This window comes from Pseudophryne corroboree, chromosome 6, assembly GCF_028390025.1.
Source record: "Pseudophryne corroboree isolate aPseCor3 chromosome 6, aPseCor3.hap2, whole genome shotgun sequence".
NCBI classification, from domain to species: domain Eukaryota; kingdom Metazoa; phylum Chordata; class Amphibia; order Anura; family Myobatrachidae; genus Pseudophryne; species Pseudophryne corroboree.
This window is the reverse complement of record NC_086449.1, coordinates 800,003,442-800,275,044: the sequence shown is the minus strand read 5'-3', so window position 1 is coordinate 800,275,044 and position 271,603 is coordinate 800,003,442. Positions and strand designations below refer to the sequence as shown.

Sequence of the window (271,603 nt, the reverse complement as noted above, 5' to 3'; positions counted from 1 at the left end):
TAAGCTTAATCTAGCTGAAGAGACTTCTGCGCTTGAAGTCTTGTGCGTTTTACTATTATAGGGTTTAGGGTACTGATGAGCCTGTACCCTACCTTTAAAATAAAAATGTTTGTTAATAAAACATCAAGTTTGCAACAACACCAAATAATGCTGCCTGGAAAACAAATATTTCTCTATCGTCCTAGTGGATGCTGGGGTTCCTGAAAGGACCATGGGGAATAGCGGCTCCGCAGGAGACAGGGCACAAAAAGTAAAGCTTTTGGATCAGGTGGTGTGCACTGGCTCCTCCCCCTATGACCCTCCTCCAAGCCTCAGTTAGATTTTTGTGCCCGGCCGAGAAGGGTGCAATCTAGGTGGCTCTCCTGAGCTGCTTAGAATAAAAGTTTAGTTAGGTTTTTTTATTTTCAGTGAGTCCTGCTGGCAACAGGCTCACTGCATCGTGGGACTAAGGGGAGAAGAAACGGACTCACCTGAGTGCAGAGTGGATCGGGTTTCTTAGGCTACTGGACACTAGCTCCAGAGGGACGATCACAGGTTCAGCCTGGATGGGTCACCGGAGCCGCGCCGCCGTCCCCCTTACAGAGCCAGAAGAGACGAAGAGGTCCGGTGAAATCGGCGGCAGAAGACATCCTGTCTTCAGACTAAGGTAGCGCACAGCACCGCAGCTGTGCGCCATTGCTCTCAGCACACTTCACACTCCGGTCACTGAGGGTGCAGGGCGCTGGGGGGGGAGCGCCCTGAGACGCAATATAACGGAATACCTTAGGTGGCAAAACAGAATACATCACATATAGCTCCTGGGCTATATGGATGTATTTTAATCCCCTGCCATTTTACACAGAAAAGCGGGAGATAAGGACGTCGTGAAGGGGCGGAGCCTATCTCCTCAGCACACAAGCGCCATTTTCCCTCACAGCTCCGCTGGAAGGACGGCTCCCTGACTCTCCCCTGCAGTCCTGCTTCAGAATCAGGGTAAAAAAGAGAAGGGGGGGCATTTTTGGCAGCAAATAACGATAACAGCAGCTATAAGGGAATAACACTTATATAAGGTTATCCCTGTATATATATATATATATATATATATATATATATATATAGCGCTGGGTGTGTGCTGGCAGACTCTCCCTCTGTCTCTCCAAAGGGCTAAGTGGGGTCCTGTCCTCTATCAGAGCATTCCCGGTGTGTGTGCTGTGTGTCGGTACGCGTGTGTCGACATGTATGAGGAGGAAAATTATGTGGAGGCGGAGCAGTTGCCTGTGTTGGTGATGTCACCCCCTAGGGAGTCGACACCTGACTGGATGATTGTATTTAAACAATTAAGTGATAATGTCAGCAATTTGCAGAAAACTGTTGACGACATGAGACAGCCGGCAAATCAATTAGTGCCTGTCCAGGCGTCTCAGACACCGTCAGGGGCGCTAAAACGCCCGTTACCTCAGTGGGTCGACACAGACCCTGACACAGATACTGAGTCTAGTGTCGACTGTGACGAGACAAACGTAATGTCCAGTAGGGCCACACGTTACATGATCACGGCAATGAAAGAGGCATTGAACCTTTCTGACACTACAAGTACCACAAAGAAGGGTATTATGTGGGGAGAGAAAAAACTACCAATATTTTTTCCTGAGTCAGAGGAAATAAATGAGGTGTGTGAAAAAGCGTGGGTTTTCCCCGATAAAAAACAGCTAATTTCTAAAAAATTATTAGCATTATATCCTTTCCCGCCAGAGGTTAGGGCGCGTTGGGAAACACCCCCTAGGGTAGATAAGGCGCTCACACGTTTATCTAAACAAGTAGCGTTACCGTCTCCTGATACGGCTACCCTCAAAGAACCAGCTGATAGAAGGCTGGAAAATATCCTAAAAAGTATATACACACATACTGGTGTTATACTGCGACCAGCAATCGCCTCAGCCTGGATGTGCAGTGCTGGAGTCGCATGGTCGGATTCCCTGACCGAGAATATTGATACCCTGGATAGGGACAATATTTGGTTAACTATAGAACATTTAAAGGATGCACTACTATATATGCGTGATGCACAGAGGGATATTTGCACCCTGGCATCAAGAATAAGTGCTATGTCCATCTCTGCCAGAAGAGCGTTATGGACGCGACAGTGGTCAGGGGATGCGGATTCCAAACGGCACATGGAAGTATTGCCGTATAAAGGGGAGGAGTTATTTGGGGCTGGTCTATCGGACCTGGTGGCCACGGCAACGGCTGGAAAATCCACCTTTTTACCCCAGGTCACTCCACATCAGCAGAAAAAGACACCGTCTTTTCAAACTCAGTCCTTTCGTTCCCATAAGTACAAGTGAGCAAAAGGCCACTCTTTTCTGCCCCGGGGCAGAGGAAGAGGAAAAAGACTGCACCATGCAGCCGCTTCACAGGAGCAGAAGCCCTCCCCTGCTTCTGCCAAGTCTTCAGCATGACGCTGGGGCTTTACAAGCAGACTCAGATATGGTGGGGGCCCGTCTCAAGAATTTCAACGCGCAGTGGGCTCACTCGCAAGTGGATCCCTGGATTCTACAGGTAGTATCGCAGGGGTACAAACTGGAATTCGAGGCGTTTCCCCCTCGTCGTTTCCTGAAGTCTGCTTTACCAAAGTCTCCCTCCGACAGGGAGGCAGTTTTGGCAGCCATTCACAAGCTGTATTCCCAGCAGGTGATAATCAAGGTACCCCTCCTGCAACAAGGAAAGGGGTATTATTCCACGCTGTTTGTGGTACCGAAGCCGGACGGCTCGGTGAGACCAATTTTAAATCTGAAATCCTTGAACACTTACATAAAAAGGTTCAAATTCAAGATGGAGTCACTCAGAGCAGTGATAGCAAACCTGGAAGAAGGGGACTATATGGTGTCTCTGGACATCAAGGATGCTTATCTCCACGTCCCGATATACCCTTCTCACCAAGGGTACCTCAGGTTTGTAGTACAAAACTGTCATTATCAGTTTCAGACGCTGCCGTTTGGATTGTCCACGGCACCTCGGGTCTTTACCAAGGTAATGGCCGAAATGAGGATTCTTCTAAGAAGAAAAGACATTTTAATTATCCGTTACTTGGACGATCTCCTGATAAGGGCAAGATCCAGGGAACAGTTAGAAGTCGGAGTAGCACTATCTCAGGTAGTGTTACGTCAGCACGGGTGGATTCTAAATATTCCAAAATCGCAGCTGATTCCAACGACACGTCTACTGTTCCTAGGAATGATTCTGGACGCAGTCCAGAAGAAGGTGTTTCTCCCGGAGGAGAAGGCCAGGGAGTTATCCGAGCTAGTCAGGAACCTCCTAAAACCAGGACAGGTCTCAGTGCATCAGTGCACGAGGGTCCTGGGGAAAATGGTGGCTTCTTACGAAGCGATTCCATTCGGAAGATTCCATGCAAGAACATTTCAGTGGGATCTACTGGACAAATGGTCCGGATCGCATCTGCAGATGCATCAGCGGATAACCCTGTCGCCAAGGACAAGGGTGTCTCTCCTGTGGTGGCTGCAGAGTGCTCATCTACTAGAGGGCCGCAGATTTGGCATTCAGGATTGGATCCTGGTAACCACGGATGCCAGCCTGAGAGGCTGGGGAGCAGTCACACAGGGAAGGAATTTCCAGGGCCTGTGGTCAAGCCTGGAAACGTCTCTTCATATAAACATTCTGGAACTAAGGGCCATTTACAATGCCCTAAGTCAAGCAAAACCTCTGCTTCAGGGTCAGGCGGTGTTGATCCAATCGGACAACATCACGTCAAGTCGCCCACGTAAACAGACAGGGCGGCACGAGAAGCAGGAGGGCAATGGCAGAAGCTGCAAGGATTCTTCGCTGGGCGGAAAATCATGTGATAGCACTGTCAGCAGTATTCATTCCGGGAGTGGACAACTGGGAAGCAGACTTCCTCAGCAGACACGACCTTCACCCGGGAGAGTGGGGACTTCACCCAGAAGTCTTCCACCTGATTGTAAACCGTTGGGAAAAACCAAAGGTGGACATGATGGCGTCCCGCCTCAACAAAAAACTGGACAGATATTGCGCCAGGTCAAGGGACCCTCAGGCAATAGCAGTGGACGCTCTGGTAACGCCGTGGGTGTACCAGTCAGTGTATGTGTTCCCTCCTCTGCCTCTCATACCAAAAGTACTGAGAATCATAAGAAGGAGAGGAGTAAGAACTATACTCGTGGTTCCGGATTGGCCAAGACGGACTTGGTACCCGGAACTTCAAGAGATGCTCACGGACGAACCGTGGCCTCTACCTCTAAGAAAGGACCTGCTACTGCAGGAGCCTTGTCTGTTCCAAGACTTACCGCGGCTGCGTTTGACGGCATGGCGGTTGAACGCCGGATCCTGAGGGAAAAAGGCATTCCAGAAGAAGTCATCCCTACTCTGGTCAAAGCCAGGAAGGACGTAACCGCAAAACATTATCACCGCATTTGGCGTAAATATGTTGCGTGGTGTGAGGCCAAGAAGGCCCCTACAGAGGAATTTCAACTGGGTCGTTTCCTTCATTTCCAGCAAACAGGACTGTCTATGGGCCTAAAATTAGGGTCCATTAAGGTTCAAATTTCGGCCCTGTCGATTTTCTTCCAGAAAGAACTGGCTTCAGTACCTGAAGTTCAGACATTTGTAAAAGGGGTCCTGCACATACAGCCTCCTTTTGTGCCTCCAGTGGCACCTTGGGATCTCAATGTGGTGTTGAGTTTTCTAAAGTCACATTGGTTTGAACCACTTTCCACTTAAAATATCTCACATGGAAGGTGTCGATGCTGTTAGCCTTGGCTTCAGCCAGGCGTGTGTCAGAATTGGCGGCTTTATCATATAAAAGCCCTTACTTAATTTTTCATTCTGACAGGGCGGAATTGAGGACTCGTCCTCAATTTCTACCTAAGGTGGTTTCTGCATTTCACATGAACCAACCTATTGTGGTACCTGCGGCTACCAGGGACTTAGAGGACTCTAAGTTGCTTGACGTTGTCAGGGCCTTGAAAATATATGTTTCCAGGACGGCTGGAGTCAGAAAATCTGACTCGCTGTTTATCCTGTATGCACCCAACAAGCTGGGTGCTCCTGCTTCTAAGCAGACGATTGCTCGTTGGATTTGTAGTACAATTCAGCTTGCACATTCTGTGGCAGGATTGCCACAGCCAAAATCAGTAAAAGCCCATTCCGCAAGGAAAGTGGGCTCATCTTGGGCGGCTGCCCGAGGGGTCTCGGCTTTACAACTTTGCCGAGCAGCTACTTGGTCAGGGGCAAACACGTTTGCTAAATTCTACAAATTTGATACCCTGGCTGAGGAGGACCTGGAGTTCTCTCATTCGGTACTGCAGAGTCATCCGCACTCTCCCGCCCGTTTGGGAGCTTTGGTATAATCCCCATGGTCCTTTCAGGAACCCCAGCATCCACTAGGACGATAGAGAAAATAAGAATTTACTTACCGATAATTCTATTTCTCGGAGTCCGTAGTGGATGCTGGGCGCCCATCCCAAGTGCGGATTATCTGCAATACTTGTACATAGTTACAAAAATCGGGTTATTATTGTTGTGAGCCATCTTTTCAGAGGCTCCGCTGTTATCATACTGTTAACTGGGTTCAGATCACAGGTTGTACAGTGTGATTGGTGTGGCTGGTATGAGTCTTACCCGGGATTCAAAATCCTTCCTTATTGTGTACGCTCGTCCGGGCACAGTATCCTAACTGAGGCTTGGAGGAGGGTCATAGGGGGAGGAGCCAGTGCACACCACCTGATCCAAAAGCTTTACTTTTTGTGCCCTGTCTCCTGCGGAGCCGCTATTCCCCATGGTCCTTTCAGGAACCCCAGCATCCACTACGGACTCCGAGAAATAGAATTATCGGTAAGTAAATTCTTATTTTTAAATATTCAAAATGGCTACTGGACTAATTGATGAAATGTGATTTGTGCCAATACCAAGGGTTTATTTCTTCTGGTATGTTTTCATTTTCTTGTTGTATTGTCCTGAGCCAGCGGTGGATAATAATGAATTGCAGACTATGGCTAAATAAAAATGTCACAATCTATATATATATATGTGTCTGTGTATTTATAATTCCTGTATAGATGTAACCGTGTTTATTAAATAATGGAGAGGTGATGAGGAATTTTCTATTTAGTACTTGGGGCACAGCTCAATTATTGGGAAAACTCCCAAAGATACTGCACAGCCTAAAACAATAAATAGTTACGTGCTGCCACCAAATTATCGATCGATCTATGTTCCCAGACAACTTTTCCTATATACTGTATGTGTGCCAGACCTCTGCATACAGATGGAGCCTCGCTCATCTATACAGTCTATGGCGTTTGTCCTGGTCACGGAATCGCAGTGTGACTGGTCGCAGGGTGACGCATAGAGCTTAGTGTGGCGTATGCCATTACCAGTGAGTGTAATACTAGTGATCATCCACCAGGTGTCGCTTTTGAAAATCACCACTGCACATGCGTGAGCAAGGCCGTCTTTTCATATGGGCTCATAATTGCTCTTCCCAGCCAGATGTCTCGGATTCTGTTTGACTTATTGTTTTTCTGAGGGAATAATCCAAAAGCTGGGACTCTCCCCTTTTCGGTGGACACTGGCAGCTTGTCTCTACTATGCCCAGAACCAGAGATATCGGCCTTCAAGCAGCTGGTCCATGCTTCAGCTCCACACGCCTGGTATGCAGTTTTATATTTTCGTTGGTGGATTGCTCTGGCTCCTGAACTCTGATCCCCAAGTCCCCAGTACCTCCTGACAGGTGTCCCCAGTATCTCCTGAAAGGTGAGACTCTTTAGTGTTTTTATCCCATTCAAAGCTAAGAAATCTATTTCCAGGAACTGGAGATATCTGCAGTAAAGCAAGCTGCCCTCTCACCGGAAAATGGTGAATATTAAGCCCACTCCACTATCCACCCCTCCCCTGCGTATTAAACACCCCCTACCACCCTGGAAGTCATGTATCAGGGCCCCTTCATTCAGCCCAATGCCCCCTTCTACAGTTTAGTGTTCTGCCTCCCGCCCCATCTGTGCAGTAAAGGATTAATTAGCAGAAATTATTTCTCCAGGTCCTACATGCTGAGTGGAAGATAGAACACCCCTACCGCCCGAAGGACATTAAAGCTGCAGCTGATAGCAACCCCAACCGCTACAGCTGGTGGACTGGTAGGGGCCCTAGTGCATTGTTGTGCCCAGGGGCCCACACTTCTGTTAAGACGGCCCTGTGCGTGAGGTGTCCAATAAAATATTGTCGTGCAAGAATCACCATTGCGCATGAGTGAGGATGGCACTGATGATTACCATGCACTTCACCATTCTGTGTGTAATAGCGGCTCTATCCGCATCCAAACTGAAACGTTACAGAGCATTTTGTATGCAAATACAGTTGCAGTCACACACGGAATATAGGCATACTGCTTATCCTTTTAATCAGCTGAAGCTGCTTGTGCGTCCTATTACATTACTTTGCGTCTAAGACGCATTTTCGTGGAAAAACACAAACAAAGACTATTGGCGCTACAGAGTCTCGCCGGGGCATGGTGTGACTTCAAGAGCTGTTTAGAGTGACTGCAGCAAGGACTGGCTCGGCATTTCCAATGCACACAAAGAAAAGAACAGTTCAGAGCTCTACACAGCTTGGCATAGTGGTATCCGCGGTGCTAGCCATGCCCGTGAGCTATAGGGTTTGATTCCCACAAAAGACACATGTATATCTGAGTAAAGATTAGCATCCACAGTCTTTTTTTTCTAATTTTGCCAAAACAAGTCCTGTCATACTTTGTATACAGTCTAAGACATGCACACAGATATACAGTCATAATTAGAAAAAAAAAAACTGTAGGTGCTACTTGGTACACAAATACACAAGTGTGACTTTTTCATCCATCTGCCACTATTCGCTCTACAGTACTGGATTAGTGGAGCATTAGCCACCCAGTGGTGAAGATATGTATTGCATGCTGTGTATGTTGTCGCACCTCAACGAGCCTCTCCGCGCAACACCTCAACAACCTTAGCTATAGCTAAGGCGCGACAAATACTCAGGTTAGGCGGAGAAACTGCAACAATGAGGGAGGCTCCATCTGTACTTTCAGATCAAGGTGGTATACTGTATACGTGCCAGCTTCACAGTAATACATTCAATGCTCTAGATACCATGAATAAAAATTAAATTTCCCTCAGCTTTGCACATATGTGTGTGCCCTGGAATATTTGTCTGCCAAATACCATAGAGTCCTTAGTATAGTACTGATTTGCTCCCTACAGCATTACTGCACTCAAGGGGTAATTCTGAGTTGATTGCAGCAGCAAGTTTGTTAGCAGTTGGGCAAAACCATGTGCACTGCAGGGGGGGGGGGGGGGGGCAGATGTAACATGTGCAGAGAGAGTTAGATTTGGGTGGGTTATATTGTTTCTGTGCAGGGTAAATACTGGCTGCTTTATTTTTACACTGCAATTTAGATATCAGTTTGAACACACCCCACCCAAATCTAACTCTCTCTGCACATGTTACATCTGCCCCCCCCCCTACAGTACACATGGTTTTGCCCAACTGCTAACAAACTTGCTGCAGCGATCAACTCAGAATTAGGCCCTCAGTCATTTGGTGACGGAGATAAACAGCTCAATAATAGGTGCAGAATGACTATTCTCTGTGATTTTTCCTATATATGTAAGAAGCACAAACTTAACACTGTAATATCCCTGTGAATGAAACTGCAATTGTACTACTAAATACATTGGGGGGAAGGGGCCTGGACTGCACACCCTAGCTACTTATAATGGGATGTGCTACCTAGCTGAGACTTATACCCCTTTCAGACCTATTTTAAAATCCCGTGTTTTTGCACAAGAATGCACATCAACCCGTGATTTCTGTATGTCTGAAAGGCACCTACCCAGGAACACGTTCCCAGGTCAGTGCCCCTGCTATTCATCAGGGTTTTTCCCGGGACTTTCATCCCGGGTATAGTGTGAATTGTGCGATCCGGGATTTTATCCCCCTTTCGCACTCTTATGGGCTTGTGGGCTGCCTGGAGGGACCAGCGTCCGTGATACAAGGAAGGGGCAGGAGCCGTGATGCAGGGAGGGGCCTGTGGTCCATGTATGTGATTGCTTGAGTGAGACATGTATGTGTATGACATGTATGCAGCCTGGTTATCCCTGCCTTGTAGAATGCCAGGGCAGACCCAGCTTGTGGGAAAGGGGACAACCCGGGAATTTCCCTGGTCGCAGGTGTAGTGTGAAAGGGGGTTGGATCTGAGCAGGGAAATTCCTGGGACGTATGTCTGAAAGTGGTATAAGTACTACAACATAGAAGCAAGAGAGCAGGTACAACCATTAGAATTATAATACATCACATCTGAGGTTATTGGCATAAAATTGGCCAATATTATGAGCCTGCCCACCAATCGTTAAGGTAACCTAACATTATAGGGGTTCGACTTTGGGCACAGGGCACCCCCAAACCAGCCCAGACAAACCACTCCAGCGCACCACACCAATAAAGGATAGTAGTGAAAAATCTGAGTGTTAGGTAAGTGAAAGGAGCTGAGTGTTAGAGAGAGGACAGCAGTGAAGTATCGGAGTGGTAATGTGTAAAAAGATGAGGTTAGCTGATCGATCAATGTTAGAAGTGTTCAAAAAGTGAAAGATGTGTGAAAATATTACAGAAATAAAAAACAAACAGAGTAATAGAAGTGTTAATAATAAATGTAACATGGTGATACCCCAAAGTGGCCCAGCTAGAGTAATCCAAGGAGCCCCACACCCAAAAAGTACACCCCACATGAACTTGCTATCTCCTATATAATAACCCAGATTTGTGACTCTATGGGATGTGCCACCTAGCTGAGACTTAGGGGGGTATCCTATTACCCACAGTAAAACATCAGGCGTGAAAAACTAACGTTTTTCGCGATTATTCCCGATGTTTCACCAATTTTTTTTTTTTACAGGCTATCTTATTAGATCGCCTGTAAAAAAAAAAAAAAATGCCCTGTCTCCCGAAAACACAGAGGTTCAGTGAAACCTGTGTGTTTTCGTGAGAAACAGTGTCCTAGAATTTGGTTTCGCCTGTCTGAGGCAGGCGAAACAAAAACCCCGATGACCGCAGACAACCTGCAGTATGTCAAAGTCGAAAAATATTGCAGTACACACATAACGTATAAACTACACACAGATGGCCTCTGCGCGTGTACTTGTTCTGCTGTGCGTGCACATATTCGCAATTTGCGTATAGTCGCGGTCGTGCGCATCAGCGTGTGGTATGGGTATTTACGGTAGATTTTGTGGACGCATGGAGAGCTATCAAAACACATTACATATTTAATCCAAATAGTGCACATTGTACACATAGTCCCCCTGCACCACATCAGGAAGTAACAGCAGTTTAAAGGGTTTCAGAACAAAGGGATCCACCTTTTCAGAATAGGAGGGGACAGAACAAGGTTATAAGGTGGTGTTTGGTATCCAGATGAAGGGTATTTTAAGGGTAACATTCCAGTGTTGGTTTGAGGAAGATCACATGTTCCTGCGGATAGTTATGTGCAGGAGCAGAATATAGATATAAACTGTATTTACTGTACATTATGTATGTGGCGGGAATCCAGAGGAGACCACCCACATGAGCAGTTGGATCAGACATCGCCCACCTATTCAAACCGACCTATGACCTCTCCTGTACTGTAAATGTGCATCCCTGTGTCCAATGGACAAAGAGATTACAGTATCTATTGTATTGCTTTTTGGAAGAAGTGTATAAAGAGAGCCTGTTGCTGGCCTGGTCAGACACAAGACTCACAACGTTATCTATCAGATAACGGAGGACCAGACCGGGAAGCGCAAGCGAATTCACTCACGTATGTACCATTGAATGTAGCCATTTACTCTGTTATATTTGTATTGTATTATTTGTATTGTAACCCCCTTTCAGCAATAATACGCTGTGGTTTCGGAACCCAGCGGTTTAATTACAATCTGGTGTCATGTCTTCATTGCCCTGCTAAGGTTTAAAGTGTATTATCATTGCATTGCTGTATAAGGTTTAAAGTGTATCTCTGGGTGTGTACGCGCTGTGAGTACTTTGTCCCGTCAGCGCGGCGTTTGTATGCAAAGTCTGTACACAGTACGAGACTTTGTACGCTATTAGCGGACAAAGTACGTAGAGTGTGTATTAAGTATAGCGGCCGCAGCGGCTCCATGGTAAAGTGTATTTAACGTGTGTTTAAGGTATAGCTTTTATTCCTAAGGATAAATCAGTATTATCAATTGGGGGCTCCTCCGGTTTTCCACATACTAACAGGTCACAGCAGACTTAATCTATCAGCAAAGGGTGGAAAGTTATCCTACGTATCCTTTTCTTGGTCGATGGATGCACTGAAAACCCCACTTGATTGCTGATTAGATGGCGTCTGCTCTGTATGGTTTGTAGAGATGCTTGTAGAACTCGTAAGGTAAACAGGAAAAAAGCTATTTAAAATCTGTGAATTTTTTTTTTGGCGCCAAAAGCGTACACGGCACCCATACTTTGCATACTCTCTCACATTGTTGCCATAACATTCAAATTGCTAGAATCCTTTAAACCTGTGTGAAACCGGAGATATTTGTTGCTATATAGTTAAAAAAAATAAAAAAAATATTTAAGGGAGTAAGAGTAAATTCACAAAACGCATTTCTGGCCCAGTAGTAAGAGGGTTAAAACGGAACAAGTGTGGATTGTGTTTAGTGGGCAATAGTAGTTTTATTGCTCACATTTATAGAGTTGTATGATTTGTACTATTGCGGACGTACGGTTTTGTACACGTGTCGTGGACAAAGTACAGGACTGCACACGCAGCGTAAGAGACACGCACAGTAGCGTGTTTACGCAAATTGCGTAAGAAGTACGGGCGCTGAGTACAAATTACACAATAGTTCGTTTAGTTTAAAGGCGGGACAGTAGCCACGCTACAATAGCACCAAACTACCCGGTTTCTAAAGAAATTTAATATAAATGCAAAATTTAGTATAAATAATTTTTTTTTATTGCCTCTGGGGGTAAAGCTGCCAACTTGTGAATCCTAATTTTCTGTACAGAAAAACCAAGTATACCTGAGTGAGCGAACGTAGGAGTGAGTGAAATTCGAACCCCGTAATGCGGGATCCCGTCGTTTGGTACATCAAGTGAGTGGAGACTTGGTGGCGTGAGGCGGCTGACTCACGTTAGTATAAGGTTTAATACGTAAGTCGTGAGGAGACTTACAGGAGCGTGGTAGGGAATTGTGAATTGTGTTGTGACCCATATAGTTTTTTTTTATATACGCTCCGGCTGAGGTTTCGCAGCCTGAAAATCGATTACAGTGGTCGTACGGCAGATAAGTAACAAGTACCTATACGCTGTGCGATTGGACCGCGTGTTTGTGGGTGCGATATATATAGCGCAACGTGATATCCTTTTTACGAGCTTTTGCGTAAAATCGCAGTATCATCTGATAATGCCGATATTACCTTAGACCTCAAAGCTATAGCTCTAGATACACTATTGCCGTGGAGCCGTTATGGCCGCTAGACTGAATACACGTGCTACGCACTTTGTACGCTATTTGCGTACAGAGTCCCGCACGTGGTACATACTTGGCGTACACACGCCGCGCTGAGTGTACGGAGTACGCTCAGCGTGCGCACACACAATGGGTAACCTTTAAACTTTGTTAATGATACAATGTAATGATATGTTTACACTTTAAACCCTTAACAGTAAAGTACTGCAATGATGTTACACCTTTAAACCTTAAGTAGTGCTGGCGGTACAAAGTACCCGCAGTGCGTACACCTTATCAATGCTTATACACCTTGGCCCTCATTCCGAGTTGTTCGCTCGCAAGGCGAATGTAGCAGAGTTACACACGCTAAGCCGCCGCCTACTGGGAGTGAATCTTAGCTTCTTAAAATTGCGACCGACGTACGCGCAATATTGCGATTACAAACGAGTTAGCAGTTTCTGAGTAGCTTCAGACTTACTCTGCCTGTGCGATCAGTTCAGTGCTTTTCGTTCCTGGCTGACGTCATAAACACACCCAGCGTTCGCCCAGGCACTCCCACCGTTTCTCCGGCCACTCCTGCGTTTTTTCCGGAAACGGTAGCGTTTCCAGCCACACGCCCCTAAAACGCCGTGCATCCGCCCAGTAACACCCATTTCCTGTCAATCACAATGCGAACGTCGGAGCGATGAAAATGCCGTGAGTAAACTTACTTTCATCATAGTAAAGTTACTTGGCGCAGTCGCAGTGCGAACATTGCGCATGCGCACTAAGAGAATTCTCACTGCGATGCGATGAAAATCTCCGAGCGAACAACTCGGAATGAGGGCCCTTATACAGATAAATCTACTTTAAAGCCCATGCAGGAAAGTGAAAACACAACACTGATTTGTAGTTGCAACCACAGGGTTCTAAGGCCTCAGTGGATTAATTCCAAAAGGTAAAACAATACAAATCATACACTACAGGCTAACAAGTAAATCTAAACAGAATAATGGCCACAGAGAATGTACATACGTGAGAATGTTCGCAAGCGCAACCCGGCCGATCCTCCGCTGGTCATACAGATAGCGTTCAGAGTCTTCTGACCTGCCAGGCAACAATGGTCTTTTTATACACAACAAGCATACACAATACAATGGTCACTGTAATCTCATTGTCCATTGGACACAGGGATGTGTCTCTACATTACAGCAAAGGTCATAGGTGGATTTGAAAGGGTGGGTGATGTCTTTCCCCAACTGCTCTTGTGGGTGGTATCCTCTGGATTCCCGCCGCATACATAAAATACAGTAAATACAGTCAATGTTCATATTCATTCTACTTTTGTACATAACTATACGCAGGAACAAGCGATCTTTCTCTAACCAATACCGGACTGTTACCCTCAAAATACCCTACAGCTGGATACTAGACATCACCTTCCAACCTTTATCTGACCCTTCCTATCATGCAAAGCCGAATCTCTCTGTCCAGGAACTGTTTAAACTATTAATACTCGCTGACATGGTCTAGGGGAACTATATCTAAAATGTACACTATTTGGGTTAAATATGTAATGTTCTAATAACCCTCTATGCGTTCACAAACTCTACTGTAAATGCGCATACCACGCGCTAAGGCGCATGGCCGTGAAAAGCTCCGTTACGCAAATTGCGGATATGCGCACGCATGGCGGGCATGTGCATGGGGTTAGTACAAGGCATGCATTACAATATTTTTCGACTTTGACAGTCCACCCTTTGGCAGTCAACAATAACTGCCACTATCTAAACATTAAACAGAAAAATATACAATACAATATCTATAAAATAATTGGATGGTAGGAGGAGAGGAGTAGGCGGGAAATGTATGGCCTAGTGGGATAGAAAAAGCATGTATGTATGAAATCCATGTCTGAGGGGCATGTATCATCGTGCCGTACATGTTCTAGATAAGCTTCGAGGTATTGCGAAGTATACATTAAATCCTTCTCATCCCGTATTAAGGGTCTGTAAGTGGGCCAACAAACACTACCGAGCTCTTTTCGGCTTCTTGTTCCAACAAATGGGGTGCACATTTAGTTGATGATACATGGAGGGGGAATACATGTGAATGCTAATATATGTATCTATATCACCTGTCGACTATGTGTGTCACTACCTGAAGGTTGTAGTGATGAAGATAAGACACGTATCACAAATACATTCACATAACATTCGTGCAATCGTTCTTGGGTGTTGGTTGAAGTCTTGTCCGGATGGGTGTATCTTTGCTGAAAGTGTTAATCAAAGTCTTTTGGGTGTCCATAAAAGTCTTTAGAGTGTCCATTAAAGAGTCTTCTCCGAATGGATGTATAATTCATCAACGTCTCTTCCGAATGGATGTATTTTTGCTTGAGGGAAAACAAAGGAGAAACAGGTGAAAGAAACGGACCGTGGAATCACGTCTTATCACAACATTGTCTCAATTGATGGGTCATAAATTAAATCAGTTGTTGTAACAGTGCCCCCGCTCCTCAAACTCATCACTTTGGTACTGCGCTTGCACCCCATTAAAACTCGATCACATCTAAATAGCAAACCAATCATTATGACAACTCCCAGGATACAAAGGACTTTCCTACACTCACGATAACATTTTGAGCCCCTTCTCCTAAACCTGAGAACCAATTGCGTGGGTTCAACCATGAGACCAGGCCGGTCAGTTCATTACTCACAGCAGTAAGGGTAAGGTTGTGTCTCCTCCGGAACTCCCACTTCAATTGCAAGATATCGTCCATCTTTTGATCTATGACCTCGGTTGGGTCGTCAGTGCTGTTTGTAATGTACGTGCAGCACTTCACACCATACTGAGTTGCTAAGGTGACACAGTACCCGCCTGTCACCGCTGTGATATAATTTAGAATTATCCTGTGCTGGATCAGTTCCGTTTTGTAAGCTTGCAATTCCCTCCCTGTATACCTGAAGGTGTCATCATACATCTCGGTGATATTATCTATCAGGTTCGCTAGCGCATGAATATACCTATAATTTATAATTCCTCTGGCGGTACGGGTGATATCTAACGCGAGTAGGAATTGAATCCCGGTGGATTCGTGGATCAAATCAGAGGCTGCGTGCTCTGTCCTATCTATAAGGTATCTCTTAACGATGTGTTCATAGTGAGTGTGAGTGTAAGGAGCTTGAGCATTGCGGTGAATGTCTTTCATCTTATTATGGGTTATGGTCATAACTTCTGGCAACACTCTTCCAATGTAACACAATCCCTCTGAGTTTGGGGCAAGCCACTTATACGCCTTCCTCCCGCATATGAAATATGCATCATCGGGGACAGGGCCGGCAACAGAATTTTTGGGGCCCGGTACACTGATATCTCTGCGGGGCCCCCCCTCCCCCCTCCTTTCCCCCGGCCCAAACACCCTCTTGCCCCCTGACTCACACACATGTGCCAATAAATGTATTGACAAATATTTGATACTATAATACCATAATTGTGCAGAGACAGGAGCAATACAGTTTGGGGGTCAATGGCATGATAGAAGTAAAATTAGAGTTGCCTCCGAACATTTTATGTGACCGTTTGATATGACCCTTACATGCCATCAAATTTTAACACATGATTTTGACAAATCCCTTCTTAGTTGGTGCCTACGTCACATTACAAAGCTACTGCTCAAATTTCAAGTTCCTAGTCCCCAAGGTTCTGGAGATTTTGTGATGAGTCAGTGAGTCATGGGCCCTACACACACAGCGATCCGCTGCCAAGCTGCCTGACGGCCAAAACGGTGAACATGTGACCCGGCAGTGGGAGAAGGGTGAGGTGTCGGGGGGGAGTGAAGTTTCTTCACTCCCCCTGTCAACCGGCTCCATAGCAGTGCATGCTAATATGGACGAGATTGTCCATATTGGCCTGCATGCATAAGCGACCCGGCACCAACGATGAACGAGCGCAGGGCCGCGCATTGTTAATCATTGGTGCCTACACACTGAATGATATGAACGAGTTCTCGTTCATTAATGAACGAGAACGTTCATATTGGTCAGTGATATCAATATTGATTCATATGTAAAGGTACACAGTACATGAAATGTCATGAATAATACAATGAAATAAAGTATAAGACGAACAACTTATTGACACTCTAATTTTTGTACAGACCATGTTTTAAGGCTTTCCTTGCTTGCACACAGGTGACTTAATTAGTACCTCAGTCAATTTGATCTAACCATGTGGACTCAAACATGGATAACCTTAAAACCTGGACTGTAAAGGCAGAGTTTGGGGAAATCTGCCATACACAAAACTGGGTATCAGAGCATAAAAACCTAACACCAAACTGGGTATAAGAGCATAGAAAGTGTACACCACCACCCCTGGCATCGGGGCTTTGCATAGCATACAAAATGGTAGACCAAAGCAAAAGTACAGTACATACAGTAGTCTAAGTACCAAACATTAATATGAAACCACAAACCGGGTAGGAAAATGACTCATAGCAGGTGCAAAGGTAGGGCATTGCAAATTGCAGAATCACAAGCCATCAGCCATTCACTTACACCTTGGAGAAGATTCAGTTAGACCCAGGACTTGCTACTGCACATCTTCAACTCCCGAGTTTAATGCCTTGAAATATTCCATTACTTGCCAATTTCCATGCATGGTAAGTCCGTGGTTAACCAATAGCTCCTGGGTTAAGTGCGTGGAGCTAGGCTACAAGTCTTCAAATAGGTAATGATTGCTTGCAATTCTATATCTGTGGTTTTGGAATGATATATTCAAAAAGTACATATGGCTGTATTGTTCAGCTGTACACAAAGAAACCTAGAATTTGACAGAGAAGAACCACTTTGTGCATCTAATCTGCCCTAAACACATTTACACGTAGGGTGTCATTCCGAGTTGATCGCTCGCTAGCCAGAATGCCGACAGGGGGCCCAGGCATATTCCCATTCGAGGGGATCCCGGTGGTCAGCATACCGACACCGGGATCCCCACGAGTGGGAATATGCCTGGGCCCCCTGCCGGCATTCTGTCGGCCAGGATCCTGGTGTCGGTATGCTGACCACCAGGATCCCGATGGCCGGGATCATAACTATGTCCGGATCCCAATCCCGCCTGCCCAATACAATAACAATATAATGGGATCATCACTTTCCAAAATTAAGATTCACAGACCCACAATGGTCAGGAATTTTGTACTATCTGTGCCGAGCAGCAACTGAGCCAGACTGACCAGTCACCACCACAGCACGGACATTCTGCTCTGATGAGTCTGATCTCATCTGACACGCACATGCATGCATGCAGATGCATCTATGTGCAGAATGCAGATGCATGCATAATGTGCCTGCCTGCATCCCGGGCCCAAACTAATCCTAAAGCCCTAAACCAAACCCAAATCCCATTCCCTATACATAAACATGTATTATTATTATGATTCATGACCTGAGAAAAGCCTTACCCTGCTGGCTGCTGCAGCAACACACTGACACAGCCGCGGCGCTAATTCACCAGGCTCGCCTCCCCAATTCCCGCAGGCCGCTGTACTCTGTCTGTCCTGTCCTGGCCAGGCAGCTCCTAATTGCGCTCCGTGCCTCCGTCCGGCTCCTCACTCACTCAGACACAGCAGAGACAGGGAGGCCGTGTGCGGTGAGGACGCTGGAGGGGCGGTCCCGTCCGGACGAGCTTCCTTGCTGGGGACTGGCTGGCAGGTGACCTGGGAGCACTGAGGGGTGAACAGCACACAGGACTCGGGAGAGAAGGGGGGGCGCAAACACACACACTGAAACACACAGCGCAGCTGGCGGCCCGCGGCCAGCGATGCCGGGAACACAATATAGTATTTTTTAAAGTTGTGATGAAATGCAGCCGCCGCAGCCCACTGCCTGGACCTTGGGGCCCCTAACAACGACGGGGCCCGGGACGGGTGTCCCCTTTGACCCCCCCTGTCGCCGGGCCTGATCGGGGAGAACATATGGGACAGAATATGACATTACCATATTACAAACCTTCCAAGTGAAAAATCCTATCCCTAACTCTCTCATCTGTTCAGTACCCGTATCAGGCTGTATGATATGCGCACAGTACCCTGGTGATACTTCTCCAACCCGCATGATCCTACTTCCTAGTGTATACCTGTACCGAAAATACCTTCCACCGTCGGCTATTTGGCGTATAAGTTCTGAGTCTACGGGCATTCTGTCGGCTCTGTGTGAAAATGCCATGGTTTGGTTATTCCATGTCACTTCCCAATTTCCCGGCTTTCGGGAATTGGAAATGTTGAAACATACTAAGGATCTATCCACATGATATTGGTGGAGCTTCAAACTAGGGGGCTTAGAAATATTACATTTCTTGTCCACCGGTCTCCCACCCCTTAATTCAAGTACCTCATCTATTATTAATGGATACGGTACTAGTCCTGACTTGCTCTGACCTTGAGGTACTTGTGAGCACACCCAGCATTCTGTTTGGTTTAAAACCTTACCCACTAATGAGTGATAGTCACTCAATGGATGACGGTCCATGTTGATATTAAGGCTGGACTGACATCTCTGGATGCACCCGTCCTCAACTATGTTTTCACAGTTTCTACAAATACAATTTTCCTCAGCCAATAACCCTTCACAGTGTCTCCTAGTTTCTTGACTACCAGATCGTTTTCTGATACTCGCCTTTGCTCGGTGAATGTGTTGCTCTTGGAATTCTACAAATCCGTCCTTGCCATCAGAACCCATTCCAGATCCTTTCTCGACCTCTCTGGTACTCTCACCGAAACAGACTTATCTGGTCAACAACAGGGTCAACAGGAAAACCCGGAATGCAGTCTCTTGGGGTAAGTCCATCTTGCTAAGGGGAGAGAAAAAGGAGCAAGGAATGGGGGAAAGGAGGGTAATGGGAGATGGAGAAAATAATAAAAAGGAAAAAGAAATTTGGTGCGAGTACCGCCTCTGGTCTTGTAGTTCTCTGTGCTCAGGTGCCGTGACAACAGTCCTGCCTCTCAACTTTCCCGGAACAGGCACTCCAGTGATACGATTTCCTCTACACTCTGCTCTTTGTCACGGGCTTTCTCTGGGTCAGCGACCTTCTTACAGTGGGACGAGTGGACCCAAGTCTCTCTCTCGGCAACCTTCAATGCTGTCGTGCTGGTTAGTAAGACTTGGTACGGTCCTTCCCACCGGTCAATAAGGCAACCTGAGCGTAGAAAATTTCGAATCATTACATAATCCCCAGGTTCAATGTCATGACAATTGCTGTTTGGTAGGTCAGGAATCACCAGCTTTAGATTGCTGTTTTGATTCCTCAACTGCTGGCTCATCTTAACCAAATACTTTACAGTTACTTCATTGTTGCATTTCAAATCATCCTGGGGGTCAATCATTACATGGGGTTGTCGACCAAAAAGAATCTCAAAGGGTGATAGGTTAAGGGGGGACCTGGGAGTGGTTCTGATGCTGTACAATACAAGTGGCAAAGCTTCTGGCCATAACAATCCTGTTTCAGCCATCACTTTGCTCAACTTGTTCTTAATAGTGCTGTTTACTCTTTCCACTTTCGCACTCGCCTGTGGGCGGTACGGAGTATGCAGCTTACTATTAATTCCCATTAGTTTGCACATAACCTGAAAGACTTCACCTGTAAAATGGGTACCCCTATCGCTTTCAATTATCCTAGGGATACCATATCTGCACACAAATTCCTGCACAATTTTCTTTGCAGTAAACGTAGCAGTATTTGTGGCAGCGGGGAACACTTCTACCCAATTTGAAAACACGTCAATACAAACTAACACATACTTTACATTTCTGCAGGGTGGCAACTGTATGAAATCAGTTTGTATTACCTGAAAAGGGCCGTCTGTTGGCGGGATATGGGATGGTTCTGTTGGTATTGACTTTCCAATATTCTTCCTCAAGCAGGTAAGACATGTCATTGCTCTCTTACCCGCATGAGAAGAGAATCCTGGCGCACACCAGTAGGCTCTCACCAGCTTTCACATACCCTCTTTGCCCAGATGAGTCAGACCATGTGCCGCCTCAGCTAAGCTTGGAAGATATGCTCTGGGGGCTTACTGGCTTACCTTGTCCATCTGTCCAGAGTCCTGAGGACTCCTGGCCATATCCTTTTGACCTCCAGACTGCCTTTTCCTGTGGAGAACACAAATTTTGCATTTCACTTAATTTTTGTGTGTTGACGGTATTAAATACCATCAGTTGTGTGATATCTGTCTGTATGGGGGTGCTGGCTGCTGATTTAGCAGCTTCGTCTGCCCGGCTGTTACCAAGTGACACTGGGTCTTGACTGTAAGTGTGGGCTTTGCACTTGATAACAGCCACTCTGTCAGGTTCCTGTATCGCTGTTAGAAGCCTTTTTATATGGGATGCATGCGCTACAGGTGTGCCAGCTGCCGTCATGAAATTTCTGAGGCGCCATAGGGCCCCGAAATCATGCACTACTCCAAAGGCATACCTAGAATCTGTATATATATTGGCTGACTTACCCTTAGCCAATTCACACGCTCTGGTTAGGGCGACCAGCTCAGCAACTTGTGCTGAGTGCGGTGGGCCCAGGGGTTCAGCTTCTATGATACCTTTGTCATCTACGACTGCGTATCCAGTACACAAGTTTCCCGAGTCCGTCTGTGGCAACTACCGTCAGTGTAAAAAGTAAAATCTACGCCTTCCAGTGGGTTGTCACTAATGTCGGGTCTTGCAGTGAAAGTTTGGTTCAGATATTCCATACAATCATGTGTGTCACCATCACTCTCATCCTCCACTCTTTGTGCCTGTCCAGGCACACCTGGGAGATAAGTTGCAGGATTTAGTGCGCTGCATCTCCTTATGGTGATGTTTACAGGGGCCATTAGTGCTAATTCCCACCTTGTAAACCGTGCTGATGAGACATGTCTGGTTTGGGCAGAGTTCAGTAAGGCTGATACTGCATGAGGTGTATGGATGGTCAGGTTGTGTCCCACTAGCAATGCTATCGCTGCAACACTTCGCAAGCATGTGGGGAGAGACCGTGCTGCGGTGTCCAACTGTGCACGGTAGTAAGCTACCGGCCTGCTGGCATCACCATGTTTCTGGGTTAGGACACCTGCCGCACACCCAGCACTTTCCGTACCGTACAATTCAAAAGGTTTCCCATAATCTGGCATACCTAATGCAGGTGCCTGTGATAGGCACTGTTTGAGTCTCTCAAATGCCAGCTCGGACTCATCTGTGTGCGAAATCCGATCTGGTTTGTTTGACGAGACCATCTCTTGCAAAGGTAAAGCCAGTATGGAGAACCCTGGGGTCCAGTTTCGGCAGTATCCACACATTCCAAGGAAAGTGCGGATCTGCTGCTGGGTTTGTGGCAGAGTCATGTCGCGAATCGCCTGTATTCTATCAGCGGTGAGGTGTCTCAGTCCTTGTGTCAAGCAATGTCCCAAATATTTCACCTTGGTCTTGCACAACTGTAACTTATCCTTTGAAACCTTGTATCCCGTATTAGAAAGGTGAAACAGAAGCTGTTTCGTGTCTTTCAAGGACGATTCGAGTGAGTCAGAACACAGCAGTAAGTCATCTACATACTGTATTAATACTGATCCGCTCTCAGGTTGAAAGGATTGTAAACAGTCATGCAAAGCCTGGGAGAAAATACTTGGGCTGTCAATGAAACCTTGGGGTAAGCGAGTCCAGGTGTACTGTACTCCCCTGTATGTAAATGCAAACAAATATTGGCTGTCAGGGTGCAGAGGGACCGAAAAGAAAGCGGAACAGAGGTCAATGACAGTGAAAATTTTCGCAGTAGGGGGAATTTGCATGAGGATGACAGCTGGATTTGGCACTACGGGGAATTGGCTCTCAACTATCTTGTTTATCCCCCTTAGATCCTGCACTAGCCTGTAACCCCTCCCCCCACTCTTTTTCACAGGGAAGATGGGACTATTGGCAGTGCTGGACGTCCTAACTAGGATGCCCTGTTGTAGCAAGCGCTCTATGACTGGGTACACTCCTAATTCCACCTCTGGCTTTAGAGGATACTGTGGGATTTTTGGAGCTATCCTACCATCTTTTACTTGCACCACTACAGGAGCTACATTTGCCATCAATCCAGTGTCTTGTCCATCTTTGGTCCAGAGGGATTCCAGTATCTGGGAGATCATTTCCTCTACCTTGGATGGACACCTGTCTATAATAGCAGTGTGTGACATTAACCTTTGTGGGGTGTCTAACATATCCTGCACTTCCTGAACGTGATTCTCGGGTATATCTAAGAAGACACCCTCAGGAGTACAATATATGACACACCTCATTTTGCACAATAAATCTATCCCAAGTAGATTAGTCGGAGCCGATGCAGCTAGCAAAAAGGAGTGCTTGGTCTGCAAAGGCCCTATCGTAATCTCTGCTGGTCTACTTAAGGGATAGTGTTGCACTACTCCTGTTACCCCCATTGCTGAAATTGTTTTACCCGTTGTTTTCATACCTACCGTTGAATTTAACACTGACCTGGCCGCCTCTGTATCTACAAGGAAAGGTAGTGATCTACCAGCTACGTCAACTGTAACCTAGGGTTCATTTCCAAGGCTAGCTATCAACTTCACTGGCTGCAAACTACAGGTGTGGCCTAACCCCTATTGTATGTTGTGACCCTCCCGCAGCGCGCTGGCAGCTACAATATGTGAGGGGGTAGCTGAGAATTTCCAGAGGTCTGCCAGTCCTTCCTAGGTGGGTACCTCCTTGTTTCCCCTGCATGTGGCTCATAATTCCTCCTATGCGATCCCTGATCCCAATTTCGTGTGTTATGCTGTGAGTCATGTTCTGGTCTAGGGGGTCGATATACGTTGCTTTTATAATTACAGTTCCGTGAGTAATGTCCTTCCCTCTGACAATTATAACATTTTACTACATAAGACTTACCATCAGGGGTCTGGGGTTTAGGCTGATGTGGCTTCGTTGTCAGGGCTTTGATACTTACGGTCATCAGCTTATCCCCCTGTGACTCCCTGTGCTTAATGATGTTCCGATCATGCTCGATAGCGGACTCTCTTAATGCAGCCACCGAAATACCTCTCCAGTTCGGTTGAGTGGTCTGTACCCTTGTTCTCAACGTTTCTTTCAAGCCGTCCATTAATACGGACACAGCTACCTCTCTATGGTGTAGATTTTCCTTAATGTCCTCGACCCCAGTATATCTAGCCATTTCCTGCAGTGCTCGATGGAAATATTCAGAAGCAGCTTCACCTTCTTTTTGTCTAATGGAGAAGATTTTATTCCACTTGACAACAGTTGGGAAATATGCTCCTAATTGCAGATTGATCTGTCGTACATTCTCCTGAGTGTATTCGTCAGTGAGAGGTACCTCTGCGTCTAATTTACAATCAGCAATGAATTTCACAGGGTCAATATTGGAGGGCAAACATGCCCGTAGCACTGTCCGCCAATCTTTGTTTGTGGGTTCAGTGGCGTTACCTAGTTCTCTAATAAACCTCTGACATGCGGCTAGATCTTTTCTGGGGTCGGGAAATTCAGACATAATTGTCCTCAATTCTGTCCGGGACCAGGGACAATGCATAGCAATGTTCCTGACGGGAGTGATTTCCTGAACGTCAGTCTTCCCATTGGGGACTGCGATCACCCTGACAGGATTTAGTTCAATTACATCATTCTGGGTTGCTTCTACAATGTGAGGTGCAATTGTCTCGGCATAATGTACTGTACCGTACTTACCTGTGGACACGACCTCACCTGTCCCTCCGCTAGGGGCCTTTGCTACTACTCTTACTGGTTGGGCCGTGCCCACTTGTGTGTCTTGTATGGTGGCTGCCAGAGAGAGTGCCGATATCGTGCTGGGCTTATCTTCTTGGTCGCAGTCCTGAGGGAAGTTTAAGATGGGATACAACTTGCACGGGTTAGCATTAATACATTTATCAAGTTCACTCTTATCATATATTAGTATGCCATTCTCTGTAGCCACTTTCTCCCCTGTAATATACGGTGGTGGTGGTGCAGTTGCAATCAGTATCCTGCTAGGGTTGGAACCAGCTGTGTGAGCTAATCTCCTTTGCATATCACTCTCTCGTTGCCATAAATGTAAACAGTTTGAGTGTCTGATCCTCTCTTTTCGGGATTTTAACAGACATATCCTAATCCTTAAATTCTGCAACACCTCTGGATTAAAACTGCCTACCTTAGGGAATGGTTCCCTATCTTCCGCAGTCATACGTTCCCATTCATTGCATAAAACCTCTGTGTGTGAGCCATATTTCTCACACATTATGTACCTCGCCGACCCCTTGGGCCGCGGAATATCAACCTGAACCCTGGTTGATCGTCCCCTACTTGAGCAACTGGCCCCCATCTTTTGCAGGTATTACCTTCTCAGCAAATTCCTACAAAAAACCAAAATACTCAGTGGTAAGGCAACGGTGAAAGTTCTCCGAGCGCTTTCACCCACTCACGCCCACGTTGGCCAATACACCTAAACACTGTCATCAGCGCCGGTCGTACCCAACCTCGGGCCCCTGTGTAACCTCTATTTACTGAGAGTGTGTGGGAGTGACTTACCCTTCCCAGTAAATATTGGTGGTTGGAGATTTCCTGAGTGACCAGCGAAACTCCCTTAAAACAAAAAAATTGTTACACAAATCACGTTGCGTGTACTACACTTAGCGCCAATGAGCCTGCGACTTTTACGCACAACTCGTAAAAGGGTATCACGTTGGGCTAAGTATTGCACTCACAAATGCGCGGTACAATCGCACAGCTTATAGGTAACTGTTACTTATCCGCGTGCGACCAATGGAATCGTTTTTTCAGGCTGCGAAACCTCAGCCGGAGCGTATCTGAATGGGCCTATATGGGTACTACGCCAACCACCTGGGCTGCGCTCTCTACACAAAACCTCGCTGACCTTTTAGGCCGAGGTATTCAGAGCTTCGCTTGACTTAGTCAGCGGATTTCTGACTTCGCTGACCTCTTGGTCTGCTGTTATACTAATTGCTCCTTTATACCTTTATCAATGTTAACGTGAGCAAGCCACTCCCACGCCACCAAGTGTCCACTCACCTGATGTGGTCTCCGACGGGATCCCGAATTCCCTGGGTCCACAAAACCTTTATTGTTTGCACACTCACGCTCGTTCACTCATATACACTTTGGTTTTTCTGTACAGAAAATTAACTTTCATTCAGGAAAACAGCCTTAGTTCCAGAGGTAATACAGTAAAAAAGGTATTTAAACTAAATATTGGACACTGGTCAATTTGTGCTATTATCGCGTGGCTACCGTTTCGCGCCTAAACTAAAACAATGCTATTGTGTGCTTTGTATTTAGCGGTCGTACTTTTACGCACGTTGCGTGAACACGCCACGTGTGTATGCCTTTTACGTTGTGTACGCAGTCCCATACGCTGTACAAGACACGTGTACAAAGGCCGTACGTCCGCAGTACTACAAAACCCACACTTCTATAAATGTAAGCGATATTTAACTATAATCACTTACTTAACACTACACACAGTTTCTACTGTATAAACCTTTACAACTAGGCCAGGCTGCGTGTGCGTCTTACACTTACTTCCTTAACTATTAACTCTATATTTTAACTAAATAGCAACAAATTTTCTCAGTACAGGTCAAAATTAATCTAGTAATCAATGTTTATGGCAATAATGTGAGCAGATATGCAAAGTACAAAATACAGGTGTGTGCGTGTGTTGCGTGCGCATTTGGCGCCAAAACAGAAATTCACAGATTTTAAAAGGAAAAATAGCTTTTGCGTTCTTACCTTACGGATCCCTCCAGCATCCCTTCAAACCATGCAGGGCAGACGCTTATCTAATCAGCACTTATTGTATCCCCCGACCAAGAGAAGGTTTACAGGGGATACCTTTCCGCCCTTTGCTGATAGATAAAGTCTGCGAAAACTCTGCTAGGCTGCGGGTATGAGAAGGAACCGGACGAGCTCCCAATTGATAATGCCGATATTACCTTAGACCGCAAAGCTATAGCTCTAGATACACTATTGCCGTGGAGCTGTTATGGCCGCTAGACTGAATTACACGTGCTACGCACTTTGTACGCTATTTGCGTACAGAGTCCCGCATGTGGTACATACTTGGCGTACACATGCCGTGCTGAGTGTACGGAGTACGCTCAGCGTGCGCACACACAATGGGTAACCTTTAAACCTTGTTAATGATACAATGTAATGATATGTTTACACTTTAAACCCTTAACAGTAAAGTACTGCAATGATGTTACACCTTTAAACCTTAAGTAGCGCTGGCGGTACAAAGTACCCGCAGTGCGTACACCTTATCAATGCTTATACACCTTATACAGATAAATCTACTTTAAAGCCCATGCAGGAAAGTGAAAACACAACACTGATTTGTAGTTGCAACCACAGGGTTCTAAGGCCTCAGTGGATTAATTCCAAAAGGTAAAACAATACAAATCATACACTACAGGCTAACAAGTAAATCTAAACAGAATAATAGCCACAGAGAATGTACATACGTGAGAATGTTCGCAAGCGCAACCCGGCCGGTCCTCCGCTAGTCAGGTAGATAGCGTTCAGAGTCTTCTGACCGGCCAGGCAACAATGGTCTTTTTATACACAACAAGCATACACAATACAATGGTCACTGTAATCTCATTGTCCATTGGACACAGGGATGTGTCTCTACATTACAGCAAAGGTCATAGGTGGATTTGAAAGGGTGGGCGATGTCTTTCCCCAACGGCTCTTGTGGGTGGTATCCTCTGGATTCCCGCCGCATACATAAAATACAGTAAATACAGTTAATGTTCATATTCTACTTTTGTACATAACTATACGCAGGAACAAGCGATCTTTCTCTAACCAACACCGGAATGTTACCCTCAAAATACCCTACAGCTGGATACTAGACATCACCTTCCAACCTTTATCTGACCCTTCCTATTATGCAAAGCCGAATCTCTCTGTCCAGGAACTGTTTAAACTATTAATACTCGCTGACATGGTCTAGGGGAACTATATCTAAAATGTACACTATTTGGGTTAAATATGTAATGTTCTAATAACCCTCTATGCGTTCACAAACTCTACCGTAAATGCGCATACCACGCGCTAAGGTGCATGGCCGTGAAAAGCTCCGTTACGCAAATTGCGGATATGCGCACGCACGGCAGAGCGAGTGCACGCGCAGCGGGCATGTGCATGGGGTTAGTACAAGGCATGCATTACAATATTTTTCGACTTTGACACATCAGCGCTGTATAGAGCATACGCAAGCGTGATTTGTGTATAATAAAGTGCATAGGGAGTTTTCGCTGGTCTCTCTCAGGAAAATCTTCAACGGCCGATACTTTACTGGAAAGGGTAAGTTATTCCTAAAAACTTCCAGTAAATATAGGTCACATAGGGCCCTAAGTTGGGTACATTGCCTTCGCTATCGACAGTGTATGGTAGTACTGGCCAACATGGGCGGTGTGCGGGTGAAGAGCGCTCGGAGAACTTTCACCGTTACCTTATATTGAGTATTTTGGTGTTTGTGGGAAAAGGCCCACAATTATGGGAGCCAGTTGCTCAAGAAAGGGACGTTTTGTAACCAGGGTTCAGGTTGAAGAGCCGCGGCCCATGGGGTCAGCGAAGTTTGAAGGAAAAAGTATTGAAGACTTTTTGTCTGAATGGGAACGTATGACTGACAAAGATAGGGTACCATACCCTAGGGTGGGCAGCTTTGAACCAGAGGTACTGCAGAATGTAAGCAGTAAAATATGTCTTCTAAAATCCAGAAAAACAAAGGATTAGACATAATGATTGTTTAAAATTATGGCAGCAAGAGGGGGATATGCAAAGAGAACAAATTTGCAAAACAGGTTCAAAACCTAGCGGGAATGAGAACACGAAACACACCAGTGTCGACACAGGTCGAAGGGGAAGAGATGGCTACAATCAATGGTATATCCGTAAATGATAGTAGTATGCAAATACAATGTATTAACCCTAATTTTTGCAAGATGTATCCTGTTTTGAAGTCTTTTCAAGGTTATAGGTCACAGGAAGATGACGGATCCAGCCAAATCGCAGCTCTCCTCCAAGCAGTCACTTTGCAGGACACTCAGGTGGGGCCTGTCCAACCAGGTAGAGCAGTAACAATATTCCCCAATGAAAGAACTAGTGAGGTCACAGCTACCGGTAAGTGTGAGACAGTTCATTGCACAGAGACAACAACACCTCACAGTAAACAGATTAGGAATGGAATGGTAGAATTACACCCTGTCTTGGAAATAGTAACTCCCAATGGGGGAACCGATAGTCAGGGAGTAATCCTCACCAGGAATAATGCAATGTATTGCCCGTGGCCCAGAGATGAGCTGCGATCAATCATTTCAGAATTCCCCGACCCTCGGAAGCATTTAGCCAGATGTCAGAAATTTATCAGAGATCTGGGTAATGCGTGTGAACCGACAAACAAACACTGGCGGATATTTTTAAAAGCGTGCCTACCCCCTAATATTGACACCAAAAAATGTATCACTGATTGTAGGTTAGAGTCGGATAGTCTTATGACTGACAAAAACAATCAGGAGAACTTAGAACAAATTAATAGACAACTAGAGTTGTGTTTCCCATTAATGTTAAGTGGAGAAGAATTTTCTCCATAAAACAAAGGGAAAATGAAATGACATCTGAATATTCCCATCGGGCCCTGCAAATAATGGATAGATACATTGGGGTATCAGATACAGGGAACGATGCGAATTACAGGGAGGTGGCTGTCTCTGTGCTAATGGACGGACTCAATAAGACAGTAAGGGACAGGGTACAAACATCTTTGCCTAATTGGAAAGGGGTCACAGTATCTTGTCTTAGAGAGTGCGCAATTGTACACCACAAGAATATTGTTAGGCGTAGAAAACAACAGGAGGAGAGGCTGAGGATTGAAAGTATACAGGCCCCTACACCAAAGTCTCATCAGCCTAAACCCCAAAACCCTGCTGTTTGGAAAAGACCAAGAATATGTTACAGTTGTAAAAAGGAAGGGCATTTTGCCAGAGATTGTAGGTATAGTAGAACACATAGCCAATATAGACCCCTAGACAGAGAAAACAAGCCACGTTATTAAAACACATAGACGGGATCAAGGGACATATAGTAAGGAATCACGAGCCATATAGAAAAACACAGATTCGGTTAATGGGAAGAACAGAATAAATGCAACTTTACCCTTTTGACAGAACTTGCTGGTGTTGAGAAGAGGTCTCTATAAACTTTTGCTTCTTTCTCTAGCAGAAGTGACCTCTAAGTAACTTAACAGGAGTTTTGTTAGAGATGGTATACATATTGAGTGCTCCCGCCCAGGAAGCACAAAATATGTTGGATACCCACGAAGACTAATGTTACATTTTACTGTTTTAGATGCATGTCCATCACAGGTAGAGGAAATTATCTCAAAGATACCGGGTTCCCTATGAATTTAGAATGGACAGGACACTGGATTGATGGCTGGGATAGTCCCAGTAAAGATATAACACACACAGAATTTCTTTTAGGGGAGCAGACCGCGTAGAGAATCATTCCCCGTAGTGCCCAATCCAGGTGTCAAATTTTGTAAAATATTCTTTGCCTCTACAAAATTATCTGTTACTAAACTCTATGTGATTTGTCTTCAAAGTTTCCTCTTCATCTCTTACGGTCACTGACAGGATTATAGTTCATACGCCACATGCCTACTCGGTCTTTCAGAGCTCTGCCCAAATCCAGTATATCTCACCAGCATAGGGACACCAGTATTTACGCAGTGTTATGCACACCAGTGCCTGCAGGAAAGTACTAGTGTCAGAACTGTTATGCACTCCAGTGTCTGCAGGAATGTACTGGTGTTTGAACTGTTATGCAAAACAAATGGACTCACAGACAAACTGGGGAATATGACATAACGTACACAGAAGGTGATAGGGTAACAAAATACACACACAGTGAACAGAGAAGCCCAGAGGCTAAGGAACTGGGTATCTCCCTTGTATTAGAACTGCTCAGATGTAAAAAGCAAGATGTTGTGTTTTAATACGTAGAGAACCCGAAATGCTGTTGCTAAGGGCAACAGCAAAACCCTAAAGGGTTACCAACGGGTGTGGCAGTAAACTCCTTGGTCAGAGATGGAATGATAGACACAAGGAGAGCCTCCACAATCCTGATTCTCACTTGCAGTGCACAGGTTTAAGCTTACTGCCACTAAACTGACCCCTGACACCTAGCACAGTGAGACAGGATTAGACAGGCAAGTGTTAGAATACAGCCGCAAACTTGCTAAGTTCACAGAGTAATAACAGAACCCCAGCAAGCTAAACGACTGACTCCAGTCTTACTGCTAGGTCTGGATTGGCAGAGTGTAATACCAAATCCCCAGGCCTATTTGCAGTAAGCAACAAACAAATAAAAAGCTACACAGTACTGGCTAACTTTCATGAACTGACTAACCAACAGAGATTCAGCAGCATCTGCTTACCCTGAAAAGAGGCCTTATAAAGCAGGTGCTGTCCACGCCCCACTCAGACCTCACAGACTGTGAGCACAAAAACCAGCACCGGATCCCCTGCCGTGCACAGAGCCTATAACCACTGCACAGCAAAAGACCCGAACCGGAGTATCAGCTGCGCTCAGGTTACTCCACTAGCACTTGTCTCCCGGTTGCCATGACGACGTGGCAGCACAGGGCAGGAGACCCTAACAGTACCCCCCCTCTGACGAGGGGTCAAAGAACCCCTACCACCGGGTTTATCGGGGAACTGCGAGAAGAAAGAGCGTATCAGTCTGGGGGCATGAAGATCACAACTGCGCACCCACGACCGCTCCTCTGGGCCATACCCCTTCCAGTGCACCAAAAATGACAGCCGACCCCGAACCACCTTGGAGTCAAGAATCCTTTCAACAACAAACTCCCTCTGGCCACGTATCAGAAGAGGGGAAGGTCTTCCACTGGAAGAAGGATTACTAATCGCCCGTTTTAAAAGGGAACAATGAAATGTTTTATTGATACCCAAAGAACGGGGCAGATCTAACTGAAATGCCACCGGATTGATAACCCTGGTGATCTTATAAGGGCCGATGAACCGGGGCCCTAACTTATGAGATGGCTGTCTCAACTTCAAATTCTTGGTAGACAACCAGACGAAGTCTCCTAATTTGAAGCTGCAGGGTCTTTTCCGCTTATCAAAAACCCTTTTGGTCACTAATGACACAGACACAAGGGCTTTCTTCACTTTCCGCCAAATACCTCTAAGGACCGAAACCACAGAGGAACCACCAGGCGTGGAGTCCAGGGGGTCAAAAGAATTGGCCTTAGGATGATGCCCATACACACAAAGGAAGGGAGAGATCCCTGTAGCAGAGTGAGCCGCGTTGTTATAGGCAAACTCCGCCATGGACAGATGAGCAACCCAGTCAGTCTGACACTTGGAGACATAACACCTGAGGAACTGCTCCAAGGACTGGTTCACCCTTTCAGTCTGCCCATTAGACTGCGGATGGTAGCCTGACGACAAGCTGACAGAAATCTGGAGATCGGAACAAAATGCCCTCCAGAATTTGGCCACAAACTGGGATCCGCGGTCAGAGACCACATCAAGTGGCAACCCGTGGAGACGCACAACATGCAGCATAAATAATTCAGACAGGCGTCTGGCTGATGGCAGCCCAACCAGTGGAACGAAGTGCGCCATCTTCGAAAACCTGTCAACGACAACCCAGATGGCTGTCATCCCCGAGGATTTGGGCAAGTCCACCACAAAATCCATTGAAATGTGGGTCCATGGCTTAGATGGGATAGAGAGTGGATGTAATGGGCCAACAGGAACCCCTCTAGGAGTCTTATTTCGGGCACAGATGTCACATGCCCGAACCCACTGATCCACATCCTTAGCCACCGAGGGCCACCACACCGCCCTAGATAGCAACTCCCGAGTTCTGGCAATACCCGGGTGACCTGCCGACTTCTTGGCATGGAATTCCAGGAACACTCGCTGTCTTAACCTAGGAGGCACAAACAAAAGACCTACCGGAAGGTCTGGAGGAGCCTGCTCCTGTGCTCTAAGGACTAATGATAAGAGGTCCTGGGTAATGCCCACTTTAATACATGATGGGGAAACAATGGGCAACGGCTCCTCGGTGGTCTCCTGGATTGGAGCAAAACTCAGCGAGAGCGCATCAGCCTTGATGTTTTTTGACCCAGGGCGATATGTTATCAAAAAATTAAAGCGAGCAAAAAACAAAGCCCATCGTGCCTGCCTGGCATTGAGACGCTTCGCTGACTCTAAATATGCCAGATTCTTATGGTCAGTGAGAATTGAGACCACAAACTTAGCCCCCTCAAGCCAGTGTCTCCACTCCTCGAGTACATCCTTAATAGCCAACAATTCCCGGTTACCCACGTCATAATTCATCTCGGCAGGCGAAAATTTACGGGAAAAGTAAGCACAGGGATGAAGGCGATTATCAGACACTCCCATCTGAGAAAGCACTGCCCCAATACCCATCTCAGAGGCATCCACCTCCACCACAAAAGGACGCTCTGGATCTGGGTGTCGCAGCACCTTGGCCGAAACAAATGCCCTTTTGAGACGGGCAAAAGCCGCTTTAGCCTCACAAGACCAGTGAGCAACATCCGCCCCTTTCTTAGTGAGTGCCACCAAGGGCGCCACTATAGACGAAAATCCAGCGATAAATCGTCTATAAAAATTCGCAAAGCCCAGGAAACGCTGAAGCGCCTTCAAACTAGTGGGCTGCACCCAATCCAGGACTGCCTGTACCTTGGAACCCTCCATTTGGAAACCTTCTGGGGAGATAATATATCCTAGAAATGCGATTTGCTGAACTTCAAATTCGCACTTCTCCAGCTTCGCCCCAAGCCGGTGGTCTCTGAGTTTCTGGAGGACTAAGCGTACATGCTTCCGATGTTCCTCCAGGGAATGGGAGAAGATTAGGATGTCATCTAAGTATACAACTAAGAATCTATCCAAATATTCCCTGAGCACATCATTCATGAAATCCTGGAAGACTGCCGGGGCATTACAGAGCCCAAAAGGCATCACCAAATATTCATAATGCCCTGAGTGGGTATTAAAGGCAGTCTTCCATTCATCCCCCTCTCTTATTCGGATTAGATTGTACGCACCGCGTAGGTCAATCTTAGAAAAAATGGTGGCAGTACGAAGCTGGTCAAACAAGACCGAAATGAGAGGCAGTGGGTATGAGTTTTTAATCGTGATACGGTTCAATTCCCTGAAGTCGATGCAGGGTCGCAACGAACCGTCCTTTTTACCCACGAAGAAGAACCCCGACCCAACTGGAGACTGTGAAGGTCTGATAAATCCCTTAGCCAAGTTCTCCTGAATGTACTCTGCCATAGCCTGAGTCTCAGGACGTGACAGGGAGTACAACCTGCTCTTGGGAAGCTTAGCATTTGGCAACAAATCAATGGCACAGTCATAGGGGCGATGGGGAGGTAGTACCTCTGCAACTTTTTTGGAGAACACGTCCGCAAAATCTGCATAACACCCTGGCAATCCTGGCAAACTTAGCTGCGAGAGCCTGACTGGAAGGCTCAAGCAACTCCTGAAACAATCAGTACCCCAACTAAGAATCTCCCCAGAGACCCAGTCAAATTGAGGATTGTGGGCCCTTAACCAGGGTAACCCCAACACCAATGGGGCAAAAGTACAGACAGTCACATAAAAGGACAATTTTTCAGAGTGTGTGGCTCCAATAAACAAAGAAATCTGGCTAGTGCAAGAGGTAATTTTACCTTGGGATAATGGTTCCCCGTTTAACCCACAAATCTCAATTTCCGATGCCAAGGGTACTAAGGGAACAGAGTGTTTTAGGGCGAATTGGCGGTCCATAAAAACCCCGTCGGCCCCACTGTCCACAAAGGCCTCAGTCTTGACAGTTTGACCGAGGATCTTCAAGGTCACCGGAATGATAAAAGTCTTCTTGGGAAATTCTGACTTCTGGCCTGACAGGATATTTCCCATCACCCTCAGGCCCTGAAGTTTTCCGGCTTTTCTGGGCATGATACTACCACATGACCTTTATTCCCACAGTACAAACACAACCCCTGCTGTCTCCTCCGCGTCTTCTCACGCGAGGAGAGGCGGGTAGCCCCAATCTGCATAGGCTCCTCAGAAAATTCCTCAGAGTCTGAGGTTCCCTTGGGAAGGAAGGAAATCTCAGTCTCCCTTTCAAGCCTACGCTCTCTCAGCCATCTATCCACCCGGATGGATAACTGCATGAGCTGATCCAAGCTATCAGGCAAGGGATATTGTACCAGTTGGTCCTTTATCTGGTTAGAAAGACCTCTTCGGTACTGGTGTCTCAGGGCTGGGTCATTCCACTGGGTATCATGGGCCAACCTCCGAAACTCCGTACAGTAAACCTCAACTGGCCTTCGCCCTTGCTTAAGGATCGAAATCTGAGCCTCGGCTGAGGCCGTCTTGTCAGGGTCATCATACAACATGCCCAGTGCCGTAAAAAAAACATCAACACTTTTAAGCGACGGACAGTCAGGCTGCAACCCATATGCCCAGACCTGTGGGTCTCCTTGTAGCAAGGAAATCACTATGCCCACCCGCTGAATCTCCGACCCAGAAGACTGAGGCCTAAGCCGGAAGTATAGCTTGCAGCTCTCCTTGAAACAAAAGAACTGCGAGCGATCTCCAGAAAAACGATCCGGGAGATTTACTTTCGGCTCCTTAACCCCTGCAGGTGCTGCTGCTGCGGGAGCTCCGCCAGCAGCCTGGGAGGTGTGCATTTTAATGGACAAATCATTAAATTGTCGAGTCAGGACCTGCACCTGATCGACCACCTGTTGCAACGTATTTTGAGGGGTATGCTCCATATTCCCACAAAATTTCAACAGGAGTATTAGGCTGCTGAATATGTTATGCACACCAGTGCCTGCAGGAAAGTACTAGTGTCAGAACTGTTATGCACTCCAGTGTCTGCAGGAATGTACTGGTGTTTGAACTGTTATGCAAAACAAATGGACTCACAGACAAACTGGGGAATATGACATAACGTACACAGAAGGTGATAGGGTAACAAAATACACACACAGTGAACAGAGAAGCCCAGAGGCTAAGGAACTGGGTATCTCCCTTGTATTAGAACTGCTCAGATGTAAAAAGCAAGATGTTGTGTTTTAATACGTAGAGAACCCGAAATGCTGTTGCTAAGGGCAACAGCAAAACCCTAAAGGGTTACCAACGGGTGTGGCAGTAAACTCCTTGGTCAGAGATGGAATGATAGACACAAGGAGAGCCTCCACAATCCTGATTCTCACTTGCAGTGCACAGGTTTAAGCTTACTGCCACTAAACTGACCCCTGACACCTAGCACAGTGAGACAGGATTAGACAGGCAAGTGTTAGAATACAGCCGCAAACTTGCTAAGTTCACAGAGTAATAACAGAACCCCAGCAAGCTAAACGACTGACTCCAGTCTTACTGCTAGGTCTGGATTGGCAGAGTGTAATACCAAATCCCCAGGCCTATTTGCAGTAAGCAACAAACAAATACAAAGCTACACAGTACTGGCTAACTTTCATGAACTGACTAACCAACAGAGATTCAGCAGCATCTGCTTACCCTGAAAAGAGGCCTTATAAAGCAGGTGCTGTCCACGCCCCACTCAGACCTCACAGACTGTGAGCACAAAAACCAGCACCGGATCCCCTGCCGTGCACAGAGCCTATAACCACTGCACAGCAAAAGACCCGAACCGGAGTATCAGCTGCGCTCAGGTTACTCCACTAGCACTTGTCTCCCGGTTGCCATGACGACGTGGCAGCACAGGGCAGGAGACCCTAACACGCAGTGTGCCTGGTCATGCACAAAGGGTGGAGAATGAGAATACTGGTGAAGGGAGACTGTGCATAGACACCGATATGCATGATGGTGTGACAGCCTGATGGTGAACGCAAATCTGACAAATTTTTATTTTTATTATTTTCCCTCTCTTTTCACTTTCCACAGACGGTTTACTTCACACAACTGATAATACATAACAGTTAAACACATTGAAATGCAAAATTTGTGTTCTTTGCAGAAAAAGGCAGTCTGGAGGTCAAAGGGATATGGCCAGGAATCCTCGGGACTGTGGACAGGTGGACAAGGTAAGCCAGTAGCCCCCAGAGCATATCTTCCAACCTTAGCTGAGGCAGCACACGGTCTGACTCATCTGGGTAAAGAGGGTATGTGTAAGCTGGTGAGAGCCTACTGGTGTGTGCCAGGATTCTCTTCTCATGCAGGTAAGAGAGCAATGACATGTTTTACTTGCTTGAGGAAGAATATTGGAAAGTCAATACCAACAGAGCCATCCCATATCCCTCCGACAGATGGTCCTTTTCAGATAATACAAATCGATTTCATACAGTTACCACCCTGTAGGAATTTAAAATATGTGTTAGTTTGTATTGACGTATTTTCAAATTGAGTAGAAGCGTTCCCTGCTGCCACAAATACTGCTACGTTCACTGCAAAGAAAATTGTGCAGGAATTTGTGTGTAGATATGGTATCCCCAGAATAATTGAAAGTGATAGGGGTACCCATTTTACAGGTGAAGTCTTTCAGGTCATGTGCAAACTGATGGGAATTAATAGTAAGCTGCATACTCCGTACCATCCACAGGCGCGTGCAAAGGTGGAGAGAGTGAATAGCACTATTAAGAACAAGCTGAGCAAATTAATGGCTGAAACTGGATTGTCGTGGTCAGAAGCTTTGCCACTAGTGTTGTACAGCATCAGAACCACTCCCAGGTCTCCCCTTAACCTATCACCCTTTGAAATTCTTTTTGGTCTACAACCTCATGTAATGATAGACCCCCAGGATGATTTGAAATGTAATAATGAAGTGACTGTGAAATATTTGGTTGGGATGAGCCAGCATCTGAGAAATCAACAAAGAAATTTAAAGCTGGTGATTCCTGACCTACCGAACAGTAATTGCAATGACATTGAACCTGGGGATTATGTGATGTTTCGAAATTTCTTACGCTCAGGTTGCCTCACAGACAGGTGGGATGGACCATATCAAGTCTTGTTAACCAGCACAACAGCATTGAAGGTCGCCGAAAGAGAGACTTGGATCCACTCGTCCCACTGCAAGAAGGTCGCTGACCCGGAGAGAACTCGTGCAGTTTCATCAAGGTTTTGTGGTTTGGTACCTGTGTGTTCAAAGAGCAAAGCAAAGAGACACTAGAGTGTCTGTTCCGGGAAAGTTGAGAGGCAGGACTGTTGAAAGGCATCTGAGCACAGAGAGTAACAAGAGCTAGAACGGTTGTCGTACCACTTTCTTTTTTCACCTCCCCCTGCATTTTTCCTTTCTTTTCTCCTTCTTATTTTCCTCCTTTCCCCTAACGAAATGGATCGATCACAAGAGACTGCGTTTCGGGTTCTGTTAGTAATTATGGTTTTGATAAGGACAGTTTGTTTTGGTGAGGGTCCCAGAGAGGTCGAGCAGGGATCTGGAATGGGTTCTGATGGCAAGTATGAATTTGTAGGATCTCAGGATCAGCACATCACTTTAGTAAAGGCTGGCATCAGTAAGCGCTCTGGTAGTCAGGGAGCACGGAGGCACTGTGAGGGGTTATTGTCTGATGAATATTGTATTTGTAGGAATTGTGAGAATATAGTTGAGGATGGGTGCATCCAGAGATGTCAGTCCAACCTTAATATCGACATGGACCGTCATCCGTTGAGTGATTACCACTCACTAGGTGGTAAGGTCTTAAACCAGACAGAATGTTGGGTGTGCTCACAGGTACCTCAAGGTCAAAGCAAGTCAGGAGTAGTACCATACCCTTTAGCAATAGATGAGGTACTCGAATTACGGGGTGGGAGATCGGTGGACAAGAAATTCAATATTTCTAGGCCCCCTAGTTTGAAGCTCCACCAGTATCATGTAGACAGATCCTTATTATGTTTTAATATTTCCAATTACCGAAAACCGGGAAATTGGGAAGTGACGTGGAATAACCAGACAATGACCTTTTCACACAGAGCTGATAGGATACCCATAGACTCTGAACTTGTACGCCAAATAGCCAACAGTGGGAGGTATTTTTGGTATAGATATACTCGTGGAAGCAAGACCATGTGGGTTGGAAAAGTATCGCCAGGGTATTATCATCCAGCCCGATACTTGTACTGAGCAGATGGGAGAACTAGGGATGGGTTTCTTCACTTGGAAAGTTTGTAATATGGTGATGTTGTATTTTGTCCCCTATGTTCTCCCAGATGATGCCTATTTCATATGTGGGAGGAAGGCATACAAGTGGTTTGCCCCGAGCTCAGAGGGATTGTGTTATATTGGGAGAGTACTGCCAGAGGTCATGACCATAACCCATGATAAGATGAAAGACGTTCACCGCAGTGCTCAGGCTCCTTATACTCATACTCACTATGAACACATTATCAAGAGACACCTCATAGATAGGACAGAGCACGCAGCCTCTGATTTGATCCACGAATCCACCGGGATTCAATTCCTTCTCGCATTAGATATCACCCATACTGCCAGAGGAATTATAAATTATAGGTATATCCATGCGCTAGCGAACTTGATAGATAATATCACTGAGATGTATGACGACACCTTCAGGTATACGGGAAGGGAATTACAAGCTTACAAGAAGGAACTGATTCAGCACAGGATGGTCCTAAATTATATCACTGCCGTGACAGGTGGGTACTGTGTTATTCTGGCAACTTAATATGGGGTGAAGTGCTGTACGTATATTACAAACAGCACTGATGACCCAACGGAGATTATTGATCAAAAGATGGACGATATCTTGCAGTTGAAGTGGGAGTTCAGGAGGAAACACAACCTTACCTTGGCGACTGTGAGTAATGAACTGACCAGCTGGGTCTCATGGTTGAACCAACGAAACTGGCTCTCAGGTTTAGGAGAGTGGGCTCAAAATGTTATTATGAGTGTAGGGAAGTTTCTCCTTTGTATCCTGGGAGTCGTCATAATTATTGGTTTGATATTTAGGTGTGTTCGAATTCTGACGCGGCGCAAGCACGGCACAAAGTTGATGAGTCTAAGGAGCGAGGGCGCTGTTATAGCAGCAGACTTAATTTATGACCCATCCATAGAGACAGTGTTATGATAAGGATTGCAAATGAATTCCATGGCCTGTTTCTTTCACCCGTTTTTCTTTTGTTTCCCCCTCTGCCCAGATACATCCAACCGGAAAAAGGCATCTGCCCTACCCAAAATGTTTATGTGAATGTATTTTAGATATGTGTCTTATCTTCATCTCTGCAACCTCCAGTTAATAGCACACATAGTCGACAGGTGATATCCACATATACTAGCACTCACTTATGTTTCCCCCTCCATGTATCATCAACTAAATGTGCACCCCATTTGTTTTAACAAGAAGCCGAAAAGAGCTCGGTAGTGTTTGTTGGGCCATTTACAGACCCTTAATACGGGATGAGAAGGATTTAATGTATACTTCGCAATACCTCGAAGCTTATTTAGAACATATACGGCACGATGATACATGCCCCTCAGACATGGATTCATACATACATGCTTTTTACTATCCCACTAGGTCATACATTTCCTACCTACCACTCTCCCCCGACCATCCAAAACTTCCGTAGATATTGTGTAGATATTTTTCTGTTTAGTGATTAGATAGTGGCAGTTATTGGTGACTGCCAAAGGGTGGACTGTCAAAGTCGAAAAATATTGCAGTACACACATCACGTACAAACTACACACAGATGGCCTCCGCGCGTGTACTTGTTCTGCTGTGCGTGCACATATTCGCAATTTGCGTATGGTCGCTCCCACGGTCGTGCGCATCAGCGCGTGGTATGGGTATTTACGTTAGATTTTGTGGATGCATGGAGAGCTATCAAAACACATTACATATTTAATCCAAATAGTGCACAATGTACACATAGTCCCCCTGCACCACATCAGGAAGTAACAGCAGTTTAAAGGGTTTCAGAACAAAGGGATTCACCTTTTCAGAATAGGAGGGGACAGAACAAGGTTATAAGGTGGTGTTTGGTATCCAGCTGAAGGGTATTTTAAGGGTAACATTCCGGTGTTGGTTTGAGGAAGATCGCATGTTCCTGCGGATAGTTATGTGCAGGAGCAGAATATAGACATAAACTGTATTTACTGTACATTATGTATGCGGCAGGAATCCAGAGGAGACCACCCACATGAGCAGTTGGATCAGACATCGCCCACCTATTCAAACCGACCTATGACCTCTCCTGTACTGTAAATGTGCATCCCTGTGTCCAATGGACAAAGAGATTACAGTATCTATTGTATTGCTTTTTGGAAGATGTGTATAAAGAGAGCCTGTTGCTGGCCTGGTCAGACACAAGACTCACAACATTATCTATCAGATAACGGAGGACCGGACCGGGAAGCGCAAGCGAATTCACTCACGTATGTACCATTGAATGTAGCCATTTACTCTGTTATATTTGTATTGTATTATTTGTATTGTAACCCCCTTTCAGCAATAATACGCTGTGGTTTCGGAACCCAGCGGATTAATTACAATCTGGTGTCGTGTCTTCATTGCCCTGCTAAGGTTTAAAGTGTATTATCATTGCATTGCATTGCTGTATAAGTTTTAAAGTGTATCTCTGGGTGTGTACGCGCTGTGAGTACTTTGTACCGTCAGCGCGGCGTTTGTACTCAAAGTCCGTACACAGTACGAGACTTTGTACGCTATTAGCGGACAAAGTACGTAGAGTGTGTATTAAGTATAGCGGCCGCAGCGGCTCCATGGTAAAGTGTATTTAAGGTGTGTTTAAGGTATAGCTTTCATTCCTAAGGATAAATCAGTATTATCAAGTGTCCCATGCCCGCTACAAAAGCAGCAGGATGGGACTGCAGGCATGGCCCCTCAGCCCGGAAGATGCCACTCAGCGCGGTGACCACCGGCAGGGAAGCTGGGGCAGCGCCGTGACCCACATCCCCTCCTCTCCCCTGCCCCCAGCAGCGGTCACATGACTGGTGAGCAACCATGTTACCGGGGGGAGTCGGAGGAGCAGCGCTGCACCCGGAGCTGTCAGCAGCCGGCATCTGGTGCAGCAACAGGTAACCCCCGATAAGCCACCGCTCGTGCTGGCTAATAGGATAGCCCCCGGTGGGACAATTAGCCCTGGAAAATTACCAGGGCTAATTGGATACCCGCCTTAGTACTACAACATAGAAACAAGAAAGCAGGTGCACCATGCAACCATTAGAATTATAATAATTGTAATAATTATACACTTTGATACATCACTGCTATCCTTTATTAGTGTGGTGCGTTGGGGTGGTTTGTCTGTGCTGGTTTCAGGGTGCCCTCTACCCAGGAGGTAAACACCTATACTGTTAGTGACCTACCCGATGAGGTTACCTTGACGTTAGGTGGGCAAGCTTATAATATTGACCAATTTTATGCCAAAAAGTGGGAATAGCCCTGTTGTGCCAGGATTCTGGCTGTCGGCATTGTCGGCCGTCGGGATTCCGGCACAGAATCCTGGCCGCCGGGATCTCGACAGCCAGCAAATTAACCGCATCCCCCTCATATATGATGTATAATTATTCAATTTCTTATGGAATATTCATTCTAATGCTTGTATGGTGCACCTGCTCTCTTGTTTCTACTTGTGGGGGCGGGGCTCTGGTATGTGAGTGACAGCGCTGCCGGCTACGTGAGGGGGCGTGGCTTGACGCTTCTGTCTCTGTCAGAGGGAGCCGTAGTGACAGGAGGGGGGAGGAGCCCGGTCATTCTCAGATATGTCCCTCCCAAAATCCCCGCCCGGTCACGTGTTCACCGCCGCGGCAGCGCGATTGGCCGGACACACCGCGTTTGTCAGGCCGGGCGGCTGTCCAATCGGAGAGTGGAGGGGGCGTGGTTTTTGCAGGTCTCATGGCGGCCCCCAGGTCCGGGTGACAGTCTCTGTGTCAGACCGCTGTGTGGAGGTGAATCCCGGGGTCAGCGCGGCAGCCTCTCTGGACTGAAACCCAGGAACCATGGGGACGGTGCACGCCCGGGTGAGGCATGGAGAGGGGGCAGCGGGTCGGTGCTGGTGACCTTCCCGCGGGAGAGAGAGACAGTCGGGTGTGGGACGGTGGTGTGGGGTGTTGTGGGGGCGGTTACAGGATGCGGATGAGTTTTGGGCACTGTGGAATGAGTAGAGGGGGGTTACTCGGTGTAATGACCCCATTGGTATTCTCATGACGTCACTCAGCCGGTATACGGGCGCCCCCCAAAATCCCTGGGTCCCTATGCCGCTGCTTGGCACCTGGTTTTGTATTGTTGTTAGTCTGTTTGAATAAAGTGTGTGTGTCTGTCTCTTCTAGGATTCCATAAATAGTGGCAACTACAGCACTGGGGCAGGGTCATTCCAATGCGTTTCTCAGCGCAACATAACCCTGAAGCTAGGGCCGGTGCAAGGTCTCTCTGCACCCTAGGCAAAGCTTCAACCTAGCGCCCACTAATCTGCAAACCCCACCGCCACCACCTCCTGTAGGGGAGATGCAGGTAGCCTGGGGTGAATGGCATCATTATACGGGTTCACTACGATATGCCGGCGACCAGCATACCGGCGCCGGGAGCCCGACCGCCGGCTTACCGACAGTGTGGCGAGCGCAAATGAGCCCCTTGCGGGCTCGCTTCGCTCGCCACGCTATTTTATTCTCCCTCCAGGGGGGTCGTGGACCCCCACGAGGGAGAATAAGTGTCGGTATGTCGGCGCCGGTATACTGTGCGCCGGGATCCCGTCAGTCGGCATACTGAAGATCACCCCATTATACATATACAGGGAAAAGGGACAACACTGAAGCTGGCACAAGATTTGGAGTTTTATGTGCATACGATGAAGCATACAATCTGTAATTCGATTGTGTGCCTCACAAAAAGCACGTGATCACCTGAAAGGAATTGGCACTGAAAAATGATGCTGATCGTATAGGATGCATTGTATGTGCATGAAACAAGGTACGATGTGCATACGGTTACGATGGATAAATATGGGCTGCTCACATGATCTGAGGATGCGACATTTGACCCACGGTGACGCGCATCGCAATCATACCCAAAACTAGTACGATGTGCACACAATGCATCATACGACGCTGCTAAATCGTACATTGTACCAGATATCGCACCAGTGTATGGCCTGCATCACTTTCAAATCCTTGAGTGATGACCATTCCTTCTGCCTATGTATACACACTAGCAGGCATGTTAGGAATTGTATAGGACACTTAGGCAAATTTCACATTTTTGCTGCGTGCCGGGATAATATCTAATAAAAAATAATAATAATAAATAAATAAAATAAAATATAAAAATTTCATCTGCTTATGGGGTCTGGTGGGGAGATTTAATTGTACTGTATGTGTATACATACATATGTATTTGTATGCTCTTTATTGTGTTCCATCCCCCCCATCTGTACATTCATTACTGATCCCCATAGTCCACATGTACTGTATTGAGCCTGTGTTTTCTCTATTATGCTGTTTACTAGTGCAAACCACTCATTGGGCTGTAAGATCTGTACAGTCTGTGGTCCCGCAGAACCCTCATGGGTTACTTACCTAAAAAGTTGTTTCCTTGCTTTCCCTCATACTCTTACAGGCGGCGGCAGCATTACAGCGACGCTGCTAGATGCAGACATATAGGGCCTAATTCAGACCTGATCGCAGCAGCAAATTTGTTAGCTAATGGGCAAAACCATGTGCACTGCAGGAGGGGGGGGGGGGGGGGGGGGGGGGAGTCAGATATAACATCTGCTGAGAGAGTTAGGTTTGGGTGGGTTATATTGTTTCTGTGCAGGGTAAATACTGGCTGCTTTATTTTTACACTGCAACAGATTTCAGTTTGAACACACCCCACCCAAATCTAACTCTCTCTGCACATAAAAAATACAAGAGTCTGCCTACTGCTGCGCTATCCGCAAGACACCTTGACAAAGACTTTCCAGTTGAAACGCGTTGGTGGTTAAGGAGGTACACCCCGATACCCAGGAGATCAGCCCTTAGGAGTTTGGGAGTCCGGATTTACGGCACCCCAGGTATCCTGTGGTCTCGACGAGAGCCTGGTAGAGAAGAAACAAAAAGCTATTCACTAAACAAACCTTGATGTGCCCGTATAACATCTGCAGAACATGAGTTTGGGGTACGCATCACCCCCATATTATTTGCACCCTTGAAAGATACCTTTAAAGGAGTATAATTTATATTTATGTAAGTTCGGTACGTTCCTGATTACTAATAGGATTTACGTCGCCTTCTCAGTTTTCATACACCTTTTTCTGACGGCAATATATCGAACGTATTACACCATTGGGGTTTCCATACCCTTCTGTTCTTCTTTGTTTTATGAGTGGCGACTAAAAGGGAAGAAGACCGATAGAATCTACTACGTGTATGGAGGAGAAAGATACCTTTATGAATACTCTGCGCACATTGTACATGTGCGTACCTATAAGGAGTTCTCCAATTACGCGTTTACGATACACATCTGTTAACTACCGTCATCTAAGATTCCCGAACACTATTCTCCCTGAACTATCTAGATTGTTGGTGACCTTCTTTCCTTGGTTCTGGAGTTTGGGACTTTTAATAATCCTTTGACAAACCATTACTATTCTTATTTAAGGACTTGCGGATAGAGCAGCAGAAGGCGGACTCTTGTATTTTTTGTGATTACTTTGATGGGGATAGAGTGACATCTCCCTGGACGCCCTTACCGCAGCCATCTGTGGGCGCAGTAGATATTCGCCCTCCTTTTCGTGTATATTATCTCTCTGCGCATGTTCTATTTCCCCCCCCCCCCCTTCCTGCAGTCCATATGGTTTTGCCCAACTGCTAACAAATGTGCTCCTGCGATCAGGTCAGGTGCTGCTTGCTACTGGAGAGCCGGATCCAGGGGCCTGGAGGAGGTGCATCAGGGTTATGAGGAGCGGCTGTAGGGGAGCCATAGTTACAGCCGTCTCCTAAGTGCCTTCACATGACGTGATGTTACACGTGTCAGCACAGAGGAAGCACTGCGACACTATGCGATACAGCCTGATAGCAGCAGCTGCAAATGATTAGACCGGCAGCAGCAGCCAGCTCAGTGTAAAAGGAGGAGACCACATACAGAGACATCCTTCAGTTTTTTGCTAGATGAATTTAATGGCGCCCCTATGCTGCTGCCTAATGGTAGAGCCGGCCCTGCCTGAAGATCCTAACTGGACGTCCCAACCTGTATCTCCCAGAATACCGGATTAGAAAATTGGCAAGTATGAAATGATAACCTCATTCCCTTTCTGTTCTCTCCAGAGTCTGGATCCCCTCCCTATGGATGGGCCGGACTTCGGCTCCGCAGATGACGTTGCAGATCTGGTAGAAGTAGAACCCCAGAAAAAGCAGGAAATCTTGGAAAACAAAGATGTACGTATCCGGAGCCTGTCCTTTATTGGTACACATTGGTGAATTTCTCTGATAAGCCGCCACGTTATTAATTTATGTGTAGAAAAAAGTAAATCCGCATTGTGAAAGATTTTAGATTATGATAGGAATTGGTAACTGTTTCCATGTCTCCATTAGGTTGTGGTTCAGCGTGTGCACTTTGAAGGCCTGGGAAGGACAAAGGACGACCTCGTTATGTATGAGATTAGTGATGTCTTTAAGGCTAGGAATCTTATCGATGTAAGTATGCATTGTTTCAGTCTATATATCAGTGTTTGCATATGGTCATCTGTATTCTGAGCGATGCCCGGCTGTGCACAATAGTGGTTAATGCGGTATGGAATAGTCACTCATTTCTTGCATGCTTTTGTGGGCTACACGGGAAAATCTACAAAGAGATTGGTTACACTGTGCCTTCATCAACTGTCCCGGCAGCACCCTGCACCCTACCCCTTAAGCATTTTACTTTAGATGAACACGCTATAGTATTGGATTGTTAGGTAAATTCCTTCCATGACATTTTGGTACTTGATAGACCACTAAACACAAAATTACATTTTTTAAATGTATATATTTATTAGTTTCCAAGAAAACTAGTCACGAAGACTGGAAGGGGGAAGATTGCAGCCATATCAATAACTTGTGATACTTACAATATGGCAGAGGTTCTCAAATGCGGATCCTCAAGGCACCCCAATGGTGCAGGCTTTAAGTTTATCCATGCTTGGCCACAAGTGACTTAATTAGCACTTCAGTCAATTTGATTTACCCATGTGTGCTGAGCCATGGATATACCTAAAACCTGGACCATTGGGGTGTATTGAGGACCACGCTGGAGAACCTCTTCACTGATGCCCCTTTTCCACTAGCTCAAAAAACACAGGTAAATGCACAGGGGCGTGCATTTACCCGTGTTTTTTGCAAGTGGAAAAGCCCCCCCCCCCCCCCCCCCCCCCCCGCAAAAACCCGGATCATGTGACCCGTGAATCCTACCCGGGTAAATACCCGGGTAGGACACGGGAATGATCCGGGTAGGGTTGTAGTGTAAAAATGTAAACGGCTCCCATTTACACTGTATGGAAGGGCGGCGCTGGGAGATCATGTGATCTCCCAGCACCGCCCCTGCCGCGTCACTAGCAGCGTCACCAACCCGGCAATATGCTGGGTTGGGGAGCGCAGTGGGAAAGGGGCTGAGCACGGGCCGCAGCCGGGTAGCACCCGTGTCAGGCTCCAGGCTGCGACCCGTGCTCAGTAGTGGAAAAGGGGTATAAGGTTTCAAAGAGGTATAAAATGATCAAAGGTATAAGTGATTGTGTGTGTGTGTCCTCATACAAGATAGAGGAGAATTAGGAGTTTATCTGAAACATAAAAGGATTGTCTCAAATCCGATAGCGCTTATCAAGCTAATTCCCAGAAGAGGCCAAGCAAGCAGAGCTCGTTCTTCTGCATACTCCAAAATGATAAAATTCATATATAATGTAATGCAGCAAAAAAACCCATCTATAATAACAATAAGGGTATAATCATACAAACGTCAACACGGCAAAATGCTTACTTGTAATTGACGCTCAGGACAGAAGTTTGGAAACTGTAGTGTCCTGAATGCTGTAGACGGCTGTTGCTAGATCCATTCATTAAAGCAGGGGTGGGGAACCTCCGGCCCGTGGGCGTATACGGCCCGCAAAGCCATTTGTTCCGGCCCACCCGCTTGTTTGGCAGCGAGACACGCCGCCGCTCAGTCCGGCGGCGGCGTCTCAGTTGTTAGGGCAGGGAGGAGAGCGCAGCTACTATGTCCGGCAGCCTCGGGTAGGATCTCAAACCAGCCGCTGGTTCGTGAGCCAATCAGGAGCCGCCGCTGCCGGTACACGAGCCCTGTTGGCTCACGAACCGGCGGGTGGTTTGAGGTCCTACACGCCGCTGCAGCCGGACATAGCCGCGCTCTCCTCCCTGCCCTGACCCGACAGCTGCGACGCCGCCAGACGGACCTGCAGCACGGTGAGCGGTCTGGCACTCTGTGGGCATTTATATATCTGGCACTCTGGGGGCATTTGTATATCTGGCACTCTGGGGGTATTTGTGTATCTGGCACTGCACTATTGGGGGTATATGTGCATCACGTCCCATTTTAATTGGCTACACCCATTTTTGGCACGCGCACTCAGTACCTCTAAGGGGCATAACTACTGGGGGGCAGGGTAATTTTTAAGTTGATCATTTTTGTATGGCCCCCGAAGGATTTTATAAATATCCAAATGGCCCTTGGTAGAAAAAAGGTTTCCCACCCCTGCATTAAAGGGAGATAAGTTCCTGTAGAAACCAACACATTTCGTCCTCAAGACTTCTTAAGGGAAGGTATTAAGTATTCCAGGTGAGGAAATATAGACTGTATGGCCGCCTTCGTATAGTCACATTAATATTCTGCTTCATTACATCACATTGCACGCTGAACTGTGCTAAAGAGTTATAATAAACAATTGCATAGATAGCAAGTCATTCAACACCATGTTTAGTATGATAACACAATATTCAGGATATAATTATATGTATAGGATACGCTATCCACAAAATGACCAGAAATATACATGAACAGATTTCTGTTTAGATGAGCAGACAGAATCCTGTAACATAGGAGAATTGTCTTTTTATCACCTGATGTCTGAACTGGTTGTGAGTGTATTGTGGCCATATTTGGTGATGCTACAAATCCGAACAGTATATATTGAATAAACTGTGTGTTGGGAAAGCTATCTGGATGATTGGGCTTATGATCCATTGGTGAGTGAGCATGTCTTGATCAATTGGTGTACTGGACTTCTGACTGCTGCCTTTCTGCTATTGGAGGGGAAGGGGGTGAATGTTGGCATTACATACTTAATTTAGATTTATGCAATTGCAGTGCACCAATCTTTCATTTACCAGGTGATGACAAAGTCACATAAGGCCAGAGAGAAGATGCTCCGCATGGGGATATTTAGAGAGGTGGAAGTTCTAATAGATACTTGCGAAGGTGAGTGTAAGCACTAAAGCCAATCCTGAATATGTATAGGATAAAATAATAGGGTCTGTGTTAACTGGGAACTCAATCACGGTCAATGGGCCTAATTCTGAGTTGATCGTAGCAGCAATTTTGTTAGCAGTTGAGCAAACCCATGTGCACTGCAGGTGGGGCAGATGTAACATGTGCAGAGAGAGTTAGATTTGGGTGCGGTGTGTTCAATCTGCAATCTAAATTGCAGTGTAAAAATAAAGCAGCCAGTATTAACCCTGTACAGAAAAAAAAAAATAACCCACCCAAATCTAACTCTCTCTGCACATGTTACATCTGCCTCTCCTGCAGTGCACATGGTTTTGCCCAACTGCTAACAAAGTTCCTGCTGCGATCAACTCAGAATTAGGCCCCATGTTTCTGCTGCCTTGTGATTGAAATACAGCACTTCTGAATGCTATTTTTGTCACATGCTTTGCTGCCAGTAACTGAACTTTAATTAAGTGGATTTTAAGACACTAGCTTGTGATTCCACAGCACCTGCCTATCCCTAGCTCTGATTTAAGTTACAACTAACTCTTACTGCCTTGACTCTTTCTTTCTAAAATAAAGTGAATCCTTTATATCAGCCATAAGGCTACTAATAAAAAATAAGATTTGCATATCATCCTAGTTGTTGGTTGATGTAGATTTTAAACAAAGAAGAAGCTGTAGCCCTTTAATCTCTCTCTTTCTAGGTGATGATGCTCTTCCCAATGGGTTGGATGTCACGTTTCAAGTCACCGAGTTGAGGAGGTTAACCGGAAGTTATAATACAATGGTTGGGAACAATGAAGGCAGTATGGTACGGCGTGTTCTATAAGTAATCGCTCACTTGGTGACACAATAGTGATCATTATTATTATTTAAAGTGCCATTTTTTTTTTCTGTAACAATGCAAATAATACCCAAATACATGTGTCAGATTCTATAGAATAATGCATATATTTTATTTGTAAATGGATAAAATGAAAACTCCCCATTTAATGACCTATATGGGGTCTATGTACTAAGCCTTAGAGAGAAAGTGATAAAGAACCAGCCAGTCCAGTCTTAACTGCCATGTTACAGGCTGCGTTTGGAAAATGACAGGTAGGAGCTGATTCTTTATCACCTTCCATTTTATCTCTCTCCAAGGCTTAGTATATAGACCCTGTAAGTGAGTCCTTTTTCATCCGTTTGATCTCTGAGAATTATCGCCTGGTCCCTGTTCTAGGTTCTCGGACTCAAACTTCCCAATCTCTTTGGTCGTGCTGAAAAAATGACTTTCCAATTCTCATACGGAACCAAGGAGACGTCCTACGGCTTGTCGTTCTTTAAGCCTCAAGTTGGGAACTTTGAAAGGAAGTAAGAATCTGCTTCTTTTACGTAACATACTTAAAGGTGTCATTCCCCAACAACCCCCTTTCCTTACCTCCGTACCTGAAGCCAAGAGCCGGCTCATACAGCTGCTTTGGGTGCTGGAGTTCTCAGTCTATCCAAGACACTTCATTAGAGCTGTATTATAAATCTAGCGGTAGCTTGGAGCCCTTTATACTGTATTGGGTAGAGAGAGGGTTACACTGAGCAAGACTTGTTCTAAAGTGGACATCTCCCTTTTAAATTACTAGATGAGGCCTGTGACTAAATCCTTGTAAATTGAGCCACAGAACTACTGAGGCTCAGACGCTCTATTGGGTCGTTGTGCTTATCGCCAGCTTACAACGGAAGCAGCCATGTATGGGCGGAACTCTTAACAGAATCCAGTTCACCGGGAGACTACCTGACCTATATTCATGATGCACCAGTCACATTCCTACTGATATGATCGGCTTCTCCCCATAAATCTACCCACAGAATGGCCATACCCAGTGTATGTATGTGGCCGTTAGATTCAGGAACTGAGGGGGTCATTCCGAGTTGATCGCTCGCTAGCTACTTTTTGCAGCCGTGCGAACGCATAGTCGCCGCCCATTGGGGAGTGTATTTTAGCTTTGCAAGTGTGCGAACGCCTGTGCAGCCGAGCGGTACAAAAACAGTTTGTGCCGTTTCTGAGTAGCTCTGAAATGCGATCACTTCAGCCTGTCCGGTCCCGGAATTGACGTCAGACACCCGCCCTGCAAACGCTTGGACACGCCTGCGTTTTTCCAACCACTCCCTGAAAACGTTCAATTGACACCCATAAACGCCCTCTTCCTGTTACTCTCCTTGCGATCGGCTGTGCGAATGGATTCTCCGTTAAATCCATCGCCCAGCAACGATCCGCTTTGTACCCGTACAAAGCGCCTGCGCATTGCGGTGCATGCGCAGTAGTGACCAGATCGCTGCGGAAAACGGCAGCGTGCGATCAGGTCGGCATGACCCCCTGAATACCTGTATGAATGAAACTTTTTAAAATATTTTTTTATTTTCAGTTTCTGCGTTAACTTGTATAAAGTAACTGGGCAGTTCCCGTGGAGTTCACTGCGCGAGACAGACCGGGGTATATCTACGGAATTCAATGTAAGGAACGTTCATTATTTAATGCATGCCTGTTGCCTGGACACCGTGGTTGTTGCCAGTGTGTGGCCTGACCCAATACTCGTGAGAATAAATTCTTCCTGTATTAGTGACGTCACCGGAGGCTGCTACAAGTCCGCTGTAAACCTAATATAACAGGTGCTTGGCCCTTTGTGTCGGATGTCCTTGTCGAGCATCGATGTGTATGTACGGGTTTAGGATTTGTGTAAGGTTTGTGGTAGGTGCAATGATCAGACTGTGCACAGGGCTACTGCAAAGCTAAGGTTGTGGTTATTTATGCTTTGGTCACTTGAGCCTCTAGTTTAAGTCTTGGCCTCTGCCTATTGTCATTGGTTATATTACAGTTCCCGCTATGGAAGACCAACCATACTCTGAAGTGGGAGGGCGTCTGGAGAGAACTTGGTTGCTTAGCACGGACGGCGTCATTCGCCATACGGGAGGAAAGCGGACATTCGCTCAAGTCTTCTCTATCGGTAAGACCTAATGTTAGAAATAACTCATACCTGTCATGTGTATATATAAGAACAGGCCCTGCCCCCCACTGTGTAACGTGAATCATTTCTAAACACCACTATTCTATAAGTGAATCGGCAGCGACTTATCTTTTTTCTTGGAAAACGCACACAAACACATGTAGGCTGCCACGCTAGCAGCGCACTGCTAAAACAACCTGCCGCCTCGTGAATATATGCCATGCGCACGCACACGCCATCTATTCACATTAAATGAAGAACTTGTGGAATGCCCAGCACGCCCTTATTAGTGACGCCTCGGCTGGGGCATGCCCCAATTAGTGACGTTGAGGGGGCTGGACTGTCCCCAACAGTGACGTCAGTGGGGCCTTGCACCCTATTAGAGCAAAGTTCTGCACGTTACCTACCCAGAATCCCGTGGGGAACATTTATATATGAATCACGTGTTCTAGTTTTGTCTCTTTGTATATGTCCACTTTATAGAACAGAGGAAGCCAGATGACCACACATTCAGGAATAAGATGAATTGTTGCAGTATAGTGTACCGTTGCGATGAGTAGTGTGATGATGTGCAGCCAGGAGTTCTGCGGAATTATGAGTGGTGGTAGCTACAGATTCACTGCTGTATGTGAAATATTAGAAACGGGGGACTTCTATAAGAGCTTGGAGAGAGAAAGTACAAACCAATCAGCTGTGTTTGAAAAATGGCAAGAGCTGATTGGTACTTTATCTTTCTCCACTTTATTATTCTCCAAGATTTGATAAATCTCCCCCACAGTCAGTCATACTGGAAACATGCTTTTCGTCTGAATACATTATTTATATTATTCCTCTGCTATCATTGTATGCAGTCACGGACAGATGGTGAATGGCTCAATGATAAACGGTAGAACGCCCCTATAACCGTTCCAGCACACTGAGCTGTATAGAGTATTTCCACCAAGACGACTGCAAGCAAACCTCTGAAATCTGTGATGCGTTAGGCTCCTGCATCCTTTTTCTCTCCCTCTCATTATTCATCTAAGATACAATATAGATAGGATCTATTATTTAAAAAAATAAAATAAAATCCATGTTGAAGAAATAACATTTATTTTAGATATGAATACATTGTTCTGTATAAAGGACTAATGACGGATTCATTGGATTCGTTTTGTGTTTGATTGCTAGCACACAATGGTGGTCGATTCACGCAATTCTACTATACTGCCAAAAAGAGGAGCCTTACTGAAGATCAACCAGGTAACTTCCAAACATCTTTAGAACTTGAAATAAAAGTTTTTGTTTTTTTTTCTTTTTCTTTTTTCAACATGTATTACTTTTGTAATGGACTAAATTGTTCTTTTCATGTAATAAGCTAAAACTTCTCTTGTGCCTTTAGTCAGTTGTTAACCACTTAACTGGCATGGTCAGATTTCATGAAACTGCGCAGCCCCCCAGTTTTTGACGAGGAGATCCGTTCTGCAGATGTGCATAATATAATGTTTAAATATTTAAAAAAATACTTTTTCAACTTGATTAAATAAAATAAATAAAAAAAAAAACAATGATTTAACGCTTTAAAAGGGAAAAATCGTCAGTTAAGTGGTTTTAAAGATTAACGTTTAAAGATATATGGTATAATGTACTCTGAAGATTTCCGTGTCGGTTATAAAGGCACGAGGCCTCTGTCTCCTAAGTTTTGGCCCTGGCTCCTGCTGAATGAAGTTATGCAGGACTGATACAAGCATGGCTGGATACGCGATCACCATGAGGTTTTGTGCTTTGCAGGAGTTGGCGGGATACACCGGAGGAGACGTCAGCTTCCTAAAGGAGGACTTTGAGCTGCAGCTGAACAAACGGCTGGCGTGGGACTCGGTGAGATGTCTTTTAAAGTTTAAATAAACGCAATGCAGGGACTACGCACCTGTAAGAGAAACCCTTCCTGTCTGTGCACATGGACTTACAGGGATGGGATCTATAAGTGACCTGTATGTGAGACTCCTCTTACCAGCGGCATTTATTACTAGGTGCTGTCCACATCTCTCTGGGGAGGAATGGTAGTTCCCATCGGAGACCAACCATCCAGTATTGCAGATCGGTGAGTAACACAGAATGGGGGTTGTGATCCGGTTACATTGATCGAAATCTAAGGGGGAGATGTATTATAGCGACACATATCGTACCGCTATAATTCTTCCTGCATCTCCTCTTTACTCATGCAAAGCAGGAAGACACACGGATGAGGTGTATTACCATCTCCTTTGCCGGAGTGGTGGGGTGAAAACTCCCCCCTCCGGTGATCCCCGCTAGAGCACACAGTGCTTCAGCGCTAGGCTGTGTCTCTCCTCCTGTCCGGATTCACAGGGGCATGCGCGAGATCTCCTGTGCATCCAGCAACAGCGCTGTCCCTGCTGCGGTGATGGGACAATGACACCTGCAGCTGTCAAATTCGATAGCTGCAGGTGTAGGAAATAGTTAGTGCCACTGACCGTTCGTACGTTGCTCGGCATATTGACTGCTGTTTTGTAGATAGCGCCAATATAGACAGGGGTGTCATGCTGCACGCACCACCACAGTAATACATAGGGGGTGCAAGCGATATGAGCGCACGTTATAACACCCAACCCCCCCCCCCTCCCCCCCACCCCCCCTGAACCCCACCCACCCCACAATATTGACTTATCATACATCTTCTCCTAAGGTAGGTACATGTTGGACTGGAAAATATGTTCCTCCACGTACCACAGTCCTGCTGCTCCAGCAAAATAAATAAGAATGTTTGGCTCACTTTATGTCAATCACAACTTCTGGTATTATTGGCAGCTTCTATTTGGGAGGACCGACGAGCGTACGGGGATTTAGCATGTACAGCATTGGACCCCAGAGTGAAGGTGGGTAAACTTTAGTAGACCATTAGTGTTTTTATTTATTTCTATAGATAATCAGTGAAGCAGATTGGAATAAGTGATGTAGCCTTGTTACTCTGTATGTTTCTTGACTTTTCGCGCTGCAACTGGACAGCGCCACCTGGTGGACAAATGAAATCTTTCTAATACTCTTGCCATTCAGTTTGAATACAGCACCTGGGATCCAATAAAAATCCTTGTGGTTAATTGGAGGTCGGTCATTAGACAGCTCGAGGGGCTTATAAAAAAAAAAAAAAAATATATAAAATTAGTTCCCCAGTTGCTCCTTTCCGTAGAGAGAATGACCATGAAATATATTCATGCTGTATACAAATGCTGATTGTCTGCTGGGGAGATGAGACACGGTGTCCCAGGGACTTCTGACTACCGCTGTTTTGCAATCCTAACATGGGAACTGTAACTGATGCAGCAGGGAAATGCTTGGCATATAGTAAGTGGATATAGGCCCTTTCTACTGTAGGGAAATTAGATTTTATGTTCCACAGGGACTGATATGTCTGAATAATGACCTTGTGCAGCACTGCGGGACATGTTATTGCACTGCGGGAAATGTTATTGGTAACGTAAGTGCCTGCACTCTTTAGTTACTGTGAAAGTGTGTTTGACGTTTGCAACCTGTGAGCATTATTATAATGAGCCTTCTCTCCTGGGCGATTTGCGGTACTTACAGGCGACTACCTGGGTGGTGAAGCATATTGGGCTGGGGGTGTACATCTCTACACCCCACTTCCTTTCCGTCCTGGCCGAGGCGGATTTGGGGATCTCTTCAGAACACATTTCTTCCTGAATGCCGGAAATCTCTGCAACCTGAACTATGGTATGGGAAATATACATTGGAGAGCATCATTGTGTGTCCTGGCTGGTAGTTTTTGTATGAATGATCACTGGTAAAGGAGGACTGTGTACAAAGTAAAATAGATGACTTGTGGTTGGGGACTGGTTGCTTTGCCAATTGCTTGCGTTGATTTCCTTCTCTTCCTTACCCAGGTGAAGGTCCGAGAGCTCACATTCGCAGGCTGGCTGAATGTATCCGTTGGTCGTACGGTGCGGGGCTTGTGCTGCGGCTTGGAAACATTGCAAGGCTGGAATTGAATTACTGCATCCCCATGGGTGTCCAGAGCGGAGACAGGTTTGTTCCTCTGATCATTGGGAAAGATGTTAATGACACACAGAAAAAAAAGAGAAAATGCAGGTGCACACTCTAAACACTAAGAACTGACAATAAGATCAATTCTAATAAACTCTACATTTAACATGGAGTAAAATCTTTAGCATAATTTTGGATAAAAAATATGTGCCCATCTACCACGGCCAGGTGACCTCATTAGGTGTGTCCCTAACACCCCTAAGGTTCATATCCAGAGCACAGGACCCCCTGGACCGGCACAAACCAACCGCCCTAAGACCATACACTAGCGAGAAGTAGCATTTTATGTGTTTTAAAGCTGTTACATTAATAAGAAGTTGCTCAGTGCTAATAGTGTTACATAGATGTCTGTAATTAGAGTATTAAAAGCGTTACATAAGTGAAAAGCAGTTTAGGTACTCAAATGTGTTAATTTAAACGAGGCTAAAATCTGAAGAAAAAAAATGTAAATACCAAAAGGATAATGTGTTAGAAACCTAGGTTGTGTCATATACCCCAGACCAAATTATTGCAAGCTAACACATTTATTCACACCCAGGTTCAGATTTTTTCAAATAAAATTCCTAACTACGGTGTAATTTATCAGAAAAAGTGTATTGCACATCTTATTCTTGTAGTGCATCATCAATGCATCTTTTCTTTTGTTGTAGGATATGTGACGGAGTACAGTTTGGGGCTGGGATTCGGTTCCTGTAACCCGGCCCATTACGAGACATGCACTTCATCCAAACCTCTCGGCGCTATTTACACAGACAGTTGGTTTTCTTACTCTATTATCCAGCTCTATTTATGTACTATATTTTATGCCCCTGAGCTATTAAAAATGAAACATCGAATGTGGATTTCATTTGTTGTGATTTCTTGAAACAAAAAAAGGTTCTCTGTATAAAAATGGACACCTACAGATATGTCTTCATACACCTACCTCAGTACACCATGTGGTGTGAGATCTGCGCCAAGACGCCAAGCTGCAACTTTAACAACACAAGAATTAATTGTAACTATATACAGGTTTGTAGATAAAGCACAAAGGAACTTGGCATGAAACAAAGCTGTATCGTGACTAGGGTGGCCAATCGCTGGATCGGGATCCCGGTATTTAGGCCAAAAAATGGCTGGTATTCAGTCCTGGGATTGGAAGTTCCAATCCCGGGGATTGAGGGACCAGCGTTGAGCGTCCTCAGGAGGCTCAGACGCTGCCCGGCTCCTCCTGCGCATGCTGCAGCGTGACCTCTAACTCTGAGGTCATGCTGCACAGTCACTCACCAGGCCATCACCTGCCGCCGAGCCCGGAAAGCCGTCCGTTGTCCGCCGCGAAGGTGGTTGAAGTATTTCCCACTCGCCACAGCAGTTAGGTGGTTATGTGTGCGGGGCAGGGACGGGCGGATTTAAAGTAAAAAAAAAAAAAAAAAGCCAATCCCGGGATTGACCATTTTTTCAATCCCGATACCTGGGATTGAAAAAATGGCCCAGGATTGGCCACCCTAATCGTGACACTCCGTAAACAGATTCAGACCGATGTACAAATGTTGCATATCAAATTAATTAGCGCTGTCCTGTGAAGCGGTTTGGTCACATTGCATTGCAACTAAGACGCATATTTGAGTGAAAAAGGGGCTTGGCGCAAACAGTCACGCGGTACTTGGCACGCCGAGAAGGGCTGTTTGCTGCAACTGTGGCAGTATGTATTGAGAACACATCTGTATACATTTTTACACCCTGTTCTGTTTTTTGTCTTTAATTTGGGAATAGCTTTTTGGGGGTAGTTTTGGCTTTTCAATTTGAAAATACACTCAATTGTTTGAAAAGTCAGTTAGGGGTCTGTTTTTTCCTGTCTAACTGACTTTTCAATCTAATAGACAGGAAAAAACAGACACGCAACCGACTTTTCAAACCTTTGAATTCCCCCCTAATGGGTGTAGGGGGTCTTATTCAGGTTTGTTAGCAAACCAAAATAGCACACTAATGGGCAAAACCATGCAGCACTTCAGGTGGGGCAGATGTAACCCGTGCAGAGAGAGAGTTAGATTTGGGTGGGGTGTTTTAAACCTGCAATTTAAATTAGAGTGTACAAATTAAGCAGCCAGTATTTACCATGCACAGAAACAATATAACAGTTTCCGCACTTTCCCCTACCCCCCCAACTCTCTCTTTCCGCAGCCTTATCCTTACCTCCCACTTAGTGCCTGACCATAACCTCCCCCCGGTGGTGCCTAAACCTAACCTTCCCCTTTAGTGCCTACCTCTAAACCCCCCTCCCTGCAGCCTAACCCCCCCGGGAGGCGCCTAAACCTAACATTCTAGACTGTAGCAGCTGCCCGTGTCCCGCTTGCAGCTGCAGTCTCCAGCCACCACTCGGGCACTGTCCCGGCCAGGTGAATATTCTTTCTTGCCAAGGAAAGCGACGGGGAGGGAGGTGAGAAGGAGCACTCTGCTCCCTGATGGGCTGGAGCACAACGCAGTGCGAGAGTAGTAGAGAGTGATGTGGGAGCTTCTCCTAGGTCCTCTGACAGTCAGAGGAGCGCTCTCTGAGGAGCTGCCACACACGTGGTAGCTATGATTCACAGAGAGGTTTCCCGTGTAAAATATTTTTCTCATACGTCCTAGAGGATGCTGGGGACACTTCATAGACCATGGGGTATAGACGGGAGCCGCAGGAGACATGGGCACTCTAAGACTTTTACTGGGTGTGAACTGGCTCCTCCCTCTATGCCCCTCCTCCAGACCTCAGTTAGATTCTGTGCCCAGAGAGACTGGACACTAAAAGGGAAGCTCTCCAGAGTTTCTCTGAAACTTTTCCAGTTTTTGCTGGCTACAGGCTCCCTGCATCGTGGGACAAGGGGAGAGGAGCAGACCTACTTCTAATGAGTTCAAAGGCTCTGCTTCTTAGGCTACTGGACACCATTAGCTCCAGAGGGTCTGATCGCTAGCCGTGCTAGATGCTCGTTCCCGGAGCCGCGCTGTCAACCCCCTTGTAAAGCCAGAAGAAAGAAGCCGGGTGAGTATTGGAAGTGCAGAAGACTTCAGTGACGGCTGACACAGACTGAGGTACCGCGCGGCGGTCGCGCTGCGCGCCATGCTCTCACATACACAGCGGCACTGATGGGTGCAGGGCGCAGGGGGGGGGAGCGCCCTGAGCAGCAGGAAACCTCAGATTCTGGCAGTGGCAGACATAAGGGGGCCTGGGCAGTTTATTAACCCCCGCCAGTATAAAAATTATATCAGTGAAAGCGGGACTGAAGCGTGCCATTGAGGGGGCGTGGCTTAGCCCTCACAGCTCTAACCAGCGCCATTTTCTCTTCAACAGAGCTACAGAGACGCTGAGCCTTCCTCTCCACTGTCAAGTAACAGGGGCACAGTTGATTTGGTGCTTATTATTATTTATTATAGGAAAAGCGCTGACATACTCTGGGCTGTGTATTGCACACTTCTGGGTAAAGTTAGGCGCTGGCTTGTGAGCTGGCAATCTCCCTTTGTGTCTCCCTGACATGCTTAGTGTGGGTCTGTCCCCTATAGCCCAGTGTGTTTGGTGTGTCGGAACATGTGTGTCGGCATGTCTGAGGCTGAATGCTCTTCCCAGGAGGAAGTAGGGGTGGAGACAGTGCAGAATGTGGGAGTGATCCCGTTGGCACCGCCGACTGCGGATTGGGTGAATTTGTTGAGTGTTTTGAATGCTAATGTGGCCTTATTAAATAAGAGATTTGATAAATCTGAGTCCCAGCACCGTGCATGGAGAAGGTCCATGGAGGATGCACTGTCACAAACCCCTTCAGGGGCACAGAAGCGGTCATTTGCCCAGTTGGTGGACACAGATACCGACACGGATTCTGATTCCTGTGTCGACTATAATGATACCAGATTGAATCCTAAACTGGCTAAGAATATTCAGTACATGATTGTGGCAATAAAGGATGTGTTAAGTATTACGGAGGACCCTGAGGTTCCTGATACAAGGGTCTGCATGTTTAAGGGTAAGAAACCTGAGGTAACGTTCCCTCCCTCTCATGAACTGAACGCTCTTTTTGAAAAGGTTTGGGAAAATCCTGACAAAGTTTTTACTTCCCAAGAGAATTCTGCTGACATATCCATTTCCCTCGGGGGACAGAAAAATGTGGGAGTCAACCCCCCTCTGTGGACAAGGCTTTGTCCCGCCTTTCCAAGAAGGTGGCTCTTCCGAGTCCGGACACGGCAGCCCTGAAGGATCCTGCGGATCGTCAGCAGGAAAGCACATTTAAATCGATCTATGTCGCTACGGGTACGCTCCTCAGACCTACCGTGGCGTCAGCATGGATGAGTAGCGCTATTGAAAAGTGGGCGGATAATTCATCCTCTGAAATTGATACCCTGGACAGGGATAGCATTCTCGTAACTTTAAGTTACATAAGGGACGCTGCAGCCTATCTGAAAGACGCTGCAAGGGATATTGGCGTTTTGGGATCAAGGGCCAATGCCATGGCAGTCTCGGCGAGGAGGTCATTGTGGATTCGGCAATGGAATGCTGATGCTGACTTAAAGAAAGCTATGGAGACTCTGCCGTATAAAGGTAGTGTCTTGTTTGGTGACGGCCTCGCGGACCTGGTATCTACGGCTAATGCGGGTAAGTCATCATTTCTACCTTATGTCCCTGCACAGCAGAAGAAAACGCCTCACTATCAGATGCAGTCCTGTCGTCCCAATAAGTACAAGAGAGGGCGAGGGGGCTCCTTCCTTGCTACTAGAGGTAGGGGAAGGGGAAAAAGATCACCTGCGGTGGCACGTTCCCAGGAGCAGAAGCCCTCCGCATGACGCTGGGGCTCCTCTGCAGGAGTCCGCTCCGGTGGGGGCACGTCTCAGGCTTTTCAGTCAGGTCTGGGTTCACTCGGGCCTGGATCCCTGGGTATTAGAGATAGTAACCCAAGGTTACAAACTGGAGTTTCAAGATGTGCCCCCTCAACGTTTTTTCAAATCAGCCTTGCCAGGGTCTCTCCCCGAAAGGGAGGTGGTATGCGCGGCCATACAAAAGCTGTGTCAACATCAGGTTATTGTCACTGTACCACCGTCTCAACAAGGAAAAGGCTTTTATTCGAGCCTGTTCGTGGTACCGAAGCCGGATGGCTCGGTCAGACCAATTCTGAACTTAAAATCTCTCAATTTCTATCTGAAGAGATTCAAGTTCAAAATGGAATCTCTTCGGGCTGTGATCTCCAGTGTGGAGGGAAGAGATTTTATGGTGTCGGTAGACCTTAAGGATGCGTACTTACACGTTCCCATTTACCCTCCACATCAGGCGTCACAATTATCCTGTACTTGGACGATCTCCTGATAAAGGCGAGATCACGGGAAAAATTGCTCGAACACGTCTCGCTCTCCCTGAAGATTCTGCAGCAACATGGGTGGCTCCTGAATTTGCCGAAATCACAATTGGTTCCGACAACGAGGCTGTCATTCCTAGGCATGATTCTAGACACAGAGTTACAGAGAGTTTTTCTGCCGGTGGAGAAATCTCTGGAAATCCAGAACTTGGTAAAAGGGATTCTCAAACCAGAGAAGGTGTCGATTCATCAGTGCACTCGATTGCTGGGAAAGATGGTGGCGGCCTACAAGGCCATTCTGTTTGGCAGGTTTCATGCCAGGGTGTTTCAGTGGGACCTGCTGGACAAGTGGTCCGGGTCTCACCTACTCATGCACCGAAAAATAGTCCTGTCTTCCAGGACCAGAATCTCTCTCCTGTGGTGGCTGCACAGTCCTCACCTTCTAGAGGGACGCAGGTTCGGGATCCAGGATTGGGTCCTGGTGACCACGGATGCAAGTCTCCGGGGATGGGGAGCAGTCACACAAGGGGAAAATTTCCAGGGAAAATGGTCAAGCCAGGAAGCTTGTCTGCACATAAACATTCTGGAATTAAGGGCCATTTACAACGGCCTTCGACAAGCGGAAAATCTTCTTCAAGATCTACCCGTCTTGATTCAGTCGGACAACATAACAGCAGTGGCGTACATAAACCGCCAAGGCGGCACAAAGAGCAGAGCGGCGATGGCAGAGGCCACAAAAGTTCTCCGCTGGGCGGAAAGACATGTAAGAGCTCTGTCGGCGGTCTTCATTCCAGGAGTGGACTACTGGGAAGCAGACTTCCTCAGCAGACACGATCTCCATCCAGGGGAGTGGGGTCTTCATCAAGAGGTCTTTGCAGACGTGACAAGTCATTGGGGAATTCCTCATGTGGACATGATGGCGTCTCGCCTCAACAAGAAACTTCGGATGTATTGTTCCAGGTCAAGGGACCCTCAAGCAATAGCGGTGGACGCCCTGGTGACACCGTGGGTGTTTCCGTTGGTCTACATGTTCCCTCCGCTTCCACTCATCCCGAAGGTGATCAGGATCGTAAGAAGAACAAGAGTTCCGGCGATACTCATTGTCCCAGACTGGCCAAAGAGGGCCTGGTATCCGGATCTTCAGGAGTTGCTCATAGGAGATCCATGGCCTCTTCCTCTACGAGAGGACCTGTTACAGCAAGGTCCGTGCGTGTTCCAGGACTTACCGCGGCTGCGTTTGACGGCATGGCGGTTGAACGCCATATTCTAGCCCGGAAGGGGATTCCCACTGAAGTTATCCCCACTCTACTTAAGGCTAGAAAAGAAGCTACGGGGAGACATTACCACCGTATTTGGAGAAAATATGTGTCTTGGTGTGAATCCAAGAAGGCCCCTAAGGAGGAGTTTCAGCTGGGGTGCTTTCTCCATTTTCTACAGGCTGGTGTGGATGCGGGCCTTAAGTTAGGCTCCATTAAGGTACAAGTTTCGGCCTTATCAATTTTCTTTCAAAAGGAATTGGCTTCCCTCCCAGAGGTTCAGACTTTCGTGAAGGGGGTGCTGCATATCCAGCCTCCTTTTGTGCCTCCGGTGGCACCGTGGGATCTCAACGTAGTGTTATGATTCCTGCAATCTCCTTGGTTTGAACCTTTACGTAAGGTCGAATTAAAATTCCTCACTTGGAAAGTGGTCATGTTGTTGGCCTTGGCATCCGCAAGGCGGGTATCTGAGTTAGCGGCCTTGTCTCACAAGAGTCCCTATTTGATCTTCCATGAAGATAGAGCGGAGTTGAGGACTCTTCAGAAGTTTCTGCCAAAGGTGGTTTCAGCTTTTCACATGAACCAACCGATTGGCGCCCTCGTGGATTCAAAGTCTCTGGATGTGGTCAGAGTTTTAAAAATCTATGTAGCCAGAACGGCTCAGATTAGGAAAACGGAGGCTCTGTTTGTCCTGTATGCTCCCAACAAGATTGGGATGCCTGCTTCCAAGCAGACTATTGCGCGTTGGATCTGTAATTCGATTCAACAGGCTCATTCTACGGCTGGTTTGCTGTTGCCGAAATCTGTTATGGCCCATTCTACCAGGAAGGTGGGCTCATCTTGGGCGGCTGCCCGTGGGGTCTCGGCATTACATCTTTGCCGAGCGGCTACTTGGTCGGGTTCAAATACTTTTGCCAAGTTCTACAAGTTTGATACCCTGGCTAATGAGGACCGCTTGTTTGGTCAATCGGTGCTGCAGAGTCATCCGCACTCTCCCACCTGATCTGAAGCTTTGGTATAATCCCCATGGTCTATGAAGTGTCCCTAGCATCCTCTAGGACGTATGAGAAAATAGGATTTTAATACCTACCGGTAAATCCTTTTCTCTTAGTCCGTAGAGGATGCTGGGCGCCCGTCCCAGTGCGGACTCTATCTGCAGTAATGGTTGTAGTTTTTACTTGTGTTACAATCATTGTGTTTAGTTATAATCAGCCTGTTGCTGCTTTTTTGTTCATGCTGTTGACTGGATTTGGTTACAAATGCCATGTTGTACGGCGTGTTTGTGGTGTGAGCTGGTATGTATCTCATCCTTAGTTTAAACATAATAAATCATTTTCCTCGAAAATGTCCGTCTCCCTGGGCAGAGTACCTATAACTGAGGGCTGGAGGATGGGCATAGAGGGAGGAGCCAATTCACACCCAGTAAAAGTCTTAGAGTGCCCATGTCTACTGCGGATCCCGTCTATACCCCATGGTCTATGAAGTGTCCCCAGCATCCTCTACGGACTAAGAGAAAAGGATTTACCGGTAGGTATTAAAATCCTATTTCTCTGACGTCCTGGTGGCTGCTGGGAACCCCGTAAGGACCATGGGGAATAGACGGGCTCCGCAGGAGACTGGGCACTCTAAAGAAAAGATTAGGTACTATCTGGTGTGCACTGGCTCCTCCCTCTATGCCCCTCCTCCAGACCTCAGTTAGAATCTGTGCCCGGCCAGAGCTGGGTGCTCCTAGTGGGCTCTCCTGAGCTTACTAGTAAAGAAAGTATTTATTAGGTTTTTTATTTTCAGTGAGCTTCTGCTGGCAACAGACTCACTGCTACGTGGGACTAAGGGGAGAGAAGCAAACCTACCTGCTTGCAGCTAGCTTGTGCTTCTTAGGCTACTGGACACCATTAGCTCCAGAGGGTTCGAACACAGGCACCTGTCCTCGATCGTCCGTTCCCGGAGCCGCGCCGCCGTCCCCCTCGCAGAGCCAAAAGAACAGAAGCTTGAAGACGACGAAATCGGCGGCTGAAGACTCCTGTCTTCATTAAGGTAGCGCACAGCACCGCAGCTGTGCGCCATTGCTCCCAGCACACTTACACACTCCGGTCACTGAAGGGTGCAGGGCGCTGGCGGGGGCGCCCTGGGCTGCAATTGAAGTACCTTTTGGCATAAAAATACATATATATATATATATATATATATATATATACAGTCTGGCACTGTATATATGTAAAAAACCCCGCCATTTTTTCACACAGAAAGCGGGACAGAAGCCCGCCGCTGAGGGGGCGGGGCCTTCTTCCTCAGCACACCAGCACCATTTTCTCTTCACAGCTCCGCTGGAAGCAGCTCCCCAGGCTCTCCCCTGCAGTATCCAGGTACAAGACGGGTTAAAAAGAGAGGGGGGGGCACATAAATTTAGGCGCAAATAAGACATATAAAGCAGCTATTGGGTAAATCACTTATTATCAGTGAGAATCCCTGTGTTATATAGCGCTGTGGTGTGTGCTGGCATACTCTCTCTCTGTCTCCCCAAAGGACTTTGTGGGGTCCTGTCCTCAGTCTGAGCATTCCCTGCGTGTGTGCGGTGTGTCGGTACGGCTGTGTTGACATGTTTGATGAGGAAGGTTACGTGGAGGCAGAGCAAGGGCAGATAAGTGTGGTGTCGCCCCCGTCGGGGCCGACACCTGATGGATGGATATGTGGAAGGTCTTAAATGACAATGTAAACTCCTTACATAAAAGGTTTGATGACGCTGCAGCCTTGGGACAGCCGGGGTCTCAGCCTGCGCCTGCCCAGGCGACTCAGAAACCGTCAGGGGCTCATAAACGCCCTCTATCTCAGATGGTTGACACAGATGTCGACACGGAGTCCGACTCCAGGGTCGACGATGATGAGGCACATTTACAGTCTAAAATGACCAAGGCCATCCGATACATGATTATTGCAATGAAAGATGTATTACACATTTCTGAGATTAACCCTGTTAATACCAAGAGGGTTTATATGTTTGGGGAGAAAAAGCAGCCAGTGACTTTTCCCCCATCTGATGAATTAAATGAATTGTGTGAAGAAGCGTGGAGTTCCCCTGATAAGAAATTAGTGATTTCTAAGAGGTTACTGATGGCGTACCCTTTCCCGCCAACGAACAGGTTACGTTGGGAAACATCCCCTAGGGTGGACAAGGCACTGACACGCTTATCTAAAAAGGTGGACCTGCCGTCTCAGGATACGGCCGCCCTAAAGGAGCCTGCGGATAGAAAGCAGGAAGCTATCCTGAAGTCAGTGTATACACACTCTGGTACTCTACTGAGACCTGCTATTGCTTCAGCCTGGATGTGTAGTGCTGTAGCAGCATGGACAGATACTCTGTTAGACGACATAGATTCCCTCGACAGAGATACTGTTTTGCTAACCCTGGGCCATATCAAAGACGTCGTCTTATATATGCGGGATGCTCAGAGGGACATTTGCCTGCTGGGCTCTAGAATTAATGCTATGTCCATTTCTGCCAGGAGGGTCTTATGGACTCGGCAATGGACAGGAGATGCTGATTCTAAAAAACACATGGAGGTTTTGCCTTATAAGGGTGAGGAATTGTTTGGGGACGGTCTGTCGGACCTCGTGTCTACAGCGACAGCTGGAAAGTCGACTTTCTTGCCTCAGGTTTCCTCACAGCCTAAGAAAGCACCGTATTATCAAATGCAGTCCTTTCATTCCCAAAAAGGCAAGAGGGTCAGGGGCGCATCCTTTCTTGCCAGAGGCAGGGGTAGAGGTAAGAAGCTGCACCATGCAGCCAGTTCCCAGGAACAAAAGTCCTCCCCTGCTTCCACTAAGTTCACCGCATGACGTTGGGGCTCCACAGGCGGAGCCAGGTGCGGTGGGGGCGCGTCTCCGAAACTTCAGCAACCAGTGGGTTCGCTCATAGGTGGATCTCTGGGCTATACAAATTGTATCTCAGGGATACAAGCTGGAATTCGAAGCGACTCCCCCCCGCCGTTACCTCAAATCAGCCTTGCCAGCTTCCCCCATGTAAAGGGAGGTAGTACTGGTTGCAATTCACAAGCTGTACCTCCAGCAAGTGATTGTCAGGGTCCCCCTCCTTCAACAGGGAAGGGGTTACTATTCCACAATGTTTGTGGTACCGAAACCGGACGGTTCGGTGAGACCCATTCTGAATTTAAAATCCTTGAACACTTATATAAAGAAATTCAAGTTCAAAATGGAATCGCTCAGAGCGGTTATTGCAAGCCTGGAAGAGGGGGATTTTATGGTGTCGCTGGACATCAAAGATGCTTACTTGCATGTCCCCATTTACCCACCTCACCAGGAGTACCTCAGGTTTGTGGTACAGGACTGTCATTACCAGTTCCAGACGTTGCCGTTTGGCCTGTCCACGGCACCGAGAATATTTACCAAGGTAATGGCCGAAATGATGATACTCCTTCGGCAGAAGGGAGTTATAATTATCCCCTACTTGGACGATCTCCTCATAAAGGCGAGGTCCAGGGAGCAGTTGTTTATCAGCGTAGCACTCTCTCAGGAAGTGTTGCAACATCACGGCTGGATTCTGAATGTTCCAAAGTCGCAGCTGATTCCTACGACGCGTCTGCTTTTCCTGGGCATGATTCTGGACACAGAACAGAAGAAGGTGTTTCTCCCGGTGGAGAAGGCCCAGGAATTAGCATTTCTGGTCAGGGTCCTGAAACCAAAACAGGTATCGGTGCATCACTGCACGCGAGTCCTGGGAAAGATGGTGGCTTCATACGAAGCCATTCCCTTCGGCAGGTTCCATGCGAGGATCTTTCAGTGGGATCTGTTGGACAAGTGGTCCGGATCGCATCTTCAGATGCATCGGCTGATCACCCTGTCCCCAAGGGCCAGGGTGTCTCTTCTGTGGTGGCTGCAGAGTGCTCACCTTCTCGAGGGCCGCAGGTTCGGCATACAGGACTGGGTCCTGGTGACCACGGATACAAGCCTCCGAGGATGGGGGGCAGTCACTCAGGGAAGAAACTTCCAAGGGCTGTGGTCAAGTCTGGAGACTTCTCTACACATAAATATACTGGAACTAAGGGCCATTTACAACGCCCTGAGTCAAGCAGAGCCCCTGCTTCGAAACCGGCCAGTACTGATTCAGTCAGACAACATCACGGCGGTCGCCCATGTAAACCGCCAGGGCGGCACAAGAAGCAGGATGGCAATGGCGGAAGCCACAAAGATTCTTCGGTGGGCGGAGAATCATGTGCAAGCACTGTCAGCAGTGTTCATTCCGGGAGTGGACAACTGGGAAGCAGACTTCCTCAGCAGACACGACCTCCACCCGGGAGAGTGGGGACTTCATCAAGAAGTCTTCACACAGATCGCAAAGCGACGAGAACTGCCACAGGTGGACATGATGGCGTCCTGCCTCAACAAAAAGCTAAAAAGATATTGCGCCAGGTCAAGGGACCCTCAGGCGATAGCTGTGGACGCCCTAGTGACACCGTGGGTGTACCAGTCGGTATATGTGTTTCCTCCTCTTCCTCTCATACCCAAGGTACTGAGAATAGTAAGAAAGAGAGGAATAAGAACAATACTCATTGTTCCGGATTGGCCAAGAAGGACTTGGTACCCGGAACTGCAAGAAATGCGCACAGAGGACCCATGGCCTCTGCCTCTCAGACAGGACCTGCTGCAACAAGGGCCCTGTCTGTTCCAAGACTTACCACGGCTGCGTTTGACGGCATGGCGGTTGAACGCCGGATCCTAGCTGGAAAAGGCATTCCGGATGAAGTTATTCCTACGCTGATAAAGGCTAGGAAGACGTGACCGCAAAGCATTATCACCGTATATGGCGAAAATATGTTGCTTGGTGTGAGGCCAGGAAGGCCCCTACAGAGGAATTCCAGCTGGGTCGTTTCCTGCACTTCCTACAGTCAGGGGTGACTATGGGCCTAAAATTGGGGTCCATAAAGGTCCAGATTTCGGCCCTATACATTTTCTTTCAAAAAGAACTGGCTTCACTGCCTGAGGTTCAGACGTTTGTTAAGGGAGTGCTGCATATTCAGCCCCCTTTTGTGCCACCAGTGGCACCCTGGGATCTTAACGTTGTGTTGGATTTCCTGAAATCCCACTGGTTTGAGCCACTTAGGACCGTGGAACTAAAGTATCTCACGTGGAAAGTGATCATGCTGTTGGCCTTAGCATCGGCTAGGCGTGTGTCGGAATTGGCGGCTTTGTCATGTAAAAGCCCATATCTGATCTTCCATATGGACAGGGCAGAATTGAGGACTCGTCCCCAATTTCTCCCAAAGGTGGTATCATCGTTTCATTTGAACCAACCTATTGTGGTGCCTGCGGCTACTCGGGACTTGGAGGACTCCAAGTTACTGGACGTAGTCAGGGCTTTGAAAATCTATGTTTCCAGAACGGCTGGAGTCAGGAAGACTGACTCGCTGTTTATCCTGCATGCACCCAACAAGCTGGGTGCTCCTGCTTCTAAGCAGACTATTGCTCGCTGGATCTGTAGCACGATTCAGCTGGCGCATTCTGCGGCTGGATTGCCGCATCCAAAATAAGTAAAAGCCCATTCCACAAGGAAGGTGGGCTCTTCTGGGGCGGCTGCCCGAGGGGTCTCGGCTTTACAGCTTTGCCAAGCGGCTACTTGGTCGGGTTCAAACACATTTGCAAAGTTCTACAAGTTTGATACCCTGGCTGAGGAGGACCTTGTTGTTTGCTCATTCGGTGCTGCAGAGTCATCCGCACTCTCCCGCCCGTTTGGGAGCTTTGGTATAATCCCCATGGTCCTTACGGAGTTCCCAGCATCCACTAGGACGTCAGAGAAAATAAGAATTTACTCACCGGTAATTCTATTTCTCGTAGTCCGTAGTGGATGCTGGGCGCCCGTCCCAAGTGCAGACTTTCTGCAATACGTGTATATAGTTATTGCTTAAATAAGGGTTATTGTTATGAGCCATCCGTTGAGTGAGGCTCAGTTGTTGTTCATACTGTTAACTGGGTAAGGTTATCACAAGTTGTACGGTGTGATTGGTGTGGCTGGTATGAGTGTTACCCTGGATTCAAATTTCCTTTCCTTGTAATGTCAGCTCGTCTGGGCACAGTTTCCCTAACTGAGGTCTGGAGGAGGGGCATAGAGGGAGGAGCCAGTGCACACCAGATAGTACCTAATCTTTTCTTTAGAGTACCCAGTCTCCTGCGGAGCCCGTCTATTCCCAATGGTCCTTACGGAGTTCCCAGCATCCACTACGGACTACGAGAAATAGAATTACCGGTGAGTAAATTCTTATTTCTCTAACGTCCTAAGTGGATGCTGGGGACTCCGTAAGGACCATGGGGGATAGCGGCTCCGCAGGAGACTGGGCACATCTAAAGAAAGCTTTAGAACTATCTGGTGTGCACTGGCTCCTCCCCCTATGACCCTCCTCCAAGCCTCAGTTAGATCTCTGTGCCCGAACGAGAAGGGTGCACACTAGGGGCTCTCCTGAGCTTCTTAGTGAAAGTTTTAGATTAGGTTTTTTATTTTCAGTGAGACCTGCTGGCAACAGGCTCACTGCATCGAGGGACTAAGGGGAGAAGAAGCGAACTCACCTGCGTGCAGAGTGGATTGGGCTTCTTAGGCTACTGGACATTAGCTCCAGAGGGACGATCACAGGCCCAGCTTGGATGGGTCCCAGAGCCGCGCCGCCGGCCCCCTTACAGAGCCAGAAGGCAGAAGAGGTCCGGAAAATCGGCGGCAGAAGACGTCCTGTCTTCAACAAGGTAGCGCACAGCACTGCAGCTGTGCGCCATTGCTCTCAGCACACTTCACACTTCGGTCACTGAGGGTGCAGGGCGCTGGGGGGGGGGGGGGGCGCCCTGAGACGCAATAAAAACACCTTGGATGGAAAAAAAATGCATCACATATAGCTCCTGGGCTATATGGATGCATTTAACCCCTGCCAGAATCCATAAAAAAGCAGGAGAAAAGTCCACGAAAAAGGGGCGGAGCCTATCTCCTCAGCACACTGGCGCCATTTTCCCTCACAGCTCCGTTGGAGGGAAGCTCCCTGTCTCTCCCCTGCAGTCACTACACTACAGAAAGGGTTAAAAAAAGAGAGGGGGGCACTAATTAGGCGCAGTATTAACTATACAGCAGCTATAAGGGGAAAAACACTTATATAAGGTTATCCCTGTATATATATAGCGCTCTGGTGTGTGCTGGCAAACTCTCCCTCTGTCTCCCCAAAGGGCTAGTGGGGTCCTGTCCTCTATCAGAGCATTCCCTGTGTGTGTGCTGTATGTCGGTACTTTTGTGTCGACATGTATGAGGAGAAAAATGATGTGGAGACGGAGCAGATTGCCTGTAATAGTGATGTCACCCCCTAGGGGGTCGACACCTGAGTGGATGAACTGTTCGAAGGAATTACGTGACAGTGTCAGCTCTGTATAAAAGACAGTGGTTGACATGAGACAGCCGGCTACTCAGCTTGTGCCTGTCCAGACGTCTCATAGGCCGTCAGGGGCTCTAAAGCGCCCGTTACCTCAGATGGCAGATATAGACGCCGACACGGATACTGACTCCAGTGTCGACGGTGAAGAGACGAATGTGACTTCCAGTAGGGCCACACGTTACATGATTGAGGCAATGAAAAATGTTTTACACATTTCTGATAATACGAGTACCACCAAAAAAAGGGGTATTATGTTCGGTGAGGAAAAACTACCTGTAGTTTTCCTGAATCTGAGAAATTAAATGAGGTGTGTGATGATGCGTGGGTTTCCCCCGATAACAACGGATAATTTCTAAAATGTTATTGGCATTATATCCTTTCCCGCCAGAGGTTAGGGTGCGTTGGGAAACACCCCCTAGGGGGGATAAAGCGCTCACACGCTTGTAAGGGCTCTACCTTCGCCTGAGATGGCCGCCCTTAAGGATCCTGCTGATAGAAAGCAGGAGGGTATCCTAAAAGGTATTTACACACATACTGGTGTTATACTGCGACCAGCAATCGCCTCAGCCTGGATGTGCAGTGCTGGGTTGGCGTGGTCGGATTCCCTGACTGAAAATATTGATACCCTAGATAGGGACAGTATATTTTTGCCTATAGAGCATTTAAAAGATGCATTTTTATATATGCGTGATGCACAGCGGAATATTTGCCGACTGGCATCAAGTCTAAGCGCGTTGTCCATTTCTACCAGTAGAGGGTTATGGGCACGTCAGTGGTCAGGTGATGCGTATTCCAAACGGCATTTGGAAGTATTGCTTTATTAAGGGAGGAGTTATTTGGGGTCGGTCTTTCAGACCTGGTGGCCACGGCAACAGCTGGGAATTCCACGTTTGTACCCCAGGTCGCCTCTCAACATGAGAAGACGCCGTATTATCAGGCGCAGTCTTTTCGTGGACAAGCGGGCAAAAGGTTCCTCATTTCTGCCCCGTGACAGAGGGAGAGGAAAAAGGCTGCAGAAATCAGCCAGTTCCCAGGAACAGAAACCCTCTCCCGCCTCTGCCAAGCCCTCAGTATGACGCTGGGGCTTTACAAGCAGAATCAGGCACGGTGGGGGGCCCGTCTCAATGAATTTCAGCGCGCAGTGGGCTCACTCGCAAGTAGACCCCTGGATCCTTCAGGTGATATCTCAGGGGTACAAATTAGAATTCGAGACGTCTCCCCCTCGCCGTTTCCTAAAGTCGGCTTTACCGATGTCTCCTTCTGACAGGGAGACAGTTTTGGAAGCCATTCACAAGCTGTATTCCCAGCAGGTGATAATCAAGATACCCCTCCTGCAACAGGGAACGGGGTATTATTCCACACTGTTGTGGTACCGAAGCCGGACGGCTCGGTGAGACCGATTCTAAATCTAAAATCTTTGAACACTTACGTACAGAGGTTCAAATTCAAGATTGAGTCACTCAGAGCAGTGATTGCGAACCTGGAAGAAGGGGACTACATGATGTCTCGGGACATCAAGGATGCTTACCTTCATGTCAAAATTTACCCTTCTCACCAAGGGTACCTCAGGTTTATGGTACAGAACTGTCACTATCAGTTCAGACGCTGCCGTATGGATGGTACACGGCACCCCGGGTCTTTACCAAGGTAATGGCCGAAATGATGATATTCCTTCGAAGGAAGTGAATTTTAGTTATCCCTTCCTTGGACAATTCCCTGATAAGGGTAAGATCCAGGGAACAGTTGGAGGTCGGTGTAGCACTATCTCAGGCAGTGTTGCGGCAGCACGATTGGATTCTCAATATTCCAAAATCGCACCTGGTTCCGACGACGTGTCTTCTGTTCCTAGGGATGATCCTGGACACAGTCCAGAAAAAGGTGTTTCTCCCGGAGGAGAAAGCCAGGGAGTTATCCGAGCTAGTCAGGAACCTCCTAAAACCAAGCCAAGTCTCAGTGCATCAATGTACAAGGGTTCTGGGTAAAATGGTGGCTTCCTAAGAAGCAATCCCATTCGGCAGATTCCACGCAAGAACTTTCCAGTGGGACCTGCTGGACAAATGGTCCGGATCGCATCTTCAGATGCATCAGCGGATAACCCTGTCACCAAGGACAAGGGTGTCCCTCCTGTGGTGGTTGCAGAGTGCTCATCTTCTAGAGGGCCGCAGATTAGGCATTCAGGACTGGGTCCTGGTGACCACGGATGCCAGCCTGCGAGGCTGGGGAGCAGTCACACAGGGAAGGAATATCCAGGGCTTATGGTCAAGCCTGGAGACATCACTTCACATAAATATCCTGAAGCTAAGGGACATTTACAATGCTCTAAGCTTAGCAAGACCTCTGCTTCAAGGTCAGCCGGTGTTGATCCAGTCGGACAACATCACGGCAGTCACCCACGTAAACAGACAGGGTGGCACAAGAAGCAGGAGGGCAATGGCAGAAGCTGCAAGGATTCTTCGCTGGGCGGAAAATCATGTGATAGCACTGTCAGCAGTATTCATTCCGGGAGTGGACAACTGGGAAGCAGACTTCCTCAGCACGACCTCCACCCGGGAGAGTGGGGACTTCACCCAGAAGTCTTCCACATGATTAAAAACTCGACAGGTATTGCGCCAGGTCCAGGGACCCTCAGGCAATAAGCTGTAGACGCTCTGGTAACACCGTGGGTGTACCAGTCAGTGTATGTGTTCCCTCCTCTGCCTCTCATACCCAAGGTACTGAGATTGATAAGATGGAGAGGAGAAAGCACTATATTCGTGGTTCCGGATTGGCCAAGAAGGACTTGGTAACCGGAACTTCAAGAGATGCTCACGGAGGATCCGTGGCCTCTACCTCTAAGAAGGGACCTGCTCCAGCAAGGACCCTGTCTGTTCCAAGACTTACCGCGGCTGCGTTTGACGGCATGGCGGTTGAACGCCGGATCCTGAAGGAAAAAAGGCATTCCGGATGAAGTCATCCCTATCCTGATCAAAGCCAGGAAGGATGTAACCGCAAAAACATTATCACCGCAATTGGCGTAAATATGTTGCGTGGTGCGAGGCCAGTAAGGCCCGACGGAGGAAATTCAACTGGGTTGATTCCTACATTTCCTGCAAACAGGAGTGTCTATGGGCCTGAAATTGGGGTCCATTAAGGTTCAAATTTCGGCCCTGTCAATTTTCTTCCAAAAAGAACTAGCTTCAGTCCCTGAAGTTCAGACGTTGTAAAAGGGGTACTGCATATACAGCCTCCTTTTGTGCCTCCAGTGGCACTTTGGGATCTCAATGTAGTTTTGGGTTCCAAAAGTCACATTGGGTTGAACCACTTAAATCTGTGGAGTTAAAATATCTCACATGGAAAGTGGTCATGCTGTTGGCCCTGGCCTGGGCCAGGCGCGTGTCAGAATTGGCGGCTTTATCCTGAAAAAGCCCTTATCTGATTTTCCATTCGGACAGGGCGGAATTGAGGACTCGTCCTCAGTTTTTCCCCAAGGTGGTTTCAGCGTCTCACCTGAACCAACCTATTGGTGGTGCCTGCGGCTACTAGGGACTTGGAGGCCTCCAAGTTGCTAGACGTTGTCAGTGCCCTGAAAATATATGTTTCCAGGACGGCTGGAGTCAGGAAATCTGACTCGCTGTTTATCCTGTGTGCACCCAACAAGCTGGGTGCTCCTGCTTCTAAGCAGACTATTGCTCGTTGGATTTGTAGTACAATTCAGCTTGCACATTCTGTGGCAGGCCTGCCACAGCCAAAAATCTGTAAATGCCCACTCCACAAGGAAGGTGGGCTCATCTTGGGCGGCTGCCCGAGGGGTCTCGGCTTTACAACTTTGCCGAGCAGCTACTTGGTCAGGAGCAAATACGTTTGTAAAATTCTACAAAATTGATATCCTGGCTGAGGAGGACCTGGAGTTCTCTCATTTGGTGCTGCAGAGTCATCCGCACTCTCCCGCCCGTTTGGGAGCTTTGGTATAATCCCCATGGTCCTTACGGAGTCCCCAGCATCCACTTAGGACGTTAGAGAAAATAAGAATTTACTTACCGATAATTCTATTTCTCATAGTCCGTAGTGGATGCTGGGCGCCCATCCCAAGTGCGGATTGTCTGCAATACTTGTACATAGTTATTGTTACAAAAATCGGGTTATTATTGTTGTGAGCCATCTTTCAGAGGCTCCTCTGTTATCATGCTGTTAACTGGGTTCAGATCACAGGTTATACGGTGTGATTGGTGTGGCTGGTATGAGTCTTACCCGGGATTCAAAATCCTTCCTTATTGTGTACGCTCGTCCGGGCACAGTATCCTAACTGAGGCTTGGAGGAGGGTCATAGGGGGAGGAGCCAGTGCACACCAGATAGTCCTAAAGCTTTCTTTAGATGTGCCCAGTCTCCTGCGGAGCCGCTATCCCCCATGGTCCTTACGGAGTCCCCAGCATCCACTACGGACTATGAGAAATAGAATTATCGGTAAGTAAATTCTTATTTTTTTCCTCTCTCTAACGTCCTAGTGGATGCTGGGGACTCCGTAAGGACCATGGGGAATAGACGGGCTCCGCAGGAGACAGGGCACTTTAAGAAAGAATTTGGATACTGGTGTGCTCTGGCTCCTCCCTCTATGTCCCTCCTCCAGACCTCAGTTTGAATCTGTGCCCGGACGAGCTGGGTGCTACTTAGTGAGCTCTCCTGAGCTTGCTATAAGAAAGTATTTTGTTAGGTTTTTTTATTTTCAGAGAGATCTGCTGGCAACAGACTCTCTGCAGCGTGGGACTGAGGGGAGAGAAGCAGCCCTACTCACTGAAGATAGGTCCTGCTTCTTAGGCTACTGGACACCATTAGCTCCAGAGGGATCGTACACAGGATCTCACCCTTTGTCGTCCGATCCCGGAGCCGCGCCGCCGTCCCCCTCGCAGAGCCGGAAAACAGAAGCCGGTGACAGAAGCAAGAAGACTTCAAAATCGGCGGCAGAAGACTCCAGTCTTCAAACTGAGGTAGCGCACAGCACTGCAGCTGTGCGCCATTGCTCCCACATTAAACCCACATACTCCGGTCACTGTAGGGTGCAGGGAGCAGGGGGGGGGCGCCCTGGGCAGCAATTAGGAACCTCTTGGCAAAAAGTGAGCATATATACAGTTGGGCACTGTATATATGCATTAGCCCCCGCCATTATTTTACACAGAAACGCGGGACAGAAGCCCGCCGCTGAGGGGGCGGGGCTTCTTCCTCAGCTCTCACCAGCGCCATTTTCTCTCCACAGCTCCGCTGAGAGGAAGCTCCCCAGGCTCTCCCCTGCAGAAACACGGTAGAAGAGGGTAAAAAGAGAGGGGGGGCACATAAATTAGTCGCAAAAGCTTTATATACAGCAGCTAGTGGGTTAACACTAAGTTACTGTGTGATTCCTGGGACATATAGCGCTGGGGTGTGTGCTGGCATACTCTCTCTCTGTCTCTCCAAAGGGCCTTGTGGGGGAACTGTCTTCAAAAAGAGCATCCACTGTGTGTGTGGTGTGTCGGTACGCTTGTGTCGACATGTTTGACGAGGAAGGCTATGTGGAAGCAGAGCGGGAGCAAATGAATGTGGGGTTGCCACCGACGGCGCCGACACCTGATTGGATGGATATGTGGAAGGTTTTAAATGATAATGTTAATTCCTTGCATAAAAGGTTGGATAAAGTTGAAACCTTAGGACAGTCGGGGTCGCAGCCCATGCTTGATCCTATGTCGCAGAGGCCGTCAGGGTCTCAGAAGCGCCCACTATCCCAAATTGTTGACACAGACACAAACACGGAGTCTGACTCCAGTGTCGGCTATGATGATGCAAAGTTACAGCCTAAGTTGGCTAAAGCTATACGTTATATGATTATAGCAATGAAGGAGGTGTTGCACATCACAGAGGAAACCCCAGTCCCTGACAAGAGGGTTTATATGTATGGGGAAAAAAGGCAGGAGGTGACCTTTCCCCCTTCACATGAGCTAAATGAGTTATGTGAAAAGGCTTGGGAATCTCCAGATAAAAAACTGCAGATATCCAAACGGATGCTTATGGCGTATCCTTTCCCGCCAACGGACAGGTTACGCTGGGAATCCTCCCCTAGGGTGGACAAAGCTCTAACACGCTTATCCAAGAGGATAGCCCTGCCGTCACAGGATACGGCCACCCTAAAAGATGCTGCGGATAGAAAGCAAGAGGGTACCCTGAAGTCCATTTACACACATTCAGGTACCTTACTAAGGCCGGCAATTGCGTCGGCCTGGGTGTGTAGTGCTGTAGCAGCATGGACGGATACCTTATCTGAGGATCTGGATACCTTAGACAAGGATACTATATTAATGACCCTGGGGCATATAAAAGACGCTGTCCTGTATATGAGAGATGCTCAAAGAGACATTAGCCTACTGGGCTCTAGAATAAATGCAATGTCGATTTCTGCCAGAAGGGTCCTGTGGACTCGGCAATGGACAGGCGATGCTGACTCAAAAAGGCACATGGAGGTTTTACCTTACAAGGTTGAGGAATTGTTGGGGGAGGGTCTCTCGGACCTGGTCTCCACAGCTACTGCTGGAAAGACACATTTTTTGCCATATGTTCACTCACAACCTAAGAAAGCACCGTATTACCAAATGCAGTCCTTTCGTTCACAAAAAGGCAAGAAAGTCCGAGGTGCGTCCTTTCTTGCCAGAGGCAAGGGTAGAGGAAAGAATCTGCACAACACAGCTAGTTCCCAGGAACAGAAGTCCTCCCCGGCTTCTACTAAATCCACCGCATGACGCTGGGGCTCCACAGGCGGAGCTAGGCCCGGTGGGGGCGAGTCTCCGAAATTTCAGCCACAAGTGGGTTCAATCCCAGGTGGATCCCTGGGTAATAGAGATTGTGTCTCAGGGTTACAAGCTGGAATTCGAAGAGATGCCCCCTCACCGATACCTCAAATCGGCCCTGCCAGCTTCCCCCTTAGAGAGGGAAATTGTGTTAGCTGCAATTCACAAATTGTATCTTCAGCAGGTGGTGGTCAAGGTTCCCGTCCTTCAACAAGGAAAGGGTTATTATTCGACCATGTTTGTGGTTCCGAAACCGGACGGTTCGGTCAGACCCATATTGAATTTAAAATCCCTAAACATATACCTGAAAAGGTTCAAGTTCAAGATGGAATCGCTCAGAGCGGTCATCGCAAGCTTGGAAGGGGGGGATTTTATGGTGTCTCTGGACATAAAGGATGCATACCTTCATGTCCCCATTTATCCACCTCATCAGGCGTACCTCAAATTTGTGGTACAGGATTGTCATTACTAATTCCAGACGTTGTCGTTTGGTCTCTCCACGGCACCGAGAATTTTTACCAAGGTAATGGCGGAAATGATGGTGCTCCTGCGAAAGCAAGGGGTCACAATTATCCCATACTTGGACGATCTCCTCATAAAGGCGAGGTCCAGAGAGCAGTTGCTGATCAGCGTAGCACGCTCTCGGGAAGTGTTACAACAGCACGGCTGGATTCTAAATATTCCAAAGTCGCAGCTGATTCCTACGACGCGTCTGCCCTTCCTGGGCATGATTCTGGACACAGACCAGAAGAAGGTTTTTCTCCCGACGGAGAAGGCTCAGGAACTCATGACACTGGTCAGAGACCTCTTAAAACCAAAACAGGTGTCGGTGCATCACTGCACGCGAGTCCTGGGAAAGATGGAGGCATCATACGAGTCCATTCCCTTTGGCAGGTTCCATGCGAGGACCTTTCAATGGGATCTGTTGGACAAGTGGTCCGGATCACATCTACAGATGCATCGGCTGATCACCCTATCCCCCAGGGCCAGGGTGTCTCTTCTGTGGTGGCTGCAGAGTGCTCACCTTCTCGAGGGCCGCAGATTCGGCATTCAGGACTGGGTCCTGGTGACCACGGATGCAAGCCTCCGAGGGTGGGGGGCAGTCACTCAGGGAAGAAATTTCCAAGGTCTGTGGTCAAGTCAGGAGACTTGCCTTCACATCAATATCCTGGAACTAAGGGCCATATACAACGCCCTAAGTCAAGCGGAGACCCTGCTTCGCGACCAATCGGTGCTGATTCAGTCAGACAACATCACCGCAGTGGCTCATGTAAACCGCCAAGGCGGCACAAGGAGCAGGGTGGCGATGGCGGAAGCCACCAGAATTCTTCACTGGGCGGAGAATCACGTAAGAGCACTGTCAGCAGTGTTCATTCCGGGAGTGGACAACTGGGAAGCAGATTTCCTCAGCAGGCACGACCTCCACCCGGGAGAGTGGGGACTTCATCAAGAAGTCTTCGCGCAGATTGCAAGTCGGTGGGAACTGCCACAGGTGGACATGATGGCATCCCACCTCAACAAAAAGCTACAGAGGTATTGCGCCAGGTCAAGAGACCCTCAGGCGATAGCTGTAGAGGCACTAGTGACACCGTGGGTGTTCCAGTCGGTTTATGTATTTCCTCCTCTTCCTCTCATACCCAAGGTGCTGAGAATCATAAGAAAAAGAGGAGTGAGAACAATACTCATTGTTCCGGATTGGCCAAGAAGGACTTGGTATCCAGAGCTGCAAGAAATGCTCACAGAGGACCCATGGCCTCTGCCTCTAAGACAGGACCTGTTGCAACAGGGGCCCTGTCTGTTCCAAGACTTACCGCGGCTGCGTTTGACGGCATGGCGGTTGAACGCCGGATCCTAGCAGAAAAAGGCATTCCGGATGAGGTTATTCCTACGCTTATAAGGGCTAGGAAGGACGTGACGGCTAAACATTATCACCGTATATGGCGAAAATATGTTGCTTGGTGTGAGGCCAGGAATGCCCCTACGGAGGAATTCCAGCTGGGCCGGTTCCTTCACTTCCTACAGTCGGGAGTGACTTTGGGCCTAAAATTGGGTTCCATTAAGGTCCAGATTTTGGCCCTATCCATTTTCTTTCAAAAAGAACTGGCTTCTCTTCCTGAAGTCCAGACGTTTGTAAAAGGAGTGCTGCATATTCAGCCTCCTTTTGTGCCTCCAGTGGCACCTTGGGATCTTAACGTGGTGTTGAGTTTCCTGAAGTCACACTGGTTTGAGCCACTCAAAACCGTGGAGTTAAAGTTTCTCACGTGGAAGGTGGTCATACTATTAGCCTTGGCTTCAGCTAGGCGTGTGTCAGAATTAGCGGCTTTGTCACATAAAAGCCCCTATCTGGTTTTTCATATGGACAGGGCAGAATTGCGGACCCGTCCACAATTTCTGCCAAAAGTGGTGTCATCCTTTCATATGAACCAACCTATTGTTGTGCCTGTGGCTACTCGTGACTTGGAGGATTCCGAGTTACTAGATGTGGTCAGGGCTTTGAAGGTTTATGTAGCCAGAACGGCTAGAGTCAGGAAAACTGAGTCGCTGTTTATCCTGTATGCACCCAACAAGCTGGGTGCTCCTGCTTCAAAGCAAACTATTGCTCGCTGGATCTGTAACACGATTCAGCAGGCTCATTCTGCGGCTGGATTGCCGCTTCCAAAATCAGTAAAAGTCCATTCCACTAGGAAGGTGGGCTCTTCTTGGGCGGCTGCCCGAGGGGTCTCGGCATTGCAGCTTTGCCGAACGGCTACTTGGTCAGGTTCAAACACTTTTGCAAAGTTTTACAAGTTTGATACCCTGGCTGAGGAGGACCTTGTGTTTGCTCATTCGGTGCTGCAGAGTCATCCGCACTCTCCCGCCCGTTTGGGAGCTTTGGTATAATCCCCATGGTCCTTACGGAGTCCCCAGCATCCACTATGACGTTAGAGAAAATAAGATTTTACTTACCGGTAAATCTATTTCTCGTAGTCCGTAGTGGATGCTGGGCGCCCATCCCAAGTGCGGACTTTTTCTGCAATGCTTGTATATAGTTATTGCTTACATAAGGGTTATGTTATAGTTGCATCAGGGTTGATCTGATGCTCTATTGTTGTTCATACTGTTAACTGGGTAAGTTTATCACAAGTTATACGGTGTGATTGGTGTGGCTGGTATGAGTCTTGCCCTGGATTCCAAAATCCTTTCCTTGTACTGTCAGCTCTTCCGGGCACAGTTTCTCTAACTGAGGTCTGGAGGAGGGACATAGAGGGAGGAGCCAGAGCACACCAGTATCCAAATTCTTTCTTAAAGTGCCCTGTCTCCTGCGGAGCCCGCCTATTCCCCTTGGTCCTTACAGAGACCCCAGCATCCACTACGGACTACAAAAAATAGATTTACCGGTAAGTAAAATATTATTTTCTTGACCCATCAGAGGCGGTTTCTGGGTACTCAGAAACCCTCCCGATGTGCGCCACTGTATATTATCTATCAAAATAAATTCTTCCCTATAGCCCACCCAGCATTTTACGGTATTCATACCTCACAGTTATGGGGCACTGGGGTATGGTGCTGAGGCAGGAGGTACAGTGTGATGAATGATTTAGCATGACTTGGTCTCCGATAACACTCACTATAACAGAGAGAATGCTCCCACAGGGCACGGAGACCAGAGCTCACTGCTGGTACTTTTCCTGCTATTTTCTATAAATCTCAGTAACAGACCTGTGCCTGTCTCCTACATACAGTAGCTATACCCCCCTCGGTATATTAGCCTATTACATCACCATGGGTGTAATACGCTTCCTTATGTTATGAAGATCAAACGTCACTTTATTGATTAGTGTACGCACATTCACCAGGATTTGGCGCACTGTTCCTTATAACTGCAGAGATTAATTATCACACCCTGCCCAAAGACATATTACTGATATAACAATAGTCTAGAGTTTTATTGTATTTCTCTGACCTATACAGTACTGTGCAAAAGTTTCAGGCAGGTGTGGAAAAAAATGTTGAAGAATGTTTTACAAAAATAGACATGTTAATAGTTTATTTTTATCAATTAACAAAACGCAGTGAATGAACAGAAGAGAAGTCTAAATCAAATCAATATTTGGTGTGACCACCCTTTGCCTTTGAAAACAGCATCAATTCTTCTAGGTACACTTGCACACAGTTTTTGAAGGAACTCAGCAGGGAGGTTGTTGGAGAACTAACCACAGATCTGTGGGTGTAGGCTTGTTCGAATCCTTCTCTTTATGTAATCCCAGAGAGACACGATGATGTTGAGATCAGGGCTCTGTGTGGGCCATATCATCACTTCCAGGACTCCTTGTTCTTCTTTAAGCTGAAGATAGTTCTTAATGACATTGGCTGTATGTTTGGGGTTTGTTGTCCTGCTGCAGAGTAAATTTGGAACCAATCGGATGCCTCCCTGATGGTATTGCATGATGGATAAGTTCCTGCCTGTATTTCTCAGCATTGAGGACACTATTAATCCTGACCAAATCCCCAACTCCCGTTTGCTGAAATGCAGCTCCAAGCTTACAAGGAACCTCCACCATGCGTCACTGTTGCCTTCAGACACTCATTATTGTACCGCTCTCCAGCTCTTCGGCGAACACACTGCCTTCTGTTACCGCCAAATATTTCACATTGTGACTCATCAGTTCGGAGCACCTGCTGCCATTTCCCTGCACACTAGTTCCTATGTTTTTGTGCAAAGTTGAGTCACTTGTCCTTGCTTCCATCCATGTGGATGGTATGGCTTTTTGGCCACATTTCTTCCACGAAGACCACTTCTGGCCAGACTTCTCCAAACAGTAGATGGGTGTAGCTGGGTCCTACTGGTTTCTGCCAGTTATGAGCTGATGTCACTGCTGGACAGCTCCCGATTTCGAAGGGAAGTAAGCATGACGTGTCTTTTATCTGATGCAATAAGTTTCCTTGGCCGACCACTGCTATTCAAGCTAGCTTCCGATGGTGATATTCCGATGGTGATACATGGTAACCTGATGCAATAAAGACAACTGCTAATAATGAGTTTTGTGGTTAGTTCAGTTTTCAAAGAGATGATTCTTAGTAATTCCAATGTTATGTATAGAAGCTCTGAGTATAGTTTTAGTTGTTAAAATAAATAAGCCCTAGTATTACTAAGATCACGGTTCATGTGTCTGCACATGATACCCCCCTAGCCCGCTGTCCTGGATTGTCTGGTTAGTTTGTAATGTCCAATAATGCAAAGTCTGCCGTGTACACTGGATGCACCAGAATGCCAGTAGTAGATGCAGCAGTCATGACTCTGCCTGTAATACACATACATCCCAACTGCCCCTTCTTCAGGCGGCCATTCGCGCTTTTCCAACACTCTCCTGCTGTCCCACCCGGGGCCCGCAGTGTCCCCAGAGCCGGATTAAGGCTATGGGGGGCCCGGGGCACTTCAAACAGCATGGCCCTAACACCTAACAAGGAAGCAGGTGAATATATATATATATATATATATATCAGATTGAATCGGTACTCACCCTTACTGCAGGTATATCTGTTTCAGTGCCATCAGGTGGAATTTGTAGTCAAAACATCAGACAAGCAGCGGCACTTGGAAAGGGTGGTCTTCAGTATGCCGAATGTCGGGATCCCGGCGCACAGTATACCGGCGCCGGGATCCCGACACCCGGCATACCGACAGCTATTCTCCCTCGTGGGGTCCACGACCCCCCTGGAGGGAGAATAAATAGCGTGGCGCGCATAGCGCACCACCGTGCCCGCAGCGAGCCCGCAAGGGGCTCCTTTGCGCTCACCACACTGTCAGTATGCCGGTGGTCGGGCTCCAGGCGCCGGTATGCTGGTCGCCGGGAGCCCGGCCGCCGGCATACCACACTACACCCCTTGGAAATGTAGTCAAAAAATCAACAGTGTGTTTAATACATCACCTTGACAAAGGGTCCGCTGGGTCCCGAAACGTTGTATTGATTGAAGTGATGTATTAAACACACTGTTGATTTTTTTACTATGTTTCCGAGTGCCGCTATTAAATACATCGTCGTCAGGCACATGTGCCTGACGACATCGAAACGTTGCAGTATTCTGCAGTTTGAGGATTTTTTACCAAGTGCCGCCGTCCATGGGTGTAGTATATGGGCTCATCCTCCAGAGGGCACCGGGACTTTACTTCTAGTTAACGGATGTGCTGCCCGCATCCAGTATATATATATATCTTATACACAAACATACACATGCCTAATCATATACAGTATATGTTTACACACACACACACACACACACACACACACACACACACACACACACACACACACACACACACACACACGTACGTACATACTGTGTGTGTGTACATATATGTATAAACATGCACACAAACACACATTACACATACACACCAAGCCATCACAAAACAAAACCATACATTCCAATTTAACAAAAAAAAAAATGGAAAAAAACCCCAATACAGCCAGCTTACTGTTTTCTCTGCTGCTGGCAGGCTGAAAGTGACAGGAGAGTGAGAGCTCCTTCTTTCACTCACGCACCCTCCGCTGGCGGCTCCACACAGTCCACACTTCTTCCTTGCACTGCAGCCTGCGCGCCCAGCCAATGACTGAGCCGCAGGCTGCACCTTTAGTTTCACTCCATTGGACAGCTGAGCCGTCGCTCAGCTGTCCTGCACTTCTATGCGGCGCCGGCGCCGCTGCTGTTAGGTTGCCATGGCAACCTATGGAGAGCCGTCAGAAGTGCGGCGCCGCAGATCGGACGCTGTGTGCGGGCGCAGGGGGGCCCTTTTGGAAAGGGGGGCCCGGGGTACTTACCCCCAGGGCCCCCCCCTTAATCCGGCTCTGAGTGTCCCTCAGGCGGGGGAGCTTTTGACCACCGCTGCTCTGCGCAGCAAAGCAGCAGGTGATCTCTGAATAGATCCCTCAAAATGAAGAAAATGGGGGATGTGACGCAAGGCCACGCCCCCAGGGCTGTTTCTAGCCAATTTGGCTCCCAGTGCGAGATTTAAAAATGCGCCCCCCATGACATAAAAAATGTGCCCCCTCACACACACCTAGATAAAAAAAAACCTTGCGCGCGCACCCGCCAAGGGGCGTGGCCTCATCTAAATGGGTGTGGCCTCATTTAAATGGGCATGGCCTCGTCTGAAAAGACTACCTCACAATCCAGTTTTTGTCCCTGCTCCAACAGATCACGACCACCACAGGAAAAAAAATTCTACCATATTAAGCCCCACACAGTAATGCCCCCTGCACCATATTATGCCACACATCGCAATGCCCTTGATACATTAAATCCCCACACTACGGCAGGCAAGAGTCCCCATTTCACACATTACGGCAGGTGTCCCCATTTTACACATTGAGAGAGAGAGAGAGAATACTTACAGAGGCGATTACTGCTCTTCGGCCCGCCTCACCAGTCGCTCCTCGCGCTGGCCTTTCCCTCTTCCTAACCTGGATCCCCCTCTGTACTCCGCTCGGTGGGGAGGAGTTTCGCGGAGTGACGGGGTTGCGTTGTGACGTAATGACGCAACCGCGTCATTCCGTGAAACTCCGCCCCCCGAGCGTGTTACTCGGGGAGAAATAGGAGGGGGAAGCAGGGAGCCACAGTTAGTGCCGCGGCGGGCGCCCAGTGCGGTTGCACTGCTCGCCTGCCCCAAGAAACGGCCCTGCACGCCCCATCCAGTAAAGGCCACACCCTTTTTCCAGGGGCATGTGGTCACATGTTGGGAGGTATGAATACATATAGTGCTACATAAAAGTCAACTGCAAATGCTAATGCACTAACACACTGACCATGAAGCATATTGATTAAATATTTTTAGAAGAGGCACTATCGGCGGACCATTAATCGGACATTGTAGTTGCCTATGGCAAGTAAAGAATGTCCGTGGCTGCCCATTAAAAGCACATGGATCTCCACGGAATTCTGATCTGTGTTCCAGGGGTGACCTGAGAGTCGCATACGCAGAGAGAAGCCATTGAGCGCTTGTGTACAATTTGTTTTATTAACAGTTTCTTATAGAGCGCAGCAAATTCCATTGCGCTTTACAATTGGAAATAACAATGATATAACAAAACTGGGTAATAAACAGTCATAGAGGGAGGAAGGCCCTGCTCGCAAGCTTACAATCTACAATGATTTCTATACGTCCAACTCTGAATACCCTCCGGTTTAACAAAGAAATGGATAAATGCTTTCTCCTTTCACCAGCCTCCCGGCACGGTAAGTAGCGGCGGTGCTGCGTTACACATTGCGGGGATATGTAGCAATAATGATAGCGGGCTTGATTCAGAGTTGCACGGTACAGACACAGCCGCTGCGTCTGAAAGTGCAGCATCAGATCCACTGCATGACCATCGGACATCTGTGTAACCCGCGATGTTTGGCAAAAACACGCTGCCGTGTCCAAGTGAATTTGCGTCCAAGGCTTTGGAACGGCAAGAAAACAGGGCTGACACCCCCCATTTTCTGCAACGCTCCAAGTCCCTGCCCCCAAAAGCCAGCAGCATGTCAATCAGACTGCAGCTTTTGCTGCGACTAACGATGCAGAAACAAAAATATTTACGTAAATATCAACTCTGAATCAAGCCCAGTTACCGCTGTGCCTCACTGGCCAACGGGATAGACATCAGGAAACGATGGTTAACACCCATCGATGTTTCCGATATGATGGAAATACATTCCATCTATGAAATTGCAGGTATTCGATGGTTGTCAGCTATCAGACGCTGCTTTCCGATGCAGCCGTGGACACCCGGATGGACGTGGCGTCCGCAGCTCAGCTTATGTGTGCATGTGCGAAGCTCATAGTGACCATCGGATGGTTACGAGGCGATGGTTATTAGGCGATGATTACAAGGTAATAGATATGATGCGATCGTTACGAGGCGATGGTTATGAGGTGATGGTTGTGAGGTGATGGTTATGAGGTGATTGTTACAAGGCGATGGTTATGAGACGATGGTTATGAGGCGATGGTTATGAGACGATGATTATGAGGCGATGATTATAATGCGATAGTTATGAGGCGATGGTTATGAGACGATGGTTATAATGCAGTAGTTATGAGGCGATGGTTATGAGACAATGATTATGAGGCGATGATTATAAGGCGATAGTTATGAGATTGGTTATAATGCGATAGTTATGAGGCGATGGTTATAATGCGATAGTTATGAGGTGATGGTTATGAGACGATGGTTATAATGTGATAGTTATGAGGCGATGGTTATAATGCGATAGTTATAAGGCGATGGTTATGAGACGATGATTGTGAGGCGATGCTTATGTGACGATGGTTATAATGCGATAGCTATGAGGCGATGGTTATAATGTGATAGTTATGAGACGATGGTTATAATGCGATAGTTATGAGACGATGATTATGAGGCGATGGTTATAATGCGATAGTTATGAGGCGATGGTTATGTGATAGCTATGAGGCGATGGTTATAATGCGATAGTTATGAGACGATGATTGTGAGGCGATGGTTATGTGACGATGGTTATAGTGCGATGGTTATAATGCGATAGTTATGAGACGATGATTATGAGACGATGGTTCTAAGGAGATAGTTATGAGACGATGGTTATAATGCGATAGTTATGAGACGATGATTACGAGGCGATGGTTACGATGTGATTGATAGCCATGGCATGACTGATTTGATGTTGGAAGCCCAGCAACCATACGATGACAGGCTGCCCATCCCTGGGCTGCGGGGTGTGTGTCATGTGGTAATCATCACACTGTTCCCGGGCTCAGACCCCCTCCCCGGCCGGCACTCCAGTCTCTTCCATTGGAGGCTGCTCAGAGCACGGCCCCTTCCTGCCTCCCATGATTACCATCACATGAGGGGACAATCCCTGCTCAGCCTCCCAGCCCGCAGCACTCACATCCCGGGGGAAGATGTCAGGCGGCCCGGCCAGGTCCCCCTCCCTGCAGCAGAGCCAGAGGCAGAGGAAGGACGAGTCATTCCTAGGCAAGCTCGGGGGGACCCTGGTCAGGAAGAAGAAAGCCCGAGAAGGTGAGGAGAGGGGCGGCTACCCCGTGCCGTGTGCCCGGGGCAGGTGGTGATGGCATTGTGGCTTGGGGCAGATAGGAAGGGGCAGATTGCACTGTGCTGGGTGCAGGTAGTGACTGCACTGTGCTGGGGGCAGATAGGAAGGGGCAGATTGCACTGTGCTGGGTGCAGGTGGTGATTGCTCTGTGCTGAGGGCAGGTGGTGATTGCACTGTGGCTGGGGGCAGATAGGAAGGGGCAGATTGCACTGTGCTGGGGCAGGTAGGAAGGGGTTAAGGGGAAGATTGCATTGTGGCTGAGGGCAGGTAGGAAGGGGATAAGGGGCAGATTGCATTGTGGCTAAGGGCAGGTAGGAAGGGGATAAGGGGCAGATTGCATTGTGGCTGAGGGCAGGTAGGAAGGGGATAAGGGGCAGATTGCATTGTGGCTGAGGGCAGGTAGGAAGGGGATAAGGGGCAGATTGCATTGTGGCTGAGGGCAGGTAGGAAGGGGATAAGGGGCAGATTGCATTGTGGTTGAGGGCAGGTAGGAAGGGGATAAGGGGCAGATTGCATTGTGGCTGAGGGCAGGTAGGAAGGGGATAAGGGGCAGATTGCATTGTGGCTGAGGGCAGGTAGGGAGGGGATAAGGGGCAGATTGTATTGTGGCTGAGGGCAGGTAGGGAGGGGATAAGGGGCAGATTGTATTGTGGCTGAGGGCAGGTAGGAAGGGGCAGATTTCTCTGCATAGTGCGGGTAGAATGTACCCTGAAGGCAGCTGTAATAGGGATAAGGGCATACAATACTGATAGGGAAGCAGGTTGCTCCTAGTTACAGCATAGCTATGGCAGGGCACGGTGCATGTGGAATAGATAATGTGTGTAATGCGTAGACTGGGAATAGCTGGGATCCGTCCTGTTCTGCCCGTGTAATTGTAGCACACCTGAACATGTCTGATCTGGCTGAGGTGTTTCAGCCTAAAGTCACATCACTGTAGGTATGCTCGGTACAGTAAGGAGTATACAGTGCTCCATTCTCACCCCACCGCCACTTATCACCAGGCGTAATGTCTGCAAAAAGTTCTTCTAATGCGGGTGGTGTAAATGATTACTGTATATAGTGAGATCTATGTATACTGCGGGAAGCTTGCATGACACAGAAAGTACTCTGTCACATGAGAGTACCAATATTTCATTTATTTCATGATTTCTTCCTTTTGAATGAGGTTTCCAATTCAGGTAACTTTCATTTATTGGCATTTTGATGCCCTGACTAAATACAAAGCTTCTTATTCTAGCTTCCTTTTGTATCTATATCCATGAATATCTAGAGTTGTTTATTGTTGCCTTCCAGGCACATTACACAAAACTGTTCTTAGTGCCGCCATATCTTAGGGTGACGAAATTAAACATAGTCTTATGTATAAGCGTGGCTGAAGAGCACAGAAGAAGCAATGTTTTCAGCAAAGGTTGTATAGGTGTAATGCCCCTTAAAGTGCAAGTGAGGCAGTGTCCCTCCCCATGCACCATCTTTAATGGTTATGTGGGGCTCATTCACATAAACAAAAGGTGTTTGGGGTCAAGTTCCAACCCACTGACAATCAGTGATGCTGCGTGAACCAGCCACTAGTGCTTCCTACTAGAGTCAGTGCTACTGATATTAGAGTGTGTGTGTTCCAGGATGCTAGAAGAGACCGGTGATGCCGCTAAGACCGAGTGGCAAATTTACTAAAATGCAGGTTTCTAAAAGTGGAGGTGTTCCAGCTATCATATCATTTCAAGGTGGAAATCCTCATTATATCTAGAACTAAGGCAGTGATGTACCTAGGAGTAGGCTTTAAATATGGTGCAAGAGATGGAAAAACTCAGACAGATGAAACTTGAAATATAAATTATTGCTGGTAAAGGTGGCTCAACAGCAGTGTGGGGCAACAGGTGACCCCCCCTAGTGTTCACCTGCAGTGCCAAGCCCCATCCTGCTTTATTACACTCCTTTGAAATGCCTGATGATACATTTGTACAGGATAAATGTATTATTTTAATTCATTACTGACCGCTTGCCCATAACTGCTGAACTGTTACATGCATGGCAGCTTAATATTGGGTTATTCTCCTGTTGAATGAATAGTGACATAGTAACGTGTTCTGGGTTGTCACAAGGGGATCCATTGACTAAGACGCGTAAAGCAGAGGTGCGGCCAGTAGTAACCAATCCGATTGAAGCTATAATTGTCTAGCGTGTACTAGATAAATGATAGCACCTGCTTGGTTGCTATGGGTAACGCCTCCACTTCTCTGTAATTTTTTTTTTTTTGGTTTGTTTTTAGAAGTTATACTGTAGCAAATGTACCAACGGATGGTAGAATTATAAAATTGTAGGACTAGGGGGCAGATGTACTAAACATTGGAGAGTGATAAAGTGGGGAGAGTTAAAGTACCAGCCAATCAGCTCTTAACTGTCATTTTGCAAACACTGACTGTAGCATGGCAGTTAGGAGCTGATTGACTGGTACTTTAACTCTCTCCACTTTGTCTCTCTCCAAGGCTTAAACCCACCCCCTATAATCTCTTCTGGTTCTAATCTGCAATTTTTATGCAAGTCCTCAGAAAGCAGGGAAATGTTCTCTTTGCACAAACGGCAGAGCATCCACTAATCTGGATTCCTTTGTTTTCACCCTTCCTGCCTGGATGTGTGGCTTCTATCCTCTTCTAGAGCCTGCACTCCGGAAGGGCCTGACCCAAGACAGTTATTCCAGTTATGTCCTCACTCTGCGCTGTACAGTAGCGACTGTTTTCCTGGCAGATAAATGACAAATTGCAGAACGCTGTATGGCTGAGGATGTCACAGTTACCTGGACTCTGGTAATTAGATGACACCTAGCGATGCTCTTCTATCACCTCATTGTCGTATTACCCTTCCAGACATGCTCCAAATTCCCAGGATTGAACGTGAACGCGCATCAACCCAGGAATTTGGTATGTCTGAAAGGCACCGACCCGGGAACGTGATCCGGGTCGCCAACCCTGCAATTGACCAGAGTTTTCCCGGGACTCAACCCACCTTAGGTCTGAAAGGTGCGACCCGGGAATTTGCTCCCAGGTTGCACCTGATTGGTGGGGCTGCCTGGAGGAGGCCGGAGTGAAGAAGGGGCTTGCGCCGGCTGCTGTAGTCCGTGCTGCTGTGAGTAGTCGAAGCAGCCGGCGCAGCCACAAAACAGGTGTATTTGTGTGTGTGTGTGTGTGTATAAATATATAATATATATATATATATATATATAATAAAAAAAAATTGGTTGGCATGTGTGTGTATATTACATGTATGTGTGTTTTCAGTGTGACGTGTGTGTGTATACCTTTAGAATGTAAGCTCTCACGAGCAGGGCCCTCTTCCCTCATGTGCTTATCCTTTCTTACTTTAATAATCTTCAACTGTACCACATCCAGCAGTCTTCTGCCACCTGATACTTATTCCAGTGTCATCTGCTGATGTAGCTATGTGTATTTACCCTGTACTTGTCCTATACTGTCATCAACTGTAAGTTGCTGTTTTCCTGTTTGATTATTTATGTACTCTGTAATTGGGCGCTGCGGAACCCTTGTGGCGCCATATAAATAAAGGATAATAATAATAATAAGACATGTGACGTTAGAGTAGCCTGGTGTGACCTGGCTGCCAGGGCAGACCAGGCTTATGTCTGAAAGGGGTCGGCCCGGGAATTTCCCAGGTCTCAGGTTTAGTGTGAAAGGGGGTCCCAGCAAAAACCCAGGATTTTTCAGAGGTGAAGTTCCCAGGTCCTATGTCTGAAAGGGGTATCAGTTATTACAGTCAAAACCAGATAAATACCTCCCTGATAAAATGGGCCGTGGGATGCTAATAGATAGGCGGTACAGACAGAGGAATCCAGCAATGCATGTTTTGCAGATGAAGAAGAAGAAAGCCTGGTTGACTTATCGGCTGTATAATATTTTTTAAGGGGCCCTTACATCAATTGGGCGATTCCACTGATTCTCGTATGAATGGCAGAATACAGCGTGTTAAAAATCCTCGACTCAGATTATTTTTGGGTCTGAATCGGCGAATCGAGGATTTACAATATGTTGTATTTTACCATTTGTTTTTGTTAAGACCGTCGACGCAGAATTGATTGTTGGCGTCTGGCCTTCATATCGCTCCTCTTTGCAACTATTTGCACGTTACACTATCTATGACCTTGGAGAAGTTACAAGTGGGGACGACAACAGACCAGAGACAGGAATAACTATTGTCTGCCAAACCCCCGCAGCGGAATGTCGTGCCAGAGAATAATCCTCATCTATTGTCAATAATGCTTCTCCGTTCCGTCCGCTGCTTTGTAACCTTGATCAGCTGAAGCTATTTTATAGCCGTTCAAACTTTTTATCAGCCTACCTGTATGATGTTATGTGTATCACATGGGGTATTTTCTTAGCTCTGGCGGGTAGAAAGGTCACATGAGCTTCATGTATGGGTCTACTTACTAATAAGTGGCGGCAGGGCTGGTTATTTACTGATAAAATATTGCCAGAGCAGGCGAGAGATGCTCCGCTCGTGGCTATGCAGGCGAGAGATGCTCCGCTCGTGGCTCTGCGGGTCAGTGATGCTCCTCTCGTGGCTCTGTGGGTTCAGTGATGCTCCGCTCGTGGCTCTGTGGGTTCAGTGATGCTCCGCTCGTGGCTCTGCGGGTTCAGTGATGCTCCGCTCGTGGCTCTGCGGGTTCAGTGATGCTCCGCTCGTGGCTCTGCGGGTTCAGTGATGCTCCGCTCGTGGCTCTGCGGGCGAGAGATGCTCGTAGCTCTGCAGGCCAGCGATGCTCCGCTCCAGGCTGCCAAGCCTTGGAGAGAGAGATAAAGTGGATGGAGATAAAGTACCAGCTAATCAGCTCCTGACTGTCATGTTACAGGCTGTGTTTGAAAATGACAGGAGCTGATTGGCTGGTACTTTATCTCTCTCCACTTTTTATCTCACTCCAAGACTTCGTACATAGATCCCTGAAGTAACTAGAATCCTGTATCTGTCACCTCCGCAGTCACAACTTTCTCATCTGCGGTGTGTCATATAATCTGATAGAATGCACGCACAACGCGTTGTGTAACTGTGTGTGATTCCGCATCGTCTCCTATCATGCAATGCTTTTTATTGTCACTCCCAGGGTAAGATGTGTAAACACATGTATACAGCTCCCTGCAGTTGGAGGTCATGTGACACTGGGTTTATTACCTCTCGGTCAGGGGGCAGCGCTGGAATGTGGGGGGGTGGGAGGAGAGAGACCTATAAATGTCTGACAGAAGGGACTATAAACACAGACCAGTTCCTCTGCAATACACACTGAAATATTGCTGTATACATGGGGAACATACCAATCTGTTCTCAAGGCAGAATGTGATGCTAGAGAACAGTTATAAAGTTAGAGTATAATATTTTAGGGAATATAGTAAAGTTATTCCTATTTGTAAAAAATCGACTCAAGTTAAAAAAAACAAATACAAAAAAACAACAAATTTATCCCCAACACATTATAGGCAACTTATAGGGAAACTCCTGCCACTTGCGGGAAGATGTACTAAGCTGTGGAGAGAGATAAAGTACCAGTCAATCAGCTCCTAATTGTCATGTTACAGGCTGTGTTTGCAAAATGACAGTTGGGAGCTGATTGGCTGATACTTTATCCCTCTCCACTTTATCTCTTGTTAAGGCTGAATACATTTGGGCCTCTGGGTCCTACGGTCACTAGGAGATCCTAGCGCTATGCCTGAGTCTAGTGCGCCATTTCCCCGATGATTTCTACAGCGGTGCTAATGCCGCCGCGGGGGCTCCGGAGGGGTAAGTATTAAAGAAATGGGTGCACGCTGTGAATAATGGCCGGCGTAGGCCTATACGTGCAGTCAGGTCTGCCGGACCTGCGCTCTGGCTCTGCCGCTATCTGCAGGAAGCAGCCTTCAGTACTTGCACTGTCACTTTGGTTAGGGACGTGCAGCACAAATAGCGAACAACGTCTCAGTATCTTTAGCTAACTCTGTCCTCCCCGCTGCCCGTCTCATCCACTGCGCTGCCAACACCAGGACAGTGAGTTTCCCTTACATATATATATTTATACATTGTGTGCGTATAAACGTTTCAGAGCGCTGCCCCGCGGAGACTCTTTCATGCAGTTGTGCTATTGCCATTAATATGCAAGCTGTACACTGATCTATAGCCATGTTAGATATGTGTTTTTGTTTTTCTTAATATTGGAATTCTCTGTCATTATCAGCATCAGTTACGCATTGGCAGAAGCTGTGGTGTAGATTAGGTGTCGGCGGCGTGCGATGGAGGTCAGCCGGCACGGTAGACAACTTAATCAGGCATTTAGGGTTATTAACCGGCAGAAAAGGTTGCAGGGGAGCACTGGGTTAATGCAGGTATGCAGAAGATACACAGTGCGGGTATACAACAGGCAGAACAGATCCAGCCAGGAACATCTGGGGTTAATGCAGGTGGTGTGCAGTTTAGTGTAGCGCATACAACCATGTATACAATGGTGGTGGGGCAATGGCCCCAGTGGTTTTTGGCGGGGGTGGTCGGTCTCCGCTGTATCATACACAGTCTCAGTGTAGGAGACACTCGGGAACACACCCTGTACTATGGAGGATGTAGAAGAGAAGACGTGCGGACAGGTCACTTACGCGCAGTTTATATTTATTCATGGGTTAGAGGTTGCTCTGATGTCGGGCAGTGCACAGCGAGCGCTCCTCTCATTCCTTAAATGTGGTGAATTAGCCCATACCGCTTTTCTTGGGCTATATTCAGCGTATAACCCTCAATAGCTAATGCTCTGTATGATTTCTGTGCTTTGTAGGGTCTTTTCTTCATCTGTATATGAACGTTCTCACAGTATCTTTTCTCTCTTCTCTTTTTTTATTTTTTGTCTTTGTATGCTAAACCTTTGAATATGTCCTATATACCCTCTACCCTCGCTAATTACTGCTTCACCTCCTCCCTGATCCACCACTCCCCCCCCCCCCCCCCCCACACACACATTGAGGAATTCTCCCTGAGTTACTCCTAACCTCTGGAATTCCCTCCCATTAGTCTTTCATCCAGCCTCCCATCCTTCAGTCCCGCCCCAGCTACATATCAGATCAATGTGTAGCTGACCGATCCAGTGGGAGACACGACGGCAACTGCATACAAGTTTGCCGATGTTTGGGGGGGACGGAGGTGGGCATCGTGCAGCAGGGCCAACCAGAAGACATCACTAGCGTGAATGTGTGTGTGTGTACGTGAGGTAGATAATATAGATTGTAAGCTCCACTGGGGCAGGGACTGATGTGAATGGGCAAATATTCTCTGTAAAGCGGTGCGGAATATGTGTGCGCTATATAAATAACTGGTAATAAATAAATCCCTAATGACCATGGTAGCGCGCAGATCGGGCGTACACACTGAACGATCCAGACGATATGTTTCCGATTTGGCCAGAAATGACATTGGTTCGAGATCATTTTAGTGTGTAAAACTCATTGCTGATGATGAATTGTGTTCCAGCCGGGTCTGGGACTCCAGGTCGACAACAAAAAGGTCGACACACCTTAGGTCGATGCCTATTGGTCGACATGAACAAGGTCGACATGGAAAAAGGTCAACATGCGTTTTTTTATGTTTTTTTGGTGTCGTTTTCTTCGTAGAGTGACGGGGAACCCCAATTAGTGCACCGCGTCCCCTTGCATGGCTCGCTTCGCTCGCCATGCTTCGGGCATGGTGCCTTCGCTCTGCTACCGCTTTGCTCGGCACAGATTACCGTTCCAATCGTAGTCCACGTGGATCGTTAAGTATGAAAAGGTTAAAAAAAAAGAAAAAAATTGTGAAAAACTCATGTCGACCTTTTGTCCATGTCGACCTTTTGTCCATGTCGACCTAAGGTGTGTCGACCAATTGGCGTCGACCTAAGGTGTGTCGACCTTTTTGTTGTCGACCTGGAGTCCGGATACCTTCCAGCCAATCAGCTCCCAACTGTCATGTGTTCAGCTCCTAACTGTCATGTGTTTGAAAAGTGACAGTTGGGAGCTGATTGGCTGGAGCACCATTTATCATACACAATGGGGGGTATTCAATTGTTTGAAAAGTCAGTTGGTTGTCTGTCTATTAGATAGGAAAAAAACGGACACCCAACTGACTTTTCAAAGAATTGAATTCCCCCCCAAAGAGTTTTATCACTTGTTGATAAATGGGTCCTATTTTTTTCACTCTAGCTTGTCTGTTTCATCCCTTTGTATGGGTGGTATTCAGTTTGCCGGCTGTTGGGATCCCGACGCTCAGTATACCGGCGCTGGAATCCAGACACCCGGCATACCGACAACTATTCTCCCTCTTTGGGGGTCCACGACACCCCTGTAAGGAGAATAAATAGCGTGGCACGCGTAGCGAGCCCGCAAGGGGCTCATTTGCGCTCGCCCAGCTGCCACCATGTCAGCGGTCGGGATCCCGGCGCCGGCATAACATACTCCACCCCTTTTGTATAGCACTAGGAACCCTTATAATAGGAAAGATGTATTAAAGCTTGAAGAGATATAGGGGCAGTTGTACTCAGCCTTGGAGAGAGTTAAAATGGATGGAGATAAAGTACCAGCCAATCGGCTCCTGTCATTTTTCAAGCACCACCTATAACATGACAATCAGGAGCTGATTGGCTGGTACTTTACCTCCGTCCACTTCATCTCTATTCAAGGCTTAGTACATAGACCACTTTATCTCTCTCCAAGAGTTGATACACCTACCCTAATATGAGGTGACATTTAACAGTAATAAGCATTTAAAAACTAAACTATATTTATATTTTAGCCCATAATTCATGATCTTCAGATTGCAAATAGGATTCACATGTGGATGTAATGTGTATTGTGTTCCGTCTCTCCCCGGGCGGTATAGAGTGTAATAGGAGGGCGGAGACAGAAACGTTTCTGTAGCTGGTTGTATATTGCTGCTTTCCTATTTGGCTATAATCAGTTGTTTGTTTTTCTTCCTCTGTTTAAAAATAAAAACTTCAGCAAAAATAGAATATGTAGAGTTTTATCGGCAGCCAGAAAAATAGCATCAAAAATCCATTACATACAAAATCCACTTCCTCCTGCTTATTATTACTGGCAGCCAGCGAGCGCATCACCTTCCTGGCTCTGTATGTGTATATTAATGTGCAAAAATCAAGGTTAGGGTGCCCAGACTCTTCATGCAAACCCCATCTTCTCCTGATGACAACTGTGCTGCCACCTGCTGGGTGTAAGGTGTATTGCATGGGACAGAAGTCACCCTCTCTTGTAGTATGAATGAGTAACTTCTGGGTTTGTCATACTGTACCGTGTGTGAGTCACAGTTTGTCATAAGGGTGGGGCAGGTGGTTTTGGGGGTGTCTGTCCTAGTCTTGCGGCTCTCATTATTTGATAAGTCAGGAGATTTTGGAATTTACATTGGTGCACGTTTGTGTATTGGTTTAAAATGTTTTATTTTAATACAAACTTTTCAAAGCTAAAAATGCTGATTTAAATAATTCCGTCTAAGTGGACTATTTTATGATTTATTTGCGTAAATGCTCTGAATATTTACATTCCTTGCAGCCGCCTATTGAGACGTGTTTTTGGGGCCGTTACACAGACAATGTAGACAGCCAAAATCCTGCAGTGGGCACTGGTGAGGGATTGCAAGATCCCTCTCCATTGTAATCGCTGGACGGCTTGAGCGCTCCCCCCCCCCCCCATGGCAAAATAGCCAGCAGGCCCAGGTTTACGAACATCCCTAAGTACGAAGACCTAAGGAACAAATAAGGTTGAAGCTATAGATTGTAAGCTTGTGAGCAGGGACTTCCTACCACTATGGGCCGAATTCAGCACTGGACGCAGAAATATTCCTTTTGCAGGCATTTTACCGGTGACCAGGAATTTACATTTCCTTTGGGAAAGGTTCTTAAAGGCACAGGCCCACCCAAAGGGCAATTATCCTCCCTGCTTCCTGCACTCTCTCCAGCGTCAGTAAATTTACTGGCTGTTAAAGCTACATGTATTACCTTGATTGAGAAAAAGGTGGTCAGCAATACTCAGACTCCACCTGAAGCAGCCAGAATTCTATATTAAGCAATGTTGCAAACACCATATTTAAAATCCTAGAGCATATTTCTCCGGCAGGGTCCACAGGTTATCCACAGGATAACAATGGGATATGATGGAGCGACTGCGGATTGGCACCAAACGATCATAAGCTTTCAGTCCTCCCAGGATGCAACGGGCCCATGGCTCAGGCAAATCAGTTTTTTGTTTGGTGCGGCAGGAGTCGGACCATGGTCACAGGGCTGCTGTGTATGGCAGCCCTAAGCTTTCTTATTTTATTTTTATAGGCTTACTATGTTTTTTTTGAGTGAACTTTCCTAACAGCGTCTTACAAGCATATTGGAAAGAGTCGCTCCAACAACTCTCCGCCGGGTCGCAACAACGCTTACCCACGGTACAAGCGCTGTCTCGACGGGCGTCTGTGTCTGATATACTAGCAGGTCCAGCAGACGTTACTAGGCTGTGGCTGGAGCACGGGGAGAAGGTAAGTCATCGGTTCCGCTTAGAAGGGGAATACGGACACAGCCGCACTGTATTGGGAGGAGACTACCAAATGGTAGCTGGCGAGCCGCCACCACGGGTGTTCCAGCGCTAGGTCTTAGGGATCATAAGGCACCGGGATTAGTATGAGGCTGCGATCCCTATTTATTATTTTAAATAGTCGCCAGTTTAAAAACATTCAAGGATTTACAATCCTTATGTGACTGGTACCTAGTGATATGGCCGTGTGCTCATGATTGCTGGTTCACCGTAGCGCAACTGCTGGAACAGTCTCCTCCAGGTGCCACGTATGGGGGAAGAAGGGGTGCCAGCAGAGGTCCCCAGAAGTAAGAGAGGGCACCGGAACAGAATACCGGGACCTTTAACCAAGGGTGCTGGGTCTTGGTGTGCCCACCTCTTGTCTGTAAGTGTCTTAGCTGCCTCTACCAGCGACAGGATTTCGTATAGTCCACGAAGTGGCTGCCTGTGGCATAGGTGACGGGTCCACTGTAAAGTCGGACTTTGCTGTTTAACAAGACTAAAATGTGTATTTATAGGTGATGGCCTCTAGTAAAAACCATCTCAGTAGGTGAAAGAGAGACCCTAAAGTCCTGCTATTCATCTGTGATGGTTTAGGCTGGAAAATATAAATAAATAATAATAAAAATATTGATATTTTATTCTTTTTTTTTATAACTCTTAATTCCAGAAGCTGCCGCTTATGTTATTTTGCTGTACATGTTTATCTAGACACAACGGGGAAGACTTACAGAGCCTTCTAAAAAGTAAAAGCGGGAATGCGCGTAGCTTCCAATCGGACTCTAGCTATCATCCATCTTGTGCCACTTAGAAAATGAGAGCTAAAATCTGATTGGTTGCTTTTGGTAACCAATCCACTGGTAGAAAATTTGGCAAATCTATTTTTCTCTGAAGCTCTTTGGACATTATTGGGAACTAAAAAAGAAACTAAAAACGATCTTGTTTTTCCAAATACCTATACTTCACATAGACGTAGACTATGTCGTTTTACCAAATCCCTTTCAGCATCCCATTTATCTTTTCCTGTATTTTATTTTATTTTGCTGTTTTCATTCCAGTCCAGTCACTAATTATTAAACTCTTAAACACAACTTCCGCCTGCAGCCAGGCACTGACCAATGTCTGGGTGTTTTGGTTTATTTACTAGTTTTCTACAGCATATTGCAGGCTTGCAGCTGACAATTAGGATAAAAGCTTAGATGCTTATTGATTAATACAAACCCACATAACCGGTGGCTGGCGTGCATCTCCTGCCCTGCACTACAAACTGCTGGCACAGCTCCCTCCCTGTTACCACTGTCTGCGCAATACTCACCTCAGTCTAGGCGTTTGTCTTGTATTAGAAATGTGCTCATCCACCGCTGTTCCGTCCCATCGCAGCGTGTCCCATTTTCTTGCTAACCTCCTGCCTTAGAGGCTGCCTCCTCTTTTACTGCCCACTGCCAGGATCCCAGCTGTCCAGAGCCCTCCAGCTTGCTCAGCCCCCTGCCTCACCCCATCGTCACGGTGTCAGAAATAACCCGGACTGACAACGGCTCTCGTCCTTGTTACAACACCCATCCACGCTGCTGACCCCAGGCTGGAATCACCATGTCCGGACTCCTGTGCAGAAAACGCAGAAAGGAGGTCGCTGGGGCCAGTGAGAAGGTGGAGAAGACAGGTTTGGACTTTTGGATTTGCGGTTCCTGGTTTTGATAGGGTGCAGGAATAGAGGTCCTAGCTGGGAATTCCGCAGATGTTTACCAGTCCGTCTTCATTGTCGGTGACGCAGTGCTGATGTCTATACGGTTTATCTTGTGATTGATGGTTAAATCTGATGCTGACATTTAGGATTTCAGTAGATGAAAGTTGTTGCATTGTTGTCGTTCTTTTCCGTGTGAATCTGTGGTCATTTTATTGGTCAGGCCTAATGCGATCATCCAATGTACATGCTGTAATCATTTTATTCCACGACCTGTCATTGCATTAATTTATATGATGTCTGAGCGAATACTTACTGGCTGCAAATATTTCCAGTGTTATAAATACAGTGGTGGTTGGGGGGATAGTTTTTCAAGGCTTGGAGAGAGATAAAGTTTCAGTCAATCAGCTCCTGCCATGTTACAGACATTGGGGTTTTATTCATGAAGCAGTGAGCTTGTGGAGAAGTTGCCCATGGCAACCAATCAGCTGCTCCGTACAATTGTATAGTATGCAAATTGTAAATGTTACTTCAATGCCGATTGGTTGCCGTGGGCAACTTCTCTGCTGGCTCATTTCTCCACACTTTTCACTGCTGCTTGAATAGACCCCTGAGTTGGCAAAATGACAGGAGCTGATTGGCTGATACTTTATCTCTCTCCAAACTTTGATAAATCTCTCCATGAATGTTTTACACCTAAAATTAAATGCATGAAATGAATCTGTTTTGTTTTTTTTGTTTCTTTGTCGCCCAGTGACTGATCTCCAGGAAGAGGGCAAAAATGCCATCAACTCCCCCATGTCTCCGACGCCCATTGACATCCACCCGGAAGACACCTTGCTCGGTACGGTCATGTGACTCATCATCACATTTAAAGGGACGTAACCCCGCCTTCTCTATTTTCTCTCTGTGTTTGTCTAGTGTAATATTATAGTATGACTGTGCTAGACCTTTGCCTAGTTTCTCTGATGGTGCTTACAGGACTCGCCATACGCTGACAATCTAATCGCCGTGTGATGAGCCGCACAATACAGTACCACAAATAGCCTCATGGCATGAACATTTGGGGCAGGGTCTGAAAATATGTACAACACTATAGTCAAAAGGTATTAGTAAATACCATCCGAGTGTTCCTATCGCTGGAGAGTGGGGTAACGTTAGACTGCCTAGAACAGGGGTGTCAAACTTGTGTCCCTCCAGTTGTTGTGGAACTACACATCCCAGCGTGCCCTGCCACAGTTTTAGCACTCCCTAATAAAAAAAAAAATCTATGGCATGCTGGGATGTGTAGTTCCACAACAGCTGGAGGGCTGCAGGTTTGACAGCCCTGGTCTAGAACATATATTCCCCTGTGCGGGGTGCAGTTAAGCACCGAGAGGTGTGAGGTTAAGTGTTCCTTTAATGCGTTGACTTTCCGAAGCTGCAGCTGTGTGTTCAGACGCTCTGGCTCTTTTCAGTGTCGCCCGGGTTAGGCGAGTTGTGTTCCGGCAATGATCAGCGACCTGTGCGTCATTTGTGTTGTAGCAGGATGTACTTCTTCAGTCCAAGCATTAAGCACGCAGGGAAAGACTGTGGGATAAACTTTACTGTGACTAGTCAGGGGTGAATGCAGGATTTGTAAAGGGGGGGGTGTATATCCGTGCGTGTGTATACAATGACCCAGGGATAAATGGTAACTAGCCATACACAGAATGGTAGTTGCCTAGATCAATTTATAGGACCATCAGAGATCCATGAAAGGGAGGGATCAAATGGATGGGATCAGTAGTTGGTGGGTGTGGGTAAATGGGATCCGGTTAGGATGCCGGTGTTCAGGATCCTGGAAGATGGAATCCCGATTCTGATGGGAATACCAACACCGGGAGGCTGTGGATAGGGGGAATTAGGATTAGGCACCACTGGGGGTGTGTAAGGGTCAGGCTGCAGACAAGGAGGGTTAGGGTTAAGGATTAGGGGTAGCATAGTTACCTAGTAGGTGTCGGGATGCCGGTGTCGAATTCTGTCTGCCGACATCCCAAGCGCCGGGATTCTGATACTATCCAGGGTAAACATATGTTTTTTTGTATAGCTTTATAAAGGGTCTTGAGCAGGCCAGACACGTTGCTGTGTGTGTGTGTATGTATGTATATATATATATATATATATATATATATATATATATATATATATATATAGCATTTGTCCATACACTAGGAAGCCCAGCTCAGGATAAACCAGCACACTATTTGAACAGATGAATATCTTTCTGTGTTTTAATAAAGTGCAAAAGTTCAAATGTAAACATGCAGCACAAGTGGTTTAGCAGCAAGGTAACATATGCAATGATATACTCAACATCCCAACAGCTGTTTCGTCTGCCTTCATCAGGGGAATAATAGATTCAGCATATTTGTAAAGTCACTGCTCATCCTGCAGTGTAAAGTGCCAAGTGCCCATATATATATATATAAAATTAATAAAAAAATAATCTGTTTGGACCGGGTTATGACGCAGTGTCACTTGATGGTGATGAATAGTTTCCAGAGATACTTTGCACTGTTATCCTTCCTGTTTATCCATTTATCTTATTATTGCCAGTGAGAGGTGAGGAGCCGCTGCCGTCATGTCTCTAACCGGTTCCCTGTTTTCTGATCACACAGAGGAGAACGAGGAACGTACTATGATAGACCCCAATTCCAAAGAAGACCCCAAATTTAAAGAACTTGTAAAGGTAAAGAAAACGTCTGACTCTGATCCGTTGCACAGCAGCGCGGCCCTGATTTACTAACCTAATGTAGGCTGCTTGTTTTCAGGTGTAATCTAATCTGCAGCGTGTTACTGGCAGGGTTCTCCGTCTTCCTTTACAAAGTCCGTGTAGATGAAACCTTCCCCATTTATTTCTGCTGTGTGTCTGGCTCACATGTTTCCTGCTCCCTCTGTGATGATCACGTTGCTACAGGCAGATAAGATCTCGTGCTGTCTCATCGCTGGTGCTGGTGTTTCGGAACGTGATGATCTGTTCTTTTAATAGGAACAATAATCCAGTAATCTGGACAATACAATGTTATCTTGTGGTACTCGCAGGCGTCACGTATAACGCATTCACATGGCGTGACGGTAAAGTTACTTGGCAGCGTGTGGTCTTCATATGACGGTGACTAAGTGCAGACGTGTTCCTGTTACACTAACAGTGTCATTCTGTCTATTTATAAACACCAGCAGATGGGTAGATGGCAAAGAAAAAACACTTTGGGGCAGATATACTAAAGCCATGGAATGAGATAAAATGGAGAGAGAGCTAAAGTACCATCCAGTCAGCTCCTGTCATTTTTCAAACACAGTCTGGAACATGCATTTAGGAGCTGAATGGTGGGTACTTTATCTATCTATCTATCTATCTATCTATCTATCTATCTATCTATCTATCTATCTCTCATATCTATCTATCTCTCATATCTATCTATCTATCTATCTCTATATCTATCTATCTATCTCTATATCTATCTATCTATCTATCTATCTATCTATCTATCTATCTATCTATCTATCTATCTCTCCGCTTTATCTCTCTCCAAGACTTGGTACATCTCCCCCATTGTCTGATTGGCTCCATACCATTACAATATATAAAACATTACATTGGCAGATGGTTAGATGAGTTACCGTTTAGGACACTGATAACTCGCATATGTCTTCCATTAGTGATAGCCTATAGGGCTGTTGTTGTTATGGTTTATAGTATGTTATAGGGGAGGGGTAGCGGGGATTGAGGGGGAAGGGGGGGTATTGACAGAGGGGGTGACAGGGAGAAGTAAATTGTCATTGCTGACAAGGTGCCCACGTGTGTAATAAGGGGTACAGGCAGCAGAGGTTCTGTTATTTGGTGATCACAGGCCAGATTTACATGGTAGACGGACAATCCCACCAAATATATACAGAGTCGATCCAGTGCTTCTACAGCGAGTCTGGGATACGTCTTGTGTAACCTAGATGGAGCGAATTGTTACCCACTATTATTACTGGGATTATCAGCCCCCACACACAATGGGGGGAATTCAAATGTTTGAAAAGTCGGTTGGGTGTCTGTTTTTTCCTGTCTATTAGATAGGAAAAAACAGACACCCAACTGACTTTGAAAACAATTGAATATCCCCCAATGAATGCTTCCACTCGGTTACCTCCCCTTTAGAATGTAAGCTTTCACGAGCAGGGCCCTGTTCCCTCATGTGCTTTTCCCTTTCTGACTTAACCTATCTGTTTTTCAATACTCCCTTCGACGGCACCAAATCCCCCAGTTTTCTGCCGCCCTGATACTTATGTCAGTGTCGTCTGCTGACGAGCTAAGTCTATATACCTTGTACAAGTGTCTTGAACTGTAAGTGGCTGTTTTCTTGTTTTGCTCATTTGTCTATGTACTCTGTAATTGGGCGCTGCTGATCCCATGTGGCGCCATATAAATAAAGGATAATAATAGTGCGGACAATTAAATCTATTTCCTTAAAAATCAGGTGACAGTCTGCTGAGCAAAGATCGCCGCTTGTTTCCCTTCGTTTGAATAGACCTATTTATAAATGAGGGCAGAAAGCCAATTGAACTGCAGCACCATTGGAAATCAATGGGAAAGGCTCAGCCAATCACAAGGAAAGTTTCCCTGGGGGGGCGCTTGTCATTGGTTGAACAGGTACTGACTGCCAACCCCATTGAAAGCAACAAAGCAGACTGTAAAGCAAAAACTATTATTCCAGTGTACCCTGGAAGACACTGCATGCTGGCACTTGTAGTTCCACAAGGGGCAGGCAGAGACAGATGATCTGCTGGCCTTGCTGCCTCTATACCGATGTCTTTGAGTGACAGCAGATGTCTCTTGCTGCATTGTGATTGCCAGGGATTGGTGGTTCAGTTCTATAAACTTATACAGGAGTAAATACAGTATGTATGATTTCATATGATGCCAGTTTGCATTTGCCCCCAGTTGCTGTGCCCCCTGTTGCTGTGTCCTCAGTAGTTGCGCCCCCTGTTGCTGTGCCCCTAGTAGCGGCGCGCACGAAAAAAAATACCAGCCCCGCTCCTGCTTCCCGACCGCTGCTGCTGTCCTCCATCTCCGGCCGCTGCTCCTCAGATCTATGGGAGAGATGTCATGACGTCTCTCCCATAGCGCCGCACACTGCACAGACACTAGAGGTCAATTATGACCTCTAGCGTCTGCGGCCGCTCCCACAATGCCGTGCGGTGCGTGATGACGTCAGGTGCACCGCACGGCACCAGTAGCGGCTCTTGCAGCGGTGGCAGCGCCCCGGGAAAAAAAGCCTGCTTGCCAGGGGCAAGAGCCGCTACTGGTTATAATGCAAGATATCAGTGCCGTAACTAGGCATTTTAGCGCTGTGTGCAAGAAACGGCATTGCCCCCCACCCCACATCCCTATGCAAGATAGGGGCAGTGCGTGCCGTAGGCGTGTGAAAAATATATAGGGGCATGGCTTCATGGGAAAGGGGCGTGTCCAAAAATAATACCAATTCATACTACGGTGCACAGTAGTCTCCATTATTCAAATTACGCTGCACAGTAGCGCCACTACACCAGGTAGAGCCCCTTTTACACATTACAGCAGACAGTTCCCCTTTTCTCTGACGTCCTAGTGGATGCTGGGAACTCCGTAAGGACCATGGGGAATAGCGGGCTCCGAAGGAGGCTGGGCACTCTAGAAAGATCTTCGACTACCTGGTGTGCACTGGCTCCTCCCACTATGACCCTCCTCCAAGCCTCAGTTAGATTTCGTGCCCGGCCGAGGTTGGATGCACACTAGGGGCTCTCCTGAGCTCTTAGAAAGAAATAGACTTAGGTTTTTTTATTTTCAGTGAGACCTGCTGGCAACAGGCTCACTGCAGCGAGGGACTAAGGGGAGAAGAAGCGAACTCGCCTGCTTGCAGCCGGATTGGGCTTCTTAGGCTACTGGACACCATTAGCTCCAGAGGGATCGACCGCAGGCCCAGTCCTTGGTGTTCGGTCCCGGAGCCGCGCCGCCGTCCCCCTTACAGAGCCAGAAGCAAGAAGATGGTCCGGAAAATCGGCGGCATGAAGACTCAGTCTTCACCAAGGTAGCGCACAGCACTGCAGCTGTGCGCCATTGCTCCTCTCACACACTTCACACTCCGGTCACTGAGGGTGCAGGGCGCTGGGGGGGGGGGGGGCGCCCTGAGGCAGCAATAAAAACACCTTGGCTGGCAAAAATACCTCAATATATAGCCCCAGGGGCTATATATGAGGTAAATACCCCTGCCAGATTCCATAAAAAAAGCGGGAGAATAGGCCGCGGAAAAGGGGCGGAGCTATCTCCCTCAAGCACACTGGCGCCATTTTCCCTCACAGCTCCGATGGAGGGAAGCTCCCTAGCTCTCCCCTGCAGTTTACAACACAGAAAAGGGTTAAAAAAGAGAGGGGGGGGCATTTAATTTAGGCGCAGTATACATTATATAAAAAAAGCAGCTATAGGGGACATAACTCAGTTAGTCCCTGCATTATATAGCGCTCTGGTGTGTGCTGGCATACTCTCACTCTGTCCCCCCAAAGGGCTTTTGTGGGTCCTGTCCTCGTTTAGAGCATTCCCTGTGTGTCTGCGGTGTGTCGGTACGGCTGTGTCGACATGTTGAATGAGGAGGCTTATATGGTGACGGAGCAGAGGCCGATATATGTGATGTAGCCCCCTGTGGGGCCGACACCAGAGTGGATGGATAGGTGAAAGGTATTAACCGACAGTGTCAACTCCTTACATAAAAGGGTGGATGACGTAACAGCTGTGGGACAGCCGGCTTCTCAGCCCGCGCCTGCCCAGGCGTCTCAAAGGCCATCAGGGGCTCAAAAACGCCCGCTCTCTCAGATGGCAGACACAGATGTCGACACAGAGTCTGACTCCAGTGTCGACAAGGTTGAGACATATACACAATCCACTAGGAACATCCGTGACTTGATCCCGGCAATAAAAAATGTGTTACACATTTCTGACATTAACCCAAGCACCTCTAAAAAAGGGTTTTATGTTTGGGGAGAAAAAGCAGGCAGTGTTTTGTTCCCCCATCAGATGAATAAATGAAGTGTGTGAAAAGCGTGGGTTCCCCCGTTTAGAAAATGGTAATATCTAAAAAGTTACTGATGGCGTACCCTTTCCCGCCAGGAGGATAAGTTACGCTGGGAGATATCCCCTAGGGTGGATAAGGCGCTCACACGGTTGTCAAAAAAGGTGGCACTGCCGTTTTAGGAACGGCCACTTTGAAGGTACCTGTTGATAAAAGACAGGAGGATATCCTGAAGTCTGTATTTACACACTCAGGTACTAGACGGAGACCTGCAGATCGTGCTGCTGCAGCGTGGTCGGTGACCCTGTCAAACATGAGAACATATTAAAGACGTCGTCTTATATATGAGGGATGCACAGAGGGATATTTTGCCGGCTGGCATCCAAAATGATTGTAATGTCCATTCTGTCAGGAGGGTATTAGAGACCTGTCACGGGACAGGTGATGCTGACTTTAAAAAGATTCTGCCTTATAAGGGTGAGGAATTATTTGGGGATGGTCTCTGGGACCTCGTATCCACAGCTGGGAAGAAATATTTTTACCTCAGGTTTCCTCAGACTAAGAAAGCACTGTATCAGGTACAGTCCTTTCGGCTTCAGAAAAGCAAGCGGGTCAAAGGCGTTTCCCTTCTGTACAGAGACAAGGGAAGAGGGAAAAAGCTGCACCAGTCAGCCTGCTCCCAGATTCAAAATTCTTCTCTCGCTTCCTCTGAGCCCACAGCATGACGCGGGGGCTCCACAGGTGTAGCCAGGTACGGTGGGGGGCCGTCTAAAAAAATTTCAGCGATAAGTGGGCTCGCTCACAGGTGGATCCCTGTTTCTTTTAAGAAGTATGTCAGGGGTACAAGCTGGAATTCGAGATATCTCCCCCCAGACGTTTCCTAGATTATGGCTTGCCGACAACTCCCTCAGGCAGGGAGGCTGTACTAAAGGCAATTAATAAGCAGTATTCCCAACAGGTAATACTCAAGTGCCCCTACTTCAACAAGGACGGGGTTACTATTCTACACGGGTTGGGGTACCGAAACCGCATGGTTCGGTGTGACCCATTTATATTAAAATCCTTGAACACATACATAAAAAAATTCAAGTTCAAGATGGAATCGCTCGGGGCGGTTACTGCAAGCCTGGACAAGGGGGATTACATGGTATCCCAGGACATCAAGGATGCTTACCTGCATGTCCCCATCTACCATCCTCGCCAGAAGTACCTCAGATTTGTGGTACAGGATTACCATTACCAAGTCCAGACAGGACTGTACAAGGCACCGAGGGTGTTTACCGGGGTAATGGCCGAAATGATGATACTCCTTCGAAAAAAGGGAGTTTTAATTATCCCGTACTTGGACAATCTCCTTATAAGGGCGAGGTCCAAGGAGCAGTTGCTAGTCGGGGTAGCACTATTTTGGAAAGTGCTACAACAGCAGAGTTGGATTCTAAGCAGTCCAAAGTCACAGCTGGTTCCTATGACACGTCTACTGTTCCTGGGGATGGTTCTTGACACAGACCAGAAATAAGTGTTTCTCCGGGAGGAGAAAGCCAAGGAGCTGTCATCTCTAGTCAGAGACCTCCTGAAGCCAAAACAGGTATCGGTGCATCATTGCACGCGAATCCTGGGAAAAAGGGTAGCTTCCTACGAAGCAATCCCATTCGGCAGGTTCCATGCAAGAACTTTTCAGTGGGACCTGTTGGACAAGTGGTCCGGATCGCATCTTCAAATGCATCGGCTGATACCCTGGTCCTTGGAGACAGGGTTATCTCTAAAATGGTGGCTGCAGAGTGCCCATCTTAAGGAGGGCCGCAGGTTCGACATACTGGACTAGGTCCTAGTGACCATGGAGGCCAGCCTTTGAGGCTGGGGGCAGTCACACAGGGAAGAAAATTCCAAGGACTTTGGTCAAGTCAGGTGACTTCTCTACACAGGCAAGGCCTCTGCTTCAAAACCAGCCGGTACTGATCCAATCAGACAACATCTCGGCGGTCGCCCATGTAAACCAACAGGGCGACACAAGAAGCAGGATGGCGATGGCAAAAGCCACAAGGATTCTCCGATGGACGGAAAATCATGTGTTAGCACTGTCAACAGTGTTCATTCCCGGAGTGGACAACTGGGAAGCTGATCTTCTCAGCAGTCACGACCTCCACCCGGGAGAGTGGGGACTTCATCCAGAAGTCTTCCAAAGGAGTGTACACCTTTGGGAAAGGCCACAGGTGGACATGATGGCGTCCCGCCTCAACAAAAAGCTATAAAAGATATTGCGCCAGGTCAAGGGACCCTCAGGCGATAGTTGTGGACGCTCTGGTAACACTGTGGGTGTACCAGTCGTTTTATGTGTTCCCTCTTCTGCCCCTCATACCAAAGGTATTGAGAATAATAATAAGAAGGCGAGGAGTAAGAACGATACTCGTGGTTCCTGATTGGCCAAGAAGAGCTTGGTACCCAGAACTTCAAAAAATTATATCAGAGGACCCATGGCCTCTGCGGCTCAGACAGGACCTGCGGCAGCAGGGGCCCTGTCTGTTCCAAAACTTACCGCGGCTGCGTTTGACGGCATGGCGGTTGAACGCCGGATCCTGAAGGAAAAGGGCATTCCGGAGGAAGTCATTCCTACGCTTATTAAAGCTAGGAAAGAGGTTACAGCAAATCATTATCACCGCATATGGCGGAAGTATGTTGCATGGTGCGAGGCCGAAAAGGCCCCAACAGAGGAATTTCAACTAGGTCGATTTCTGCATTTCCTGCAAGCAGGAGTGAATATGGGCCTAAAACTGGGCTCCATTAAGGTACAGATCTCGGCTCTGTCGATTTTCTTTCAAAAAGAACTAGCTTCAGTACCTGAAGTTCAGACTTTTGTAAAGGGAGTGCTGCATATTCAGCCCCCGTTTGTGCCCCCTGTGGCACCTTGGGATCTCAACGTGGTGTTGAGTTTCTTAAAATCACATTGGTTTGTACCACTAAAAACCGTGGATCTGAAATATCTCACGTGGAAGGTGGTCATGTTATTGGCCTTGGCTTCGGCCAGGCGAGTATCAGAATTAGCGGCTTTGTCCTGTAAAAGCCCTTATCTGATTTTCCATATGGATAGGGCAGAATTGAGGACTCGTCCCCAGTTTCTCCCTAAGGTGGTGTCAGCGTTTCACCTGAACCAGCCTATTGTGGTGCCTGCGGCTACTAGGGACTTGGAGGACTCCAAGTTGTTAGACGTGGTCAGGGCCCTGAAAATATATGTTTCCAGGACGGCTGGAGTCAGAAAATCTGACTCGCTGTTTATCCTATATGCATCCAACAAGCTGGGTGCTCCTGCTTCTAAGCAGACTATTGCTCGTTGGATTTGTAGTACAATTCAGCTTGCACATTCTGTGGCAGGCCTGCCACAGCCAAAATCTGTCAATGCCGATTCCACAAGGAAGGTGGGCTCATCTTGGGCGGCTGCCCGAGGGGTCTCGGCTTTACAGTTTTGCCGAGCTGCTACTTGGTCAGGAGCAAATACGTTTGCAAAATTCTATAAATTTGATACCCTGGCTGAGGAGGACCTGGAGTTCTCTCATTCGGTGTTGCAGAGTCATCCGCACTCTCCCGCCCGTTTGGGAGCTTTGGTATAATCCCCATGGTCCTTACGGAGTTCCCAGCATCCACTAGGACGTCAGAGAAAATAAGAATTTACTCACCGGTAATTCTATTTCTCGTAGTCCGTAGTGGATGCTGGGCGCCCGTCCCAAGTGCGGTGTATCTGCAATACTTGTACGTAGTTATTGTTAACTAAATCGGGTTATTGTTGAGCCATCTGTTGAGAGGCTCGGTTGTTTCATACTGTTAACTGGGTTTCATATCGCGAGTTATACGGTGTGATTGGTGTGGCTGGTATGAGTCTTACCCGGGATTCAAAATCCTTCCTTATTGTGTACGCTCGTCCGGGCACGGTGTCCTAACTGAGGCTTGGAGGAGGGTCATAGTGGGAGGAGCCAGTGCACACCAGGTAGTCTAAGATCTTTCTAGAGTGCCCAGCCTCCTTCGGAGCCCGCTATTCCCCATGGTCCTTACGGAGTTCCCAGCATCCACTACGGACTACGAGAAATAGAATTACCGGTGAGTAAATTCTTATTTTAACACATTATGGCAGATAGTGTCTCCTTTTAACACATTATGGCAGACAGCGTCCCCTTTTTACACATTATGGCAGACTGTGTCCCCTTTTTACACATTACGGCAGACAGCGTCCCCCTTTTCTCTAACGTCCTAGTGGATGCTGGGGACTCCGTAAGGACCATGGGGAATAGACGGGCTCCGCAGGAGACTGGGCACTCTAAAAGATTTAGTACTACCTGGTGTGCACTGGCTCCTCCCTCTATGCCCCTCCTCCAGACCTCAGTTAGAATCTGTGCCCGGCCAGAGCTGGGTGCTTTTAGTGAGCTCTCCTGAGCTTGCTAATAAGAAAGTATTTTAGTTAGGTTTTTTTATTTTCAGAGAGCTTCTGCTGGCAACAGACTCTCTGCTACGTGGGACTGAGGGGAGAGAAGCAAACCTACTAACTGCGGCTAGGTTGCGCTTCTTAGGCTACTGGACACCATTAGCTCCAGAGGGTTCGAACACAGGATCTTAACCTTGGTCGTCCGCTCCCGGAGCCGCGCCGCCGCCCCCCTCGCAGAGCCAGAAGTCAGAAGCCGGCAGAAGCAAGGAGACATCGAAATCGGCGGCAGAAGACTCCTGTCTTCACATGAGGTAGCGCACAGCACTGCAGCTGTGCGCCATTGCGCCCACACTACCCACACACTCCGGTCACTGTAGGGTGCAGGGCGCAGGGGGGGGCGCCCTGGGCAGCAATTAGGATACCTCTTGGCAAAAAGACACATATATACAGCTGGGCACTGTATATATGTACGAGCCCCCGCCATTTTATTACACAGACCCGGGACAGAAGCCCGCCGCTGAGGGGGCGGGGCCTTCTTCCTCAGCACTAACCAGCGCCATTTTCTCTTCACAGCTCCGCTGAGAGGAAGCTCCCCAGGCTCTCCCCTGCAGTATCAAGGTAGAAAAAGGGTAAAAAGAGGGGGGGGCACATAAATTTAGGCGCAAATTATCATAAACAGCAGCTACTGGGTAAACACTAAGTTACTGTGTAATCCCTGGGTTATATAGCGCTATATATTATATATATAATCCCTGGGTTATATAGTGTAATCCCTGGGTTATATAGGGTGTGTGCTTTCATACTCTCTCTCTGTCTCCCCAAAAGGCCTTGTGGGGTCCTGTCCTCAATTAGAGCATTCCCTGTGTGTGTGCGGTGTGTCGGTACGTTTGTGTCGACATGTTTGACGAGGACGGTTACGTGGAGGCAGAACAAGTGCAAGTGAATGTGGTGTCGCCGCCGACGGCGCCGACACCTGATTGGATGGATATGTGGAAGGTGTTAAATGATAACGTAAGCTCCTTGCATAAAAGGTTGGATAATCAGTCAGGGTCTCAACCCGTGTCTGATTCTACAGCTCAGAGGCCGTCGGGGTCTCAAAAGCGCCCACTATCCCAGTTGGTTGACACAGATGTCGACACGGATTCTGACTCCAGTGTCGATGACGATGAGGCAAAGTTGCAGCCTAAAATGACTAAACCCATCCGATACATGATTATAGCAATGAAGGATGTATTGCACATATCGGAGGAAAACCCTGTCCCTGACAAGAGGGTTTATATGTTTGGGGAGAAAAAGCAAGAAGTGACTTTTCCCCCTTCACATGAATTAAATGAGTTATGTGAAAAAGCGTGGGATTCCCCTGATAGGAAAGTACTGATTTCCAAAAGATTACTTATGGCGTATCCTTTCCCGCCAACGGATAGGTTACGCTGGGAATCCTCCCCTAGGGTAGACAAAGCGTTGACGCGCTTATCTAAGAAGGTGGCCCTGCCGTCACAGGATACGGCCGCCCTAAAGGATCCTGCTGATAGGAAGCAGGAAGGTATCCTGAAGTCTGTTTATACACATTCTGGTACTCTTCTGAGGCCAGCAATTGCTGCGGCCTGGATGTGTAGTGCTGTAGCAGCATGGACGGATACTCTGTCTGAGGAGTTAGATACCCTGGACAGGGAGACTATTTTACTGACCCTAGGACATATCAAAGACGCTGTCCTATATATGCGGGATGTCCAGAGGGACATTTGCCTGCTGGGCTCTAGAATAAACGCAATGTCGATTTCTGCCAGAAGGGTCTTATGGACTCGGCAATGGCCAGGTGATGCCGACTCTAAAAAACACATGGAGGTGTTGCCTTATAAGGGTGAGGAATTGTTTGGGGACGGTCTCTCGGACCTAGTTTCCACGGCTACGGCTGGGAAGTCAAATTTCTTGCCATATATTCCCTCACAGCCAAAGAAAGCACCGTATTACCAAATGCAGTCCTTTCGTTCACAGAAAAGCAAGAAAGTCAGAGGTGCATCATTTCTTGCCAGAGGCAGGGGTAGAGGAAAAAAGCTGCACCATGCAGCTAGTTCCCAGGAACAAAAGTCCTCCCCGGCTTCCACTAAATCCACGCTGGGGCTCCACAGGCGGAGCCAGGAGCGGTGGGGGTGCGTCTCCGAAATTTCAGCCACCAGTCGGTTCGCTCACGGGTGGATCCTTGGGCTATACAAATTGTGTCTCAAGGATACAAGCTGGAATTCGAGGTGACGCCCCCTCACCGTTAACCTAAAATCTGCCTTGCCAGCTTCCCCCAGGGAAAGGGAGGTAGTGTTGGCAGCAATTCACAAGCTATATCTCCAGCAGGTGGTAGTGAAGGTTCCCCTCCTTCAACAGGGAGAGGGTTACTATTCCACCATGTTTGTGGTACCGAAACCGGACGGTTCGGTTAGACCCATTTTGAATTTAAAATCCCTGAATATTTATCTGAAGAAATTCAAGTTCAAGATGGAATCGCTCAGGGCGGTCATTGCAAGCCTGGAGGAAGGGGATTTTATGGTGTCTCTGGACATCAAGGATGCGTACTTACATGTCCCCATTTATCCACCTCATCAGGAGTACCTCAGGTTTGTGGTACAGGACTGTCATTACCAATTCCAGACGTTGCCGTTTGGCCTGTCCACGGCACCGAGAATATTTACCAAGGTAATGGCGGAAATGATGGTGCTCCTTCGGAAGCAAGGGGTTACAATTATCCCATACTTGGACGATCTCCTCATAAAGGCGAGGTCCAGGGAGCGGTTGCTGATCAGCGTAGCACTCTCTTAGGAAGTGTTGCTACAGCACGGCTGGATTCTGAATATTCCAAAGTCGCAGCTGATTCCTACGACGCGTCTGCCCTTCCTGGGCATGATTCTGGACACAAACCAGAAAAAGGTGTTTCTCCCGGAGGAGAAGGCTCAGGAGCTCGTGACTCTGGTCAGAGGCCTCCTAATACCAAAACAGGTATCTGTGCATCACTGCACGCGAGTCCTGGGAAAGATGGTGGCGTCATGCGAAGCCATTCCCTTCTGCAGGTTCAATGCGAGGATCTTTCAGTGGGATCTGTTGGACAAGTGGTCCGGATCGCATCTTCAGATGCATCGGCTGATCACCCTGTCCCCCAGGGCCAGGGTGTCTCTTCTGTGGTGGCTGCAAAGTGCTCACCTCCTCGATGGCTGCAGGTTCGGCATACAGGACTGGGTCCTGGTGACCACGGATGCAAGCCTCCGAGGATGGGGGGCAGTCACTCAAGGAAGAAACTTCCAGGGGCTGTGGTCAAGTCAGGAGACTTGTCTGCACATCAATATCCTGGAACTAAGGGCCATATACAACGCCCTGAGTCAAGCGGAGCCTCTGCTTCGAAATCAACCAGTGCTGATTCAGTCAGACAACATCACTGCAGTGGCCCATGTAAACCGCCAGGGCGGCACAAGAAGCAGGGTGGCAATGGCAGAAGCCACCAGGATTCTTCGTTGGGCGGAGAATCACGTACTAGCACTGTCAGCAGTGTTCATTCCGGGAGTGGACAACTGGGAAGCAGACTTCCTCAGCAGGCACGACCTCCACCCGGGAGAGTGGGGACTTCATCAAGAAGTCTTCACGCAGATTGCAAATCGATGGGAACTGCCACAGGTGGACATGATGGCGTCCCGTCTCAACAAAAAGGTATTGCGCCAGGTCAAGAGACCCTCAGGCGATAGCTGTGGACGCACTAGTAACACCGTGGGTGTTCCAGTCGGTCTATGTGTTTCCTCCTCTTCCTCTCATACCAAAGGTGCTGAGAATTGTAAGAAAAAGAGGAGTGAGAACAATACTCATTGTTCCGGAGTGGCCAAGAAGGACTTGGTACCCGGAATTGTAAGAAATGCTCACAGAGGACCCATGGCCTCTGCCTCTCAGACAGGACCTGTTACAACAAGGGCCCTGTCTGTTCCAAGACTTACCGCGGCTGCGTTTAACGGCATGGCGGTTGAACGCTGGATCCTAGCGGAAAAAGGCATTCCGGATAAAGTTATTCCTACGCTGATAAAGGCTAGGAAGGACGTGACAGCAAAGCATTATCACCGTATATGGCGGAAATATGTTGCTTGGTGTGAGGCCAGGAAGGCCCCTACAGAGGAATTCCAGCTGGGTCGATTCCTGCACTTCCTACAGTCAGGAGTGACTATGGGCCTAAAATTAGGGTCCATAAAGGTCCAGATTTCGGCCCTATCCATTTTCTTCCAAAAAGAACTGGCTTCACTGCCTGAGGTTCAGACGTTTGTTAAGGGAGTGCTGCATATTCAGCCCCCTTTTGTGCCACCAGTGGCACCTTGGGATCTTAACGTGGTGTTGAGTTTCCTGAAATCACACTGGTTTGAGCCACTTAAGACCGTGGAGCTAAAGTATCTCACGTGGAAAGTGGTCATGCTGTTGGCCTTAGCTTCGGCTAGGCGCGTGTCAGAATTGGCGGCTTTGTCATGTAAAAGCCCCTATCTGGTTTTCCATATGGATAGGGCAGAATTGCGGACTCGTCCGCAATTTCTGCCAAAGGTGGTGTCATCCTTTCATTTGAACCAACCTATTGTGGTGCCTGCGGCTACTTGTGACTTGGAGGATTCCAAGTTGCTTGACGTAGTCCAGGCTTTGAAGATTTATGTGACCAGAACGACTGGAGTCAGGAAGACTGACTCGCTGTTTGTCCTGTATGCATCCAACAAGCTGGGTGCTCCTGCTTCAAAGCAAACTATTGCTCGCTGGATCTGTAGCACGATTCAGCAGGCTCATTCTGCGGCTGGATTGCCGCATCCAAAATCAGTGAAAGCCCATTCCACAAGAAAGGTGGGTTCTTCTTGGGCGGCTGCCCGAGGGGTCTCGGCATTACAGCTTTGCCGAGCTGCTACTTGGTCGGGTTCAAACACATTTGCAAAGTTCTACAAGTTTGAAACCCTGGCTGAGGAGGACCTTGAGTTTGCCCATTCGGTGCTGCAGAGTCATCCGCACTCTCCCGCCCGTTTGGGAGCTTTGGTATAATCCCCATGGTCCTTACGGAGTCCCCAGCATCCACTAGGACGTTAGAGAAAATAAGAATTTACTCACCGGTAATTCTATTTCTCGTAGTCCGTAGTGGATGCTGGGCGCCCGTCCCAAGTGCGGACTTTCTGCAATACGTGTATATAGTTATTGCTTACTAAAGGGTTATGTTATGTGGCATCAGTTGAGTGATGCTTGTTTGTTGTTCATACTGTTAACTGGGTAAGTTTATCACGAGTTATACGGTGTGATTGGTGTGGCTGGTATGAGTCTTACCCTGGATTCCAAATTCCTTTCCTTGTAATGTCAGCTCTTCCGGGCACAGTTTCCTTAACTGAGGTCTGGAGGAGGGGCATAGAGGGAGGAGCCAGTGCACACCAGGTAGTACTAAATCTTTCTTTAGAGTGCCCAGTCTCCTGCGGAGCCAGTCTATTCCCCATGGTCCTTACGGAGTCCCCAGCATCCACTACGGACTTCGAGAATAGATTTACCGGTGAGTAAAATCTTATTTTTACACATTGTGGCAGACAGTGTCCCCTTGTTACACATTATGGCTGACAGCGTCCCCTTTTTACACATTGCTGCTGACATCGTCCCCTTTTTACACATTGCGGCAGACAGCGTCCCCCTTTTTACACATTATGGCACAGCGTCCCCTATTTTACACATTATGGCAGACAGCGTCCCCCTTTTTACACAACACGGCAGACAGCGTCCCCTTTTTACACAACACGGCAGACAGCGTCCCCCTTTTTACACAACACGGCAGACAGCGTCCCCCTTTTTACACATTGTGGCAGACAAAATAGAGAAAGAGAGAGATAATACTTACCATCTCTCCCGCTGGCAGTCAGGCTCCTCGTGCTGGCAGAGATCCCGGGCAGCCGCAGGGGAGAAGGAGGGAGGGGGACTGGAGCCGCAGCAGCGCTATGTAATTGGTAGTAGCGCCGCTGCAGCTGTCTCCTTTCCTTCCGTATTGGCTGCCCGCTGCTGCTGTGAATGCTGGGATGAAGGAACCGCATCCCATCATTCACAGCAGCGGCGGCCAACCAATACGGAAGGAGAGGGGACAGCTGCAGCGGCGCTACTACCAATTACATAGCACTGCTGCGGCTCCAGTCCCCCTCCCTCCTTCTCCGCTGCCTCCGGCGCTGCTCTCTCCTCAACAACGCGGCGCACACAGCAGAGGCGGCATGTAATGAGTCAGTTTGACTCATTACATGCCGCTGGCTGTTGCGCCCTCAGGGCAACTGCGCTGTGTGCCAGGCACACCTGGCACACATGTAGTTACGACCCTGCAAGATATAAAGTATAATCATTCATCAGTGAACAGTGGGAACATCGCATCAGAAGCTCCCAGTATCGGTTACACCGCTGAACATATAATAAGCTACACCAGTGATGGCTAACCTTGACACTCCAGCTGTTGTTGAACTACACATCCCAGCATGCCCTGCAACAGTTTTAGCATGGCCAAATAGCAAAACTGTAGCAAGGCATGCTGGTATGTGTAGTTCAACAACAGCTGGAGTGTCAAGGTTAGCCATCACTGAGCTACACGCTGCTCCACCCTGTCTGTTATAAGCTGTAGGTGTCCAGTAGTGGCTGGGTGAGGGCGGGCAGCACGCCCATGAGGGTGAGTATAGGCTCTGTACGGACAGAAGAGAGGGAGAGCGGATGTACTGAGCAGGAGAGATTCGGGGTGACAGCGGAGGGATGGAGGGGAGTACTTGGGTTGAACCACTGTATCTATGACACCCTGCACTTTGCTGTAGTAATATACTGTACTGCTGGATTTGTGAATAAGATAGTCGCATGGTTTCTCTCCGTATTTACAGGTCCTTATAGATTGGATTAATGAGGTTCTGGTGGAGGAGCGGATCATCGTGAAGAATCTGGAGGAAGATTTTTATGACGGGCAAGTTCTGCAGAAGCTTCTAGGTGAGTAACCATAAAAACACTACAGGGATTGTAGCCTCTCAGCGCTGGTGAATTGTCCGATCTCACTCGTTCCTGGTTGTTGGAGCAGCTGTTTCTCCACAAAATAAGTTTCACGTCGGATACTGCCATATTTCTGGAAACGTCTGCTGTACTGCAAGTCACTGGGGGAGAGTCAAATGTTTGAAAAGTCAGTTGGGAGTCTGTTTTTTCCTATCTAATAGACAGACACCCAACCGACTTTTCAAACATTTGAATTCCACCCACTGACTTGGATCGGGATACGGTCTTTAGGTCGGCCACTATTGGTCGACATGCATTAGGTCGACATGGTCACTAGGTCTTCATGGAAAAAGGTCAACATGCGTTTTTCAATTTTTTTTAAATAAATAAATTTTTAGACTTTTTCATATTTACGATCCACGTGGACTACAATTGGGAATAGTAACCTGTGCCGAGCGCAGCAAGGCACCTTGCCCAAAGCATGGCGAGCGAAGCAGTAATTGGGATCCCTGTCACTTTACGAAGAAAACGACACCAAAAAAGTAAAAAATCTCATGTAGACCTTTTTTCCATGTCGACCTATATAATAGCCCAGATCTGTGACTAATGCTGGGCAGAGTCACAGTCACAGATCTGGCCAATTACCAGCCGAGTATTCCCTTTCTCTGGTGTCCCAGCATGGCTCTCTCCCTGGCCGGCGGTCTGCCCGGGGCACAGCTCTCCAGGCGCAGCCCCTCTGTGTGCACCATGCTGCATGGGGGACTGCTCAGCTGCATGACCCGGGGATCAGGACCCAGCGCCAGCACGCTAACCACGTTGCACACCTCACCCGCAGCAGCAGCCCACCGGACTCCACCATGTGCAGGGACAGCACCACCACCATCATGTCTTCCGCTCCTCAACACCCTGAGCAGGTCTGGGGCGCAGCAGCTCAGAACATTACATGGTTCAAGCCATGGACCAGAGGTATGGACAACCCTGCACCCGTCCCTCCCCCACCCGCGGCACCCCCTCTCCTGCGCGCCCACCTGCGGCACCCCCTCCCCTGCGCGCCCACCTGCGGCACCCCAACTCCTTCCCCAAGGCACCTCCGGACTCCCTACCCCACCTGTGACACCCCCGCAACCTGCCCCTTCCCAACCCACAGCGCCTTCAGAACCCCTCCCCAATCTGCAACAGCCCCTCCCCTGCCCCACCCGCAGCACCCCCTCCCCTCCCCCACCTGCAGCACCTCCTCCCCTCCACCAATATTTATTTTTCTCTATCGTCCTAGTGGATGCTGGGGTTCCTGAAAGGACCATGGGGAATAGCGGCTCCGCAGGAGACAGGGCACAAAAAGTAAAGCTTTATGATCAGGTGGTGTGTACTGGCTCCTCCCCCTATGACCCTCCTCCAAGCCTCAGTTAGGTTTTTGTGCCCGTCCGAGAAGGGTGCAATCTAGGTGGCTCTCCTAAAGAGCTGCTTAGAAAAGTTTAGCTTAGGTTTTTTATTTTACAGTGAGTCCTGCTGGCAACAGGATCACTGCAACGAGGGACTTAGGGGAGAAGAAGTGAACTCACCTGCGTGCAGGATGGATTGGCTTCTTTGGCTACTGGACATCAGCTCCAGAGGGACGATCACAGGTACAGCCTGGATGGTCACCGGAGCCTCGCCGCCGGCCCCCTTGCAGATGCTGAAAAGAGAAGAAGGTCCAGAATCGGCGGCAGAAGACTCCTCAGTCTTCTTAAGGTAGCGCACAGCACTGCAGCTGTGCGCCATTGCTCTCAGCACACTTCACACGGCAGTCACTGAGGGTGCAGGGCGCTGGGGGGGGGGCGCCCTGGGAAGCAATGTAAACCTATTTTTTGGCATAAAATACCTCACATATAGCCTCCGGGGGCTATATGGAGATATTTAACCCCTGCCAGAATCCGTTAAAGAGCGGGAGACGAGCCCGCCGAAAAAGGGGCGGGGCCTATCTCCTCAGCACACAGCGCCATTTTCCTCACACAGCTCCGCTGGTCAGGAAGGCTCCCAGGCTCTCCCCTGCACTGCACTACAGAAACAGGGTAAAACAAGAGAGGGGGGGCAAAATTGTGGCAAAATTATATATATTAAAGCAGCTATATAGGGAGCACTTATTATAAGGCTATCCCTGTCATATATAGCGCTTTTGGTGTGTGCTGGCAAACTCTCCCTCTGTCTCCCCAAAGGGCTAGTGGGGTCCTGTCTTCTTTAAGAGCATTCCCTGTGTGTCTGCTGTGTGTCGGTACGTGTGTGTCGACATGTATGAGGACGATATTGGTGTGGAGGCGGAGCAATTGCCAAATATGGGGATGTCACCCCCTAGGGAGTCGACACCAGAATGGATGGCTTTATTTATGGAATTACGGGATAGTGTCAACACGCTAAAGCAGTCGTTTGACGACATGAGACGGCCGGACAATCAATCAGCACCTGTCCAGGCGCCTCAAACACCGTCAGGGGCTGTAAAACGCCCGTTACCTCAGTCGGTCGACACGGACCCAGACACAGGCACTGATTCCAGTGGCGACGGTGACGAATCAACCGTATTTTCCAGTAGGGCCACACGTTATATGATTTTGGCAATGAAGGAGGCGTTACATATTGCTGATACTACAGGTACCACAAAACAGGGTATTATGTGGGGTGTGAAAAAACTACCTATAGTTTTTCCTGAATCAGATGAATTAAATGAGGTGTGTGATGAAGCGTGGGTTGCCCCCGATAAAAAACTGCTAATTTCAAAGAAGTTATTGGCTTTATACCCTTTCCCGCCAGAGGTTAGGGCGCGCTGGGAAACACCTCCTAGGGTGGACAAGGCGCTCACACGCTTATCAAAACAAGTGGCGTTACCCTCTCCTGAGACGGCCGCACTTAAAGATCCAGCAGATAGGAGGATGGAAAATATCCAAAAAAGTATATACACACATACAGGTGTTATACTACGACCAGCTATAGCGACAGCCTGGATGTGCAGTGCTGGGGTAGCTTGGTCAGAGTCCCTGATTGAAAATATTGATACCCTGGATAGGGACAATGTTTTACTGTCTTTAGAGCAAATAAAGGATGCGTTTCTTTATATGCGTGATGCACAGAGGGATATTTGCACACTGGCATCACGGGTAAGTGCTATGTCCATTTCGGCCAGAAGAAGTTTATGGACGCGACAGTGGTCAGGTGATGCAGACTCAAAACGGCATATGGAAGCTCACTCGCAGGTGGATCCCTGGATCCTGCAGATAATATCTCAGGGTTACAGGTTGGAACTAGAGACGTCTCCACCTCGCCGTTTCCTGAAGTCTGCTTTACCAACGTCCCCCTCCGACAGGGTGACGGTCTTGGAAGCCATTCACAAGCTGTACTCTCAGCAGGTGATAGTCAAGGTACCCCTTTTACAACAAGGAAAGGGGTATTATTCCACTCTATTTGTAGTACCGAAGCCGGATGGCTCGGTAAGACCTATTCTAAATCTGAAATCCTTGAACCTGTACATAAAAAAGTTCAAGTTCAAGATGGAGTCACTCAGAGCGGTGATAGCGAACCTGGAAGAAGGGGACTTTATGGTATCCTTGGACATCAAGGATGCGTATCTCCACGTTCCAATTTACCCCTCACACCAGGGGTACCTCAGGTTCGTCGTACAGAACTGTCACTATCAGTTTCAGACGCTGCCGTTTGGATTGTCCACGGCACCTCGGGTCTTTACCAAGGTAATGGCCGAGATGATGATTCTTCTTCGAAGAAAAGGCGTATTAATTATCCCATACTTGGACGATCTCCTAATAAGGGCAAGGTCCAGAGAACAGCTAGAGATGGGACTAGCACTGTCTCAAGAAGTGCTAAAGCAGCACGGGTGGATTCTGAATATTCCAAAATCCCAGTTAATTCCGACAACACGTCTGCTGTTCTTAGGGATGATTCTGGACACGGTTCAGAAAAAGGTTTTTCTCCCGGAGGAAAAAGCCAAGGAGTTATCCGAACTTGTCAGGAACCTCCCAAAACCAGGAAAGGTGTCTGTACATCAATGCACAAGAGTCCTGGGAAAAATGGTGGCTTCTTACGAAGCAATTCCATTCGGCAGATTCCACGCAAGAGTTTTCCAGAGGGATCTGCTGGACAAATGGTCAGGGTCGCATCTTCAGATGCACCAGCGGATAACCCTGTCTCCAAGGACAAGGGTATCTCTTCTGTGGTGGTTGCAGAGTGCTCATCTATTGGTGGGCCGCAGATTCGGCATACAGGATTGGATCCTGGTGACCACGGACGCCAGCCTGAGAGGCTGGGGAGCAGTCACACAAGGAAGAAACTTCCAGGGCGTGTGGTCGAGCCTGGAAACGTCTCTTCACATAAACATTCTGGAACTAAGAGCAATCTACAATGCTCTAAGCCAGGCAGAACCTCTGCTTCAAGGAAAACCGGTGTTGATCCAGTCGGACAACATCACGGCAGTCGCCCATGTAAACAGACAGGGCGGCACAAGAAGCAGGAGTGCAATGGCAGAAGCTGCAAGGATTCTTCGCTGGGCGGAGAATCATGTGATAGCACTGTCAGCAGTGTTCATCCCGGGAGTGGACAACTGGGAAGCAGACTTCCTCAGCAGACACGACCTTCACCCGGGAGAGTGGGGACTTCATCCAGAAGTTTTCCACATGCTTGTAACCCGTTGGGAAAGACCAATGGTGGACATGATGGCGTCTCGCCTCAACAAAAAACTGGACAGGTATTGCGCCAGGTCAAGAGATCCGCAGGCAATAGCTGTGGACGCGCTGGTAACGCCTTGGGTGTACCAGTCGGTGTATGTGTTTCCTCCTCTGCCTCTCATACCAAAAGTATTGAGAATTATACGGCAAAGAGGCGTAAGAACGATACTAGTGGCTCCGGATTGGCCAAGAAGGACTTGGTACCCGGAACTTCAAGAGATGATCACGGAGGATCCGTGGCCTCTACCTCTGAGAAGGGACCTGCTTCAGCAGGGTCCCTGTCTGTTTCAGGACTTACCGCGGCTGCGTTTGACGGCATGGCGGTTGAACGCCGGATCCTAAAGGGAAAAGGCATTCCGGAAGAAGTCATTCCTACCTTGATTAAAGCAAGGAAGGAAGTAACCGCGCAACATTATCACCGCATTTGGCGAAAATATGTTGCGTGGTGCGAGGATCGGAGTGCTCCGACGGAGGAATTTCAACTGGGTCGATTCCTACATTTCCTGCAATCAGGATTGTCTATGGGTCTCAAATTGGGATCTATTAAGGTTCAAATTTCGGCCCTGTCGATTTTCTTCCAGAAAGAATTGGCTTCAGTTCCTGAAGTCCAGACCTTTGTTAAGGGGGTGCTGCATATACAGCCTCCTGTGGTGCCTCCAGTGGCACCGTGGGATCTCAATGTTGTTTTGGACTTTCTCAAATCTCATTGATTTGAACCACTAAAAAATGTGGATTTGAAATATCTCACATGGAAAGTGACCATGCTACTAGCCCTGGCTTCGGCCAGGAGAGTGTCAGAACTGGCAGCTTTATCTTACAAAAGCCCATATCTGATTTTCCATTCGGACAGGGCAGAACTGTGGACTCGTCCGCATTTTCTCCCTAAGGTGGTGTCAGCATTTCATCTGAACCAGCCTATTGTAGTGCCTGCGGCTACAAGCGACTTGGAGGACTCCAAGTTGTTGGACGTTGTCAGAGCTTTAAAAATATACATTTCAAGGACAGCTGGAGTCAGGAAATCTGACTCACTGTTTATACTATATGCTCCCAACAAGTTGGGCGCTCCTGCGTCTAAGCAGACTATTGCTCGCTGGATTTGTAGTACGATTCAGCTTGCACATTCTGTGGCAGGCCTGCCACAGCCAAAATCGGTAAATGCCCACTCCACAAGGAAGGTGGGTTCTTCTTGGGCGGCTGCCCGAGGGGTCTCGGCATTACAACTCTGCCGAGCGGCTACGTGGTCGGGGGAGAACACGTTTGTAAAATTCTACAAATTTGATACCCTGGCTAAGGAGGACCTGGAGTTCTCTCATTCGGTGCTGCAGAGTCATCCGCACTCTCCCGCCCGTTTGGGAGCTTTGGTATAATCCCCATGGTCCTTTCAGGAACCCCAGCATCCACTAGGACGATAGAGAAAATAAGAATTTACTTACCGATAATTCTATTTCTCGGAGTCCGTAGTGGATGCTGGGCGCCCATCCCAAGTGCGGTTTATCTGCAATAATTGTACATAGTTATTGTTACCTAAATCGGGTTATTGTTGTAGGGAGCCATCTTTCAGAGGCTCCTCTGTTATCATGCTGTTAACTGGGTTCAGATCACAGGTTGTACGGTGTGATTGGTGTGGCTGGTATGAGTCTTACCCGGGATTCATAAATCCTTCCTTATTGTGTACGCTCGTCCGGGCACAGTATCCTAACTGAGGCTTGGAGGAGGGTCATAGGGGGAGGAGCCAGTACACACCACCTGATCATAAAGCTTTACTTTTTGTGCCCTGTCTCCTGCGGAGCCGCTATTCCCCATGGTCCTTTCAGGAACCCCAGCATCCACTACTGACTCCGAGAAATAGAATTATCGGTAAGTAAATTCTTATTATTTAGCCATGCTCTTTGTTTCAGGGCATTAGTGATAACGGCCCTCATTCCGAGTTGATCGCTAGCTGCCGTTGTTCGCAGCGCAGCGATCAGGCTAAAAATCTGCATTTCTGCGCATGCGTATGGTGCGCACGCGCGACGTACTGTCACAAAAGCCGATGCAGTTTTACACAAGCTCTAGCCAAGCTTTTCAGTCGCACTGCTGGACGCAGAGTGATTGACAGGAAGTGGGTGTTTCTGGATGGCAACTGACCGTTTTCGGGGAGTGTGTGTAAAAACGCAGGCGTGCCAGGGAAAACGCAGGCGTGGCTGGGGAAACGCAGGCGTGGCTGGGGAAACGTAGGCGTGGCAGAAGTGATCGCAATCTAGGAGTAAGTCTCGAGCTACTCAGAAACTGCACAATCTTTTTCTATAGCAGATCTGCAATCCTTTTGTTCGCACTTCTGCTAAGCTAAAATACACTCCCAGAGGGCGGCGGCTTAGCGTTTGCACTGCTGCAAAAAGCAGCTAGCGAGCGAACAACTCGGAATGAGGGCCAACATTGGGTGGGATAATGTTGGAACTTAACAAATACTTCCTCTTCAGTCGTTTCTTCTTTAAAGGTGACTGCACTGCTCTGTGAAGCCATACTGAGTATGACCAGGGTACACATTCCTTCCTAGGGCAGAGGGTTTGTTTCAGCAAGTTCATTTTTCAGTGTTGTTCTGGTCTCATTCAATTTTTGTTTTGCCAAAAAGGGTCATTTTGTGTGCTGAACCAATGTTGCAGACTATATAATTATTAGGAACTGGTGGTAACTCTGGTGCAGGCCCAATGCTGCCTCCATTCCCCCCCTCACATCATGTCACTGCCCCTGTCGCATGCAGCCCTGCCCTCACTGACACATCACTCATCTCCTGATATACTCTGTGCTGCTGGGAGACCCTGCTCCTCCCACTATATAACTCTCAGTCTTTGGCTTCCTGCTGCCTCCATTCCTCTCCTCACATCATGTCACTGCCCCTGTCACATGCAGCCCTGTCCTCACTGACACATCACTCATCTCCTGATATACTCTGTGCTGCTGGGAGACCCTGCTCCTCCCACTATACACCTCTCAGTCTGTGGCTTCCTGCTGCCTCCATTCCCCTCCTCACATCATGTCACTGCCCCTGTCACATGCAGCCCTGTCCTCACTGACACATCATCTCCTGATATACTCTGTGCTGCTGGGGACCCTGCTCCTCCCACTATATAACTCCATCTATGGCTTCCTGCTGCCTCCATTCTGATTGGCTGCTACACAACGACGTACACCAGTTACCATAAATGTTGCTAAATATTTGGCCATCATTTCTGATAAATGTTGATGGGTGTGATCCATGTCTTTGTATTATACTATAAATTACACGCTGCAATAATATCACTTAATCATACAGTACTTTTGCTCCTCTCGGTTACTGCGCAAATTAATAGTTGCTGAAATATTTTGGGGCGTTGGACGAGCACTTACACATGTTAATGTTATTTTTCCTCATTTCAACTACTAATTACCTATATTCAAATAGTTTCCTGCAGCCCCACCAATAAGCCCCCACGTCTACGTGAGGCTCCGCCCCTCTTAGGACTTTATAAATGTGGTGATTAGTATGAATGACAAGAAGCCTTTGATAAATACTGGGTTCACTACGATATGCCGGCAGTCGGGCTCCCGGCGACCAGCATACCGGCGCCGGGAGCCCGACCGCCGGCTAACCGACAGTGTGGCGAGCGCAAATGAGCCCCTTGCGGGCTCGCTGCGCTCGCCACGCTATTTTATTCTCCCTCCAGGGGTGTCGTGGACCCCCACGAGGGAGAATAAGTGTCGGGATCCCGGCGCCGGTATACTGTGCGCCGGGATCCCGTCAGTCGGCATACTGAAGACCACCCATAAATACTACAGTGCGATTAGTGTATTGCGTTACTTTTCACAAACCGCCTCTCTGTCACTGCACTACCATCAGTGGGGGTGCTGGTGCTTTTACTATGCATGCTCTCCTGGTGTGCTCGTATGCATGCCGTGAAGAGAGTGCGTCACTATCCGGTCGCTAGACTAGAAAGTAGTGAGTCTCGGTAGCAGAGAGCCAGTCTGAGGTGATTGGGGAAACACCCCGGCATAGTAGAACGGTATCCGTTTGGATGGTCGACCACTATTGGTCGACATGGACACATGGTCGACACATAAAAATGGTCGACAAGTGAAAGGTCAACATGGCTTTAAAAAAAAAATATATATATATATTTTTTTTTTCCATACTTTACCATCCACGCGGACTACGAGCCATGCAAGGGGACGCGGGTACACTAATTGGGGTTCCTGGTCATGTTACGGAAAAAATTACACAAAAAAGTTGAAAAATCCATGTCGATCTTTTCATATGTCGACCTGTCGTGTCAATAGTGACTGTCGACCATAACAGTAGAACAATGTATTTGTCTTCATGTATTTCTTTTTTGTTTAATATTTGTTAATTGCAGAAAAACTGGCGAACCGCAAGCTGAACGTGGCCGAGGTGACGCAGTCTGAGATCGGACAGAAACAAAAGCTGCAGACCATCTTGGATGATATACAAGAATTCCTGAGACCGCATGGATGGGCCATACGGTGGAACATTGACTGTGAGTCCAGGAGACTCTTCACCTTAGAAAGAGACGCTTCGTGTAGGGCATTGGTTCCCAAACTGGGTGCTGTGGGGCACTTACAGGGGTGGCATGGGATGGTGGTCCAGAACCAAATCAAATTATTAATGGCTGCCAATCGTACAATATGTGAATGACCGTTCTGTCCACAAATCACCTTTTAATCATTTTTGCTGAATTTCTCAAGCAGAAAATGTTGGCTTCCGGGAGCCGGGAAAAAACATCCGAACACGCTAGGGCGCCGCAACTCCAGAAAGTTTGGGCACCACTGCTGTACGGAGTATATGGACCCATAACACATGTATCTGGCACTGTGGCTGATGCCTTCTTTCTGCCTCGGAGTAACCCTTTCTCCCTCATGTGCTTGCAGCAATCCATGGGAAGAACCTGGTCGCCATCTTGCACCTGCTAGTAGCGTTAGCCATGCATTTCCGGGCACCTATCCGACTTCCCGAGCATGTCTGCGTGCAGGTGGTGGTTGTAAAGGTAAGAAAACTGGACAAGTTCTTTCGGTTTGCTAGAAACTGCTGCTGGATCCTTGGTTCCGTGCCGGTCCTGCCCCATGATCATGTGACATCGTGAAGCCACAATGAGTGGGCGGGGCAGCTGAGACCACAGAGAAGCTGACTGTAGGGTGCAAATCGAAGCACCCTGTATGCCCATTATAGGCGCTACGTGACAGTGGTGCCTGAACCCTGGGTGGTGGCACTGCTCGTCCACTCCTAGTTATGGCACTGTCTGTAAGTGGGCAGTGCTGTGAATTATATATGCCACTATGCTTGGTGACTGTACTGAATCTTTTCTCTCGTTTTTCTATGACAATGTATTAAATGGCCACAAGATGGCAGCAGAAGTACATGCTAACTGAGGACTTACACATTTTTTTTCCCCTTCCATATCTGGGAAACAGAGGAATTCTTTATTTTAAAAATACATGATTTGCTGTTCTCAACCGTTTTTGATCAGAAGAATCAAAACTTTTAAACCTGTTTCATATCCCAAGTATCCCGACCTGGCCTCCGTGGACCTGGAAATATTAGCCTTCATATAAATGTCTTTTTGTGGCGTTTTAAAACCACTGATTTTGTTGTTTTGCTGAATTTCTGTGTAAACTTTAAAACTGATTTGTCTACTGTAAATGTGTGCAGGTATGTATATACTGTATATGTGTATGTATGTATGTATATACTGTATGTGTGTATGTATATACTGTATGTGTGCAGGTATGTATATACTGTATGTGTGCAGGTATGTATATACTGTATGTGTGTGCAGGTATGTATATACTGTATGTGTGTGCGGGTATGTATATACTGTGTGTGTGTGTGTGCAGGAATGTATATACTGTGTGTGTGTGTGCGGGTATGTATATACTGTATGTGTGTGCGGGTCTGTATATACTGTGTGCGGGTCTGTATATACTGTGTGTGTTAGTATATACTGTATGTGTGCTTGTATGTACTGTAAATGTGCGTGTGTGTATATACTGTATGTGTGCTTGTATGTACTGTATGTGTGAGTGTATGTACTGTAAATGTGCGTGTGTGTATGTACTGTAAATGTGCGTGTGTGTATACATGCCAGTTATCTCTTTGCAATAAGCATCTTGATAAATCCGCAGCTGTTCTTGCTGTGTTTCCTGTTAGAAGCGAGAGGGTCTCCTGCAGACGGCTCATGTGACGGAGGAACTGACCACTACAACAGAGTAAGCTATACCGTTATTTTATATGGCACAGCGTAATAACTGAGTGGTAATCTGAAACCTCCTAAAGTGTACTCATTGTCTTCTCAGCGGAAGCAGCCATTTTGTTGGCTGAACCAGTAACCATGATCATGCAGCCAATAAGGTCTCTAGAAACTAGTGACCTCACTGGGACATGAAGCACTCCTCCATATTGTGCCTTCCAGCCCCACAAAGTGCTGAGGGGGAGATTTATCAAGTATTGGAGAGAAATAAAGTGGAGACGTTTCTCTTATAGCAACTAATCGGTTTCTAAGTGTCAGCGCAAATGAGAGAGAAGCGATTAGTTGCTATGGGCAACTTCTCCACTCTTTCTCTCTCCAAGATTTGATTGATGTCCCCCTTAGTGTTACACTGATGTTGCTAAGCTGATAATCTGTGTTCTCAGGAAGCCAAGTAATGGCTGCCTCCACTGCATGTGGTTGATGGGTAGCCTTAAGTCTCTAAGGGGTCTATTCATGAAGCAGTAAAAAGAGTGGAGACACAGACCAGTGGAGCAGTTGCTCATGGCAACCAATCAGCATCTCCCTTACATTTTATAGAAGGCATTTGATAAAGGCTTCCGTCAAAGCGGATTGGTTGCCATGGGCAACTTCTGCACTGGTCCATTTCTCCACTCTTTTCACTGCTTCATGAATAGACCCCTAAATTCTCTTGTAGCCTAGTCTTCTGGTCCCTACATTTAAAAAAAACAATAGAAATTAGTTGCAAATGCTGACATCCAATGAATGCCCAAGCTTAGTGTCACATGGCAATGGCAGAATGCTGAAGTTTTCCATACATGATATGGCAGCTTTAGTAAGTGCTGGATCACTGCCATAGTTACACACTGGAGTTGTGGAAATGCTCTTCCCCCGCTACACACAAAGGGGCGGATGTAGTAACCTGGAGACGGCATAAGGAAGTGATAAACCAGTGATAAGTGCAAGGTGATGAACGCATCCGCCAATCAGCTCCAATATGTAAATTAACAGTTAGGAGCTGATTGGCTGGTGTGTTTATCACCTTGCACTTATCACTGGTTTATCACTTCCTTATGCCTTCTCCAGGTTACTATATCTGCCCCAGTGTGCTATCGCTCTAAAGACGTTGCATTCAGTGTGCGGAATGACAGATGACTTGCTTGCTGCTCTTAGCCCCTTCCTGCTTTGTACGGTTCGTTTAGGCTTGTGATGCTCGTGTAAACTGCCAGCTGATAGGTCGGTACAGACCGGTGTCTATTGGTTATTACTGTGAATGAGGGCAGTGTGCACCCCTTTTGGATGGTAGAGGGCCGCCCAGTGTGGCCCCTGATGTGTGTCTGGCTGCCTATCCCTGGTTTAAAGGAAGATCGCCTCTACCAAGTTACATTATTAAACTTTGAAAGGACATTTTGTATGGCTGGATACGGGTTTGAAGTTATTGCTCCTTTAAGCACAGATGATTAAATCAAAATAACTGGGGTCACCTGTGCTCAAGTGTGGTTATCCTTAAAAGTAGGATTGTAAGTGTGCATTGAGAACCGTGGTTGGGAAACGCTGTTCTGAACTAAGGGGGACATTTACGAAGCAGTGATAAGAGCGGAGAAGTGAGCCAGTGGAGAAATTTCCCCATCAACCAATCAGCAGCTCTGTATCATTTTATAGTGTGCACAGTATAGATGTTACTTCAGTGCTGATTGGTTGCCATGGGCAACTTCTCCTCTGGCTCGCTTCTCCGCTCTTATCACTGCTTAGTAAATGTACCCCTTAAGCTTGTATCTGCAAATGTACATTGGGTCTTTGTAGATCTAACGGGAGTTGCTAGTATTGAACGTGGCCGTGTACTTTGACTCGACTTTGCTAAACGGCCTCCTTGGCAGTGAGTGTATTATCTATAGCTGCACAGAAGCTATGGCGGAGTCTGTGGAAGCTGCAGGGAAATGTTGGCCGCAATCTGCACTTAGAAGCGTGTTATATACCGTGGAGTCTCTCCCACTTCTTCTCCCGTGGTGTTTTTACATAGGAGAAATAATCTGGGCTTTGCCGTGACTGGCAGCCCTAGAATTACGGTCTCGGCAAAAGACACTGGAACCGCTGAGACATGACTAAAATATAATTGCTTTTTAACGAATCTCCAGCCAGCCGGCGCTCAGTAATAGAGCACAGTATCTGATCTTCAGGTGCGAGCTGGTGTGTGACATCCACGTCTGCAGGTTTCTCGCATGTGGGAACTCTGTGTCTGCTCAGGACTGTGTGATTTACAGAACCGAGCCCCGACCTCGTCTGGTCACCGTGATTGGAATGGGATTTATCAAGCTTTTCATTCCGGAAAACCTGTTTCCACATGATTTTTGTCAAAATTGCATATATTACTTATATATAGCAAATCTTCTGATGGCGGTAGCTCGCAGAGGGCAAACACTGGAGATAACGTAGAGCGAGAAAGTACTGACCAATCAGCTTTTAACTGTCATATTTGAAGTACAGCCTGTAAAATGACAGAAGCTGGTTGGTTTGTACTTTATCTTTCTCCACTTTATCTCTCTCCATGCTTTGATACATCCCCCCCATTCCCTCTTTCCTATGGAGAGAGCTTTCTGGTGCTTTCAGAGCATTTCCCAGGATTATATTCTAGCATCTGCTCCTTCCCAATGTAATCTGTTACTACTTAGTCGGCCATTTTGTGGGCTGAACCAATGGTCATAAACATTCAGCCTATTCATTCTCTAGGAACTACAGACGTCACTAATTCATTGGTTGAGATCACAAAATGGATGCCTGCACACAGCTTAGATTTGACTGGTCCCCTTACGAATATACTATTCAATATTAATATTTTTATCTGGCCAGACCTGGCTTTTGGCAGATGGAAGGAAGCAGTCCACAAAATGGCTGCTACCCCTGTGGTAACGACTCTAATTGCAGCAGCTTGATTAAACTGACTGTGGTACTAATTAAGTCACCTGTGCCTAAGCATGAATATCCTTAAAATCTGAACTCATGGTGTGCCTTGAGGACCGGATTTAGGAATGTCTGGCCTAAACCATGTTTATTGGCTGTTTCTTGGGCATGCCTGTCTTTCTGGGCTCACACACATGACCTGTCCAGCCGTGATTGTGTGGGCACAGGCTGAGCCACCATGGGCAGGTTACACAGGCGGAGGTGATCAGATCATTGCTCTGCACTGAGTCCTGGTAATGTGTGCAGAGAGTGATACTTGTGCTGAAGCCTCGATCGGATGACAATTAGGACCACGCAGACTGCTGCATCGTACTTGCTTGATATCGGCTGTCATATCCCAGCATGCAGCCAGCATATGTCTCGCTGACATTATCTGATCTGCAGATGGCTGTATCAGTGTGTGACGCTCTGCAGCACAGTGTGGGATAACTGCTATCGTTACAGAACTTACTCACAGCAGTGTTATTGCTCCTAGTGACCTTATATATGAAAGCCATTAACGCATAATAACACTGTCCTGTTCTTACTTTGTGCTGTGTGTAATAGTCCATGTATAGATTGCATGTTCACCTCATAGAGGGCCACTGATATTTACTCCACCCCTCTTTTTTTTCTTTTCTTTAGAATGATGATGGGGAAATTTGGTAAGTAAGAACTAATTATGGCAGGGTCATGATGGGAGTCGGGAAGCCACAGACTGAGAGTTATATAGTGGGAGGAGCAGGGTCCCCAGCAGCACAGAGTATATCAGGAGATGAGGGATGTGTTAGTGAGGACAGGGCTGCATGTGACAGGGACAGTGACATGATGTGAGGAGGGGAATGGAGGCAGCAGGAAGCCACAGACTGAGAGTTATATAGTGGGAGGAGCATGTTCCCCCAGCAGCACAGAGTATATCAGGAAATGAGTGATGTGTCAGGGAGGACAGGGCTGCATGTGACAGGGACAGTGACATGATGTGAGGAGGGGAATGGAGGCAGCAAGAAGCCACAGACTGAGAGTTATATAGCAGGAGGAGCAGGGTCCCCATCAGCACAGAGTATATCAGGAGATGAGTGATGTGTCAGTGAGGACAGGGCTGCATGTGACAGGGGCAGTGACATGATGTGAGGAGGGGAATGGAGGCAGCAGGAAGCCACAGACTGAGAGTTATATAGTGGGAGGAGCAGGGTCCCCAGCAGCACAGAGTATATCAGGAGATGAGGGATGTGTTAGTGAGGACAGGGCTGCATGTGACAGGGACAGTGACATGATGTGAGGAGGGGAATGGAGGCAGCAGGAAGCCACAGACTGAGAGTTATATAGTGGGAGGAGCATGTTCCCCCAGCAGCACAGAGTATATCAGGAAATGAGTGATGTGTCAGGGAGGACAGGGCTGCATGTGACAGGGACAGTGACATGATGTGAGGAGGGGAATGGAGGCAGCAAGAAGCCACAGACTGAGAGTTATATAGTGGGAGGAGCAGGGTCCCCCAGCAGCACAGAGTATATCAGGAGATGAGTGATGTGTCAGTGAGGACAGGGCTGCATGTGACAGGGGCAGTGACATGATGTGAGGAGGGGAATGGAGGCAGCAGGAAGTCACAGACTGAGAGTTATATAGTGGGAGGAGCAGGGTCCCCCAGCAGCACAGAGTATATCAGGAGATGAGGGATGTGTCAGTGAGGACAGGGCTGCATGTGACAGGGGCAGTGACATGATGTGAGGAGGGGAATGGAGGCAGCAGGAAGCCACAGACTGAGAGTTATACAGTGGGAGGAGCAGGGACCCCAGCAGCACAGAGTAGTGATGTAATGTGCACGTACTGATGTAGGAGGATTGTGGTAATAATCGTAGTTCTAAAATGAGAAAATGAATCTCTCACTTTTTGTATAATTTTTTTATTACATTTCAACTTCTGCTTTTTTTTAATGCAAAAATATCTCAGTGGCTTTATATGTATGTAGGAATGTATTTCTAGATGTCTGGATACTTTCTCACAGAGCAAAGCTCATGACTTTCCCTAATGACACCTTATTGTGGTTCATACCTTCCGATTGTGTATGACGTCTAATGGATCCATTTTCGGATATACCCAGAGTCTGGAGGCCACTTTAATCTATAATCCTGTTCCTTATATAACAATGGCTGCTTACAGCTTCCTCCGTCATCTCCTCATGCAGGGTAAGCGTATGCAGAGATGAGTCCTGTAACTTTCTTTCCCCATGCTTTTTCTAGAGCGCGATGCGTTTGACACCCTGTTTGACCACGCCCCGGATAAACTGAGTGTTGTTAAGAAGGTAATGCGTTCAGCGCTCTAACCAGGAGACTTGCTTTTCCCTACGAAACATGATGTGGTGACTTATTGTGTCTTTGCTTCCGTTACAGTCACTGATTACATTTGTGAATAAACATCTCAATAAGCTGAACCTGGAGGTAACGGAGCTGGATACTCAGGTCAGTGTTAACATGGAGGAGTGCGAGCAGAGGCTCACAGGATGACGCTTCCTTCATTTCCTTACATACAAATCATATGACCGGCGCTTTCAGAGGTGTGAACGGAAAGGCGCAGGCTGTCTGGTGTAGCAAACTGCTCTTCCTGATGATGTAATGTCATGGCTGCTGAGGTGAGCGGTCACTGCTGAGACCAGATCTGATTGGTGCTCCCATGCCGTTACCTCCCTCTATCCCCGTCCCTAGGGGTTAAGGAACCTCCAGTGGGCGATAATGAAAGAGAGCTTGCTCGTCATTAGCTTCACAATGGCGGTTGAACAGCTCTGTCCAGGCGCTCGTCCCTTCCTAAGCAGCCATTTTGTTTAAACACACACGGTGCCTTGTTACACAGTGTTAGAGGCCTGTAGGGTCCCCAACAACACGAGTTGATGTTCCTGTACAAGAGGAGGATCTTGAGCAATCCCTGTTAGCTCTCTTCCAAGCTGTAACTAAGGCCGGTTAGACACTAGACCGATATAAGGACAATTTACCGTTTTGTAATGACAAATTATCTACATCATGTGTGTACGTGTAATTGCGCGCTCCCGCTGCACGGCCAATCAGAAGATATTGCTAGCAATATGGTACATATAGTCTAGCACAGGCATTCCCAACCACGGTCCTTAAGGCACACTAACAGTGCAGGTTTTAGTGATATCCAGGCTTCAGCACAGGTGACTTAATTAGTAGTTGAGCCATTTTGATTTAACCATCTGTGCTGAAGCCTGGATATCACTAAAACCTGCACTGTTGGTGTTCCTTGAGGACCATGGTTGGGAATGCCTGGTCTAGCGTATATGAGCCAACCTGACGATTTGTCGGTCCGATTTGGCCAATGAAGACGTCCGTGATCGTTCTAGTGTGTACAGGAGCAACGATAAATTGTATACGATCAAACAATATGATATATTGTTCAGTTGTTGGCAAGATTGTACAGTGTGTACGCTCAGTATTGCTTGTTCTAGGCTCAAGGGAAATCGTTCCAAAAACCGGAACAGTTGCCAGTCATTCTGGTGTGTTCCCGGCCTGAGTCATTTGTTTCCTATGGACTGTTTCATCTCGCAATGTTTTCCAAGATTCTGCCCAGAAGACTATATAGTGTCCTCTCCTCCCAGCAAGGTGATCCTTTCCTCCCAGCAAGGTGACCGCTGTAAATGGAGGAAAGGCGTCTAATTAGTTAAGTGTAATTACCGCCAAATCACCCTCTCACCTGCCCCAATTCTGTGCATGCAGAAAAGCATTGTCACAGGCAAATATCGAATAGAGAATATAGAGATTAATTAACCATTACAGTGTATCCAGAAAGTATTCACAGTGCTTCACTTTTTCCACATTTTGGTATGTTACAGCCTTATTCCAAAATGGAATAAATTCATTTATTTCAAAACTCTACACACAATACCCCATAATGACAACGTGAGAATTTTTTTTTTAGATTTTTGCAAATTCATTAAAAATAAAAAAACTAAGAAATCACATGTACATAAGTATTCACAGCCTTTGCTCAATACTTTGTTGATGCACCTTTGGCAGCAATTACACCCTCAAGTCTTTTTGAATATGATGGCACAAGCTTGGCACACCTATCTTTGGGCAGTTTCGCCCATTCCTCTTTGCAGCACCTCTCAAGGTCCATCTGGTTGGATGGGAAGTGTCTGTGCACAGCCATTTTCAGATCTCTCCAGACATGTTCAATCGGATTCAAGTCTGGGCTCTGGCGGGGCCACTCAAGGCAATTCAGAGTTGTCCTGGAAGCCACTCCTTTGCTATCTTGGCTGTGTGCTTAGGGTTGTTGTCCTGCTGAAAGATGAACCGTAGCCCCAGTCTGAGGTTAAGAGCGCTCTGGAGCAGGTTTTCATCCAGGATGTCTCTGTACATTGCTGCATTCATCTTTTCCTCTATCCGGACTAGTCTCCCAGTTCCTGCCGCTGAAAAACATCACCACAGCATGTTGCTGCCACCACCATGCTTCACTGTAGGGATGGTATTGGCCTGATTATGAGGGTGCCTGGTTTCCTCCAAACATGACGCCTGGCATTCACGCCAAAGAGTTCAATCTTTGTCTCATCAGACCAGAGAATTTTGTTTCTCATGGCCTGAGAGTCCTTCAGGTGCATTTTGGTAAACTCCAGGCGGGCTGCCACGTGCTTTTTTCTAAGGAGTGGCTTCCGTCTGGCCACTCTACCATATAGGTCTGATTGGTGGATTGCTGCAGAGATGGTTGTCCTATTGGAAGGTTCTCCTCTCTTCACAGAGGAATGCTCTATCTCTGACTGAGTGACCATCGGGTTCTTGGTCACCTCCCTGACTGGGGCCCTTCTCCCCCGATCGCTCAGTTTAGATGGCCGGCCAGCTCTAGGAAGAGTCCTGGTGGTTCCGAACTTCTTCCATTTACGGATGATGGAGGCCACTGTGCTCATTGGGACCTTCAAAGCAGAAGATATTTGTCTGTACCCTTCCCCAGATTTGTGCCTCGAGACAATTCTGTCTCGGAGGTCTACAGACAATTCCTTTGACTTCATGTTTAGTTTGTGCTCAGATATGCGCTGTCAAATGTGGGACCTATAGTCAGGTGTGTGCCTTTCCAAATCATGTCCAATCAACTGAATTTACCACAGGTGGACGCCAATTAAGCTGTAGGAACGTCTTAAGGATGATCAATGGAAACAGCATGCACCTGAGCTCAATTTTGAGCTTCATGGTAAAGGCTGCGAATACTTATGTACATGTGATTTATTTATTTATTTTATTTTTAATAAATTTGCAAACATCTCAAAAAAAATTTTTTTTTTCATGTTGTCATTATGGGCTATTATGTGTAGAATTTTGAGGACAAAAATTCATTTATTCCATTTTGGAATAAGGCTGTAACATGACAAAATGTGGAAAAAGTGAAGCGCTGTGAATACTTTCCTGATGCACTGTAGTTCACCAGCAGAGACATAAGATAATTAGCAGTCACAATGTGTAATGTAACATAGACCAGGCAGGGAAACCCGACCAGATATATACATACAAATTAGATCCAATCCGTAGGGCATGGTCCGATGTGTACTGACTTATGTCTCATGTATCTGCTAACAGGTCAAGGGTCCAGCTTGGCATCTCCATGCATTTGACGGACACCCACAAATACACAGACCCACAGGGTTGAGATGAATTGAAGAAGGAATTTCACCTTCATATGATCCCTATATCCACAGCAGTCCAGTGGGTCCTAGTCCTTTAGTTGAAGTCTTTCTTATGGCCCATACAGACGGTGAGATTCGGGCAATGCCCGATTCTCGCTATGCGACAGGGGCCAGATCGGCACATAGTCAGTATCGCAAGCACTCTCATTATGTGCTTGCGATACTGACTATGTGCGATTTTGGCTAAGAGTCAATTTTGACTATCTCTTCTATAGAGAGAGTCAAAATTAACTTGCCTGCACAGTCTATCTAGTATTGCGATGCAGAACGCGCATCGGCATCGAATCTGGATCACAAGGTGATCAAAATCGTAAGAAAAAATCTCACCGTGTGTACACACCATTAGACTCCCAAGTCCCCCTATCTTATATGGGATCTGGAAATAGGGGCAGCCCAAACCTTTACCTACCATAGTTAGTAAAGCGGATCGCGGAGAGGTTGATATGAGGTCAGTCGTTTTCTCATTCTGCTCACACTTCCTATGGGAATTGGCTGCAAAACATCTGCAGTTGAAGATACCAACATTGGGGGAGATGTACGAAGCCTTGAAGAGTGATACAGTGGAGATAGAGAGAGAGCGTACCAGCCAATCGGCTCCCAACTGCCATGTTACATGCTGGGTTTGAATCATGACAGTTAGGAGCTGATTAGTTGGTAGTTTATCTCTCTCCATTTTATCTTCCAAACGCCAAGAATAAAGAGGCACAATTACCGGCGAGTGCAGACTGTTGTGGAACATTCTCAGATGTCCCGTTGTAGTATAAAAGATTATCCCCAGGATAATGACTACATGGTAACATTCAAAAAATTTTCCGGGAAGTGCTCCTGATTCTTCTCCACAAGAGGGGATTCCAACCGAGCCTAACCGTCGTTATTTCTGCCCGTTACCCCACTTCACATACATCTGGATATATGCTTTGTTATATATTATCTTGGTACAACTGTACAGTGTGCACTGAGAACGGCCTTACTTTGTTTTCCAGCTCCTTCATTTATTTTTCTTGTCCTCAGTTTGCAGATGGGGTTTACCTCGTCCTTCTAATGGGACTTCTCGAGAACTATTTCATCCCTCTGTATAACTTCTACTTGACCCCAGAAAGCTTTGATCAAAGGGTAAGCTGAGTACTGTATCAAGTTCTTAAGGGCCCTACACATATAAAGATCCGTTGCCGAGCTGCCCGACGGCGTATACGGCCGACCCGGCGGCGGGGGGGTCAGTGACGGGGGGGGGGGGGGGAAAGGGGTGAAGTTTTTTCACTATGTACAGCCGACTGGGCACCAGCGATGAACGAGCACGGGGCGGCGCATCGTTCATCGCTGGTGCCTCCACACTCAAAGATATGAACGTTATCTCGTTCAATAATGAACGAGAGCGTTCATATCTTTGAGGAATATCGGCCAGTGTACCTATATATCAGTGGTGCTGGGACATCTGAATGGATTCCATTAGCGAAAAAGAATTGTCTACTGTCCCTAGTTTACAGGGACAGTCCTAGGTTTTAAATATTTGCCCCCCCCCAAACAATTTTAAAATGTTAGCAAATATGAAATGGCAGTGTCATAGATACGGCCAGCCAAACCCCACAATTTCACTTTTGTTGCGGTATTGCTAAAATACTGCTTTCCTCTCTGGTCCAGCTGATTTCCTGTAGGCTGTGATTGTCTCAGTTGTCAGCAGTATATGGAAGTGTTGTGTGGGAGGGGCCCTGACAACTCTACGGCCTGTGTGAAATAGGTAAATGTTAGTAGAAGAGACAGGTGCATTGCTAGACCATTGAAGCCAGTTAGGACCCTTCAAATTGGAGCAAACCCAGGTGCAGTAAGTATTCTGTAATTCTGTACTGTAGTATAATGTCATTTACTGCATTTTAAGTATTTGATGAAAATTCCTCTCTTAAATGGACTTTTACTTTTACCAAACCACTTTCAATCTTTTGTAGAATGAAGCCGTGAGGCTTTAGTTCTGTGTCTTAGTATAAGTTATCATTTTTTGCACGTGTTACGGAATACTTACTGAAAACGGTAAACCAAATTCTACATGCAAATCATTTAGTTGACCATAACCTGAATCAAATTAAGTGAAATTATATTTGTCTAATGTGACATTTAATGAGAGAACACCTAATCAGATGACTTTAAGCTGAGTCCTGCATCAGTAAAGGCGATTTAATAAAGGTTTTCAAAACACCATTTTTGTCTTTTAAGTAACAGCAGCCCTGAGTTGTGTTTACCGCATGGAAATATCGTTGCCTTTTATTAGGTTTCCTATTCTAATTATTCAATATTTTAGATGGTCCTATTGTATATTTAAAATTGTTTGTTGTAAAGTTGACCAAACACCTATTGCTCCCATCTAAGCCAATGGGCTGTCCCTGTGTGCCCGCCGTGTCATCCGATATAACCCTAATTTTACAGAGCGGAGTGATTATAATTACACGCGAGTGTCCTGGCTGATAAACACGTGGCAATATCTCCCTGCAGGTGCACAATATCTCCTTTGCCTTTGAGCTCATGCAGGATGGCGGACTCAAGAAACCGAAAGCCAGGCCTGAAGGTATGAAGTGTTTATTTGTCTTCCTTTGCTGTGTGTAACCTTGCGTGTCGCTGTCACGTAGTGGGGGCAGCGTTTGTCCACTACACCAATATTTAGAGTGCAGCTGATTATGGCCCTCATTCCGAGTTGATCGCTCACTAGCTACTTTTTGCAGCCGTGCAAACGTGTAGTTGGCGCCCACAGGGGAGTGTGCGATCGCATGTGCAACCGAGCGGGACGAAACAGTTTTTTTGCAGTTTCTGAGTAGCGCTGAACTTACTCAGCCCTTGCGATCACTTCAGCCTGTCCGGGCCCGGAATTGACGTCAGACACCCGCCCTGCAAACGGCTGGACATGCCTGCGTTTTTCCCTGCCACTCCCAGAAAACGGTCAGTTGACACCCATAAACGCCCTCTTTCTGTCAATCTCCTTGCGATCGGTTGTGCGAATGGAATCGTCCCTAGAAGCCTTGCACAGCAGCGATGCTGTTTGTACCTGTATGACGCGCGTGCGCATTGCTGTGCATACACATGCGCAGTGGTAACCTGATCGCTGCGCTGCGAAAATCGGCAGCGTGCGATCAACTCGGAATGACCCCCTGTATACACTAGGATCTAATGACCTCACAGTGGCGTTCGCTTCTGAGGAATGTCTGCCGACAGTACGGCTCCTTACATACTGTATTACTGAGATATTCGGCAGAGCTTCCAAACTTTATTCCTGCGAGATGAGCTACATAAACAGGCACAGGAGAGGCGTAATACGTGGATAGATATGCAAGGTGGGACTTTATTCCTCTGCTGATCTGTGGTGTCTCTGCAGGAGCATTTACTGATGCAGAATGTCATTCTCTGTTACTTGCTGTCTGTCAGGGGATGCGGTCAATTTACCTACAATCAAAATCCCAAAGGTCAAAATACCGACATTTAAAATGTTGACAGGTCAAAAAGTCAGCATGAGTTTTTCATGATTTTTTTTAATTGAAACGGACTTGTTCACAATTGACCATCCCAGTGGACCTGAGGGGGGAATATAATAGTGTGCCGAGCGCAGTGAGGCACCGTGCCCGAAGCATGGCGAGCGCAGCGAGGGGACGCAGTACACTTATACGGTGTCCATGTTGACCTATGTCGACATACACACAAAATATATATGAAAACCTCATGTCGACTTTTTGACCTGTCGACATTTTGACCTTGTCGGTATTTTAGCCGTCGGTCGATTGTCAGGATTTTGATTGTAGGTATTTCATACTAAACTCATCTGTCAGTATTCCGCCCCTGAAGTTGACCGCACAATGCCTCTGGGTGATCAGAATAATAAATCATGTGACTGTTGGCGGTGCTCTTCACAACCGAGCGTGATCGCTCCATTTCCTTTCCCAGCGCGATGTACAGACGTAAGCTCTAATTGGTTAAATCGGCTGTTATGACTGTGGTACTTCTAAATATTCTTTGGTTAGCGCTACAAACTTTTTACGACTTCTGCTTGGCAACAGTGGATCGGAAGATCAATACCAAACCATTATTAGATTCTGAGGATTTATGGCCTAATCCGGTGGTTCACAAACGTTCTTGAATCACGTCGCCGTAGAGTGTCAGCATTTTTTTTTTTTTTTTTTTTTACGTCGCCCCTTGGCCAAAAGTTTCTTATTGAGAAGTTTATCAAAAATGATTCCGTTAAGTAAATTGTGCCGAGCGGTCATCCTTAGGGCCAGTTACTGTATGCGGCGGCCGACAGGGCTGCGCTTATGTTTGTCCGCATATTTTACGATTGGCAGCCACCAGATATGGCTTTGCCTGTCACACGGGCCTCATCCATTTAATTTAATAGCAAAAATAATAATCTCTCTTCTTTTATTTATTTATTTGCAGATATTGTTAATCTGGATTTGAAGTCCACACTGAGAGTGCTGTACAACCTGTTTACAAAGTACAAGAACATGGAATGAGGCGGCCGCCACTTTCTATCTGTCCTTGGTGCCTTATCCCGTGTATGTAATAAATCTGTTACAGGTCTCCGACCTCTGAAACTGAGAGCTTGCTACGGCTTTTCCTGACTTGCGGAAAAATCTGAAAACTTTTTGGGTAACTTTTTAAATAATAAACTATAAACCTTAATCTGGCAGGGCATACTGGGACTTGTAGTTTCATAGTGAATCAGAGCTACGGGTCACCTCGTATATTGGAGGATGGTTTGGCAAATTCCGAAGCTCCAGCCGTTGGTTGATTACACCCATAACACTGTAGGCAACAGCTGGAGAAGTCCTCACCCCTGTGTTAGGTCTGGTTGGATGTCCTACGCAAGTAAATACAGATTTTCCAATTTCCATTCGTTTGAACTTGATGTGGTTCACAGATAGGACTTGACTAGTCACTAATGAGTTTTTAAAGACTTTCAAATGAAATGCACCCTCATTGACACTGAATGGGTTAATAATGCATTTAGGAACCTGTAAAAAAATAAATTTTTATGAATCGGTGACATCCTTATGACACGTATTCTCATATCCAGAAGACGTTTCTCTCCTGTGGCCTTATTGAGAGATCAGCGGAGTGTATTTACTAAGTTTCAGGTTGTAAAAGCCGGCTCTTCCAATCGTATTTATGCCCAAAATTTAAAAGGACAATGATTTTACTAGCTAAACATGACTAGCATAATTGCCCTTTTAAATTTTGATCTGGAGCGCCGGCATTTAGAACCTGACTCTTAGTAAATACACCCCCAGGAGTTATTGACGTGACTGAGTTACCTTGTTTGTTAAATCGGTGTACCCATGAAATAAACACATTAGATATAAACTTTCCAATCATCCCATTTTACAGGTGTCTATTTACCCATGTACTATTTTCTTTAGGGCTAAGAGCTAAACTTTAGCAGACTACAAGGTGCTATAAAGTCCCGGAGGGTATTACATTTATTGATCCTAGTCAGTGACTTGGGATGTGGGATGATTTTCACCAAAATATGGTAGCCTGCGCCCAATAATAAAGCCAGACAAAAATGTATTACTGTTTTCAGGGTTTTGTTCCACTTTAAATGGACACTAACGGCATGTAAATAAATTCATGACGTAATCTTCAGCATCAAAGATTTATTGAACTCCAACTTAGCGGCTCCTCCAGTAACTAAGGGGCTGAACTCGCACTGGACTGTATACCTCTTGGAGACATATTGTCACTACTAGGCAGCTGTATCCAAATTTAACAGACTGACGCGTTTCACAACACTCCAAACTCTGCTGAAAACCAAGTCCCCTTCAGCGATGGCACGGTATTACCGTGGTAAATGTGCTACGTTATCACCGGATTTCACGTTACAGATCCGTGTTACCATTGTAATCCAATGCCATTGTTACAGAAGGAAATCTGTACTTGGAGAATGTAGTTCAAATACTTAAATATTTATAAATAATTATTATGAAAACTTGAATTTCTATTTGCTCTATCGCGTTATATATATATATATATATATGTGTGTGTGAATTGTCTTGTTTTTTCCTCCCTCTGGTAAAACGGAAACTGTAAATTGTGAACTGGACGGCTTTAGCCAGATTATACCAAAAAAATGAGGTGACTGTATTACAAATGTAATGTATTACTAATGGACACGTTCCTGGTGAAAACAGATGCCAGGGTGACTAAATACTTCTGTATTGTTTGTGGATTAACCTTTCACCTGCTATTAATAATACTGTTCTTACCTTTTGTATTAAACGTTCTTGTATTTATTTCTCATAAATTCACTGGAATTTTACTGATAAATTCATTAAAATGTGACGTTCAAGGTTATGGGTCACCAAGTTGTCATTATTTATTTTTTTAGGTTTTTTAATCTTGGATTTAAAATGTTAGATTTCATAACGATGAGATGCATTTTCATGGTGGTTTACCGTGTGTAAGGGGAATAACTGCGTAAAACCACTAGACCCACAAAAATGGTCGCCGCCTTCCACAGGTCTGTAAGATTGATTGCGTTGTGCAGCTGCTGGGTCGCCATGGAAACATGCTTAAGTGGCGTGCTGGTTACATCGGTCCAATATTATACATTTTCACCCAAAATTAATGTACACCTACTCTACCCCAGTATAATCCCACCTTAAGGGGCAGACTTGCCTCCACTTGGCTTCTTTAGGTTTGCCATTACCCAAATAAACCAATCAGATTGTAGATATAATTTTATCGTTAGTACTAGATAAATGTTAACTAGAATCTGATCTGTCCTCTTTACAAGGTTCGAGAAATCTCGCCCCTATCTACATCTATGTATGTGCCTTGTGAATGTATGGTTTACCATCATGGAAAAGAAAACTTTTCCAAGCTTTAAATTTAGGCGACTGTATGGTCCGGAGCACTGTACACGTGGTGAAGTAAGGTTCATATTCTTCCCTGTGAAGCATTATACACCTCTATTAGTATGTTTGCTACATCCGTGCGCACTTGTAGCTGTCATACACTGGCTTGTATGGTTGGGGGGGGCCTTGGACTGCACACCCTAGTTCTAAACATGATGAAAAGTGCTACCATGCTGAGACTTGTATACCAGACAGAAAAAAGAGAAAATGCAGGTGCACACTCTAAATACTAAACACTGCTAATCAGAATAATTGTAATAAACTGTGCAATAAAACATGGAGTAAATTTGAGGTGCTTTGCATAATTTTGGCCAAATATATGGGCCCGCCAACCACGACCAGGTGACTTCATCTTGTGGGTCCCTAACACTAAGGTTCAAGTTCAGGGCACCGGACCCCTCCACCCGACTAGTCAGCATTAGCCGACCTTGCCAAGGCATCACACTAATGAGAGGTTAGCGTGTTAAAAGGTGTTACATTAGTATGAAGCAGCAGCTTTGTGTTGAAAGTGTTATATAGTTAAAAGGTAATAATTAAAGTGTTAAGTGTTACATTGTCTAGCACCTACATTTTTATAACCAAAGTGTTACAGTATGATACCCCAAAGCATATACTGGCTTGGAAACGGAGGTAGAGATGTGTACTAACTAACCTATCCTCCAATTCCACCAAATGGCCCCATTTAGGACGCCATATAAAATGTGACAGTGGTGCCATTTTTCACTGCGATAAAATCAAAGTCTGCATACCTTGCACACCACTAGTAGATTTGCACGCAATGCGACAAAGGTGCTAATGTCAGACTGAGCTGCAACATGTGTCCTGCCATGCAACATTGTACAATTTTACACTTTGTGAGAAATGTACACATTGTAATCCCTCAGTAAGCTACAATCGTGTGTGTGTGAAGCTGCAGCGTGGAAGTCCAAAACTAGCTATCCGTGGCGTCAGTCATGCTACATTTCTTGCGCCACGTACACAAAAAAGCTAGTTGTATGAGGACTCGTCTGTATTTATGCTTACGCCCAACTCTGCAACGGCCGCAGATCTGTGAACACGCCCTCACTTAATGTTGTCTGTGAAAACACACCAGCCCAGTTTCACTTAAGTGTTGATGCAATTAAAATGTGACCTGTTCGTGCGCCGTACTAGATGTGCGAAACCTGCGTGTGATACTCCGATGACAGAATTACGTTTATCTCCTATATTTGTTTCCAGGCCCTATAACTGCATCAGGCCACAAGTAAAATACACGTTCAAGTATACAGTATTGCTGTAGTTGGGGGGAACTTTTGAGTAATTGAAAGATGGATAACCGAGAAAATGAAAAAGAAAATCTAGATTTTTGTCTGTTTAGTTCTTATAATAGTATCGCTTTTTAATGTGTAATACCGTAAGAAAGCTCCTGTCCGTCCCGACGTAAATTGAACAGCGTAAAATTGGTCTGGTTACAAAGGGGCGAAAAAGCCAGTCTGTGCTGGGTTAAATAAGTGTTAGGCGGCCCGTTTCAGAAGTCTTTTTGCTACCGAGACCTTTTCACATAACTTGTAATAAGGCAAAATGATTTCTGTGTAACTGTCACAACAGTCGTCTCTGAACTTCCGCAGATGAAACACCATTATAATTAATTTTGCAACATCAGTCACGGGGAAATAACATAATGTTAGATAGAGAGTCGGCTCCAGGCAGACTGGCGTCAGCGTTTGGGGAAACTGACTCTGGTATTTCATCAAATAGCCGCAGATCGGTATGACAAGAGACGTGCGCTGTTTCATGTTTTATTCAGCGCCTTATACAGGTTCCAGTTTTGGAATAGATGGGTCATTCACAACCTGTGGTGCCCGTCGTTGTTGTTAATGTGCCCGCTTGATTGAAACTGTCCACGTTGTGTGTAACCGGAGCCGGTATTCGGATGATAGACAGTCAGGGGTATATTTACTAAGGTGTGAGTGTTTTTTAGAATAAGAGATGTTGCTCATAGCAACCAATCCAATTCTAGCAATTACCTTCTAGAAGCAGCTAGATAAATGTTGAGTGGAATCTGGTTGCTAAGGGCAACAACTCCACGTCTAAAAAAAAAACCAAAAAAAAAAACCTCACACCTTAGTAAATATACCCCACAGTGTCTAGGTGGACAGTCAATAGGTCATCACCATATAGTCGACCCTTCAGGTGAAAGGTCGACAGCATTTATGGGCGACAGGTTCAAATGATCGACATAACAACAACAACGACATGTGTTTTTGTGTGGGGGTTTTAAGTTTTCCCAAAAGTTGTTTGATATACTATCCACGTGGACTACGATTGGGTATAGTGGCCAGCAAAGCGAGCCCATGGGGGTATACATTTGTATGGATGGTGGTCACAAATTACCAGGCATACAAGATTTGACCCAAAACACTGAAAAAACTTGTGTTGACCATGGTCATGTCGACTTTTTGACCCTGTCGACATTAACCACTGTTGACATTCTATCTTTTGACCTTTAGTACCTGTTGACCTAATGCATGGAACCCATCTGGTGTTGACCTAAATACTGTAGATATTCTATACGACACCTCTGGAGCCATAGATCGGCAACAACACGGTAGTCCACTGGAGCTTAGCAAGACCTACCTAAATATTCTTTACCTTCAATGAACAAATCCGGAGTCCCAATGAGGTTCAGTCTCATTCTCCACTGCATGGGCCGCCTGCGATCTCAGATCATGTTTAATAAGGATTAGCATTGTGGAGGAGTTGGTCTTGGCATAAGTGCTAGGGCTGAGAGGTCATATAGCAGAGAAAAGGACCAATTGGACATAAAGCAGGATGGTGCCGGGGATATAGGTGAAAGCATGGTGTCTGTCGCTGCTTATTGATTAACTCCTGTCCTCTCCTCTCAGACGGAATGCTGCAAACAGAGGTATGCATTGGGAGGAACTAGATTATAAAGGGTATGCTTGAAATTCAGGCGGAGATCTAGCAATCCTTCTAAACTGTGCTATGGGCAACTGCCACTTTTGAGGTTTGATACATTTGTCCGTAAGTATTGTATAAATGTTACTTTTATATATAGTTCTGAATGTTATACTGTTATTTTGCATGCTTTACAAATATTTGGAGTATTTGATGTCCCCCACGAAGGAGGGACTGCCGAGGCCTCCATCCAAAACAAATGGGGAAGTCTTGATCAACTTGCTCCAACCACAGCCAGCGTCAGAGTCACTGACAACGCTGGTATTCAGCGCAGGATGAGGATGTGGCCACCACGATGCTGTAACACAGTTGTTGGCTTTCATTTCCTAGATATTGCAGCAGAGAGATGTAACTGAACGTTCCTAGTGAGGACATATTCGCCGTCTGTGTTATACAGGCCTCTGTCGGCTATTGCTTCTGACTGACGTGAACACTGAGGCAGGTGAGCTGACCGCTTTAGACAAGTTTTAAGTATGAGATGCGATTTGCTGGTGGGGCTTTTGGGGCTCACCTCCCATGCTTACAGGTGGCAACCCTTCACATATTAACTGGACTGGAGGGAAGAAATGGAGGTTCAGCCGCATCTCCTGCAGGTTTAGAACAGCGGTGACCTCTACTCTCCTGCTGGTTTGGTCCAGTGAATCCCAATAAAATGTCACATGACCACTGTATATTTAGTAAGGAAAAGAAGAGTAATCAGAAGTTTGAAGCGTAGCTGGTGAAGTGTACAGAAAGTGCTGCTATGTAACTGATAGTATATTTTATTTTTTTAATTGAAACTTAAGATATTAATGTATAATATATTTTTGTTGCAGGGCATTACCTATTTAGTTGTTACATATTTAAGCCACTGGTCTCTACTTATGCATAAAACCCCTAAAATGGGTCAAGTGCCGTGTTCAGATTCCTCGCCCCCCAAAAAACTTGAGACTATGTCACCCCTCAGGCTACATTGGGTTAAAGTACGGGGCAAAGCAGTTTGGATCTTGTTTAATTTCTTCAGTCCGCAGTCATAGCAGCGTATCTACATTTGGTGCACACGGGCACGATGGATGCCATGCACCAATGTGTTTTGATATCTCTCCGGAGCTATCACAACGCTGCACTAATCTCCAAGAAAATGGGGTGGTGGCCATTTTCCTGAGGATTTGCTCATGCACAGGAGACAATGGCAAAGCACCAGAGTCCACTTTCTTGAGCCGCCATCTGCAGAAAGAGGGGCCTGGACTGCACACGGGCCCCCTCCTCTCTTAATCCACCCCTGCGCTGTCCCTCTTGCGGTTAATGGGGACTGCGGTGTCCTGCATTTACCCAATGCGTCTCCTGCGTTCAGCATGTGGTAAATGGTAGGGCCAGAAAATAACATCAGCAGCAGCATATTCTGATCAGTGCAGCGGATAACCATGAAAGAGTGTCAGCTCGGAGAACGGATACAACCCCCTAAGGGGGATATTCAATTAGCGCTAGTAATCTAGGAGCTGTTGAATTGGCCCACTGCCTATTCAATTGCAGCCCGTTTTTTTTTATGCCCGTTTTTAAGGCAATTTCACCAATGCCTTTTTTCACCTTTTTTTTTCTAGTGAAAAGGCAATGGCGAAAAATGCCTCAAAATCTGTGAAAAAAGACGTGTTTTTGCCGGTGCAGGTGGTGAAAACACGTAGATTGGCCGATCCATGTATTTTTTTGCTCCTGCTGAATTTTTTGCCTAGGTGAAAAAAACGGCCCTGCTATTAAATACGGAGAATCCCCATTTGCCCTTAAAATAGCGAGAAGTGCAGGTTTTTTTGCATAGGCGGGGGTGAAAAAATGACCAAATTGAATACCCCCCTAAGTCTGCTCATAGCTTGCACAGAGAGGGATCCTAGAGCAGGTTTTCGCACGTGCTCGGCGCAACCAAGCTGAGGAAATACCAAACTTCCTTTATGTTGTACAGCAAGTGCACTGTGCAATGTGTTTCATTATAAACTGTTCTCTTTTATACCCCTTTCACATCGCACTAAAAACCCGGTATCGACACGGCATATTGCCGTGTCGAAACGGGTCAGTGTGCGATGTGAAAGGTCCTTTTCTGAATTAGCGGGTCACCTGACCCGGTAATTCAACCCGGTAAAAAAGAAGGGTTATTACCGAGTTGATTACCAGGTCAGGTGCAGTGTGAATGGGAGCCGTTCCGATGCGACACGGCTTCCATTCACAGCATAGGCAGAGGCGGCGCAGGAGATGAGCTCATCTCCCGGCGCCGCCTCCACCACCGCCCCTGCTGCAGCTGCGCCCTCCGCTGCTATGGCAACCGACCCGGTATATTGCCGGGTTGGAAAGCCAGCAACAGAGCGCAAATGCCGGTTCCCACCCGGTAAGTAACGTTTCTCTTACCGGGTAGGATCCGCCATTTGCGATCTGAAAGCAGCATTAGTTTATTCTCCTATAGGGGGAGATGTGCCAAGTCTTGGAGAGTGATCATGCAAAGAAGTTGGCCAAATCTGCACTTCATCTTCTGTCATTAATCTAGCACCGTCTTTGAAATGACAGTTAAATGCTCTTTGGATGCTAGGCAACGACTCCACTTTAGCACTCTCCAAGGCTTGATAAACCTCCCCCATAATCACTTGCCATATATTCTCTTTCCTAACGTTTAGTCAGTGGCTACAAAATCTTCACAGACAATCGGTACTAATTAGAAGGAAATCCATAACGCTACAAAATTCTATAGTCTTTGACTAATAAAATAATGAGTGAAGTCGGTGTAAATATGAAGGTGTTTGTAGAGTGTTACGTTTAGGCGAGTTCCTATAATGAGGTAATCCGAGACAGCAGGCGACAAGATGAAGGGAATTCATTTTAAAAAATGGCAGTTTTCTTGATATAAAATTCTAAATGATTCATTTTTACCTTGGATGATAAATAAAATGTTTGGAAACTGTCGCTCTGTCTGCAAACTGGTGCAGGCAACTCCTAGAAAGCACTGCTGGTGCCTTGTATGAGGAATGTCACTTACAGCCCCAGGCGACAGGATAACTAGGCATGTCCCTGCTTATAGCTGCACACACTGATTGTACATAGGAACAGGTACATAGCAGAGGGGGTCATTTACAGTAGAGGAAGTAAATATAGGCTGAGTGCTTTTACATAGCTAGAGAAAACGAAGTGTGATTAACTTGCCTAAAGAGCTGACACTCTGATTCGGTCATAGAGAATTCAAACAGCAATGCGTAAAATTTCTTGCAAACTCAAAGTGCAATGTGGCTGTCAAATTACCCCTGTAGTCTCTCCACATGCTTCCATACAGTGAATGGCTGCAAGCACTTTGATTGGTGCATATTTCCAGCCATCCACCAATCAACATGCTGACAGCCATTCACTGTCTGGCTGCAGGCTGATAGGTAGGTAGAGAATGCTGCACTCTAATTGGTGGATAGCTCTAGCCACCCACTGTCTGGCTGCAGGCTGGGAGGCAGGTACAGAATGCTGCACTCTAATTGGTGGATAGCTCTAGCCACTCACTGTCTGGCTGCAGGCTGGGAGGCAGGTAAAGAATGGCTGCACTGATTGTGTGTAATTCGCGATAGGAGTGGCCACGCACCGTTCCCTACCTGCCTCCCAAGAAGCTCTGGAGGCACCGACCTGGAGCGCAGATGTCCCCCTTTCCAGCCTGACCCTGCTTGAAGGCCCCTAGAATTGTGAACGAAGGGTGGGCACATCTGACCATACGTGTGATCTGTCCTCTGTATACTCCACTCGGCCAGAACCTTGAAGGGTCAGATCTTTCAGATATGGTCGCACACGGGTGTATGTGTATGGTGGAATAGATAGATCATGTTGATGTTTTTGACGGAGTTCTTCTAATATCCTCCAGCAGTACAAATGGATCCAGTAGCGCAATCCGGTGATTCCCAAGAGATGATATTTGACACAGAAATCCGAGGTAATTTATAATCCGTGTTATCTACAGCATACTGGGGGGATTCAAGCAGGTTTCACCCTTTCTAAACTGGAGCATATCCCTGCAGACATGATTTATCTTTACCCTAATAAAGGCCCTTTTGTTCTATATGGATGATCTTTGGCTAAAGAAGATGGAAAACTACCTATAAACCACCTTGGCCCTACTAGTGAGTTGTGATTTGTTACTGACCTGTCCAGTGCTCCCAACTATCCTCACACTGTCCGTGCCCATTGGGAACATGGAGGCAGATCCAGCAGGCATTCTAGCAGCCTAAAAAGAAAGTTATCACAGTAGCTAAGGACAAGGGGAATAAAACTGCCATCTTAACAAATAGTTATTGATATGCATTTATGTGCTGATTGCTGACCCCACTGTATATGAGCAAAGTCTACTCATTTTGTCTGGTGGAAACCTAGCTGTGCCCGTCGCTATCTGTTATTTTACAGCCTATGTGGGTGATTCGGAGTCGGACGCAGCCATTTCCGAAACTGCGTCCAGCTGTAGCAGCTTACGGGCTTAGGGGTCTATTTACTAAGCCTCAGACAGAGCTAAAGTGGATGGAGCCAACCAGCTTCTGTCATTTTTCAAACACCACCTGTGACATGACAATTAGGAGCTAATTAGTTGGAACTTAATCTCCATCTACTTTATCTCTGTCTAAGGCTTAGTAAATAGACCCCTAAATTATACTAATTAGGTTATCCGTCGGTTGTATACCCGTTTACTTTCTAGCGTCCCTGTCGAACCGCCCCCTGTATTTTTCTGGCATCTGTGCTGCAGCCATCATCCGTCTGAAACAGGCGCCCCAACTGCGTCCGAATACCATATTTATGCTGCGGGGTACACTGGACTCCACAGGGAATAACATCGGGGTGTAGAGTATGATCTTGATCCGAGGCACCAACAGGCTCAAAGCTTTGACTGTTCCCAAGATGCATAGCGCCGCCTCCTCTATAACCCCGCGTCCGTGAACAGGAGCTCAGTTTTGTAGTTGGTGCCCTGCAGTAAGCAGGCATACAACAGGTGGGCTGCTACAGCAGCCCCGAGAAGAGCTTTTTAAGCGAAGATAGAAGACTTCAAGGGCTGCAGCAGTGATAGATGTCAATTTGACATCTCCTGCTGCAGCATCACCTCCCCCAGTGGCGCTGTATACTCCCGCACCCTGGTTGCCGGGTACTTACAGCGGAGGCTCCGGTTTGCTCACCGTTAGTCACACACTCGCCGAAGTTCTCCTGGATTGCATGGCCGCACTCAGGGGGGAGGTAAGTGGGTCCCTTAGGCGGGTCCCGCTGAAAATGCGATCCGGCGCGGCCGGTGGGAGGCGGGCCGCTCGCGCTGGCGTGGACACTGTCATCGAGCAGGGACTCCACTAAACCACCAGGGCAAGGGCATAGGTCGGTTTTTACCTCATAAAACCGTTTTTATTACAGCCCATAGTACCAGTGGATAAGGCTTGGCCCTGTAGCCCCTCCCCCAGCCCCAGGGCGCCATTTACAGTAATGTTCCCGTCCTGGAGCTGCATCTCTCTCCCTCACTCCCAACCAGCGTTTGGGCGCCATTACACAGAGCAACACTGTTCCTGGGACTGTTTGGGCAAATCCTCCTTTGTAAAGCCTCCTGCATGTCAGCGCTGTGCATTTTACAAGACACTTTAGTATTCTACATGTCTATTGACAGTGTTTGTTAAGAAACAGTGCATTTGGTCAGGGTTATATAGTACAAGTACCCTGTGATATACATCCAGTCTTTACTGTGCATTGGTCAAAAAAAATGTGTAACAGTAACTTGCGCCCTAGCTGCAGCTCGGCAAACCACCAAATAAGGAGCACCACTCCTTTCTAGTCACAATATAACATAAAGAGGCGATCTCCCAGCGCTGCTATACACAATTTCCGGTCCGTATAGTTTCTTTTTCCTCAAAGAGAAAACAAATTAGTGAGTCCCCTTATTTTCAATCGATCCTTTCAGTCCCAATTTTTAGGAGACTGACCTTTATGATGGGCCCATCATAAAGGTCAGTCTCCTAAAAATTGATATATCTGCTAATTATATAGCTATACTGAGTATTACTTTGTATTGCTAGTCCAGTGCAGTTTTATTGCATGTCATAATTTCTGCATTGTACATTGTGACTATATGTGTGTGCATGTACCTGCTGTGTGACCTCCATTTCGTGTCTCTCACTCAGATTGCTATCCCTATATTCTAGACCTGAGGGGGCTCAGTGCGTCAGGTTTATTATCTGATATAGGTGTCTCACAAGTTATACTCATTGTGTATGTTTCTTTGTGATTTTTAGACACCATATACCTCTTGAATTCCCTGGTTGCGGAGTACATAAGCTGCACAAGGGTTGTCAGGTATATTGCAGCTAATATTGTACTGTGTTGCCTAAGATTGAACTCTTAGCTATGTCGGCTACAGGGGGCAACAAAGCTGGAGCTGATCCCACAGTGTGTGGAGGTGACTCTGCGGGCATGTTTGAGGAAAATTTGGCAGCAGAGAGTTCAGGTTCTGGGGGTTCCCTTCCCCCCCAGTAGAATAGTGGCAACGGGAGTTCAAAATGACCCACCGTGGGCTACATTTTCCTCGTTATTAACTACGCTTGTAACTAAACTTAAGCCCCCTATGGGACCCCCTGTACCGGTACAACCGATTATGGTCCCTGCAGTTAATCCGCCCTGGGTGGATCAAATCTCCAATCAGTTACAGCAATTAAACCAGTCACTGACTAAAAAGAAATCTGACTCTCGCCCGCCTAAGACCAAGGGGTCATCTTAACGGGCCATTAGTTCCTCACAGTCTACCACTGTCCCTGACGCCTCATCTGATGAGGACGGTGTCTACACTGACCCCTCAGATACTGACCCTGATAGTTCTGATGTGGAGGCTGGTTCGCAGGTAGATGTTCCTGACTTGTTGGAGGCAATCAGGATGATTCTTCAGATCACTGATGACACAGAGCCTGATGCCGTTCCTAAGAAACCATATATATTGGTAGCTGCTCAATAAGCTTAGTGATATCATTCAGGTGCTCGAAAGGGAGGGGTATTTCTGAGCAAGAAAAAAAAAAGGCATTTGGTTTCCCCCAGCACCCTGAATGATAACAGTAACTAGATGTAAATCCCACATAATAATAGAATTCAGAGATCTTCGTTACACATATTTGCGCAAATGTGTGGTTAAGCCCCAAACCCGCATCAAGGGTTTCCAAGTTTCGTATGGAAACCCTTCGCTCTATTGTTCTGGCCTTGGAACCTGGGGATTATATGGTCTCCCTGGACATACAGGATTCTTACCTGCATATTCCCATTGCAATGTCGCATCAGTTGTATCTGAGGTTTGCTGTGGACAACCTCCATTACCAATTTCGGGCGTTACCTTTTGACGACCATGGCTCCGTGTGTTTTCACCAAGGTCATGGCGGTAATGAGGCTGTACTCCGCCGTCAAGAGGTCAGGATCCTACCGTATCTGGACGACTTGTTGATCCTGGCGAATTCCCCAGAAATTCTCCTACGCCATCTGGATCTGACTATCCAGTTTCTGCAAGCCCACGGGTGGCTCATCAACTGGAAGAAATCTTCCCTGGTCCCTGCGCAAAGCATGGTGCACCTGGGAGCGTTGTTGGATACCCGCAACCAGTATCGAGGATTCTTCAATGGGCGGAACGCCATCAACCAGCCATATCAGCGGTGTTCATTCCGGGGGAAGCAGACTTTCTCAGTCGTCAGGATGTGGACGCCGGGGAATGGAGCCTCCATCCAGAAGTATTTCAACTCCTCGTGGACAAGTGGGGCACTCCGGATGTAGATCTGATGGCGTCTCGACACAACCACGAGGTTCCGGTCTTCGGAGCAAGAACAAGGGATCCTCAAGCAGCGTTCGTGGACGCACTGGCAATCCCGTGGAACTTTCGGTTGCCATTTGTGTTCTCTCCAGTGTCTCTGCTGCCCAGAGTGATAAGGAAGTTCAAACAAGAAGGAGGCATACTACTTCTGATTGCTCTCGCGTGGCCCAGACGGCATTGGTTCTCAGACCTCCAGGGCCTCTCGCTAGGGCGTCCCCTTCTACTTCCACAACGACCAGACCTCCTCGTTCAGGGCCCTTGTGTCTACCAGGATCTGGCCCGATTGGCTTTGACGGCGTGGCTCTTGAAGCTTCCGTACTGAGGGCCAAAGGTTTTTTGGAGGCGGTCATTCAAACGATATTGAAAGCCCGTAAACCAGCTTTGGCTCGGATTTATTATAGGGTCTGGAATTCTTACTTTGCTTGGTGCGCAAATAACAATCATGACGCTTACAAGTTTAGTACAGCCAAACTTTTGGCTTTTCTACAGCAAGGCCTGGACTTGGGTCTTCGTCTGGCCTCCCTTAAGATTCATATTTCTGCCTTGTCGGTATGGTTTCAGAGAAAAATTGCATCTCTGCCTGATGTTCATACCTTCACTCAGGGTGTGTTACGCGTTCAGCCTCCTTATGTCCCACCTGTGGCCCTTGGGATTTGTCGGTGGTCTTGGAGGCCTTGCAAGAGTTTCCATTTCAACTTCTTGCATCCGCAGATCTTAAGTGGCTTTCCCTTAAGGTCTTGTTTCTGCTAGCCATTGCCTCTGCTAGACACGTTTCAGACCTGGGGGCTTTATCCTGTAAGTCCCCCTATCTGATTTTTCAGCGTGATCGGGCAGTTCTTAGAACACGCCCTGGTTACTTTCCTAAGGTGGTGTCTTCCTTCCACCTTAACCAGGAGATTGTGGCTCCTGCCTTTAATTCTCCGGAATTGTCTTCTGGAGAGTGGTCTTTGGATGTGGTACGGGCTCTCCGTATCTATGTGAAGAGAACTGCTTCCATTCGGAAGTCTGATTCTCTTCATACTGTTTGGTTTTCATAAACGTGGCTGGCCTGCTAATAAGCAGACCTTGGCCAGATGGATTAGAATGGTGATTGTACATGCTTATGTACAGGCTGGTCTTCCAGCTCCTGCTACCATTAAGGCCCATTCTACTGTCTGTTTGACCTTCTTGGGCGGCGCGCCATGGTGCAATTGTGCAAGGCGGCTACGTGGTCCTCAGTGAACACGTTCATAAGGTTCTATGCCTTCAATACTTCCGCCTCCCAGGATGCTTCCTTTGGATGCCGGGTTCTTGTGCCCGCTACAGTGCGTCCCCTCCCATAAGGAACTGCTTTAGGACATCCCCTATGTCTATCCTTGTGGAGCCCAGTGTACCCCGCAGCAGAAAACGAGATTTATTGTAAGAACTTACCGTTGTTAAATCTCTTTCTGCGAGGTACACTGGGCTCCACAGGGCGCCCACCCTGACGCACTTAGCTTCTTTGGGTTGGTAAGGCATTAGCCGCTGACACCCTTTCCTGTCATGAGTGTGTGGTGTATGTGGCTACTAACCGTTGTCGTCTCCTTTCCTGCTACTGCATTGGGCTGGTTAACAAAAAACTGAGCTCTTGTGCACGGAGGCGGGGTTATAGAGGAGGCGGCGCTATGCATCTTGGGAACACTCAAAGCTTTGAGCCCGTTGGTGCTTCGGATCAAGATCCTACTCTACACCCCGATGTTATTCCCTGTGGAGCCCAGTGTACCTCGCAGAAAGAGATTTAACAACGGTAAGTTCTTACCATAAATCTCGTTATATGCATTAATACAGGCACTCCCATCAGACGCAGCTGTTCCGTGCGTCTCAATACTCACTTCCCAGACACACCTATTTGTCATTATTCTCCAACCACTCGAGACCAGACACAGACACAGCTACTGGCTACTTCGGATGCATTGTGCGTCGCATGCCCACAACTTGTTTCCAGATTTAGGGGCTATTTTATCAATGAGTTTTAAAACTCATTGCATATGATATATGGTACTCCGGCCAATCAGCTCCCAACTGTCGTGTTCAGCTTCTAACTGTCATGTGTTTGAAAAATGACAGTTGGGAGCTGGTTGGCTGGAGCACCATTAATCATAACAGTTATGTGTTTGAAAAATGACAGTTGGGAGCTGGTTGGCTGGAGCACCATTAATCATAACAGTTATGTGTTTGAAAAATGACAGTTGGGAGCTGGTTGGCTGGAGCGCCATTTATCATACGCAAGGGGTTCTAAAATTTGTTACATATGATATAACTCATTGATAAATTAACTCTGCAGGGTGCCCAAACTTTTGCAGACGCCATTTTTTGTTTCTGTTCTTTTGAAAGTGTAAATGATGGAAATAAAATCAAACTTTTTTTGACATGTTATAAGAATGTCTAATCTGTAATTTGATGCCTTTTGGAGATTTTTCCATCTTTCCTTGGCTTCTTTTTGCACATTAAAATTAATTTTTGCCTGGGGTGCCCAAACTTTCAATCCCCACTGTATTTACTAAGCCTTGGATGGAGATAAAGTCGCTGGAGATAAAGTACCAGCCAATCGGCTCCTAACTGCTATGCCATAGACTGTGTTTGAAAAATGACAGTTAGGAGCTGATTGGCTGGTACTTTATCTCCATCCAAGGCTTAGTAAATAGACCCCTGTGTTTCTTATGTGCACAAGTGTTATTGTTTTAGTGTGTCTTGGCCTAACGGTTGTCGTCGGCATATTAGGGCATTGTGTGTAGATGTATGAAGCAATAGTTACCATATTACAGCATGTGTGTTCATTTGTACATTATTCTTGTATATGCGTGTGTACATGTTCTCCTGTGTGTTAGTGTGGTCCTATGTACGCATGTACCAGTAATAAGTTGTCATTCCTGACTACAGCTATGTACAGTATGTGTACGGCTAGATGTGTGAGTCCGTCCAGGAGTGCAGGTGTTAGTACTGCCTTCTCTGTGTGTGATTTCTCTGTACACGTACTGATAACTCTCCCGCCCTTGTATGAGAAACCTCCATATTTGCCCCTTCTCTCCTGCACCTCCCAGCCCGTATCCTAAACCTCAGTATCCACACATGTGACCTATTTCTAGGTGAAGTCCAAAAGATTCTGCAGCCCAGCATGGAGAATGACGCGAAATTCCAAGAGCTGAAGCAGGTATGTTATATGTTGAACAGTATGACACGTTTGGGACGCACTGTAAACTGTGTGTCATCAATGTACAGTGCAGTGGGCCCTATTTATCAAAATCCACATTTTGAATACAGACGTGATCAATTATTTTTGCGTATATTCGTCATGTGTAAATTAGCATTGTGGTGTTGTCGGGAGACTGGTTCTGATAAGAGTCTCGGTGAAGATCTGAAAATAGAGTGCTTCCTGGTTCCGGTCCTCCGTGTGTATATCATGCATCATCGGGGATAGACGGAGAGGAATCCGGAGGATTCCCTCTCTGACAAAATCTGCGTCGTAGTATCCCATAGGCTATTATAGACTAACGCCATCTTCAGATGGTATTAGCTACCGGAGCTAAACTCCAGATACGAAGGCAAACCTGACAGCATAGCAGACCCCATAGAAACCTATATTATCTATTTATTTATTACCAGTTACTGTATAGACATGATCTGCTCAAATCATGTCCTCACAATGATTGACGGGCATCACGCATCATGCTGGGTCCCAGCCAACACTTCTTTGTAGGGAGATTGACCAACTCTATTGGGGAGTGTGGGAGATCAACCACTACTCCAGAAGCCAGGACATATTGATTTGTATCTGTAGGTTTGATACCACTGTGATGTTGGCTAGTGTAATGGTTTGGGGTGCTTTTATTGATAACATCCTTGTTCACTTAAGACAAAGGGGTATATTTAATTAGCAGCGATAACAAACTTTTCGCGTGAAAAGTCCGGTTTTCGCGCGAAAAACCGGACTTTTCCCGCGAAACGCAATTACAGCCTATTCAATTTTCCTGGAAAATTTATCGGTGATCATTTTTTCACTAATTCCACTTCACCTACTCTGAAGCAGGTGAAAAGTTGGAAAAAGTCACTATTTTAAGGTAAAAATGTTTGGATATGGTCCAGAACTCCTGGGACACCCCCCTTAATGACTAATTAGGCACGTTGAAGTTTTTAATTATTTTTAATTGGCCAATAATGACATGTCATTTTTGGGGTGAAAAAGTACAAAGTGATGGAAATTGGGGTTCAAGGTATGGGACAGGTATATTGGGGTGCTTTATGAGTGGGACAGATGTTTTTAGGCTTCCAGATGGGAGTAATCGGTCTGTTTCCACTTTTTTTTTTAAAGTACCCTAAAATGACCCAAATATATACTTATACCCATTTTCATGTACCCCAAATTTAATGAGAGCATTTATTTTGCTCAAAAAAACTTGCTTTCTATCATTTTTTTGCATTTTTTTAAAAATGCATATAACAGCCATTTCACACAATTTAAGTCCCCAAAAACTCTCTAATGTGATCTCTAACACACTTCTCTTCTGTTTTCCTATGTTAGTTTAGCATTTTTTGGGGTACAGGCTGATTTCCCCATTTTCACCTGCACTTTTCACTGCAAGAATTTTCAGGTGAAACCCGTTTGGAATTAAATAGGTCGAAAAACGGAGTGTTTTCGCGGCAATTTTCGCCCGATTGCCGCGAAAAATTGCTGCGAATTTGCGGATAATTGAATACCCTAGAAAGTTTAATAACAAAAAAAAGTGTAACTCTGCTAAATTATTTGGGGACCTCAAAAATACCAAAACTGGACAAATTCCGAAACCTCCAGAATTTATCCACGTAATCTAACGCTGTGAGTCGGGGATTGATGACTGAGGCTAGAGACCCACAACAAAGAGCTTCACGGGAGATGGAGAAGCTTGCTCAGCGGTAGCCCAAACTGGTTATCCTCTTTAATAGCGCTGCCTGACTGTTGCCAGGAGCAACTGCGGAAATTTATACAGGCTTGCAGAGCAGGATGACGGTGGCTGGTAGAGCCGCTAGGACACTGTGCGGGCCCGGGTACTTGGGAGAACCTGGCCACTGGAGGTGGTGCACCTACGCCCAATTGTAGGATGGTGCATTGCAGGGGGCATGGTCACAGCATAGCTGAGGAGGTGTGGTCCCCTCTGAGGCCCCTACTTTGTACCTGCTCCCCCTGTCGGGAACCCTGGATGGTGGGCAGAGTCGCTGTTTAGCCTTTTATTTTATCAGGACCCATTTTGCACCTGTGCATGATTGTGTCTGCTCTAATACTCACTGGGCAGAGGGCCAATCAGAGGTGGGGGCGGGACTTTGCAGGTCTCATTGGGGGCAGAGCTAGGCTCTATGCCCCGTTGTGTCTTGGATGGTGGAGACGCATTGGATCTCTGCCGTCAATGTCAAAACCATCTACAGTACCATCAGTTGTTAACCATCGTGTAATAAGCAGTCCCAATATCCCCTCACTCATGATTCATTTAAACAATGTTATTTTGTTAAAGAGGCGGTGCTCACGGGGTAAGTAGTTGGACTATGACACACGTGCATTTGCACAATGCCCTTCTCACCTTCTTGCACACTCAGCGCACATCACTCTAGGCTGCGCAGGCGTCTCTTGGGCGCCACATGAATTGCGCCGCGCATCTCATCCTTTTCTACATTCTGCGCTTCGTAAATGACCTCCAGAAATTCTACTTGTATTAAAAATCCAATCTAACAAATATCTGCATAAATATTCGCTCAGGAGTATTCTATGATTCACCCCCATTACAATAAAAACCTGGAGAAGAATCGCATTCCCCTGGTTATTAGGTGGGTATGAGGCTAGGAAGACTGAAGCGGTGTGATCATTTGCATGTCATTATCCAGAGTCTGGCCATTTAATCAGTATGTAATGTAATGACAGATATGTAAATATATTCATAGCGTTCTATCCGGCATGTTATTAAGAACTCGCCGACTTCTTAGACTCTCTCAATGGCTTAGTATGAGAACGCCGTATATTGTGTGCAACCTTTTGTCATACAATTGTGTCCCCTGTGTGCATTGTTGTTATGGTTTAAATTAAGACTGAAAGTGGATAATGGAACACTTTCACATCAAGCCACTGTAATTCCCGCCATCTGCAATGTCATTATCAACTTATTATATAGGAAATAATGCACCAGGGGATTGCTGTTGGGTGAAGGGGGTTGTTAATGCAGGTTCCAGAACCGAAAGCTCTAATGGGGTTGCATGTTCCTAAGGATAGGATACACCGTACTCCTATACAGTGAGGGCCTATGGGGGTCATTTTCCGAGTTGTTCGCTCGCTGACGTATTTCACAGCGCAGCGAACAGGTTAGTACTGCGTATGCACCACAATGCGCAGGCGCGTTCGGGTACAAAGCGGATTGTTTCTGGACGATGGATTTAACGAAGAATCCTATTGCACAGCTGATCGCAAGGAGATTGACAGGAAGAGGGCGTTTATGGGTGTCAACTGACCGTTTTCAGGGAGTGTTTAGAAAAACGCAGGCGTGTCCAAGCGTTTGCAGGGCGGGTGTCTGACGTCAATTCCGGGACCGGACAGGCTGAAGTGATCGCAAGGGCTGAGTAAGTCCAGAGCTACTCAGAAACTGCAAAAAAAAATTCGGCCCGCTCGGCTGCACATGCGATCGCACACTTGCAAAGCGAAAATACACTCCCCCGTGGGCGGCGACTATGCGTTTGCACGGCTGCTAAGAGTAGCTAGCGAGCGATCATCTTGACCCCCTATAGCTCATCTAAAAATACCTGAACATGTTTGTTTATCAGCAATTTTATCATAGCAATAAGGAGAACAATTAGACAAAATCCCAGCAGTATTTTCATGCAACAGCTGCAAAGTTGATGTACTAAGCCTTGAAAAGTGATAGTGGAGAGAGATAAACTACCAACCGACTTAAAGTACCAACCAATCATCTCCTTACTGTCATTTTTCAAACACAGCCTGTGACATGGCAGTCAGGAGCTGATTGGCTGGTACTTTATCTCTCTCCACTTTATCTTTTTTCAAGACTTCGTACATCTGGCCCTTTGTTTTTTACGCTATTGATCTGTCTAGAATACTGAGTTGATTCCATTTATAATTGAAATAGGTATAATACAGCGAGCTAAGATTTGCGTCTGGTTTTTCAGTTCCTTATTGATTGGATCAACAATGAGTTACAGCAAGAACACATCGTGGTGAAGAGCCTGGAAGAGGATCTCTTTGATGGTTTAATTCTTCATCACCTTTTAGGTAAATATCCACCAACACATGTCCGATTTATCCAGTGCCCGCTCTGCGGCCCACGTTGCACATTACATTTATATTAATTTTGTTATTACTAGGAGACAGGTCCCCCTCTGCTCCAGTGTACCCCCCCCCCCCCCCCCCGCTCTAGTGTTCCCCCTGTTTCAGTGCACCCCCTGGTGTTTGTGATTCTTAGCACTCTGCCTTCCCTGACAAAGTGTATCTTTATCCACATTTACAGGGAAATGCATAAAGCCTTTCTGAAGAGTGGGGAGGTTGCCGTTAGCAACAGTGGTGACACTGGGGTCGGTGACAACCATATCGGACAATAGCCCCCCCCCCCCCCCCACACACACGTGCCCGTAAAGGGAGAAGCCCCCCCGTTTACATCACTCTGGGGCTATCGGCATTTCCGGAGATGCTGGACTGCTCCCTGGAGACCCTGCCTACACTGCCGGTTCCTCCTCACTGATAGGAGCCGGATCCTGCACGATGATGTCACAGTTCAGCACCCGGTCACTGAGGAGGAGCCGGCATTATGGCGTCACCATTTATCAAGTACATTCTGTAAAATCATAGGTAGTAACTGAGTGGTTGCCATGGGCAACTGATGCATCCACTTTTCCCTTCAAAAACAAACAGATAATTGTGAACCATAAAGTAATTAAAAAAAAATATATATTATTTAGTGAGTATTCATGCAACTTGCTCCCAGCTTATATGAAGCGCCTCAAGCAGAGATTGCAGCCAGCCACCCTTTGGAAGGCCGCTCCTCTTTACACAGTGGCACAAGCTGTGTCGTGCTAGCTGGGGTGCGGTGATGGACGGCAAGTTGGAGATATTGCCACAGATTTTCCATGAGAGGAGAGGACTCTGACACTTTGCACCAGCATTCATCTTTCCGAGGTCTTTCTTTCAGATCATTGTCCTGATGAAGTAAAAAGTACTGTTCCATTCTGAGTTTGTCCCTCCCCAGATTTGTGGCTTGCCGATAATAATTAGGTCCAACTTATTACTAGGAACGCTCTTTTTTTTTTTAAATTTTCATTATGATTTAACGGATTGTTTATCTCTATCGTACTGTGCACCCTCACAGCGTGAGGGGTATCTAGTTACTAGAGAACTGGTAATCGGTGACCCGCTAATTTCCTACCCAGGTGGAGCCAATGCTCAGGCTGTGTGACATGTGGGATAATGTGTTGCACCTGAGCAGGCAATCACAGTGGTTACATTACTGTACAAGCCTGTTTTGCTGTTTTTAATCCTTGCGGAATGATTTGGAAAAACATTATGATTTCACATTGGTTCTCAGTGCTTCATGGATCAGTGTTAAAGCAATTCTACTTAGGGGAACATTTACTAAGCAGTGATAAGAGCGGAGAAGTAAGTCAGTGGAGAAATTTCCCCATCGACCAATCAGCAGCTCTGTATCATTTTATAGTATGCAAATTATAGATGTTACTTCAGTGCTGATTGGTTGATGGGGCAACTTCTCCACTGGCTCACTTCTCCGCTCTTATCACTGCTTAGTAAATGTCCCCCTTAATGCTAAATCGGGACCACATTCTGAGGTAACAAAACTTTGAAATGTGCGTTGGGGGGCTGAATACTTTTGCAAGGCACTGTACGTGCGCATAGGGCCTAGAACTGATTCCGTACAGCTAACCAGGCGCTGTGACCAAACGGGCCGCCTAATGCATACATGCTGGCGCTTCTAGTTACCCCCAATGGGGGATCGTAGAGAGGAAGGAAGGGAAGGGGGTAGTGGTAATGTGATTAGTTTCGTCGTGGGTCCACCACACACAATGGAGTACAGCAATTCGGTCTTCCCTTGGGAAATGGGAGTGTTGCTGGATGGAAATCCCTTTCATTTTGGGTTCTCCCAAAAGATTTATCAAAGTGTGGATGGAGATGAAGTACCAGCCAATCAGCTCCTAACGGCCATGTTACAGGTTGTGTTTGAAAAATGACAGGAGCTGATTAGTTGCTACTTTATCTCTCCCCAAGCTTTACTAAATTTCTCCCTCGGGGAGAGTGGGCATTTGAGGGCATAAAGGCCCCGTTATTGTAAGGTAGAAATTCTGCAGCGCTCCACGTACCGCGTGAAATGTTTTTATAGTCTTTTGCTGAGTTAATGGGTGTATACTGTGTAATATACATACATAAACACGTGGCACACATTTATTACATTACTGGACGGGAGTATCTCCGAATTGTGCCAAATCCAAGCTAGAAGCAGGGGGTTCCTGGAATTTAGACATCAATAATGCGAAAACAATTAATCTGGAAAATGAAATGCAGGGTACTGAAAACAATGCTCTGTTTAATACTGCCGCGTTTGTTGTCATGCACAGAGAAGATTGGGCAAATTAAATTAGACGTGGAAGAAATCACCCTCACAGCCAGCAACCAGAAGCGGAAACTGGGGGTGATCCTGGAGGCCGTGTCAGAGTGTCTGCAGCTGGGGGAACGTCCGATGAAGTGGAACCTGAGCCGTATGTACCGATTACTTACGATGCTAAACATATATATATATATATATATATATATATATATAATATATATATATATACATACACCCTTTTGTTTCAAAAACTGTGCAGGAAATTGGAAAACTGAATACTTCAGTAAGGTACGGGTGAGGTGGGCTCACCTTTTAGGGTATGTACCGAACTTGGGCGCCATCTTAAAATCGGCCATCTTGAATCTAAGTCAGTTTTCCCATTTCCTGCACAGTTTTTGAAACAAAAGGGTGTACTGCGATTTTTGAATCACCCTGTATATATATTTATTACACATTATAGATATCGCATGCTCTGAGCTTTAAAATACATGTGCTTATGATGGGCATAATTTGGTGGACAAAATTAAAAATAAAATCATGTCGTCCACATTTGGCATCACTAGCAGGTAAGTGTACGGCCATTACCCATGAGCAAGGAGCTTCTTTATGATCCGAGAGCAGGAATCATTTGTAAATGGAATAAGAGCACCAGAAACTGACGTACAATATGACCCGACGCTCTGCCGCCTCATGTAACGCCGCAGGACTGCCCCTGCCAGGTATATTGTACAGTACATGTCCCTGCGGACAGAAGGTGGAATTCTGTCTGTACGGCGGATTTATAACGGACAGTGGAGGTCATTCCGACCTGATTATACGCTGCCGTTTTTGGCAGCGATCAGGTCACTACTGCGCATGTGTATGCACCGAAATGCACAGGTGCGTCGTACAGGTACAAAGCGGTTCGTTGCTGGGCGATGGATTTAACGAAGAATCCATTCGCACAGCCGATCGCAAGAAGATTGACAGGAAGAAGGCGTTTGTGGGTGTCAACTGACCGTTTTCAGGGAGTGGTTGGAAAAACGCAGGCGTGTCCAGGCGTTTGCAGGGCGTCAATTCTGGGATCGGACAGGCTGAAGTGATCGGAGCGGCTGAGTTAGTTCAGACCTACTCAGAAACTGCACAAACTGTTTTTGTACCGCTCGGCTGCACAGGCGTTCGCACACTTGCAAAGCTAAAACACACTCCCCCGTGGGCGGCGACTATGCGTTCGCACGGCTGCAAAAAGTAGCTAGCGAGCGATGAACTCGGAATGACCCCCAATGTCAGATGTAAACACATAATATGCTGCCTCCTGAGCTATATTTCTGATCCAGTTTTTAAAAGGCCACTGACTAAGCCTTTGTAGAAAATATATAATAATCCGTATAATACAGAAGTGATTGACTGTTGAGGGGAGTTATGGCTGTATATATAAGAGAGGATGTTAATCAATAATATTAATTGTGTGTCAGCGGTAACAAACCATAACTGGTTCTTACTGAAGGATGGAGTGCACACATATAATATATGTCATATGACTGCTTATGGCTATAAAACAGTAGTAGAGGGAGGGGGTTCATATAATACACAGGAGAGGAGATGTGAGGTGATGTATGTCTGCCGGATATCACTGTGAAATGCATTGAGGTGCACCCGTGTAGGAGGAGCAGAGGTGACATTAGGGGGTGTAGCATGTCCATAGGAAGATTACCCCCCGGTGTAGGCACTTATTTTTCAATATTGCCCCAAAGTAAAATGGGTCCCATTCAGACGCCTTTACCAGCTGCCGGTGCCTTGAGCACCTGCTACACCCATGCTACACCCCTGGTGGCTAGTAACAGAAAACAATGTCTTGCAGGGGTGTAAATGACAACGTTGTATACGGTTAAGGTTGGACCATTTGTTTTTGTTTTATTCAACTTTATTTATAAAACAACATCATCAGGCATAAGCATAATAACATGGACCCTTTGCTTTGAGTGTTACAAGAAATGCTTCTTGTTCTGGATCAAACTGCATTTCATCTATATATTAATAGCAGTAGGATGACTTTTCTAAGCGACATATTTCTATGATGCCTTTGCCTGGTCTGTAGATTTGCAGAAAAATATGGAGTTGTAATGGGTTGCTTCGTTTCGTAATTATGTGGTAAAACGTCCACCTCCCATTTACAATGCATCACCATTGTGCTCTGGAAAATGTGACGGTTAGTGAACTCTCCCTGTGCACCTGCCGGGTGACCTGGAACATGTGACCTGCTGGGTAGTCTGGAAACTGTGACAGTTATTTGCAGCCACCCTCTAAGCAGTGTTTTTTTTTTTAAATTCGACTCCTAAGGGGGTGAAAAGGGGTAAAATGTTCCGCCCAGCCAACCTGTGCCCGGTTGAAACCGGGTACCTCAGCTAGTTAGGATGATATTCCTGTGGTACTCCTAATGTGTTGGTATATACACACACACAGTAGTACAATGGAGAGACTGATGCAGGATGAAGCACATTTCAGATCAACAGATGGCTCACTATACCCAGTAATGCGAGCAGCGTGCCGCCACATCACAGGGAGGGGAAGAAAAGAGCATGGGATGTTACACAATAGAACGCCGGATAATTATAGTTTCCCTGACAACCGTGCAGCCTTTACGTCAGCTAAGAGCGAATTTAAACTCAGAAATATTGTGAAAGAAAGACAAAAATATCAGCCTTCTAGCTAAACAAATATAAATACATAGTACAAATGGCGCTTCTCACAGTTGTGATAAAGGCTTTTCGTTTAATGACATGCTCTTGCTAATAGTCCTATCTAATGGGCATCAGATGCGGACAGGAAAGGTGATCATACATATTACGTGCAGGTACAGAGCTCCATTACTGTGAGGTTTTCTGAGATGCTCATTCCACCTAGCAAAAAAATATGGAAAAACGTGGAAATGATAAATCATCGGCTGATAGGGGCGTCACTCATGTCAGTCACATATATGATTAGTGATTGCCATAACATCAACTGAAGGTGTGTACACACGCTGCCATATCTCTTTCGATTTTGACTATATAGTCAAAATCGTAAGGAAATATAGTGCATATCGCACCGTGTGTATATTATTATTATTATTAGTATCCTTTATTTATATGGCGCCACAAGGGTTCCGCAGCGCCCAATTACAGAGTACATATGCACATAATCAAAACAGGAAAACAGTGACTTACAGTTGAAGACAATATAGGACAAGAACAGGGTAACTAAGCATATCTACACCAGTTTCAAGGTGGCCAAAAAACTGCGGGATTTGGGCAGTTGAGGATCATTAAAGTAAGAAAAGGATAAGCACATGAGGGAAGAGGACCCTACTCATGAGAGCTTACATGCGCGGTCCCGTGGGATCGGCATCGCAAGGAAAAATAGACTGTGTAGGCAGCCGAACCTTGACTAGATCGGCGATATATCTGCACATCTGGCTGTGTGTACAGGCAGTCTGACGACCACCCTTACACTTTCTGCAGGGGCTAACGTCACATCTCGCCTGGCTGTTGTGCAAGATACATCGAGCGGCCAATCGGTAAGCGTATATGCTTACCTGGATCGGCTGCTTGCAAGGGCGGATCCGCCATAAAGTCATAACGGTTTGTACCCAGCCTTAGGCCCAGTAAGGTCACACATCTTAAACCCTCTGTTAACCCATCTCTTAATCCAAACCCTATGTGATTGACGCTTTGCACCGCCCCATCCCTTACTATGGGGCTTATTACTCACTGGCTGCAGTGAGAAAATCATCATTCCTTAACCAAGCAATGAAGAATTAATTTTGGGGGGCCGTCCATGCGAATAGTGAATAGTATAGTGCGCTACCACCTGGCTGGCCTACTGCGCGTGCGTAGGCTACAGGAGATTGGTGTCAGCAATTGTGGCGATCAAGCTGTGACACATTGATAAGTAACTATATGTAAGAACTCGCTGTCAGGTTTAGGTCTCCCAGGATCTGGCTGTCTATTTATTAAGCCTTGGAGAGAGATAAAGTACCAGGCAATCAGTTCCTAACTGTGTTTTCAAAATCAGCCTGTAACATGACAATTATGAGCCAAGTGGTGGTTACTTTATCTCTCTCCAAGGCTAAAGTTGAGTACACGTTTAATGATGGGTGTGCTTACACAGATATATCGTTCATTGCCGCATCCCCCTGCATCTGTATGTTGCCAGGACCTGGCAAACGACCCGTGGGGGCGTGCAATAGTGAGCACACACTAGACAATGTGCCCGATATGCTGGCCCAGACAACATATAGCCTAGATGGACCCAGCTTTAGTAAATAGACCCACAGTGTAGCCAGCAATAATCCATGCCCCATGGTAAGAGTACTCACACAGTCTGGGGAAGAGAAGAGAAACAATGGTAATGTTATTAAATCTGGAGCTCGGTAAACAAATTTACCAGCACCATCGATGGATCTAGGTAAAGTCCTAGAACAATCTCATCTGCGGGTGTGCTGAAGAGAGATTTTAGCTCACACTGATAGGACTGCAAACATAAGTTTCATTATATTTACCAATATATTTGCAAAAACCCATAGCAACCAAACAGATCTTTGCTATTGGCTTGAACTGGAAAAAAAACAAAAACAAGAATACTTTGTTGTTTTGTGTCACGGCCACAGCACCAGTTTTCGTAAGCGTTTTTTTTTTTTTTTTTAAATATTATTCATTATTTTTGTCTCTCCCAACTAGTGATCTACAACAAGGACATTCTGGCCACCCTGCACCTGCTTGTTGCCTTAGCACAGCGCTTCCAGCCCGACCTGCCCCTTCCTCCGGATGTTTCTGTAGAAGTGATCGTGATGGAGGTAATCGGTAATTGAATTGCTTCTATGATCTGTGTGAATCTCGACACTATTGCTTCTGTACAATTCAGCCATATTGTTCATGTCTGCTGCCCTGGGTACTGGACACCTGTAATATTCATGGAGCCTGGGCCTGATTAAGGGCCACATGGGCCTGGGGCTGAAAATATTCAAGAGCCTATTGCGAGCAGCAGAAGAGGCGTGACCTGAGCTGTGTGGGTGTGGCCAGCACAATGTGGGCGTGTACATCCCCCTACACTATCAGCCCCAATGTCTCCCTAGAGATAAAAGTATACAGATTGCATCATTTTTTAAAGAAATTTAAATACCGTGAAGGAACATCTCATCACTCCTCCCTGTCCTCTCATCTACTGTCCACTGTTCATTCATGACAGTGTGACAGCAGAGATAGTGAGATCTAGATGCATTGATCTGCTTTCTCTACACAATTACCCCAATACAGGCAGCTAAAACAGAGAAATCCAGATACGCTGGTCTGCCTTTTATTTACAGCAGCTGCATTAAACACTGACATCAATCTTTTTCTCTTGCTCCAGAGGCGAAAAAAGAGCAGACACATATCCTGTATTACAATAGCACTAGTTCTGTGTACCTTGGCAAACCTAATTGAAGGTCATGACGTGAAATGTATCTGCTTATGGGCTAATAAGTCTGTAATGTCTTATGTTTGAAAAATGACAGGAGCTGATTGTTTGGTGTTTGGGGGTCTATGGGGTAAATGTATGAAGCAGTGATAAGAGTGGAGAAGTGAACCAGTGGAGAAGTTGCCCATGGCAACCTATCATTATTGAAGTAACATTTATAATTTGCATACTATAATATTATACAAAGCAGCTGATTGGTTGCCATGGGAAACTTCTCCACTGGCTCACTTCTCCACTCTTATCACTGCTTCATACATATACCCGTATGTCTTAAGCTTTGGAGAGAGATAAAGTGGATGGTGATAAAGTACCAGCCAATCAGCTTCTAACTGCCATGTTACAGGCTGTGTTTGGAAAATGACGGTTAGGAGCTGATTGGTTGGTGCTTTTTCTCCATACACTTTATCTCTATGCAAGGCTTAGTACATAGACATAGGTGTAAGAATGGTGGTGGTGGGGGGGACGACAAAGGGACACCTCACCTGCCACAAACATTTGAGAGGCGCAGTCAATGTACTGGGTAGTGGGGAGCAGTGCAGCTCCCTCTAGCGTCACTCATTCTGATTAAAGTCACGGAGACTGAAATGTTGGACAAGTAGACGGTGTTTGTCACCTGAATTCTTTGAAGACCTGTAAGTGCCGCTGTGCATACATGATATATGGGCATTATATATCTAGGAGGGCTTCAGGGCAAGTATCTATGAGGTTACTGGACTCCCAGCGTTGCCCAGTTAACATTTTCCAGTTAAGATATCAATAAGTTGGATGTAACTGTCAACATATGAAAAAAAATATTTTATAGCTTAGTAGCTCTTCCAATACACCCATGAGGTGGCTGCCAAGGTTTGTTTTTGTATTTGGGGTGTCACCAGTAGCCCTGATCCCCAGCTTTTCTTTCTGTTCAGTGTTATAAATAATTTGCTGTTGTGAGATGGGTTTACAGTTTTCCTTCTGTTATCACTAGTGATGAGCGGGTTCGGTTCCTCGGAAACCGAACCCCCCCCGAACTTCACCCATTTTACACGGGTCCGAGGCATACTCTGATTCTCCCGTATGGCTCGGTTAACCCGAGCGCGCCCGAACGTCATCATCCCGCTGTCAGATTCTCGTGAGATTCGGATTCTATATAAGGAGCCGCCCGTCGCCGCCATTTTCACTCGTGCATTGGAAATGTTAGGGAGAGGACGTGGCTGGCGTCCTCTCCGTTTATTAATGTTGCTGCAAATATCTGTGCTCACACTGCTTTATTGTGGGGACTGGGGACCAGCAGTATTATATAGGAGGAGTACAATGCAGAGTTTTGCTGATCAGTGACCACCAGTATACGTTGTCTGCCTGAAAAACGCTCCATATCTGTGCTCAGTGTGCTGCATATATCTGTGCTCACACTGCTTTATTGTGAGGACTGGGGACCAGCAGTATTATATAGGAGGAGTTCAGTGCAGAGTTTTGCTGACAGTGACCACCAGTATATATAGCAGTACGGTACGGAAGGCCACTGCTCTACCTACCTCTGTGTCGTCAAGTATACTATCCATCTAGATTCTATACCTGTGGTGCATTTTAGTTTTGCAGTTTGCTGACAGTGACCACCAGTATATATAGCAGTACGGTACGGAAGGCCACTGCTCTACCTACCTCTGTGTCGTCAAGTATACTATCCATCTAGATTCTATACCTGTAGTGCATTTTAGTTTTGCAGTTTGCTGACAGTGACATCCAGTATATATAGCAGTACGGTACGGAAGGCCACTGCTCTACCTACCTCTGTCGTCAAGTATACTATCCATCTAGATTCTATAGCTGTAGTGCATTTTAGTTTTGCAGTTTGCTGACAGTGACATCCAGTATATATAGCAGTACGGTACGGAAGGCCACTGCTCTACCTACCTCTGTGTCGTCAAGTATACTATCCATCCATACCTGTGGTGCATTTCAGTTGTGCGCAGTATATATAGTAGTAGGCCATTGCTATTGATACTGGCATATAATTCCACACAACAAAAATGTGGAGGTTAAAATAGGGAAAGATCAAGATCCACTTCCACCTCGTGCTGAAGCCGCTGCCACTAGTCATGGCCGAGATGATGAAATGCCATCAACGTCGTCTGCCAAGGCCGATGCCCAATGTCATACTAGAGAGCATGTAAAATCCCCAAAACAAAAGTTCAGTTAAATGACCCAAAAATCAAAATTAAAAGCGTCTGAGGAGAAGCGTAAACTTGCCAATATGCCATTTACGACACGGAGTGGCAAGGAACGACTGAGGCCTTGGCCTATGTTCATGGCTAGTGGTTCAGATTCACATGAGGATGGAAGCACTCATCCTCTCGCTAGAAAACTGCAGTGCCACTCCTAGATGTGCCAGGTGTTTGTGTCGGCCACTTGGGTCGCTTAGCTTAGTCACACAGCTACCTCATTGCACCTCTTTTTTTCTTTGCATCATGTGTTGTTTGGGGACTATTTTTTAAATCTGCCATCCTGTCTGACACTGCAGTGACACTCCTAGATGGGCCAGGTGTTTGTGTCGGCCACTTGTGTCGCTTAGCTTAGCCATCCAGCGACCTCGGTGCAAATTTTAGGACTAAAAATAATATTGTGAGGTGTTCAGAATAGACTGAAAATGAGTGTAAATTATGGTTATCGAGGTTAATAACACTATGGGATCAAAATGACCCCCAAATTCTATGATTTAAGCTGTTTTTGAGGGTTTTTTGTAAAAAAACACCCGAATCCAAAACACACCCGAATCCGACAAAAAATTTTCAGGGAGGTTTTGGCAAAACGCGTCCGAATCCAAAACATGGCCGCGGAACCGAATCCAAAACCAAAACAGAAAACCCGAAAAATTTCCGGTGCACATCTCTAGTTATCACTGTTGCTATGTGAAGGCTTTTGAGTACACAACATTTTTGTCTTCCCACCTCCGTTTCTGTCCGTTATTTTACAGTAGTTCAAGGGTAGCCAACCCTGGTCCAACAGTTCACGTTTTGCAGGTCTCCTCACAGAATCACAAGTGAAGTAATTAGCTCCAGCTGTGGATCTTTTAAAGTGTGTCAGTTAGTAATGACTACTCCTGTGCACCTGTTAGGTTAGCTGGAAAACGTAGACTGTTGATAGCTCTCAAGGATCAAGGTTGGCTACCACTGTTTTTGTTAATTGATTTATGGTTATCTCAGTCAGTTATTTCAGTTCATTAAAGTTTTCATCCAAATCCATCCAGTGGAAAGCCCAGAACAGGTTCCCTTGGTCAAAGCTCAGGCCAAAGTACACCAAAGGGAGGTTCGACCGGGACCCCAACCCCCTAGTATGTCAGTTAGGATCAATGTTACCACTCTCTGAAGTTTTCTTTCAAATCCATCCAGTGGAAGGGCCAGAACAGTGATGGCTAACCTTGACACTCCAGCTGTTGTTGAACTACACATCCCAGCATGCACTGCATCAGTTTTAGCATGGCCAAATAGCAAAACTGTAGCAGGGCATGCTGGGATGTGTAGTTCAACAACAGCTGGAGTGTCAAGGTTAGCCATCACTGGGCCAGAACATGCTCACTGGGTCAAAGTTCTGGCCCGGCACATTCTGCTGTGAGGTCTGACCGGGACTCTAACCCACCCTAAAACCGGGCCAGGATCCAGCTGGACCACCTTGCGTTGGTTTCATCCCAATCGGTGCAGGGGTGCCTAAATGCATGACAATAGACTGGAAGGATGGATGGATTTAAACCCCACCAGTATTTTTAGTTGGATAATGAAGGGTATGTGTACCAAGTTTGGTCCAGATATCCATCAAGCCATGTAGAAGCCTATGAAAAAGAAACATACAATATTTTCACTTTTACTATATATACAGTGTATAGATTTATATGCCAAATGAAATTATATCTTGCTCTCCCCAACCTAAGACTGTTCTGCCTCCCCTGTACTTACTGGTGTATTTACTAAGCCTTGGATGTAGATAAATGGACAGAGATAAAGTACCAGCCAATCGGCTCCTAACTGTCATTTTTCAAACACATCCTGTGACATGGCAGTTAGGAGCTGATTGGCTGGTACTTTACCTCTGTCCACTTTATCTCCATCCAAGCCTTAGTAAATAGACCCCTTAGACCCCTATGTACCAACCAACCAACCAGCTCCTAACTGTCATTTTTCAAACACAGCCTGTAACTTGGCAGTAGGAGGCTGTTTAGCTGGTACATTATCTCTCTCCACTTTTGTGATGACAGGAAGCAGCGCAGCACAAGTGCTCTTCCTTCTCCACATGACAGTGATTAAGCTCTGCAGACGCGGCGTGCAGTGTCTTTAGAACTGAGCCGCACACGAGCTATTAAACCATTGTCCTGTAAGTGCCACGCTTAATCCCTGACTGACAGGCTCACAGTAACAAATGGAGGCTCGGCACAAGTACTCGTAGTGTATAAATGCTACCTCCGAGACTCCATCTATTACTAAGCACCAGTGGTTTAGTGATTAAGCAGCATTCTTAGCAGCCGGCGTGGTGTAATCGTCCGCGTGACATTACCCTTCAGGTGGGAATGACACCGCTGCATAAGGTCATCCCTGTTGGTTTTGGCTGCAGTCACTCTGACAGGTAAAGCTGTGTAGATAAAATGCACGCTTGCTTTGGAAAATTAGACTAATCTAATATTCCATGAGGGGAAAGTCAGCCGGTAACTTAAAGGTTGAGTCTTAATGTGGAGTCGGCGTGTCGCCAACCATTTGTTTTCCTCCCCGCTCCAATTATGTCTGACATTTGCTTTGGCCGACTCTCAGTGGCCTGATGTTTTTTCTGTCCACTGTCACAGCCAACAAGAACCGGAATGAAGACGGGAAAAGCTGTAGAGGTCCTCACCGGCAGCAGGTGAGAGCGGCAGCGCCACTGAACGGTCACACACTAACGAGGGATAAAGGAAATCTATCTATAATATTAACCTAATGACTCATTATTATTTTTTCCCCATTTTTTTTATATATGTTTTATAAATGTATTCGTGTTTTCACACGAAGAACTAATTCAGATCTGATCGCAGCAGCAAATTTGTTAGCTAATGGGCAAAACCATGTGCACTGCAGGTGGGGCAGATGTAACATGTGCAGAGAGAGTTAGATTTGGGTGGTGTGTGTTCAAACTGAAATCTAAATTGCAGTGTAAAAATAAAGCAGCCAGTATTTACCCTGCACAGAAACAAGATAACCCACCCAAATCTAACTCTCTCTGCACATGTTACATCTGCCACACCTGCACGTTACATCTGCCCCCACCTGCAGTGCACATGCTTTTGACCATTAGCTAACAAATCTGCTGCTGCGATCAGATCTGAATTAGGCCCTAAAGCCTGAGTGCCTGATTCATGTTTGTACGAACATGCCTACGCAGCTGCGATTTTTCAGCCTACGGAATTGCTGACCGTCGCAAGTGAAGCCTCAGCCCAGAAAAGAATTGACACACCCACCAGGGGTGGTATTCATGTGACCGCCGGTCAGCTGACCGACAGTCACATGACCTCCTCCACCAGCCCGACGGGTCACTGTCCCGATGGTCGGCATGCTGACCAACAGGGACTATTTCCACTCGTGGGTGTCCACGACACCCATAGAGTGGGAATAGAACCCGTGGAGACCCCAGGTCGCCACCGAGCCCGCAAGGGGCTTGCTGCACTCGCCCCTCCCCGCCGGGATACCGGCGTCGGTATGCTGCCGGGATCCCGGCATCGGTAAGCTGACCGGCGGTCAGGAGACCGCCGGTCAGCCGTACTACACCCCCCACCAGAGCCAGGACCGTCTTTACATCCCTGGGCAAAGTAACAAACAGAGGCCCCTTACTTGTTTTGGTGCCCTGGCGGGGGGTGTAATGGTGATATTGGCTGCAGCGGCTCTGATGTCTGGTGGGAGGGAGGCTTTGCTATCGGCGGCTCTGATGTCCGAAGTGGGAGGGGGTGTAAGGCGTTGTCATTTGTGATCACCTGAGGTGGGGAGTTGCTGTAGATTGTGGCGGCTCTGATGTCTAGGGGGGGGGGGGTACTATTGGTGTGTGTGTGTGTGTGGGGGGGGGGGTACTATTGGTGGCGGGTGTGATGTCCGTGAAGGAAGGGGGAAGGGGTGGTTGTTATAGGCTGCGGGGTACTTTTGGCGATGGCTGTGATGTCTTCAGAGTGGGAGTATGCGGTATGCTATCAGCAGCTGTGATATCCTGGGGTGGGAGGGGGGGGGGGGGGGTTGTCTGTGTGGTTTCAGCGGCGGCTGGCCAGCAGGGGGAGCAATGAACATGGGCACTTGTAATCCTGGGGCCTATGGGCAACTGCCCATTGAACCCAATGGAAAAGACAGCTCTGTGCCACCCCAAAGTCCTCAGCAACTGCATAGTAAGACTTATACTGTTGTCTTTCACTTTTGCAGTAGAAGTCCCCGGCAGTCCAATTTTGTTCTCCCGACAGGAGTTTACATATAGATATGGTGTAATGAAATATGTGGATTTTATTCTTCTTATATCTTATTACGCATAGAAGAAAAGGATACAAGTGCACTATGCAAACATTACTACTCAAAACTGAAATATATATTACAATTAAATATCATATAAGAGGTTGTTAGCATAAATTTGGCCAAAGATATGGGTCTGCCAAAGTCTAGGTCACTTCTTTGAGGGGTATGGGTCATTAGGTCGACCACTATTGGTCGACATGGTCAATAGGTCGACATGTACTAGGTTGACATGAGTTTTTTGACTGCGTTTGGTGTTTTCTTCGTAAAGTGACGGGGAACCCCAATTAGTGCACCGTGTCCCCGTGCATGGCGAGCGAACTTCGGGCAAGGTGCCTCGCTCCGCTGCCGCCACGCTCACCACAGGTTACCGTTCCCAATTGTGGTCTACGTGGATCGTAAAGTATGAAAAAGTGAAAAAAAGTGATTAAAAAAACTCATGGCGACCTAATGACCATGTCGACATATTGACTGTCGGCCTACTGCTTGTCGACCAATAGTGGTCGACCTGATGACCCTCTTTGAGGGCAGGCTCGTATTTTTGGCCAAATTTATGCTAACAACCTCTTATATGATATTTGATTGTAATATGTATTACAATTTTGAGCCCATCACCCCATATTTATATTTTTTTAAGAACTGGGGGTTTTGGGGGGTCATTATTTTATAAGTTATGGTATCATTTGAAAAGTTTAGCATATTTGTTTCTTCCTAGTACACTAGGCATGTATTATCTCTATGTAATCCAAGGGAGAAAGTCCATTCCTGTGTTTACCCCACGTAATTGCCTGCACAACACCAGCGTCAGTGGAAGCCAAAAAAATAAATAAAATTGACGTTTAGTTGTGAACCGCTTGCTGATATTTTCTCCTTGTTTGTTCTTCTCATTAAAACATATTTTGCATGTGAATGCATTCCCGCGGCTCATATCAGGGATGAAGGCTCAACTCCCAGTAAGTGATATTATGTTTAATTCATCGCCTCTCGCTAGTGTTTGCTCCATGCGGACAGGCTAAATGCACTGACCCTCAGGACGGAGCTAGGTCTATTTGGGATGTGCTGGACAGGGAACTGTTGCCGTGGCAACAATGTAAGATGGAGAGAAGGACGTTTAGAGTGACGCTGGATAGAGGGAAATAGACATTGATGTGAGAGATGGCTGAGGACGTGGGTAATCTGTCAGATTTCCTTCCTGGCCCTGAGCAATGCTGACTGGTGATAATGACAGGTTTGTAGAAGCTCGGAGACAGTACCAGACATCAGAACTTCTGCGATAGGCATGTTGTAAGTGCTAGTTACTATAGTTATGGAAGAGCAAGCTTTGGGAACATTCTAAAGAGTGGAGATGTTGGGGGTCATTCCGAGTTGATCGCTAGCTGCATTTGTTTGCATTTGTCGGCGCAATGCGCACGCGCGTCGTACGGGCACAACGAACGATGTAGTTTTGCACAGGGTCTAGCGAAGCATTTCAGTCGCAGTGGTTGCCGCAGAGTGATTGACATGAAGAGGGCGTTTCTGGGTGTCAACTGACCGTTTTCAGGGAGTGTTCGGAAAAACGCAGGCGTGCCAGGAAAAACGCAGGCGTGGCTGGGCGAACGCTGGGCGGGTTTGTGACTTCAAAACAGGAACTGAACAGTCTGAAGTGATCGCAAGCGCTGAGTAGGTTTTGAGCTACTCTAAAACTGCACAAAAAAACTTTGTAGCCGCTCTGCGATACATTGGCTCGCACTTCTGCTAAGCTAAAATACACTCCCAGTGGGCGGCGGCATAACGTTTGCACGGCTGCTACAAACTGCTAGCGAGTGATCAACTCGGAATGACCACCGTTGTCTACAGCAACCAGTTAGATTCTAGGGTGTGTATTTACTAAAGGTCAATTTTAGTACACACATGTACAAACATTTAAAAATGAATATAAAAAAATCATCTGTTAGAACATGTGTGTTATATCCCCTGAAACCCATTATCGATTTACATCACTTTTAATCGATTTCAAATCGGTGAAAATAGACCTTTAGTAAATATATATCTCCAGCTATTATTTATTATGTACATGCTATAAAATGAGAGTTCTAAGCGGTTGGTTGCTATGGGCAACCTCCACTTTTCCACTCTTTAAAACTTTAGAAGGTTTGAAGGTCTGATGGCTCAGCATAATGGGGCAATTCAATTACAAGGGATCAGTTGAATTCCCCCCCATAATACTTGTGATCTGCCCAGTATTGCTATCTGCTGCAGCGGCATGCCATGCAGGGAGAAAGAGGAGACTGCTGCTCCCGGGACCCTCGGCTGCCCAGCACACAGCAGTGTGTGCTGGCCTGGGATGCGGAGAACAGCTGCTGCTGCCGAGGTGACTAGGAGTCGGACTGTACTACATATTTATGATGTAGTGATTATACATTATGGTAGTACTATGTTTGCATTCTATGCATTTACACCTGCTTTATGCATCCCAGGATGTTATTCTCCTTGCAGCCACTGCCTGGCACTGAGTGTTCAGCTTTCTGTATTCCTAAATATTTTCCTTGTCAGATTTGCCCAATTGTTTTCTATATAGCAAAGCACACAACACTGGACACTGTGGAACATCACTATACAGGGTTACCCCAATCTGAATATGTTCAGTACGGTTCCCTTCTATTCTCCCGCCAGTTGTCTACCCATGTATACGCTCTTTTCCATAGACCAAGTGCTCTCATCGTATTGTACAGTCAGGGCCGGTTCTAGCCCTTTTGGCGCCCCGGACAGAAATAGGGGCGTGGCTTCATACAGGGGGTGTGGTCAGTTACACCCCCTGTAGAGTTGTGCCCCCATTTGTGCCCCCTGTAGGAGTAGCGCCGCTTACACAAAAAAAAAATGAATACTTACAATCCCCGCTCCTGATTCCCGACCGCTGCAGACCTCCGCCGGCGCTGCTCCTCTCCTCGGATCTATGGGAGAGACGGCATGACGTCTCTCCCATAGCACAGCATAGACAGACACTAGAAGTCAATTATGACCCCTAGCGTCTGCGTCAGTCCCACAATTCTGTACGGTGCGTGATGACGTCAGCGCGCACCGCACAGCAAAGGTCCTCTCCACGAAGGGAAACTAGACGGGTAGCGTCTAGTTCCCTTCACAGCGGGGGGCACAGTGGGCACAGCGGGGGGCACAGTAGCAGATCTTGCCATGGTGCTGCGCCCTCCGGAAGGCGGTGCCCCGGGCAAATGTCCTGCTTGCCCGTGGCAAGATCCGCTACTGTGTACAGTATGTGCCAGACTATTATGTGGAACAGTGTCAATAGCTCTACAGAAATCCTTTAGGTCTATTCATGAAGCAGTGAAAAGAGTGGAGAAAAGGACCAGTGGAGTGGCAACCAATCAGCTTTGAAGGAAACCTTTATCAAGTACATTCTATAAAATGTAAGGGAGATGCTGATTGGTTGCCATAGGGAACTTCTCCACTGATCTGTTTCTCCATTCTTTTCACTGCTTCATGAATAGACCCCTTAGTTACCTGGATAATTTTAGCCATTTAAGAGTAACTAGATCTGTGTGATTTGGACAAATGGCTTGCATGTTGAGTTATTTGGCAACTGGGAGTGGTCGCCATAAATCCTAGTTTGTCTGGAGTCTAGGGTTCATTGATATTACTATGAATTGTGAGAACCATATGCCATTGCCTAACAATCTGAGTTATTAAGTTATATTTGTCTTATTAACGTTATGGATACAAATTAATATAGAAAACGATTGGTATTCTCTGATTGTTTGTACAGTTTCCTCTCCTATACTTTATCTTAGAGAAGGATGCCTTTGATGAACTTTTTGACCTGAACCTGGACAAAATAAATGATGTGAAACAGGTGACTTCATATGATAAACACACACCTTATACCTGAACTAATAATCCTATCTAGCTATTAACTGTCTTTTTTTTTTTTTGGGGGGGGGGGGGGTTTATTAACAATATTGTATGTTGCTGATCTTTTTAATGTAACTTTTCTCCAGTCCTCCTGGATATGGCCATGCCGTAAATATAAATACTACTGTAGCTAACGAGGGAATAAATATAACATTTCTCCCACACTATACATTTGACCTGCTTTTCCTTTCCCATAGAATTCCATATAGCCACACCTCCCAGGCTTGTTCCTCCTCAAGCCTTAGCCTGTCTCTCATCAACCCTGGGCCTGTCCCTCATACCCCAGAGCCTTTCCCTCCCACCCCAGACCCTCTTCCTCCCCAATCCTACAAAAATTTTCTCCACAGCTCTAAACCTCTCTCTCTCAAATCCTGGACTAACTCTATTTCCGGGCTTGTCCCTTACCAGTAATTAACCTGTTGGGCCCCAATCCTGGGCCTGGCCCTCTCCAATACCAAACCTGTTTCTCCACAATATTGGGCCTGGTCCTCTCTAATAATAGACCTGTTCCTTCCCAATAGCAGACCTGTTTCTCCCCAATCCTGAAGCCTGGCCCTCTACGATACCAGGCCTAGCAATTCCCAATAGCAGACCTGTTTCTCCCCAATCCTGAAGCCTGGCCCTCTACGATACCAGGCCTAGCAATTCCTAATAGCAGACCTGTTTCTCCCCAATCCTGAAGCCTGGCCCTCTACGATACCAGGCCTAGCAATTCCCAATAGCAGACCTGTTTCTCCCCAATCCTGAAGCCTGGCCCTCTACGATACCAGGCCTAGCAATTCCCAATAGCAGACCTGTTTCTCCCCAATCCTGAAGCCTGGCCCTCTACGATACCAGGCCTAGCAATTCCCAATAGCAGACCTGTTTCTCCCCAATCCTGAAGCCTGGCCCTCTAGGATACCAGGCCTAGCAATTCCCAATAGCAGACCTGTTTCTCCCCAATCCTGAAGCCTGGCCCTCTAGGATACCAGGCCTAGCAATTCCCAATAGTGGTCCTGTTTCTCCCCAATCCTGAAGCCTGGCCCTCTACGATACCAGGCCTAGCAATTCCCAATAGTGGTCCTGTTTCTTCCCTATCCTGGGCCTGGTCCTCTCCAATACCAGGCCTGCCCCTTCCCAATAGTAGGCCTGCTGCTCCCTAATTCTGGACCTAGCTCTCTCCAATTCTTAGCATGTCCTTTCTCAATGGTAGACCTGTTGTTTCTCCTGAAACTAAAGCCTTTGCTTTCCCTTCCCAATCCTGGGCCTTTCTCTCCTAAATCCTAAAATATCTCCCTTCTAAATCTGGACTTTCGTGCTCTAATCCTTTGCTGATCTCTTCCCAATCCCATGACTGTGCTTCTGCAATCCTGGACATATTGCTATTCAATCCTGGGGCTGATCTCTCCCCAACCCTAGGCATGTTTTTCCCCAATCCAGGACCTTTCCCTTCCCAGTCCTAGGCGTGTTTCTCCAGTGTTAGGTAAGTGTTACATGGGTGCTTGTGCACCTCTTGTAGGTTAGTCCTATAAAATCAGCAATTTTTTCTCTATTTGCCTAAACACAGCAAGGTGTATAAATGCCGAGCTCCTGTCCGGCAAGAGCTGATACGCTGAACGCTGACTGCAAATGTAGCGCAGTTCAACACACACAATGGCCTCAGATGGTAGAATGCGGCACTGTACACAAAATACCGCTGCCATAACAACGAACTATCTGACAGCGCATTTTCAATCCTTTGAAGTCTTGAGATAGTGGAGGAACACCATTACCCCATAGCGTGCCCATCACCTGACTTGGCTGCAATACAATAAATGTGTCGCTGGGAAGTGTACAGTACTTTTATATAGCAAAGACTTCTCATATTTTCCCTAAATTATTATATTATGGAGTAATATAGACATTTCAGTGACATGTGATGAGGCCAATGGCTGGGATGGCACTGGCTAGTATAAGAACCATATACACACTGTTGAAGTAAAAAAAATATTACATAAAGAGAACATACAAACTACACACATATAAGTCGCTATACTTGCAAATACGTGCAGCGAGCACAGCAATACATGGTAACACACGCATTTACACGAACATGCCACAGAGATGGATTCGACACTTATTTCATACAGTACATAATTATAATAATATCAAGCGCCAGACATCATGATGATTTAAAATTATCTAATGAATTAATGTCATGAATGTGTATTTGAACGAAACAAGATAGACCTGTCATGTTTACTATTGAGGCAACCAGATTGATGTGTAGATTCATTTGATGCTTGTTGTGAAGTTGTGGGACATTGCAGCGGATAATTATGATTAAATGTATAAAAGCTAAAATCACTTTTATTAGAACAATAGATATTCCAAACAGGTGGTGGACAGGAAACTCCGGCCAGCCCCTTTGGACGTCCCCAAGGCTGAACCTATTCAGCATATACAAAGAAACTAGTGACTCATCATGAATGAGAGAGAGTCCCCTCCCCCAAACTAGGTAACACATTTTGCTGATCACACAGGAAGGTAGTTCCTGTTTTGGTCTCAGACGAAGATGGAGTCCCAGCATTACTTTACAGAGAGAGAGAGAGTGATATGGAAAGATGAATTTATATAACTTAAGGATAATGGTATTGTATGCTGGCATGTAACTGTATGTAACTTTATGTATTAACTGCTTACTGTGTGAGTTGTAATCATGTAACTATAGGTATACTGTACTTTGTAATATATATTGAATCCATATCCTTTTAATAACAAATATATACATCAATGAGCTTTGGAACTCAGATAATGTGTGGGTGTATTGTTTTCTCTTATGGGATGCAGTGTTTTGCGATGTATAGCGCACCTTCATGGGATATGGTAATAAGAGATGCAGGAATTTACAATATATATTAGAGCGGGCATTTTAAATATTTGTGAGAAATCAATTTGGCATTCTTAACACACACACACACACACACACACACACACACACACACACACACACACACACACACACACACACACACACACACACACACACACACACACACTGGTTCACGTGGGCATTATACAAAGGTGCAGCAAGCTTTCTGGATAGGTTACCTGACACTGCTTCAAGCCATTCCCCCTTAGTGAGGTAGATCTGGTAACCCCTCCCCTTGTGCTTTAAAAAAAAAGTATTATTGGCCACAGTGTGGCTCCGCCCCCAGCTATAAATCACTGATGTTTTTTGACCCATCGATGGTCAATGGCCACCCCCATTGACTGTCACAGAGGGGAGGCTGAGCCTCTGCTCTCTCTCTGACACTCCCTTTATCCCCAGCTCACAGCTGCCTCACCTCTGCTCTCTCCTTGACACTCCCTGTATTCTCAGCTCACAACTACCTCCCCTCTGCTCTCTCCCTGACACTCCCTGTATTCCCAGCTCACAGCTGCCTCACCTCTGCTCTCTCCCTGAGAGAGAGTCCATGTATTCCCAGCTCACAGCTGCCTCACCTCTGCTCTCTCCCTGAGAGTCCATGTATTCCCAGCTCACAGCTGACTCACCTCTGCTCTCTCCCTGACCGTGCCTGTATCCCCAGCTCACAGCTGCCTCACCCCTGCTCTCTCCCTGATACTCCCTGTATTCCCTGCTCACAGCTGCCTCACCCCTGCTCTCTCCCTGATACTCCCTGTATTCCCAGCTCACAGCTGCCTCACCTCTGCTCTTTCCCTGACACTCACTGTATTCCCAGCTCACAGCTGCCTCACCTCTACTCTCTCCCTGAGAGTCCATGTATTCCCAGCCCACAGGTGCCTCACCTCTGCTCTCTCCCTGACACTCCCTGTATTCCCAGCTCACAGCTGCCTCACCTCTGCTCTCTCCCTGACACTCCCTGTATTCCCAGCTCACAGCTGCCTCACCTCTGCTCTCTCCCTGACAGTCCCTGTATTCCCAGCTCACAGCTGCCTCACCTCTGCTCTCTCCCTGACAGTCCCTGTATCCCCAGCTCACAGCTGCCTCGCCTCTGCTCTCTCCCTGAGAGTCCATGTATTCCCAGCTCACAGCTGCCTCACCTCTGCTCTCTCCCTGACACTCCCTGTATCCCCAGCTCACAGCTGCCTCACCTCTACTCTCTCCCAGATACTCCCTGTATTCCCAGCTCACAGCTGCCTCACCCCTGCTCTCTCCCTGATACTCCATGTATTCCCAGCTCACAGCTGCCTCGCCTCTGCTCTCTCCCTGACACTCCATGTATTCCCAGCTCACAGCTGCCTCACCTCTGCTCTCTCCCTGACACTCCCTGTATTCCCAGCTCACAGCTGCCTCACCTCTGTTCTCTCCCTGACACTCCCTGTATCCCCAGCTCACAGCTGCCTCGCCTCTGCTCTCTCCCTGAGAGTCCATGTATTCCCAGCTCACAGCTGCCTCACCTCTGCTCTCTCCCTGACACTCCCTGTATTCCCAGCTCACAGCTGCCTCACCTCTGTTCTCTCCCTGACACTCCCTGTATTCCCAGCTCACAGCTGCCTCACCTCTGCTCTCTCCCTGACACTCCCTGTATTCCCAGCTCACAGCTGCCTCACCTCTGCTCTCTCCCTGACACTCCCTGTATTCCCAGCTCACAGCTGCCTCGCCTCTGCTCTCTCCCTGAGAGTCCATGTATTCCCAGCTCACAGCTGCCTCACCTCTGCTCTCTCCCTGACACTCCCTGTATCCCCAGCTCACAGCTGCCTCACCTCTACTCTCTCCCAGATACTCCCTGTATTCCCAGCTCACAGCTGCCTCACCCCTGCTCTCTCCCTGATACTCCATGTATTCCCAGCTCACAGCTGCCTCGCCTCTGCTCTCTCCCTGACACTCCATGTATTCCCAGCTCACAGCTGCCTCACCTCTGCTCTCTCCCTGACACTCCCTGTATTCCCAGCTCACAGCTGCCTCACCTCTGTTCTCTCCCTGACACTCCCTGTATCCCCAGCTCACAGCTGCCTCGCCTCTGCTCTCTCCCTGAGAGTCCATGTATTCCCAGCTCACAGCTGCCTCACCTCTGCTCTCTCCCTGACACTCCCTGTATTCCCAGCTCACAGCTGCCTCACCTCTGTTCTCTCCCTGACACTCCCTGTATTCCCAGCTCACAGCTGCCTCACCTCTGCTCTCTCCCTGACACTCCCTGTATTCCCAGCTCACAGCTGCCTCACCTCTGCTCTCTCCCTGACACTCCCTGTATTCCTAGCTCACAGCTGCCTCACCTCTGCTCTCTCCCTGACACTCCCTGTATTCCCAGCTCACAGCTGCCTCACCTCTGCTCTCTCCCTGACACTCCCTGTATTCCCAGCTCACAGCTGCCTCGCCTCTGCTCTCTCTCTGACACTCCCTGTATTCCCAGCTGAGTGCTGCACATCTGGTGAGTTTTAACTATAAAAATTCTTAGAATGATACAATGAGATATATATATATATATATATATGTATGTATGTATGTATGTATGTATGTATGTATGTATGTATGTGTGGTCTAAATATCTTCTTTGTATTGTTCTAAACTGTTTTATAGTCATACCTCTGGAGCATACAGGTGTATGACAGGTCAGTCTCTGCCTCCGCAGCCTACCCGTACCACATGTCCCTGAGACTTATCGCATCTGTTACCTTACAGGCAATGGTCGATTTTGTGAATAAGCAGCTGGTGAATCTGAGCCTCACGGTGACAGACCTGGACTCTCAGGTAGTATGTGATACTTTGCTCATCTGCAATAATAAACATTAAAGGGAAGATTCTTAGTCGCACCCAGCAGCATCTATCGGCCGCCGCCCATCTGCGATTTTATGTAATGCTGTTACGGATGCATTCCCTGGTGTGCATACATGCGGCCGAATGTGCAAGGATTGAGATGCTCACTGTCGGCGTCCGTGCATTTCTGAACACAGCCGCTTGCACTGCCCCGCCCACAGCACTCCCATAACACGCCCACTTAACAGCCCATATTTGTGTGCATCTGTATCCACCTTCCAGTCACCGTTGAGGAATGCCATCACTCTACCGCCACCTTTCTGCCCCCATGGTAACTGCAGTTTTGTGCATACACTCTGTAACGCATGCGCCGTAGCGGTTTCCAGACACACTGTGCCGTGCAGCGGACCCTATACCTGCTAACCATATTTATGGGGATTTTGCCAATGAAATAACCCTTTCTTCAACATTATTACTTAGTTCTATTTCACATATCCAACCCCCAGCATATTCTGCATGAAATCGCAATGCGTGCCTTTTGGAGAGCAGTCAACGCTTTGTGCTCACATCAAAGCACATTTATGATTCAGTAAACAATTTTTTCCTTTAATATATGTAATGCATTGAAATTACCAATAATCCCAACGCAAAGCCAGCCTGCCTCCGAGTCTCTGGCAGAGGAGATCTGTGTAAATTGCAATTTAATTCAGAGAGGGGAGAAACTCATCAATTATATAAGATTTCCTGAAGGACCTGTCAGGAAATATTTGAAATTCATTGATCAGACTCTTCTGTGTGCAATAAGCAGCTCAGGGGGAAGTCTGTGCGGTGCGGGACATCCTACGGAGCGGACAATTTCTGTATTATATAACGGGGATGGACAGCCTGTGGCATGGCAGCTGTTGCCAGGACGCCCACCCGCCAGCCGGTTGTGTTTCAGTGGAGAAAACGTTTGCTGCAGCTGACCTGTCCCTGGTTTCCCTCTACCGCAACATAGGACTCGAAACGTTCATTTTATTCACACTTATCTGTTTTCTCTTTAGTTTGCAGATGGGGTCATTCTGCTTCTGTTAATTGGACAGCTGGAAGGTTATTTTATAAACCTAGGTACATTCCACTTGAGTCCCAAGTCACCCGAAGAAAAGGTAAGTTGTCGGTTGTATTGCAACCCCTAGGGTTGGTCCAGTTACCTGCAAGTCTCCTTGGGACACAAGTCAGTGCAGCATACATACAGCGCCCCCTGACCCGTGGATTTTTGTTTACAGGGCTGCATATAGAAGTCAACGAGTGTAGCAGTTAATTTACAGACGGGCACATCACCAACGGTCATAGGGCCTAATTCAGACCTGATCGCTCGCTAGGGTTTTTTTGCACTGCTGCGAACAGATAGTCGCCGCCCATAGGGGAGTGTATTTTCGCTTTGCAAGTGTGCAAACGCCTGTGTAGCAGAGCTGTACGAACAGAACTTGTGCAGTCTCTGAGTAGCCCAGGACTTACTCAGCCGCTGCGATCACTTCAGCCTGTCCGGTCCCGGAATTGACGTCAGGAACCCTCCCTGCAAACGCCTGGACACGCCTGCATTTTTCCAACCACTCCCAGAAAACGGTCAGTTGACACCCACAAACGGCTTCTTCCTGTCAATCTCCTTGCGATTGCCCGTGCGAATGGATTCTGCGCACAAACCCATTGCTGAGCGGCGCTCCACTTTGTACCCGTGCGTCGCGCCTGCGCATTGCGGTGCATACGCACGCGTAGTTCTGACCTGATCGCAGCGCTGCAAAAAATGCGAGCAATCAGGTCTGAATTACCCCCATAATCCCTACAGCCATTGACCGACACTCAAAATACTGACATTCATTATGGCGACATGTTCATAATGCCAACATAGTCAAAATACCTGATGTTTGAAATGCCGACATGTCAAAATCCGGACATGCATTTTTTTAGGAATTTTTGCCCCAAAACAGACTTGGTCGTACTTTACCATCCCAGCGGACCTGGGGGGGGAATATAATAGTGTGCCGAGCGCTCTCACGCAGTGCCGTAACTAGGCATTTTATCACTGTGTTCAAAGAACTGCATTGGCGCCCCCCCCAATGCAAGATAGGGGCAGTGCGCGCCGTAGGTGCGCAAAAAATATATAGGGGCGTGGCTTCTTGGGGAAGGGGCGTGGCCACAAAATAATACCAATTCATACTACGGTGCACAGTAGTCTTCATTATTCACATTACGCTGCACAGTAGCGCCACTACACCAGGCAGAGCCCCTTTTACACATTAGGGCAGACAGCGTCCCCCTTTTTACACATTACAGCAGACAGCGTCCCCCTTTTTACACATTACGGTAGACAGCGTCCCCTTTTTTACACATTACGGTAGACAGCGTCCCCCTTTTTACACATTACGGCAGACAGCGTCCCCCTTTTTACACATTACGGCAGACAGCGTCCCTCTTTTTACACATTACGGCAGACAGCGTCCCCCTTTTTACACATTACGGCAGACAGCGTCCCCCTTTTGCACATTACGGCAGACTCCCCCTTTTTACACATTACGGCAGACAGCATCCCCCTTTTACACATTACGGCAGACAGCGGCCCCCTTTTTACACATTACGGCACACAGCATCCCCCTTTTTACACATTACGGCAGACAGAGTCCTCTTTTTACACATTACAGCAGACAGCGTAGAGCGCAGAGTAGGGAGCAATGTTGGTGGGTGAGGGAGGGTAACAGAGAGAGTGAGTGTAGGGATCAGTGAGGGTGAGAGTAGTGAGGGGAGCAGAGAGTGGGTGTAAGGAACAGTGAGGGACATCAGTGTGGACTGTGGAGGCGCTGAGCAAAGTGTGTGTTCCCAACTTCCAGCTGTAACCCCCCACCCCGCTCTGTGACTCACCCCACGCTGCCTCCACTCCTGCGCTGGACTCTTCCTCTGGCAGGCCATGTGTGCGACACTGCCGAGTGCAAGGTCGCACAGCAGTTCTCTCGGGCGCAGTCAGGAAGGGGGGCATGCAGCGCCACAGCGTTTGTGGCCACTGCCAACGCCGAGATGTGCTGCTGGCTGCTCCTCTTCTCCGTTCTCCCGTTGCCGCTCCCAGAATGCATCCCCGACTTGAAACGCTGAGTGGGAGCGCAGCGCGGCACTGCGGTTTCAAAATTTGGCTGACAGCGGCGGGGGATGGCGGCGCCTACAGGGTAAATACTAGTACCCTGATTGCCCGCTTCCTGTGTGTGCTAGCGGATGCGCCCCCAGTGCACATGCGCTGTGTGCAACGCACCGCTAGCACACACCTAGTACGCCAGGGGAGAGCTGCTGTTGTATGTATGTATGTATGTATGTATATATATATATATATATATATATATATATATATATATATATATAAATATCTATCCAACACTTAGCTCCGGCACTCCAGACGTCCCTTCGGACCAACTTGCTGCGGTGCCTTCCTCCGGGGGGTCACCCCAATGCACAATGTAGAATAACGAGGCGGCACTCAGAGACTTGCAAAAAAATCAAACGTGTATTTTGTGATGTCAACGTTTCGGGGACCACCTCCCCTTCGTCAGGATAACTACAACAGTGTACAGATCAAACTTATATAGCAATGAACTTACCCCCCATGCATGATTCCCCACGCTCGTTCTCCCCTGGCCACGCCACTCGGGCTTCCGTTCGGCGTCACCGCTCGCATCAGCGGCACCGGAAGTGACGTCGCTGCTCCCTCCTGTGTGGCCATGGAGACGCTGTAAACAAAACAAAGGATGTAAAAACACTCGTGCCTATTTGGAAGACTGCTACATCAAATAAGTTGCAGATAAAAGTGTACATAATCGTGCTTCCAAAAACCAACAACATAGTTGTCAATACATAGAAAAAAAACATTTTTTTAAAATTACATTGTACAATTATACATGATGCTACCATTAATCATGAAAATACGTTATTCAGTGTAGCATATTGAATCAAATAGGCATAATCATATGCATATAAAATGTGTACAAGTACCCTATCAAATGACCAGACAGGCTGCGCCTCATCACGAACAATCCAGGTGAGATGTCTATGGTCCATATAAACCTAAAAAACATTACACCAGCCTAGGCTATCATTCAGCCCACCCGGTTGAAGGAGTTTTTTGCCCCTATTGCCCCCCCGAGGAGACTCAGGGACATGATCTATAATGCGGTGTTTGAATGTAGCCATACTGTGTCTATGTTCTACAAAATGTTGACAAACCTCTGCTCCATTTCTTCCAGCTGTGCGTGGAGACGAGTCTTTATAAAAAACCATCAGATCGTAACACAATCCTGAGGTTTGACAGTTTCCACCCCAGATCTACGGTTCAGGGGCTGCCATTTTCTCAATTCCTGCGGGTGTGTAGGGTAAACAGTGACAGCACAGTGAGAGACGCACAGCTGGAAGAAATGGAGCAGAGGTTTGTCAAAAGAGGTTATCCTCGAGACCTCCTCCGCGCGGCCAGACAAAAGGCGGCAGCCAAAAATAGGGAGGAGTTACTAAAGGCCACCCAGACACGAGACAAGTCTAGAGTCATCCCGTGGGTCAAGGAATTTAATGTGAACAGCGAACAAAACGCTAAAAAGTTGCGACATCTTTGGCCAATAGTGTCCACAGACCCCGATTTAAAAATATTCCGTGACATGAGGGTAATGCCCAGTTACACCAGAGGCCGCAACATCAGAGACATGGTAGTGAAGACCGACATGGCTAGGTTGAAGACAGCCCCTCCCAGGCATTTCATGACTCGGAGAAATGGCTGCTTTAAGTGCACTGGGTGCACTACGTGCACTCATATGTCTCCTGGCGATAGCATCTCGCACCCATTTTCTGGGAAAAAATTTAACATCAGATGGCCCCTCACCTGCACTTCTAAATTCGTGGTGTATGCCATCATATGCCCATGCGGACGCTATTACATTGGAAAGACCGAATGTCAATTCAAGGTGAGGATGGCCCAACACCGACTCGCTATAAGGAACGCACTGGCATCTGGTAATGGAGAACAGCCAGTAGCTAAACATTTTGTAGAACATAGACACAGTATGGCTACATTCAAACACCGCATTATAGATCATGTCCCTGAGTCTCCTCGGGGGGGGGGCAATAGGGGCAAAAAACTCCTTCAACTTGAGTCTATGTGGATACATAGACTCAATACTCTTAAACCGGGTGGGCTGAATGATAGCCTAGGCCTCATCAATTTTTTATAAACAGGGAGAATGTTTTGTGACATAGAGGGTCTGTTCTACTACTTTTGTGGCAATTTCTAGATATGGTTGTAGAGTAGCCGCGAAAGGGGTATAAAAACAGAGGCAGTCCAGGTGGTGTAATGTTTTTTAGGTTTATATGGACCATAGACATCTCACCTGGATTGTTCGTGATGAGGCGCAGCCTGTCTGGTCATTTGATAGGGTACTTGTACACATTTTATATGCATATGATTATGCCTATTTGATTCAATATGCTACACTGAATAACGTATTTTCATGATTAATGGTAGCATCATGTATAATTGTACAATGTAATTTAAAAAAAATGTTTTTTTCTATGTATTGACAACTATGTTGTTGGTTTTTGGTAGCACGATTATGTACACTTTTATCTGCAACTTATTTGATGTAGCAGTCTTCCAAATAGACACGAGTGTTTTTACATCCTTTGTTTTGTTTACAGCGTCTCCATGGCCACACAGGAGGGAGCCGCGACGTCACTTCCGGTGCCGCTGATGCGAGCGGTGACGCCGAACGGAAGCCCGAGTGGCGTGGCCAGGGGAGAACGAGCGTGGGGAATCATGCAGCGGGGGGGTAAGTTCATTGCTATATAAGTTTGATCTGTACACTGTTGTAGTTATCCTGACGAAGGGGAGGTGGTCCCCGAAACGTTGACATCACAAAATACACGTTTGATTTTTTTGCAAGTCTCTGAGTGCCGCCTCGTTATTCTACATTATATATATATATATATATATATATATAGTATCCCAATGGAAGACAGCGGCACTCAAGGCTTTACAAAAATGAAAAAATGTATTCAAAAGTGAATAAACAAGCCGACGTTTCGGGGCTTACCCGCCCCTTTGTCAAGGTGTATAACAATCAAAACGTGAAACAACATACCTTATATGAAGAAGAAGCCCGCCAGTGCTCGTGCGTGGGTCGGAGTCGCGGCTTCCCGCTGTACTTCCGGTCCCTTTGTGATGACATCACTCCGGCTGCGTCTGGTGGTTACCGTGGCAACCCTGACGCTTCTCTGTATGCCGAACGGGTCTGTCAACTGTGAACAAAGTGTAATCTCACCAATTAAAGAACCCACCACCACACTACTCGCATCCAGCGCACATCTCATTATATGCATTTCCAACATTATAACTATCTGATAGTTGAACAAGTGGTATGCTAAATGTAGAACGTGATCTATAGGCAATGTGTTTGTTGTACTAGAGGTAGTCGGGCAGTGGTCCCCTGTTACATCAGGTGTGTTAATTACTCCAAAATTATATGATGTGCATCTAATGGGTATTGTGTCAAAAAATGTGCCGTGACGTAAATGTGATGCCCGCTTATGTCAATTAGGCGCAGGCCGGCAGGTCCTACATGGGATATTGTTATTAGATGTAGGTGACTACTGTGCGTGTGGCTAAATGGAAAGTAACCTTTATGTCTTCTCAAATATATGACTACGGTATGTGTTGTGCGACTCAAATCATGTGTCTCTGCTGACAAATGCTCGCTGATGTGGGAGACCTATTAAGTGGACGAATATCGCCCCATGTGATCCGTGCATGTTCTCCCTGAGACTGTAGTACTGAGGAGCCAATGTATGGATCATATATCGTGGCAAGTCTAGAATAGTGTTGCAAGCCAGATGTGTTCCTGTAGTACAAAGTAGTTAATGGAATAATGAGAGGTGCGCTGACAAGGGAAACAGGTAACACTAAGTCGCTATATAAGGTTGCCTACATCATGTATCTCATGGTATTAACCCAATAGGTACATGGTTGGGGCAACCTGCTGCAATATATTGTCAAACCCTGTTGAGGTTTATGAGACAAATCAGGTTTAAACATTGGTGATCAGTCCCATCTTCATTCATCTCCAGGTTTGGGGTCAAGGTGCTAGTTATGCTACATGGAAAGTGTTTTTTTTTAATTTTGTAATATTATAAGAAGACATTCCATGAAAATTTCTCATTAAGTCCTCCCGGGCTGACCGTGCCCAACTCGTGGATCCATTTGGATTCTATTTGTAACAGCTTACGGTCGCGGTCACCCCCCCTGGGATTTCTGGGAACATGATCGATGATTTGATGCTTTAAGTCAGTGAGAGAATGTCCTGCTGTTGCATAGTGACGTGCCACCGGCTGGTCTGAGGCTTTGCCCGTTAGAGCTTGCTTGATCGCTGTCCTGTGGAGGGCCATTCTCTCCCGCATTGTTCTTATTGATTTCCCCACGTAAATCAAGCCGCAGGGACATGTGAGAAGATATACTATATGAGTTGTTGTGCATGACAGCACATATCTGATGTTGTATCTTCTTTCACTGTGGGGATGTTTGAATGAAGTCCCTACTATCATACTGCTGCATGTTGTGCATCCAAGGCACTTGTAGCACCCTGGTGCTTTGGTCAGAAATGAAGTCCCTTTCTTTTTCACCTCATCTTGGAACCCTGTAACGTCAGTGTGTACAATAGTGTCCTTAATATTCCTACTCCTGGAGAAACACATCATAGGTCTCATGTTTCTCATTAAAGGGAGTGCCTTATCCATTGCAATAATTGGCCACAGTGCCCTGGTGGCTCTTTGGATGACTGGGCTGGCCGTATTAAAGGTGTTAACGAATGGGATCACTGCTTCGGTGGATTTAGGGGTAGGTTTCAACAGATTGTCCCTAGGGATCAACAGTACTTCTGCCTTCTGTTGTTGTAATTTGTGTGGGTCATATCCCCTCTGTTCGAACTTCCTCACCATCACATTCAATTCTTGGTCCAGTGAAGAGCGGTCGCTGATTATTCTGGAAGCCCTGATCATTTGGGATCTTGGTAGACCATCCTTGAGAGGCTTGGGATGGTGACTGTTAGCACGTAATAATACGTTTTTGTCTGTCGGTTTGGTATACAGACTCGTAGACAACCTCCCTTCTGATAAGGTCACTTTGACATCCAGGTAGTTGAGGGTGTCACCACTGGTTTGATGTGTATACTTGATGGTTGATTGTCGGTTGTTGGTATTCGACATTAAACATTCAAAGGCTTCACGTCCCCCAGTCCACAGGAGGAACAGGTCGTCAATGTATCTGGTAAACATCAGAATATGTTGTGCCACTTCCTGGTTGTCAAAGAAGACTGCCTGCTCTTCCTGGAACATGAAGATATTTGCGAATGACGGGGAGACATTGCTCCCCATCGCACACCCCGTTTTTTGGCGATAGTATTTGCCGTTGAAAAGGAAGAAGTTCTTCTCCAGGGTCATAGTTAGGAGCTCCATAAAGAGATCTAAATTGATGGCTTCCATTTTTTCCACAATTAGAAAGTCTCTCATGGCCCGTAAGCCGGCCTCGTGGGGGATGCTCGTGCATAGACTATTTACATCAATAACACACAACAATGTGTCTGGCGGCACTAACCCCACTTCATTGATCCGCTCTAGGAAGCTGGTTGTATCTTTGATGAAGTTGTGATGTTTCAAGATGAGAGGTTGCAAGATGCCATCTAAAAAGATGGAGATTGGCTGAAAGATGGAATCTCTGGCCGCTATTATCGGCCTGCCCGGTGGTGCACTTGCATTTTTGTGTATCTTGGGTACCGAGAACAAGATCGGGACCAAAGGGTGGTCCTGCTTAAGAGCTTCACATAATTTGGTGGTAATGAGGCCTTTAGCTTTGGCATGATCAAGAAGTTGAAACAGTTCCCTTTGGTATTCGGCCGACGGGTCCTGTGTTAATTCCTCATAGGTGTCCGTGGCTGCTAATTGGCTGTCAATTTCCTTAATGTAGTCCATGAGATTCAGTACTACAAGGCCACCCCCCTTGTCTGCAGGGCGGAACACTACATCACGGTATGATCCAAGTTGTTTGAGGGCCGCCCGTTCTGCCCTTGAAAGGTTTTGATGTACATTGTCAGAGGCGGCCGTATATTTGAGTACTGAGTCGTTCATTAATCTGGTAAAGGACTGTATTGACGCATTGGTAGAGGGTGGATCAAAGGTAGACTTGTGTCTGGTGTTGCAAAATTTCTCATGTGGGGAGTGATTGCTGGTTTCAAGGTCCCCCTCCGGTTTGGATTTTTGAAAGAATTCCTGTAATCTCAATTTGTGTGAAAAGCGATGTAGTTCTATTTGCCACTTAAGATCATTAAAAGGGTTTGTGGGGACGAAAGAGAGGCCCTTCTCTAAGACTTTAAGTTCGATCTCTGAGAAGGATCTTGCGGAGAGGTTATATACTAACGACTCTTTTTGGCAGTGCGCCCTCTTAATTCGCGTGCAGTGCCTGCCCCGACGGGTGGGCGTCCACCTCTTCTTCCTTTTTCCTTTGGAGTCCCCACTGGTGTCCCTAAAGGGACCGATGGGCTATGTGTAAAGTCCTCTGGGTCCTGTGGGGCATTTTCGCTGTCACTGTTAGAGGTGCCTGTGGTTTGAAACCGCATTTCTCTCCGTCTTCTCCAGCTATGTTTTTGTCTGGGATTATAGGAGGTATTCTGGCCCCCTTCACCACCCATTAGCCATCGGTACACCTTATTGAGGTCATAGTCCTCTTTGACGATTTGATGCTTATTACGTTTGAATTTGATGAGGTCCTTTCTATAATCCTCGCATTGTTTCTGCAGCTTGTGAAGCCACTCTTGATTGGCCTCAGCATGTAACACAGATTTGTGCTCGTTCTCCAATTTAGCAACCTTCTCTCTGGTGTTTTTTAATTCCCGGGCTGATTCTTCTACGACCAACAAGATGAGGTCGAGGCTGCACTTGTTAAGAATGCCCACCCATTTCCTGCAGAACTCCGGGTTATAGCGGCCAATAGTGGGGACGTTTTTCACTCTAAACCCCCGGGGTATCAATTTCTCCTGGTGGTATTCGGACAGCGAGATTCCGTGAAGTAGGTAATCGCATTCACTGCGTTTGAGTTTGAGTAATTGGTGGTAGATATCTTCTATACCACCCGTTCTTTCAGTGACTCCCAATTTCTCCTTGAAGCGTAAACGTTCTGCATCATCATCCGTAAAACTAAATGATTCTCCAAGGGCTGATTGCATGCCCTTGCACCCTGGGATGTCCTCTGGGTGTGCTGTAGTAGACGTGGATTCCATGCTAGGTGAGAGTCTGAGTGTGAGTATCTTCTGAAAGCAGTGGTGTACAGTGATAATACGTGCTGGTGTCTGGAAAAGCTTCACCTCAATAAGGGGTATATCTTGATACAAGCAAAAATTGTAAAGGTGTAATGGCGGTGCCTTGTCCCAGGCTGAGCAGCAGGACCCCCTGGCTGGCTCAAATGGTATATAGCAGGTATGGACCGGCACTCCTCCTGATGGCTGAACGTAACCCTGGTACGTTACGTTCAGCCATCAGGAGGAGTGCCGGTCCATACCTGATATATATATATATATATATATTTATTTATTTTTCTTTCACAACAGCAGCTCTCCCCTGGCCCTGACCCCCACCCCTATCACCTCCAGAACAGTGACAGCAGCATTATCCCCCCTTTTGCAGACCCCCCCCCCCCCCTCCCCCCTACACAGTGACACCAGCGGCAACCCTTGCAGAACACAGTGACCTCTCCAACGGAGCATTGCAGCGGCCACCTCGGATCACTGCAGTGGCTGATTTCTCCTCCCCCCGCACACGGAGCATTGCAGCGGCCACTCTCTCCCACCACAGCGTGCAGAGCCGCGGCTGGGAACAGCAGCCGTCTCCTCTCCAGGACCCAACCAGAAGTCACTGTGCAGAGAGCAGGAGGAGGGGGCAGCGGATGCGAGCACGAGGGGGGGGGGGAGAGAGACTCACACAGACACAGTATCCAGCGCTGCCTGCTGTGTTAGTAGCGCTGCGCCCGGCAGGGTAGAAGCCGGGCGCAGCGCTACTAATGTACACTACTACAGCGGGCAGCACTGCAGCTTAGGGCCAATCAATGTGGATGCAGACGGTGTGCCCACACAGACACTGCCCTGTGTGCAATGCACCATCCGCCCACACCTAGTTACGGCTCTGCTCTCACGTATCCCAGCGATGCCCAGTGTGTTTAAACTCGGACCAAACGTGATTCTTAGTAAATTGAACCCATGTCTAGACCCCATGTGACATGGTGATGTTCATTTATAGAATGTCAATCAGCCTGGTGGGGGTCTCTCCTCACTCCCAGGGACAAGTCTCATCTACTCTGATCAGAGATCTAATTGCTCAGCCACCACTTTGCTATACAGTTTTGTGTCTGTATTTAGAAGCAGGCTGATAATGACACATACAGTGACATCTTCTCCAGCCTCCGGGATCTCTGATACATTTGCAGACAGTGATGAAGTGGTAGCCGGCTAATGTACTTGATAGAATGACTCATGGTAACAGACGGCAGAACCAGTGGATCTTGAAATCCTTTCTAATAGACGCCGTGCACCCCTCCGGTGCGGGCACTTTTCTGTTACGGCTTGCAGACATTCTTGGCTGATGCATCTAATGTCTCTTGAGTCTCTGTTGAGATGTATCATTCCTTTTATAAAGGGGGTGGTAGATTTACTAAAGTTTCTAAAAATTAAAAGTGGAGGTGTTGCCTATAGCAACTGCTCAGTTCATAGCTCTCATTTCTCTGTTGCTTTCTAGAAAGTGATAGAATCTGACTGGTTGCTACGAGCAACAGCAGAACTTATCTGTTTTAGAAGCTTTAGTAAATCTACCCGTCCGTGTCAGTAGTAGTCTCATAGTTACCTATATGATAACCAGAGCAATAATGGGGGTGTACAACCACTGCCGCCACAAGAGGCGCAAGATCGAGGGGTGGCATGGACACCGTCACAGCGGCACCTGGCTACATATAAAGGTTCAGAGCGCGTCCTCAGAAAGCATCAAGCACCCACCTTCTACTACTTATAAGTACATTGTGGTCATTACCACGTCTTTTAGTGGATGAAATTTAGGTAAGCAGTCATTAATACTATATAGGAGGCAACTACTGTTAAGGTGAATCATTATCCCTGAAGATATTGCTGTGCTTTTTTGTAGACGTTACCAGTGATATGTGTATAAGTGGTCAGTTATATTGCTTGATATATAATTGTAAAGTAAAATTGAGGTTCTTTGCATAATTTTGGCCAAAAGTAAGGGCCTACCCACCACGTCCAGGTGACCTCATCAGGAAGGCCCCTAAGATTACTAAGGTTAAAGTCCAGGACATGGAACCCCCAAGCCAGCCCAACCAAACTTCCCCAAGGCACGACACTAGTGAGAGATAGCAAGTAAAGTGTTATAAGGTGTTAGATAAGTAGCAAGCAGCATCTGCTATGTGTTAGGAGTATTACATAGGTGAGAGGTAATCATGAAAGTGTTATCAATGTAACACTTTCAACACAGTGCAATTGATGGGCATATTTACTAATGATATTACTACTGTTGGGCATATAAGTTGACTCTGATACTGTTGTGCATATTAATACCTTTTAAATTACGTTGGGCATATTACCAATTTACTACTCATTGCATATAAGTGGGCATCACACTGTTGCTACTGACTACCTAACAGTAGTATTCCAATTAGACAGACCTATTACTACTGTTGAGTATGTTAGTGAAATCTTACTACTGCTAGTCGTATTATTGGTAAGGGGTGCAGAGAAGGGGGTGGGGGGGTCATAATTACCCAGGCCCAGTCCAGCTGTGCTTGGGGAAGAATGCCCCCTCCTCGGTGCAAACATAGTAGTTTTCATTTATTGGTGGGTGGGGGGCATGGCCCCATGATATGGCCACGCCTCCCCCATCATTCGGGCCCTGTTATTGGTCACAATACTTCCACTACCATTGAGCAGTTCTCCTTAGGCAGCACAAACTGTAGACACCCCTTGAATATGAGCTGTTTAGGTTGTTATGTTTGCAATACCTAGGGGTAAATTTACTAAGATGGGAGTTCTATTTAAGGTGGGATGTTGCCTATAGCAACCAATCAGATTCTACTTCTCATTTATCTAGCACCTTCTAGGAGAATAATACCTGGAACCTGATTGGTTGCTATGGGCAACACCTCATGTTAAATAGAACTCCCATCTTAGTAAATGTACCCCCTGGAGTCTATTCTGCCTATGTAGGTAAGCGTACGGTATCATTTTGTGTTTTCTATTTAATCTTATATATTGTAAGTTTTCGGTATCCTGTTTGATAATGATGAGTACTGAGATGAAAGACCACCTCTCCCCACGGGGAAGGAGGGGGGCCTTAGGTATCACTGCTGTCCGATGGGTCCCTCCCTACCCCTGGCCCGCTGCTGTCTGACAGCCTCGATGAGGACTTTGTAGCTGAACACATCTTTGCAAATCCGAACACATCATCTCTGAATGCGCCATATGCACGCCACATTTCCACTTCACGCGGAGACAAACTACCTCCGCAATGCCAGGGACTTCTTGGGGGAAATTTACATAAATTACATCTTTCCACCTGATTGATGAAAGATTCATGAGCCCCGGGCAGGACGGTGATTCTCCCGACTGACTGCGTTACCGAGTAAACATTTTATTTATTCTGTCGCTCAAATCAAAACATTTGTGCAGATCTAAATATTCTTCAGCTTCCTCCTGTCTCGGCATTGATAGAGGAATCCAAACCTAAAATCAAGCTGTCATCCGCTCATTCCCCGGCTGTAACTCATTTAATCAGGCTAAAAGCTGCTGGGAGATGGCCTCTGTGCGTCTGGAGGAGCGTGCGTAAGGCTGGTGGAAGGGGACATATTACTTAGTCATCCGTGCAGTTTGACTGATGCTTCTCGCTGATTGCAGTAATAAGAAAGACTTCCGTCGCTGCGTTTGGAGCAGATACCAGCAGTTAGGAAGACAAATTGTAAAAGAATATTTACTTTTCTTCTGGGCCGTGTTTGTTATGCAGCTGAGATTTGTGGTGCAGTCGCTTCACGCTCTCTTCGGTGTATATTTTGTGGTAAAGATGTCCTGAGTTAATATTTGGGGTGAAGGTGACCTCACTATAGTCCAGGGATGCAGTAGGCTTAGCTGCTGACCTCTCATTTTGTTCCATAGAGAAGGCCCACCTGGCGCTTCCGGTGCATTGCCCCAGGGTGTCCGGAACCCGTAATCAAGCCCTGACTCTTCCACCGCAGCAGCTGGCCAACGCCCCTCCAACGCAGTGCCAAACAGAGGATTTCTAGAGGGGGGGTTTCCAAATGCATTCCACAATCTCCCACTCTGCAGGACATTAGAGCAAGTGCGGGAGTATGGGGGAGCTGTAGAAGAACCTAGTAACGAACCTGGACCTTAATGTAAACATTGGTTAATATTTAACACTATAGATGTTCTAGGGCAGTGGTTCTCAAACTCTGTCCCCAGGACCCCACACAGATCACCCGGCAGGAGCACTGTGTATCACCAACTGTCACATTTTAAAAATCCACAGGTGACCTGGTAAACTGAACTGTGTGGGGTCCTGAGGACTGAGTTTGAGAACCTGTGTTCTACAGTATAGACATACTTAAACAATATAAATAAGACAAGTGGTCATCATAAATAAGCAGACAAACATAATAGAATCAGTACTGTATTTTCTGAGCACACATTCTCCCACCTCATGGTAAGTCTCCTGTCTCTTCTTCCTGGCAGCTACTCACTGGTCCAGGGCACTGATTGAGGACTCAGAACCACACACACAACAAACTTGGTAGAAGAAGATGCTACCACTGGGCATGTGCAGCAACTTTGCCCTGTCCCTTAAACTGCATGATGTGGCAGCAGCTCTAGTAATCATATTATATACGCCTCCAAAGCCCCCCCCCCCCCCCCCCTGCATTTGCCTATCCTCCAACGGGCAAGGCTTGTGTAATTAGAATCGACTCTCATTGCCCCTGCAATAACAATTGGGTCTAAGGTGGAGAGACCATTATGTTGCTGGGATTACTGAGTGATCCTGGGGATGGAGCTAGCAGGGAACTCATGGGAGTATCATTGTATGATTCCCTGGGTGTGTTAGGCTAGGGATTAGGGATTATGTAAATGTTTCCATATAATAACAGAAATTGGTGACCTTAGTTATTCAAGTATGTTACATGAATGAATGTAAATCATACATCGGTTGCTACAGTATACAGAACATTTAGCACAGTGCTGTTCAACGCCTTTTTAGAGAAAAGAGATTAATAAATAAAATAATTTTTTATTTTATTATTATTATTCTTATTACATAGCCACATTCCCACAAAAAAAAGTAATTTTTTTTTTATGGAAATCACTGTGGCAGGCTACATGAGTCATTTTGGTAATTACCATGTTCCTTCTCCCTCTCCTGTCCTCACATGACCTGCTGACGCGTGTGTATGACGTGCAGCCAAACTTCCACCAGAGAGATTTTGGAAAGGAGATAACTTTAAGTGTGACAGCATAGGAAACTGCTGCATGCTATTTACAGAAGATAACAAAAAACTAATTGATGTGGGATTGCTGCTTTAAATTAGCACAAATCCCATCAGTGACATTTTTACCAGGCAAGTCCCATCGTTATTGCGGCTCATTGGACGAGAGCATAGCCAGAGGCAGATTAAGGGAATGGGGTGGGTGGTTCAGCTGGAATGGCCGAGAAACCCTGCCGGCCGTTGGATTTTTGGTTCCATTAATTTTTTCTAATATTTATATATTTATATTCTTCACAGGTGCAAAATGTTACCCTTGCTCTGGATCTACTCATGGATGGAAGGGTCTTAGAAAATTCAGTGGATCCCACAGGTCAGTATTGATACTGCAAACAACATACAATACTTACCTCATGAGCCAACGTATATTGGGGGTCATTCCGAGTTGATCGCTAGCTGCATTTGTTCGCAACGCAGCGATCAGGCCAAAAAATGGCAGTTCTGCGCATGCGTATGCGGCGCAATGCGCACGTGCGACGTACGGGCACAACGAATTATGTAGTTTTGCACAGGGTCTAGCGATGCATTTCAGTCGCACTAGTTGCCACAGAGTGATTGACATGAAGTGGGCGTTTCTGGGTGTCAACTGACCGTTTTCAGGGAGTGTTTGGGAAAATGCAGGCGTGCCAGAAAAATCGCAGGCGTGGCTGGGCAAACGCTGGGCGGTTGCGTGACGTCAAATCCGGCACTGAATAGGCTGAAGTGATCGTAAGCGCTGAGTAGGTTTTGAGCTACTCTGAAACTACACAATTTTTTTTTGCATGTGCTCTGCGATCCTTTCGTTCGCACTTCTGCTAAGCTAAAATACACTCCCAGTGGGCGGCGGCATAGCGTTTGCACGACTGCTAAAAACTGCTAGCGAGCGATCAACTTGGAATGACCCCCATTGTGGTATCTATCAGATTTGGGAAGGCAGGGTAATTACACATCTACAATCTACTTCTGCCCCTTTTGCTGTCTTCAACCGTTCACACCCCTTCCCTTACTATTACCTCAATAACTAGTAACAGCCACAGATTTCCTTACCCAGTATGCACCTCCCCTGTGCCTCATCTTCGGTGCTCCCCTAATTATTACTGGGTGAAGAAGATCCTGGTATAATATCTCCCTGTTCCTTGTGTGGTGGATTCACACCCAGGGCCGGTGCTAGGGTGTTCGGCACCCCCCGTGCAAACTATAAATTTGCGCCCTCTCATACTTTACAAAGGGACAGCGCACATAATGCCCCCTGTAGCAGTGACACTTATACACATAATGCTCCCTGTAGTAGTGCTGATTACACACAATGCCCCCTGTGGTAGTGCCCCTTTATACAAAACGCCCCCTGTAGTAGTGGCGCTTACACATGTAACACCCCCTGTACCAGTGACACTTATACACATAATGCTCCCTGTAGTAGTGCTGATTACACACAATGCCCCCTGTGGTAGTGCCCCTTTATACAAAACGCCCCCTGTAGTAGTGGCGCTTACACATGTAACACCCCCTGTACCAGTGACGCTTATACAAGACGCAGTGATGCTTACACACGTAACGCACCCTGTAGAAGTGACGCTTAGACAAGTAACGACCCTTGTAGCAGTGATGCTTATACAAGACGCCCCTTGTAGCAGTGACGCTTAAACACATAACGCCCCCTGTACCAGTGACGCTTACACACATAACGCCCCCTGTACCAGTGACGCTTACACACGTAACGACCCCTGTTCCAGTGACGCTTACATGCACAACGCCCCCCTGTACCAGTGACGCTTACACACCCAATAAATCCTGTACTAGTGACACTTACACATGTAATGCCCCCTGTACACACGTAACGCTCCCTGTAGCAGTGACACTTGCACACGTAACACCCCCCTGTACCAGTAACGCTTACACACGTAACACCTCCTGTACCAGTAACGCTTACACACGTAACACCTCCTGTACCAGTGAAGCTTACACACATAAAGCCTCCTGTACCAGTGACGCTTACACGCGTAACGCCCCCCTGTATACAGGGACACTTACACACATTATGCTGCACAGTCACACACACACTGTACATACATTACACACATACACAGTCACACATACATATACACAGATACTGTATATACAGATACTACACACACACACACACACAAACACACACACACACACACACACACACACACACACTCACTCACTCACTTGTTTTCCAGCCACTTACATAAGGAAGTCTGGCTGACAGCTTATCCCCTGTGTTGCAGTCTGCAGCCTGGTCCAGTGTAGCTCCGCCCCTTATTGCTGTGTAGCCCCGCCCCCTGTTCGGTCCTCACACTGCACTGTGAGTCTGTGACAAGGGAGTGGAGAGGAGGCTTGTAGCTGCCGGCACCGCTGCCTATCTTGGAGTGTGATAGACGCAGCAACCAGGTAGCAGCAGGGGGGACCAGGGCGGCGCAGCCGACACATCAGCTCAGCACAGGGATACAGAGCAGGGAGAGCGCCTCTCCTTCCTGGCGCCCACCTGTTTTGCATCCCTTTGCTGAGAGGTCAGCGCCGGGCCTGCCCAGAGCCATGGCAAATATAACCGACATGCTATGCTTTGCCATTTGAGCTATGTGTCCTATATCAGAATTCTTCTGTCCACTGTATATTGGGGATGGCATCGATGTTCCAGTGGATGAAATCTCAACGTTCATAATTCCGACGGATCCCAGTATTTTAATCCTAACCCTAACCCACCCCTCTCACAGCCTAACAGTAACCCATCCCTCTCACAGCCTAACACAGCCTAACTCGCCTCCCTATTTGATGTATCTGAAGTAGGGATGACCATCAACCATCGATGGATTGACTACCACCGGCTGTTTGATGGTGATGTTAAATAGGTTTGCCACTGATGTGGGACAACCAATGCCATACATCACATGACAGAGGGCGGATGGCCGATGCAAATCATCCATGGTTAGAATAGATACCATCAGCCATTAACCCATTAATGGGCAACTGTAAACTGAAGAGAGTAACTGCAGGCACAGGAGAAAGGCATGATGGGAAGGCAGTTCTTTGAGCGGTATACAGAAGGCCTGATTCAGGAAAGTAGACTAACACAGTGCGAGCGCAATTTTATCCGCACCACTGCTGATATCAGCAAGAGAATCTGCCACGCAGAAATGAAGAGAGACGCCAACCGGAGCTGCTGCAGCTCATTCACAATTGTGTACACACATGCAGCCTATACACAAGAACAAGGAACATAGGGCTTAAGGGTAGCCCTACGGCTACGCAGACTGGGGCCGGCAGTAGTCACGCAGGCGCTATGTTTTTGTACGTCAGCGCTTGCAGCTGACGTCAGATACACGCCACGTAAATGGCCTGCATTTTTCAACCACTCCCCACTATGTTAACATCCCCAAACGGCCACTTCCTGTTGATCACTTTGTGACGGAATCCTTTTTGCGTGTGGATTCGCTGCTGGCACCTTGACGCATGCACAGTGCGAACGCAGCACATGCGCAGTCTGCCGGCAATCGCTCAGTTCCGCGGAACATCGGCTTTGCGTACTTCTGTTAATCAGGTCCAGAGTCCACTTACATACTCACCTCCCGGCCTCAGATAAGGGGTGACACCAGATCTGCCATATGAAAATGGCCAACAAATAGGTAAGTGGCAAAGTATTCTTATGGACCTGGTTCTTCACTGCAGCCTTCAATGTCTGCCGGTAAATCCTGGAGTACATTAAAAGCCAATATACCAATGTATAAAGGGGGTCATTCCGAGTTGTTCGCTAGCAGATTTCATTCGTTGCGCTGTATTCAGGCAAAAAAAATGGCACTTCTGCACATGCGTATGCGGCGCAATGCGCACGCGCGTCGTACTATTACAACGACCGATGTAGTTTCACACAAGGTCTAGCGAAGCTTTTCAGTCGCACTGCTGGCCGCAGAGTGATTGACAGGAAGTGGGCGTTTCTGGGTGTCAACTGACCGTTTTCAGGGAGTGTTCGAAAAAACGCAGGCGTGCCAGGAAAAATGCAGGCGTGGCTGGGCGAACGCAGGGCGTGTTCGTGACGTCAAAACAGGAACTGAACAGTCTGAAGTGATCGCAAGCGCTGAGTAGGTCTGAAGGGGTGTGGTTCATCAAATCGATAGTGTCTAGGTCGACAATGTTTAGGTCGACCACCATAGGTCGACAGTCACTAGGTCGACATGGATGGAAGGTCGACAGGGTTTCTAGGTCGACATGTGCTAGGTCGACAGGTCTAAAGGTCGACATGAGGATTTTTTTTTTTTTTTTTGGTGCCGTTTTCTTCGTAGAGTGACCGGGATCCCAAATTAGTGCACCGCGTCCCCTCGCATGGTGCCTTCGCTCCGCTACCGTTTCGCTCGGCACACTTTACCATTCCAATCGTAGTCCACGTGGATCGTTAAGTATGAAAAAATTCAAAAAAAGAAAAAAAAATGTGAAAAACTCATGTCGACCTTTAGACCTGTCAACCTAGCACATGTCGACCTAGAAACCCTGTCGACCTTCCATCCATGTCGACCTAGTGACTGTCGACCTATAGTGGTCGACCTAAACATTGTCGACCTAGACACTGTCAATCTTCAGACCGGATCCCGGTCTGAAGCTACTCTGAAACTGCACAAAAATGTTTAGTAGCCGCTCTGCGATCCTTTCGTTCGCACTTCTGCTAAACTAAGATACACTCCCAGTGGGAGGCGGCATAGCGTTTGCACGGCTGCTAAAAACTGCTAGCGAGCGATCAACTCGGAATGAGGGCCAATATCTGCTAAGCAATGAAAATACAATAAAACAGACACATTATCATATCCAATATCTGGTGACATTTTGCCCTGAATTATTTAGCTATTTTCATCTGAACCTTTATTCCCTTTGTCCCTCTCCAGAGATTGTGAACAGAGATTTGAAAACCACACTGCGAGTTCTGTACAGCTTGTTCCACAAACACAGCAAATCCTGAAATGGTCTTGAGAAATGATATTTCATTCTCCCGAAGCCTGGTCTTGCTGCGGACGACAACGCAATTAATTATACATTTATAATGCACACGTTATATGAATGTACTGCATCTGTAAATAATATCTGCATAAACAGAGGATTCTGATGATGTCATATTTTATGCTCTGTCAACTCTGATGTCATCACCTCTTAGAAGTCTATTCATGAAGCAGTGAAAAGAGTGGAGAAGTGAGCCTGTGGAGAAGTTGCCCATGGCAACCAATCAGCTGCTCTGTACAATTGTATGGTATGCAAATTACAAATGTTACTTCAGTTCTGATTGGTTGCCATGGGCAACTTCTCCACACTTGTCGCTGCTTCATGAATAGACCCCTATAAGAGATTATGCAGTTCCTACCACAATGAATGACTGATCGAAGTTGCTTCGTGCGACCCGTATAACCACTCGGCGTAAAGTGACTTCTACTCGTATAATGTACAGTAGCGATTGCTTTTATCTCATTATTGTAGTCATTTCTTTAAACATCTGTATTGGAAGAATAATGATCTTTCTGATTTAATAGACGGGAAAGACCGTTTTGTAGCTGTAATGAATGGTCTCTGAGTTTATTGCTCCTGTATGTGTACATTTCAGCAGGACAGAGTACACATATAAAAATATATTTTGCTGCTAATACAAGTAGGACAACAGCTGTGTAGCAAGAAGCCTCCCAGTATGCCGCATTACCCAGCAAATACATATGCTTGTATTCCAACTGTGTCCTTGATAAAACAGTGCTAAAAAATGAGTTTACTCATATATGTCCAGATATTAGTCATCGGTAACACTATAGTACATTGCAGTGAAAATTGTTTACTTATATACTGGCCCAATGTTCTATGTACAGTCCTGTTTGTTTGTTTTTTAAAGATGTCCCATGAATATGTTTAAAATTACTTTTTTTTTTAAACGCAGACTGACTTCATAGTGTGGGCAGCTGCATATGTGCACATCGTTGTGATGGCAAAGAGAGATATCATACTGACTGTAATTAAAGGCCAATGTCAGATGTTCCTGTGAGGTGGAACAAGAAGCTAAATTCCACTGATGCAAGAAACCCGCTATAAAATGCCTTTTTGCACCCTACGCTGGGTGCAGGGTATGCTGTGCACAAAGGCCCCTGGTTCTGGGGGGCCCGCAACCTGCAACCATGTTTTCAATACCAACCCCCCCCCCCCCCCCCCCCTCCCGGATAGCTCTGCACAAATCACCAGGAAAATGGCTGCCGTGCCATTTTTTTGTAGACCTGAACATGCGCACTAGACTCTGGGACAGAGCTAGGGTCGCTTAGTGACTTTAGTGCTCAGCGTATACTGCTCTGCCGTCTAGGGAGGAGGATGGGCCCCAGATGGAGACTTGCCATGGGTACATAATACACCCCTGGCAGCGGCATCAGACGTGCAGCTCACTCCCCTCATGGCCCAACCACGCCTTGGATCACAGCACAGCAGGTAAGTGTCCATCTTGGCTTATAGTATGTATCGTATGTGTCCTCATACATCTAGCCTGAATACACCCGCAGTGCAAGATGCCTAGCGTGAGCACAGGGTTGTGATAATGGTCAGTCTGTGTACATTCCTGGCAGGCTGTCTCATGCTTCACTTCTACTAGATTAAACATTTCTTTATTTCATTTGGTTGGTCTTGACCACTATATTAGCTCTGTTTCTCCTATTTCTTGAGCAGGCACCTCAACTCTGTGTAATCATCTGGTTCACCATCCTCTTCTGCTGCTTGGTTTCCTGGTTCCTCATTCTATTCTGCTGCTTTGTCTCCTGGCTCCTCATTATCTTCTGCTGCTCTCTCCTGGCTCCTCATTCTCTTCTGCTGCTCTGTCTCCTGGTTCCTCATCCCCCTCTGCTGCTGCACCTTCTGGTTCCTTGTCCTCTTCTGCTGCTCCCTCTTCTGATTCCTTGTTCTCTTCTGCTGCTCCATCTCTGGGTTCCTCGTTCTCTTCTGCTGCTCTGTCTCCTGGTTCCACTTTCTCTTTTGCTGCTCCACCTCTGGGTTCCTCATTCCCTTCTGCTGCTCTAATTTACGGGATCCTCGTTCTCTTCTGCTGCTCCATCTCCTGGTTCCTCGTGCTCTTCTGCTGCTCCGTCTCCTGGTTCCTCGTGCACTTCTGCTGCTCCGTATCCTGGTTCCTCGTGCTCTTCTGCTGCTCCGTCTCCTGGTTCCTCGTGCACTTCTGCTGCTCCGTCTCCTGGTTCCTCGTGCACTTCTGCTGCTCCGTCTCCTGGTTCCTCGTGCACTTCTGCTGCTCTGTCTCCTGGTTCCTCGTGCTCTTCTGTTGCTCCGTCTCCTGGTTCCTCGTGCTCTTCTGCTGCTCCGTCTCCTGGTTCCTCGTGCTCTTCTGATGCTCCGTCTCCTGGTTCCTCGTGCTCTTCTGCTGCTCCGTCTTCTGGTTCTTCATTCTCTTCTGCTGCTCCATCTTCTGGTTACTCGTGCTCTTCTGCTGCTCTCTCCTGGTTCCTCATTCCCATCTGCTGCTCTAATTCCGGGATCCTCATTCTATTCTGCTGCTTTGTTTCCTGATTCCTCATTCTATTCTGCTGCTTTGTCTCCTGGCTCCTCATTCTCTTCTGCTGCTCTCTCCTTGCTCCTCATTATCTTCTGCTGCTCTCTCCTGGCTCCTCATTCTCTTCTGCTGCTCTGTCTCCTGGTTCCTCATCCCCCTCTGCTGCTGCACCTTCTGGTTCCTTGTCCTCTTCTGCTGCTCCCTCTTCTGATTCCTTGTTCTCTTCTGCTGCTTCATCTCTGGGTTCCTCGTTCTCTTCTGCTGCTCTGTCTCCTGGTTCCACTTTCTCTTTTGCTGCTCCACCTCTGGGTTCCTCATTCCCTTCAGCGGCTCTAATTCCGGGATCCTCGTGCTCTTCTGCTGCTCCGTCTCCTGGTTCCTCGTGCTCTTCTGCTGCTCCGTCTCCTGGTTCCTCGTGCACTTCTGCTGCTCCGTCTCCTGGTTCCTCGTGCACTTCTGCTGCTCCGTCTCCTGGTTACTCGTGCTCTTCTGCTGCTCCGTCTCCTGGTTACTCGTGCTCTTCTGCTGCTCCGTCTCCTGGTTCCTCGTGCTCTTCTGCTGCTCCGTCTCCTGGTTCCTCGTGCTCTTCTGCTGCTCCGTCTCATGGTTCCTCGTGCTCTTCTGCTGCTCCGTCTCCTGGTTACTCGTGCTCTTCTGCTGCTCCGTCTTCTGGTTCCTCGTGCTCTTCTGCTGCTCCATCTCCTGGTTCCTCGTGCTCTTCTGCTGCTCCGTCTCCTGGTTCCTCGTTCTCTTCTGCTGCTCCGTCTCCTGGTTCCTCATTCTCTTCTGCTGCTCCATCTTCTGGTTCCTCATTCTCTGCTGCTGCTCCATCTTCTAGTTCCTCATTCTCTTCTGCAGTAATAAGACTTGGTGATAGTCTATTAACAGAAGGATGACCGCCAATGAAAAGACCTGTTTGGACCCTAATTTCCAGGACAATGGCTTATGCTACTCCTACATATCATTTACTCTGCCTTCGCTCCCTTTCATACATGTTCCTGGGGACCTTGCTCATAGCTTCTGCTCCCTCTCTGGTAGTGATCATAACGTTTCATGTTCGCAGATCATTGTTACAGCTAGAATGTCCTGCAGCAGCTAAGGTAATTAGAAATTAAACTGTCCACATTGTACTTTCGGAAAATAGCGAGTTGTGTTTCCCCCACAAACGCTTTTCCTGATAATCAGACCGGTAAGGTTAAGTTTCCCCCGACCAAAAGACATTCGGAATCTGGCAGCACCTGACAGAACAAATCATGGTAATACGGCTGTGTAATGCAGCATATAATCTAGTAGAGGGCATTCAGTCTGCGGACTGCTCGCAACAATCAACTTTACATTCATGGTTCACGAAAGGCAGACAAAAGACAGGCCTAGGTCTCTGCCTGTGGATATTTTTATGTGTTGCGGGAATAAAAATAGACCAGTGACATTTACATGTTGAACACTGTACACGCCAAAGTAGGATACGTCCCCATCTGGTATTCATTATACTAGAATTCAGTTTCACAAAACAGACGTCTTCTATTTATCTGGCTGGTAACAGAAAAACTTCTCTCCTTTTCCTCAAACATTTGTGTGCTGAGCTGCTTCACCTCAGTTATCAAGAAAATGTGCTATAGACAGATTTATTTTTTATAAATGTACATTCTAATTTCTAAATATTGGAAACCGCCCTCCCGTAGTCGCCTTGTGACGCCGTGCCCAGGTAAGAGTTAGACTGTCCTTTCTGGTACAAACCTCAGGGAAACTTTTAGGGGCCTGATTATCATTCTATACTTGAGACATATCCCCTGAACACACTCATCTTTTTTCGGGGGATACCTGCAAATATTAAGTATCACCCTAATGTATGATAGAGGAACCGGGGCAGATATTTCCGATATCTGATGCGCTTCGTTTATTTTGGCAGTAGCCGTAGCCCTCTAGGTTCCTATGGGATCTGAGCAGCTGTCAGATTTAACAAGCATTCTGCAAATAACGCCTATGAGCTGCATTCCGCAAAAATGACATGCTCTGTAGCGCTGCAAGGTCCTGATATAGAAGTGGAATGATTGCGTCAGCGATCACTTCTTATTAGTTACATGAGCGAAAAACCAGAGATGTACGCGGACCCCCGCTTTTTTGGTTTGGTTCTAATTCCGCATCGTGTTTTGGTAAAACCACCCTGAAGTGTTTTGGTTCAGATTCATTAGTTGGTTCGGCATGCGGAAGCAGAAGACTGACACCCACCAGAAACGACGTCACCATCCATCCGTTGCCATCGCAACCCATAATTAAAAACAGAGCTACACACTGTAGAAAGTCAGGCATATACTGTAATCAATATACAATGTTAATATACATCACTGGATGCAGACTAAGATGACATAACGAGCACACAGACAAATGTATTTAAACTAGAGATGAGCGGGTTCGGGATTTACTCTGTTCTCAAAACAGCATCTTATTGGCTATCCAAAACAAGAGACATCTGTGAGCCAATAAGATGCCGTTTTGAGAACCGAGTAAATCCGAGTAAAACCGAACCCGCTCATCTCTAATTTAAACCCAAAGGTTTGAATTAAATAAATGCACGCAGACTTAACTGATCCTTCAGCGTACCAAACCTATAAATCCATCGTGACTCACATCTTAGTAAATTCAATGATCAATCACCACCTCGGATGCTGTACGGGACGTGATCAATAATCATGTAACGTAAAGTCGCCAAACTAAGACCCGCCACGGCAAAATTCCGGGCAACAGGTTGATCACTGCTACCAGAGCTGATCGCAACCCTGATTGCAGATCTGTGAGCCTGGGAGAAAGTCTACTCAGTACTAACACCAGTAAGCCAGCCCGCACCAAGATGCTCTCTGTGCTTTCAACATGTGACATCATGACATCGCAACGAGAGACCGGGACCAGGGAGAACCTAGGCCCAAATGCATTAAGCCTTAAAAAGTGATAAAGTGGCGACGAATAAAGAATGATAAATGCCCAGTCAATCAGCTCCTAACTGTCATTTTTCAAACACAGCCTGTGACATGGCAGTTAGGAAGATGAAAAGTGTAAAGGGTGGAGAAGAGAGCCAGTGGAGAAGTTCCCCATGGCAACCAATCAGCACTGAAGTAACATTTATAATTTGCATACTATACAATTGTACGGAGCAGCTGATTGGTTGCCATGGGCAACTTCTCCACAGGCTCACTTCTCCACACTTTTCACTGCCCTTTATCCGTCTCCACTTTATCACTATTTAACGCTTATACATTTGGGCCCTAGTTGCCCGAAGCATCCTAAGGATACTCCAAATGGTGGCTCTGTAGGCTGCAGGGTGCCAGTCGCCTACCCTACTGTAGTGATGGCCCTGATATACACATTTGCAGAGACTGGCACGTTAACCCCTTCTACTCCTATCCAGTGTCACCTAGAGCAGCTGAGTACCTCTTGGCTGTCCTGGTGATATATTTTGGTTATGGAGGCACCGATTAAAAAATAAATAAATCCTGCTTATTGTCATAGTAACAGAACTATTGATAAATGAATTGATTGTTTTGAACTGTAGACTTGAAGGGCAGCATACACACAAACCGTACCAAAGTTGACTAGCAACGTACAGTAACAGAAGCCTGCCTGTCTTTACAATGTTATAATACTGCGTGCAGTAGCTGCTGTTTGTGAGAGATGGTAGTGATATTTCTTAATTTGAAAGACAAACACATCTTTTAATGATTTCCAAGTATTTACGTACTTTCAAGCTGACTCGCAGCCAGAAGAGCTTGTTTTATTGACCATGTGCAATATCACTTTGCTTTGTTGGCTATACTGGGAGCTATACCATAGAGTTTACTTCCTGTCTGCAAAGTACATTTGAACCAAATGGTTTGCAAGTTGATCTGTGTGCAGTGTGCATACAGTATTACTGCCTTGGACGCGGTGTATGAGTTTTGGCTGAACACAGCGAAATAAAATAAAAAAATAAATAAGAGAGGTCTTTTCTTTGGCAGGTTTCATAATGGAGTCCAGAGCTTCTGGCACATAAATCTAATATTACTTCAGAACTTGAAAAATCAGTTCTAAAACTTGAGACTTTTACAGCCCTGTTAAAAACTATCACGTTACGTCTCTTGGAAAACACACGGGCCACTCTTCTCCAGATCTATTAAAAGTGAAGGCGGTTTCTGAATGTGATTATGTTTTTGTGATTTGTGCCATTGGAGATACTCAAGTTCTCGCTGTGTTTTTGGACTCTGCGTGGATGCTACGTAGATCCTAGCAGTCGACGTTTAGCATTAACTCTATCACAGGCAGAAAAAAAGTATAATGACATCATTTGTTTAAAGTGGTGGTGCACCATCAGGTGATTTTGACATGATTCAAAGTTGGGTTGGTCACCATCAATGGTACCATCAGTGGTTAACCTAGATGGTATAAAACCATTCACAGGGAAACCATTGATGGTTTTACCCACAGATGGTCATTCCTAATCTATGACGTAATAAACTGCTGGCCAATCAGAGCCTGGGGTGCCGGCTTTGTATGTGTGGGGGGGGGGGGGGGGGTGGAGCTAGGCTCCATATCCAGCATTAACTAGAAATGGGCAATTAGGAAATTATTGATCCTCTACCATCGATGGTAGAGAACCATTGTCTCTCTGCCATCAATGGAAAAACTATCTGGCATCGGCCATTAACCATTGATGGTTTGCAATCATCGATGGGCGATGGCCATCTCTAATTCAACGAATTGTGTTCTACCAGTGTTGTTGCCAGGAACATGAGGCCCACATGCTCTGCCCGCTGTTTTACACAATCGTACTACCCAACATTAGCAATTCCGGGAATATGGACACCGGAAAATGGCTGCAGTGTGGACTGGGTTGTGGGATGCTTAGCGCTTCTCAAATGCTAGGCCCAATCGCCACCTACTAAACCACGGTTTTATTGCCAATGGCAGTGGAGACACCGGTATCCGCTGCTTCCGGATGCATACACAATGGTGGGACGCAGTGTGCGCTCAAAGAGGGACTGTCCCTCCATAGTTGGCGGGTTTATTAGTTCTGCACAAAACTACTGAATATCCAATACAGGGAGTACAATAAAACTATTGCTAAATATATGTATATATTGTAGCCTGCGATATTGTCGCAATAAAAGCGGTATACTATAATTTGTTGGAATGAGGGGCCTTTCAATAAATAGGCCCCCAAACTGAGAGTATACAAGTAATTATGCTTATATAAAAAAAATACAATGTACATTTTTGGGAGTATTACCGCAGTTCTTTATTAATGGACCCTGTAAGCTTTAAGGTATACCTGTATCATTTCTTACCGCCTCTCCGATATCCAGACATGCGCCCGTCAGACTTCTGATCATATTGCGTTCCTGTTCTGGGGAGAGCACATGTCCAATTCTGGATTAAAACATAAAAAACAACACATCTCATTCTCTACCCTCATCCATAGACACGGGGCCCAGCGCAGCAAACAAGTCTCAAGTCTAAAAATTAGAATAACACAAGTTGTTTTATGAGTCATCGGAGGGAATGTTTCACTTGGCGGCTATCTGCAGATAGCAGTATTCTGCAATGAACCTCACAGCATCCTGTGGCTAACCGGCTTCATGTAACAGCTCCAACGCAAACCCAATTAAACACTGTAATCCTAGGCACAGAGCGCTGAAACGCAGCCAATCTATTGCCAGTAAGACCCACTCCACCACACCCAGGGCTGTTTCCCAGGAAGGATGTGATACGGATCAGTGAGCCAATATACACACGAGCGGGGAAATGTATTATTCCGGACAGCGTTCCATTCTTTCAGGGATTTTCCATTTTTATGTTTCATTTTTTTAAATTTAATATACTAATAATTAGCAGATCTGCACAATATTCTCCTGTTTTTACTTAAAAGAAAAAAAAAAAAAAACCCACCAGCAGGGCCGAAAGTAGGATTTCTGTCACCCGGGGCAAGGAGACACACACACACACACACACACACACACACACACCACCCCCCCCCTCTCCCTCCCTTACGTCCTAACGGATGCTGGGGTTCATATTAGTACCATGGGGTATAGACGGGTCCACCAGGAGCCATGTGCACGTTAAGAGTTTAATAGTGTGGGCTGGCTCCTCCCTCTATGACCCTCCTACCAGACTCAGTTTAAAAAATGTGCCCATTGGGGCTGGTCACAGCTAGGGGAGCTCCTAGAGCTTCTTTGTTTTTTTTTTGTTTTTTAAGAGTAATAGGCACAGGGAGGCTGCTGGCAACAGCCTCCCTGCTTCATTGGACTTAGGGGGGGGGAGTACTGTCCAACCCTCAGAGGTTAATGGCCACTATCTCCGCTGACAGGACACTGAGCTCCTGAGGGTGTTGATTGTTAGCCCCCGAGGTGACCGCTCACTCCTGCAGCATGCCGCCACCCCCTAACAGAGCCAGAAGATCGCGGGGGTGAGTGTGTCACCGGTGACCCGACAAGCGGGGAGCCGGTGTGTATGGCGGCAACAGGGTGGGAGCGCAGTACTGACACTGCGCTCCGGAGGCTCAGCGGTATACATGTGCGGCGCTGTGAGGGGCGCCCTGGGCCAGCGCTATACCCTACACAACTGGTCATTACCGCAGGCCATTATAAACATCCAAAGGGCGGGAAGGCACGCCATGTTTGGGGGCGGAGCCTCTCAGAGCAGACCCAGCAGCTCGCCAGTGCCATTTTCTCTGTGAAGATCCATACTCTGAGATGCTGACAGGAAGCGCTGACCCTCCACGACTCCAGCTATCCTGTGCGGTACCAAGGGGCTTGTAGAAGGAGGGGGGGGGGAGGGGTGCTGTCTAATACTGTGTAGTTCTATTAAGGGTACACAGCGCCAGGTAGTTATTCTATAACTGCCTACTGTGGCGCTGTGTGTGCTGGCTCCAAGCTCTGTATTTCTCTGAAAGTACTTGGGGGAAACTGTGTCTGACATTTTCCTGTGTGTGTGTGTGTGTGTGTGTATGCAGATTCTCACATAACCATGTCCAGGAACTCTGTGTCTTGTGCGGCAAAAAAGATCTTCTCCAGAGGAAGCCATTCCATGTACTCAGGAATGTAATATTTTGTCTCAGCCTTCCGAATCTGAGCCCCAGTGGGTGGCTTCTATTAAGGGAATGATATCCCAGATTTCTACTAGGATTGCGCATTATGAGACTGAATCACAAATTTTGAAACAATCTGTGGAGGTTTTGTCTGGTTCTGTGCCCACTACCTCAAAATCCCCCGGTGTATCCAAGAAACGTGCGCTTGCTCAGATTATGCAGGTCGACACGGACACCGACTTGACACGGCAGAGGGTGATGCAGATATGCGGGGGGGGGGGGGGGGTGAGGCTTCCCTGGCAAGAGGGGTGCATCTCATGATTGAGGTCATTAGGGATGTGTTGCACATTACTGACAAACCATCGAAACAGGTAGAGGAGGCTTTCTTTACAGACAATGGGGGTAATTCTGAGTTGATCGCAGCAGGATTTTTGTTAGCAGTTGGGCAAAACCATGTGCACTGCAGGGGAGGCAGATATAACATGTGCAGAGAGAGTTAGATTTGGGTGTGGTGTGTTCAATCTGCAATCTAAATTGCAGTGTAAAATAAAGCAGCCAGTATTTACCCTGCACAGAAACAAAATAACCCACCCAAATCTAACTCTCTCTGCAAATGTTATATCTGCCCCCCCCCCCTGCAGTGCACATGGTTTTGCCCAACTGCTAAAAAATTTCCTGCTGCGATCAACTTGGAATTACCCCCACTAAGAAGGCCTCCCTGACCTTCCCTGCGTGTAAGGAATTACACGCCTTTTTTGAAAAATCCTTGGAAAATCCAGAGAAAAAATTCCAGATTCCAAAGAGGGTTCTTGTGGCTTTTCCTTTCCCTGAGGATGATAGGAAAAAGTGTGAAAACCTGCCTATACAGTAGACGCTTCTGTATCTAGACTGTCTGAAAAGGTGGTTTTACCTGTCCCAGGGTCTACTGCTTTGAAGGAACCGGCAGACCGCAAGATTAAAACTATGCTCAAATCCATAGACACTGCTTCAGGCGTGGCGTTAAGACCCACTATTGCCTGTGCATGGATTTCTAAAGCCATAGTAAAGTGGTCAGGCACATTACTAGAGGACTTCGATTCTATGGATAGAAGTGACATTGAATTGTTTTTACGTAACATACAGGATTCTGCGGGTTTCATGGTGGAGGCCATGAAGGACCTGGGTAATCTGACTGCAAGGACATCATCCATGGCTGTCTCAGCACGCAGGGGACTTTGGCTACGCCAATAGTCTGCAGACGCGGAATCCAGGAGAAGTGTGGAGAACCTAACCTTCACAGGTCAGGCTCTATTTGGGGAAGCATTGGATGCGTGGATCTCCATGGCAACCGCTGGTAAGTCAACCTTTCTTCCCTCAGCCTCTCAGACGGCGAAGAAACCTTTTTCTACGTCCTCTGTGCAGTCCTTTCGGTCTGCAAAAGCTAAAACGTCCAAGACTCCTACCACTTTCTTCAGAGGTGGGCAAGCAAAATCCAAAAAAACGGCACCGACAGGTTCCCAAGACCAGAAACCTGCCTCTGTGTCCTCAAAATCCTCAGCATGACAGTGGACCTCCCTGCCTGGAGAACGGGCAGGTGGGAGCGAGGCTCAAAAGTTTCAGTCACGTCTGGGTGTTGTCCAGTCTGGATCCCTGGGTACAGGATATTGTGTCCCAGGGGTACAAACTGGAGTTTCAAGAGCTCCCACCCCACAGGTTCTTCAAATCAGGCTTGCCAGCTTTGCTGACAGAAAGGGCTATCCTTCAGGAAGCCATTCACAAATTGGAAAGGTCAGATGTAATAGTTCCAGTTCTACCTCCAGGGGCAAACGCAGGATTTACCGAGGGGGGTTTCCGCATAAATTTATATATATTAAAAAAAAAAAAAAAAAAAAAATATATATATATATATATATATATATATATATATATCCCGGCATCGGTCACACAAATACATCCCAACTGACAGACGCAGGGACCAGAAGCGCGCGCGCACACACACACACACACACACACACACACACACACACACACACACACACACTATATGGGCACACTGACACACACATTGTACAGAGGCATACCGACAAATGCACACACACAAAGTATAAAGGGGGAGCTGCCATCCATGCAGAAGCTCCCCCTTTGAGTGACCATCCGTCTGTTATAGTGCAGCTCCAGCTCCCCCTTCGTCACCACATGCTGCACTGTCAGTCTCCGGCTTCCCCCTGTTTCCCTGCATCGCGGGAGGGCTGAGAGCCGGGAGGACACACAGCTGTGCTGTGCTCAGTCTGTGCTCTCTGTGTCCTGGGCAAGCCTGCAGGAGAGCGGGTAGGTGCTGGTGAGCGGGTGGCTGCGGCGGTGTAGCGCGTGAGTGACGGATGGTCACTCACACTCTGCAGTAGAGCAGCTCCCTCCTGAGTCTGGCGATGTACGCGTATGCGTCAGGCCGGCACTGGCTGCTGTGAAGCCTGAGCTCTGCCCCAACGAGAGGTCCGTGCAGCAGCAGCTACAGTGATCGCGGTAGCGGTCGTGGTTTGTACTGAGATGGAGATACAGCTGTCTCCGTCTCATAAAAAGAATATGGCTGGTCGGGGGAGGGGGGGGGGGGGTTCTGGGTACTCAGAGACCCCCCCTGCTTGCGCCACTGACTCATCTGGTAAACCAGGGTTACTATTCAAACCTGTTTGTGTACCGAATGGAACCGGATGGTTCGGTCAGGCCAATTTTGAACCTGAATTCGCTAAACTCTTATCTGAGGGAATTCAAGTTCAAAATGGAGTCTCTGAGAGCGGTGATCTCAGGGCTGGAGGAGGGAGAGTTTCTGGTGTCTTTGGCCATTAAGGATGCATACCTCCACATTCCGATTTGGCCGCCACACCAGGCTTATCTCAGATTTGCGCTGTTGGACTGTCACTATCAGTTCCAGGCACTGCCATTCGGCCTCTCCACAGCACCGAGGGTGTTCACCAAGGTAATGGCAGAGATGATGATTCTCCTCCGCAGGCAGGGGGTGAATGCAATTCCTCATCTGGACGATCTGCTGATAAAGGCATCTCCAGGGAAAGGTTATTGCAGTCCATTGCTCTCACGACTCGACTGCTCAGGGAACATGGATGGATCCTGAATCTTTCAAAATCATATTTGGAGCCGACAAGGAGCTTGTCTTTCCTGGGGATGATCCTCGACACGGAAGTGCAGAGGGTATTTCTACCGGTGGAAAAGGCGTTGGTGATCCAAGCTATGGTCTGGGATGTCTTGAAGCCTACCCGGGTATCGGTTCATCAGTGCATTCGCCTTCTGGGGAAGATGGTTGCCTCCTACGAGGCTCTTCAGTACGGAAGATTTCATGCACGGTCCTTCCAACTGGATCTTCTGGACAAGTGGTCGGGATCTCATTTGCACATGCACCAGAGAAACATAGAAACATAGAATTTGACGGCAGATAAGAACCACTTGGCCCATCTAGTCTGACCGTCTTTTTTTTTTTTTTTGAACAATATTTTTAGCTCAATCCTTATTTGATCCTTATTTCTTTGTAAGGATATCCTTATGTCTATCCCATGCATGTTTAAATTTCTCTACTGTCTTAGGCTCTACCACCTCTGATGGGAGTCTATTCCACTTGTCCGCTACCCATTCTGTAAAGTAATTTTTCCGCAAATTTCCCCTGAACCTCCCCCCCCTCCAGTCTCAGTGCATGTCCTCGTGTCCTATTGCTTCTCTTCATTTGGAGAATGTTTCCTTCCTGGATTTTGTTAATACCCTTGATATATTTGGAAGTTTCTATCATGTCCCCCCTTTCCCTTCTTTGCTCCAAACTATACATATTGAGATTTTTTAGTCTTTCTGGGTATGTATTGTGATGTAGGCCGTGCACGATTTTAGTTGCCCTTCTTTGCATAGTCTCTAATGTATTAATATCCTTTTGAAGATATGGCCTCCAGAATTGAACACAGTATTCTAGATGAGGCCGTACCAATGACCTATACAGTGGCATTATTACTTCTTTCTTTCTGCTGCTGATTCCTCTCCCAGTGCAGCCAAGCATCTGACTAGCCTTCCTCATTGCTTTGTTACATTGCTTACCTGCCTTTAAGTCACCTGAAATAGTGACTCCAAGATCCCTTTCCTTCTCAGTAGTTTCCAGTATAGTGCCATTAATACTATATTTAGCCTTTGGATTTTTGAGACCCAAGTGCATGATTTTGCATATTTTGGCATGAAACTGTAATTGCCACACTCTTGACCATTCCTCTAGTCTACCTAGATCCTCAATCATTTGTTTTACCCCACCTGGTGTGTCTACCCTGTTGCATACCTTTGTGTCATCTGCAAAAAGGCATACTTTCCCTTTAATACCATTTGCAATGTCACCAATAAAGATATTAAAAAGCACTGGTCCAAGTACAGATCCCTGGGGTACTCCACTTTATTATTATTATTTATTATTATCCTTTATTTATATGGCGCCACAAGGGTTCCGCGGCGCCCAATTACAGAGTACATAAACAAATAATCAAACAGGAAAACAGCAACTTACAGTTGACGATAATATAGGACAAGTACAGGGTAAATAAACATAGCTACATCAGCAGATGACACTGGAATAAGTATCAGGTGGCAGAAGACTGCTGGATTTGGTGCAGCTGAAGATTATTAAAGTAAGAAAAGGGTAAGCACATGAGGGAAGAGGGCCCTGCTCGTGAGAGCTTACATTCTAAAGGGGAGGGGTAGTCAGACAGGGGTGAGACAGATGGGGTACATAGAGAGCGTGGAACAGAGGTTTAGGATGAGATTTGGCTGGGTTTGGTGAAGAAGTGGGTCTTGAGAGCCCGTTTGAAGTTTTGTAGAGAGGTGGAGAGTCTGAGGATTTCCCTCCTGTGAATGCACTCCATTTACCACAACTCTCTGTTTTCTATCCTGCAACCAAGATCTTATCCAGTCAACAATCCTAGTATCCAATCCCAAGCTTCCAAGTTTATTTAGCAGTCTGCAATGTGGAACAGTATCAAAAGCCTTACTAAAGTCTAGATAAGCTATATCCATGGCTTCACCTTTATCCGTCACTTTAGTCACACAGTCAAAAAAGGCAATAAGATTTGTTTGACAGAGGATACGTCTGTCGCCAAAAGCCAGGATTTCACTCCTGTGGTGGCTACAATTGCCTCACCTTCTAGAGGGCCGCAGGTTCAGGATTCAGAACTGGATCCTTCTAACCACAGATGCAAGTCTCAGAGGTTGGGGCAGGGTCACCCAAGGGGAGACCTTCCAAGGAAGGTGGTCAAGTCTGGAATCCATTCTTCCAATCAACATTCTGGAACTAAGAGCCATGTACAACGATCTTCTACAAGCGGCACATCTTACTACAAGATTGGTCGACTCAGATGCAGTTGGACAATGTAACGACGGTGGCCTGCATAAACCGACAGGGCGGACCGAAGAGCAGAGCTGCAATGTCAGAGGTAAAAAGAATCATCCTCTGGGCAGAAAGGCACGCGTTGGCGCTGTCAGCAATCTTCATTCTGGGAGTAGACAACTGGGAAGCAGACTTCCTCAGCAGACACGATCTCCATCCAGGAGAGTGGGGCCTCCATCCGGAGGTGTTCACAGAGGTGACAAACCTTTGGGGTGTACCTCAAATAGACATGATGGCCTTGCGTCTCAACAAGAAGCTTCGGAGAGGTACTGTTCCAGGTCAAGAGACCCGCAAGCAGTGGCGGTGGACGCCCTGGTGTCTTCGTGGGTGTTCTAGTCAGTGTATGTGTTTCCTCCACTTCCACTCATTCCAAGGATTCTAAAACTCATTGTCAGGAATCGACTCACCACTGTCACATCTGTCCGTCGGTGCGGACTCCGTCCGGGGTCCCTACGTTCTGCTGTCACCCGTCTCCCTGTCACCAGATGTCATCCTGGGCCTGGGAGCACTCATGTTGTCAGCGGGCGTGTGAGCATGCCGCGTTCCCGCCGGGCCGCGGCACGGGCGCCGCCATGACAGTCCTTCCCAGTCTGAGTACGGCGGCCAATCCGGAGCTTAGCCGCACCCCCTCAAGCTACTCCAGCCAATGCCTGCACATGAAGGGGTATATCAGGAGCTGCAGGATGAGCTTGAGGTTGTCCTGAACTTTGTGTCACTCCTGCGACCCATGTGTCTGGATCTGGTACCTGTACCTCCGTGTTCCTGGTTACCTACCTGTACCTCCGTGTTCCTGGTTACCTACCTGTGACTCCGTGTTCCTGGTTATCTTCCTACAGCTCCGTGGAACTACAAGCTTCAGCAACACCTGCATTTGTTTACAGGCTTCACACTAATCTCCAACACAGTGTGCTTCAGCCTCAGCAGTAGAGACTCTCACTCCAGGTGCATTCCATCACCTCACCTGTGATGCAGCTTGCTTGCTGCCTGTGCCTCATCACCTGCACTGTGAACTTTTGCTAGTCTCCTGCCTCTGCTACCAGGTTTGCTGTATACAACCATCTCTGCTGGCTCCACGTTTAAAACTACTCTGGTTCCCATACCAGATTATCATTTCATCAGTTATCATTCATCAGTTATTATTCATCAGTTGTCATATTACTATTGCCATAGACTCTCAGCTTTCACGCTGCACCATTTTACATTGCATTCCTTATTGTTTATTTCTGCTGCCTTTGTGAACTTTCAGTTAATAAAACATCATTGCGCTCATGCGCAGAAACTTAATCCAGCCTCCTCACTTCTTCCCTCCTACCTCCACTGACCCACTAGCGCCCCCTCCGGGGACACAAACAAAGCCAAACCTGACAGTAAGTTCAGGACCGATGGACTCGGACGGTGGTCAGAGTGTGGGGTCAGGGGCCTTACAAGATCTGGTCTCCCGCTTGGACGGACAAGAGGCTGTGCAGCAGCAGATGTTCCAGTTCCTGCAAGGAATGTCCTCCCGGATTGATACACTGCAACAAACCCTGCCGGGTTTACTTGTTTCTTCTGTTCCAGTTTCCCCAGCACCTGCAAGTGCTGTGAGTTCTCCTATGTCGGCTGCATCAGCTCCAGTGTCACGCTTGCACCTGCCGGTGCCTAGCAAATATGATGGCAGTCCGAAGCTATGTCGCGGGTTCCTTAACCAATGTGAAATCCAGTTTGAATTATTGTCACATAATTTCCCTACGCCAAGGTCCAAGGTTGCCTACATCATCTCGTTGCTCTCTGGTTCTGCCTTGAGTTGGGTGTCTCCGTTGTGGGAACGTGCTGACCCTCTGATGAACAACTACGCAGAATTCGTGTCTACCTTCAGACGCATCTTTGACGAACCAGGTCGTGCAACATCAGCCTCTGCAGATCTCATTCAGCTTCGTCAAGGTACCCGGAGTATGGGTCAATATGTCATCCAGTTTCAGACGTTAGCCGCAGAGATCCAGTGGAATAACCAAGCCCTGGTAGCAGCCTTCTGGCATGGACTTTCGGATCGGATTAAGGATTAACTGGCAACCCGTGACATTCCTGAGCAATTATCTGATTTAATCTCTCTATGCATCAAGTTGGACTCTCGCATTCGCGAACGTAACAGTGAGCGTGTTCGTAGTGAACTTCGCAAGCCAAGAATGGTACCCTCAGTACAATCTCAGCCTCCACCTTCTGATGAACCTATGCAAATTAATAGGTCCCGCTTAACCCCTGAGGAGCGGTCAAGAAGACTCCGTGAGAGACTGTGTCTTTATTGTGCGGCTACAGGTCACCAAATCAATTCTTGTACAGTGCGTTCGGGAAATGCCAGATCCTGACTTGCAAGGGAGGAGTCAAGTTGGGATCTTCCAGAAAAGCTCCTTCATCCCAAGACCTTATTCTCCCTGTGACTCTAGAGACTACGGCTGGACTCCAATCTGCAACTGCGTTAGTAGACTGTGGAGCCGCGGGAAACTTCATCACCCAAGCTGCAGTAGATAAGTTTCGTTTGCCTGTCTGCGAACTCTCATATCCAGTTTACATTACTGCAGTGGATGGAAGTCGAATCTCCAAAGGCCATATCTCTCACCAGACCAAGCCAGTGGTACTGGGAGTTGGGTTCCTGCATTCAGAACTAATTAAACTTCTAGTTATTCCTCAGGCAACCCAAGAGATCGTGTTGGGTATGCCCTGGCTCCAATTACATAATCCGCGGATTGATTGGTCTACGTTACAACTTACTTCCTGGGGTTCACATTGCCGTCAGCCCTGCTTAGCTCAAGTCTGTCCTATAAGGTCTTCTGAAGTCAAGACCCAGTCCAGTCTTCCTGTGGCCTACCAAGATTTCTCTGACGTCTTCAGTGAAAAGGCTGCTGATGTTCTACCGCCCCATAGAGAGTGGGATTGCCCCATTGACCTTATTCCCGGCAAAAAAACACCTAGAGGGCGTACGTATCCATTATCTGTTCCTGAAACTGAGGCGATGAGCGAATACATCAATGAGAACTTACAGAAGGGATTCATCCGCCCCTCATCTTCACCTGCAGGTGCGGGTTTTTTCTTTGTTAAAAAAAAGGATGGAGGATTACGTCCATGCATTGACTACCGGGGTCTTAATGACATTACACATCAAAAATAGCTATCCATTACCTCTCATCACTGAATTGTTTGATCGCGTCAAGGGAGCCCGCATCTTCACTAAGTTAGATCTCCGCGGTGCCTATAATCTCATCAGGATCCGTAGTGGTGATGAATGGAAGACAGCTTTTAATACTCGAGATGGTCACTACTAGTACCTGGTAATGCCATTCGGGTTAAGCAATGCTCCAGCAGTGTTCCAGCACTTCGTCAATGAAATCTTCCGTGATGCTCTGTACAAGTATCTAGTAGTTTACCTGGACGATATCCTCATCTTCTCTCAAGATCTCTCTTCTCATCGTCTACAAGTCCGTGAGGTCCTCCGACGTCTTCGTGAGAACCGTCTCTACGGCAAATTGTCCAAGTGTACCTTCGAAGTTTCTTCCATACCCTTCCTGGGGTATATCATTTCCGGATCGGATCTCCAGATGGACCCGACAAAGTTGGAAGCCATTGCCAATTGGTCCATTCCGAATACTCTCAAGTCTATTCAGCGATTCCTGGGATTCGCCAATTATTATAGGAAGTTTATCCGAAGATTTTCAACTCTCATCGCTCCTATTACCAGCTTAACTCGGAAAGGGGCAGATCATTCCAACTGGTCAGAAGAAGCTCTAGCGGCATTTCAGAAAATCAAGCTGGCCTTTATGTCTGCTCCAGTTTTGTCTCAACCAGATGTAGACAAGCCATTCGAGTTGGAGGTGGATGCCTCCACAGTAGGAGTTGGAGCTGTTCTCTCCCAGAAGGGAACTGATGGGAAGATTCACCCTTGTGGATTTTATTCTCGTAAATTCCTCCCTGCAGAAGCTAACTATTCCATTGGAGATCAAGAACTACTGGCGATCAAGCTGGCCCTTGAGGAATGGAGGTATCTCTTGGAAGGGGCCAAATTTCCGTTCAACATCTATACGGATCATAAAAATCTGCTTTATTTAAAGGCAGCCCAGTGTCTTAATCCTCGCCAGTCCCGGTGGGCTATGTTCTTTTCTCGTTTTAACTTTAAGCTTCATTTCCGCCCAGGTTCTCAGAATATCAAAGCAGACGCTTTGTCCCGATCTATGGAGTCCGAAGAGGAGACGTCTGACTCAGTTCCGCATTCCATCCTGAGTCCAGTGGTATTCGCTTCGTCTCAAGTTTTTCCTGCTCCGCCTCCTGGTAAGACTTTTGTTTCTCCAGAACTCCATCCCAAGTTGCTGTCTTGGGCTCATCAGTCCAAATTCACTGGACATCCTGGTGTCCTGAAGACCTTCAAATTCCTCTCTGAGACATACTGGTGGCCAAAGATGAAAGTTGACATCAAAGACTTTGTGGCATCCTGTCCTAAATGTGCGCAGCGCAAGACTCCTCGTCAGTCTCCAGCAGGTCAGTTACAACCATTATGTGTTCCCAGCCGTCCATGGATTTCATCTCCGACCTTCCCTCTTCTCAAGGGTATAATACCATCTGGGTTGTGGTGGACAGATTTACCAAAATGGCCCATTTCGTTCCTCTCCAGGGTCTCCCTTCCGCCCCAAAACTCGCCCAAATCTTCCTACGGGAGATTTTCCGTCTACATGGACTACCCACAGAAATAATATCCGACCGAGGTGTTCAGTTTGTAGCGAGGTTTTGGAGAGCCCTCTGTTCTGCCATGCAAGTTAAATTGAAGTTTTCGTCAGCTTACCACCCTCAGACGAATGGGCAGAGAGGGTAAACCAGGAATTGGAAACCTTTTTAAGACTTTGTTTCATCTTCTCAAGATGACTGGTTGGATCTGCTCCCGTGGGCCGAATTTACCCACAACTTCCGCTATCACACCGCTACTGAGACAACCCCATTCTTCGCTGTGTATGGACAACATCCCCGTGTTCCTGATTTTTCAAGATCTTCCTAACCTCGATGTTCCTGCCGCCACTGCTGTATTGGGTCAGTTCTCGTCTACCTGGAGGAAGATTCATGCTTCTCTCAAGAAAGCTTCCAACCGATACAAGTTTTTTGCTGACCGTAAGAGACGTGCAGTTCCTAGCCTGAAACCTGGTGACAGGGTTTGGCTTTCCACTCAGAACCTCCGTCTCAGAGTTCCGTCGATGAAGTTTGCACCACGCTTCATCGGTCCCTTCACCATCGAAAGAGTCATCAATCTTGTGGTTTACAAGCTCAAATTGCCTTCCTTGTTACGAATTCCTAATGCTTTTCATATCTCTCTCCTCAGACCTCTAGTCCTAAATCGTTTCCAAAGAGCTCTTCCAGTTGGTCCCAGAATACGCACTCAGCGGGGCATAGAGTTTGAAATTGAGAGGTTTTTGGATTCTCGTTGCCGGTACGGTCGTCTGCAATACCTCATCGATTGGTCCGGGTATGGTCCTGAGGAGAGAAGCTGGGTAAATTCTTCTGACGTCCATGCTCCAAGGTTGGTCCGTTTCTTCCACAGAACTCACCCTTCCAAACCACGTGGGTGTTCGGTGCCCACCCATAAAGGAGGGGGTACTGTCAGGAATCGACTCACCACTGTCACATCTGTCCGTCGGTGCGGACTCCGTCCGGGGTCCCTGCGTTCTGCTGTCACCCGTCTCCCTGTCGCCAGATGTCATCCTGGGCCTGGGAGCGCTCATGTTGTCAGCGGGCGTGTGAGCACGCCGCGTTCCCGCCGGGCCGCGACATGGGCGCCGCCATGACAGTCCTTCCCAGTCTGAGTACGGTGGCCAATCCGGAGCTTGGCCGCACCCCCTCAAGCTACTCCAGCCAATGCCTGCACATGAAGGGGTATATCAGGAGCTGCAGGATGAGCTTGAGGTTGTCCTGAACTTTGTGTCACTCCTGCGACCCATGTGTCTGGATCTGGTACCTGTACCTCCGTGTTCCTGGTTACCTACCTGTACCTCCGTGTTCCTGGTTACCTAACTGTGACTCCGTGTTCCTGGTTATCTTCCTACAGCTCCGTGGAACTACAAGCTTCAGCAACACCTGCATTTGTTTACAGGCTTCACACTAATCTCCAACACAGTGTGCTTCAGCCTCAGCAGTAGAGACTCTCACTCCAGGTGCATTCCATCACCTCACCTGTGATGCAGCTTGCTTGCTGCCTGTGCCTCATCACCTGCACTGTGAACTTTTGCTAGTCTCCTGCCTCTGCTACCAGGTTTGCTGTATACAATCATCTCTGCTGGCTCCACGTTTAAAACTACTCTGGTTCCCATACCAGATTATCATTTCATCAGTTATCATTCATCAGTTATTATTCATCAGTTGTCATATTACTATTGCCATAGACTCTCAGCTTTCACGCTGCACCATTTTACATTGCATTCCTTATTGTTTATTTCTGCTGCCTTTGTGAACTTTCAGTTAATAAAACATAATTGCGCTCATGCGCAGAAACTTAATCCAGCCTCCTCACTTCTTCCCTCCTACCTCCACTGACCCACTAGCGCCCCCTCCGGGGACACAAACAAAACAAAACCTGACACTCATAAAGAGAACAAGAGTTCAGGCAATCCTCATTGCTCCGGACTGACCAAGAAGGGCTTGGTACGCAAATCTTCTGGATCTACTGCTGGAAGATCCGAGGCCTCTTCCTCTTCAGAAGGACCTGCTGCAACAGGGGCCTTTCGCTTATCAAGACTTACCACGGCTACGTTTGACGGCATGGAGGTTGAACGCCAGATATTAGCTCGGAAGGGCATTCCGAACAAGGTTATTCCTACCCTGATTCATGCTAGGAAAGGAGTAACGTCTAAACATTACCATCGCATTTGGAAAAAGTATGTATCTTGGTGTGAATCCAAGAAGTTTCCTACGGTGGAGTTTCAACTGGTTGGTTTCTCCTCTTCCTGCAAGCAGGTGTGGATATGGGCCTGAGTTTGGGATCCATAAAGGTCCAGATTTCGGCCTCATCCATTTTCTTCCAGAAACAACTGGCTTCCCTCTCTGAGGTTCAGACTATCTTGAAAGGGGTTCTGCACATCCAGCCTCCCTTTGTGCCGCCTACGGCACCCTGGGATCTTAACGTAGTGTTACAGTTCCTCCAATCGAATTGGTTTGAGCCTCTACAGGAGGTTGAGGTCAAGTTTCTCACGTGGAAGGCTGTCACTCTGTTGTCCTTAGCTTCTGCTAGACGTGTGTTGGAGTTGGGGGCTTTGTCTTGTAAAAGCCCCTATTTGACCTTCCATGAGGATAGAGCTGAGCTCCGGACACGTCAGCAGTTCCTTCCAAAGGTTGTGTCGGCTTTTCATATCAACCAACCTATTGTGGTGCCAGTTGCTACTGACTCCTCAATTCCATCAAAGTCCTTAGATATTGTACGGGCTCTGAAAATCTATGTGAAGAGGACTGCTCGTCACAGAAAATCGGACTCTCTGTTTGCCCTGTATGATTCCAAGAAAATTGGGTGTCCTGCTTCTAAGCAGACGATCTCTCGCTGGATCAGGATCACTATCCAGCATGCATAATCTACTGCAGGATTGCTGTGTCCTAAATCTGTTAAGGCCCACTCTACTCGTTAAGTGGGTTTTACCTGTGCGGCTGCCCCGGGTGTCTTGGCTTTACAGCTTTGCCGAGCGGCTACTTGGTCAGGGTCAAAGACATTTGCTAAGCTTTACAGGTTCGATACTTTGGCATCTGAGGACCTAAAGGCCACTAGGCCCGGGTTGGGTTTCATATATATATATATATATATATATATATATATATGTATGTATATGTATATGTATATATATATATATATGTATATGTATATATATATATATATATATGTATATGTATATATATATGTATATATATATATATATGTATATGTATATATATATATGTATATATATATATATATAGATGTACTAGGTGCTTCATCGCGCCCTACGGGCGCTCTTCACACCGTCGCAAGGGGCTACGCCCCCTTAACCCTTGCATGCCTTTCTGGGGTTTAATATTTGTATTATATAGAGTATTACCTGCATTCCTTTGTTAGTGGTTAAATATTGCACAATGAAAGGGCGTGCGATGGTGAAGGAGGCGCAGCCCCTTGCGACGGCGTGAACAGCACCTGCAGGGCACGATGTACAGAATGTAGCGGGTGCGGGGGGGACTGCGGATGGTGTCTGTAGATGCTGCGGGTGGAGGGGAGGCAGAAGTGGGGGTGGGGCCCGGATGGGGAAGGGTCGGGAGGTGCTGCGCGTGGGGGAGGGGCAGAGGAGTGGGGGATGCAGATGGGGGAGGGGTGGAGGCACTGCAGGTGGGGGAGGGGCAGGGGTGCCACGGGTGGGAGAGGGGCAGGTGTGGGGATGTGGCACTCCACTGCGGGTGGCAGCGCTGCAGCTAGCGGTGGGGTTGCCGGGGCTGGAGATAACAGAGGCAGTATGGAACCTGCACAGCGGCAGGTGCCCCACTAAACTCACAGACAGACGGGCACCGGCTCACTGTGTGCTTGACCCCCCACATCGGCATACTCAGCAGGGTCTCTCTGGTGCAGAGGAGCGTCACTTTCTGGCACACTCCACGCTTCTTAGCTGCAATTTTGTGGGGCACCTGCCGCTGTGCAGGTTCCATACTGCCTCTGTTATCTCCAGCCCCGGCAACCCCACCGCTAGCTGCAGCGCTGCCACCCGCAGTGGAGTGCGCCCAGCTCATTCACACACTTTAGCTGGCGGGTAGCACTGCAGAAATCCGAGCTGCTTGCAGGCTCTGACCCACTCCTCCCTCCAGCCGCAGCGTCTCCTGGGAGCTAACCAGTCACTCCCAGTCTCCCCTTACCACAGTGCCCGGAAGCCGTGAGGTCCGCGCCACGTGCATGCTATGACCCCCTCCTCCCTCCAGCCGCAGCATCTCCAGGGGGCTAACCAGTCATTTCCAGTCTCACCTTACCACAGTGCCCGGCAGCTGCGCGAGGTCTGCGGTGTGTGACTGAGGAGGGGGGGGAGGGATGCGGACGGGCAGAGAAAGCAGGACTCCAGCCTGAGAGAGTCAGCCATGCCAAGTCTCCAGCAGCAGCAGATCCCAACAGGTTGGAGTGGAACAGCAGCAGCCAGCAGCAGTGACTCCGGTAAGACACATCTGTCTGTCACCACTGTTTTGTCCCTAATACCAATCTCTCCCGTGCCCTGTGTTCTGTCATGTCCCTGTCACCCCTGGCCTTGCCCTGCCACCCTTATCCTGGCCCTTTCACCCTTATCCTGGCCCTGTCACCCTTATGCTAGCCCTGTTACCCCTATCCTGGCCCTGTCACCCCTGTGCTTGCCCTGTCAACCCTATACTGGCCCCGTCACCCCTGTCCTGGTCCTGCCGCCCCTACCCTGGCCCTGTCACCCCTATCCTGTCCCTATCATTTCTGTCCTGGCCCTGTCACCCCTGTCCTGGCCCTGTCACCCCTGTCCTGGCACCGTCACCCCTGTTCTGACCCTGTCACCCATGTCCTGGCCCCGTCAACCCTGTACTGACCCTATCACCCCTGTCCTGGCCCTGTTACTACATACCCTCCAACTACCTTTTATGGCATGTACAGTACCCGCAGCGCCTCCAGACCTCTCCCCAATGCACCACACCTCCGCACCTTCCCCTCCACCACATGCGGCACTCCACCCCTCCCCCACATGCTGTGCCTCCAGACTCCCTACACCACCCGTGGCTCCCACTCCTCCACCCCTTCACCACCCACAGCACCTCCAGGCCCCTTCCACCATTCACCCCCCTTATATGTCTCCCCCCACACCTGCCCCCCTCCATCCGCAGCATCTGCAGACACCCTCCTCCATCAGCGGTCCCCCCCACACCCACCCCTCCCCCACCAATGGCACCCCCGCACCTGCCCCTCCACCACCTGCAGCACCTCCGGACCTCCTTTCCCATCCGCCGCAACACCCGTACCTGCCCCTACCTATGGTGCCTGCGGTCCCCTACCCAACCCCCGGCACTCCCGTCCCTTCCCATCCCACAGCACCTCCGGAACCCTTCACCCATCCACAACATCCCCACACCTGCCCCTCTCCCACCCGTGGCACCCCTGCCCCTCCCCCACCTGCAGTGCCTCCGGACCCCTCCCCCATCTGCATCCCCCACTCCTCTGCCCCTCCTCCACACGCAGCACCTCCCGAACCTTCCCCATCCGGGCCCCACCCCCACTTCTGCCTCCCCTCCACCCGCAGCATCTACAGACACCATCCGCAGTCCCCCCCGCACCCGCTACATTCTGTACATCGTGCCCTGCAGGTGCTGTTCACGCCGTCGCAAGGGGCTGCGCCTCCTTCACCATCGCACGCCCTTTCATTGTGCAATATTTAACCACTAACAAAGGAATGCAGGTAATACTCCATATAATACAAATATTAAACCCCAGAAAGGCATGCAAGGGTTAAGGGGGCGTAGCCCCTTGCGACGGTGTGAAGAGCGCCCGTAGGGCGCGATGAAGCACCTAGTATATATATATGTATATATATATATATATGTATATATGATGTGGGATACTAGTTTCCAAAATTTACATGATAGTGAGTCAGTGTATATTTATCAGGCAGTGCAGTATTCATGTCCCCAGGCTCCCTCCTCCTTGTCACACCACACGCCAGAGGCAGCGGCGGCCGCGCTTACCCCTGCGTGTCTGCTGGTCGGTCCGGTGGCTCTCACCTCCGGCGGTCCTCGGGTTACGGCGTCTGGCTGGCGCGGCTCCCGGAGGTTCCCCGGAGCGTGGGCGCCGCCATGACGTCCAGCGTCACGGGGGCGGAGAGCGGCTGACGTCACTTACCCACTCCACCAATCGCGGAAAGGCGGGGAATTCAAAACCAGACGCCGGCCAGAGCCCCGGCGCCTGAGTATCGTCTTTTCCCCTAAAGTGGATGCCAGTGCTCCTGTTCACCGTGTGTCTCCCTGCAGCTGTACTCCAGTGCTTCCAGCGTTTCAGGGTGTCTTTCGGCAGCCAAGTTTCCAGAGTTCCCTGCAACCAGCGTGTTTCTTTGCAATGCAGTCATCAGTGTCTTTCACCATCGCTCACCAGTTCTTCCTTCAACAGTGTCTCCAAACATCGCTCCCAAGTTCTTAATTCTTCAGTGACTTTCACAATCGCTCACAAGTTCTTCCTTTAGCAGTGTCTTTAAACATCGCTCACAAATTCTTCAGTGTCTTTCACAATCGCTCACAAGTTCTTCATTCAACAGTGTCTTTAAACATCGCTCACAAGTTCTTCATTCATCAAGTGTCTTTCACCATCGCTCACAAGTTCTTCATTCAACAGTGTCTTTAAACATCGCTCACAAGTTCTTCATTCATCAAGTGTCTTTCATCATCGCTCACAAGTTCTTCATTCATCAAGTGTCTTTCACCATCGCTCTCAAGTTCTTCATTTGTCAGTGTCTTTCACCATCGCTCACAAGTTCTTCATTCATCAAGTGTCTTTCACCATCGCTCTCAAGTTCTTCATTTGTCAGTGTCTTTCACCATCGCTCACAAATTCTTCATTCATCAAGTGTCTTTCACCATCGCTCACAAGTTCTTCATTCATCAAGTGTCTTTCACCATCGCTCACAAGTTCTTCATTCATCAAGTGTCTTTCACCATCGCTCACAAGTTCTTCATTCATCAGTGTCTTTCACCATCGCTCACAAGTTCTTCATTCATCTGTGTCTGTAGACATCGCTCACAAATTCTTCAGTAATCGTGGACATCACCCACAACTTCTCTCCCTTTTATGTGTCGCTGTATTGCTCCCGTCCCATAATAAAGTTCTTTAGCATTTTTACACCAATTCTAACTGTCAGAGTCCTGTATGAGGAAAACCTATATCCGGCCATCTCTGCTCCGACCCAGCTGTGGTTCTTCTTCCCGACCATCGGAAGAACCACCGAGTTCACAACACCCCCAACCCAGGTCAGTGACAGTATACTCAGGCCTCATGGACCCGGGGGATCGGAACCCAGAGGCAAGCGCCATCCAGGACCTGGTTTCCCGAGTTCAGAGTCAGGAGGCGGCACAGAACCAGGTGATGCAGTTTCTCCAGAAATTATCCGGCCGGCTGGATCAAATTCAGGGTTCCCTGGCTTCAGTAGTTCCGGCTCCAGCTCCAGTACCCGCTCCCGTAGTTGTCCCTGGTAATGTTCAATCCTTGCCCGGAACCAGGTCACGCCTTCAGCTCCCCACTCCCTCTCGCTATAACGGGAATCCGTAGAATTGCCGTGGTTTTCTCAACCAGTGCGAGGTACAGTTTGAACTTCTCTCACACAACTTCCCCACGGATCGGTCCAAGGTGGCATACATTATTTCCTTGCTTGAGGGTTCAGCGTTGGAATGGGTATCTCCGTTATGGGAGCGATCTGATCCTTTGGTTTCCAGCTACACCAATTTCATCGCGTCTTTCCGAAGGATCTTTGATGAGCCTGGCAGAACGACCGCTGCTTCTTAAGATTTTCTCCGAGTCCGACAAGGCTCCCGTTCAGTGGGACAGTATGTGATTAATTTTCAGACCATAGCCTCTGAACTGCGCTGAAATAATGATGCTCTCCGGGCCGCTTTCTGGAACGGGCTGTCCGACCGTCTTAAGGACGAACTGATCACTAGGGATTTGCCAGATTCTTTAGAACAGTTGATCTCACTCTGTGTGAAGGTGGATCTTCGCATACAGGAACGAGGTGGCGAACGTACTCGGTCAGATCGATCCAGATTCCGGGCTCTCCCGTCTAAACAAACGGTTACCCCAAGTCCAGACGAACCCATGCAAATCAATCGATCTCGGCTGTCCCCGGAAGAACGACAGCGCCGTCGTGAGGGTAGACTCTGTCTCTACTGTGGAGCCGCGGATCATTTTCTCAAGTTTTGCAAGTCCCGTCCGGGAAACGGGCAGTCCTAGCTGGTTCCGGAGGAGTCGAGTTAGGGGTTACATCTAAATCTTCTCCGACAGTGGACTGTTTACTCTCCATGTCTTTGTTTTCTGAGTCTATAGCCAAACCTGTTAAGGCTCTGCTGGACTCTGGGGCTGCGGGGAATTTTGTTTCCCTTTCTTGTGTCCAGAATCTGGGTTTACAGTTACGGTCTGTAGAACGACCTATTACGTTGACTGCCATCAATGGTACTCAAATTTCTAATGGTCTTATTTCAAGTCGCACAGTGCCGATCAAGCTGTAGGTTGGAGCTCTGCATCAAGAGCATCTGGAGTTCCTAGTGATTCGGGAGATGCCCCACGATCTGGTTCTTGGTCTTCCTTGGCTTAAAACTCACAACCCTCACGTCGACTGGAAGTCGTCACAAATAATATCCTGGAGTTAATTTTGTCATTCTAATGGTCTCACTCCTGTCTATCCGCTTCGTGCATCTTCCAAGTCGGATGAGGAGCTCATTCCAGAGGCCTATCGGGATTTCACAGACGTGTTTTCGGAGCAGGCGGCCGATCAGTTGCCACCCCATAGACCCTGGGACTGTCCCATTGAGCTCATCCCAGGTAAAATGCCACCCCGGGGACGCACTTATCCCTTATCATTACCCGAGACCCAAGCTATGTCGGATTATATCAAGTCTAATCTGCTGAAAGGATTCATCCGCCCCTCTACCTCCCCGGCGGGTGCAGGCTTCTTTTTTGTGAAGAGGAAGGACGGAGGCTTGAGACCATGTATCGACTATCGTGGCCTCAATGATATCACCATTAAGAACAAATATCCTTTGCCGCTCATCACGGAGCTATTTGATAGGGTTCGCGGAGCCCATGTCTTCACCAAGCTCGACTTATGGGGAGCCTATAATTTGATACGTATCCGACAGGGGGACGAATGGAAGACGGCCTTCAATACCAGGGACGGGCATTACGAATATCTGGTAATGCCGTTTGGCCTCAGCAATGCCCCTGCCGTCTTCCAGGGATTTGTGAATGAAATCTTCCGAGATATGTTATACCTAAGTGTAGTGGTATACTTGGATGACATTCTGATATTTTCTAAGAATCTCACAGAGCACAGAGTACAGGTCAGGGAGGTACTTCTTCGTCTACGAAGGAATCATCTCTACGGCAAAATTTCCAAATGTACCTTTGAGGTCCCTTCAATTCCATTCCTCGGTTATGTCATCTCAGGTACGGAGCTTCGCATGGATCCGGAAAAACTTACTGCCATACGGGACTGGACTCAGCCTCTTTCCTTGAAAGCGGTACAAAGATTTCTGGGTTTCGCAAACTACTACCGGAAATTCATAAAGGGATTCTCTACCATTGTGGCGCCTATTACTGCCCTAACCAAGAAGGGGTCTGACCCAAGTAACTGGTCTTTCGAAGCTGTGGCAGTGTTCGCCAAGTTGAAAGTAGCCTTTATGTCCGCTCCGGTACTCCAGCAACCGAATTTTTCCAAACCATTCTTCTTGGAGGTCGATGCTTCCTCAGTAGGCATCGGTGCCATGCTTTCACAGTACTCCTCTGACAGGAAGTTACATCCATGTGGTTTCCATTCTCGCAAGTTCTCTCCTGCTGAACGAAACTACACCATTGGAGACCAGGAACTTTTGGCAATAAAATCTGCTCTGGAAGAATGGAGATACCTATTGGAAGGTGGACCTATAGGTCAGGTCGCATGTACACACTCCAGTAGTCAATCTGATAACAGAGTGGTTAGCATCACCTACATACATATATACCCTGCGTAAACCCTCTGGTTAAGACTTCATTCAGAAAGGTGTTAATTGCATTTTGAAAGCCAAACTACCTTGTAATATTACATGCATTTTGAAGCTTAGCTGTAAAAACGTAAGTAAATGAGTCTGTGCACAACCAAAGTTCATTTAGAAGGCAACACAAGTTATATAGTGTTGGTCTGGTAGAGAAACAATGAAAACGATTCACACAAGCTGACTAACATTTGCTCGCACTGCATCAATTTCAATATTACCTACAGTGTTCAGAAGTGTTAACGTCAGGTAAAAATACAATGGCGTTTCATGGGAAGACAAAGTGCTAGCACATTCACATCCCGCCTCCGTCATCGCGTGTGTGATGTCATGAAGTCACACGCGCGATGTGCGGCATCTGCATCCTGGGAGCCTCTAGTGCTGCTGGCACCCGACAGCAGGTAACTTGCCGTCGGGGGAGCCAGCGGAAGCCAGTTTTGAACCAGAACTGGCATCACTAGCGCCCCCTACTGCCCAGTGACCGGGGCACGTGACCCTCTAGCCCCCCCTCCTAGTTACGGCTGTGCCACTAGGCCCGGGTTGGGTTTCATATGCCAGCGTTCGGGATGCTGGCAGTCAGAATACCAATCGCAGGATTCCGGTGGTGAGAATCCTGACCTGGGTAAGTTAAGTATGCTTACCTTTTGCCCAATGCTCCCCTAAGCCTCCCTGGTGGTGCCTAAACCTACCCCCCCCCTTACCCTCCCCGGGGGTGCCCCACCCCTTTCTGGGTGTCAACTGACCGTTTTCAGGGAGTGTTAAAAAAAACGCAGACGTGCCAGGAAAAACGCAGGCGTGGCTGGGTGAATGCAGGGCGTGTTTATGACGGGTGTGGTTCATCAAATCGACAGTGTCTAGGTCGACAATGTTTAGGTCGACCACTATAGGTCGACAGTCACTAGGTCGACATGGATGGAAGGTCGACAGGGTTTCTAGGTTGACATGTGCTAGGTCGACAGGTCTAAAGGTCGACATGGGGATTTTTTTTTTTGTGTCGTTTTCTTCGTAGAGTGACCGGGATCCCAAATTAGTGCACCGCGTCCCCTCGCATGGCTCGCTTCGCTCGCCATGCTTCGGGCATGGTGCCTTCGCTCCGCTACCGCTTCGCTCGGCACACTTTACCGTTCCAGTCGTAGTCCACGTGGATCGTTAAGTATGAAAAAATTCAAAAAAAGAAAAAAAATGTGAAAAACTCATGTCGACCTTTAGACCTATCGACCTAGCACATGTCGACCTAGAAACCCTGTCGACCTTCCATCCATGTCGACCTAGTGACTGTCGACCTATAGTGGTCGACCTAAACATTGTCGACCTAGACACTGTCGATCTTCAGACCGGATCCCGTTCATGACGTCAAAACAGGAACTGAACAGTCTGAAGTGATCGCAAGCGCTGAGTAAGTCTGGAGCTACTCTAAAACGGCACAATATTTTTTTGTAGCCGCTCTGCGATCCTTTCGTTCGCACTTCTGCCAAGCTAAAATACACTCCCAGAGGGCGGCGGCATAGCGTTTGCACGACTGCTAAAAACAGCTAGCGAGCGAACAACTCGGAATGACCCCCATGATGTCTGCTTTTGCACAAACACACTTATTTTAACATTAGGTATTTGCCCGTAAAGATGGACGTATCTGCGGAAAGTGCAAAACGTTGCTTCTGCGAAGGGCAAAAGGTGCTCGGCAGATCAGGTGCACAACCAAGATTCTATGATGCTGGATGAGAGATTTACTTACTGTAAATAGGATTCCAGGAGTGGAAAATGCTAATTTGCTGTGGAACACACTGTTCAGCACAGGCCGCGTATCCTGCAACGCTAGTGGCGTTGAATTTCAGTGGCGAATATTTTGTTCAATTTGATGAAACTCTGCGCAGCACATATATCACATAGAAATCTGTTATATGGTGAAACATTGTTATAAGGAAATTATAATATCTGGTTTAGTTCAGTAACTAAAAGCATCAGATTATTGTTTAAAGTTGGATAATTTGTTCATGAAAATGAAACTTTGTTGGGGTTTGATATTGTATAATGACTATTTAACGGAAACATGGTAGATGAATGGGGCTCAATCATCGCTATCGCAGCAGAAATTGCGTCTTTCTTATCACAGATTTTAGTCTGAGCTCGTTCCGTCGAAAGATTAAAACTTACAGGAATTTTGGTGAAAATTTAGCCCATAAAATAAAGTTGCCTTTAGATGTTGTGGCCAAACCTCAGAACACGATCTTTATGGAGCTTTGTAGATCGGACTGTTACGCAGTCCCCAAAGAAAGCGATGGAGGCTGTTTTTGCGTTCATAAAGACGGTGACGATAGCGGTACATTCTAAATACCCCACAAACTAAAATACCACAGCTGTTTTAAGAGAATTTATGGCAATATCAGTTTAATAAATAGTCCCCCTACAAACATTTTGATCCTATCACCTGTGATTAAGCATGGGAATCCTCAAAACCAGGGCTCCTGGGAGGGATTAAGGACAGGTGTGTATATATATATATATATATATGTATATATATATATATAATATACATATATGTGTATATATATAATATAAAGAAGCTGATTTGTCATTGTTCCCAAGGCCTGCTGTTGAACCATACTTACCGACTCTTCAACTTTCCTCTCCGGGAGAAGCCGGTGAAGAGAAGCAGGTGGGCGGGGCTGAACCAGGCGCATTATCAAACTCCACTCCTTGTGGTAAAAATGCTACAATATGCGCAAATATGAATAGGGGATGGGGCTAAAATAATGCAATTACAATAGAATTGCGTCACTAAGCCCCACAGCCTCCCAAAGGACCACGGATTTATTTTACGGATTTATCTTTCTATTCTACCCACTTCACTAGGAAGCTGGCGGATACGGGAGAGATGTCCACTCTTCCAGGGGTGCGGGGAACTACCTGAAAAATTGGGTGTCTCCCGCAGGTTCCGAGAGAGTAGGTAAGTATGTGTTGAACCACAAATTTCAGCATCCTGTGACAATTCTGCTTGGCCATTGTCAGTTCATTACTGTCCCCTACTCACAATGAATAAGGTTATGACAACTGTTCTCATCCATCCTCTCCTGCAGCCACACACAAAGGTGTACAAACATCGCCCAGTGCCTTATATAAAGCCATCACTGTGCGACTACAACTAATATGTAATCTTCTGCGCTAGACAATTTCATCTGCTAGAATACAGCAGATTGTAGTAATGCCAAAATCCAATAAAATAAAACTGCAGTTTACCGTTCCGCTGTCCCTTCTGTAGACACAGAAATACAGTAATCTGGTTTTCGTGATAGAACACAGAACAACATGCTCTGTGTGAGACGGGGATGATAATTCCTGGTCCTGTCAAATCTTTCAGCTGCTTTTACAACAACTAAAAAATAATTATGTTTTTCCCAAAGGGGAAATCGGGAGGATTCCAGGATTACAGAGAGCTGGAAAGGTAAACACTGTAATTTTCCACCCATAAGAGAGAGACAAATGCAGTAAAGAACAGAACAGAGAATATATTACTCTGGCTGCCAGCTGTAGAATAGAAAGTATTGTGATGAAAAGCTATTTAATTGTAGGGGTATAGTCCCAGCAAGAGCTACTGTTCTGTATGTGCACTTTCACTATTTCATAAGTCCCAACATTGGAAGTGAGCGGAACAGGAGAAGGGGCATGGCTAACGGTTCATACCTCCCAACTTTTGATTTTCCTAAAGAGGGACACACTCACGGTGAAGCTGCGCGCGCTCCCGAAAAAGGGGTGTGACCTAAGAAAAAGGGGGTGTGGCTTTATGGATGACTCGCGATCGCAAAACCACGCCTTCGTTTTCGTCACTGAGGGGGCATGCCCAGCGCTCTGTGAGCCGCTGGCATACCCCCTCTCTCTCTGACTCCAGTGAATAGATGCGCACAGCGTCTATTCACCGCTGCTCTGCTAAGCAGGGCAGCGCGTGCAGGAGCCTCCCAACTGCCCCCCCCCCACCGCGGGACACTGTGGCCCGCGGGTGGGACAGCGGGACAGTCCCCAAAAAACGTGACTGTCCCGCGAAAATCGGGACAGTTGGGAGGTATTCTAACATAAAGAGGAGTTCTGCCAGTGCCATGGAGGTAGGGGGGCACTTGTGCTGAAGAGTGCTAGGCTGCTCCATGTCTGCCTCCATTTTCCATCCTATCACCATTTCATTTCTACGCACCAGTTGCAGATGCTCCCATCTCCTGTTTATTTCTGCACTGCCCAGACATTGCTCCACAGACTCCATGTTGCTACTCTTCCAGGGAAGCTTCATTCCCTGTACCAAGATGGCCACCTAATGAACATGTGCACAGCCATTTTGAGACTGTGTAAGAGTGCCACAGTGGGAGACAGTATACTTCCGCTTAGCTTCAGTAAGAGCTGGGATTACTAGCTGATTTAGATGCTCTTCCAGCATCCTGCACCGCTACCCGGTACCTACATACACTCACTGGCTGGTGAGCTGTATGACGCCCCGCTCCATCTACCAGTGTGTATAACAGTGAGTACGGATGTACCTGCTTTATCTTCAATTAAACCACTCCACTGGTTAAGTAACTTGGCTGTTTGTAGTTATAAGGCATCCGCAGCTGTGTACAGAGACTCTGCTATATCCTTCAGCCTGTGTGCACATATTTCCATCAATATAGACCAGCAGTTAATCCCCAATGGTGCTCTTTCTCACTGTCTTTTCCTCGCAGCCCATGAGGCTGCAACGAAAAGTGCACCCATGTAGCTTAAAGCGGGATGTACTAAAGGAAAAATGCGGTAAAAACAACATTTTCATATGAACTAACCTTGGGACCCGGGTTTCCGATGCAGAGGTTAACGCCAGCTTTTGGTGGCATTACCCTATAGAAGCCTGTGGGCTTATTTTCGCCCGATACGGATCCCTCCCACCAGGGGTTAAAGTGAGCCGGAACGGGCGGAACTGCGTTCCGTCAGTTCCGTTCCGTCTCCTCCGGCTCACCTAACCCGATGTGTGCCAGCGCTGCAGGGAGATGCCGGGCGCCCGCTGAGATTGTGTTATCAGCGGCGCCCGGCTCTCCCTGCACAGCCGGCGGTATGAGCTCACTACCGAGCTCCTGCTCCCGCCTCAGTGCGATGAGAGAGACGTCATCTCATAGTGCTGGGGAGCGGAGTGAAGCGGACGGCAGGAGATCACAGCGGGAGCGGGGATTGGGAAGTATGTTTTTTTTTTTTTTTTAAACGTGTGACTACTACTGGGGGCATAACTACAGGGGGCTAACTACAGGGGCTAACTACAGGGGCTAACTACAAGGGGGCAAATCTACAGGGGCGCATTACTACTGGGGGCATAACTACAGGGGAACATTACTAGTGGGGGCATAACTACAGGGGCACATTACTACTGAGGGCATAAATACAGGGGCATTACTACTGGGGGCATTACTACAGGGGCATTACTACTGGGGGTATAACTACAGGGGCACATTACTAGTGGGGGCATAACTACAGGGGCACATTACTAGTGGGGGCATAACTACAGGGGCACATTACTAGTGGGGGCATAACTACAGGGGCATTACTACTGGGGGTATAACTACAGGGGCATTACTACTGGGGGCATAACTACAGGGGATAAACTACTGGGGGCATTACTACTGGGGGCAAACCTACAGGGGCGCATTACTACTGGGGGCATAACTACAGAGGCTAAACAACTGGGGGCATTACTACTTGGGGCAAGCTTCTAGGGGCAAACTACATGGGGTAAACCTACAGGGTGCATTACTACTGAGGGCATAACTACAGGGGCACATTACTACTGGGGGCATAACTACTGGGGCGCATTACTACTAGGGGTATAACTACAGGGGCATTACTATTGGGAGCTAAACTACTGGGGGCATTATTACTTGGCGCAGACTACTGGGGCAAACTACATGGGTCTAAACTACACGGGCGCATTACTACTGGGGGCATTATTACTTGGGGCAAACTAGATGGGGCTAAACTACATGGGCTAAATGACTGGGGGCATTACTACACAGGGGCATTACCATTAAGGGCATTATTAATGGGGGCACTACTAATGAGGGCATTGTAAAGGGGGCACTTCATAAGGGGCATCACTCCTGGGGACATAAGGGTCACTACTACTGGGGGCATTGTATAATTGGCGCTACTGCTGTGGGCATTGTGTATTACGGGGTGCTACTACTGTGGGCATTATGTGTATTGGGGGTGCTACTACTGTGGGCATTATGTGTATTGGGGGTGCTACTACTGTGGGCATTATGTGTATTGGGGGTGCTACCATTGTGGGCATTATTACTATTGTGACCACGCCCCTTTATTTTAGACCACGGCCCCTTTTGGGGGTACGCGCCTACGCGCGCACAATACCTGATAGAAGCCTATGGGCTTCTTCCTGAGAGGGATGCAATTGGATCCCTCCCAGTACCCCTCACGGCCACTGCAGCCCTCTGTGCGTGCCTCCGGGGGCCGAAACATGGAAGTCAAAGGGAAGCTTTATCCTTTGCGATACTAGTAATCGCATATGGTAGTTCATATGTGATTAGTATTATTGCGTTGTTCGGCGGAATATAGGGCCTAATTCAGACCTGATCACAGCAGCAAAACGTTTCTCTAATGGGCAAAACCATGTGCGCTGCAGGTGGGGCAGTTGTAACATGTGCAGAGAGAGTTAGATTTGGGTGGGGTGTGTTCAAACTGAAATCTAAATTGCAGTGTAACAATAAAGCAGCCAGTATTTACCCTGCACAGAAACAATATAACCCACCCAAATCTAACTCTCTCTGCACATGTTATATCTGCCCCACCTGCAGCGCACATGGTTTTGCCCATTAGAGAAAATTTTTACTGCTGCGATGAGGTCTGAATTAGGCCCTATATTCCGCAGCCTTAGTACATCCCGCCCTTAATGCGCAGGATTAACTCCACTGACTGAATTGGACCAGCACGGTAATTAGCCATGGAATAAACCCCTCGGCTAATTGAACATGCCTCTAAAACTCATTTATAAAGTGCTACACACGTTGTCTACTCGCAGCATACACTACATTTACAACTTTCGTGTGTGTGTGTGAGAGAGAGAGAGAGAGAGAGAGGGGGCTTAATAGTGAAATTTGCAGTGAATCGCGTTAATGCAAATTTCTTTGCCATGCCACCCCGCATTTGCAAGTTGGAGCTCCCGGAAGGGGGATACAAGAAAACAGACAAATACTGTATGATCTGGAGTTATGTGGTCAAGGCACAAACAGCAGAAAGGTCAGCAGATGTACACCTACGCGTTTCGCATTTGAAGAACCAGAGTTTCTTTTTGCAATTCTCTGACCCATTTTCTCTGCTTACATGATGTAAGTCTTTATGGTAGCCCCTTCTCCTTGTTTCCCAGAATTCCATCTCTGGCTTCACACTCAGCCTTCATAGTCTCTCTGTGTCGCCGTTAGTTTTAGTGCTTTGTAAATGTGCTGTTCTGTAGAGTATAGTATAGTATGTTGCTTTGTCTGTTTCCTTTGTCTCCAGCACTATAATTATACGTACATAAAAGAAATGCAATGAATGTTGTCATTCCTGTATTAGTCCATTATAAAAACTCATTTAATCTGCCTTTTGACAGAGCGGCAGGAAGGTGCGCAGCGTGCAGAGGCCTTTCTTTGAATAAACAGACTGAGGAAAAGTGAACAGTGATTTAAGTGGAGATGATGTTACTATGGTGATGGAGCCGTTTCCTGTTAAAGATTACGAGCTTCAAGCCGTGGCATTGTCAGTTTTGAATGTGATTCTACTTAAGGAGAGGCTGAGATGCTGGGACTGATCCCTGGCAATACACTCAACCCATTGATCTGTCTTGCTATCTGATTCCGCCTGGTAACCCTTTCTACGTTACACCAGTTATTTGCTATATGCACAGAATAGGCCTTGCCCTTGTATACAGATAGGAGCAAACTTAGGTACAGTGGGGGTAATTCCAAGTTGATCGCAGCAGGATATTTTTTAGCAGTTGGGCAAAACCATGGCCCTCATTCCGAGTTGTTCGCTCGCAAGCTGCTTTTAGCATCTTTACACACGCTAAGCCGCCGCCTACTGGGAGTGAATCTTAGCTTCTTAAAATTGCGAACGAAAGATTCTCAAAATTGCGATAAGACATCTCTGTGCAGTTTCTGAGTAGCTCCAGACTTACTCGGCATCTGCGATCAGTTCAGTGCTTGTCGTTCCTGGTTTGACGTCACAAACACACCCAGCGTTCGCCCAGACACTCCTCCGTTTCTTCAGCCACTCCCGCGTTTTTCCCAGAAACGGTAGCGTTTTTTCGCACACACCCATAAAACGGTCTGTTTCCGCCCAGAAACACCCACTTCCTGTCAATCACATTACGATCACCAGACCAAAGAAAAAAACGTGAGTAAAATACCTAACTGCATAGCAAATTTACTTGGCGCAGCCGCAGTGCGGACATTGCGCATGCGCACTAAGCGGAAAATCGCTGCGATGCGAAAAAATTTACAGAGCGAACAACTCGGAATGACCCCCCATGTGCACTGCAGGTGTGGCAGATATAACATTTGCAGATAGAGTTAGATTTGGGTGTAGTGTGTTCAATCTGCAATCTAAATTGCAGTGTAAAAATAAAAAGCAGCCAGTATTTACCCTGCACAGAAACAAAATAACCCACCCAAATCTAACTCTCTCTGCACATGTTATATCTGCCCCCCCTGCAGTGCACATGGGCCCTCATTCCGAGTTGTTCGCTCGGAGATTTTCATCGCATCGCAGTGAGAATTCTCTTAGTGCGCATGCGCAATGTTCGCACTGCGACTGCGCCAAGTAACTTTACTATGATGAAAGTAAGTTTACTCACGGCATTTTCATCGCTCCGACGTTCGCATTGTGATTGACAGGAAATGGGTGTTACTGGGCGGATGCACGGCGTTTTAGGGGCGTGTGGCTGGAAACGCTACCGTTTCCGGAAAAAACGCAGGAGTGGCCGGAGAAACGGTGGGAGTGCCTGGGCGAACGCTGGGTGTGTTTGTGACGTCAGCCAGGAACGAAAAGCACTGAACTGATCGCACAGGCAGAGTAAGTCTGAAGCTACTCAGAAACTGCTAACTCGTTTGTAATCGCAATATTGCGCGTACGTCGGTCGCAATTTTAAGAAGCTAAGATTCACTCCCAGTAGGCGGCGGCTTAGCGTGTGTAACTCTGCTACATTCGCCTTGCGAGCGAACAACTCGGAATGAGGGCCATGGTTTTGCCCAACTGCTAAAAAAATGTCCTGCTGCGATCAACTTGGAATTACCCCCAGTGTGCAATGTTGCCCTTGGATTTACCACACTGAGGTAAAGTTTTTTTTTGTTTTGTTTTTATTCATCCAGGCAACTTTTTACTTGTAGCATACAAATACTGGGCAGCTTTATTTATACCCTTCAAATTAGAGTTGAGCTAAAATCCTGCCCCGCAGCTCTAAATTTGTGTACAGGTTGTAAATGATAAACCCTCCCCCGCTGTGCTGCCTGGTTTTGCCAAGGGAAATATAGCACCTTTGTTTATTTTTGCAGGTTTTATTCAGCAATAAGAGGTGTCTGGAATTATACTGTAGTTGTGTTATCCATTTGATAACCTTGGGCCCACTAGGCGCTGAAGAGACTGAATTACTGTAATCCATTTCATTGTCGTTGTCCCCAGTATATAGAAGATGGGGGCCCGAATCAGTATATTGCAAAGAGCCCCATTAGATCTGCGTGGAAATACTACCCCATGCATTGCAGTTAGAGTCTTCAGCTAACCCCTGATCTGTACGCTGAGATGACTGTCCTGATAATAATGAAGTATCAGGAGGTATTCACAAGTGACACACTGTAGACCTCAGGTAATCAAATTGGGTTGGTATCGGGATCCCAGTGCTTGAATACCAACAGCAGCACCCCAACACCTGGAAGGTAAGTAGGCAAACTTTCCTTCATTACCTCTAACCCTCCCTTCCCGTAGGCTGACCCCAACCCCAAAGCAGCCTAACCCCAACCATCCCTGGTGGTGTCTAACCCTAACCTCCCCTCCCTATATATATATATATATATATATATATATAAATATAATAAGAATTTACTCACCGGTAATTCTATTTCCCGTAGTCCGTAGTGGATGCTGGGAACTCCGTAAGGACCATGGGGAATAGACGGGCTCCGCAGGAGACTGGGCACTCTAAAGAAAAGATTAGGTACTATCTGGTGTGCACTGGCTCCTCCCTCTATGCCCCTCCTCCAGACCTCAGTTAGGGAAACTGTGCCCGGAAGAGCTGACATTACAAGGAAAGGATTTTTGGAATCCAGGGTAAGACTCATACCAGCCTCACCAATCACACCGTACAACTTGTGATAACCTTACCCAGTTAACAGTATGAACAACAACTGAGCCTCACTCAACGGATGGCTCATAACAATAACCCTTATTTAAGCAATAACTATATACACGTATTGCAGAAAGTCCGCACTTGTGACGGGCGCTCAGCATCCACTACGGACTACGAGAAATAGAATTACCGGTGAGTAAATTCTTATTTTCTCTGACGTCCTAGTGGATGCTGGGAACTCCGTAAGGACCATGGGGATTATACCAAAGCTCCCAAACGGGCGGGAGAGTGCGGATGACTCTGCAGCACCGAATGAGCAAACACAAGGTCCTCCTCAGCCAGGGTATCAAACTTGTAGAACTTTGCAAAGGTGTTTGAACCCGACCAAGTAGCCGCTCGGCAAAGCTGTAAAGCCGAGACCCCTCGGGCAGCCGCCCAAGAAGAGCCCACCTTCCTTGTGGAATGGGCTTTTACTGATTTTGGATGCGGCAATCCAGCCGCAGAATGAGCCAGCTGAATCGTGCTACAGATCCAGCGAGCAATAGTTTGCTTTGAAGCAGGAGCACCCAGCTTGTTGGGTGCATGCAGGATAAACAGCGAGTCAGTCTTCCTGACTCCAGCCGTTCTGGAAACATATATTTTCAAAGCCCTGACTACGTCCAGCAACTTGGAGTCCTCCAAGTCCCGAGTAGCCGCAGGCACCACAATAGGTTGGTTCAAATGAAACGATGATACCACCTTTGGGAGAAATTGGGGACGAGTCCTCAATTCTGCCCTGTCCATATGGAAGATCAGATATGGGCTTTTACATGACAAAGCCGCCAATTCCGACACACGCCTAGCCGATGCTAAGGCCAACAGCATGACCACTTTCCACGTGAGATACTTTAGTTCCACGGTCTTAAGTGGCTCAAACCAGTGGGATTTCAGGAAATCCAACACAACGTTAAGATCCCAGGGTGCCACTGGTGGCACAAAAGGGGGTTGAATATGTAGCACTCCCTTAACAAACGTCTGAACCTCAGGCAGTGAAGCCAGTTCTTTTTGAAAGAAAATGGATAGGGCCGAAATCTGGACCTTTATGGACCCCAATTTTAGGCCCATAGTCACCCCTGACTGTAGGAAGTGCAGGAATCGACCCAGCTGGAATTCCTTTGTAGGGGCCGTCCTGGCCTCACACCAAGCAACATATTTTCGCCATATACGGTGATAGTGCTTTGCTGTCACATCCTTCCTAGTCTTTATCAGCGTAGGAATAACTTCATCTGGAATGCCTTTTTCCGCTAGGATCCGGCGTTCAACCGCCACACCGTCAAACGCAGCCGCGGTAAGTCTTGGAACAGACAGGGCCCTTGTTGCAGCAGGTCCTGTCTGAGAGGCAGAGGCCATGGGTCCTCTGTGCGCATTTCTTGCAGTTCCGGGTACCAAGTCGTTCTTGGCCAATCCGGAAACAATGAGTATTGTTCTTATTCCTCTCTTTCTTACTATTCTCAGTACCTTGGGTATGAGAGGAAGAAGAGGAAACACATATACCGACTGGTACACCCACGGTGTCACTAGGGCGTCCACAGCTATCGCCTGAGGGTCCCTTGACCTGGCGCAATATCTTTTTAGCTTTTTGTTGAGGCGGGACGCCATCATGTCCACCTGTGGCAGTTCCCATCGCTTTGCAATCTGTGTGAAGACTTCTTGATGAAGTCCCCACTCTCCCGGGTGGAGGTCGTGTCTGCTGAGGAAGTCTGCTTCCCAGTTGTCCACTCCCGGAATGAACACTGCTGACAGTGCTTGCACGTGATTCTCCGCCCACCGAATAATCTTTGTGGCTTCCGCCATTGCCATCCTGCTTCTTGTGCCGCCCTGGCAGTTTACATGGGCGACCGCCGTGATGTTGTCTGACTGAATCAGCACTGGCCGGTTTCGAGGCAGGGGCTCTGCTTGACTCAGGGCGTTGTAAATGGCCCTTAGTTCCAGTATATTTATGTGTAGAGAAGTCTCCAGACTTGACCACAGCCCCTGGAAGTTTCTTCCCTGAGTGACTGTCCCCCATCCTCGGAGGCTTGCATCCGTGGTCACCAGGACCCAGTCCTGTATGCCGAACCTGCGGCCCTCGAGAAGGTGAGCAGTCTGCAGCCACCACAGAAGAGACACCCTGGCCCTTGGGGACAGGGTGATCAGCTGATGCATCTGAAGATGCGATCCGGACCACTTGTCCAACAGATCCCACTGAAAGATCCTTGCATGGAATCTGCCGAAGGGAATGGCTTCGTATGAAGCCACCATCTTTCCCAGGACTCGCGTGCAGTGATGCACCGATACCTGTTTTGGTTTCAGGAGGTCCCTGACCAGAGATGCTAATTCCTGGGCCTTCTCCACCAGGAGAAACACCTTCTTCTGTTCTGTGTCCAGAATCATGCCCAGGAAAAGCAGACGCGTCGTAGGAATCAGCTGCGACTTTGGAACATTCAGAATCCAGCCGTGCTGTTGCAACACTTCCTGAGAGAGTGCTACGCTGATCAACAACTGCTCTCTGGACCTCGCCTTTATGAGGAGATCATCCAAGTACTGGATAACTATAACTCCCTTCTTCCGAAGGATTATCATCATTTCGGCCATTACCTTGGTAAATATCCTCGGTGCCGTGGACAGGCCAAACGGCAACGTCTGGAACTGGTAATGACAGTCCAGTACCACAAACCTGAGGTACTCCTGGTAAAGTGGGTAAATGGGGACATGCAAGTAAGCATCCTTGATGTCCAGCGACACCATAAAATCCCCCTCTTCCAGGCTTGCAATAACCGCTCTGAGCGATTCCATTTTGAACTTGAATTTCTTTATATAAGTGTTCAAGGATTTTAAATTCAGAATGGGTCTCCCCGAACCGTCCAGTTTCGGTACCACAAACATTGTGGAATAGTAACCCCTTCCCTGTTGAAGGAGGGGGACCCTGATAATCACTTGCTGGAGGTACAGCTTGTGAATTGCCACCAGTACTACCTCCCTTTCCATGGGGGAAGCTGGCAAGGCTGATTTGAGGTAACGGCGGGGGGGAGTCGCTTCGAATTCCAGCTTGTATCCCTGAGATACAATTTGTACAGCCCAGAGATCCACCTGTGAGCGAACCCACTGGTTGCTGAAGTTTCGGAGACGCGCCCCCACCGCACCTGGCTCCGCCTGTGGAGCCCCAATGTCATGCGGTGGACTTAGTGGAAGCAGGGGAGGACTTTTGTTCCTGGGAACTGGCTGCATGGTGCAGCTTCTTACCTCTACCCCTGCCTCTGGCAAGAAAGGATGCGCCCCTGACCCTCTTGCCTTTCTGAGAACGAAAGGACTGCATTTGATAATACGGTGGTTTCTTAGGCTGTGAGGAAACCTGAGGCAAGAAAGTCGACTTTCCAGCTGTCGCTGTGGACACGAGGTCCGATAGACCGTCCCCAAACAATTCCTCACCCTTATAAGGCAAAACCTCCATGTGTTTTTTAGAATCAGCATCTCCTGTCCATTGCCGAGTCCATAAGACCCTCCTTGCAGAAATGGACATAGCATTAATTCTAGATGCCAGCCGGCAAATGTCCCTCTGTGCATCCCGCATATATAAGACGACGTCTTTTATATGGCCCAGGGTTAGCAAAACAGTATCCCTGTCGAGGGAATCTATGTCGTCTGACAGATTATCTGTCCATGCTGCTACAGCACTACACATCCAGGCTGAAGCAATAGCAGGTCTCAGTAGAGTACCAGAGTGTGTATACACTGACTTCAGGATAGCTTCCTGCTTTCTATCTGCAGGCTCCTTTAGGGCGCCCGTATCCTGAGACGGCAGGGCCACCTTTTTAGATAAGCGTGTCAGCGCCTTGTCCACCCTAGGGGATGTTTCCCAACGTAACCTGTCCGTTGGCGGGAAAGGTTACGCCATCAGTAACCTCTTAGAAATCACTAGTTTCTTATCAGGGGAACTCCACGCTTCTTCACATAACTCATTTAATTCATCAGATGGGGGAAAAGTCACTGGCTGCTTTTTCTCCCCAAACATATAAACCCTCTTGGTATTAACAGGGTTAATCTCAGAAATGTGTAATACATCTTTCATTGCAATAATCATGTATCGGATGGCCTTGGTCATTTTAGACTGTAAATGTGCCTCATCATCATCGACACTTGAGTCGGACTCCGTGTCGACATCTGTGTCAACCATCTGAGATAGAGGGCGTTTATGAGCCCCTGACGGTTTCTGAGTCGCCTGGGCAGGCGCGGGCTGAGACCCCGGCTGTCCCAAGGCTGCAGCGTCATCAAACCTTTTATGTAAGGAGCTTACATTGTCGTTTAAGACCTTCCACATATCCATCCAATCAGGTGTCGGCCCCGACAGGGGCGACACCACACTTATCTGTCCTTGCTCCGCCTCCACGTAACCCTCCTCATAAAACATGTCGACACAGCCGTACCGACACACCGCACACACACAGGGAATGCTCAGACTGAGGACAGGACCCCACAAAGTCCTTTGGGGAGACAGAGAGAGAGTATGCCAGCACACACCACAGCGCTATATAACACAGGGATTTTCACTTATAATAAGTGATTACCCAATAGCTGCCTTATATGTTTTATTTGCGCCTAAATTTATGTGCCTCCCCTCTCTTTTTTACCCTTCTTGCACCTGGATACTGCAGGGGAGAGCCTGGGGAGCTGCTTCCAGTGGAGCTGTGAAGAGAAAATGGCGCTGGTGTGCTGAGGAAGAAGGCCCCGCCCCCTCAGTGGCGGGCTTCTGTCCCGCTTTCTGTGTAAAAAAATGGCGGGGTTTTTTACATATATACAGTGCCAGACTGTATATATGTAGTTTTATTGCCAAAAGGTACTTCAATTGCTGCCCAGGGCCCCCCCCCCCCCCCCAGCGCCCTGCACCCTACAGTGACCGGAGTGTGTAAGTGTGCTGGGAGCAATGGCGCACAGCTACGGTGCTGTGCGCTACCTTAAATGAAGACAGGAGTCTTCTGCCGCCGATTTCGTCGTCTTCAAGCTTCTCTTCTTCTGGCTCTGCGAGGGGGACGGCGACGCGGCTCCGGGAACGGACGATCGAGGACAGGTGCCTGTGTTCGAACCCTCTGGAGCTAATGGTGTCCAGTAGCCTAAGAAGCACAAGCTAGCTGCAAGCAGGTAGGTTTGCTTCTCTCCCCTTAGTCCCACGTAGCAGTGAGTCTGTTGCCAGCAGAAGCTCACTGAAAATAAAAAACCTAATAAATACTTTCTTTACTAGTAAGCTCAGGAGAGCCCACTAGGAGAACCCAGCTCTGGCCGGGCACAGATTCTAACTGAGGTCTGGAGGAGGGGCATAGAGGGAGGAGCCAGTGCACACCAGATAGTACCTAATCTTTTCTTTAGAGTGCCCAGTCTCCTGCGGAGCCCGTCTATTCCCCATGATCCTTACGGAGTTCCCAGCATCCACTAGGACGTCAGAGAAATATAATTGCGCAGATAGTTTAATCCCGGATCATTCCAGACTGTTATAGTGGCTGACTGCCCTGATTGTTCTCCCCACTCCCTGGATCTGCCACTACCATCATGGCCCCAGTATGCAGGAACGTTGTCTAGTTCGGGAGTCTCCTGGACAGTCCGGGACAGTAGGTGTTTATGTACGGGGTGTGAGGGGGGCTGCACAGTTCAAATTCGTACACCAGTGGGAGGGTCCCTCCTCTGGGATCTTGGAACTGTTCTCGGAGCCCTGCTATACTAGAAACCTCTGCTAGAGAGCCAAAGGTAAGGATGGCTAGCCGGATGGACGTGGCACTTGTGGCATTTAGGAGCCAAAGGTCTTTTGAATCAGTTTATCAATTCCAAAATGTCCAGCGGTCTCAGCAGCTATCATGGCAGTTCCCCAGCACAGACAAGTACAGAGGTCAGTTACATGGAAATTTCTGGGGGTGATAGGTAAGAGGGGTCCATGGCTGATGCAGACATTAGGTGAACGTAGGCAGTTGCCTGGGGCGCAAATGATTAGGGGGCACCTAAACAATGGAGCAAGTGACATAATGTCACTTATCCGGTGGCTTTAACAACTCCGAGACTCTCCTACGCGGAGCTAAAGCAAAAAGCAGCAGACGTGGGGATGCCCGCTTAGGGCGGGCATCCCCAAAGCTACCCCTTCATAGATGAGGCTGTGAATCACTCCCAAACGTGGAATCCTCTTTAAAATAATAATGAATAGTCCACCAACCATATTTTTAAAACCCTCAAGTGTCGGAACTTGTTTTCATTTGCGCTATCTATAATAATTTAATCACTGTGTCATTATTACAGATTTGTTTTTATGTCTGCTTGGGAAACAGCTTGTGAAACTGCTACTCGCGAAATAATGTCATCCAAATCCTACCCAGAGCCCTAAAGGAACCTTCTGTCTCTCTGGGTTTAAGTGCTCCAGTCAAGGATAAAATATGTGCTTGTCCAGGCTGCCAATAATTGTACAATGGGTATTTGTAATAGACACTGATGCCCAGCAGACAGATTCCACTAGAAAGCAGACTATTGATGAATAGCAATTACGTCTGGACATGTAACCGTTCCCTATCTATCCGTGCATTAATGTCACTTGCACATGCTGCCCGTGCATCAGTAGGGATCTGTAATCTGGGATCCGGTCTGAAGATCGACAGTGTCTAGGTCGACAATGTTTAGGTTGACCACTATAGGTCGACAGGGTTTGAAGGTCGACATGTTCTAGGTTGACAGGTCAAAAGGTCAACATGAGTTTTTCACATTTTTTTTCTTTTTTTGAACTTTTTCATACTTAACGATCTACGTGGACTACGATTGGAAGGGTAACCTTGCCCGAAGCATGGCGAGCGAAGCGAGCTATGCGAGGGGATACGGTGCACTAATTGGGCTTCCTGGTCACTGTACGGAGAAAACGACACAAAAAACCCCATGAAAAACTCATGTCGACCTTTTGACCTGTCAACCTAGAAACCCTGTCGACCTACAGTGGTCGACCTAAACATTGTCGACCTAGACACTGTCGATCTAATGATCCACACCCCTATAATCCTGCACCACTAATTCCAGCTGTGGGACACTGGGCTTAATTCATGTTTGTATGCAAAATGCCCGCGCAGCTGCGTTTTCTCTAGGTTACAGAACTGCTGATCATCGCAAGTCAAGCAGCTGCCCAGAAAATGAAGACAGGCGCCCACCGGAACCAACACAAAGTCGTCCGCAACTGTGTACACATATGCATCGCCGACGCATCGACTCCTAGGGTTGACCTATGGCCATGTAGACTGGCCACGGCAGTAGCGACGCCGGCACAGTGTTTACGTAAGTGATCGCAGCTGAAGGCAGAAACATGCTGCGAAAACGATCTGCATTTTTGCCGCCACTCCCATGTTACCACCCCAAAAACGGTCCCTTTGAGTCAATTGCTCTGCAAATAAAATGTCAGTGCCAGCTCAATCGCAAAGCTCCCTTGGCACGTGCACAATGCGATTGCGGCACATTTGCAGTCTGCAACCGCAATTTTCCTCTGCCGGCGCCAACGCACACATGCAGGTTCCATCCTGAGCGTGCGCGCCCTGTCAATGCGGATCGCATTGGCTGCAAACATTTCTGCCTGATTGACAGGAAGAGGTCGTTCGCAGGGTGGTGTTGCGGGGGTGGGACACTGCAAACGGGCAGGTCGGCGCCATTTACGGGGCGGTTGCGTGATGTCACACGCAGCATCCCTGAAGGAAAAAATGGCGGTGGTGCACCCGATGGCTGCGAAGACAGGGTTCGTCCACTGTTGCCCCGGGCACAGCTCCTGGGCGGGCCATAGCATGTGAATTCGCAATCCAACCTGAACCAGGTCCCAAACCTGCTACCCCCCCTTCCTGGTGCCCATGTTGGTGGCTAACTACATTGTAGCCCACTAGCTACGCTTGCAAAGTTTTCCAGTTCGGAAGCCATGCACCGTATCGCTCTCAGGCCCCAAACCAGGAAGTAGAGTGATGACTTTGGCTCAGTGATGACCTCATGGATCTAATGAACAGATTGGCTGCATTCTCATAAAAATATTGTTTTTGCCACAAACTGGTTTCAGTTCATCCACTATGGGAAAGCAATAGGTAGAGTACTCCATGAAAGCGTAGATCTAGTAACTGATGTTCTTTCACAATACAAGTCCTGGTTTTATGGTAGGAAACCGCCAAGTGTTTATGCTGTTGTTGTGGCTTGGGGTAAACGTTCCGACGACGGTGCCTGATGAATCACACAAAAGACTTTGCTTTCCTCCGTCCTGTGTGAGTTTTGCTGTGGTTTTAGTTTTGCCGTCTGATCTAATGCAACAAGACAAGAAAGTATTTGGGAGATGACTCATTATAATTGACATGTAGGTTCTCTCTCTTCCTCCTCACAGCTTTCACACCAATTTACTGCTGTATCAGATGACGAGGAAACCTGTGACTGCGACAGAGATGTTTGATGGAAATGTTTCAGAAATGATAATTAAATAGGAAGTATAGCCTTGACGTTTCTGTCATGTCCTGTGATCGCTTAATTGCAATCACTTTTTCCTTTACCGCTTCCCATAACTACGTTCTTCTATAAAGGTTTTAAAACCAATTATACCAACTGCTTGTCCATTGGATGTTTATTCAAGTTCCTGTCATACAAGTAAAAAACAGTATCCTTGGAGCTAATTGGATAAAATTGTGAGGAAAAACAAATAAATAAAGCAAGAATAAATAAATAAATATATGTATGTTATGTTTGTTCTTCATAGGCTCCTACATGACTTGATGGACCTGGACCAAACTTGGTACACATATCTTTCATAATCCACCTTAAAATACTGCCAGGGTTTAAACTATAAAAATCCACCCCTTTCGGGGGCCAGGGCCATATATACACCCCTGCTCTGATTGAGAAGAAACCAATGCCAGGTGGTCCAGTTGGATCCTGGCCAGGTTTTAAGATGGGTTAGGATCCTGTTCGGACCTCATGGCAGAATGCACTGGTCAGAACTTTAACCCAGGGAGCTTGTTCTCGTCATTCCACTTGATGGATTTGGAAGAAAACTTCACTGAGTTGTAACACTGGATCCCTGAAGACATACTAGAGGGTTGGGATCGATTGGACCTCATAGCAGAATGCGCCAGGCAGAACTGTGACCCAGGGGCCTATTCGGGGCCTTCCACTGGATGGATTTGGAAGAAAACGTCACAGAGTGGTAACACTGGATCCCAGAGAACATACTAGGGGGTTGGGGTCCCAGTCGGATCTCCTGTTGGCGTATGCTGGCCAGAACTTGAACATGGGGAGTCTGTTCTGGGCCTGCCACTGGATGAATTTGGAAGAAAACTTCACAGAGTGGAAACATTGCATCCCAGAAGACATACTAGGGGGTTGGGGGTCGGTCGGACCTCACGGCGTAATGCGTTGGCCAGAACTGTGACCCACGGAGTCTGGACCTTCTGGTCTTTCTACTGGATGGATTTGGAAGAAAACTTCACAGAGTGGTAATATTGGACCCAGAAGACATACTAGGGGGCAGGCCCGCCATCAAGGTGGGACGGTGGGTACTCTAGGCCCGGGCCCAGACTGAGATGGGGCCCGGGTGCTTGTAGTCAGGTTCAGGGACGCACGTCAGCTGCCTGCCTGCGCATTGGCAGGCAGCCACGGACGGAGAGGCAGAGACTTGGACCGCAGCCATATTCTTGATACAGAGCCGGCCGTGAGCCAATCGGAGCTCACGGACCGACAGCCAATCAGGAGTTGCCATTCGGTCCGTGAGCTCCGATTGGCTCACGGCTGGCTCTGTATTAAGAATATGGCCGCGGGTCGCGGCTCTGCTTCTGTCCCTCCGTGGTCGCTCTTCCGATGCGCTCTGTCCCTCCGTGGCTACCTGCCCCCTGATCCTGACTACAACCATCTCCGGCCCGCTCAAAAGGTAAAGTTGGGGAATGCAGGGAAGGGTGGGGGAGGTGGAGCAGACAAGTGTGTATAATTGGGGGGGTGGAGAGCGGACAGGTGTGTGGTGGTGGGGGGGGCCTGTCTTGTGAGTGTCAGACCTGGGCCCCATCATTTCTGATGGCAGCCCTGCTAGGGGGTTGGGGTCCCGGTCGGACCTCCCATCGGTGTACACTGGGCAGAACTTTCACACAAGGAGTCTGTTGTGGGCTTTTTGCAGTGAATGAATTTTGAGGAAAACTTCACAGAGTGGTAACAATGGATCCAATAAGACATACTAGGGGGCTGGGGTCCCACGTGAACAAAGCGCACCAGAGTAAAGTGCACCAAACAGTAGAAACACTAGAACTTAACTATATATATTTTTTATATTTTTCTGCTTTTTAACTTGCTCGGTTCAAACTGAATGGATCACAGGGCTTATAGATGCACGTGAACAAAGAGCACTAGGGTAATACGCACCGAACAGTACAATCAATAGAACTTTACTGTATGAAAGGACTGTTCTCAGCTTACTAAATAGAGCTTGTCATCTCATTCTGCGCTCGCTTGAAGAATTTCATTTTTCCCTAACAGCATTTGGCCTTTTTCCGCACGGATTTCCTCCTTTCATTTTTCTTCCATCTTCACGTCTCCCTTATACACTCCAACCACAGAGCACGATAAATTGACAATATTGTGGTCCCAACAATATTTCTTGACCACAAGTTCTGCAAAAAGCGTAACGTAGATTTTACAAATACTCTACAGACTGGTGCAGTACCAGGAAAACTTGAATATTGCATCGCTGGCTTAGCGCCTCTGCATAATGACCTTTTCCACCATGAAATTCAATTTGGAGAGAATTCTTCAGCAACTTTGCTAATCTAGACCGCCCCAGACACTGGCTGTGTTTATTTCTCTGTCAATAGCTGTCTGATGAACCTAAATGAAAAGTAAGCTTAGTGCCTGTACATAACTTCAAGGCAAGCCGTCCTGCTCTCCTGTCTCAGAGGATTTATTCGGTGGAATTAAATGTAGACAGTAAGGAGAACAGGGCATGTGGCTTTGTTCTCTCATAAGTCAGCAATTAGATTATACCGGTCACACATAAAAATAGACGTGCGAGGTACCTGTCCGAGTGATTACAGAGCTTCATCATGCCTTCCAGAGCCGTGTAATTCAATAGACAGTTCTCTGTGTTTTATCACTTACACCCTTGAAACAGCAAAGTGCTCAGATGAATCTGCCAACGGCGGGCCGCCTGGTCGTTCCTTTTACTGCACATCAAACACAGTTTATTAACCTGGCAATAGCAATGGGCTCCCATATAATATATACTCGCAGATGGTATACAGCCTGTGCCTACTGGGATATATATACTGTATGAAAGAAACACTTTGATGGACAGGGAGTTTTACAATGTACAAGATAGTCAGCTTGCAGCAGTGTGAGCCATCCGTCACACAAGAACATTGGGTATATGTATATATATATATATATATATATATATATATAATGGTGTTTTAATAAAGGCTCATAACGAGTATTTGCCATGGGCACAAAAGTAAGTAGAGCCGCCATAAGAATTCCTAGTATAAAAGCTTGTATAATGAGGACCCAAAGGTAACTTTGTCTCAGCCTCTTGATGACCCAGGAGGACGTTAAGAGATCCAGTGCCAAATCAAGAGGGGTGCCCTGGGGGCACGTCACGTGACATGGGCACACCTCTTCCACAAAGTGGGTCCCAAGGCCCATAGATGGATCATCCATTCGGTGAACAATCCCCATAGGAATCTGTCGGTGGTGCAATGGGTGGGCACCAGCAGGGGGCGCAATGGATTAGTGATTGATCTGCAATTACTTCTTGGTGGGTCATCTCCCTCCCAGGACTCTTTTACACATGATACCAGTATGCTTATAATCTGCGACCAAAGGGAACTCTCCTGTCTTAAGTGCCCATTGCGTACATTCAACTCCCCTTAGAGTGTAAGCTCTGACGGGCAGGGCCCTCCACCCTCTTGTACTTCCCTAGCACACAGCATGTCACTGCTGCTCTGCTCCCTTGTCACCACCTTCCCTTCTGACTCTGTCTGCACACCCATCCATTGGGCACAGGATCACTGAACTCCTTTAGTGTAAGTTCTTCTTTAGATTGTGGGCTCTTACGAGCAGGGCCCTCTTCCCTCATGTGCTTTTTCTTCCCTCACTTATACTATCATCCCTTCCCCACTGCCAACAATGGAACAATACCTTTGGATTTAGGCGGCACAGCTTATTTGTGTATAATGACGGCCGCTGCCGCAACATTTGTAAGCCTTGTCCATGTGCTGCAATGTTTTGTGCTGCAAGTCGCTTATTTCTCGTTTGTTCATGCTGTTCCTGTTTATGTACTATGTAAGGCGCTGCAGACCCCTTATGGCACCAAATTAATAAAGGATAATAAAAATTCTGCATCGGGCCCTTGCAGTGTGAGCACATTTGGGTAGTGACATCGGGTTCCTGTCTATAGACAGATAGTTAAAAGATAGACAGTCATTAGTTAGACACTATATGGTTGACAGTCAAAAGTCAGACAGTCAAATGTCAGACAGTCAAAAGTCAGACAGGGTCAAAAGTCAGACAGTCAAAAGTCAGACAGGGTCAAAAGTCAGACAGGGTCAAAAGTCAGACAGGGTCAAAAGTCAGACAGTCAAAAGTCAGACAAGGTCAAAAGTCAGACAGTCAAAAGTCAGACAGGGTCAAAAGTCAGACAGGGTCAAAAGTCAGACAGTCAAAAGTCAGACAAGGTCAAAAGTCAGACAGGGTCAAAAGTCAGACAGTCAAAAGTCAGAAAGGGTCAAAAGTCAGACAGTCAAAAGTCAGACAGGGTCAAAAGTCAGACAAGGTCAAAAGTCAGACAGGGTCAAAAGTCAGACAGTCAAAAGTCAGACAGGGTCAAAAGTCAGACAGTCAAAAGTCAGACAGGGTCAAAAGTCAGACAGTCAAAAGTCAGACAGGGTCAAAAGTCAGACAGTCAAAAGTCAGACAAGGTCAAAAGTCAGACAGTCAAAAGTCAGACAGAGTCAAAAGTCAGACAGTCAAAAGTCAGACAGGGTCAAAAGTCAGACAGTCAAAAGTCAGACAAGGTCAAAAGTCAGACAGGGTCAAAAGTCAGACAGTCAAAAGTCAGACAGGGTCAAAAGTCAGACAGGGTCAAAAGTCAGACAGTCAAAAGTCAGACACAAAAAAAATGTTTGATTTTTCTGTTTTTTACAACTTTTGCCTCATTTACTATCCATGTCACACAAACTATTACCTTTTAGTAAAGTTGTGGTGAGCGAAGCGGAGCGGAATGACACACCGAGCCCGAAGCGTGGCGAGCGGACAAATTTCACCAATTTTGGGTTAAAAATGTTTAAAAACACAAAAAAAAAAAATTTTTTTTTGTGTCTGACTTATGACCCTGTCTGACTTTTGACTGTCTGACTTTTGACCCTGTCTGACTTTTGACTGTCTGACTTTTGACCCTGTCTGACTTTTGACTGTCTGACATTTGACTGTCTGACTTTTGACCCTGTCTGACTTTTGACTGTCTGACTTTTGACCCTGTCTGACTTTTGACTGTCTGACATTTGACTGTCTGACTTTTGACCCTGTCTGACTTTTGACCCTGTCTGACTTTTGACCCTGTCTGACTTTTGACTGTCTGACATTTGACTGTCTGACTTTTGACCCTGTCTGACTTTTGACTGTCTGACTTTTGACCCTGTCTGACTTTTGACTGTCTGACTTTTGACCCTGTCTGACTTTTGACTGTCTGACATTTGACTGTCTGACTTTTGACCCTGTCTGACTTTTGACTGTCGACCATATAGTGTCTAACTAATGACTGTCTATCTATTAACTGTCTATGAGCTATACCACACCCGTGACATCATTGCTCCCTGATTCATGTCATTGTGTAACTTATCTGTATCTTCACCCCCCTCAATGTGCAGCGCTACAGAATATGTTGGAGCTTTCCAATGAAAGCATAGCAATAACATTATTAGCAAAACCGATAAGTTCAACCTTGTCACGCCATTATACGTCTTTAGCGTAGATGAGCGCTGGGCACGTGGAATCAGCGGCTGACTTCCCCCTGAAGTGATTGTTTTTGCGTGGTTGCTGTTTACAGTAATTATTATAAGTGGGGGGTTAAGCAGGCTGAGTACAGCGCTCTTACACGTCTTACAGCTGCCACCGCACCATCATTTGCAGAATTAAACCTTTCATTTACCTTTCTGGCTTTTTTCATTTCCTCCTGTAATTGCTCCACTACCTCTTATGACAATCCCTGTAAATCCTTCTTTTGCTGTGTGATCCTTTTTAAGACCTTAATGCTTTTCAATTGCCTTTTCCTTACACATACAGTATGTATATTTTCTTCCTGACTTCCCGTTTGTGAGGCTGGGGTCAGTAAATCTCTATCTTCTCTGCTAAGTGACTGTAGGGGGTTACGGGCCTAGAATAGAATCCCGCTATTGAGAAATACTGATTGAGACATTGAAGACTTAAAGGGAAAGTCTTTTGGATGGCCCCCCACTATCTCACCTCACCTGCCCCCTAAAGCCTCCGATTAGGGGAGAAGCTTATGTATAGGATGTATTTATCAAAGTGAATTTTGCGGGAAATGTCACTAAAACAGCTGTTTTCAGGGGATAACAGCAAAAAGGCATTATCTCCAGGATTTATGAAGGGGAGACCTCCATTTTACCTTGGATCCAGCGACTGTGATCAGTGTGTGTGATGCAAAAAGACAATAAATGGGTATGAAAATAAATAAAATAGAACTTACCTCCGTTTGGGAATCTCTGTTCGGTGGGCTGCTGTTGTAACACGATCAGCTTAGTCTGTGTGGTCAGCTGAGGTGCAGTGAACGTTCCGGCTGGCACCTCAGCTGATCAGGGTACAACAGCAGCCCGCCGATTAGAGAACCCTGGGTGAAGGTTAAATATTATTTATTTTCTATTATAACAATTTATTTTCTCTATGTACGCAGCCTGTGTCTTAACACACTGGCTGCATGTTCCGTCTGTGGGTCTAATTCAGACCTGATCGCTCGCTAGGTTTTTTTTGCAGCCCTGCGTTCGCCTAGTCGCCGCCGATAGGGGAGTGTACTGTATTTTCGCTTTGCAAGTGTGCGAACGCATGTGTAGCAGAGCCGTGCGAAAGATTTTGTGCAGTCTCTGAGTAACCCAAGACTTACTCAGCCGCTGCGATCACTTCAGCCTGTCCGGGACCGGAATTGACGTCAGGAACCCTCCCTGTGAGCGCTTAGGCACGCCTGCGTTTTTCCAACCACGCCCTGAAAACGGTCAGTTGCCACCCACAAATGCCTTCTTCCTGTCAATCACTTTGCGATCGCCTGTGCGAATGGATTCTTCGCACAAACCCATCGCTGAGCGGCGATCCGCTTTGTACCCATACGATGCGTCTGCGCATTGCGGTGCATACGCATACGCAGTTTAGCCCGGTGACTAGGCGTACGCAGGACTGCAAAAAAACCCTAGCGAGCCATCAGGTCTGAATTGGGCGGTCTATACTCTGCACTGCCTTACTGGCCGGGACAGAACTTTCTTGCAAGCTCTTCTCGGCACCTGAATATTAATACATTAGTGCAATACTTTAAACATATCGCATTATGAATACATGCAAAATTTTCAGGTAACAACCACATTTCACTAGAGGTGAGATGAGTTCCTGTTCAGTTCTCCAGGAATACGAATCCACCCGAATTTTATGGCTCCGTTCCAAAACCCGGCCCAGATCGCCCAAGGAATCTAATCTTCACACGGTTCGGAATTTGGGTTTGGATTGCAAAAATGACATGATTTTAGCTGTATTTATCGATTTTTATCAATGATAACCGTTTTTTTTTTTACTGTTTTTAAACCACACCAAAATCCGAATCCGAAAACACAAGGATGAAATTAGAACATGACAGTCGCGCACTTCTCTACATTTTACTGTATACGTGGAGTTTAATAAAAGGACCCTTTTATCTGTAAGATCTCACACACAGTACCATCCATGTCCCCAGCGACAGAGGCGTCACTAATGGTGGTGACACCTGGTGTGGGGTATACACAATGAGCGCGGCGAACCTGCACGCCTGGGAAAAGGGGCGTGGCCTCATGGCCCAAACCCCCGTTTCATTACTCCAGGGGTCCCGGAGATGCGGGTTGTCCCCGGGGACCAGTGTGAGTGCAGTGCCGGCTCCTACAGAATGACAGGAGCCAGATGCCACACGTAATGTTACAGTGCAGCACCCTTTGGTATAACCCCTCGGCGGGTGACACCCGAGTGCGGGCCACCACCCCATTGTGATGCCACTGCCAACTGTCACATTCATGGTAATAATAATAATAATGATTTGAAGAAAAAAAAAAGATTATAATAAAAAAGGATCCTAATTAATAAATGGCCAGGAACTACATGGATAGTAAGCTACATGTTCAGTAGAGGAGAAGAGGGGAGGTCCACCTGACACTGCCAGTGGTTTATACAGATATCACACACAACTTACAGAATTATATAGATAGGACTCTCAACCGGTCTACAGGGACTGCGTGACCACGGCCGTTGGGTCAGGGTCATACTCATGGGATTCAGCCGTCTGCAGCATGCAGAATCAGTGTTCACCGATGAGTCCCATCTCACAGTCCAGCAGCAGCAGCCGCAGGTGCACCGTCATTTGCTGTAGCGCAGGCTGATGGGGTACCAGGCAGGAGCCATCCTGTCCCCTATTGCAAGTGTTAGCTCCTGGGACAGCCAATTAACTATGCAGCAGCGGGTGCGCTGCAGAGTTCTGTTAGAGGAGCAGCGGTCACACTTGGATCCCGCCATGAACCACACAGGTGCTGCTGTACATGCAGGAGCCCCTTCAGGGCTTGGAGCCCGGAGGCAGGTGTCTCCATTGCCTCTGGGAGTTCCGCCCCTGGATCTGACGGCTACAGGTTGTCCTTTACCTGCCCACTTTATCATTGCTACTGTACATCAATGTGAGCTAATAAATATAATAAAGGTGATCTAAGTCTAGTCTAATGACTTTTAGAAGAAGGGTGATATTGATGTTGACTATCGTGCGGGGGTTACACCTTCACCGAGAAGTCATTTTCCAGCACAAGCTAAGCTCTCCTGGTGGAAGCCTGTGGAGATCCTGCATCAGCTGCGAGAATTAATAGACGGGAGGGAATAATGAGATGAATCTGTGACTGCCCTGGTTATATTTTTAGATCTAGACAAGGTAATTCTTTTAGCAGAAACCTGCTGCCCCCAGCTCCACTTTCTAATAAGATCATACATTACTCTTTCTGTGGCTTCTGCTAGTGCAATGCATTCTTATTTCCATTCCCAGAGATGGGGGGGGGGGGAAGCGGGGGCTCGCTCATTAGGAAACTAGAACAACACAGGAGAGTTGTGAGAGTCAGGATTAGGTCCATGTTGGTCTAGTTATTCTGGGTGTAATAAGTGTGAGGCGCCTGGCAGATGTGGCAGGGGGACTACAGCTCAGCCTGACGGGCCGGTGTACTACTTAGACAATAGATATGTCATATCGAAGCAGACAGCTGCACAGTGCACTTGCACACCAAGAAAGGTAATCGGCTTTATATCACTCAGCGAATGATCTCACCCATAAACCCTTTAAAAGCATCCATTAATCTATAGAAAAGATGATATTTAAATGGAAGAAAACATTCTATGTACCCAAACATGATACACACTCACTCTAGTGACTGCGCAGGAAGCCATGCGTTTACATTTCTGCTTCTTCACTTATACGGGAGTATTCATCGGCTTTGACGCAGCGCGCCATTCTGGAACGGGGCCTCATAGAGGTGTGCAGGTAAAACTACGATGTCAGCACTGCCGTAAGTGGCCATTACGCGCGCAGCCGGCAGCACATTGCATGGGTTTGTGGCTCTAATGAACATTAAACCTTCAGATGACTAACTGACATCCACGTACCCTCATACAACTTTTACTAGATCCATTGGTTTTCTATCCAGCGTACTTCTGTTCCGCTCGCCCACGTAGTTATGTTGGCAGCCATGACTGCCATCAGAAATTGTGGGGCCCGGGACTGACAAAATAGACTGGGCCCCACCCTCCCAAAAAAAAAAGATTCTGCCGAACTGCTCCACCCCTATGTGATGTCATACATTGTGACGTTACATATAGGTGGAGTGTTGCGGGCCTGCAGGAACGGTTTACAGAGAGCTGATGCGCAGATAAGGCTGCTGTTAAAACACAGACTGGAGCAACTCTACAGGTATTGGTGCCGGTGGTAGAAGCCAGGGGTGGGCCACCCTCTCTGTAAGGGCGCAGGACACCAGTCCTCCCCCGATGGCTGCCCTGTTGGCAGCAATGTATTTGGTAACATTGGCATGGGCAAGCCAATAAATTATAGCACTGTAATTTAAAGTGAACCCTCTGGTTTCTGTCTGGTGGGTCACAGAATATAGGGACTCTTCTATCTCCCCATCACGTCTTCTTCAATGCAACCTGTGTTCCCTTATCCTCCATATCTCACATCACTCTGGTGGGCAGTGTATATGGAAGCCACACCCCCTCTTCAAATCAATCTGACTTTAGGCCCAGCCCACGCTTGTAAGCACCAGGAGAGACTAAGACCTCCTCCGCTTCTGTCCTGGGTCCCCAGCTGTGATATCACTCTGTCCCATTGATGTGTGAATCTCCAGTCCTTATGGTCTCAGGTTCCCATGTGACCCTCCTAAATCCGGCGCATTGTGCTCTTGTGTCAAAAAGTGTAAAGTCCCCCCCCCCCTCTAAGAAGCAGCTGGCGCCATCAACAGACAGCTGACACCTCAGGTAAGAGACAACCATCTATGGACTAACCGTGGATGCAGGGCGGCGCTACCATTATTATTATTATTATTTGTTACGAGTTATTTATATAGCGCACACATATTCACAGCACTTTACAGAGAATTTTTGGGCATTCACATCAGTCCCTGTCCCAGTGGAGCTTACACTCTATATTCCTTACCACATGTACATGTACACACAATCACGTTAGGGTTCATTTTTGTTGTAGACAATATATACGTTATGGTAAGAACTTACCGTTGATAACGGTATTTCTCCTATGTCCTCAGGTTCCACAGGATAACAAAGGGATATGATGGAGCGACAGCAGATTGGCACCAAACGATCACAAGCTTTCAGTCCTCCCAGGATGCAACGGGCTCGTCCATATATCCCCGCCCACTGGCTCAGGCAAATCAGTTGTATTCCAAAGCATTTAGGCAGGAGCATTATGTAGAACCCTATTCAGGCGAGAAGAAAAGACATGCAAACCCTTCCATGCAAGAGGGAAGAGTTTAGTGAGTATAAAGATTCTCAAATCAGGTGGGTCAGGGTGGGATCCCTGTGGAAACCTGCGGATATAGGAGAAATACCGCTATCAACGGTAAGTTCTTACCATAACGTATATTTCTCAGGCTGGGTACAGGTTTTTCCACAGGATAACAATGGGACTTCCCAAAGCAATTTTTAGTGGTGGGGACGCTCCTAATTGGACAGGAGAACCTTACGCCCGAATTCAGCGTCATGAGAGGCAAAAGTATCAAAGGCATAATGTCTAATGAATGTGTTAATGGAAGACCATGTGGCTGCCTTAGCAGCCTTACATATCTGTTCTGCTGAAGCACCATGTTGTGCTGTCCTTGAAGAACCTACCTTACGAGTAGAGTGAGCAGAGACATTAGCCGGAACAGAGAGATCAGCTCGAGAATATGCTTCTGAAATAGTCATTCGAAGCCATCTTGCTAGCATCTGTTTAGTAGCAGGCCATCCCCTCTTGTGAAATCCGTAGAGAATGAAGAGAGAATCTGTCTTTCTGATGGCACTGGTACAATCCACGTAGATTCTTAATGCACGAACTACATCCAGTGACACTTCTCCCTCAGAAAGTCACGATACCTGAAAAGTCGGGACTACAATTTCTTTGTTAAGGTGAAACTTAGAGACCACCTTAGGAAGATAACCAGACCTAGTTCTGAGAACTGCTTTATCTGGATAAAAAAATCAGAAAAGGAGATTTACATGACAGCGCTCCTAAATCTGATACTCTTCTAGCTGATGTCATAGTCAGTAGAAAGAGCACTTTAGCTGTCAACCATTTAAGATCCACTTTATTAAGTGGTTCAAACGGAGCACCCTGAAGGGCTTTGAGGACCAGACTTAAATCCCAAGGTACTGCAGGAGGAACAAAAGGTGGTTGAATGCGCAGCATTCCCTGGAAAAAAGTATGCACATCATGTAAAGTGGCAATTTTCTTTTGGAACCATACAGTCAATGCTGATACGTGAACTCTCAAGGAAGCCACCTTCAAACCCTTATCCATTCCTGCCTGAAGGAAATCTAAGATTCTGGATACTCTGAAAGATTTTGGATCCATACTTCTTTCACTGCACCAATGAATATAGGCTTGCCATATTCGGTGATAAATGCGAGCTGAGGATGGTTTCCTTGCTCTGAGCATAGTTTGAATCATTTGTTGTGAGAAACCTCTTGACTTCAAGATAGAGGTTTCAACAGCCACGCCATCAAAGACAGTCGGTCCAGATGCCTGTGATAACAAGGACCCTGTATCATTAGATCTGGACGTTGAGGGAGCAGAATTGGAGCCTCCATCGACATCCTTTGTAGTTCTATGTACCAATGCCTTCTGGGCCAAGCTGGAGCTATTAGAATCACGGCACCCTTTATTTGCTTTATTTTCCTCACCACTCTGGGTAACAGAGAGATTGGAGGAAACAGATATGCCAGATGACAGTCCCATTTCACTGACAGTGCGTCCACAATGATCATTCCGGGGTCCTCTGTTCTTGACCCGTATGCCGGAACTTTCTTGTTCAGACGGGATGCCATGAAATCTACCTCTGGTAACCCCCACTTGTTTACTAGAATCTGAAAGATTTCCAGGTGTAAAGCCCATTCGCTTGCTCGAATGGTGTGTCGACTGAGAAAGTCCGCTTCCCAGTTTGGAACTCCTGGAACGAACACTGCGGACAATGCTGGAAGATTGAGTTCTGCCCACTTTAGTATGTGACTTACCTCCTTCATTGCCTTTTGGCTGCGAGTTCCTCCCTGATGGTTGAGGTATGCTACTGCCGTTGCATTGTCCGAACGGATCTGAACTGGTTTTCCTTGCAGAATGTCCTTTGCCTGAATCAGTGCCATGTATATGGCCCGGAGTTCCAACAGGTTTATTGGCAGGCGACTTTCTTCTGTGGTCCATTGTCCCTGGAACCATAATCTTCCGGACACTACTCCCCAGCCCTGTAGACTGGCATCCGTTGTCAGGATCTCCCAATCTGATATCCAAAAGGGTCCCCCCTTGTCTAGATGGGAAGTCTGTAGCCACCAGGCTAATTACCTTTTTACCTTTACTGGAAGTACCATCATTTGTTTCTTTATTGTCTGATGTACTCCATTCCATCTGGCCAGAATTAGATGCTGCAGAGGTCTTGAGTGGAATGTGCATATTCCACCATGTCGAATGTTGACACCATCAAACCCATCATTCGCATTGCTGCGTGAATTGATATTGTCTGACTGTGTAACATTTCCTGAATCATTAACTGCACCTTGGATATCTTTTCCCGAGGTAAATATATTTTCTGCAAACTTGAATCCAATACAGCCCCCAAGTGAATCATCCGTTGTGACGGAATCAGAGATGACTTTGCCCAATTTATGAGCCATCCGTGTTTCTCTAGACAAGTTATTGTCTGTTGGAGATGGCTCAAGAACAATTCCTGGGATTGTGCCAGGATTAAAAGATCGTCGAGGTATGGAAAAATTCTTATCTCCTGCTTGCGGAGATAAGCTGCAATAACCACCATAATCTTGGTAAATACTCTGGGGGCTGTGGCTAACCCAAAGGGTATGGCCTGGATCTGAAAATGCTGCTGGAGGATGGCGAACCTGAGATAACACTGATGGGACAATGCTAGGAACATGCAGGTAAGCATCATGTATATCCAGAGATACCATGTAATCCCCTGGTTCCATGGCCAAAACTATGGAATGTAACGTCTCCATGTGGAACCGTGGCACCCAAATGTATTTGTTTAACATTTTGAGATTGAGAATTGGCCGGAATAACCTATTTGGCTTCTGAACCAAAAATAGGTTGGAGTAAAAACCCTGTCCCCGTTGTGCCGGGGGCACTGGAATAATTACTCCGGACCGAAGCAATTTCTGAACTGCTTCCTGCAGGGCTCTGGCCTTCACCTCTAAATGAGACAGACTGGCGCAGAAAAACCTTCAAGGAGGCTGCTTCTTGAAAGGGAAAACATAACTCAGAGATACCGCTTCTTGCACCCAAGCATCTGTTGTCGACTGCTGCCATATGTGTGCAAACTGAAGAAGTCGGCCCCCTACCCTGGGTTTCCCCAGGCGGAGGCCCGCACCATCAGGCTGATGGTTTCTGTTCTGGTTTGGAAGCTGGCCCTCTGGTAGCCCATTTTTTCTTTGCTTTACCAAACTTATTGTACTGGGTTTGCTTAGAATCATTTTTGCCTTTTGTTTTACCTTGCCACAAAAATGTCCAAAACCCCGAACCCCTAGGCCTAGGGTTATAACTGGCAGGAAACCTGACCTTCTTGGATTCTGCTTCTGACTCCAGAATATTTGTCAATTCCTTACCAAAGAGAATATTCCCAACAAAAGGCAAAGATTCCAGAACCTTCTTGGATTCTGAATCCGCTTTCATGTACATAGCCAAATTGCTCTGCGAGCGGCAACCGTTGAGGCTGACGCTTTGGATGCAATAGTACCCATATCCATTGCTGCTTCTTCTAAGAATACCGCAGCCTGCTTCATGTGAGCTATATGGGATTCCTGTCCCTAGAAGGTGCTGAAAGCCCATTTTCCAGTTCATCAGCCCATTCAGCTACCGCCTTTGCCATCCAGGCTGAGGCCATAGCTGGCCTTATGACTGCCCCTGACAGAGAAAATATGTTTTTCACAAACCCATCCACTCTTCTGTCTCTGACATCATTTAATGATGTTTATGACAAAGGCAAAATAGATTTTCGCACAAAACGAATGACATGCGTATCTATCTTAGGAGGCACTTCTCTTTTTTTTTTTTTTAATATTACATTTTTATTGAATTTTCACACAGATTACATAAATATGTATATGTGAATTGGTTTAAACAATCTGGATGAGGGTAAAGAGACATACATAAAACAAAACTAATAAAGACATTAAAGACATTGGGGGGGGGGGGGAGTACAAATCAGGGGTATCATAATGCAACAATGAGAATACAGTAGAGTGTAAAGCAAAAGGTCTACTTCACTTTAACCCGTTAATGTCTGGAATGGACTGGGGGAGCGAAGCACGGAGAGGTCTGGAGTAGAAATCGAAGCCCAAGGGGCACCTATCTGGCCCGAACCCTCCTTGTATAGGGACCATTTAATCCATTTCTTGCTAATAGAGGTATTTCCTGAGGAATACTTGGCCTGTGCTGTTTCGAAAACATAATGTTGATGGACTTTATTTTCTATCATAGAAATAGTGGGGACAGTTGCTGATTTCCATTTGGAGGCGATGGCGGCTTTAGAGGCTATAAGGATATGGCCTAATAGGTATCTATCTCCGCTGGACATTTCCTTCCCATAGTAATGGAAAAGCGCCAAGAGAGGTTCGGGCAAAAGTACCACTCCCAGTACGTGGGAAATAAGTAGAAACACTTCCCTCCATAGCGCCCGAATTATTGGGCACAGCCAAAATATATGTAGGATATCTCCCACCATCCCGCAGTTTCTCCAGCAACTAGCGGAGACATCTGGCCAGATTTTGTGCAGGCGATCTGGCGTTAGATATACCCTATGTACCAATTTGTAATACATTTCACAATGATTCACGCATTTAGAAATTCTAAAACAAGATTTAAAGATATCTCTCCATACATCTTCAGTGAAGGCTGCAGGGAGATCCCTTTCCCATTTGGTCTGTGCAGGGAAAACTCCATGATGGGCCTCTGTTACAAGATACTGGTACCATCGTGATATGCCTCCTCTGTTGCCGCTGGGTGTAAGAAGTGACATCAGTAGTTTAGGGAAATCAGTATGTGGAACTCGATTTGGCAAGCAACTTTGAAGCCAATGTCGCAGTTGTAGATATTTATGAAAGTCCTGTTTGGGAATCTGAAACTGTTCTTGGAGC

At 47.2% G+C, this 271,603-nt stretch overlaps 3 protein-coding genes and 1 long non-coding RNA gene across 8 annotated transcripts; 3 read left to right on the top strand and 1 right to left on the bottom strand.

Moving 5' to 3' along the window:
* The first annotated feature begins 42,377 nt into the window (after positions 1 to 42,377).
* SAMM50 (SAMM50 sorting and assembly machinery component) lies at positions 42,378 to 56,849 on the top strand. The gene is made up of 15 exons (XM_063928918.1): positions 42,378 to 42,546; positions 45,826 to 45,936; positions 46,093 to 46,194; positions 48,874 to 48,961; positions 49,678 to 49,784; positions 50,196 to 50,326; positions 51,373 to 51,460; positions 51,823 to 51,951; positions 53,122 to 53,193; positions 53,722 to 53,808; positions 53,961 to 54,031; positions 54,757 to 54,824; positions 55,531 to 55,677; positions 55,848 to 55,989; positions 56,658 to 56,849. Exons 1-15 carry the CDS (start codon positions 42,526 to 42,528, stop codon positions 56,701 to 56,703), a joined length of 1,410 nt encoding a protein of 469 aa, XP_063784988.1. The 5' UTR covers positions 42,378 to 42,525; the 3' UTR covers positions 56,704 to 56,849.
* Positions 56,850 to 87,456: 30,607 nt separating this feature from the next.
* PARVB (parvin beta) lies at positions 87,457 to 144,354 on the top strand. Of its 2 annotated transcripts, none has more exons than XM_063928916.1 (13): positions 87,457 to 87,773; positions 100,793 to 100,882; positions 102,678 to 102,748; positions 118,368 to 118,470; positions 127,544 to 127,684; positions 128,076 to 128,191; positions 129,352 to 129,410; positions 132,992 to 133,011; positions 134,585 to 134,646; positions 134,735 to 134,803; positions 139,042 to 139,143; positions 140,512 to 140,584; positions 142,438 to 144,354. In XM_063928916.1, exons 1-13 carry the CDS (start codon positions 87,656 to 87,658, stop codon positions 142,512 to 142,514), a joined length of 1,101 nt encoding a protein of 366 aa, XP_063784986.1. In that variant the 5' UTR covers positions 87,457 to 87,655; the 3' UTR covers positions 142,515 to 144,354. The 2 variants fall into 2 exon arrangements, with proteins under 2 accessions (XP_063784986.1, XP_063784987.1); XM_063928917.1 differs by lacking the exon at positions 87,457 to 87,773 and adding an exon at positions 99,872 to 100,017.
* Positions 144,355 to 148,191: 3,837 nt separating this feature from the next.
* On the top strand, positions 148,192 to 208,160 carry PARVG (parvin gamma). Of its 2 annotated transcripts, none has more exons than XM_063928915.1 (13): positions 148,192 to 148,317; positions 151,729 to 151,797; positions 158,772 to 158,836; positions 162,826 to 162,928; positions 165,277 to 165,417; positions 169,964 to 170,079; positions 175,546 to 175,601; positions 178,154 to 178,173; positions 181,003 to 181,064; positions 186,726 to 186,794; positions 187,844 to 187,945; positions 202,666 to 202,738; positions 207,300 to 208,160. In XM_063928915.1, exons 2-13 carry the CDS (start codon positions 151,737 to 151,739, stop codon positions 207,371 to 207,373), a joined length of 942 nt encoding a protein of 313 aa, XP_063784985.1. In that variant the 5' UTR covers positions 148,192 to 148,317; positions 151,729 to 151,736; the 3' UTR covers positions 207,374 to 208,160. The 2 variants fall into 2 exon arrangements, with proteins under 2 accessions (XP_063784985.1, XP_063784984.1); XM_063928914.1 differs by having other exon boundaries at positions 186,726 to 186,797.
* On the bottom strand, positions 167,998 to 265,494 carry LOC134933588 (uncharacterized). 3 transcript variants are annotated; one of them, XR_010179737.1, is made up of 3 exons: positions 265,364 to 265,494; positions 215,229 to 215,326; positions 167,998 to 168,145 (listed from the first exon to the last, which is right to left on the bottom strand). It is a non-coding gene; the product is annotated as an uncharacterized LOC134933588 (long non-coding RNA). The 3 variants fall into 3 exon arrangements; XR_010179735.1 differs by lacking the exon at positions 265,364 to 265,494 and adding an exon at positions 265,124 to 265,264; XR_010179736.1 differs by lacking the exons at positions 167,998 to 168,145; positions 265,364 to 265,494 and adding exons at positions 207,335 to 207,419; positions 265,124 to 265,264.
* Positions 265,495 to 271,603: the final 6,109 nt, after the last annotated feature.

Excerpts from the sequence above, each read along its gene's own strand:
- PARVG (XM_063928914.1), top strand. The coding sequence starts at position 151,737 with ATGGATCCAGTAGCGCAATCCGGTGATTCCCAAGAGATGATATTTGAC. Across the intron at positions 158,837-162,825 it reads AATTCCAAGAGCTGAAGCAG|TTCCTTATTGATTGGATCAA; the intron begins GTATGTTATATG and ends CTGGTTTTTCAG. Across the intron at positions 181,065-186,725 it reads AAATAAATGATGTGAAACAG|GCAATGGTCGATTTTGTGAA; the intron begins GTGACTTCATAT and ends GTTACCTTACAG.
- SAMM50 (XM_063928918.1), top strand. The coding sequence starts at position 42,526 with ATGGGGACGGTGCACGCCCGG. Across the intron at positions 51,461-51,822 it reads GTATATCTACGGAATTCAAT|TTCCCGCTATGGAAGACCAA; the intron begins GTAAGGAACGTT and ends GTTATATTACAG. Across the intron at positions 53,809-53,960 it reads AACGGCTGGCGTGGGACTCG|GTGCTGTCCACATCTCTCTG; the intron begins GTGAGATGTCTT and ends ATTTATTACTAG.
- PARVB (XM_063928916.1), top strand. The coding sequence starts at position 87,656 with ATGTCAGGCGGCCCGGCCAGGTCCCCCTCCCTGCAGCAGAGCCAGAGG. Across the intron at positions 100,883-102,677 it reads CCCGGAAGACACCTTGCTCG|AGGAGAACGAGGAACGTACT; the intron begins GTACGGTCATGT and ends CTGATCACACAG. Across the intron at positions 127,685-128,075 it reads CATACGGTGGAACATTGACT|CAATCCATGGGAAGAACCTG; the intron begins GTGAGTCCAGGA and ends ATGTGCTTGCAG.